This window comes from Atractosteus spatula, chromosome 8 (genome assembly GCF_055471065.1).
Source record: "Atractosteus spatula isolate fAtrSpa1 chromosome 8, fAtrSpa1.hap1, whole genome shotgun sequence".
Lineage (NCBI taxonomy): Eukaryota > Metazoa > Chordata > Actinopteri > Semionotiformes > Lepisosteidae > Atractosteus > Atractosteus spatula.
Genome location: NC_142713.1, coordinates 55,480,303 through 55,696,249, shown reverse-complemented (window position 1 = coordinate 55,696,249; position 215,947 = coordinate 55,480,303). Strand labels below are relative to the sequence as shown.

Below are 215,947 nucleotides of genomic sequence, written 5' to 3'. Positions count from 1 at the left end.
TGTACCTGTGTTGTGGCAAAGCTGGCGAATGAAGAGAGAAGCGAGGAGTCAAGACAGCTATGTAAATGGGGCTTTATGGAAAATGACACACGTGAACAGGAGCAGTTACCTTATTTTCCCAGCTCAACTGTACTATACTGATACAGTAATTTCCTCTGAGGGCCTGCATCTACAACCCCAGAAGCAGTCACAAAATCGAATCTCCAGCCAGGGATTGCTCTTTCACTTACTCCCCTATGTGTGCCTATTCTGAAGCACAGTGTTTTTTTTCTTAATTGTCTATGATTGTATTCATACACTCTACTCTCTAAGATCTGCAGACTAAAAACTTAAAGGCATGAGCACAACAAGGGACCTGGTGACAACACTGAGCTTTCTATGAAGAGCAAAACAAATCAAGTTTAACTCATTGTTAAATGAGTTTTTCTCTGATGAAGCTGAGGTCTTTGCTGCTGTCCAAGATGTGTAAGCTAAGCACTGAAGACATTGGTCAACAAACAGCTTCTGTTTGATTTAAAAGGGGAAAGCTGAGCTCACTGCCACAGACCTGCTATAGCTAACAGCTGACCTGCTTCCACACAGACATGGTGCTTTTAATGGCATTTACCAGCTTAGCACCATTTGATGTCTAATGACAAAAACAAAAAGTTGAGCATCATCAAAATAATGCACTAAATCTGAGGATCTTGTTAGGAAAAGAACAACTGTGCATTTATTAATTTTTAAACCTATTGTTGTTAAATATGAACGGTAGCGTAGTGGTTAGCGTTGCTGTCTTGCAGCGGTAGAGCCCTGCATTCAGTTCTAGACCTTGGGTGCTATCTGTGTGGAGTTTGTATGTTCTTCTCAGGTTTGCGTGAGTTTCCTCCAGGTGCTCCAGTTTCTTCACACAGACATGCTGGTAAATTGGCTTCTGGTGAAAATTGCCCCTGGTGGGATTGTGTGCCTGTTTGTGTCTGTGTGTGCCCTGCGATGGACTGGTGTTCCATTTAGGGTGTTTCCCACCTGTTGCTTGCTTCAGCCACCCCGCAACCCTGTACTGGATAAAGCAGTTAGAAAATGGAGGGACGTCATTAGAAAACTAGATAAACTTGCAGATGGTACAAAAATTCTGGAGTGGTAAACAGCAAAGCAACAAGAACATACAAATACACATAGATTCAGATGCAATCATAAGTTGAGCATTCACGTGGAAAATTAAACTTAAAATTGATAAGTGCACAGAGACCCACACTGCTAATAAGGACATGCGCTGTAATGTAGGAGTGATTTTTAGCTGCAAAAAGCAACACACAATAGAAAACTGGGAGTTCAAGTAGATTAGAAATGTATGTTCTCATTAAGACGAAGTGGGGAAGCAGTAAAAAAGCAAACAGACTGTTTCTTAACATAAAGAGAGGTGGGTACTTGGAACAGCCTCCCGAGACACTGGGCTGTTATATGAAATGGCTGGATGACATGTTAGACTCACTTTGCTACTAGTTTTCCAGATGACTAAAAGTGGGAAGAATAGCTGTCACGACCGCCAGCCAGCAGAGATCAACCCACAAAAGAGCTAACCAGTGCCAGCAATGGGTTAATAATAACAAGCGCCGCCGCACGTGTTAATCCATCAGCACATGCTCTACCGTGCGGCACGCAGCACTATTGAAACCATTGATTCCTCTCCTAGAGAGCTCCTACCTCGCCTTTGTTTGAACCTCTCTTGCGATACTTCTCCCGGCTACTGAACTTCCTTTTGCCTTTTGACCACGAACTTGCCTAACGTTTTGGATTGAACGCATGTTTCACTATGTTCCCTCTCCTTCGTCTGCATACGATCCTCATACCTCATCATTGGGATTCGTTACAATAGCCACGAAATCTCATTTGTGACCTTTGTTATGTCACTCTAATATTTGCTCAATTCAGGAAGCAACTGTGGAAAACAACAACAGTTTAATATGTTGTGAGTCAACGGAGATCATACTGTATCTTCATCAGAAGATATGTAACAATTCAATTAATAAAATAGCCAATTAAATTGGGTGAAAAGCCACATGTCTGTTTCTCACCCCCAGGCAAACATTTTAGAGTTAATTACATTACTGACAGCAGCATGAAAAAGGTGCCTGTAAACAGTAATTTGAAGAAGTTAAGATTTGCTTGACTGTAAAAGGGTAATGAGAAAATAAAATATAAGAACGCAAGAAAAGCGTATACATCAGTGTAAATTGTGTTGTTCTTTTATTTGCGTGGCTTCGCCTTTCATATAAAGTTTGTGCACTTGTAGCAGAGCTCTGAGCTACAGAAGTGACATCACCCATCAAAACCTGGATAGTGTAACTCAGCCCTGACACAGTACATACTGTCTAAAGCAAAATTAAATAATCAATGTCCTACAATACAGGAAGTCAATTAAGTGAATATTTCATGAGTTATTAAGATTTTAGATGGAATGATAACTAGAAAAATGCAAGGACGTATTTTGCTGGTCTCGAGAGGATAATGCTGAAGATAAAGATCTATAAATAATTGGAATTTTCTGGAGAGGAGGCAGAGAAGGGATTTGATCAAATATGACGCACGTCTGAAAAGTACCAACAAAAACGACTTAAAGAATTTGCTGCTGTTAGAAACAGCAAATCATAAACCAGGCACAAAAGTGGAAATTAGCAGTTGGTTCATTTAAGACTGAGAACAGGTGCCACCTCTGTACACAATGGTTTGTTCAGGTCTGTTTCCCAGCCATATTGTAAAAGCTGATTCTATGGTGTCCTTTGAGAAACAGCTGGATCAATGAGAGTGAATAGGAGCAAAAGGAACATTCGGGGGTTGAATGACCTCTTCTCATTTGTAACTGCTTATTGTTCTCACGCAATGTGAGCTCCAGTCAGTAGAAAACAGTAGAAAAAACAGGTGAAGAGAAGGATTGGGACAAAATCAATGGAAAGGCAGTCTTTCCTCTATCATGCTATCTTGATTACTCTTTCAAATGATGGATGTGGAAGTTAATTAAATTTATGAACACACGTTGGCCTACAAGTTGTTTTGCAAATGCCAGTCCAGGGTTAATCCCATTTTCTTTTTAAATCTGCCATTTTCAAGACTAATGTAAAATATTTATTATGCCTGTCAACATTGAGAACTATGGTCTTAGACAAATCCTGAACTAATGAATTCAAAGACATAAATCCTTAAAGTGTTTACTTAATCCAGTTATGTAACCTCTGTAACTTTTCTGTGAAGTATAAAAACACACAAAGCTATCCCATAACATTTTATAATAAAGGCAGAGATCAGCATGTCACATTTAAACAATTATGGAGAAAGGTTGATGTCCCAATAATTCTGGCATTTAGTTTATTATTTTACTTCATGTTTCACTGTACTGATATTATGAAAACAAAATGATGGTGATGATGGTGGACTAGGAAAATGCTTTCACACTGCAATTGGAGCAGTGGAAGAAACAGGACCTTCAGTTTTTAGAATGTACAAAAGGCACAATCACAGCAATGCAAAAGGAATTACAATGTAATTTATGCTCTATAAAATGTGATTCTTTAAAGCAAGCAATTTGGTTTTCAGTTGGGGGGCACAGTGGGGCAATGGCTATCACTGCTGCTTCGCCCTGGGTTCAGATCCAGACATGGGATGCTTCTCTACATGGAGTTTATATGTTATCCACTTGTTCATGAGGGGAACACACAAGCTGCAAGCAGATAGCACCCTAGGAATTGAATCCAGGGCCCCAGTGCTGTGAGGCAGCAATGCTAACCACTGTGCCATTGTATCACTCAAAAAAAGCAAACTATAACAAATCCGTTCCTAACAAATTAGAAAGCAGACAGATTTAACAGCAAAATGATCCTAAAAATTGTGAAATTACCATTTAAGGTGACATCCAACATACAGTATACCAGGCATAAGAAGCATTTGTGTATATGTGCATATACAGTATGGTCGGAGGAGTAGAGGAAGATAAAGCATGTTACAAGTAATAGGTTTATTCAATGCTGAAAAGGGAAGAAAGAAAACACAACGTTTCGGTCGTGGAGCCTTCTTCAGGTGTGAGGTGTGAGGTGTGTTCTTATATTTATTCCTTACACCTGAAGAAGGATCCACGGCCTAAATGTTGTGTTTTCTTCCTTCTCTTTTCAGCATGGAATAAACCTACAGTATTACTTGTTCCTTTGCACCCTACGCATGCTGACGCAGCTACCCTCCTGAACTACTAAAGCATACAACTATGCATATATTATAATTCTTGCATGTTTTCGGTGGCAGTTGGATTAATTGATAATTCATGACAATTATTAATCAATCAAGTTGACTGAACCAAGCTTTTGAATAATTAGTCTGGTGAAAACCCCAGAAATGAACCAATATGTCCTGTATGTAAAGGAAACACCGCCTTCATGATTTTGGAGTTTACCTTCTGCACAAGAATTTGCTTTGGATGGACATAGTCAAGTACAAGCAATCTGGGCCACAAACCTCACAATTGATATTTCCCTGGAATTGGTACTGTTCTTTGGGATGTTTCCTGAAAAAAAAAAGACTCACTCTAGACTCTAGTGAGTTCTTGAATGCAGCTTCTTCATCTCATCTGAACATTATATATATCAAGAGTAAACTGTTATAAAATGCCATATAATAAGCAGCAGATTGCAACAAAAGACCCCCTCCCTCCCTTTTACTTAAAAAACCTCAGACTTTGTGCAACTTTTTTTTCTCTTTCCCAATTTCTCCAGTTTACACCTTTGTCAGTTATTATTGTACCCGGGAAAGAATGCATAAAAAATGCATAATAATGGAAAGCTTTTGTTTCTCAAGGGTAAACTCAAATCCTTTGGCATCTCCCCATGCCAAACGTAACTGTTTTCCTCCTTTAGGCGTGACGCTTGCGCTATTCAGAGGATTTATGGTTTTAACACTAATAAAAACCCAACAAAACATTTATAGAAGAACGCAAGATAGGATCCAAACATGGAGAGGCCATTATCCAATCTAGTTTGTCTGCTTATTTACACTGTACACACATATAGAAATAAACACGCAACGCTGAGTACCACAGAATTAAATTCATGTTATTCAACTTATGTATTCACATTACAACATCCACATTATTCAGCTTGTGACAAATAGTTCTAATAATTTCAATACATATTTACTATATAATACATTTTACCAAGAGGCACTTCCAGTAATTCTGGCAATGAAGGAGCTACAGTATTGTGTCTAACTTACAAAAAACAGTAAAAATAAATAGTTTATCTAAAAGATTTTTTTTGTTTGATGTCAGTTTTTATCTGTACAGTATACAGTATATTTTGTACAAAACAGAACATTTACCAGCAATAAAATGAGTCTTTCACTTAACAAATACTTGTGAATTAAATATTTCTCCGTTTTAAGTATTGCTACATGTGTTAAGTGCAAGATACTAGTGAGAAGAAAGTAAATATTCAGTCTGTGAAGTGCCAGCTGTATAAAAAATACAATACTCTTTTTTTCTCCTTTTCATTTTGTAAAGCTTGTTTGGGTATCCTTTTATTAACAATATGTTTTGCTAATTAATATCGCATGAAAAGGCATCATTATGCATTATTCCTTTTGATGATGCATTTTCTACTAATACATTTGAAACTTTAAATGTCATATAGCTGTTTAACTCTGGTTTTAAGGACACATTTTGGAGGCTCCTGAATCCTGTTTTGATCTTACCTTCAAAAGAGTTGTCAAGGAATGTTTATCATCACTTAACACATTTTTCCCATTCATAAATCTCAGGCATGACCCTTGAAAAAAAATCCCAAAGTCTTAGAGGAAGAGTACTGTCCTCCTACTCCAGATGCTACTCAGAATACTGTCAGCATACTGAGGAATTTGGTGGTGAATGGTAGCATTATTCAGCATTAGTATACTAACAGCATTTCTTCTATACTGTATAAACAATAATACAGACTCTATTCATTTGATTGCTCTCACATGCCTGCATGCCAGATACTCACAATAAAATCCAAGTGTTCCAGGGATAGATTATGTCAGACTATGTAGATGACGTTAAATTGTTTTGTTTTTTTTATAGTTTTTAAACAAGGAAGCAGTGGACAGGTATTATTTTATTAGTTTGTTGTGTGTGGTAACAAAAAGTGAAAATAATAGATTAAGTGAACTACTACAGTACTTGCATGTAAAACTGTGTGTCTGTGTAAAATTTGGCATGTTAATATTATTTGTATTTATGTCATAATTGCACAATATCATTGTAATTATTAAAAAGTAGCAAAAACAAAACCTCAGCATAAGACTTAAAAATACCCCTTAGTTGAAAATGTGTAAAAGCACAACTATTAAAAATGTAAATCTAATCTTTTTTAACAAAACTTTGACTGGCAATGGTAAAACTGTAGAAGACATAGATATTGTCTGCTTTTGCAGAAGTACAGTATTGGGTTTGTGTTTTAAAAACGAAATGGAAACTGTGGAAATAATCTCAATCGTTATAAAATGGGTGGCATATTTTGAAGATACGGCTGCAACAACATTTTTTCTCAGATGCCTTTACAAACTGTAATTCTGACCTCCCCCCATAAAAGAATTGTGAAGGAGACACGATTTTGCACTCCAGAAAAGCAAGTGAAAATTTCACTAGATCCATAGTGGCTATTACTGTATCATAGTAGGGCTAAGAGCATTCCAATAGCATGCTTTCTTCATCGTGCTTCTGGTATTGGTTCTGTGAGGCAGTGTGCTGTGAAACTGTGCTCAAACTTTCCATACGGTAACACTGGAACACTTGGACTGCGCAGAGGAAAGAGATCACATAGGAATAAACATAAAATGGATGTAAAATTGGCACAAAATAAGGAATGCATATTAAAAATCATGAGCATAAAATGTGATAAACCATGAAATTAATGCTTCACACTTGCAAGAGTACACAAAACTATATTTTCCTGCTTGGAAAGTGCTCTCTGTGCTCATATGACTAGTTTGTATCAAGTAATATGATTGTCTAATAGGAGCTCATATCATATAATGAAACATGATATCATAAAGATCATTCTCAGTGAACACAAGTATTAAGTTTATCCAAAGGTAGCATACAGTATAAATAATACAGGCTGCCAATAGTGTAATACCTGGTTACAGGTCTGGACTTTACAGTAAAAACCCATTACGAATATTCTGCCCTTACAAATCCTAATGCTCAGTATGACAATACAGTTACAGGCTTGAGAAATTAAATCAAATCAAAAGAAGAAACGTTTTTTAGGTCTACATATTTCATACACCATGTTTTGTGAAATTTCCTAGCATTGGTAATGTCATATTTTTCATAACAATCTTTTAGATCCTCAGTGATTCAAAAGGAGGCAAAACCCTAAAAATAATTTAAAATGAAAAAGAAAAAATATATATTGGAACAACTTATGGTAAGTAATAGATGATGTATAGAATATTCACATCTTAGGCACTCGTGGGACTGGAACACAACTGAAATTATGGGCACATATCAATAAACCTTCCGATATAAGAATATAACGCGGTCAAAACACAAAAAAACTAAATTTCCACAAATAGGGAACTCCACTCTTAATACCACAGTTTAAAATAGTCACACTTGTTTCATATACAGAATTGACACAAGGGGCACATATATATTGCGTACGTTAAGATAACTTAAAGAATTTGCTAACACCAAAGAGGACGAAAGGGCTGCTTTAATCTGTTTTTCTGTATTTGGTTCCTTAATAATTTGATACAGTATGTTAAAATCAAAGGATACTGTGTCTCAAATACCACATACATAAAAGGGCTTTTTAATAGGATTAAGAGCTACCAGCTTGTTAGTTTCTTAGATGTCTTATGATTATTTAGTAATAGGTTTGTCTCTAATCTGATGGACATTTCTACACGGTTTGATTCTTATTTAGCACACATGTTGTAAATGGACATGAAACAGGAAACCGTAGAATTGGGATAAAATGGGTATTGGACAGTACTGATCCCTAATGATCTACACCAAAACATTTAAAAAGGACAGTTGAAGGAGTCTTCTAAAAGAAAAAAAAAGCGTTTTCTAGAAGCTGGTAGTGTCTAGTGCTAAATCTGTGGTTTTCTACAAACAGCTACAATACTCCTAACGACATAAGCTCTTTAGCTTTTGTCTCTTCCAATACACATCAGTACTGTACAAAAAGCACTTAAGCATTTGCTATAAAGGAAAAGGGGGACAGACAGATCACAATAGCATTGTCACCCATTCACCCATTTAAAATCATCAAATGAATCTTGCTACACTTTGAGCATAGCTTGGACTTGGACAAATCAAAAGAGGGTATTTATTTTATGTATTTCTTTGGCAGTAAAAATATATGTTAGTTATATAACAGGTCAGAGTTTGTAATACCCTACACAGTACCTCTGAGCATTCTGTGTTTTGCAAGTGAACTGAAAATGCAACAATTGTATGAAAGTACTCTGATACATTTTAATCAAGAGATCACAGGTGGTAGAGTGGGCTACTTGCTCATTGGCTCACGACACATCTGACGCTCCTTGAGTTAGGTGTCCTTGAAAAGGCTGGGACACACAGAGCAGTGGTAATCTATGACTTCTGAGATCAGCATATCCCAGAGGCTCTACACAATATAACTGGAATATGAACAGCTTTAAAACAAAGTCAATACATGTAAAACATTCTCCTATTGATAGCTTGGGATGGCAAATTGTTTTCATTGACACGTCAATCATTCCATATTTTAGTTTCACTTTGATTATTAAATGCAAGTAAACCCTGTTCATACTTTGCAGCTGAAAAATTAAATATATACTGTAGGGGATACAGAAAGAAAGAAATACACCACCTGCCCATTTTACTGCTTAGGCAGCCTGACATAGCTGTCATGTCCAGATTTTCACATTCCATTATCTTACTAAACAGCCAGTGACACTAACATTGTCTGTCTGCTGATGCATCTTCCAAATTCTGACTACCTCCATGAAGACAATCCAAAGAGCACCAAGCAAAACAGAAGAAGGATATCCTGCATGCATTGTGGACTCTTTTGCCTTTTGGAAAATACAGGGTTCAAAAGCATTTAATAAAATCTCTGTCAAGTCTGAGGACCTCCCTAGTAGCATTCAGTGATACACAAGTATTCAGAAAATATTATATCTTTGACTTTTTGAAAATGGTCCAATTCAAAGTGTTTCTTATGCGGTAGAGCCATAGTTATATCGGGGGGACAATGTGAGCCCATCTTCCTTGGATCCTCCTGTAGACTGGTGATGGCAATAGGGTGGAATGGGGTAGATTGGGGCTGGAATGGGGTGGTTTATAATGCCTCCAGCCTTTCACAAGCACCTCAACAGCACCAGTCAGCATACAGGTTATTTCAGTTAAAACACTGAGGCTAGAAGCAAACCCGTAAATACCCAACAATAACATAAAACAATTAACAAAGTCCTATGTACCATAGACCTTTTTTTTGGCACGCTTATTTTATATCTTTACTATTAAAAAAAACTTTACCAATCACTTTGACTTAAAAAGTTGTCAGATCTTCCCTTTATGTTCTGAAAACCTGAGATATCAACTAAGATTTTGAAGAAACAGAAATGGCAGTATTGCTTGTAGTGTGTATCCTAAATTTCTCTTACTTTTTAAAAGCATTTTTTAAAATCCTTGACTTGTCAAATAGTTTCCTAATGTCCATAATAAACTAAATAATAAATAGGGTACCTTTGGAATAGACAAAAAAGCACCCTACATTTATGTCTTTTTAAGAAAAGATTGTGGCCTCAATTCAACTTCATTTCAGATGATGGTGCAGAATAATAACTCTTACTCATCTCTCTGGGCATTCACTGGCATGCAATTATATGACAAGAAATGGGTACCCAATTGACCATTGAGTATTACTACCAGACAGAAAGTGTAGTGTATTTACATGGCTATCTGTTCATCAAAGCACTGAAGTAAAAAAATAATGAGCTGATAATTAATGTGCATGTGCCTCAAGATGTGCAGAAGAGCTATGCTATAACATGAATGAAGCTCTGGCTCTTCAAAAGCTCGAAAGCATAATTAGGAACGCTTGAGTCAAGGGAGCACAGGGATTAAAGGGATTTTCCAATTCATTCCAGTGCTCAACTTCGCTCTTCAGAACATCAGAAAGATTAAAAGGAAGAGAAGGTTTTCTGACCCATAATTTCCCATTACTCCAGGACCAAGAGCCAAGAACCTATTCTTGTCAAGTTAATTGGCTGATGAGGAACAATCAATTATTGAATTCATGAGGAATCATCAATAATGTGCTGATAAGCACAGGCACATGAAAGGTCCACCTCAAAAATGGAATGGAAGAATCATTTATCAATAGTTTTACATCTGAATAACTTCACCAGGTCTCAGGTCACCTTGAGTTAAATACTGTCATTGGAAAATTGGCTCTTGCCACAACAATTAATGAATCTTCTATTTTTATCTGAGCACTACACCTCAAGGATATACATCTAAAATGATTTGAATGTATATAATTACACTGTAATTGAAGTGAGACCCTCAAAAACTATAAAGGAACACAGGGCCACCAGCATTTTTGAGGTTTGTGACTTAAGTTTTGATCGTTGTGAAGGAGACTGTCATAAATAGAGCTCTGTGTTACTCTGGAAACAATTCAGCTGTTTCTGTGCAAAACTTTATAGCTTATAAACACATTCCATTCAGACAAGGTACTTAAAAAAAATCCCCCAGTTGCTGCATTAAATAAGAAATCTTTCTCTTCTATAAGAAGCTGCTTGAATCTTTCCTATTAGCCTGTTTCCACTGTGGGTCTTTACCTAGATTCTTGCTTTTTACAGTTTTATATACTGTATGCCTCTTGAAAGGAATGAAGCCATATCCATTAAAACTCACAAAAAATAAAAACAAAACCCTAATACTGCACTTTTAAAGAATTACATCAGCCAGAAGTTTGGTATAAACTAAAACGAGACATAGATCACAATGGCTGCTTCTCTGCACTGAGGATTTCTGTGAAACAAGGGGTACCATATGAAGTAATAAAACTTAATTTTTTCTAAGTAGTCTGTCTTTATCTTATGGCTTTATAAATGGATTCCTTTGTATAAATGTCCTGCAATGTTTGCTATTAAATGATGCTTAAAATTAAGAAGGTCACTAATTATCTTCTTAACGACACATAAACAAATAAACAAGAAGCTCCCTTCTTTTTTGGCTGGATATCTACACAGGAAAGTGGATCAAAAACAAAAACCAACAAGAATACAATAAAATAAATCCTTCTTATATTTACAATACAATGCTGTCAAACTAAGCAAAATAAAGGAAAAAGAGAAAAAAATAGAATTTTGGTTCACAGCAACAACAGAGAGGCAATGAAGCTGGCTAGTGTTTTTGTTCCTCTGTCCTACAGTACTACAGGCAAGAGACTGATTCTGTGGAAAAAAGCAATATAAAAATACACAACAAAATTGTGGCTTTTTCTTCAGAATTTAGATAATGCTCTAAAAAACTGTAGTATTTGTTTCACTCTATGAAATGGAATGAAAGCTACTAAAATTCATACCTCAATGGTTGCGGAAGCAGGACACACATCCTGCTTCTCGATTATCATTAATCAAGCTCCCTGGGAGAACAGTATATATTCTGTTTGTACACGAGTTGGTGTGTAAAAAGATTTTTTTTTTCTTTTTAAAATGTTTTTTTTCTTAGAAAAAGGAGCAGTCTCTAAAGCACACTGCTTCCGGTCTTCAGCATCATTTCACCTGTCGTCTCTTTGCCTTGGTTTCTGGAAAGTCTGTTGTGTGATCCTGTATTGCCGTGTGGAGGCTTCCTCAAAAGGAAGGTGAAATCCTCAGAACCAGTACCTGACCTCTATTGGTATCGTTGTTTTCAGTTCATCATAAAAAAAACAACTCACCAAAACAGACTTTACCCTATTGCTCCCCCTTCCTACCATGTACCCACACTCCCATCCTGATTTTTTTAGGCACGTTTTCCCGGAAAAAAAACAACAAACATCTACAGTGTTGTGTCTAGGTGATGTGCTGGCAAAAATAAAAGTCATCAGAAGTTCAAAGTTCAAGCTCTGGCAGACGGTGTTTGTGGCTCCCTTTAGTCATCCCTGTCATTGGGAGTTGGCCTCTTCCTGGGCCTCAGAGGCAGATTTCCCCTGGAGCAATCCCTCCTCCTGCTCCTCTTCGCCCTCTGCTCTCTCCTCTCTGCTGCCACTTTCCTCCTCCTCCTCCCGGATGGATCCCGGAGGGGCGGGGAGCCGCCCTGTCTCCTCGGCGCTCTTCTTCGCCTGCTCCTCCAGGCGCTGCTCCTCCTCGATGACCTTCTTCCACATCGCGTGGTTCTCCATCAGGTGCTGCGTGATCTGGCAGAAGATTTTCCTCCTCTTCTTGGGGACTCTTTGCTCTGTGAAGAGACGGGGAAGCGAGAATCAGAAACCCCTGTCCCGGCCTCGAGTCTTACCTGAGAGAAAGGGCCAAGACTGGAACTGGTGTCCACAGCTCCGCCTTCCATTTCCTTTCAGTGCCTCATTGAGGAGAGCATTTGGCTCTTTAGTCAATTTCTATTTTTTTGTTTTTCTTGTTTCAAATGTCAATGATTTGTGTAATATTTGGCTTTTTATTTACTTGAATTGAAATGGTTTCATTATCCTAATTGAGTTCAGTGCATTCTGCATTATAACCTTCTTGAAGATGAAGATCTGTCCCTTTTTGTCTTTCCCCAAATATTCTATGATGTGTACTGTAACCTTCCAGAAACTCATCCTCCTGGCTCCCACTCACTGATCACTCCTCACTTCAGTTCGTGTTCTTTTGAACTGATCAGTCTTATGGGGTTTAGGAGTGTGTAGTATCTCATCAGTGGTTTGTTAATGATATGAGTATTAAAAGCAATTAAAAAGATGTGATTCGTTTTTTTAGTCCTTCACTGTGACTTTTTTTGTGTTGTAGCATTGGTTTTGATAAATCATACCGGAGCCAAGACCAGATATCCTGCTTTTCTAGTGGTTTTTAATACTCATTGCATCACACAACCATGGAGCAGGCACAATTGTGCTTTGTAAAAGTGTTAAGACCCTTCATAGGTGTTCCATTTTGTGAATTTACAAAATAATGTATGCACATTTGTTAAAACTTAATATTTTATTCGAAACCTGAATGCTCAAACTGAAGACTTCTAATGGTCAGATAAATTAGCAAGGTTCTTAACGGTTACATTTTAAATAAATATTACAGTAGGGGGTGGCACGGTGATGCGGACGTTAGCCTGTGCAAACCTCCCATCATTGGGGCCTTGAGTTCAATTCCTGGGGTGCTACCCGAGAGGAGTTTGTATTTTTTTCCATGAATGTCATCCTGTCCAGGGTGAATCCGGATTTGTGGTCATTGCTTGCAAGGTTAGGCTCCAGCTGCCCCATCACCCCAAGTTGGAAGAAGCTGAAATACTTCACTTATCTTGTTTTTTATATGGGTTTCTACTATCATTTTAACTTGATACCCCATTATTGTAATATGACACAAGAAGCACAAGAAGCAAGGGGATCTGCTGTCCCAATTTCGCAGATCAGTTATTAAATCTTGGTAACAAAATAAATTCAGTATAGAAAATTGATGGTATAGAAAATTTGTAGAAATTCCTACCTAAGCACACAATCGTGAACTTTGTGAAAGTACTGTAAGTCTCCTTATTGTTGCAAATCCCTGGTCTTGCCATGGGCGATAAATCTTTTATCTTTTTTCACTTCCGTGGCGGCTCTTAAAAGAGCCTTTGTGTTCAAGGGAAATTCCCACGAATTGTGACATGATGTGGCCCTTCCTGCTCACTAGTCACTGTAATGACTAATGTAATGTGATGTACTGTAGGAGTGAAAAAGTACAGGTCGTGCAGCAGACATTTCACCGTTGAAACTTTCCAACGTGATCTGTATGCAGAGTTAACAAGTAAGTTCAATTTATTGGCAATACCATCTTGAAATCAAGAGCAATATTTCTATTGGATTAAAAGAGAAAGATTCACAGGCCTCCTTGTTTACAATGTAATAGGGCTGCAACACAAAATGAGACAAGTTTTGTGGCCTCATTTTGAAACAGAACATGGCACTGCAAAATAGCTGGAAAGTTGATCTATTTTGTGATGTAAATAGGAGGTTTTACAAGTTACTGAGTACATTTTACTTTTATTGTGGTTTGAAATGCACTCATCAATGCTGATTCTTTCTAACCTCAAAATATAAAAATAGCATTGCAGTTCTCCTTTAAACTGGAGTTTGTCTTGATAAGGCCAACATGCCTAAAAACCGAAAACTGAACTGAACATCACAAAAACTTATTTAGTGAGTGATTTTTTTAAAAAAAGAAAGAAAAACATATTTCCCATACGTGAGGCCTCAGAACTGTCAGAAGCATCTTCCTCAGTTGTGTCATCCTCTTCTTCATTTTCATCTGTGTCACCTTCATCCTCATCTTCCTCAATCCAGCGTCCTGGCATCAATCCAGAGGAGTCGTAAGAGTGGCAGAGCGGCCCCACAATGTGAGTGATGAACGATTCCTGGAGTTTGGCCAACTGGGGAGCAGAACGGTCCATGAAGGGGCTGATGGGAAGGCCGAGGCTGGATTCTTCATCTCCCTGGAACATATTGAATTCATTTACTAAACACCTTCCAGAAACATGAACCAGATGCCAACTGTCAAGACTGTGTGTTTAATATGAATGTAGTATTTGACATAAATTTAATATATAATAGGTACATATACTGTACATGTGCCCAGCTGCACATGCTGTATAATCATCAGAACCTTGTGTTTGAAATTAGGTTATTCACTACTTCATTAAATGTATTTTTAAACTCAATAATTTCCCAATCATGCCTCTTCCAAGTTAATTGGAATAAACATAAAAAGTCTGCAAACAAGAAAGGCCATTAGGATGATCTACTGTAGCTTGTTTTGTTGCTAGTAGCTAGTTGATCTGGGGGTTTCGACATCGTAGCTGGGCAGTTTGTTTCAAACTGTCACAGCTTTTGGTGTACTGAAGTGCCTCAAAACACTTCCTTCTATTTGAGATTTGGAAATGTTTTCAGTTATGTCAGTGCACACAAGGATTGGGGATTTTGAATACCTGAAACACGTCCTCTTGTCCTCTACTTGCACCCACCCCAATTCCAGAAACAAGGTTTAAATCCCCCCAGTGTGTTGTGTATATTGTACTATGTATTGCCTTGTAATTTGCACTATATGTATCCTGTCTACAATGTCTATGTCAGTGTCCCGTCTGTCCTGCCTGTATTTGCACCGTGGACCAGGAGGAATATTTCGTTCCACTGTATACTTGTATATGGCTGGAATGACAAATAAACATGAACTTGAATTTGTAGTCTTCTGTATTTAAAGACTAAAAAAATAATAAGTCATTACACCTATATAGCACTTTCCTAGACACTCCAATCAAAGCGCTTTACAGGTAATGGAGACTCCCCTCCACCACCACCAATGTGCAGCCCCACCTGGATGATGCAACGGCAGCCATAGTGCATCTGATCCCCACACGTCAGCTATCGGTGGGGAGCAGAACAGAGTGATGAAGCCAGTTCAGAGATGGAGATTTTTAGGAGGCCATCATTCATTAGTAAAGGCCAATGGGAAACTTGGCCAGGACGCTACTCTACTCTTTTTGAGAAATTATCACAGAGAATCAGTACCTCTCTTTTATGTCTCAGCCGAAGGACAGTGCTTTTTTACAGTATAGTGTACCTGTCAATACACTGGGGCATTAGGACCCCCACAGACCACAGAATGAGCATCCCCTGCTGGTCCCACTAACACCACTTCCAACAATAACCTTAGTTTTCCCAGGAGGTCTCCCATCCAGGTACTGACTAGGCTCACACCTGCTGAGCTTCAGTGGGTTGTCACTTGTGAGTTGCAGGGTGATATGGCTGCTGGCTAAGCCTGTCAGAGTATGGGAATATTGTACATGTCAGGAGATGTATTCAGGTATTCAGAAACCTTGAAGGTACTGATGAATTCAACTCAGGGGACTTGAGCAAGAATACAATGACCCACTGACAGAAATGGAAATTACATTTAGGAATGCCCAAGAGAGAAAGTAGGATATACTTCTTCCCCCTTCAATTCAGGAAGTCAGCTACTGACTCCCTAGTTAGTAGGTTGAAGATTTCTCTGTGGGAACTTTTATTAAGTAGACTGATGAAATTAATGAATCATTACGCTACTAGGCCTACTGGCCTCTTCTTATTTGTAATTCTTTCTATGTTCTTATGTATTTATTTAAACTCTCTTTCAGGTTAATTTAAAAACACATCCCACCATCCTATGTTATAACGTATTTACATGATATGTAATGAAATTAAAATGTTACCACCTGTTTTTATTTCTATTTCTTTTTTTAAATATGAAATTTATTCTTGCTGCTTTTAGAATTACCTCACTTCTATTTGATGACAGCTACGCTTAGGTTTTGTAGATAAATTGTGAGCATTTCCACCATCTCTCTGCAGTACAAATTAGTGGGTCTGTGATTACAGCCTTTATTCCTCCAGTTGCTGTCTCAAGGGAAAATCGTGAATCACCTCACATAAAAAAAACATTTACTGACTTGATTCATTCATTTTTTGTGTTGTTTTCTCCCCATGGATAAAGGGTCTTGCCTAATTACCGCTCTTAAGCATCATTGAACTTAACTGTTACGCATGAGCAATGCACCAGCACGTCATTGCTTCGGTAAACTGCAAGAAAGGTTTGGGCATGTCTGACGCAAAAGATGCTAGATGCTTGCTTCTGAATCCCCACTCCTGGGTACTCCATTAAGGTATTTACTTTACACAACACTGAGACTGTATTATGAAGAAAACTCAAGTATCTTGCTTCCTATGTAGCAAACAAAGTGCCCTGCTGGCTTTCAAGAAATGCTGTTTTAAAGCTCAATTATCCTGTAACTCATTTCCTATTGGATGACAATAATGGCTGTTGTTTCAAAGATTTTCTGCAAGTTCCTGTGACAGTGGAGTGAGAGCCTCAAGACGTTGTGCTTCTCTCTGCCCTGACAGGTCCCCATTTTCCTATTCATCATGTGGGAAGGTTGGAGATCATGTAAGTGTTGATGAAGTCAGCCTCTAGCCCTGCCATGCCAATTCTCTTGCTGATCTACAGGTAAAAGGTGACCCATCAGTCAACAGCAATAGGGCTGCAATCATGAAACGCCTCTGCTCTTATTAACGCATGGAGCATCACCCATATGACTTTTGAAAATGTCCATACAAATCTACAATGCAGCAGAAATACTACAGCAAGTGTAGCTTTCCCAGGTTTGGCTTGCAGTGGGTTTGTCTCCCCTTTAAGTCTGATGCCACAGGTTGTAAACATTGAACTACCCGGTAGTTGGTGATTACCTGGCTTAAGGCACAACATGAGCCTTCTAAGGCTCAAAAACAATGTGATTTTCTGAAGTTAGGTCCAGTGCATAGAGACAGTTGAGGTGTTATATAGTGTATGTCCTGGTAATCATTTAAGTGGCACCCTCGCTGACCTGCTCGTAGAACTCATTGACAATGCCCTCAGTCCACTGCAGATGGAGCTCTTTACATTTTGCTGGACCGTTTATGTCAGCCAACTTGATGCACATTTGACACACCAGCAGACGGTCATTTTCATTCGCCCACTCAATGCCGGAGCCAACTTCATCATTCACCTATAGAGAAAAAAACACAGTGCTATTACCATTTTTTACAACTATATTGATGATAAAAATAGTATTGTTTTTTTTTAATTATTTTTCTCATTTTTAAAGTAAAATACTGCATTATATGAATGCTTTCCACAAAACTAAACCTTCTCCTAGCCCGGCCATGACTGCAAACATGCTCATCATGCTCTCTGCACAAAAGATAAGAACACTGCTGTATGATAATATTATCTTTCCTTTGTATAAACGAGAAGAAATGAATGCTGGATAGTTTATAATCTTTTAATCAATTTTCCATAACTTAGTCCAATACAGGGTTGTGGTAAGCTGGAGCCTAGTCTGGCAGAATATGGGTACAAAGTAGCATACAGTACATCCTGGATGGAATACAAGTCCATCACTGGGCATACATTTACACAGGAACAAATAATAGGTGTATTCCATTCTGAAAGTAAGAAAGCAAACAACATTTCTGCCGTGGAGCCTTCTTCTTCTTCCTCACACCTGAAGAAGGCTCCATGGCCGAAACGTGTTTTCTTTCTTCTCTTTTCAGCGCGGAATAAACCTATTACTTGTTCCTTTGCAGCCCATGCATGCTGATGCAGCTACCCACCTCAAATACATTTGCATACCCACCTATAGGGCGCACAAATCAGAAACATCCATTAATCTGTATTTGAACTATAGGAAAAAACAAAAAATAAGATCCTCCGATCACAATCTAACCCAGGATCCCAGAAATATGAGGTAGCAGTGCTAAGTGGTCTGGCTTATGCAGAAGGATTAAACTCTTTGATCGACAATAAAAAACACTTAGAAGAGACTTCATGTAGGAAAAACATAAGAAAAAGGTAGAATAGAAAACAGTCCACGTTAAAAATATTAGAAATACCTTGGTACCCTTCCCAGGAAACCGGGAAGCTGACACCAACATTTCAAGGATCAATCTCATGAGGATCTAGGGGTAATTAGCTACAAGTATTGATTAAGATCACAAGCTGGGTGATCTTAACTTCAATTTTAGCCTTGATGAACATTCACTATTACAGCATGAGCAGGTATTCTGAGCAAGAGTGAAAAATCTTAAGGAATTTGTGTTTTACTTGCTCAGGGTCGCCAATGTGTTGTTTTTTGTAATCGTGCATGTCCCAGGGCCTCTGATGATTACCTTTGCATTGAATTCAGCCAGAAAATCAAAGTGTTTCTTCAGGTCAGTTGCCAGTATGGCCTCAATGACCAGGAAACGAAAGCGCTTGAACTCCACATGGTCCAGGTTGACCAGGAAGTTGTACTCTGGGCGGGACATGAAGAGGTTCCAGGCAGATGCAGCGTGATGGTTCTCCAACACTGAGCGGTCATTATAAAGCACCGCCTTAAGGAGAGAAAGGGACAGAGAGAAATGCAATTGTTAAAGATGAGATTCCCTTCTTTGACGGCAGGAGAGCACAAGGCCAGTCCTTGAGGGCTCAAACTGTTTTGCTGTTAGTTTCAGCTGTAAACAACTTGGCCTAATCATTAGATTTAATATGTCATTGGTTTCAGATGCTTTAAAGATGCTGTACGACTTGCTTCTCTATGGCCCTTGAAGACCTGGATGGTGCACTCCGTAAAACAGAGCAAGAACAATAAAGAAAAAGGACTCAACACACTTTTCTAAGTGAAACTTGTCCCTCTTCTTTCATTTTCTGCCACACAGGAGTCCAGGACCAGGACTAAATAGCAAAAGTCTTGTTTGTAATCATGGTCTTAAAACAAAAATTACTATAATTTCACTCTCTCAGTAACCACTCATAACCAAGCTATGGTGCAACACAAAGATAATTTCCACAAAGATTACTGCATTATTTGGGTGTCGTTTTTATCCAAAATAGACGAACCTTTTACCCATTTATACAGCAAAGTATTTTACCAAAGGAATTTGGGATAAGTACCTAGCCCAAGGGTCTTGGATGACCTGTGTCCCGATGAGGACTTGAACCTGCAACCTTTCAGCTATAAGACCTGAACCCAAATGGGTGTTCCGCCAGAATCTGACAGATGCAGACGCACTCTGCTGAGAGGCAGTTACCTGGGGGGCGCTGGTAGCCACGAGGAAGGCGTTGGTTCTCCCTGGATGGTCGTAGTCATGCATGGCAGCTGCCACGTACAGAGCCATGAGCTCCAGCGCCGGGATCAGCCCCGACAGGCAGCCGTACCTGTCCTCCGCGGCGCTGTACGTCTTGGACAGCACGTAGCCCATGTGGCTGTGAGTGATGCCGCTGTCCGAGTCTGCACAGTCACAAGCACAACAGGGACATTACGTCAGTGGAGGACATGTGCTGGGTGTGCACACTTATAGATATCTGTATTATATCTGTGGCAGCAGAAAACCTCCTGACGTCAGCTGTTCATCTGAAACTTGTTAGCGAAATGAGCAAAACGCTACTAATCCGACAATTGTTTTGCAAAGTATATGGTTCTAATCTTGGAATGTCATCTCAGCAAGCACATGCATGGCTATGGGCCAATATTTGCAGATGCCTATTTTACACCATTGAATCTGTTCATAGGAATGCAAAATAACACCACTTTGTTAACTGTGTTTGAACCCTTTGTGGTGATTGCACTGAACATCATTTTCCAGTTTTGGTTCTATCTGAGACGACCAAAAATCAGACGTACAATGTATTCTAATCTGGTTCAAATGAGCATCTTACGTTAACCCAAACTATAAACACACACATGTACAGTGTACAAATTTTCATATTTAGGTGAAACTGCAAGGTTGCACAAGTGACAGTCTGAAAGGTGGTTTAAACATACCAGAGTCACTGGAACCATGATCGTTGATGAGATTGGGAAGGCCAGGGATTGGTTGAGTAGTAAGGTACCAGACTGCATGCAGAACATCTGTAGCATGGATTCGATTGTGATCTGTGTTGTAAGAACATCTGGTGACATCACACGTCTGTACCACTAGATGGAACTATGACTCTACTTATTGTGAAACAATTTGTTTTAGAAGCAGGCATTTGTCTCCATCTTATGGTTGATTAAAGAAACTACTATAGCGTGAGGAGAAAGGATTAAAAATGATTACATATGAGATAATAAACAAGAATGTGGTGTGTCTTGATTAGAAAATGACTTGGATATATATTTATTTGCAAAGTTAAACTTCAGTATGAAAAAATACAAATACACCAATTGAATTGTAATTGAGAAACTTGTAGCAGAATACAGTACTGTATGTGTTGGGTTCTCTTACACAGACTAAATTGATTTCAGTTTCCTGGAGATGAAGAAAACATTTAGGGAAATGTATATTTGAATCATGTAAGATCAGGTGAAGTAATAAGACATAATTATATATCTTTAACTTTGTGTAATGAAATAATTACAGTGATAACAACCTTTAACCACTTTGTAAACTGTTTTGTAGAATTTTGTATCCACAAAGATGAATAAAATGGTGTGTTGTACATTTATAATTTAACTGGTACCTAATTATAAACACACTTGCAATATACTGTACTTACATCTGATTGCGTGTTATATCTTCATATAAACATTCACGTACGTTTATAATCTTCTATCATCAAAGCCTACTTACAAGGTATATCTCTGTATCCATTCTCAAGCGCATGAAAGTAATTCATGAATTCCCGGACAGGGATTTTAAATGTTTCGAAAAGACCGGTGTCCTCAAAAAGCCTGTAGGAGACCTAAAACACAAATACAGGTTGATCAGAGATAACATATTTTATTCCACTGCATTGTTCGGTCTTTCATGAACAGTTATCTTGAGTGGAGGAGCTGTTCCCAGCTCAGCCTCTGGGCAGATGTGAAGGCTGTTGTTGCCAGGGAATAATGAAATAAAAAAATCCCCTTTCTTCTCCCTCTTTCATTTCTTCTGAGCCATTGTATGGGCATTTTTATACATGACCTTGTCTTATCTTTTGCCTTCCATAAAAAGAGGTTTATAGCTATGTTACCTTGCTTGAAGCGTGTACAAATGTGTTGCAGTAAAAAATAAAAGCTTGCACATAAATGCAATTTTATCTCACTTCAGGTTTCCAGTGTCTGCCTTTTGCTATTTATTGAACCTTATTGAATTCAGGACCCATACAGTACCTTATTCATTGCCACCATTTATTCATCCTTATAGCTTATGTGTTATCATATTTTGTTTCCATAAAAGAAAAACAGATTTTTATTGATACTGAATAGGCCAAATATTGCCATTTTAAGAACAAGGAATCCAAAGGAATTATGCTTCCACTTTCTTCCTGTTGATAACAGACTCCCAGCAACAATCCAAATCAGACTGACCATCTGAACTAAGGTATAATGCGGGCAACATAATATCATCCCCTGTGACACAAAGTATTCACATTTCTTAAAATATCCTATATGAAAAACAATTTAAAAATCACTGAATGTCCGTGTTAAACTGAAACCAAACACTGATTTAATGTAATGCTCTGGTGAGGCCCAAATTACAATACAGTTTTCCACTTTGGTCATCACTATTCAGCATTACCTCTGTATGACAGCTACAGCTAAAAGGAAAATCTTTATTCTCCCATAAATGAGGCTGGAAAATGGAACTCATTTTCCATCATCTGCGGTCATTTCCAATAAAAAAACCCTTTCCATTTTTTTCTAAAATAAGAAGAGGCACCAGTAATCTAAGTACCCCTTTATTTACTCACACCAAATAAGAGCTTTTACTTTTTGCCATATTGTTTCTTGTGCAGCATATCTGGCTCAGTCATAACTTCAAACACTCTTCACAAACCGCGAAGAGTCCACATGCAATTTAGAAGTTATGATATACTGTTAAGTATCCACCTTTTCAGCTGTTCACAGTATATTGCCCACGAATGGCTCTGAGTTTTCTGTATTCGATTTCTCCTTCTCTGCTGGCTCCACCAGTGTCCAAACCACCATCTTGCTCAGCTCTGGTGTGTATTTGCTTAGCCAGCACAGCATTTTTTAAAGATGCTCTTCTCCTCAGAGGCTCTCTGAAGCAGACTGACCTATCTGTCAGTGTTTTAGAATATTGAGTAACATTGTATCGCGTCCCCTTCACTATCCTCCTAATGGCTTTGCAGGCAGAGTGCCATCTCTCATTAGCCTTTCTCTGATCTGGTCCTTTCTTTTCTTTTCGCTGTGTATTTTTACGGTCCACGAAAAAGGCTGGGTAAACAGCATTGGAGCCCAAAGTGCTTCAGACTATCCACAAAGCCAATCTGCGCTGCACTGCCTCCAGAAACCAGCTTAGCCCTGTCTTGTAAGAAACTTCTGCAGCCCATCAGAGACGACAGGTCAATGCAATTCACTCTTCTTCCTCTGAACCTCTTCCAAAATATGCCACGGTCTGCATCATAGCAGAGCTCATCCAGTAGGATGGATTGGCAAGGAAATGGCCCCACTCCTCCTCCTCACTGACCTGGCAGTTTAGTATAGCCAATCAATATGTCTATCAAGGGGGGAGGTAATTGGAGTATTAGGAAAAAACCTGTGTAAATAAAAGGAGAACATGCAAACTCCACCCATAGGCCCCCAGTCCAGAATTGAACCCAGGACACTGTGAGGCCAACCATAAAGACTTCATATCCTTAACCAACATAGGTGCCTAAATGCAATGGCAGCTGAGTATGTCTTGGATTAAATATATTCTTAAAGAGGCCTAAGTTCACATAATCATATTCACCTTCCCTTAGACCTGAATAAGATTTGATCGCATGAAAGGAGCTGAGCAGCTGTGAATTAACCTTCAATAAAAAAATATCTCAACCTCTGATTTTTCTACTGGTTATAATTAATGTGTTCTCTCCCATTTCAGAACACAAAGACTTTGAGGGGATGTTCCCCTGTACCGCAAGATCACAAGCATGTCTTCACAGCAACGATTTTGCTTTCATTTTGGTCCAGACCATTATTTCAGTGCAGACGGAGCTTCCTGATTAAATAATGCAGAACACCTCTTCATCTGAGGCTGTGACTGTAAAACAACCACAGTCACATCTGATCTCCACCGGAGAGATTTATTTATTTATTTTTCTTCTGCAAGTACTTGGAAAACATGCCAAGAGAGAGGAAGTACAGTATATTTGATAGAGTAGGGAAAGAGCAGCTTTAAAATTATACTTCCTTCTCACTTCAGAAGTGAACACTTAAGACAGTCTGAATGAGGGTTTGACAGCCCATGTTTAACTGATCCCTTGGTTCCTTCTACCATTTAGACTTTGTACAGGACTGTGGAACTCAAAGATAAAGTACCAGATGCTGTGATGCATATTTTCTTTTTGTTTTCAAGATAAATCTAACCTGCTCAAAACCACTCAACACATTCTTCAAATATCCCAAAGATGGATATTTGCAGACATTAAAATTAAAGTCAATAAGCCTCTTGGTGTTACAAAAAACATCTGTTCTCTGTGAGTTCTTTCAAGATTTTTTCTCTAAGGTGGTCATTTAATCTGTTTTATTTCAATCATAACTGTTCACTATTCCAGAGTGCAAAGTGCCCACAGAGGAAGAGAAACTATAGCAGTGCTTTGCAAAGTATATAGCTTTCACATGGAAAAATCCCATCACCTCTGACTCTACAATATAAAATGCTTTTCAGTGAATTATACAATATGCATTTACTGAGCAATGCATGAGTGAAGATTAAGGTCTAACTCGAACAGCAATAAAAAAAAAATGAGAACGATAGTACCATGAGTAAGTGAGATATTCAGTCTGGCTAATTTTGGCAGAGAGATTTATAGAGTATGTTGTTTCATTGGAAAAGGCGACCTTGCTTTTGCAGAGTTTGATAACTCACATTTCATATGGTACAGTATGTGATAGGAGCTGGTTGATTTACAACACAGTTATGAAGAGATGACCACATTGATATTATTAAGTTAGAGCCTGGTAAGTCTGATAAGAAGTAACCTGAAATACAGTATATTGAACTACAGTAATCTGCTGTGCCAAAAGCTCTGTCTAAAACTAAGGAAACTGAAAGTCATTTTCTTAGGACTTTTCTCAAGTTAGCAACTTTAAACAAATCAGCTGTTCTTGCAGTGGTTCAATGCAAGTGGCCCAGGTATAAGATATATTTGATGCACTTTTTCTACCTGCCACATTAATGGAAGGGGGCAGCGTGGTGGGGAGCCAGTGAGCGCTTGACGCCTCACAGTTCGGGGGTTCTGAGTTCGATTCAGCACTGGGATGCCTCCCCGGTGGAGTCTGCATGTTACTTCCATGTCCACATGGGTTTTTCTGGGAGCTCCGGTTTCCTCCCATGGTCCAGGGATATGCTGTGCAAGTTAATTGCAGTCTCCCCCCGAAAGTGTGATGTGTCCTAAGATGGACTGGCATTTCATCCAGGATGTAGTCCCATCTTGCACCGTGTGCCTAGGACAAAGCAGTTCCTGAAAATGGATGGCTTAAATAAAGCTCCAGTAAAAGAATGGGTGTAACTGCACGCTCTCAGGCTCCAATTCACCAGTTAGCGTTTGATGGCTGCTTGCTTTTGTGTTATCACATTGCTGTGGTGTTCTTCTTTTTCCTGTCGGGGTCTCTTATCGGTCGAGAACGCCAAGCTATTTTCTCTGCTCCTCTCTCCCTTTGCAGCTCGAGACTGCTGCAACAAGGCAGAGCCCTCTCTCCCAGGGTCAGGTTCTCAATATGGAGCTGAGGTTGCTTTCAAAATGGAGGAACAATGGAGGAACATTTCTCTGTGACTTGACACACCACAATGCCACAGATTAGTACGCATTTCTCTGACTCCTGTCTTTTTTAAGTTGCCTATGATTTAGACACACTGTGTCAGAACAGTGTTTTTCAGCGTGAGCTTTCAGATCTGCATCAGATCTGCATGGTTGAAGAATGAGCACAATGGTAAGGGCAGCGCAGAAGTCTGGCTGTGCTGATCTCTGTTTTGAATTTCATGTTTATTCACATAAGAACCAAAGAGATTTTGCACATACAGTAAACCCTCTTTCATTTCCAACAATGGGATTATCTAAACGCTAACGTCTGCTTCATTGGTTAGACCACTACAGTAGCTTTTAGAAGTTGATCTCCGATGGCTTTTGACCTGCACTAATGAGAGAGCTCTCACCTGGCTGAGGATGCGGCCACACTTCCCCTGCGTCTGCTCCACCAGGTCGAAGATGGGGAAGTTCCAGTTGTTGAGCTGCTTCATGATGGGGTCCAGGTGCTCCATCACTAGTGGCTCTGGTGCCAGAATGGGCTTGTCCTGCAGCAAAGGACAGCCCACTGTCAGCACAGCATCACAAAATTAAAAACCAAAGCATAGCACACACACTTCCATTCCTCACACGTTCTTAGCATTAGCATCTCAACACACATTCTGTGTCCAGATCTGGGCAGACGGTGCTGTAAAGTTCTCTGGATTTGTTTTTTATGAATCACTAAGACTCCTCATGCAGCGGTGTTCTGATAAACACTAACACACTGTGCCATTGTTTCTTCTCTTTAAAAAAACAGTCAGCTATACTGTCATTCATATGTTCATATTTATAATTTTACACCAGAAGAAGGCTCCACAGCCAAAACGTTGTGTTTTCTCTCTTCTCTTTTCAGCATGGAACAAACCTATGACTTGTTCCTATTAAGAATTTCGCCTATTTCAATATTTAAATTTTGGATCTGGCAACAGTGTTTTATAACAAAAATAACACTGGCAAACGTGCAGTATTTTAAAATCCAGCCATTTTAATTAGAGTGAATCAGGAGCTCCTGAAATGTGCTTTAATGAAAATTAGGTTAAACTGGAAACAGCACAGTACACATATCACTTCTACACAATATGGATTTCTTGTGACAGTATTCCCTGCACTGTAAATGCTAAGCTGTGTGTTCGACAGACCCTGAAGAAGTGAGCTGTTGTACCTCAGGCGGTATTAAGGGGTGCAAGATGAGGGTTTCTGGTCTATATGCCCGGCATATGGAACCTTCTCTGGATTCAGCCAGCTGCTTGGCACAATCCGGCTCATCCTCGTTCTGTGCAATGTCGCTGCTGTCGCTGTTATTGGTCTCATGAGTGCTGTCATAATCAGATGACGCCAGCGCTGGATCATCTGAAAAGAATGTGAACAGTATGACTTTTCACACGAAAGATGCATCCCTCCATTTTCATTCCACTTGTCCCGGTGGATTTCATGGGTCCAAGAAATCTTAGCTTTCCAAATTTATTGCAGAACATATTGCACACATGGCCTGGTAAGATATGTTATGCAATCCTAGCTGGCCACCCGAAATTGCAGAACTTTTCAATGGGTGATTAAAAAAGTGCAAACCTAAATACCTTTTCTTGGTTTCTGACACAGTGGCTTTGTTCCTCAGAACAGATCGTGACAAATGGTACTGAGTACAGATGGAAATGATCATGTTGCCCACATCGCCTCTGTGTCTGGGACACACAGGACAGTACATAGGGCCTCACAGTATTAGGGGATGATATAAGACTTCCCACTGATTTGTTAAACAAACTACACTTGTGCTGTTCAAACTTTGCATTTTTTTGGACACGTTAGAAGTCTCCAAGACCCGGGAGACTGTGATTTATGTTCTGTTGCATCAAGATTGAGAATGATCTCTCAGCCCACACCAGAATTTGCAAGTCACTCAACATTTTTTTTATCTTTTCTTAAAGCTCATATTTATTCTTTTAGCTCTTTCCTGTTTTGCTTGATTGGTTTATCATATAGCAGCTTGGAATTATGTACTATTTAAAGGTGCAGTATAAAAAAATATTACTTTTATCATTACAACATGATGCTTTCTTAGCACTGTAAGTATCAAAAATGATTATGGGGCAGTGATTCTTCTTCCCATGCAGAGTGGTTACCTGTTCTGTGAAGTCTGTGTGTGGGTGTATCCTCTTTGTCCAATGAACCCTCTCCATGGCTTAGTTTAATGTATGGTCTTCCACAGCTGGTAAAAGTAATATTAAAATTGTCAGTACTTAGCACAAATAACACCACCCCTAACACTGACAGTACCAGAAAACTACTAAGTTTACTGTGTAGGCTGTTACACAATACGAAATGTGACTTCACATGTGATGAATAGATTAGTTAACACTTCTGTCGCTCAGTTTAAAGGCACTGTAGTACTTTTGTACTAAACTATATAGTGTTAATACTATACACTATATAAATGACTATATAGGCGTAGAGGTTATTTCTATAATGTAAACAGTATATATATTTTTTCTTATCAATAGCATACACTTGCATTCTTTAATAGAAAACCTTTGTTGCATTCTAATGAGAATGTTATGAAGAAAAGTGAGAGCAGACCCCGAAGCCAGCCAAGCTCTCTCACTTCCTGTCAATATTCTGTCTAAGTCCAGTCCAGGGGATCTGGAATGATCAATTCCAACGCTGTAATGGCTTTCCTCAGATCACGAGCTAGTGGCCACGTTGCGCTTTGGCTCTCACCTAACTTTCTTATGCTCTGTTGTTTTGGATGAAGGGCCAAACGAAAGGAGTGCTGTGAAAGGTGCAGCAGCAGGTGAGGTTCTATGGGGATGCTAGCAGTGCAGAGGACCTCTCGAAATTTCTCAGGCCCTGAACTTCCACCTCAGATGTAAGCCATGGCATCACCACCACACGTGCTTTTCTCTGTCTACTGCAAGCGTAGTCTTCCTCATGGACTGAATAAACGCTCTCTGCTCTTGTGCTATCTTTTCCCAAACTCTGTTTTATTACTGCATGTCATATCTTCACCTTGACTGCTTTCCCTATTTCTGAGTGTATTGCCCGACAACCTCTGCAGCTATCTGCTGGTTTGACTCTCTGCTCTAACCCTGGACAGCTGTATTCAACACTGGCTTTTCCACACATGGCCTTTGGTTTCTCTAACGGGTTTATGCAAAAGCCATTATTGTCTTGACTGGCCAAATGAACTACTTCTCCTCTCAGTTGTTTCCCTTAATTACTATACCAAATACAGTTATGCAGCAAAATACAAATCTGTGCAGGTAGATATTTTGTTATCAGGTGAATGCTGCCCTGATGAATGTCAGTTCCTCAATCAGCTGTTCACCATGTCCTCTGATTATTTATCATCTCTTGGTAATAACTTGATTTTACTCTTTCTATTTCAGTGTAAATCAGTGGATTTAAAACTTAATCTGAAGAAAGAAAACTGTAAAAATGAATCAAACAAGGCAACTAGTCCCAACAAACCTATTTGCACTGTAGTATTCAAGGCAATTTATCAAAGGTCAATTGTAAAATACTGAACATGCCTTGATAGTTTGTTCCATAAACAATAAGTATACATCTTATGTCATCTTCAAAAAATATTTCTATGTTATTTGTGAAGACAACGTTATGACAAGCATTTGTTTTGTACTGCTTTGTGTTATAAAGCCTGTGACACATGTTTTTCTTGTTAAACTGTCTCTTCCATTTAACACTGTTTAGGAGAACACCACAACCAGTATGTTCCTGATGTACTACAAAGAAATATGGCAGAAATGCAATGTGTGTGTTGTTACCATGCTCAAAAAGACATGTTTAATTCACAGTAAACAATTAAGGAGTCTGTATAAAGCTTATCTCAAGGTTGAAGTTTTCTAAACTCAAAGATTATCATTAGATCAAAAATGAAAAAGAAAACTCCTAAAACAAGGTTCTTTAATAGTTTTCTTTCAAGAATGTCAGATCTATCAATACAATGTGTAATATGCACAGATTACAGTGGAATCAGCCTTTCAATGCAAAGATGCTTTCCATGTTAATTAAAAAATCAGGAAAAGCTGACACAGGAAAAGCTAGCATAACATGTTCCTCCAGCAGAGTAATAGTCAGGAATCCTGATACACAGAGTACAAACAAATTTCATTTTCTTTAAAATGCCTCATTAACAAATGATAAAATAAAACTTTTAAAAAATAATGCTGTGAACAATGTCTGGAAACTGGATTACTGAAGTGGATTGCCATATTTTTCTTGTTACATGAATAAATCATGCATGACTCTGCTGGTTTTTACAGGCATCAAAGAAAAACCAGATGGTGTTGATTCACATCCCTTCACCTCGGTGACCCTTTAAAAACACAAATCCCATGCAGTCATTGTAAATTCTTCCTGTTCTGAGCCCTCTTATAAGCATTCTGTTGATCAGATTTACTGGTGAAAATGGACTAATCATGACGCATAACCATTACATAAAGGCACACACACCGTATGTGTATATACTTAATCCATTCAGTACATCTTACTTCACTTTTCTACGTCTTGGGGTTGTGTATCATTTCAGACATCTATCCATTTTCTAACCAATTCAGAGTTTGCCCGGGTTAGGGTAGGGGAGCTGGAGTCTATCCCAGCAAGTTACAGGCACACGGCAGGATATACTGTAGCCTGCATGGGATGCAAGTCCATGTAGGGCACACACAAACACACACTCACACCAGGGTCAATTTTCCTAGATGCCAATCAACCTACTGGTGTGTTTTTGGACTGTGGGGGGAATAACCCACATGAGGGTCCTCCAAAAACCCACATGGACATGAGGAGAACATACAGTACAAACTCCATGCAGAGAGCTCCCTGGGTCTAGAACTGAACCCAGTGCTCCAAGGCAGCAATGCTAACCACTGTGCCACCATGCCACCCTCATTTCAGACATTTGCCTTATTCTTCTTGTGCCTCAAAGGGAATAGAATGTTACAGCAAGCAAGCAATGATCTAGTTTCAAACGATGAAAGGGGGGGTTTACAGTATGTGCTCGTGGCTTTCACCACTGCTGACATTTGCTGGTATTCACAGCAGGGAGGCTGTGTTCCTAGAAAATCAACATGCCTTGGGCAGTACAGCAATCGCTGCTACTGAAGCACAGCCTCCTTCTGATCAGCAATGGAGGCCTCACTGTGAAGTTAGCTTTGGATCAGGTACAAATCCAGGCCACCTGGCCTTCAGAATAAAGCAATTCTGGCTTCAGGAAAGGGAGGAACATGCAGCTGCACTTGGCTGCAATCAGCTGCCTGCCTACAGCTGTGCTCCGACCCCTCCAGCCCTCCAGACTGTCTGCCCTTGGCTGCTCAGATGCAAAAACACTCATACGCACATGCAGATGGCAGCACACTTATACGCAGGAACACATGCACAAATGCAAAAAATCCATTTAATTTCTATCAGCATGAGTGTATTTCTAATGCCATTTCTGTATGAATTACATACCACATGGCTTCAAAGACGGTAAAAATGTTTTTCTTCCATGACTAATTTAATTTAGCTTCCATTAACGTGTTTAGAGCAAACTCTTTTTTGCTAAACTAAGTGAATGGTACAAAGGTTTTCGCATATAGGAGAAACTATTCATTTTATGCTGTTACATGCTACAGATATTTCAGAGTTATTATTATAAGACTTGTTGTAATCTGGACAGGTTTCTCACTACTGCAATGCACTAGTTTATCACAAATATTTATAGTTTCTGTTTGCAATGCAAGGGTTAATGCCCACAAAAAGATTGTAAACTGTTATTTTAAACTGAAGGCAGAAGTCTCACTTTATGACTTTGAGGAGGTGCATTTCTTCTCAGCAGGGGATGCCTTGTTCACTGCTTTTTCCCTCATTTATTACACATTTTACACTGTTTGCAGAAGTCAGCCTAATGGTTACAAGACAAATCAGTTTACTTTTCCCCACAGTGGCTCTAAAGACTGCTGATACCATACTGAAATACCAAGACACACTGGAGTTCAAATTGTTTGCTACATACAGGAAAATTAAAGATAAAAGAAGAAACTGATAGATACTGTATAGCCATTGAAATGTCCTCCAGGTACAAACTGTCTGGGAAGCGCAGTAATGGCATAAAGTAATCACAGCTGGAATAAACTACTTTTACCTGATGTTCCAAGGATACTGTATTCACCCAATGTTACACATAATGTTTGATTGAAGGTGCAATACCATTACTAATGTCTTCTTAAATGTGAGAAGGAAATTAGTTACACACTGATGCACAATGAAAATGTAACTGTCAAAATTCAACATCAATAGGTTACTGAAAATATACATTACAACATTTATTATGTTATTTATAGCCATTTAAATGAACAGTGAAAGATATAATCACGCCCTGCTTGGGTAATAGAGATCACAATCATTGAAGAAGATTGCATAGTTGATCTTGGTATGACTTAAAGCGACTGGTCTCTGGGAGAAATAATTAATAGAATGAGAAGTTCTGTTTCAGCAATCAGCATACTAATTCAGAGAAATTGGGAAAAAAAGCTTTGAAGGGACAGGCCATGTAAAGGAAGGCAGAGAATCACTCCCTAGTCCAGAACCATTGCTGAGGTCCTTCTGTGCCATCTGCGTAACCATCTTTAGACTGCAGAAATCCCAGAAGAAATAACCCAGGCTAGTAGAATGACTCTAGTTCACCATCTGCTTGTTTTGGGTTGTGTTGGGGGTAACATAGTGATTCCACATGACAAAGTCTCTGACATCTGTAGGCCAGAGAACATCTGAGGAGGTGGCCAACAGAGAGTTGTGGACTGTTTGTTATACCAAAAAATACTATTTTGCACTTGACAGACCTGATTGAAAACAATGTGTGGGAAGACATTGTGTTGAATATTTTGCTGATTGTTGTATAATTCAAGCCAAGCGCTGAGGCAGCAGAAATGTAATGGTGTGTCGAGCAATCTCCTTTAAAACAAAAATGACTTTGGTGGAGATCAAAGGCAACTTTACTGTATTTATTAATACATTGACAAGTTGATACAACAGTCAACAGTTTAACAATTCCTGGAAGCCCATTTGGAAGTGTCAATTTTAGCAGGGTAAGGCAAGACCACATACTGTAGTTCTAGGTTTAGAATGGCACAATGTCAAGAGCATTAATTCGAGGTCTTGCCATGACCAGTCTTCTCACCTGAAATAAGTTCAGTAGAACATTTGTGAGACCAGCATATCAGTGAAATCAACATAACACAACTGTTACACAGTTACAACATCCCACAGCAGTCTGTGCAGAGGCTGATCAGGTCTGTGCACCAACACTGCCGGGACCGTTTTAAAGCTCAGAGAAGTCACAGGCGACATTTTTGATTTGTGATTTTATTCATTTTGAATGCATGTCACAAATGTTAAAAAAACAAGCATTTCTTTTATGTTTATTTTTTATTTCTGTGATGTTGTTTGTCATCTGTGTTTAATGATAAATTGGTACTGGGTGCTGCTTTTAATTGTGCATCAGAAGGAATACTTTCAAAAACCTTCAGGTTTATCTCAATCATCACTCTTATTTGACAAACATAAATGAACCAGAGTAGAGAAAATTCAGTACATTTTAGCAAAATGTTAGGAAAACAACAGCCATTGCACAAACCGTCCTATATAATCCCACAACCAGTAATAAAAGTAAAAAAATGCTATGTGTACCTTGCATATACATTGCTAGAAAAAAACTAAAGGTTCCAAACTCCAAACATCATTAACCATGAAAATAAGGCCAACCTCAGTGCAATTGTGACTGTGAAAATGTATATCTGTAGGATATAAATCACAAATAAGAAATTAATCCACTTTCATTAAAAAAATCCAGCTATTGATTTTGCAAGAAAAGGGGGAGTTTTACTTAAGATCAGCTTGCCAACTCCTAAAATAGATCTCCTAAACCTGGTTTCCTGCAGCTTGACTGGGAAAGGGTTGCGAGAGAGCTGTGCTGGAGGAAACGCAGACTGCATGCCTTACCTACTGCAGAGAAGCACGGGACCCGTGTGCTGCCCTGGGGCGTCGGGAGCACTTTGAGTGACAGTTAAGGCTTTGTGTGGGCCCATGGCACGCCTGGTCAGTGTGCCAGCTATGTCAGGGAGCTCCACAGAGGGGGCTGTGCTGGTGGGACTAGAGATGGGGGTCCCCTGGATGGGTGAATGGCACGGGGAGGTGAGAGGTGAGTTGCTGGAAGGGTAACCTACCAAAAGAACACGCTTAGTCATAAGCACATTAGAAAATATATATATCAGAGATGTGCAAAAACATTCAATTAATTTATTATTAATTATTTAGATGGCTTTTCTCTTTTAAATGCCATTTTCCTGGAGTAAAATAAAGATTTTTTCATGTTTAAAGAAAACATAGAGGTATTTATTTCTGGACTACGTGCAAATTAAACTGTAGTGTCGTATTTTGTTATATAGGCATATTCAACACTATATAAAGTTTCTTTCAACACAGTTGCCCAGTGAAATCCCGACCTTCGGCAAGAGCAGGGATCATTGCATCGTGTTTTGCACATCTCCTTAAAAATAAATACAATGGAGAAGATGGTAAGAAAAAGAAACAACAGCTAAAGGGAGAATCACAGAAGACTTATCAAGGATGTATTTGTCTTTATGACATTTCTCATTAAAGAGAGACACACATCCGTGTTCCCCTTTTCAGTCCATCTTTTCTCTGTGTCCTCTTTTGTCCAAAATTTCTACTGTGTATTCAAATGTTGGTATAATTTGTTCTTTTAAATTTAAAGCACAGCTCAAATGGTCATTAGAGAACGTTACAGGCCAGGTTTATCAACATGTGCATATTCCACTATTCTCCACTGCAAGAATTTAGTACACCAAGGTCTCGAAATACTGTATGTACAGTATCTAAACCATAAGGATCTCTCTAAGGGTGTCATTGTTTTCACTGAACTGGAAGACTCAGTTGTCTGAGGATAGCGATGATGTAAATCCTTGGCTCCATACAAGCATAAACAGTAACCTTAAAAGAACATGCTGTATCAGTGTACTACAATTTCAGAAAAGGAAGGAGAGAAGCTACTGTAGCTTGAATACTAGCCATGACATTTCTAACTACAAATGATAAGGCACAGCAATATTTAGCTCCAGACATATGGTTCCTCTAAGACAGAAACAAATTATATATCAAAAGAAAAACATTTCCAAACATTTCATGATAGGAGGCAGCAGGCAGTTCCCAGGCACGGGACTCCAATTTGTGCAAGAAACTGACACAACAGACACACACATGCACACACGCACACAAATGTGGCTCAGAAACAGCCAATACGGCCTGCATGGGACCTTCTTTCTGGTGCTCTGCCATCTATACAGCACTCCTATGTGGTGGTGCTTTTGTCTTTATGTTGAATTAAATAGAAAAATACAACATTTTTTTTGCTTTACCGTGTGTCAGACTTTCCACCTTATACTGAACCATTAAGACCTCAAAGAACAACCACGTTGCTTCTCTAAGTAATGTTGGTAGACCAGCAAGTGGGTCTTTGCACAGTGTACCAGAGTTTCCTAACCAACAACACACATATATTGACATGGAATACCTGTTGTTCAAGGTACCATTCTTCAGGAGACATTGCAGCACTTCAGTCTTCAAAGAGTCCTGTGGCAATGTTTATAAGGGGTGTTAACCCCAGATTCCTGGCAAGGTCCTACTCTGGGTTTGTACAATGGACCTCCCTAAAGTTAATATTTTATTTATTTGATTGTACTTTCTCACTTCCTTCTCCACCGGTCACTCAATGAATACTGCACTTCAGTGATGTATGAAATGGGTTGTATTCTATATGTAAAGTCTTTGAAATTCTTTGGGATGGAAAGTGCTATATAAAGGCCTATTCTTCTTCTTGTTGTTGTTATTATTATTATTAGTAGTAGCAGTATTATTATTATCTAGTGTTTCATGCCTGAAAAGTAGCAACAGTTATAATTGTAAATGTCTTGCCTAAATAATTTAAATAATAATATGTTTTTATGATGATTTATACCCTTTACTTTAAACTCTACAATAAAAAAAGGAAAATCAATAGTGTATACTTTTGTGAAATTCCTTTACGAAATGGCTAATGGAAGAGGGATCTTCTACTGCAGATATTTCTGGCTACCTTCATGCACAGTATGTCAAAGAATCTGAACCCTGCTCTATGTGATAATAAAAAACGTCACAGCAACCCACAGCTAGTACTGCACCCTGAGCTTCCTCATTCCCTGGAATCATTGGATCCAAGCCCAGCCATCCGTATTATTTATATGGAGCACTCTGCAGCTTCTATCCTCGCCTCCGGGGATGTGGCAGTGGGGGCACAGGAGTGCCGCTGATTTGATCTTATTTCAGATTTATTTATGATGAAGGTGTAAATATTGCATTGCTTTCTTCATATGCCCTGCTGTTTCTGAAAAAAAAATTAACGTAAATATCCTGAGCAATCTCCTCACAAATGAAAACCAGAATCTGTCAGTTAGTCTAAAAGATGGATATTTTTTTTCTCTGGGCACGGCCTTGAACTGTGCAAGGGCCCTGAGACCTCTAGATCAGCTCACCCAGGAAAAGACCTCGGTTTATAGCACAGGGCTCCTGCAGCCTGGAGGCTGTTAGTCTCAATCCAGGCTGTGCTACACACCACCTCAGCATGGGAGCCTGCTGTGGCAGCAAGAAACTGTATTAGTGGCACTGAACTCCCATGACATGAAGATGGCTGGGGGGGTATCAGGGAACTGGGTTAGTGGCTGATTACGTGCAGGGTTATGTGGCATCAGAGAAGCTCATTCTGTCCTCCAACAGATCTGCAAGCCTTACAGCACCTACTGTCCATACTTTAGAAAGCCAACTTACAAAACGAAACTACCACTGGTAACAACGACAGCCTTTAATGGATCACTTAATCAATCTGTTATTATTCTGTAGAGCACCTTGGCACGGTGAACACAATCACAAAGCACTCTTTAGCAAGTTACCTCTTACCGACATTATCATAGGTAACATATCTAGGGTATGTATCTCTGCATGTTTCAATTTTTTTGATTTGCCACACAGAATTAAATCATTTTCTTCATGGAGAAGTATATAATTTGAAGTACAGTGATGTCAAACAAGATTTATTTCACTCTCTTCATCACCTAGATTAAGAGCCTTCCACATCCTACTTTAGTACCACATATGAATGCTCAGGGCATTGTGGGTTCAAGTCCTTCACACTTGGATGAGATAAACTGGCTGTAAAAATAGACTAAATATGAAACTATAGATGAAAGCACATGCAAATTTAATAATAAAAGTCGGAAACAGATTGTCAAAAATATAACATTTTTGACATATAGCTACAGTATGCTTAGGAACAAATCTTTTCACTTTAAACTCAGTCCTTCATCTTCATTTGCTGATACAGTACTACTGTATATAGATTTTACTTCTTCATTTGTAATGGTGCTGTATACCGTATGCTGTATACTAAACATTCTGCTCAGATATTGATTAGCATACAGCTAGAGTGAAAAAGATAAGATTTTGCACTTCACTGTGAAGCACTGAATCCAGTCAACAAACCAAAACCCAAGCAAGAGCTGCCAGAAAAAAACAGCTAACAAAATCGCTAGTCTAATTTATTTATTGTAAAATACAATCCTGGTTCCATTTACAACATCGCAGGTTATCAACTAGATTAACTTTCACTTTAGCTGTAGTTTGCCTAGAGTGAAGAATTAAAGTTTAATATAAAAATTGAAAGCATGCACACTGTATATACCACCTAACCTACAAATGAGTACACTGGCTCCATAAAATGGCTTTGAATTAACACAATGAATAGACATTCCTCACTTTGAAAACAGCGGTTGCATTTGGGAGACATTTTCCAAAGTAAAAAATTGCCATGTTGGCTGTTTTTCCAAACACTTAGACAAATACCAGAAGAAGATTTTTCTTCATCAGCTTTAATTACAGTCACTATGCAAGAACATTAATACAAGTTTCAATCTGATAAAAGAGAAATGGGAGGGCCACAGAACTTTTTAATTCATGTAGGCATCTTAAAACCAAAATGTCACTTGCCATCCTCAGCTACCCCTCCTCCTGAATTGGATGGAAAGACCTTTTGCTTATTGACAGAGTGACTGTCAGAGATTGCTGTTCCACAGGAATGTACACATCCTCATTTTAGAGGTTGATGTACAGCAACTGCAAAAGCTTAAACTTGGTACTTGTGGCAAAGTGAAAAAACCACTGCATGCATGTTTATTTCCTCCCTCAAACCTGGTTTTAGAATGAAAGCTGGAGATGGTTTCTGTGACCAGAAAGGTGGGAGTAAATTTTGCACTGGACCGTAAAGCTTTGCATTCAGTGAATGGAGTTTGTTGCAAACCACTGATATAAAACAAGTACATGAAATCGCTGGTCATGGACAAGGATGTGGTACCTGAAAAGCTCTGGCATTAAGCTCACAGCATAACCTGCTCTGTGGCATCACTCTTCTGTCTGCGCTGCCCTCCCCTGTGAGGTAATGCCATTTGGTAATGTGTGTGTCAGCTAAACAGCAGGCTTTTACTCTACTGCTGTTCAGCCAGGCAGAACTACTGTATAAATGACTGCCTACCTGACCTTCATTTAATGCCTATTTTAATTCCCCCTTTCCTTTACTCCCCCTATATTTCAAAAATACTACATTTGTGTGCTGGCCCAAAGGGAGTAAACACAGAGCCCTTTACAAAAGCAGTTTGTTAGAAATTCCAACAAGCTGGGAACACAGAACAGGGGTCTAAAAAATCCCCAAATCCCAAAGCAATTTTTAATGTTCTGTGTGTACTGAACATTATTAAATATTTATTATTAGGGCAAGACACACTTGCAGAAAAAGTAGAAGTTCACTTATCGACATAATAAATATGAAACGATGTAGTGTTAGCAATTACTTATCAGTGGCAACTATTGCTATCATTTATGTCCCTTTCTTGCAGACTTCTAAAACAAATCTTGAGATAGAAGAAACTAAAACATTATTAGAATGGTTTCTGAATGAATGCGTGGAGCATCATGATGTACTCCAGGTCCAGAAAAGTACCAAGTTGCCGAACAAATTGTCTGGTAGTACTGTAGATATCACTGGAGCCATGGTAGCTCAGACAGCAAGGGTGTCCCAGGTAGGGGCAAGTGATGTAGCTTGCTCCAATTCCTTCCAGACGGCTCCCACATCCACTCAGCCTGCTTTCCAAGTGAATAGCGGGGGTTAATCCTTCTGGGGGTAATAGGCAGGCCGGAGCGTGATGCTGACCACATCACCTCCACCTCCAGTGTTGGACAGTCAAAGAAAAATGGTGGCCTTTCCTCCCATTTCCCATGGGCCTTTATGGCCTGAAAAGGGACCTATCTACTGTAGATATCATGGCAATAGCCTTGCAGGTTTATCCTAAAAGGTATAGGATTGGTATCAGGTTGGCACTGGGACAGGGCTTAAGAGAATCCAGCATACACTCAACCAAGAAGTTACAAGTGAGCACGCTTGCTCATGATAACCCCGGAGTCCTCAAGTTTTTATTTTATATTAGCTTATTTTTTTCTTAACGTTGCCCTTCTTTCCAGATATTAAGCTACTGCTGACTGAAAGAAACCTGTGAGGAATGTGGATGTTAGGGCTGAAGATATGGACTTCCCATTCCACAAACAACTGCGTGCATCATCATATCTTTTATTTTGTACCGCCTCTTCCCTCTGTTTAGAACAACCAATGGTCAAATTGAGACTGGCTAACCACTAAGATCTGTCTACTAGCACTGAGTTATGAGGACTGTATACACTGCTTCTCTTTCACAGACAAGCCACAAGTATCTACTGTACAACAGAGATCACTGTGAATGGAGAACTGATGTGGCTCATGCTGGCAAGAATAGTACAAGCTCATAAGTGCCAGACAAGCCAAGAAAACCCAGACCAGCACAAGGCCATGTCCAGTCCACATTTTGCTTGGCCAATTGTTTTCTGTATTTTGAGAAATGGCTGTTATGGTCATCTTATGACATATTGCAACCCAGATTCAAACTAGGGACGCCTGGATTCTGGGGCTCAACCTAGACCTCTGAACAATACTACAGTATACTTACAAGTCAGAACCCCTGAGCATCACGGTAGGTTGAGGAAAAACTCTCAATTTGGCAGCATATAAAATAAATCTGAGTCATGGAAAAGCACAGCATGAAATCGTTGCCATGTTTCTTTTACTCTGCAGATTCTACTTTTAATCCACAGTCGCTGTTGTTGTCAGAAAATAGCATTGCTACAATGCAACTACATGGGCTGAGCATCAGAAAGGAGATCACACCTTCTCAATATACAGCATCTTCATTTAGCAGAAGCAATTCATACGCTCACATCTATTAAAGTATAATAATAGGCATTTATATATCAAAAGATCTCTTACAGCAGCAAAAATTCTAAAAGCAAACAACATAGCACTGCTAGGACTCTGATACACAGCAACCCAAAATTAGCAGAATAGAATGAGATAGTGGTTCACCTGGTCTGCTCTGTCTTTTGGAGTTGAGATGATTTGCAGTGGTGGCAGCACAGGACACTGACATGGACCTGCTTTTGGACATAGTCAGCAAGACTGAGCTGTTCCATGAGTCGTTATTAACCGTACTGTGAAATCAGGGTACAAACAACCATTAGAGCCAACTCTCCATAAGAGCAAATAAAGAAACAAGCACAGATTTGATGGGGCTGCAATGAAAAATAAAAGGCTCTTCTTCCCTGACACTAACAGAGGCAGAATTTTGTACATTTTTTTACGGAATTGAAATTGCCACATTTCATTTTTTAGTTGTTGGAAAAAAAATGAGAATTGGCCACTTTGGGGCATATACTAGGAGTCAAAAAGTTTTATTTGTGTACCTGTTAATATGCAAGATCAGACACTCTATCAGATTAATTGTACTGTCATTTCACTTAGCATCTAAACAAATGGGATAGCATTTCACATGATGAGTATGTACTCATCGAACAATGGTAACATCAATGGGCACCAATCAAAATGATGGCAGTAAATTTCAGTGTTCATCCTTTAAGGACAAAAAAATGAAGGAAGAAAAAATAAGATATGGGCAAAATATTTGATATTGTTATTTACCATTGGGGGAACTGGCTGCAAGTGCAAGTTAAAACATTATTTTAGCAATACAATGTTTAATTCTGGAATTAACAAACAGAAATAATACAGTACACTGTTTATTATTACTAACAACACCAAACAACTTTACTTTTACATATGGTAAATATTCATTCATCTTGAATAAAATCACAATGCAATGCTTTATAAGCAGGGCAGGAAAACAGCAAAGGAACACAGACAGGAAATGTGCATTTTAAATCCTTGCTACAGCTCTTCTTCTGAAACAGCTTTTCATAATGAAAAACAATTCGATGATTTCTTAAACTTCCCAGATTTAGTCATATTTTACTGAAGCTGTAAAATAACTTACTTCAATCAGAAAAGTTAAGTGCTTTCATATCAGTCATTTGCAGTTACACCTGTAAATAACACATGCAATAAAAACGTGTTGCTTTACAGTCTGCTTGGAGTTTGAAATGGCCTTTACTGACCAGGAGATTGTGTGATTTCCATTGACTGAGCGGGATTTACTGTGAATCCACGCAGTTGGGGAGCCTGACAGTGCTGTAATAAGCAATACTGGGATAGATGACCTCTTTGTGGCAGTCTCAACTCTAGACCAATTTTCAAAAACCTGAGATATTCTTTGACACTGAACTGAGGTTCTGACAACTTGACAATTGATTATATTATTGCATAGTTTGTAACAGTAGGGCTGTTAACCCTGGTATACTGGCTAAATTCCATATTAGGCTCACACAATCTAACCTGCCTTTCTTACTGCAATTACTGTAAGTGAAGCAACTTTTCAGATCACTCCATCTGAGCTTCTGTATAGTGGGGCTGCTGGTGTATACTTTCTACCAAGTGGTGGGTGCAATTTGAGGGGGATGAAGTGGGTGCCCTCCTATGCAGTATGTGAAGTGCTTTAGAAATTGGGATGAAACATATTTTATAACTGCAATTAATTATTACTCCAACATTATCAACGGCATGGTGTTCACAGTGGGGAAAGGAAAAGTGAGATGTGGAAAGATCTCACAGTGAAACTAAGACCCAACACCTTTTCAATGTCTTTGTAGACAAGTGAGGATAGACTCCTGAAGGGGGAATGGCATTTTGTTTTCAATGGAGCGGGTATGTTTTGCTTTTTAACAGTTTTGTTATCATTCGACTGAAATTCAGACCAAGAAAAAATAATAAAGAACAGGTCAGGTTTGTAGGGTTACATCTAGGGGGGTTGTGCATTTTTTGAAAATATTTTTCTATTAATCATGACATATTACTCGGAATATTATGAATACCACAACAATGTTTTTATTCTTTAACATAGCATGATTGGTAAATAATGTCTTTGAAGGCTTACGGAATAAATTTGCTTCTGAGCCTTGATCAGCATGATTTAGACTAGTGTATCTAAGCATCCAGAAACACAGTAATCATTCTTTTTGACTTTCAGGAATCTTAGTGCCATAGGCATAGATGGGGTCCAGCAAACATTACCAAATATAGTGGGATAAGGTAATCTCAGCACTATCTCTACGTAGGCAAAATTGGATGTGATGTTTGGCTTTGAGGTAGAGCAATTATACTATACTAAACTGAAACTGTCCATTATTAAAAGGACTAATTTGGGAAACAATACCATAAATGGAAAGGTGTCTGTCCTTTGTAATCTGCAGTTTATTTGTGTGGGAAATACATTTTCTTATTTAGTGATATGTTTAAAAGAAATGATATGATTTTAAGTGCTTCAGAGAAACCACTTAGTTTTAAGCCTGATATAAACATCTCAGATTTACAATGTCTCTATTTCGGTCTTCTTGGAAACCATTTTCCATCATTACAGAAATAAAAACAAAAGCCATCAGCGTACTATTATCATCAGTTTTAAGAAGGAATTATAAAGAGTTAGAACAAAAAACTCACAGTCACAGACTTGGACATGACAGTGCATCACTTCTGAAATATACCTCAATCAAACCATCAAATTATGATACAATATCATAGTTGGTACTGATGTGGTCGTGTGAAGTCAAACTTACAATTTAAATACTTGTCATGAATTTTTCTAAAGTGGTAATAAAAATAATTTTAAAAAATGACAGGAAGGGCAGTGTTCTTTTCAGTAAAAGAAAACAGCCAAAACCATGAAAATACACACAGCAGTTGATGCTATAAAGCATAAATGTAGAGAGAGTCTTTTCTGAAGCTGTCAACTATAACATAATTATTTTAACTTTAAAATCATTTACTAAATCATGTCTACGAAAATCATGTCGCTGTAATACACAAATTGTGATTAATTTAATGAATATTTTTTGGAACACATTGTTATTAAACTTAACCTTATTAAACTTATTAAACTAACTTGTTCAGTTCTTAATTTCATAGTATCCCCCGCTTAGAGCTGTGATTCATGTTCTCTTCATCAAAGAATGCAAATTGCTCTGCTGTTGCATGTCTCTCATATTTTATTTAATTACTTTAATAATAGATTCAGGAATGTTTCTTTTTTATTAATGTGAGTTTCTTTTAAAGCTCCACAAGTGGTTGGAGAAGCTGCTCTTGCCTGTGATAAAGGGCTTTAGTTTTAAGGAAGAACCTTCAAATCTAGTTGGATAGTAGTTTTTCCTCTACAGAGAATGGAGTTTACAGTATAACAAAAGTTCAGGAGGGATGACAACAACCTAGCTCAATCGGACTCAGCTGTCAGTAATTAGCAATCACTCCTGACAATCTTTTCCTCTCCCAAACGCTATAAATACCTATGAGATCCCTATCTCTCTCTCTTGCACGTCTCTTGCATCCCACCTCCACCTCTGCAGCTGCCCCTTGGTCACCCTGCACGGGGGTCCTGGTCTCCATGTCCTCTGGCCGGGAGGCCAGCCCTCAGCCCAGCGGGTTAAGCCACAATTTTGCTCCATGACGCTTTATTCTTGGGTGTTTGTCATTCCTCGTGAAACAGCCAATTCTCTTTCATCTTAGCTACTTGTGTTCTGTGTGAGAAATTGAGGGAGTGAAAGGGATGCTGCATTTGTAAATAGAGTCCTGTCTCTCTTCTGCTTTGATCAGGGCATTAGGTACAGTATAACTGTATGCATGTACTGATGGGACATATGGGCCTTAGGACTTACAGTACATCATTTCATAGGCATTCTCAAGCAGCAGTCCATCTACTACAACACTGGGGAAGATGGAAGAAACATGTATTGGGCACTGAAGACATGACTGAAGAGCTATGAAGGTCATGATGAAGAAAGATGAACACAAGCTCCCAGCATTTACCACCCAGCTTGCACATTGATTACTTTTTCCTGCCAGAAGAGTGAGCTTTGACGTCCTGTGTTTATCCCACACCTGATTAGCAATCTTCTTTTGATGAAGAATTGAGCTGGCTTATTTATTCTACAATGCTAACAACTAAACATTAGCTCCTGCTGAGACATTTTTGGCAATAAGAATAAAATTGGCCAGGCCATTAACATGATTGGCATTACTGTGACAACCTACTGTAGGTGTAATGGAAAATGAATAAACTCTGACATAAATCCCAAACTGATGAGTGGATGAGACGTGAGTCTGTCTGCAAACCCATAATACAGTACATTACGGGGCAACAAGTCCTTCTAAAAACCCTGGAGCTAAGTTACATTTTTTCTAACAATTTGCTCCTGTATTATTATTATAGTTATTTTAAAAAATGTTGCAAAGTAAAATGTGCTCCCCATTTTCTCAAACCAAGAATAACAGCTTCAAATCAGTTAACACACACTTGAAAACAGATAGTAGTTCAAGTAGGTAACTGGGTCAGCATGCAAAGGAACAAATAAAAGGTTTATTCCATGCTGAAAAGAGAAGAAAGATAAAAACGTTTCGGCTGTGGAGCCTTCCTCGTGTGTCACACTGGAAGAAGGCTCCACAGGCGAAACATTATGTTCCCTTAATTCTCTTTTCAGAATTGAAAACAGAGTTTTTTTTCACTGAAACATACTTCAAAATAAAAAAAAAACAATCTACATTTATTTGGAGTGTACAGAAAGCTAGCCAAGACAGGCACTGGAGCAAAAAAACATAGTTTTGCTGACTGCTGCCTTTCTTAGTTTTACAGTGAGATCAGAAATGTGGAGCTCAAGCCGAGCTGTGCTCCGAAAAACGATTAGAGGCTAAGCAAATCGAAGTACTAGCTCAAATGAATAAAATAAATAAAAATGGTTTCAGACAGACACAAAGCAGAAAACCCAACTTGCTTGACTGTAGTCTATGCTCCTGCCCCAACAAAGAACACCCCCCTTTTCCCAGCCACAATCCCTAATGCAGTCGCAATTCCAAAGAAGAGCAAATTCTTTTAAATTTTTAAGGATTAATCATCCAGTATTCTATGAGGGCACATTCCTGTTCAAAACCACTACTGACGCTGAATTCAAAGCTGGGTCAACATGAGGAAGTTTACATTAGTTTTACATGCCAGCAAGTATTTCTATTTACAGAGCAAAATAACTAAAGCCAAAAAGGACACTCATGTTAATGTCAAGAAATCAGAGTGGGAAAAGAAGATCTGTGCTTGCTTTTTAACCCTGAACAGACATTTAAGATGCTTTTGTGCGTCTAATCAATTATTTAGCACATAATTCAGCTTTGCAATAAGGACAAACAATACCTCTGGCACAGTCCTCTGAGCTGGATTGGAAAAGTTCTTTACAAAATTCTATTGGAATTTATGAGATACAGTATATACTTTAATTATCAATATGCTACTGTATCTTTGATTTGTGTCTTTAGGGATAGATTACTCAGAAAATTATATTAAATTGGAGAATCACATATAAGTTAGACAACAATAAAATACGCTTTAAACGGATAATCAAAATTGTCATTCATCATTAACTGAAATATATTGCGTTCTGTTTGTCATTCCTCTTTGCTAAACAGAAATAAGACTACAAGCACCTGAATAAACCACAAATCAATGCAAAATTTCAATTAATTGACCTCTTACATTTCAAATCAGATTAGTACAAAAAAACACAATGGAAGTTTCATCCTGAAGGCAAACAACTAAGACACACCATGCTCAGCACCTTAACAAGCTGAATAAAGCAGAAGCAGTAGAAGCAGTAGTTTCAAGTGGAGATGAATAAGCACTTCCATACACTAAGTGAGATAGGAACATGAAACATAGTATTGGGTCACGCTTTTGTGTATGCTCATTCACAGAGATCTTTCAAGAACCAACTTGATGGGGATTATTTGATCTGGAAAAGTGGCAAATCCCTTCACGGATCAGTCATGGTCCTGGGGGGACACTGTGTTTACAGGTTTTTTAAAGACCTATAAAACCTGCAGACACATCAGTAACCCACGACTATGACTGGGAAACCACTAGTGTAAGGTACGAAAAATGTTCACAATGCAAATTGTTGATATTTTAGCATTGTTTCCATTATATATTATATATATATAAAAGAGAGCAGAAACTCACATGTTTAAAATATACACTGACATGAGATGATAACTTTTCTGTGTAATTTTGGCAGAATCCTGGTCTCTCACTGGGACATTAACTTCAGCTTGACATTTCAGCTGTTTTACTTCACCTTATCGTGAGGATCTCTGTACTCTCTCCTTAGTTCCCATGACCCATTCTACACTTAAGCACAATTGCTCTAAAATGGCCATTCCATTCTGTTTCCCACTTTGGCAAAAGCTCATATTCTAGATTACAGCATGGAGTAACTCTCATATTGGATACAGAGGAAGTGTTCAATTTTTTTCCAAATGAGTGATTTCATTACCTTACTTATCTCAGTGCATAAAAGTGTATTGCTCTTGAGAATCTCTGGGTATAAGCTGCAACATGCAATTAGACCTCATGGTCATTAAATTATAGGCAAGCCTTAACTGAGAAAGCTTGTAAAAAAGTATATTAATCACTCTCAAAGTGGCAGCTGAAAAAAAAAACAGTTCCGTTATAAATTCCTTGACTGTTTGTAAGTCATTCTTGCATCCCATAAAGGCATTACACTTCAAAAATGTGTAACATTAATGAAAAAGAAGAAAAATACAGCTGATAATGCACTTTCACTTAAGTTGTTCAGTTAACCAGATAGTCAGACCTACAGTACACAGTACTGTATGTGAGACCACCACAACATGCATTTGATTTCTGTAAACAGGTTACACCAAAATATACAGTATCTGATTCCTAACTACAAATGGGATATTGTGGAAGAAATGCACTGATCATGCACATATAAATATTATTGCTCAATAAGATCATTAAAAAAAGCCTCCTCTCAAATTTATCCTGTTTCACCAACGCAACTTAATTAGTTGTGATTAGCTAAGAAGCAATTCAAGGATCATCTAACCACTTCTTGGAAGAAACAAGGGTATCAGCATAAACAAAATGGTTGAATAGGTTGCTCCAGAGATGTGCAACTCTTTTTGTAATGAAGTGCCTTCTGTCCTCAGTTTTAAATGTGCTTGTTTATTTTATCTATTTGATTTGATTTGATTCTAAAAAAATGTCAATGGGTTGGCTTTGTCAATGTCTTTAAGGATTTTAAATATTTTAGCCAGGTCTCCTTGCAGTGTTCCAAATAAAAACAGATTCTGCTCTTTTAGTCTGAGTAGGACATTCCTTAATGTCAAGGGATGAATGTGGTCACTGTCGTGTAGACTGATTCCAGAGCAGTAATCTGTATGAATTTTTTGTAAGATAGAGACCACACTTTTACACAGTATTCTAAATTACGTTGTAGTGCAATACACAAATTCAACATAACATTTTTCAATTTAAATTACAGTATATCCTTTTAACTGTACATCCTAACGTGCCTGCCTTTTTAATTGGAAACCTACAATTTCTAGAATGTTATAATAGCCTTTTGAAATTCGTTCAGTTTGTTCATCTTCTATCTGTGGTTAATATTTATGTTATTTGTTTTACTTACAGTGCATACTGTATAAAACTCTGTACTAGCCAACATGAAACATCACCTGCCAGGTGTTTGCCCAGTGATAAATTCAATCTAAATATTTTCAAATTCTCTTTGTTCTACAGTGTTTGCTAATCCTCCTATTTTGGTATCCTAATATGGTCCTAATACAGGTCCCTGTCGTGCTCCACTAATTCCATCACCCCAATCTGAACCATTACTCCTTATCTGTACTGTCTGCTTCTTATGCATTATCCAGTTTTTAATCCAAAAACCTTGAACCAGAGTAATCCAATTACTCTGAACACTTCCTACATGTAATGTAGAAATTAATCTTTTATGTCTTTTATGAGGAATGCTATCACAAGCTTTTAGAAAATCTAAATACAGCCCCTCTCAGCACCCTGTGTTTTGCCTGTTCATTGCATCCCTTTGCACAAGCTATTAGGAAAAGCACTACATATATACTTTACCCATTGAGATTAAATCACCCTGAATGCTGACAATGTCTCTTCTGAATACATTAAAGCTCTTCGAGTTTTTTGGTTCTTTTTCTGGTTACAAAATTAACTGGGCTAAGTCAGGTTTCTTTCCTTTGAAGTGAACTGTTACAGACATCTCCCTTGCTTTAGTCTCTTCTACTTTTCCTCTGCTGACACCTTAAACTAATTAGGTATTACACACTGCCGAAGATTAAAAAAATAATTTGATAGCATTTGAGTACATAGTTGCCATTTCACATCTAAATTCTGTGAATCACATCACTCTGCATGGTAGAATATCTGAGAATGCTTTACAGTGGACTAACTTCCTGTCTGCTATGCTACCACTGTCACTTCCTTTCTAAATTACTCTCAAATCTTACTATGTTCTGAATTTGTTTGGAGTGGCAAGAACCCCAGAATACGATCAATTGGTCTTTGAATTAGTTTTACCCTCCATTTCAATACTCAATCTCTCTCTTGGCCTTTCTAATATCCTTTTGCTGCTGTGCTTGCAATTTGTTGTACTCCAATTCTTTAACAGCTTCATTTTCTTTCTTAATTATTGTATAAAGTATTCTCTTCCTCCTAAGATTATACTTAATCGATTTATTAAACTATGTGGGTCACTGCTTTTCAGCCTTTGATTTCCAAACATCTGTTCCATTATCTCGGAAAGGAAGATCACTTTTTGGAAATTAAGACTCTCTGTGATGGTTATATCTATTCTATATCGGCCTTACCAGTTTTTTTTGTACAGGCTTTTACCATCTTAACAGTCAGCCATACAACATAACATAGTATTAACATAATAATAGCCATATAATTGTTATTAATTACAAAGAACATATTAGCATATTGTATAATTACACATTATGTGATATGATTATGAACCGTCGCTTAACCGTACAGTACATTAATACTCATAATTATGCCATGGCAGCTTTGTTTGGTACTTGAATGACATTATAATATGAAAAGCACTAAGATAAGGTAGGCAGGAAGCTTCAAAACCTAATCATTAAAAATATAGCTGCTATCCCCAAAAAAACACAGCATGAATTTTACTCTTAGTGTATATCATCACTTAGTCCCCATATAGAATTTACAGCTCCTTCTTATTGTTCTCATTATTATATCCCTGTTTATCTACAGTAATCATTCCCATTGCACACTCCATTACTGTTCCTTTACCAGCAGAAAGGAATAAATAAAGCATCCCAATAAAAGAAGCACAAGACATCATGCACAAAACTGGAATTCTCCACAATTTGAAATGAGAAGAGCATTAAGTATTCCTTTGAAGGCCACACGATTTACATGATGTTAAATGAAACAGAGCCCTCTGGCCTCTGCAAATGAAAATTCCTTCTGCACTTCTTGAATTTAGGCAAGGTGTCACAGGGCTTCTCACAGGGGAAGAAAGAGAATATCAAAGCGGACGACAAGGCTGCAGAGGAAGAATCTGAAAAGTAGGGGCCAACGGCAGCGCAGGGAGAGAGGTTCAGAGAGAAGCTGAGCCTGGAGGGTCTCCCTGAGGAGACAAGGGTGGCGGGCGAAGCCAGTGTGTTACCTGCAGGAGGGAGTCTCGTGGACGGGTTTGATGCTGGCGCTGCGGTCTCGCCTGACAGGGCCGGGCTCAATGGTGGGGAGACCAGTGGCAGAGGTGGTGGTGGTCCATGTGGAAGAGATCCGCCTCAACAGGCCAGGGGGGAGACTCCTCCTCAGACGCTGCAAAAGCAAGGCGGGGAATGAGCACAAACTGGAGCGTCACTCCCCCATCGCCGCACAATGGTCTCCTCAAGGACCCTGCCTCCACCGCGCAAGAGAGGACAGCTGCCAAGTGTTCATCTGTGAACAGAATACATGGCCATGCATGGAGAGCTGAGGAAAGCTACTGGAAACAGATCTAAGGATCTGTTCACACTTCTGAATTAGACAGGCAGTAGTCGGTTAGGAGCAAGGATCTACCGAAGAAGCAGTTAAAATAGGTTGTAAGGAGAGAAAATCCAAAGTAAATCTGCAAGGTTATACAGTAGACTCTACAAAACCCATAGACGAGGTGTATAAGCTGTCATACCTAAATTCCAGAATTACAGTATGAGGAACAAAATGCAGCAGGCAGAAACTACCGCATTAGAAGGCGATTACGACGTAATTGGACTCACTGAAACACAGCTAACAGAGAGTTGTGGTGATGAATAGAACATTAGTGGATATGCAAGCTTCTGAAGAGACAGGGAGGATGGAGGAGGTGGAGGTTTAGCATTTTATATCAAAACGAACGTTCAGGCACAAGAACATGATCTGCTTGCATCAGGAGTCTCAGAATCTGTATGCATCAGATACATAAAACATTCTAACGACATAGCATTAGGAAAATGCTACAAATCACAAAATTTGGATCACAATTATAATGTAGTATTGTACAATAAGATCAGGAACACACTATACGTGTAAATTGGGGATTATTTATAATGCAAAAATGTAATTTCCTCACGTAGACTGAGAAAACAATTGGGACTTCAGCAGCTAAAAATGAAAATGGTTCTTAGTTTGTTAGTACATTTACTAAAAGGAATACATGTACTGATCTACAAGCTTCATCCTAAATAGGGCTGTGGTAAACCAGAGCCTAACCCAACAGACACAGGGTTTAGATAAGGACTGTCCCCCGAATTGTATACCAGTCAAATGCAGGAACCACAAAGAGGGACAATTTACATACACTAATTAAGCGACATTAGTATTAAGAATGTTTTTGTACTAAGACCACACCTAAAATAAGGAGTAAAACTAGTCACCACAGTACCAAAAAACTACTACTAGCTGCTACTCTGGTATCAGTACAGGTAATAGTGACCAGATACATTCATGGATACAATGGACTTATTCTTAATCAGCAGTGAAAAATAAACCAGATGACACAAATGTAAACTATAGGAAAATCACTTTTTAGACAAAACATTGAGGTGGTCTAGAAGAAGCTACCCAGCCCTGCTGTTGAAGCCAATATCCTGGCTTCTTTCAAGAAACATGTACAATAGATCAGATCCTCTGATCAGTTAGCTCCTGGCAACCAAACACGGACAACATAAAATGGCAGCCTCTTGATTTTAACCCCTCTTAACTTCTGAAGAAAAATGACAGCACACTTTCTGCTTGAGCAGAATGTTTTGAAAGTAGTGTTATCACAATTCAAGGCAAAGTTAAAAGTGAAAGAAACACTGATAGTGGAAATTATAAACAGTTTAAAACAGTACACCAAGCAAGGCAGACCTGTAATATGGCAAATACCAGATGGGCTTATAAACTGAAAGAATGGAAGATATATGAAGTGACACTAGTCAAATATGAAGAGATCACAACAACACAAGAGAGACACACAAAAATAGACACTGAGATAATCCAATGTTCCATGTACTTATTGAGATTACATACTTGCACTGTAAATAAATCATCTTTTCAATCATTTTCTATAAATCGCCTATCTTCAACCTTGAGCACAGGATTTGTTAATGACAGAAACCGCTTGCCACGGATAGGTATTATCAAAAATATTTTTTTTCAATGCCAGCAAGCAAAACAAATACAACAGATGGAACAGTGGTGCAAAAGCAAATACTGTGTCTGCTCCCTGAACTGGAAAGACACATTCATCTGCTCTGGGTTAGTCATTACTACTCTGTTAATCAAAGCCTCAGTGTGATGAGAGTCACACTGACAAACATCTGAATATCTCCATACATATGTCTGGTCTGTGTATTTATTAGTGATGGCTGTAGAGCAGGTAAACCAGTATTTACACAAATATACACAGTTCACTGAAATGTTTTAAAGTTACATAAGAACATGGGAAAAATCACAAACGAGTGGAGTGCACCCCATCTAACCCACCTGGTAATGAATACATAATTGATCCAAGGATTTCATCCAGCTGCTTCCTGAAATAACCCAGGGCGTCAGCTTCAACATTATGGCTGTGGAGTTTGTTTAATACTCCCACAACCCTTTGGGTAAAAATCTCCCTAAATTTTTTTAAAGCCATTCCACATGCCACTTCATACTGTAGATACCCTGTTTTCTATTTTTTGTATGCTCCATTTTTAATCCATTTTGTAGGCTTTATGTTGGCTTGTTTTTCATCTTGATCTTCAATAAAACCTCTCTCTCTGAGGTCCTTAAGTTAGGTAGTGAATTTCGAGAAAACATTCAACCATGAAGCCTAAGAAGTTTCAAAACAACTTGGGAATAAACTTGCAGAAAGGAACATACCAAAAGAATTGTATGCAAAGTTTCAAAAACATTGGATATACCTTCGAGCACAATGGAGACGCTCATTAAGAACTGAGATGCCCATAGTCACTCACTGCCTACATGATGCTGCCTCTCCAAACTAAGCAGCCAAGCAGGGAGGAAAGTGGTCAGGGATTCTGCTATGAGGCCAACAGCTGAAAACTAGTTAGGAATGATGCTGTGAGACGTGTGTTAATACACAGGCTGCTCTGTAGCACCAGCTACAGAGCTCAATTGCTGAGATGGGGGAAAATGTTTATGAGTCAAAATGGTCAGTATGGCAGAGTGGCAAGAATGAAGCTAATACTGAAAAAAAATCTCAAATCCTGCAAGAAAAAATAGGAACCTTTTGGTATATATACAAAATGCAAATGGCAATACAGTCACACTAGTGCAACTAATGCAAAGAACACATCACACAGTCAGCACCATCACTACTGTCAAACATGGTGAGGGGTAGCTTTATGTTATAGTTCTGCTTCTCACCAGCAGGGACTGGCAAGCTGACTGGAAAATAGATGGAGCAAATTACAGGCAAATACTGGAGGAAAATCTGCTTTAGAATGCTAAAAAATTGAAAATTGACCTTTCAGTATAAGAATGGCCTAGAGCACAAGTTCAAAGCTACACTAGAGTGTAGAATAAGAAGGTGAATGTCCTTTAGTGGCAAAGTCAAAATCCGGACTTAAGAATTTGTACAAAGACTTGAAAACCCTTGTCCATAAGCAATTTTAAAGCAAGTTGAAAGAGCTTAAGTGAATCTGCCAAGGATAATGATCAAAAATTGCACTAAACCAGTGTGCAAAGTTGTTAGAGAAAAAGATGAGCTTTTCCTGACATTCACTGGAACTTACCTTGGCCTTAAGAATTTGATGTTTTGAGTAAAATGTTAACTTAAAAAAAATGTTAATCATTTTTATAATTTCACAAATGGGGCCGCCAAAGGAAGGGTCTGAATACTTTTGCAAGGAGCAGTAAGTGATGTCTGTATTTGTTTTCCGCTGGTACTGCCAAGGGGCAGGCACATTAAAAACAGCGGTACTTAAAACAAGATATTCTCAGACAGGTTTTCCATCGAAAGGACTTTCAGGATAATTAATATTTTAGATTCTTCCCCGAATTCAACGACTGAACTAACAAGTGCAGATCAAACTGCCAGCTTCACACTGAGTTAATTCACCTACAGTACAAGTGCTGACAGTTCTAAGTTGCCTGCCAAAACTTTCCCTCTGCTTTTTTTAGATTGTGGAATATGGAAATAGGACAGTTCTTCTCCCGTCACTTACTGCTTCTTGTCTTAATTTGACATGAGGAAAAATTCTTCTAGAACTTTTCCTGACAAAACTAATTTTGCAACACTCTGAAGGGGTGTTTTTTGTCATTTATCACTGCAAAGTAAATTTAACTTCAGTAAAAAACATTTTTTCTACTGCTGTATTATTATTTTCTGTGATTTCTTACTTTTTCTGTCAGTTAGTCACCACTGTAATTAAAAAAATGATTAAATGAAGTTAACTATTCAGAAAAGGACTCAGGTTTTTTTTAATTGGAATTCAGAACATTTATGTCTAGCAGACTTTGTAAAAATACAGTGGAATGGATGTGAAATATTCCTGGAAGAAAAAAGAAACATTCCTAATATATGCTTCATCACACCAAAATGGTACCACACGTACTTAGCATAGTGATAGATGAATACACAGAAGTAGGCTGTAAATGAACTCCTGAGCCAACAAAGTAACTCACTCGTCATCAGTCTGAAAATTACTTCTACTTCTAATATGAAACTTGTGTGAATGTTTTTCCTTTGAAAGTTTCTTTTATGATTTTTCAGACCTTTTACACAGTTTTTTTATGTTTGCACAGCTGGGAAACTAAAAAGAAACACCTTGAAAAATCAGACACGGGGCTGTATTTTTAAACTATAAAAGAAATATCCATTCTTTAATGTTTATACTTCAATATGGCTCAATAACATATAAAATGCAAGAACCTGAGACTGCTGTAATAACATGTAACTATGACATTATAGGAGTAACCGAAACATGGGTTGGGGAGTAGGATTCGAATGAATATAAAATGAATGGGCAAACAGTTTTTCAGAAGCTGCTCTGCAATGCTGGAGCCCTGGGTTCAATTCCAGACCTGGAGTGTTATCTGCATGGAGTTTGCATGTTCTCACCATGCTTGTGTGGGTTTCCCCTGGGTGCTCTGGTTTCCTCCCATGGTCCAAAGGCATACTGGTAGGTAAATTGGCTTCTGGGAAAACTGGCCCTTGTGTGAATCTGTGCCGTATGTGTGTTTGTGTCTGTGTGTGCCCTGTGATGGACTGGTGTCCCATCCAGGATGTTTCACGCCTTGTGGCTGTGCCAGGAAAGGCTCCAGCTCCCCAGCTCCAGTGTTAAGGGGAGACTGCATATCAAAACAACATATAAATGGCAGGATGAAACAAGTATGTATCAAATGTATCTAATACAGACGAGATGAAACAGTCTGCCTTGGCATCATCAACTAGGTCTATCCGTCACAAGAAGTTTCATCCCTTAACCCAGTACTTCTTCAGGATAGCGGGACAGCAGTGATGATCAGCCACTGCTTGCCTGTGGTGACCATAATGGTTCATCCCGTCTGTACCAGAGCCAGCATGAGGCTTTTTCTGCTGCCTCTATTATCTGTTGCACTGCTGACTTTCTATCTTTGCCGCTGATCCCCAGCTCTCCGAACATCCTCCAAAGTGACTGGGCTGGAAAACCATGGCATCCTACCTCAACTAAAAATGACCAGACTTTCCACCTTTTGGTTCTGATGTTATCCACAAGCTCAGCGTTCCTTGCTTTTTTCCTCTCAAAAGCTTCTTGGCACCCCTCTTCACAAGGAACTGTCAGTTCAATGAGGATTATAACCTTTCTCTGGGAGGACGACAGGACTACATCTGGTCGCAACTTTGTCTGGACTATGTCTGAAAATACAAGTCGCTTGTCTAAGTCGACCTCCATTGACCAATTTCTGCTGAAGTGTCTTTGAAGAATGCCGGCAGGTCTAACTACAGCAAGTGCTGTGCTCTTTTCTCCAGCCTTGATGAAGCTAATGTTGGATCGTGCTGATTGAGGTTTCATGTCTTTTCTAAATGTATCCAAATTCAAGGCTAGTGCCCTGAGTACCTTATCGTGGCGCCACCGATACCTGCCTTGCCCTAGTGCCACACTGCAGGCTGATAACACATGTTCAAGGTTGCCTATTCTTCCACACAGTGTGCAGCAGGGGCTTTCAGTTAGCCCCCATCTATGGAGATTACTTGGAGTGGGTAAGACATCTTAGACTGAGAGTAATAGAAATTGAATCCGCAAAGGCTCAAGTTTCCAAATATCATTTCATGCCAGCTTTCTATCTGTTGTTTCCCATCTTGTCCATGCTTCCTGTTTTCCCAACTGTATCGCTTTCGAACTGCGAACCTCTTCTTCCTTCTTTCTTATCTCTTCTTGAATTAAGCTGCTCTCCTTGATTTTCTTTTTGTACTTACTTGCAAAGCCCAGATCTTGACGGCCGACAGTTGGCTGTCCAATAATTTTTTGATATTTCAGTTAGCTTTCTGCGGATTCCACTGCACTGGCTACATTCCATTTCCTGCCTGACCTAGTCTGTATTTTTGCTTTCCTAATCCTGTCATCTTTTGAATCACGTAAACCTACTGCAAGTCTGACTTTTGCAACCTTGAACTCCTCAACTAATGATGAAATAGGCAGCTGTAACTTTGAGGATCTACTAGAAACCGAGGCTAGTAAAGTTAGGGGGAACTCCTAGCCAATGCGGAGAAAGCTGTTTACTTTCCTCTCCATAGCTTCAACTGTGGTGGTTGCAATTTCATAAAGCATCAATGGCCACAGAAGCCTTGGCAATAATCCATATTGATAAAGCCACACCTTAAACTTGCCTGGTAGACCCGTTCTGTCAATCAACCTCAATCCTTCTAGAGTTTGTTTCTCCACTTCTCTAGTATTATTTGTATCCTTTAAGGTTGCATCAAACAATTTCCCTAGGCACTTAATTCTTTCTGCTGTTATGAAGGGGATTTGTTCTCCTTGCACACTGAGCCCAAACCTGTCAGTGATCTCTCCTCTCTTGATTACTAGTGATCTCGATTTCTGGGGCTTGAACTTCATTCTTGCCCACTTCACAGCTATATCCAGGGCTCTTAAAACCCATCTAACTTGTACTTGTGTAGTAGTTGTTACTGTTAGGTCATCGATGAATGCTCTGATCGGTGGTACTGTAATGCCTGAGTTCATGTTGGGCCCTCTGGACTCTTGTTGTGCACTTTCGATGATCAGGTTCATGGCCATTAAAAATGAAGTAACTGAAATTGTACAGCCAGTCTTTGCCAGGAAGTTATGGAATTTCCTACAGAGAATCACATCTTTATATTTCTCAGGTACCCTTTAATTATATCCTGTGTCTTTCCTGGAATGAAATAATGACACATAGCTTCTTCAATCAGTTTATGAGGCAATGAGCCATAAGCAATGGCAAAATCGAGCCAATTTTATATTTTAAAATCCATATGAGTTCAAATGGAAAACGGATATTCAAAGGACTCAACGGGACGTGTATGTTACAGACCAAGTGTTACTGAACCTTCTGTACTTGATGCCGAGCACCAGCTGGCCACCTTTCTAAACTGCCACAGACTGCATGGTCCTTTCAAAACCCAGGCCTGTATATTACAATATAACACAACACATATTCTGTGTGTGTTCATTACTGTTGTTGATTGCTCAAAGAAGTAGGTGATCTTCTAGTTTAGTCATTGTTTCCATAACCTTGAATGTAATATGTCAGATGAATAAATTGCTATGTTCAGTTTTTTTCACCTTTTTACGGAAGAGAACTTGTCTTCTAGTCCATGGGTACTAGACCTGTCTTAAGCAACTTTCAGAAAACCTCTTTAACTGGTGTTTTAACCAATACCCCAAACACTTCTGTCTCTTTTGTGATAATAATATTTTATAAAGAATATTGTATTTTCACTGCCTTAGGGTTGCTGCTGACTTCTTCCTTAGTGGACCCCTGAGTGAAATACTCATTTTTGAACATCAGCCCTTTCTCTTTCATAGCCTTGAAGTGCTGTATACAGTAGTCTGTAGTCTGGGGAAAGCTCTTAGAAATACACAACACAAACACTGCTTTATAATCTGGCAAAAGTTTTCTTTTTTCCGGAAATTGATTGACCTCCCTACTAAAGCTGTATGAAGCTTTGCAGACCGGAATGGTTCTGACATAAACATGAAAAGGAATGATTGATTACTGTAGATATACCTGAATGAAAAACAGTCTGACAGATGTAAAGTGTGATTCTGTTGACTCACGAAGCACTGTTTGCACTGCATGTTGCATACAGTATAAGCCAAGATAATTATTGGCGTACAGCTGAATGAAAAAAAAGACTGGCAGGTGTAAATCACTATGTTATATAATGTGGTGTGCGGTGCGTTACAAGCATGAAACAAAACATGTACATGGTTTAATGCGCGGGTGGTGTTCTATTGTATATTCATATTTAAATATTAATATTGACCCGAAGATGACTCCACAGCTGAAACGTTGTGTTTCCTTTCTTCTCTTTTCAGTATGGAATAACCCTATTTCTTGTTCCTTTGTAGCCTATGCATGTGGATGCAGATACCCACCTGAACTACTTAATATTTAAATGTCAACTATTAAGGAAAAGCCAACAGTGAAAAAAAGTGTGCTTCTATACCATTATCTAGACATTAACCCGACTTTAACTGGTCAGACAGGAAGAAAGCCTTCCTATTCACTTGTTATGCAGCCAAATATATTAGCAATACCTGTGCACATTTGATAATTTACAATGAAAAGGCCATTTTTATAACAAATTGGATGCAACATCAGAAGCTTTGATAAATACAAAACATGTCCTTCTGATAGAGATGAGGTTAGACTCTTGATTTTTTTGTCCACACATTCCTGTGTGGATTTAATGAAGCAGAATGTAAGCTTACTATGAGCACTGAGTGACCCCACTCACACTCATTAATTATAAAACCTGACACGTGCTGTGTTTTTCTGATTTTGCAGACTGTCCTTGTCATGTGCTGAGAAACACAGTTAATGCAAACATGGGTGCGAGCTGTTTACTGTACAGAGAAATATGAAAGATATAAGAACAGATTGTATGAGAGGTCTTACTAGCCCACTGTACATTTTAATATAGGATCCTATGATATAAGTTGTGAGATTCAAAGTACATATTCTTTGCCTTTTTTATTCCAGAATCTAGATTATTATGTATCAGAAAGAGAAATGGTTTGTATACAGATGTCTATGGAATTCGACTGAATACATCACCTTTTCAAAAGTCTTCTGAAAACCTAAATATACTTTATCACAGCCTCTGTGATAACAGACGTTTTACTGTTGTTGCTTATTCAAATAACACTATCACATAACTTAAGCAAGGCTTACACAAACTTGCTAGTTTGGTCACATCAATACCATTGATTGTAATAGGCTGGAAAAACTAGTCAAACTAAGGAGCAAATTAATTGGGGAAAATCAAAATGCCTCAAATATCCTGTACAAACAGAAGGTGGCGAAGAAAGCAAACTGTATACCCCCTTCACTGCAAGTTCACACTTTTCCTGTCTTGGAGACGCCTTTGTGTCCCCAGGTGTAATACTGACACAGGAAATATTTCATCCCCACTGCACTCTTTCAAACAATGTATCCTATCTATCTTCTCCCTCATCTTGCTGTAACACTGTTGCCCTTCTTGGTTGGTAAATGTTTGTCTGTCGTTGTTTTGTTAGGTTGTGAGTGTGTTGCAAAACAAATTTCCCCAATGGGACAATAAAGCTTGAATTGAAACTTACTCTTACCTCCATTTTCTATTTTCTAGGATCCTATTTCCATAAGAATGATTTTGTATGTTTCAGAAGTGCAATTATTAAGAGACCTCAATTTTCCACATATACAGTACATCGGAATATTTCCAGGAGGAACACAGAAGTTGAAACTGAGAGGTGGATTTGACAATCAGATGGAGATACATTTAAAAAACAAGAAGAGGCAAGCACCCTTCTACAGTGTAAGGCAAGGACAGACAAAAACAAAAAAAAACCTCATTAATTCTTCAGCAGATAGAGACTAAATGCCAGATAGGCATGTTCATGCACGCACACATGAGCTCAAAGATTCAGTGCTGGTAGAAAAGACATTACACCTGCACGAAGGATGTGGTAGAAACTTGTGCAGTAGAGTCGAATACTGTATCAATACTGTATCAAGTGACAGGTCCAGATACCCTACCTTTGGAATGGCCAGTTTCTCTCCTTTCTCCGGGCCCTCCTCTGAGTCGGAGCAGGTGTAGGCTTCGCCGAAGGACACCAGCGGGTTGATGCGCGGCCGGTGGACGGGCTGGAAATTGAGCTGAGTGCTGAGCAGGTTGCTGACGGCTCTCAGGGAGGTGCAGGTGTTGGGGGGCAGCGAGGAGTCAGCCAGGAGGTCCGTAATCAGTCCGTGGGCCTCCCCCATGACAGCAATGTCCACCGTCACAGTGGTGCCTGAGGACTAAGACACACAGAAGGGGTGGGAGAGGTCAGCCTCTTTAAACAAACGGTAACTCCACGTCCAACGTCATAGACACAGAGAAAAAAGAAACAGGAGAGAAAATGACTTGGAATCTCACATAGAAGTCTGACGTTGCTGTCTCCGCTCAGATATGTGCAGAATGTAAATTACAGATAATCTGAATGCTTTACAACAGATGCACACACCAGTAGTTTAAAAACCTTTATCACAATTATCATTATTATTATTATCATCACTAGTGGAGGGTGACAGTCAACCTGTAGGATGTTTCAAAGACAATCCCTGAATTAGATTTCACATATGGTGTGTGTTCCTCACTGGATTAATCAGGCATCGTTATACCTTCTAGCTTTCAACTTTAAAAAAATCCATCCTTTCATTTTCTAACTGCTCCATCCAGTACAGGGTCACAGTGGAGCCAGAGCCTATCCCGGAAAACAACAGTCACAAGGCTGTATACACCTTGGATGGGACAGCAGTCCATCACAGGGCACACACACACCACATGCTCGCTCTCTCATAAGTGAGGAAGGGAGGAAACGGAGCTCTCTGAGGAAACCCAGACAAACACAGGGAGATCATACAGACTCCAGCAGGCAGATAACACCCCAGGTACAGGATTGAACCCAGGGCCCCAGATCCACAAGACAGTGAGGCTAACCACTGTGCCACCTACTGACCATTTTGAAAAATAATCAACATTATTATTATTATTATTATTATTATTATTATTTACATTCCTACTTTGTCACACAGAAGCTACACTTGTGATTTTTAAATTAAGGTATTGATATTTGATCATAAAGGGTCAAATAAAACAAAAGGCCAAAATACAGGTACAGCACATTTTATAAGCCTTTTCATGAAGTTCCAAACCGACACTGTTGTACCTAAAGAAAAGTCATTGACTTATATTAGCCTGCTGTGTGTAACTAAGCTGAGGAAATGCAGCTGAAGGTTAAATATTAATGTAATAAATAAATATAATCCTGTATTATAATAGGTTATCTAACAAATAACAAACAAATCACATAAAATAAAAATATTAAACAAAGTGTCATATTGCCATCACAGTAGAAGCAAAGCTAATTTATTCAAAAACAAGAATGGATAAAGATGGCACTGCACAGTAAATGGATGAGAAGCAAAATATGGCATAAACTAACCATCCCTCTGGTTCAAAACCCAATTAGGTCATATTGCACAGAAGTCAAAGTCAAATCTAACTTGCTGCAGTGCCTACCGATTGGCCTACATTCTAGCTTCCACTAAATTTACCACACATTAAATAATAGCTTTGCAACATGAAAAAAATACACAAGTTCATGTATTTGTCAGATAGGAGAGAGAATTTGTCACGGTCAGGGAATGTTTTATTCAGAAGATAATACCACTTTAGAGATGGTCTTTCGTACCACTTCGGCTGCATCAATAGTGTTTACAGTCTACCAAATACACACATTCATAATAAGACAGACAAACAGACTGCAGACACACAGAAAGGCACTAAAAATATGTTCTATACTCCTTTCCTTTATGTCCAACATAACACACTATCTGGGTCTACATTCAGCCTAAGGCTGTTTTTAATGGATTTGCTCAGTATGACAAATATGTAATTGTATGTCCATAGATCTAAGTGACAAACACAAAGAGACACAATCTCTTGCAGCTAGTGTAAATCTAGGAACAGGGATGAGGAAAAGCACCCATCAAAGTCAATTCTTAGGCAAAGCTGAAGAATATTTTTTTAACGAAACTTAGATGTTGAGATTGTGGCACACTGAATTTCTGTCTTTATCAGTGATACACAAAGAATATTCAATCAATGTACTGTTGGGGAAGAAAATGACTGGATAGTCTGTCACAATCATGAATGTGTATGGGCAGATTGCTGCAAAGTAGCTTTTCAATTAAAATAAAATTAATAATTTTATGTATGGAATGTCTACTTTGTTACAGAAAAAGTGTATTAAAATCGCCATTAATATATTGAAACATTATGCAAATGAATCCACACCAGACCATATTTATTGTAAAGCACACCCTAAAGTACTGAGATACACTGTCAAAAATATAAAACAGATGTATTTATATATTTGTGTTATAGGAATATAACAAAACATATTATACATAAGACACAAATGAGCTCTGAGCTGCAAGAAGACACATACAAAAGACCTACAGTATGTCATGTCTGCAGAATTTTGTACTGTATGTTCTTACTTCTCATGCTGCAAGCCTGGAACAAAAAACTAAAGGACGCATCTAATGACAGCTGTATGTCCTGATAATAAGTGAAGAATGCTATTCATCACCATAAGTTTACGCCTATATGGAAATTAGCTGGGGGAGTATTCAGTAAATTACAAACATCCAAATATTCTGGGTAAAATGTCTGTGTTGCTTTCAAAACGAGATTCAATGCTCTTGCCAGATAACAAGCTACAAGCAACCAGAGAAGAAAAGCCATTAAAATGGTCTCCTTTCATTCACTACTTTTTATTGTATTCTTAACAACATGCTTCCTTAAAATAATTTGGCATATGACAAGAGTGCACCTAAGTAATAGCACAATGCAGTTATTCAGCCTCTGTCTCACAAAAGATCACCCTGAAGAGCTGCAGTTCTTCAAACTGGGGTCCTTTGTACAGAGCCCTCAGCTGTTCCTCAGGGTTAGTGCTCTGGGTTTGGAAGTTGACTTTTCTTTCATTATTATTAATTTAGCTTTTTTTTTCCCTTACTGACGAGGGCATATTCCATCTGGCAGGGCATCTGTCCTCTTTTAACACTGTTTTCAAATTCTAGAGTCAGTCTGGGACAAATCATTCAGGCCTCCCTTTCCGGGGTGAACATTTATTTGACTAAAATCAAATCACAGCACAAATGGCAATATTATTTTTTACCTTACAAATGGAGATATTCATCTGGACTACAATCTGGTTTTGTAATATTGCTTTGTAGTCTCAGCTTATATAGTATGCAGGGCTTTTGTGCTGAAACCCTACAGAAGAGTTTTTACCACCATTATAATGAGACCTACCTAATTTGTCAGGCAATGGAACATTAAAATACCAAGCGGTGTCTGAAGGATCTGATTAATTCTCCTAGCACTGTGTTGCAAATTATTTATACGTTTTACAACTGAGCAAACTTTAATTATTTTAGAGCCCTGACTGAAAAATAACACACTGCTAAATATTGTGATTAATTAACTCTGCACACATTTTTATTAAAATGACAAGGTCGGCAACACTATCCATAGCCCGTTTTCAATCATTTAAGCAATGATAGACCACTATACTGTAGACCTTGAGTCTATAATGTTTTACTCTCATGATGTAAACGGTACAGTTGAGTTAAACCATACTGATTGATTAAGAACTAATTTGTCATTTATTAAATGTTAAATAACAAGTTAATCAAAAAAGCCCCTGTTAATGACAGGAAACGCAGTAGAGTTTAAAGCAGAATGGCATGTAGATGTTAATGAATCCTCAGTGTGGATTAACACCAGTAACATTTAAGTGAATGGTCATACTTTTAAACATGAACAAATTGAGCATTGCATGTGTTCCCCTTTAATATGCCCATAGTAACCCAAGCTCCATTTGATTCTAATTACATTTTTTACTAAAGTAGGAAAATAAATAAACCTTATTTGTCAGAGCTGTACCTTTGTAAGAAGAATCATCTATGCTCTGCAGGTACTATATTGGTGATTTTGACATTTCAGGTCAGCTGGATATGACATTGCTGAGGAGCCAGTAGGTTGCATTGCAAAAACAGCTGACGAGGGCTGATGATGTCATCAAAAGCAGACAAGTCTATTTGCTTTGCAAACCTATGCCCTTTCAGAAATATCTCGGTGAAATTAATTTGTCTAGATCATTTTATAACTACCAACGTGGAAGCTTTGCGTTCGGTTTAAAACTAACTTAACCACTGATATTTATTGCCACTGAGTTTAAAGAAAAATGATATTTTATACAAGCGAACAATTTCTGACTTTTTGAAGGCCTAGGAATGTTCTCCAAGAATGTCCCTGGGATGCATAATCACAGATAAAGAACTTGTGATATAAAGTTCTGCATGAAAGACAATTACAGTACCTAGTTCCATCTAATTACCTAATTCTATTGATTTCCTAGCCACTACAGTACTTCCAACCCAGGCTTGCGAAGGAGCCAGAGCCTACCTTGGCAAGCAACAGGCGTTTAGGCAGGGCACACCCTGGATGGGACGCCAGTCCATCACAAGGCACACACAAACACAAGCACACGCACACTCACACCAGGGCCGAATTTTCCAGGCGTCAATTAACCTGTCAGTATGGACTGTGGGACTGTGGGAAACCGGAGGCCCCAGAGGAAACCCACAAGAACACAGGAACAACTTACAAACTCCACGCAGAGAGCAGTCCAGGTCTGGAATAGAAACCAGGGCCCCAGTGCTGTGAGGCACCAATGCACCACTGTGCTTCCCACTATTGCTATTCAAGCTTGTAATTGCACAATATCATAAAAATCCCTGTTAAGTGTTAGTCACTGGGGCTGTGCCAGAAATGCTGCATGGATCTATGCTTCTTGCGCACTTGTTATAATAATCCATTAGAGTGCAGATGATAACAGAATGTTCAGTGAAACATCTCCCCTCCAGCAAAGAAATAAATAGTTTATCATTGTTCTAGGTTTTCACTTTGTGGTGAACTCCATAGCTGACATAGTACTCATTTTTTGTAAAACTTTTTAGATTAAAAGGGCATAGGACTTGAAATAAGTAGAAATGATTGATTTCAGGGCAGCATTTCCATGTAAATAATTCCTTGGCTATATCCCTCTTTTCAAGTGCTCCAATCAAAGCACACATGAAGCTAGAGCACACTGCTCATTAACTACAAATGTATTCTGCAACACGTTTTCTAAGCATAACTATACTGTTAGAAGAATAGACATGGGTTTCATTTAATGCTACCGTTGTACCACAATTATGATTACTTTCAAAGCAAGAAATAACTTACACAATTGTGCTTTAAATCTGAGTTTTAAAATCATCATTTAAGATCATTGGAGGGTAAAAAAAGTACTGTATATTCCTCATGAAAAATGAACAGAGATTCAGGAGGTTAGATCCCAACCTTACACACTTCGGCTTGCCTACAGTATAGTACAGTGTGCAAGTCTCGGATCCAGGTCTTCCCTTCGCCTGTCTCTCTTGCATCCCCTACTCCTCCCTATCTACACCCTTGCATCAGACTCCCTGGCTCATTTCTCACAATAGCGGATTTGGGGGGGGCAGCTTATCCCTTTGGATACACTGTTAGTCCCACAGCTAGGGCAGTCCAGTCAAATACTTCATACATATCTCATCTCTCTATCGCAATCATTAGCATCTAACAGAACTACTGAAATGCAATTTACTCAAATATCTGATGCAAGACCTGCTCACCCTGTAGGCAGTTAGTAAGCCACAGAAAAAGCACAAGGTGAATTGCTTCCCTTCAGACGGGTAGAATTTATCTAAATTATTTTTTCGAAAGAATGCATTCTGCTGTCACAAACTCTGAATTAAACTGTTTACACTGGCAACTCATTAGTAGCATAACTTTAGATTTTTGCAGCACACAGGGGAAAGCTTCAGGTCAAATCTCCTTCAGGGAATGGAAAATGACTTATAATATTTGTCTTTTATTTCCCTTACTATCTTTAACTATACTCCAATAAACACGTACCATCTGTTCATAGTCATTTATACTCTATAGCAATGGCCTCCTACCCTGGTCCTGGTTGAGGACCAGAGTCTGCTGCATTTTGTTCTTACTGAGCTGGTAATAGCTTCTGCTGCAGTAATTCTTACCTTAAAGGATCTAACTGGTTGTTTCAACTTCTGTTTACCTGTCTCTGCACTCAGTCCTTGTTTTGGAAAATGATAGACATCAGTTGTATTGTTCTAGCAGCTTCAGCTCCCACAGGACCTGATGTAATTGTTCTTCAACTTCTTTATTACTAGGGTGTATCAGTCTAAACAGCTCTTAGTAGGCGATCAATTCATATTGAATAAACACAGTGCTAAAAAGTACAGTATCAGACATTCCCATACTGAGTCTTTCTGCAGAGGTTCAGTTACATTTCAGATAATACATCTAAATAGGGGAAGTTCTAAACTCAGAATTCAATTTACCATTCAATATTTTAAAAGATGAAAGCAAATTCGAAATCTTGCAGATCTTGAAATCAATTAGCTTGTGATTAAGACCGTGGCTCAAAACAAAAACCACCAGAGACCTTGGCTCAGGACCATTGCACAATATCTGCTTCAGAAATCTCACTTTGTCCAACGTTTGTATGTACAGTATTTATTGTTACAGTATGTATGACAGATTTTTGACATATTCCACCCTTGTATACAGTATATTCTTGTGGGTTTCATTGACATTTTAACAGAATTGATCATTTTGTCTTTCATGGCCTGTTTTAAAGCTAGACTGTAAATGGTTTACATGTGCAAGTCCCTTGCCAAGCACTTTTTGTGAATCAGAGTTATGATGCATCACCTCTGTCCTGCAGTGCATTGTCCAGATATGAAATGAGGGTGATCTTAACTACATGAAGACTACAGTTCTTTCCATTTCTTAAAAGATTAGAAGAGAGACTCAGTATTTATATTCATTCAAAATTGTGCTTCAAAATATTGATTAAGTGCATAAACATCATTTAATACATGCAGATACAGTAAATAAGGAAACATAGACACAATATTTGACTTTCAACATTTGACCTCTAAAGTCTTATTTGTCGTGGAATTTCTGATTGTCTATTTGAATATCTAGATAGATCAGATATTCTAAAACAGTTATATTTCTAAAAAGATAAACAGATATTTCTAAAAAACTACAGCATTTACAGTACAGTATGCTACAGTACAGTACAGCATGCTTGCAGGTTTTCAATTGATAGGTTTAATACCAATATCTTACATCAACAGCATTTAATAAACCCCATAAACATGTTACAGACTGAAGAAGGCTCCACGGCCGAAACGTTGTGTTCTCTTTCTTCTTTTTTTCAGCATGGAATAAACCTATTACTTGTTCCTTTGCAGCCTACGCATGCTGACGCAGCTCCCCACCTGAACATGTTACAGACTTTTCCACAGTTGCTTTTCAAGGTTTCCAGCTCACTGTCATTGAGGACAACCACAGCTCCTGCAGCCCCACAGACACTTTGCACATCTTTGCACATCTTAGCACATCTTTGCACATCTTAGCACATCTTAGAAGACAAGTGTCTCGACGGTGGGCGGGTCAGAGGAATCTGTCTGTGCTTCCTCACTCTGCCCTGTGTGTGGTCGTAGAGTCCGAAGTTGAGAGCCAAGATATGAATCACACACAAATAAATGGCTTTTAAAAATTGGGTGGACAGAACAAATATAATTGCTGGTTCTAAATGTATTTTTACAAATTAACAAAAATAATTGGCAATATGTTCAGGATTAAACCGGGATGTTCGATGTAATTATCATCAGCAAAAAAACATGAATAAATCCAGAAGATGACAGCAAGCTATAAAAACCCAAAGCATCTGAAATTCTCTGCTGTTACAAATTAATTTAAGCAAGCTTCACAGGTGTGGTTTTATAGATATAAATACATTTAAAGTACTGAGCACTGGATGTTTTGTATGTGTATGATGACTTATTCACATATTAAGGTTTGTTATGATGGTCAGAATTTGCTCTATGTTAAGGAAAGCAAAGCAAAACGCATCACAGTTCATGTCCAATGTCTGATGTCTGTCCCACAGCACGTGTTGTGTGTTATCACAGACATCCTGCAGTTTTCTCTAACCATCTTCAAGACTCTGCATAGCCTGTGAAACTTGAGAGCGAACAAACCACAGTTTTCTTTGGCTCTTTGAAAAAAATCACAGCAAGACAGCTTGGTGTAAGGTTAGTGGTTCCCACAACCCTAATTAAGATGGAATGAGAGAAGTAATTAAATTCGATTTTGATTATTGGTTTAACTCAATTGGCTAAGGGAATGACAGCTGGGCCATAAGGACGAATCGACCCCCCCCACACACATCCAAACAGCCACACACACACACAAACAGACACCCATAAACACACCCACACTTGTGCATGCACACATACTTGCACACCTATACACAAGGCACATGTAGACACCTATAAACACACGTGCACACACCTACACATGCACACACACCCATACGTGTATGCACACACATTTACTATAGACACATGCACCCATACCCACAAACTCGCGCACAAGGAATGAGCTAGGGGGCCGCTGTAAGGGTAAGGATGGAGGGAGGACAAAGCAAGGGAAGTGAAGTAATGAACACTGGGACAGATGTACAGTATACAGAACCTGAAAGTTATACTGAACATTATACTGGTGAGTGGAAATGGGGTGTGATTCGATTTTTCCCTCCAGCCAAACTTTCATTAAAAACTCTTACTGCACATCTGAAAGATACATTTCTGCGACACAGTTGACACAAAAAAACATGTTAAGGCGACCAGCATTCTTAAGTGTGCCACAACTCCCTTTCACACTAGAAGAGAGTACAAGAAACGACTGAAATGTGGTAGAAAGTACATCAAGGGTGATTACTGTCACTATAAGCAAGGTGAGTCCTAGAATGGTTTCCATTACTTCCCATTTTCCCCACTTTTTCAGTGCAAGGTCCACTGTCAGCACTGTTCACACACCCCTAATTGTGTATGATCAGTCATTAGCCACAATATTACACAGAGACATCTGTGTTTATTTTATTTTCCAGAAATACACCCTGAATAAATATGCCATCATATTTTTAGCTGGATTGGTAAGATCCCAATTTAAATGAAGTTTAAAAAAAGGGAAAGCCTGCACTTCTTAAATGTTTCACTTTTCTGAATTTGGAAATAATCAACTTCAGAACTGGTTATTCTCAGGGATGTATGAAGAGATTAAAGGAAATGGTTCAATGCAGCTGTTTGTTTTGAATGTTAAAAATCCACTTTCCTCCTTCCTCACCTTACCTTACCCACTTCCCTGACTTAGCTGAGATTTCCATTCCTCCAATGTTTTCTTAATTAGGAAAAGTGTTTGGTTTTATCCTTGCATTACACCCTCATCAGGAGTTCTGCTGAAAGCCAAGAGCTCCTGTGTCTATGTTTGATTCAGGGCACACACCACACCAGGAAGTTGGCACGTAAATAAAAGCCGAATCAAAAATCTAATTTTCACCAAAAAAAGATTTCAACAGACTTTATAGACATACCAATGAAAATGTGCCTTCTTATAGTATGAGGGTTTTCACTTCTGGTATAAAAAAATTTAATGCCAGCAGTGCAGGATTGTGGAGGCACCAAAAGTGCTTTACTTGTCAACACACAACAAAGGATTTATCACCAGATGCAGTAAATGACTAACACTGTAGCTTCAATACTACGTTTCACTGGTTGTGTCAGGTTGTACTCCTGGCTGTGGATAAATAAGTATGTAGGGAGCTCTTCTTTTATTACTTCATCTACTAGAGAGTGACTTGTGGTCTGTAGCCAAACCTAACTGTTGCCAGTGATAGTGTAAATATTAGTTACTAAAATGATCAAGACCTATATTTAAACATTTAAATGTTCCAAGATTGACTTCCTCTTACTACTCAAGCGTTGCCTCACAACAACTGCCTAAACAGCGCAGGTTCGATTTTTATATCATTGGGATTACATGAATTCACTGTGAACAAATAACTCTTATACTGCAGACTTCCTGGGATTTCTGGTTTCAGTTTAAAGGTCCAAGTACATAAATCGACAAAATAAGACAGGGTTTAATATAATGCACCAAAACAGCTCACGGGGATCCCATTGATCTTTTCAATTAGGATGTGTTTCTGGGAAATGTAAAGGTTGACGTATAAAGAAATATGTTTTAGCGGGTTTTTCCCATTGGTAAATGTGGAGTCCATGCGACATTACAATTCTAGAGTTGTACAGTGCTTGAGCCAGTTCAAATAAGACTGGATCTGTTTTAGTGCCTAATGTTCTTGTTTCCTGGCAAGTATCAGTAGTTACTGTCAATGAACCAACATTATTCAGCTAATTGTATTACTTCTTAATAGGAGATTAGTTACTACGCACTGAGGAAAAGACTTGCACACACAAAAGAAAACATAGCTGTCACCAGTTTGAACAAGCACCTGCTTATTTTACAGATTCATGTTCAATCAATTGATATTTAAACCAATACAGCTTTGGTATTAAAACATCAAAGACACACTTAGATTTTCTGCACATCTTTTGCCGGCACATTTCCTCATTAAGTGTTTGAAGAGCTAATATCAAAGAGGCAATAGCTTGTCAATGCCATCTGTTACTTTATATAGGCAGCAGCTATATCCCCCTGCAACTCAGAACTGGCAGCCCACTGAAGCTCTGCAGTGTGAGCCTGGCCAGTACCTAGATGGGACACCTCCTGGGAAAGCTAATGTTACTGCTGGAAGAGGTGTCAGTGGGGCCAGTAGGGGGCACTCACCCTCAGTCTCTGTGGGTCTTAATGCCCCAATATAGTGATGGGGACACTATACTGTAAAAAAGATGTTGTCCTACAGATGAGATCTAAAACTGAGGTGCTGACTCTCCATGGTCATTAAAAATCATAGAAATATGGACAGTGGTGGTGCCACTCTAGTATCCTGGCCAAATTTTCCCCTGGCCTTTAGCAGTCATGGCCTCCTAATAATCTCCATTGATGACTTGGATTGATCACTTTGTTCTCTTCCGTACTGGTGTACTTTGGCCGCCGTTCCATCATTCAAGTGGGGGCTTCACATTGGTGAATCTGCACCTAATTAAGTCACTGTGTAATTACTATGTGCCCAAGACTAGAAACAAGTCAAAATCAGTATTGTAATACTTCTTAAAAATAATAGCATAATAGGTTTCAGGATTACGCAAACACATCAAGACACACTCCACAGAACACTCCTCTTTTAACCCAAACAAGAAACAAATGGCTGTGAGCTTCATAACCGTAGCCTTGGATATTTCTTTTCTAAAATGACATTAGATCATTCAGTTCTATTCTTGCTTCATATGCTGGAAGTCAGCTGTCTCAAAGTCACCTATTAATAAAAGGGAAAGCTTGGTTATTTGTAAAGGTTCCTGTAGAAAACCACAGTGGCCAGGATGTCTCAGGATGTGTACAGTTTTGGCCTTTATACAATGAGTCCTCATTAGGTCCTATCCCACAGTATCATCATACTTGATTGTACTCTAATAATGACACTAGTGTTCCTACTGAAGAAACACTCTCTATTTCAATAGCTACATAATACTGGGGCACTGTGAAAATGAACAGGTCACATAAAGCATACTGTAAATAGATAGCAAGCTGTCTTTACAAAGTATAGAATTCTCCAATCTTATACTACTGAAGTGGGATATGTAAATATATCACATATCCAGCAGTGCAATATTACCACTTAATCACACGGCGGAAGGTGTTGCTGGGGTCTGTTAATTTAGCCTTCAATAAAAGTTATGCTAAGTTCCAATAAAGCTGACTTGCTTTAGCAGGCCCAGTGACTTAATGCTACATAACAAAAGACAGGACCAACACCCACAAACATACCACAAACAGGATAAAGCAGATCAATACCTGCTGCATATCAAAGAACAGGACACGCACTCAGATTGTGAAAAACTTCTTTCTGACTATATAAGAGCTGGGAAACCCTTGCAGTTTGTCTGTTCTGCGGGGCAGACCCAGCATGCATTGCTGGACTTATTGAGCTCAATAAAACTGGATCTGCATAAGACTGTGTCCTGCTCCTCCAATGAAGAATTTCCCACAGCACTACCTTCATTACCAGGGATGTTGAACAATGCAAAAATGATATATTACTTTTCAGGATTTATAAATAGTGTCAAGTAATGAGCATTCATATTTATACTATCATCCATAGTAGTTATCATAATCATTTACATGCTCTCTAAATGGTAAGAGGGAAGGAGGTTATTAAGGAGTAAACAATTAAGGAGGTTTTGCTGATTTTCATATTATAGAGTTTCACAGAATTGCATCAAAAAGATCACATAATTTAGAGCCAAGTTGGGAGACTCTACACTGCTTCAGTTTGCCCTAGGTGAGCAGTTTGTGCAAGCAGCCTCCATGAAGGAATCCTGTACTAACATGTCTTTTGTCATCAACAAATCAATTCCAAAGATCAAAGCAGAGGGAAAGGTACTGTGGCCATCATACTATTCTAGACCGTGGAAGCCTCTAATTGAGGGAATGTAAATATAACAAGGCCACATGCCTCTGTAATAACAGAGCCATGTGTCAGGAAAAGTCATTGAGAAAAGCCATCTGGTGAGGTCTTTGACGTCAGCAGTCACACATACAACACATGCACACACACGAGGAAAAATACAAAAACCATGCCTAGGGACCGGCCTTTCGTTGCACTTATTCCTCCTGCACTACTTTCGTGCATGGCTAAATCTGTTGTGCTGGGAGCACAGTGCTCCGAGTCAGGGTAACCACAAAAAAATAGGGACAAGGTTACTGAGAAAGGTCAGTCAAATTATATAACACATGAACAAACAAATGTTTGCAGACAAGAGGAGGCCATCTGGCTCATGTAACTAGTTTGCTTTTTATTAGCTAATTGATATGAGTGTCTCAATCAGCCCTTTCTTGAAAGAAGCTACATAGGGCTGTGTAGCTTGTTCCAGACTCCTACAAACCCTTGTGTAAACAATGCCTTCTATTGTCCTTCTGATATAAACTTTTTGTGTCCCCTGCTTTGTGTTTCCCTGTTGTTTAAGTAAACGTCCAAGAGGAGGACTTGTGAACTTCAGCCTACTAGGAAACATCTGCGATGCCAGATTCTGCAAACCCACAGTGGAATGTAGCTCGGACGCCTTGGTCAACACCATCAAGCTTTTGAAAAGTGCCATAGGATCTTTAATGACCAAATAGTCGTGACCTTGGTTTCAGGTGTCATTCGAAGGACAGCGTCTCCTACAGCCGTGTCCCCAGCCATCACACTGGGTATCGGTTTGGACAGTGCCACCTACTGCTCCACCAATTCCATTTGCAGCCGAAGTCTGGTTTTCCATGGAGGTCTTCCATTCCATCCCACTACTCAGCTTTGCTTAGCTTCTGAGACCTGATAGGAACAGGATACAATGTGGTACCACTGTCGCCCCAGCTGTTTTTGTAGAAAGGGTATGAAAATGCTCTGAAAAGGGTTTTGCACACAATAAATGCAGAGCAGCTGATTCCTTTTATCATGTATTGTACACTTTCACTGTAACAAAATTGTGATGTGATGGGCACTGTGATCCTGAAGACCAGCCACAGGTGCGCAAGGGAAAGGTCCTGTGAACAATGTGAAGGCCATGCACGTTTTGAGTCTTAGCAGTTATCGCTGTGCGTATGCTCCCGTGAGTAAGATCCCCAAACAGCTTGAGAAATTAAAGGTTTATTCCCGGAGAATGCTCCTGAGAAATGGTTTGAAATTCTCTGATTTGTTATTCCTGCCAAAAGAGCTTTTAATTTTTTGTTTAGATTGTGGCTCAGCCCCAGAAATCGAGCTGCTGTGATCTGGAGAAAGCCCTGGGAGGCTCACAATGGGCAGACGCTCTTACATTGCAGGACTGTATACATGATGTGCCACACATCTCCGTCCTGGCATATGGTTTATGTCCTATCAATGTTTCACACTAATGGTCCTGTGGCTAGAAGCAGAGCTACAGTACTGGACTAAAAGTGGCTGCAGGCATGCACTGTGCCCCACTATAGGAAAGACAAACGGTATCTCATTTACTGCGCTGCTTACAGGAGACAATAAGCACAGAACTGCGCCACACTTTCATGGGTTAAGGGGCTTCATCTGAAGTAAATGAAAAAAGCATCCATACTGTATGTACTGTATTACACTTTCACTGTAACAAAATTGTGATGTGATGGACATTGTGATGCTCATCTTAAGCTAAGAGAGGTCATGCACCTGTTACTGTATACAGTATAGTTCTACCTACGTTTCTGTACTGCAGTGCTTAGAATGGTAAACAATGTCACTGTGTATTGGCATTTCTTTAAAAAATAAAATTTCAGTCCTAATGTTCTTATATAACCAAAATTCACAACAATAGACTTGTCTTGCTAATATACACTGCTGCAGGTGATGCTTGCACAGGAAAATTCCAAACTGTTTAGAAACCCACTGAGGTTTCTCAGAGCTACAGTGTTATCTGAGAAGATGCTAAAGTTCTGTCATTTGGAATTCATAAATCAAACGTCAAAGTCAAAAACAAATGATCACACTCAAAAATTTGGCTCATTTTTTATGTATTATCGCAAAGCTTTTACGTATGTTATTAGGATGAAAATCATATTCACTTCACTACTTAGCTCTATACATTTTGTACTGATAGCCCAAATGTAAAACAACTTAACTTAATTCACAACACAATAACATTGGAATATTCCACACCGTCAACATGGAAGAGACCAGTCAATGCCTTCCTGTGAGTGCTGTTGTTCAGGCCATAAAATAATAAACTCTTTCAGCTGTTTTCAACTCCTAAAAATATATCATTTTGTGTCATTAAAAGTTTGCCATTAACTTAAAATCTCAGTTTAAGAACTGAAAAGCTACTTGAAAAGATCTAATTAGACAAATTAACAGCTCAATTAAGAACCGAGAGCTTGTTTGAAGGAATACTGGAAGACACCGGGATTCCCAGAACTGGCTTTGAGACGATTTGAACAGTACTTCACATGAATACAATTGTGTGAAGTTTTTCACAATTTGCTATCTGTCGCTCCTGAGTTGCAGTATGTCTACTTAAATTGTCAGCCACTCATGATATTAAAAGTAAAAAATCAGAAGGTGATTACTTTAATGGAGAAAATTACAATGTTAGACGGGCCTCAAGCTGAGACATCAGCAGCTTCACTCAAAGAGAGTGAGTGTATTATTTTTTATTTATCTTTATGATTAAGTAAAAAACAAAATGCCTTGTTTACATAGTTTGTTGTTTACATATGTATCACTTATTACAAACTCTTCATTTGTGTCATGAATAGGTAAATAAATTATAACATTTGGGGAAACTTCAGTTTGGTATATTATGAAATCTCAGTATCAGAAGTACATGTATATATGTATTGCACATATTAGTTTATTTTTTATTTAATTATTAAAAAACATTATATAGACTGTATACAAATGTCTGGTTTAATGAGGAATCTGACCTCATTCCTCCATCCCAGATTTTTCAATAAGGTATTCGTTTCCTCCAGTGTTGGAGGAACATAACCCCCTTGCTGGAGGGAGGCTGGAGGTTTTTCTTGACCTTATTCTCTGCATCACTTTAAAGAGTTAATATTCTTCCCTACAATTAAAGTATCAACTGTGATTTGGGCTTGCCCATAGCTGGACTACTTAAAATCATAAAATGGGATTCATTCTGATTATTTTTATGTAGTGGTTTAGTTCAGACAAAGACTCATTGCATGGGCATTATTAAATGCACAAATAGATCAGACCACAAGAATGTTAGCGCATTCCTTGCAGATCAACTTAATACAGGAAGCCATCAAGGATCAGATCTCTTTCTTCCACACTCAGTGTACTCAGGAATCAATCCATATCATATCACTGCAGATTATTTCAAGACCCTTTTGTTTTGCATCTGTTTTTGAACGGTTTTGAACAGAGAGATCATCCTCAGGCCATTCTAAAATCTAAATTATTTTAAGCCAATTGAAACTCACCACTGCAACCCACAACAAATGCAGCAGCAGTGTGGAGCAGTTTTTTATGGCTCTGAACTCCAGTCTGTTGAGTCACTGGCCGAAGTTTTGGGTGGGACACTATCATTGTATGGTACAATTAAGTGCCTTCATTCACATTGCTCCAGTAAATGCCCGGTTGTTCAATAGGTCTCCATATTATCATTGCAAATTTGAATCTCCCCTTAAATGAACTACCTGATAAAACAAAGGCTTAAGAATAACCCAATAGGCCAAAAGATCTGTTCCGGACCCACAGAAGCTTCCAGTGTGCCAATAGACTTTAAAACTGGAGACCAGCTTTTGACTGGCACATGTTAACTCAAAACTGCTAATATGAGCCTCACACAGTGTCATTAAAAACATTACTGCATTGCATTGTGCCAAGGCACAATTTCTGGCTCCAGCCTATTATGCACAATGAAAAACTGTAAAAACTGCAAATGGTCAATAAAAACTTGCAGAACTACAGATTTCTTGCTGACTAGCTGTAATTTTACTTTGTGTTATTTCAGTGGCTCTGTGTTTGATCAGGCATGCTTTGCTTTTTCATGCTTGTCCTAGTCTGCTCTTCTTTGCCCTAACAGGCTAAATACCAAAACAATATATAAAACAAAGACAATAATCTGCATCCTGTTGCTCACTTTCATTATTTCTGAACATGTTTTTAGTGAACCTGAAAGCTGTCAACAACAAGCATGGGTACAGCAATACCTGTACAATATACAGTTGGATGTGTCTTGAAGTATCTGCACTTTCTATACGGAGACAGATAGTATGTCTTTAATTCCTACTCATCTCAAGAAAAAAAAAAAGACAACCATGTTTGAAGGAATAAAAAATTGAAGAAAGAATTATATTAAAATAAAATATTGTACAAGTTTGACTTACAAAAAGAAAACAGGAGTTTAAAACACTGGATCTGATTGATGGTTGCATATCTCAGCATTCTGTTATTGTTAAGGGATCATTGAGTTTTAACTTTATTCGACTCTTCATGATGTGTATTTATGCACAGTCAACATTTGTTACTGTATTCCTTTCAGCCAGTGACCAATTTGGCACTTAATGTATCCAGTTCACCTGCTATCTTAACACAGTAAAGTTTTTCCTTTACAGTCAAGAATCTTGTATTTGTGATCATGACTTTAGTAATCATCTATCCATTTTCTAACCACTTCATCCAATTCAGGGTTGCAGGGGAGCCAGTCCATCTCAGGGCAGACACAGACACAAATACACTCACACCAGGGCCAGTGTTCCCAGAAGCCAGTTAACCTACCAGTACATCTTTGGATTGCAGTAGGACACTGGGGCACCCAGAAAAAAGCCATGCATACGCAAGGTGAAAACACAAACCCCACATAGATAGCACCCCAGGTGATACATCACACCCCCGGTGAACTCACCACCCTTAATCCACTTCTTCACATTCCAGTGCAGTTTCCAATTAACTAATCAGACACACCTTCTTCCACCTGCCTACTTAAACCATCCTGACAATCCACTCCTTGCTCAGCATTGGGTTTGACCTAGCTAGAACTGCATTGTTTCCTGGGGTTTGGGTTTTTTTTTTTTGGCGTGCAAGATTGCTAGGCTTTTGGCTCTGACCCCTGGCTTTGTCTTCTGGATCTTGACTTGGTGATTGTGGATTTACTGGTTTTTGACCCTGGCCTGACCTCCTGACCCACGTGTTTGGGTAAACTCCTACTGGTACTTTTGTATTCTGAGGATTGTGCCTAGGGTCCTTCTTCCAGATCATAATAGCAGCTCTACAATTGAACCCCAATGCTATAGGCAGCATTGCTAACATTGTGCTACAGTACTGCCCTTTAATAACCATAACATGTAATAACATATAAAACATATAAAGTAACATATACTTTTATTTTGACGTAAATCCATGCATACATTTGATCATATTAGAAAAACTTATTTTGCATTCAAACCAGTGATTTCTAGTGACTATATGCATAGGGACCTGTTCAGTTTAGGTGTACTTTAGACTGTGAAAATATTTGGTTGCATATCTTTTTGAGGAAATATTGTAACTGCATGAGTTCTGGAACCCCTTGAGCTCATCAATAAATGATGAGATGGGACAGTCATAGTGTTACCAAATCACATGATTCTTAAGGTCAATGTCTATGTCTTCTGTACAAAGTGTTTTGCATTGTTCTTCTTGTGTATTGTATCATGTCATTATTATTGTTAAAATGATGACCTAAAAACACGACAAAGACTTCTTAGCATTTTCTTGACAATGCTATATTTCCTCTGTATCTGTAAACCTGGATTAGCACTGTAAACAAGTCATAAAATGTAATACAAAAAATAAACATGTCTTATGATCATTAACTGACCTGTTATTCAACACCATACTGTACAACATTCGAACAGATTGCAGGCCTAAACAATAATCCAACGTTTTTTTTCATCAGCTCATCAGCAGTTCCATCAAATTCTAACAATGCCCAAATGATTCAACGAATGTAAAAGGATAACATACTTCATACTTTGGCATTAAGTTTACCGGCTGAATAATGCAGGGAGAAATTGCTGCAATGGTGAAGCTGTGGTGGAGGAAGGGTGGATAGAAAAAAAGATTTGCAACCAGGGAGTATTTATACTGTGCATATGGGAGCAGGGGTGTGAAGTTAGAATTTAACCTCCTCTTAAACATCTGTTAAGCATTATTACAAAAAGATGGTGGACACAGTCCTTAAGAGATCAAAGATAGACAAGCAGGTTAAAGCATCTTGTATATTCCAGCAGTGCGTTTGGATGTAATCCTGATGTACATCCTAAAATCATAGCATTCATCTAGTACTTAGCACTACTAAGTACTGTACTGTGTAGGGCTGTACTGTGACTTTCCTGTGGCGATACTTCTTTGAAAGCAGAAAACTGAAAATATAGCAAATAGGAAAGCAGAATCCCGATGAGGTTGTGGTTTTCTATAGGGTAAAGTATCATGCTTACTGCACAGCACTACAACCAAACTGCCAGATAGTGACAGTATACTTATGAAGCATGTCATTCTTCTGGTAATTGATAATATCCCTTTGGCAATGTGTTACTATGGTATAGATTGGTATGTGTTATGTCTGGCATAAGTAAATAGCAGAGCTGGTATGTTCCATATGAAAGAAAACATTTCTACAGCAGGTTTCATCTCCGAGCAACCAAAAATACTTCCAGCCTCATGACTGACATTACGACAATACAGTGCAGATCAAGAAAGTGCCTTTATACAGGAACTGCTGTGAAGAGACATCCTCACAGGAAATAAGTTGGGAATTAATAACAAGTACAGGTGCAGACTCTAAGATGTGATTTTTGGATAGTTTTCCTTTAGTAGAAAACTGAGCACTGAAAAAAATGACACTCATTTTCCTTTTTACTTTTGGAAATATGTCTGAAGTCTTAATATGTCCTTTGGAAATATGCAATGAACAGGAGAGCAGTATTGTTGTTAGCAAAATGGATGGAACCGGTCCTCATAATGCCATTGCAAAAAGAACAATCTTAAAATCTAAACAAATAAAAGATGGAAGGCAAAGCAGTTATTTAAAAACTGATGTAACAAGGTCCTGGGCTCGATCAATATTTGTGCTGCTAAATAAAAAAAAAAAGCATAACATCCGTACACTTCATTTTTCTATGGATGCGTAGGAGAATAATTAAAACATAAGTTGCACTTAAAAATGCAATTTTTATAGAACAAGATAAGATTATCAAAATGACAACGGTTCAGTTATAATCTTTCAGAGCATTAAGTCCTCAAACTGGTTTCAGGTATTTATAACACATAAATGTGTTCACAATCAGTATTCAAGAGGGTAACATGACAACATATCCCAAAACCAATATGTTTTGTTTTAATTTGTAAAAAAGCAAAAGTCTGAAGTTTTTTGGTTTTCTTTATTACAACACAGACACTTAAATCACATTTTTTGAAAAAAAAATATGATTAATTAACACAGGCATAGTACATTATCTGGTCCTTTCATGCTAATATAGCTTAAGGAATCTACCACTTGTGGTCTTTAAACACAGCCCTAATATATGTGATAAACTGGCCAGCATAAGTTTTTAATCAGACTATATTATGTACCTTTCCTGACTGAACTACAAATGTGACCATTGTGCTTTTAAATAATAAAATAGATCCTGTTACTGTGCTTTGACTGGGAAGAACTACTCCATTAGAGATGTTACTGCACATACTATTAAGGCTGTGATTCATAGCAGTTATTGTTCCTGTGAAATGGCATAAACAGGATAAAGATACTTGCTGTATCTGTAAGCAAAGGATGAGAAAATACAAAAGTACTGTCCAGTTCATAATAACCAGAGAGTGAAACCTTTCAATAATCAGCATCATGATATGTATACATTACGATTTTATGAGATTGGCTAAAATATATTTTGTACCCTCTTGGGGTGGTAATATTGATGCAATATTGAAAAAACAATGCCCATGCAGATTAATAAACTTTAAACTTTAAAATGTAAGATCTTATCATGTTATAGCCATGAGCGATAATTATATAATTAGTCTAAGTATACCAACAAACAATTACAATAGTAAATGTGAGATATAACAGCAGCACAAAAAAGCAGTTTCATCAAGCATAACTCTAATGATAACAGCTCTATTATGCTTAGCAAATTTCATTTCCATATAAACCAAAATCCTGATGTTTCTAACAACTGGCCCCCCAAAAGCATCAGGAATCACAGCTGTAATTGCCTCTAAAGGGTTTTAAGAGAGAAGATGTTATGTACAAAATGTTAATATACAGCTTACAAGAGTCTAGAAGAACATCATACAAAAAAAACTGACACTGACTGATTAACAGACAATGCACAGAAATTCAATGCCCGAACTACAGTTCTCCCAAACCTAGATAGGAAAGCTGAGAAGCAGATACTCTCTCATCACACACAGTATCAGCTTTGTTTTTTGCTATTTTCTTTCCCACAGACAGTAAATCAGTATTTCAATACCGATGGAAATAGCACTCAAAACCAGGAGACCACATGGAAGAAGTATTAAAATTCAATTCTGTATGGATGAACTGTAGGAAATTAAAAAGGAGTGGCATGAATTGAGATAATTTACAGCAGTTTCAACTGTGCTGTACAAAACACCTTCTAAGTACTGTAACTCTAGTATGTATTGCATGACACATTAAAACCCAAATTGTATTTTCCTCATATTTTGCAGCGTTACTGTTTTTTTACAGGTACTGTTATACTGTACATGTTTTCTTATGCATAGGCAGCATTAATATTGCCGAGGGTATGGTTCTGCAAACATACATTCACATTTTCAAAGACCAAAATAAGATTTTATATTGCAAACAGAAAAATTTGAGATTTTGATGACCACTAATTCTCTTCCGGAAAACGTTAAAAGGGCTTGTTTACAAGCTACAGAACATAACTCTTTCATTTACATTTTCCTGCAATAAATACCTGAAATGGTACTGTAGGGTTGCAGGTGTTTTCCCCCAGGACTCACCACACATCTGTGTTCTTTGCAATGCCAGGATGTTTAGTCATTGCACTGCTCCATTTTTGAAATAGTAGCTTGTCGATGTCAAATGGAAACTAATTTTAATATTAATTAAAGACCGACATTTTTGTAGCAGTTCTGCGGCATACTGTACATAAGCATTCACACTGTTGACTTACTCTTAAGAATTATTAAATGATGTAAAGCATTATTAGATGTAGTTACTAAATCCTTTTATCTTCAATTTTACCTTTTCTGCTAAGACAACACAGCAATTTTACCTGTTAGCAAATGTACAAAGCAAGAGATTTCCACTGAAAATTACATCTGAATGTAAGAGATACGCAGTTAAAATGGAATATTGTTCATTTTATGTACTGTTTGTCTGCAATATTAAAATCAAGAATTAGTTATACTGAATTACAAGTACTTTAAGGAAAACAAAACAACAATGTAACAGGTACAAACAGATGTGATTGTCACACTGAAAACAGAAGGATACAACAGACCTATAATGGGCAAGACCTTAACACTTGGACACAATTTTGTGATTGCAAAGTTACACTTCAGAGGTGAAGAATAAGCCAGTTCTTAATACCTTACAGTATAAAAGATGGAACAAGATATCTTCTACAAATAATTAGTTCCTTGCAGTGCATTTCTCAAAGTGCTCTGCATATAGGAAGGGTTGTACTGTACTTCATCAACCACAGAAGTACAGCCCCCCTCTGCGGTCAGTGGAGAGTTCAGGCTATGTTCAGCATTACGGCTTTTGTGGTCAGCCTATGCAACTCATCTACAGTTAGAGGTGGTTATATTGCACTATTAGTATCTGAATAGATTCCATTTGTACAGCGTTCACAAAACAGAGAAAAGAGCATGACCAGTTTGAAGAACACACCTGGTTTGACGGCACAATGGGTTCCCAGTGGTGCTTTTCTCGGTGAACAGAACCCCTGTTCATCATGATGAGAGCTGTCCCCCTGGAAGTTCTATGAGAGATCAGTCCTGCTCCTGCAGGTCCACTCCAGAAACACTGCTGACATTGCCACTCCTGAGACTGACGAAGGAAGGCATTCTGAAACTCTGCCCAAGATTCAGTATATTCAACCTGTTGAATACCCCGCTGAAAGCAGCATCAGCTTTTAGATGCTATTCTCCAGATAAAAAGCTTGAAATGGCACACTGAGGATCTCAGCACATAGAGTAGGTGGCAAGCACAGGAAGCATTTAAATTGAAAATAGCTGTTGCTAGGAAACTGCAGGGCAAAGAGCAACGCCTGAGTCCTACATAATAAAGAGTTGTTTGGACTAACAAAAGTGTCCTTATTATTACTTTTAATAGTTCTGAAACGAAAATATATGAACTTCTCTGACTACTGAAGGTACAATACTACTGCCCACATAGCATGATGCAACTGTGAGATATATTGTGTTTAAGCTACAGCCATCCCTGAATCAGCAGGCAAGCTTTTCTCTATGAAAGCAGCTCTTGAAGTCTCTATATAATCCTAAGTGTTTATTTTTCTTTCACTGATACACTTTTGTAGTAACAAACACTTGATCTCTCTTTGCCAATATGCTGATGCACAATGAAAATCCAACCGTCTATGTTTTACATTAATGGTTCAGTACAGGATGTTATTTACATTTTAAAAATAATGATCACTTATGTTTGTTCATTGTTTGGTAGTATTGTTCCTTGGGATAATAAAATGTAGAATTGAAGTCATTTGATTACATAAAACATCAGATGCTCATGATGTTTGGTTTTTGATTAAAATTGCCAAAATTAGCTGATTAAGAACCTGTAAAATTAAGCCATTTAAAAAGACGTTTTTAATTAATGCACGAAGAACAAAAAATTATGACTATGCCCCGTTTGTGTAATGAGGATCACCTAGCTGCTATCAGAATGCTTGAAGACTACTTGGGTCAGAATAGTTCCCCAAAGAATGAGACTCTGCTTTGACAATCAGCAGACTGACCAGCTCTGTAAGGGACAGGTCACAACCAGAAAGGTAGAGTGCCAAGTGTTATGCAAACTAAGAGGACATTCAGGTGTAACACTTTACAGCTAAAAGCCAAAAGATACATTTTCTGAGGATAAGTGCACATTTCTGGTGGCAGCAGAGAGACTGGTGAAGTGTTTTGTTTACCAATGAATACCATTTTGCTCTCTACAGATCTGTTGAAAGCCAATATACAGTATCTGATAACCAGAAGGGGGCTGCAAGAGCTATGATGTGGGAAGGAATCTCCTTTAAAAAAAATGTCTTTACGAACATATTACTCAGTGATACATTGATGGACCCCTTGAGCCAGCAATCTTTTCTGTTTTTGCAAGCTGATTTAGAAGTGTCAATTTCTCAGCAGGGCAATGCAAGACCACACAGTGCTAGGATTACAATGGCACAATGTTAACATCAGAATCTTCAAGCCAAGCCAAGCCTTACCAAGGCCAGGTTTTTCTCCTTTTCTGAGACCAGTAGAAAACCTGTGGGACCATTTTGCCAATACCAGGACAAGTGCAAACAGCCAACCTTCCTGTGTGAGAGTGCAGTAAGCACTCTGAATATCCTATGGCAGTCTATACAGAGGCTCAACAGGACTATGCCAGGATTCTGTCCATGCTCAGGGCATAGAAATTAAAATTCCAGGTAAAATACCCCTTGGCTGAAAGAAACACTCTGATCATGTCATTAAAGAATACTTTGAACATAATAGAACTGTATTATGTTTGAACATCGCAGAAGACAATGGTCATTAAGGCCAAAAAACAGTAACGCACAGTGGCTTCTATTGAAAAAGAATGGAGGTATAATAGAATAAACAATGTATCACATACTGTAGGTTTTTACTGACTTTTGTCCATAACAGGATTTACTGTATGAGTGCTTTCTTAAAAGTATCACCTCTTTTGGCAATATATATTCCTGATCCTTTTAAATAATGGGATATTATAATAGGAGACTAGTGAAAACCTTTATTGTCAAATCAGTAATAATTTCACAGTGTGTTATTGTTACAAACAGAAGGTTACAGAAATAGAAAATACAAGAAAAAAAGGACTAGGCGATTAATCAATAAGTACATTAAATCATCACAATCCCCCAAACTAAAGAGTTTGCCAAGAATATGCCCAAGCAGTTGGTATAATTGGAGGCACCTAAGTTCTTTGTGCTCTGACACAGCTTTGGTGAAAAGCGTAATAAATCAGGGACACTGAGTTAAAAATGTATTAATAATGGCACAACACAAATTAAAAGACAAACAACATAAACATATCAACGTACAAGTTACACTATTTATAAACAAGGTGTCTCTAAGGCCTATGTCCTCACCAACCAGAGAAACCCCAGACAGCTACCAAGAATTTAAATTCTACAGTATATAAAAGCTAACAGGCTCAAAAGGGGGAGACATTTTTTTTTAACCAAGGTATAAAAAGTTAGGCTCTCTTATCAATGTTTAAATACTCAAATATCGTGTTAAAGTCTGATCGGAACAAGGTCCTCTCACCTGGCTCTGTCTCTTATTCTTTCCCCTTGTGTCTTGCTGTCCTTTGGTGTTCTCTCTCTAGCTCTCTCTCTCTACCTGCCTGTTTTATCTTTTGTCCCTCCACTGTTGATGACCCTTAATCATTTACCCAGAACTTAATTAGCCAAGGTAAACAGAGACTATTCTTTTGATCAATGTGTCTCACACATACATTCAGTAAACACCCCGGGTCCTTTCTTGCTTCAAAGCCCTAGAGAAGTGTAAATGATAACATTAGCCAGGTGTTAACCATTGTCCTAGATCCTGAAAAACTTCAATAGTCACTTCCAATAACCATAACATTATTTTAGGACCAATCAATTGATGTCTTTATATAAGCTAATGCAACTTTCCCCTTGCCCTTAGGACTGCAGAATGAAATCTCATCATTGCTATGCTTGATAATTGATAGGCATGTTGTGCTCCGAATTACTTTAAAATTTTGCTATCATCTCAGTGTATTATTCTTGCAGAAATGGTACAATAATTTCAACCGCAACTTATAGTTACAAGGCACTGTTTCATCTTACCTAAGGCACCATAAAAGCTTACAAAACAAATCCTTAGAGGAACTAAGAATCATATGCTGCAGGACAGACAATTCTGACTAGGAATAGGACAGCTATTTGTACCAGCAAATGACACAAAATCCAGGCCATGGGTGCAGCTATAAATGCTGAGAGTTAGGCTTTTATCTCAGATATTTCTGGGTGGGAGAACTTCGGGCAGGTCAGATCTTATTGCCATTTAACAGTTGCGGATTTTATAGTGACAGAAAGGGTAACAGCCATAAAGAAAGAAAACGCAATGTTTCAGCTGTGGAGCCTTCTTCAGGTGTAAGGAGCACCCTTCTTATGCCCCGAAGAAGGCTCCACAGCCAAAAATGTGTATTTCCTTTCTTCTCTTTTCAGCATGGAATAAACCTTTACTTGTTCCTTTGCAGCCTACGCATGCTGACACAGCTAGCCACCTGAAATAATTTTACAAAGGCTGACATGTCTTCTTCCAACTAGAAGGGTCCACAGCCAAAATGTTGTTTCTCTTTTCTTTTCCTTTCAACACGGTATAAACTTTTATTTTTTTCTTTGCATGTCTTCTTCAACATCCAGTGACATTAACTCTAACCAATTATATTAACTCTTCTTACCTATAGTGGTAGTGGGTAGCACTACTAACCTAAAATGATCATACCTCCTAACACTGACAAGGAAAAGTAGCAGCTGGACTGAAAAGCTCATTTCTCTAACTGGTTAATTATTCAATACCACTCAAATGGCATTTAAGTGGCCTTTTTAATACAACAGAAAGGAAGAGCTTGCTTCATTGCCCTCAGATTATCAGTTATTTGATTAAGTGGCAGATGTTATTTTGCTGTGATAATTAGAGTTTTCATTTAAGCAGGTAAGAAGAACAGACTCAAATCTTGAAATCTGGCGGCACTAACTGTGAGGTTGCCAGGACCTCATATTAAGTTCCCAGTCCCTGCAGCTCAGTTCCCCCTAATAATCAAACTGGCTCATTGGTGTGGCATCAAATTTAGTATTAAGATAAAAAATAAAGCAAAGAGACAAATACCGCAAAACTATGCTACCTAAATACAGCTGTATGACAGATTTACTGTATGAAGTCCGCCATTGGATTTGTTTTGTATTCTTGCCCTGTACAAATGAGTTTTATATTTCCATGCCTTAGTGTGTGGGAGATTATTATGCCCCTGGAGGATATTTGCTAGGCAGGAAGCCAGAAAGGAAAGGGAAATCTTAATTATTCTTTATATGCTTAATGCGAACAGATAGTGATCATAGCAATTAGATAGGTCCTCATTTTTCTACATTTCACAGAAGCTTGCCCGTGCTTCACAAAAACAAAAAAAACTCTTCATAAAGTATATTGGGCTATTTGTTAATCTATACATAAAGCACACAATCAAAGGAGATTAGGTTCAAAACCCATTCTATTTCACAAGGAAAAAAGCACTGTTTTAAAAAAGAAATATTGGATTCCATGTTATCACTTCCATTTTGTAAGAAAAAAAGGGTAAAGATAAAATTATTCTTGTAAAAGACACTTCAATAAATGTTTCAATACTGCAGTCAAAATAACTTCATTTTATGTCACATTTCTTATATTTATATTTAAAACTAACAAGTGCAAAGCTTGTTCAAGCCTCATGACTTTTGTTTTTATTTAGACCTGAAGCAGTTTTGATATTCCACGTGAGTGAAAAATGGACCCATTGAATCAATTACACCCATCTCCTCTATTTTGTTCACTAACCTGAGATCCTCTGTAGCCTCGCTTGTGGTCCCATTCTGAATGGGAAAGAATCTGCAGAAAGAGAAAGAAGAAGGAATTTTAGAAATAAAAATGCATATTTCAAGGGGGACTAGTTAAAACTGCCCAAAAAAAGGAACACCACAAGTCTTACAGGATTATCGTTATTCGTTATTTCTTTCACCAGCACAAACTTCTAATTCAATTTTACAGTTCAATTTAGTTTGAAAACCATTTATCAAGGCTTTATGGGTTTGACAAGGCCGACTTTGCTGCACTAATTAACTGGCAGTAGAATACCCTTTAGGCACTGTAAAAGCCATTTTCCACTTGTTTGGAATGATTCATGCCATCACAGAGCCTGTCACATACAATAACTACAGCTGATACACATTGTCTGGGTTGCAAGGTTTGGTGCTCACAAAGTCAACTTTGAAAACTGTGAACGTTCTTTAAGGTTGAGGCTTGTGATACAACAAAACTAGTGTGAGCAGATAAGTTTAGTATTAGGAACATTTTCCCACTGTGCAAACTTAGCAAAGGTAATAAACAGCAAACATATTTACTAATAATAATTAATAATAATAATTGCTTACACTTATATAGTGCTTTTCTGGATTCCACTCAAAGCGCTTTACAGGTAATGGGGTCTCCCCTCCACCACCACCAATGTGCAGCCCCATCTGGATGATGCGACTGCAGCCATAGTGCGCCAGAACGCTCACCACACATCAGCTATCAGTGGGGAGGAGAGCAGAGTAATGAAGCCAATTCATAGATGGGGATTATTAGGTGACCATGACTGGTAAGGGCCAATGGGAAATTTGGCCAGGACGTCAGCGTTACACCCCTAATCTTTTCGAGAAACGTCCTGGGATTTTTAATGACCACAGAGAGTCAGAACCTCGGTTTTACGTCTCATCCGAAGGACGGCACCTGTTTTCAGTACAGTGTCCCCGTCACTATACTGGGGCATTAGGAGCCACATGGACCACAGGGTGAGCGCCCCCTGCTGGCCCCACTAACACCTCTTCCAGCAGCAAATGTATTGCCAGTGGCATATTCTCCTTGTTTTATAGGTTACTGCTGAACAGCTGTAAATCAATGGGATCTCTCTCTCAGTGGAATACTCTTCTCTCTCTTGAATATTCTAGTACACATTGTGATTCTGTGGGATTTGATACAACCCATGTGTCTTAAAACCAAAGATAAATGACACAAATTTGAAGAATTATAATGTGTCCCCATGGGTATCTTCCCCATGGATTAAAATGTATAATTTAGTGAGAAAAAGATGTATGCAATAGTTCTAAATATAATTGCTAAATTCTATTTTTGATACAATAAATCACAACATACAGTACTGTATAAAAAGGCCCACACAAGCATTTTACTGAAGCCTCCAATAAGAGACAAAAAGCAATATACCATTCTACATGAGGTTTAAGATCCTTAATTATGGTGAATAGAACATTAATAACTACGATAAGAAAACGTTTGTATATGTCAGTGCTATGAATAAAATAGCACTTAATACCAGCAAAACCTACTGTGTAATAATGTTGGATATTGCTTAACTCACAGTACAGTAGAGTGGAATTACTGTTTTGTACAGAATCCAGGACAACAAAATGCTAAGCTAAGATTGAGGAACAATCAGAGGGTGTTGGTTTCAGGATATCACAGGCATATTCTTTTTATTTGGCTTACTATGTACCAGAGCATTGTTCACCTCAAAATAGTGTAATTGCAATATATATTGCCTCTACACTCTACACTCACACATGCAGAATGACCTTAACACCTCAAGAACTAATTTTGAGAACTTTAGAAGCCTCACTTTGCAGTAATGATTCATCACTGAGATTAAGGCAATTTGTTAAAGATATGCCGGAATGCGGGGGGGTCTCATTATCATCTTAAGGATTCGTAATCAGAGGGAAATTTCAAATTTTGAAAGCATGAAATGATTTATGGTCTCTTTGAACACATTCATGTACATGGGTGCTGCTATAGAGTACTGTAACAGGGACATAGAGCTTTACTGATTACAGTTCCATACATTTGAAAAGTCAATTAAATTATTGGTTTAATTTAATATATTCTCTGCCATACAAGAGAACCTTTCTTTTTGTGGCACTTGTTACAGTTATGTATGAAAGCTTAACTAAGCTCTAGAGTGTTTTCTGTTTTTTTCAAAAACCCAAAACTGAATGGTTTTATGCTTTGATTAATATGCATAAAATGTTACGCATGGTTACTCAATCGGTTACTATTTTGACTGAGAGTTAAATGCTTTTTATTATAACCATTGTTACAGTATATCTTCTGACAATTTGAGGAGTGCACTGTATAGGTTTGTGTTTTACCTGTTGGTAAGCCTTTGCACAAATTTGAGACGATTAAATGTGCAGAATTCAGGATTGTTAGAATTGTATTCCATATCATGGTTAAAATTAATGATACCCCTTTAGTTTTTGTTTAAGTCAATGAATGACCCTGTTGTACATTTGCTGCACAGCTCATGGGATAAAATCAATTCTGTACAGAAATTTCAAATAAAATTGGTCACAATTGTTCAAAATTGGTCTTCAATATTGAAAAGCTGTTTTAAGAAACAAATTCTGTATTATATTTCATTCAGATGATCCGTTGCCTCTTCAAAAAGAAAAATGGACAAGGTCTCAACATTCTTCAAATAGAAGTTATTAAGGTTCACTATGAGGCTGCAGCTTTGTTAACTTTTGCCCGAAGAAAATCAAAAAGCCAGACACCTCTTCAGTATCCCTATGGCTTTCTCTAGCTCTCAATTGCTGTGAAACATAAGCTCTGGTTCTACAGTGGAGCAAAGAGGCAATTTGATACCCACCTTGTGGAATACTTACTCCAAGCACAATAGAAAGTGGGAATGTGGGAGAACTAAGTAAAACCAATGTATATATAGTAGCGCTTTAGTTACACAATATAATAGCTATGAGAGTCACAATAAAGAGATCTTATATAATAGGGTGCAAAGCCACTAAAATAGAGAGTTCTAAATGAGCTGTATGCCTATGCAGTAGACATAAACTGTACAGTACAGTGGCTACAATAAGTATTCGCGCGTACTGTACTGTAAGTAAGTGTTGGAATTAGTGTATATGTAAAGTGAGAGGCTGGATGGTCAGTTTGTCTTAAAAGACAGTAGAAAAAATACTTATTGGATCAGGACCTTCAGAAGTAGCACTTGCATACAGCTGAAATAAAAAGCCTGCACTGATGTTCAGATGTGTCTAAGAGTAAAATACTATAAGTTGCCACTGGAATGGGCAACTGCTGTGGTTGACTCATAATTCAAAAGATTACGTTCAGTAGAAGAAGGTGGGGTTTGAAAAAGGATTTACTAACCGTGGATAGAATGTCAGATATCTCTGCACTTCACTACAAAGGCAAGGTTATGCATAAAAGATTTCCCTGAAATCAACATTAGTAATGGATGAAGTCCAAAAGTTTGTAAATATTGTAAATGTAGAATATCCAAATTCATATAGCGATGGTACTAAACACTGAGCTACTCGTCTTCATCATATACATGGAAAGATTATGATTATTAAACCTAGACCATGTTTATTAGTGATTTAGCACAGGTTTTATAAAAATCAGGGCAATTGCTCTCATGTGGGAAATGGTCATCATTCTGCACATGTCAAAGTAAAAGCATACCTAATGAAGCATTCATAAAAATCCACATACAAAACAGCCACACAAAGTAGCAGATGCCATCAAGACCAGTTTGAGTGTCACACTGAATATGGTCATGACACCAGACAGTTGTAGTGATCTTACAGTCTCTTGTCACAAGAGCAGGACAGTTATATTTGATTATATAACTGTGAGGACAATGTCCCATCTAAGAGACCACGAGCACATTCTTCAGGGAATGCATAACTTTTCTTAACTTCTTTCATTCCCAACTCTGGATGGAGGACCATCCTTAATGAGCTCTGACCAGACATCCTGCTTGAGCTGGGATACAAAAAGGAATGGGTACTAGACATGACCTTCTGCAACACACATGTATGTTTATAAATTATTATATTGTAATAATGTATGGACCATCTGAGTAAGGGGATGTGTGGGAGCTCTGTACAATTTTAATAGAAGTATGAAAATGATCAAGTCTGAGGCAACGCTTCCATATTTCTGTTAAATACACACACAGACTTACACCTGCAACAAATTCATAAACGTATTATCAGGGAAATGACAAAATCTTTTTAGAACAAGTATACTGGCATTTTATTTCTTAAACACAACATGGGTACAATTACTAAGATCGTGACCATTTTCCAATAACAAGGCAGATCCGCAGATGTCTACTGTGAGAGACACAGGTTAGCAGCATGTGAGGTTACCATCGGAAGCAATACAAGCTCTACATCTGCAATGCATGGTTTACACCAGATTGCTATTTTTTGGGAGGCTGATCTATTCCCCACATAGAGACAGAAGAAGCACGTGCCTGTTCACTGGTATCTCTGAGCCCTAGATACCACATGATACCATCGGTCATCCCACCAGTGACAATGCGGTCTCGAGTCTGGCCCTATGGTACTGTATAACTGTCACATTCCCATCTCTCTCATGGGAGAGTCATTATTAAACGAGGATGTACATTGTTTGGCTGGACTGTTGTGGTGTCAGAATGAGTCCACAGAAAGGGCAGCAGCTGAGGTTTCAGGTTTTCATCAATGTAATGCTGTACAGTCAGACCGCCTTCAGTCACCACAAGGGTTCTGTAGAGTTCTGTAGTGTCGATCTTGGTGTTTTGTGACTCACGGTCCCCCAGACCATAGCCTATCATTGACAGACTTTATTTAGTTGTAACTTCTAGCCAGGTTAGAAAATTCTAGCTCTGAACACCCCAGATGGCAAGTGACAGTGTGGCACACAGTTATTGTTGATACTGCATGTGGGGCATTTTGGTTCCTTTCAGGTTTTCTTTCATCATTTTCACCAAGTTTGACATTCAACAGTCACCAATTCTCTCACTAAGGTGCTGATTTAGAGCTTACGAACCTTTCCTAGTCACTTGGATATATAATGGTCAGTCATGAGTGATCAACTAATCAAAATGACACCATAAATATACAATCAATATCCAATGTTAGTAATATATATATACACATACAGAGTGATATGTTTCTTCTCATGCTCAGCCATCAAGTATCCATACAATTTACTTTTTATCATAAAACAGAGCACAGGTAATTTTGGAGAATAGCACTGCACCCAGAGAAGAACTTACAAAAGCAGTTGATTGGCTCTTTAACTCTTAAGGACTCCCTATTGTTGTATAATGGCATCTCCTTCTGAGTGTGCAGCTGAGCTCCACAGCAGTGGGATAAGCACTTGGTGCAGATACTGATGACTTCCCTCAAGCTACAGCAAAGCATGATGATTGTGGAAAGGCAGCACATCTCAGGGCTCTTCAGTGCCAGATTTTAAGCAAATATAATTCTTAGAATAATGTTTAACTGTGGTTTTAGAGCAACAACTAAAGAAGTAACACTAATCCTGAACCGACTTATGCTAACACTCACCTTTCTATACAGTATGTACTGTTTTTTAAAAGTGTTTGTCTGGATCTTAAGTTTCTTTCCTTAAAAAAAAAATACCATAAAACAACAAGCATGGCCTTGAATCCTCACTTCAAAAAAGTGCAGTGATGTCTCCAAAATATGTAAATCCAAGTGGAAAGATTTTAAGCAAACCATCTGGATCCATCGTCATGGGGATAGCGTGAGCTAATTCAAGCTTTAAAGCTTTAGGACTTCTTGGATGTTAATATGTGGATGCTGGTAAGAGACATTTGTTGTAACTTAAGCAATGGATAATGCTTAAAAATGAATAATGTCATCTATTGTCCTACATTGCCCCATTATGAAAACATAAAATGCAAAAACATGATCATGCTGACTTCATCTAATAAGTCAAAAAACTCATTTCTGGTTTCATCATTCTCAAGAAGAAATTAAGGTGAAAGAATACACATCATATACAGTATTTGCACAAACTGGCCTTTTCTGTTCTTCATTGTCTTTGGACGCACTTTTGTAAGATCAGCACATCAACTGTGTAGCTGTTTCATATTCCAGCTTTTACCTCTTCCTCCATTGAACCCACACCTACACTCACGTGAATGTGTTTATACAACATCTGCTACCACTTTAAAGATCCCATGGCACTGTTCATAAGAGTAGGGTTGTTAACCTCACTGCCCTGGCTAAATTCCACTGTGAGCTTGCACAATCTGTCCTCACTAAAATTCTTCCTTAACTCAATTGGTGAAACAGTTTTTCACTTCTCCCCCTGATCTGCTGTACATTGAGGCTGCTGGTGCAAAATGAAATCCACAGTACCAAGGTGGTTACTGTACATCAGTGGTGAATCCTATTGCTTTACTATGTGTAAAGTGTTTTGGGATCCTTTGGGATGAAAAGTGCTACAGTATATAAACAGATTATTAAAAAATTGGTTCTGTCACTCAATAGAAAAACTGAAGTACTGTACTTCTTTATGGGGCAAGTTGTTTACTTTCTCTCCACAGCCTGTGTAACTGTGAAAATTTGATTCTGTCCTGTTTATGGCCCACAGTCACACACAGAGCCATGACTGGGTCGTGTAAACACTTACTGTATTAAAAGCAGGCTCATCTGTAGGGCAAATAAAAGAAGAAAAAGTTACCTTGTTAGCACTCTGTGTATTTGCTTTGTGTTCAACATCATTTCCACTCAATGCTTTAAACAGTGAAACAGAGCCGATTTTAGCAGGACATGTTATAAAGCAAAACACTTCAGTAGGGTTTCTTCTTAACCAATTCCTAAGCTTCAAGCCAGAAATACTGTACATTTCACAAACCGTCGAACACACAGGGTTTCATCTTTCTGTAAGAACAAGAAAACCATACATATGCCCTCAAAAATTAAATTTTGAAAATTCAGCATTGCAAAATTTTACGAATTAAGATTTAATGATAAAAAAACTGAAGTGAATGGTGTCATAGGATTTTTTTACAAAATGTTTTTTTTCTGATTTTATACATTGAACGTTGTTCAGTGATACCACAAGTTTGTTAAGTATTCCATTAGTACAGTAACTAAAACTTAAAATTCTAACAAAACACATCTGGGCTCTAACTATAATATCCCAAAATGTGAACCAGTGTAAATAGTTCATATTTAAAGTGAACAAAATATATATACATCTCCACTTACAATCAAAAATCAGCAGAAAAACATGATTTTGTATTTCTTTCAAAAATCAGCAGGAAATGTCCACAAATCTAAATGCTTTATATAGTTTAAGCAAAAAATCTAAATGTTCCTGACTACCGAGACATTCCAAAAGCATAGAAATTACTGAACAGGTCAGAAAAAGTCCAAATGTAAATAACAAAATTAAAAGAAACTAATTGCTAACCAAAAAGGAGGAAGAAAAGATGAATGATTTGATTCTCATAACCTTTAAACACTGGAAAAGAGTAATGTTAAAACCTGTTTCCCGCAGCAACAAACACTAATTTTTCTGACTTGATCCTTGGAATTATGGATGAAGTAAGCCTACATCAATTAGACGAATGACTAATACATGTTTAATTTGCCATGAAATGCCCCCAGGGTTTTCTCATAATGGAGATATTCTCCACAGTGAACCTATCCCGGTAATCACTGCAAATATACTCTGTCATTCACAAAGTGGAGGTCTGTGCAGTGTCAACTGTCTGGACATCAGCTGGCCAATACAGACTGAAACCTTTTCAGGATATCAGGCCTTCAAGCTCAAATACGGTTCTGACCCTTTAATTAGTTCATATAGATTCCATTACTGCTTGCCCACACTTTAAATACTAGACAGCATTCAATTTGATTGGAATAAAGATAACAATTCTACAAGAAGCTTACCATACCCACTTTGAGAACACTACGCCATTATTTCTTTCCTAATACGATTTTCTATCAGTATTTTTCAGATACGTTGTTTTCTCTGGTATTAGGAATGGATGAAGCAACACTTTCCTTTTAAATAAACTGTACCAAGACCACGTATGTATATACACATGAACCAAAATAAAGGTCAGAATAACTATTATAAAAAGTAGATGTGTAGCATCTTTCATCCCAGAGTATTTTACATATAATAGGATACCCAATTCATCCACCACTGAAGTGCAATACTGCTTGGAAAATGTACAATAGTGACCAAAGTCCTTCTACACCGTAGATCAGGTATACACTTGAGTATTTGCTTCACCAGGTGATTTAAGCAGAACTTTAGAAAGGCTATATAGTAAAAGCTAGGGTTAACATTGCTTCTGTTTTAAAAAGTACAATGGCTTAAAAAAATCTCATTTGAAGGCAAGCATTTCGTAAAGCAAAGTGTCCCTGGTCATCATATTGGGTCACTGGATGAGAAATTCTGGTCTAGAGGAAAGAGTACCACCTACTGGTCCACCAATACCAGAACCAACCTGTTTTGCGGGGGGAGATCTATCCCATTACTGAGCAGACCCAGCTGTGTTCACGTTCTGAGAGCTGATCAGACCAGGTTACAAGCTGGAATATTTTTAGTGTTAGAAGACCATTGGATATTTGGTACTGTACATATTCTGATGTGGGTTCTGACTAAATGTTTGACTAAATGTAAATTCTTACTTGTTATGAAGACGAAGAGAGGAACCACTAACACTGTAATACCACATTTCACCTCTAGATGGAAACCTTTTCAAAATTAGTGTCAACGCTCAAGAATTAAAAAAGGACAGGCAAGGAAACTTTAGCAACAGCAGGAGCTCCATTGATTAGGGTTTCAGCTTCCTACCTGCCTGTAGGCAATAAAGGCCCCTCAGCCTCTTCCATGGGTGCCTCCTAGAATGGCTATGACCTTATCTAGGAACCTCATCAGGGAGATTTAGAAAATCTATTATCTACTAGTCTGAAGACAAACCATAAGACACAAATAACAAAGGCAGAAGCTGGTGTAAGAAGCAGTCTAAAATTCTTCTTCTTCTTCTTATTTATTACTTGCACTTGAGTTCAAGAGTAATGACAGTTATGTCTGTGTAAAAATCAGATTAAGGAATACGAATGTGAAATGGCTACAGAGTAAAAATGGAAGTCTCTCTTACGCGCTGCCACCTAAACAGTAGTCTAATGAAGCAGTGAGGTGCCTTAAAACAGACGCAATGAAGATCTTTAGCAGGAGCTCAAAATACACCACATTCAGAAAGTTAGCAATCGCGGCCTCACCATGATGACACAGTGTCACATACAGTACAGTTCTCCCAATCAAGATGGCTTTAGTTTAGGTGTGCCTAAAGTGTGTGTAATGAATATACAAAATCTATAAACATTGTTTCATATTCTCATCAAAGAATGATGAGACATTAGAAAGAACGGCTGACATACTATTAAATACTATAAAATATTGTCACAACAATCATAAGTAAAGTTCTACCATTATTTAAAGAAAAATAAAATTGCCTTTCTGCACTTGGTGAATAATGGAAACACAGGACTCCTGTTTCAATGACTTCATGTTATATCTTCGTTAGGTCAGGATCTAGGGAAAAACTGCAAACAGTTTTGCTGATTCTGTGAAATGGCTGCAGTCTTCATTTGTCAGACGCTTTAAACCATAAGAAGTTAGTCAAAACGCTAAGAAATGTTAGACTAGAGGGAACATAATATTAATAAAAAGTCAATAAAACAAGAAGATATTTTCATTTAAACCATTTAAGGATGGGGGGGGGGGGGAATATAACTTGAAAAATAATAAAAAATATGGTTTAAAAGATAAATTAAGCGATAAAGCTATTTTCCCATTCAGCAAGGCACACTGTGGGAAAAAAAAATCTCTGGAGCCAATTACTAACTCTTTTCCTTCCCTGTAGAGTCAACTCCTGAAGATAATTTAAGCCAAAACACAGTCCTAAAGAACTAGGATTGGGTTTCTTTATTTTTGAGCCAATACCTTTATTACATTATTTCAACTGAATTTAAGCTTAGTGTTTTCTATCATTCGGTGGGATTGCCAGACCCTGATCAAACTCCTCATGTCCTGTCATATAACATTTGGCTTTGGACGGCAACAGTGCTGTCGGGAACTGGCACCCAGCACCTGTGGATAGAAGTTCTGTAGTCAAAACTGAAAACCTGCGACACTGTGCAAATTAACAGCCAAGCACACCTCTTCTAAGAAACCATCCTGAAAGCATATTCATGGAACAAAGGAAAAACAGTCAGGCTCCCAATAAAAATATGTTTTATTAAGTGGGCTTGAGAATGCAATAAGACACAAAGAGTCGACCTTTCTCTGGATTGCTTTTGGCAAGTCCTTTGCAGAAAGAAGCAGTATAATGTAGGTTTTAAAAAACAGTGAAATGGTCTAGTGCAATTGCTTTAAGACTGTTATATAAGTAGTACAGTCAGCAGCAAAAGGAAATTAGTACAGATTCTAAAAGCCTTTACCCATCTATTATGTCTGGTAATTGTTGTTATGCATGATGTGCTACTGCTTTTATGGTATATCTTAATGAGGAAAACAGAACTTTACGTAATTTCTTATTCCATTTATAAATCTCTTTCTTATTACCACATCCGCAATAAGAAAAAAAAAGTGTTAAATCTGGAAGCCAGACTGAAGGTAGTTTCCACCAAGTATTTAAAACACAATTCAACTGTGCATCAACCTCTTTGTATAAATGAAGCGAAGATGTCATTACACTCCTTGGTCTAAAAATATTGGTGACAAAACCAGAGCAGGTATTTCTCGAGAGCAGTAATCTAAAAAAAGTTGTGCTTTTAGCACAAAACTAAATGGTGCAAGTTGTTGCTGTTAAGCTGTTAAGTGCTTCATGAATCCCAGTAAACACCACATGCAGTGAACAGTGAAGTTGCACCACAATATTGTTGGATATTTATTTGCAACAAAAGGGACACAAGCATTTTATAACTAAGCAGTCTTTAAGATAGGTAATTTATCCCTGGAGCTGGTCAGTTCCACATTTCTGTTTTACATTTTTTTTCCTTTGAAATATTTTGGAGCATCCTGCATTCTGGTAAAACGTCCCTGTTAAACTAACCCCTCAAAGCCAGAACAAACCCTGGCCTCAGAAATATAACTTCCATCCAGGTGACTGGTTTTGTCCAGACAGCCCCAAGCACATTCAAGCATCTGTAGACCTCATAAAAAAATAAAAAAGTAAAAAGTTCTTATTCATGCTGTCTAATGTTTTACAGGTTTCCCGCAGGGGTCACTCAGTGTGGGTCAGTTACATCAGTGCTGGAGCAAATCACTGCTGTGATTTGCCAAAGTGTGGGGGCCAATGAGAAGGGAAAACTTAACACCATCCCCACTTCAACACAGCTCTGTTTGTCCTATTCCTGTCTCTTTAATTCAGGAACGCATGCACTTTTTACACTCCTTGGAGAAGCTGTACTAAGAGACTTCAGCCTTAATTTTAAAACTGTGGCGAATCAGACAGCCTGTCTGACGGTAATTCCAGCTTTTCGTTCGTCATATAGTCACCCACATCTTAAGAATAAGCCCTTTAGTTCTGCCTGGGATCTACAGATCCTGTCTCTTTGACTTGTTCATGTTTTTTTTTAACTCATTTGTCCAGCAGTCAATCAATTCTACTTTATTTGCACATTTAAGCAAAATAAAACCTCCAAATGCCTTTATAGCTAAACATCTGCAAAATTGCATTTATTATATACTCACAGAAAAAGCAAAATGAGTTTCTTACAACTTGTGCTTTACGTGCTGCAATACTGAAACTTTTTTCAATCACTGCAAGATTTGAGACATGGTTTTCTTGACCTCCATGGAAATAAAAAGAACTGTTACGTTATTATATTACACAGTCCAACATAGTACAATGCACTGTCTGCTTTAAGAAGGCTAACTTATTATAGAGAAATGTGAAAGTGAGATCTAATCAGATGTTTAGACAATTATAGATCTACATGCATTGTAATTCAGAACAAAATAAACTCAAACTTCGACTGAGGAACGCGTTTATTATTATAATGAATACTCATGACACGATGACCAGTTCAGAAAATATGTTAATCTTAATAGAAAATAATTACCTGTAAATTGGGTAAGTATGATGATACTGACCACAGAAGAAGAATAATAAACTTTTTAATAACCACCCATTGAATTCATGCAGTGTTCCTGAAAGTAACCCAGCTTTAAGAGAACAGAACGCACAGCCGAAGGTACTGTACATTAACAAAGAATTTATTTCCTTTTCTAACCACGGCAATGAAGGGAGAATCATTCATTTGTATTCTGAACCTCTGTCCCTATAAACTTGTTGCAATTAGCTGAACATCGGTAGCATTGCACAGTGATGCAAGAGATGCTAAGTTAGTTTAAAGTCTATTTTTGGAATCTCTCAGAAAGTTAGAAGGACACCTGTGACACAGCAAAACTCTGATGCCTATCCTGCCATGCAAAATGGCAAATATTCCTAACCATTCTCTGTGTAGAGCTTTAAAACCTTCATAATCCATGAATCACTATCTCAAATGTGTTCCAAACTCCCCACAAAACAGGGTTTTAAGTAGTCCTGGCGGTCCACGATTTGCAAATCCAAGTGGATTAAAAAGTCCTCCAAACCATTTTTTTTCTAGCTGCTTGATCCAGTACAGGGTCATGGGGGAGCCGGTGCCTATCCCAGCAAGCAATGAGCACAGGGCAGGATACACCCTGGACAGGATGCCAGTTCATTACAGGGCTCACACAGACACAAACACTAACACACTCACACCAGGGACATTTCACTTAGAAGCCACTTAACCTACTAAACATGTCTGTGGAGTGTAGGAGGAAACTGGAGCACCCAAAGGAAACCCACTCGAGCATGGGGAGAACATACAAACTCGACATATATAGCACCCCAGAAATTGAATCCAGGGCCCAACACTATGAGGCGGCAATATTAACCAAAGCCCACTGTGCTGCCTGTCCTCTAAGCCCACTAGGTATAATAGCACTTTCATGTCACAGTTTAAGATTGGCTAGGTTGATACCATATGGTATTTAAATGCAAACAGGAGACCTTTTGCAGAACATGGTCAGTTCATTATTTGCAATTAGATCTTGGTATTTTTTTTATAATGCAGTTATTATATTTAAAAAAACTATTTGGTCAGATTCTGATAATGAATCCCCATGCTGCCGTTACGTGATGTTTTGCCTAGAGGGTAACCATTACCCCTGTGCCTCACTGAGCCTGATTTTAATCTAGATCATTAACAAGAATTAATGGGAAAGAGCCCAAAAAAGTGACGACATTAGTTGCCACAGACTATTAAGTCAATATTTACCCTTCACCACATTGCAATGTATTCCTAAGAATACATACTGTACTTATATCAACCCAGAACACATGCACATAATCCACTAGTTGGAAAATCCACTAGTTGGATTTTGATAGGAGCACAGATAATTTTAGTGCAAGACCTCTATTGTTTTCTTATAAGTTGTTTGTTGTTGTCAACAGGAAATCCATTCTTACAAAATTAGAGAAAGTCCAATAATTACTATAATTAAATTAATTATATATGAGAATTTTCCTGTAACAAAATACCTTGTGCAAATCAATTACATTGGTCGTTAGAACTGTTTTTTTTTTCTACACATACTGAGTGTTTTTAATGAGGAAGTATAAAGATGTTCAGGTTTGGAAAAGTCACTTTGCTTCTTACATAGACTGTGCTCCAAAGGTACTGGGACAGTAAAGTCAAAACTGTTTTGACTGACTTTACAGTCAAGGAATATTTAATTGTGAAAAAATTATATTAATATGAATGATAAGGACAATGTACTGTAATATCATTTTAATTTGCAGGTAATTCAATGCATACGGTTGATCATAATAGAATAAAAAAAATTGTTGTTCATCACAATTATTTCAAGTGATCATAAGTACAGTATAAGGACACACTGATATGAATTTCAGAGTGTAAAAGTGTGTGGACATACTGTAATTGTAAAAGTGCTGTATAAAGTATACAGTACCATTAAAGCATTAACTGCATTGAAGTCTGAGATTCATTGAGCTTACCAAGACTCTTGCCCACTCCAGTCCACTTTGTGTAATCATTTGAAATGTGGACAGGATTTCAATCTGGACATTGGCTTGGTCAGTCCAGGATTTTCCGCTCTCTTTCCCGATTAATTCCTTGTTTTACATACTGTAAACTGTATGTTTGGGTCATTGTGATGCTGCATGGTGAAGCACCACCCACTACATACAGAAGCATGTTCCTCTTGAGAGTGGACACAATGTTTCTGTAAGCTTCAGAATCCACTCTGCCGGTGCCCCCATGAGTTATATTTTCAATAAAGACATGGGAGTCAGCTGCAGGGGTGTCCTTGGAAGTACATGCATGAACGAGGGGATTTTTTAAACAAAGTTAGTGGACAGATGAGACCAAAAAAAACCTTTATCAAAGAGATCGAGAGGTAAAAGTGTGGAGAAAGAACAGAATTTGTGATGCTCCAAAGAGCACCTCCTCATCCGGGAATCATACACAGGCTCTGGCATGCATGAGCACCTCTGGAATGTCTTATTCCACTCACTGTCTCTCTAAACAGTAGATGAATGAAGTGAGAAGGGACATAGGCATCATCATTTTCTTCTCCCAGGGAAACACATTTATAATGCATAAAACATCACAGGTCAGATACATTCATGAAGTGATATTTCTTTGTTTATATGATTATGAAAATATTACGTTGAGTATTTTTTTTGTTTCTATGCGAGAGCTGAAAAGGAATGCCATGCAGGTGTTGCTCACAGGCGCGTCATCTGTAACAAACGGTTCTAGTAAAAACAGGCAGACATCTGCCACTTCAACCTTGTCTGAACCAACAGCTAAAAAAAAACAAACAGCATTTCAGGGACGTGGGTTCATCGGCTGCGCTCAAGAAAACCAAGGTAGAAAGTTGCTTCTAAATGAGTCTAGAACCGTTTTAAAAAATCATAGGAAACAGAAAACTTGATGACAAGCCTCTTGAATATACTTGAATATAAGCAATGAGAATTATAAGCCAGGTTCTTTGTCAGTCAGCTACTTTAAATGATAAAGCACAACTGGATTACTAAGCTTTATACGGTAAGGTAAAAAGTGAAAATATTATTTAAGCAATTATTAGCAATTATTAAAGCATTCTGAAAAATGATTAATAACTGATAACACCATTTTTCAGGTATGTGATATTTTGAAACATTTGGAATGATAGTTTTTTACTTGGTTATAGTCAAAACTTATGCTATCCTACATGACGATATGCCACCTGCTATTTAAAATTGTTCAATGCTGTTAGCGTATGAGAGATTTGTATGGTAAGTTTACTTAAAAAAAGCAACCTAGAAAATTGTTGTTTTCTGATTTTACAAAGAAACAGGAAGAGCACAGATAACTGAAGCATTACATGACTGCAAAGCAAGAAAAATGGACTATACACTGTATGCTTTCAAAAGTTCTAAATAAACACACATCACTAAGACAGAACATCATTTTGGATCAAAATGTAAATAAACTAAGATTATCACTGTTAATTAAGATTAGGGTTGTGTTCTGTTTCTCATATTAACAACAACCTACAGTACATGTGAGAACTATGCTCCAGATCATCTCCAACATACAATGAATAATCTTTTTAAGTTTCTGTTGTGGCGAATATCACAGAAATTGATGTATAACTTGATTCCAAAGTTGTTTTGTTTCAGCATAGTCTGGGACTGAATGGCAGGGAAGGTGCTGGCTTGCTCTGATGATTCAGCTACTGTAATTAAACTAAAAGTAATTTAGTTTAAAGTAACTAAACTGCCAGTATGGAAAACATGTACAGTACAATGTGATGATAAGATAAGGATTTCATTTAAAGCCTTTTGGCTAGGGAAAGCCTTCAGCATACTTGGATGATGTACTGTGTCTTTAGGTACCTGCAGAAATGCCTACATGTTCACAAAAGTATTTATATAGGTCACATAGAATAAACTAATGACATATACATGTACAGCACATACCAGAAACACCAATAATATAGTTTTACAAATGACAATGATAGCCTCGTAATAATGAACATCCAAAGAGTTTATAGATGGAATTGAATATATCTTTGAAAATTCATTAAAAAAGAGAAGGGAAATAAAATATGTCATCTCTGTAACTTAATATTGAATACAGTAAATGGCTTTGAAGCAACATTTTTACAGAGCCCTCATATGCAAAAACATGAACTGGACATCTATTATTTTATACTTGCTAAAAAGCATGTGAAGAAGGCCCAGTCATTAGGTTACATTTACAGCAAAATTGAAATGTCATATTTTTAAAGAAGAGTCTCAACACCAATGTTTCATTTTACTCAGGCATTTTAGCAGTAAACAAATTCAATCAAGCAGCTTCAATTGTCCTCTTGAAGGACAATTGTTTATTCCTGGACACATGAAGTGCATAATGTAATAAGACACTTGCGGAGTAAAAGAGGTTGTTTGGCCCATCAGTGTTTGTCTCCTGCCAGTACAAGGCTTGCCCCAGGGAAACATCTACTGTAATTGCTTCTTGAATGACCTCAGAATTGTAGCTGCTGCGACCACGGAATTCTGCAGTCTTACTTCCAGCCACGTATTATAGTTTTGGGTGGAAAGATTCTTCCAATGTCTGTTCTCAATTGTCCATTTGCCTGTGTTTGTGCAAACACCAGAAGGTGCATATGAGGGCACGCATGTATATTTACACCAGCCTAATCAGCGGACAGTGACCAATAAGCATTCTTTTCAATAATCATTGTTGTATCGCTCAAAGGCCAGTTTTATTGAAACCACCACACAATATAAGCTATTACAGACCTAAGCTATTACAACCTGAATGGAACTTATCTTATAAATGAGGCTTACAACAGCACTTAAACGTTAACTAGCAGCAATGTGGCATTTCCTTAAGTGCAAAGCAATAACAAGAACACTCCTACAAAAGTCCCAGTTACTTTATTCATACTATACAGTACATCTACTCGGTCTCTGCTGCTGTGTGTTTTTCTCACTTTTATGTACTTTACACAGAGCTTTAAATCTCTCAACTGGAAATATTAAGGTCTTGTGGCTGCTAAAGGAAACAAGAAAAGTCATGCTGTGTCCATTGAAATCAAAAACATTTCCAGGACTCCTCTCCCCACATGTATGGTACTACAAAATATTGCTGAATGTGCATTAAAGTCCCAGACAGTTAATTTGTAACAGCAGTTTTCATGTAACTGACAAAAGCATTCATGTTCCACAACAGGTTTATGGCTAGCATTAAGATGAGCACAGCTATATAAAATCTATACAATAAAAGCTTTACGAAGCCAAAGTCTGACCTAGAATTTCTAATATTTCTTAGGGGTATCACATATTGAAGGACAAAGGAAATGTAAGTATACTTGGGTTTGAAATACAGTACATTCTCAAATGAAGAGTGTTCACCACAGCTGAGTTGAACCTTGAAGGGGCATCATTTTCACACAGCTGCAAGAGACATTTTCATTGTGCAGAAACCATTGCACACCGCTTCCACATAGATCTTGATAGAACGTGAAGCTAGTCAAAAGGCATTGAGATACAGCAGATCAGAAGGGATCTGAAGCTGCAGCCTTCTTTCACCAGAAAAGCCGTGGAGATATTCTAGCTAGTTCATCTTCTTTCATGTGTTCTGCTATTGAGGGCTGGGCTGCCTGAGCCCCATTTGCTGAGATGGGAGGTTGCAGGAATTGTTACAGGCCTCCATGGTAACTGAAACAGCTGAATATCACCCTGTAGATGCTGGGCCTTCATTACTCAACGTGGCCCAGGTTCCACAGCAAGGACGAGGGGGTGGACTTTGGCATCCAAAAACAACAATATAGCAAAGATTACTTAAGTGAGAGACCATTCAGTCCAACTTGTTCACTTGAACGCTGTTTGTTTAATGTACCCAGATAACAAGCTGTTAGCTTGAGAGGTAGTGAATCGGTTTCCACTGTGTGGCACAGATCCTTTTTTCCATATACTGTACTTACAATCCTTTGTCTAAAAAGTGTCCCCTATTCTCAGCCTATCTAATATTCAGTTATTTTCCATCTTGCTCCTCTTATTTCTGATTAATAATCATGTTTACCTACCAACACAATACAGTTTATATTATATGTACCACGAAATGCAGCCGGTGGACAAAAAGACAAAATAAATATGTTTATAACTAAGCCTTTCAAGTGGCTGTGTTTTGTTCGATACACTTTTCCACACAAAAATGAAAATGCAGACATCTTCTAATTCACAACTCACAATAGCATCTTCTGTTCACTGAGACCGTAATGAGTATTTTTGTTTTCTTTTATATTGTCTCTTTATGTGACTGGTACACAAGGCCGATGAAAAGGATTTACACCAGACAATATTTAAATGGTAGAGAATATGACTTTCTTCATTTAAATATTCATTCTTCACGAAATGTTTGATCCGTGTCCCGAATACAATGTTAAGACAAAGCTGAATGTGGTTTTGTAGTGCCTACAGTACACTATATAAAAGGCTCTCCATTTACTTCTTCCAGGTCTTCCTCTGGAACTGGTTTGTGCATTGCACTCGCTATATCAAGGCTCAAATGCTCTCAGCATTCCCAAATCCCTGATAATTACCAGTTTCAACACCAGTCTAAGACTTTGAGGCTAGCTAAGTGGACAGAGGAGTGTGTGCTTGTGTGAATAGATATTGTGACTGTTTGGGGCACCAGTTCACCGCCAACCAGGCTCTTTTAGGCTCTTTGGGAACACTCTTCTATGAGTAACAGTGTTTTATTTCTCTTAGCACTTCCAGTGTATGCCATGTTTTAGAATACTGCCAAGAAATATCCTACTGTAGCACTACCATTGGAGCTCAAGCTATACGTACAGGTTCTCAAACTATTGAATCTAACAGACTGTCTAGTTGAGTCAAACTATGGCCAGAGAGCATTTCAGTTTTCCCCAAACGTTTTTCTCTTTGTCATATTGCCCTTATTTTTCTTTAAGAAATCAAGTATGCAAGACCCCAATGTCCCAAGGTCTCTCAAACAAAGGACCCAGACGAGCTATCCGTGCCACACCCTTTTACACCTTATTTAACAAAAGGCACTCTAATGACCAACATATAAGCTTCATCATACAGGAAATGAGTTAATCATTTTACCTTTGCCTGCCAGAGATGTAGATTTTTTTATGGGCTAAGGGCAAAGAAAAATACAATGATGTTAACGATGAGGAACATCTGACAGAAAGACCTCATTACATCTGATTGCTGAATGTGATGGATTAGTAACTGCAACTCTTCATACTGGCCCCAGGTGAACAGATTATTTGGATAAATAAAAAATAATAAAAATAAAAAAATAAAAAAACAGATAAAATAGATCTAATTTTTGAGGTTTCTGATCAATATGGATTAAAGTTAAATTAATAAATGACAAACTTGCCGTCTTCTCACCTACACTAAGCTGCACTGATAACAGCTTTAGTTGTTACAATAGTAGAAAATACTAGCAGAGGATTGGAATAGATTGCGGACGCTCGTAACATGAGTATATTGAATCTCAAGATTACAGTTTGTCGAAGATGCCTGAGACCTTTGCAGAGCGGTGAATAGAAATGCATATTTGTGTCATCAATTTCTTTTGGAAAGTGAGAGATCACACTACACTATCTAGGCTGTACAGGGACAATCATCAGGCCTTCGATGATGAGCACAGCAATGACAAGCCCAATGCAAGCATGAAATCTGTCACTTGAACAAATTGTCAGCTGTCACCAGCAGTCAGAGGGGAGGTACACAATGTCATAGAAGGCATGAGTGTCTCTGGAGATTGCCCCTGGAAATACTGTACTTTGATATCTTGTGGATCACACGGGACACTGCGACAGATAGAGACAGAATAACTGACATGCAGGAGAAACGCATGTCAGTTTTCACAGAGCCTGTATAATTACAGCCACTGTCATTCCCATCATTAGTGGGAGGAAGAGACTCGCTGGCAATGTAAATTATTGAAAAATATCAAATAACATTTCTGTTGAAGTTACCATAAGGGAAGTTTTAAGACTTGGAAGAGAATAAACATTCTCCACCAAAAATACGGCACCGAGAGAGTCCCGAATACCTAAACTTGATACTTTAGGTATCAACAGTTCTTTTCAACTTCTCAGGTGTGAAAGTATTGTGAACTAGATGGCCTGTATTAAATAAATCTATACTGTGGATTAATCAACATAGCACAACTATACAGTAGGTCGCCATTTTTGTATTTAGAATCCCCAATTATTTTTAAAAGACTCACTTGATTTGGAAAATACACTGGTGTATTTTTCATGCATGCACACAGGGGAAATTCAGAAAGTGTAGGCATACTTCTCCACCTTCTCTCCCTTTAAGACAATTGTACCCTCAGTGGTACTCAGGTAACTGTGCACTGCTACTGTGGGAATCCCAGTCACAGTCAGCTAGTGACATGACCTGTAATCAACCTGCCTTCAGGTGAGTGTCGTGCTACTCTGAAGGTTCCTAACACTCACCAGTTTTGTCACATCACACACTGCTCAAGACCTGGAAACAATTCTAACCAACCAGGTTATACTGTAATTACAAAACCCAGAGGTCTGGTGGAACAAAGCTATGAGATCCAAGTGCTGGCGAGGACCAGCTGTATACATCAATGTAGAGAGAAATACAGTATCTACTGTACATATACAAACACACATACTGTACATTCACCTACGGTATATACTGTACACATACAGTACACAGTCCCATTGCTAAGAAGAAATATATAGAGAAAAAAATGGACAAATGGACAGATACTTCTGTGAGACTGTGTAAGTGGCTGTCCCACTGGAAAGTCTCTGAATTAGTCTCTCTTTTCATTCCAAGGGAGACCACTGTTACAGCCAACAACAATTGTCAATATGAATTGTTGCAAAAGCTAATCCACCACATTCACCGGATACATCTTTTTCTACTTCACAGTGAAATTTACACGCATTGTCAAGTTTTCCTTTCCATTTAAATTTTTTTTTACTATTTACACATTCATAAAGCTGAAAGTCAACTTTTTGTACAACATATTTTATTAGACGATTGCCATAGAAATGTGTTTTTCTACAAAGAGGAAAAACAGTAGAACAATGGAAAATGCCTAAGGCTTCTGTACAGTAGTGTACAGACGTTGAAAATCTGTGATAGAACAGCCTGGAGTCTCCATGTTTGAGCTCCCTTAAATAATGTGACTGAATTGTATGTAAAATCAGTACTTTAATATGTTTAGTAAAATATTTGGTTCAGTGTAATGAAAATGACTGATGGAGACTGAAGTTAAATGGAGGTGGGAATCAAACACCGAAGTTCCATTCACCCAAGTTTTTGTTTTAGGTTTTTCTTGACAAAACCATGGGATGGCTTAACGGCTAAGTCTTTGGTCTCATCCGGTGAGTGTTGGGTTCAAGTAATTGAACCAATTGTAGTGGACCAACTGTTATACCGTACCTTGAGTACAGTACTTTAACCCTGTTCCTCCACTCAGTTGAATACAAGGGGACCAAAAAAAAAGCTCTAGCTTGATGAGCTGCCAAGACATGGATATGGACATTATCAAACTTTTTACAAATCAGCATGGCTGAAAATGAAAAAAATATCATTCAAACTGGGCAGTGAACATTTTTTTTCAAAAAAAATATTCTAAAATGTAGTGAAGCCAACAGTGAAAAAAACGTAAAATAACATAAATGGTCAGTGTTACTCTAACATGAAAACAACTGATCTACACAGTCTTTGAATTGTAGTTACCAATGTGATTATGAAAGGCTGAGAATTGCAAACCACCCTGTTATTCCAGCAAACAACAAATCTTCGTATAATGACCTACAGTGCTTTTATATACAAGAATGTATATTTCAGTGCCCTGTCCTTCCTAAAGAAAGTGTCATACAGCCATAAGAGGTGTGGGTTATCAGTCCTTGTAAAAACACCGGTGCTTTAGGGTGTCAGTATGAGTCATGGGTAAAGGCAAACCTGTGGGAACTGTTCACACTCAGGCAGAGGGATTGAGCTGTAAAGATTTCCCGAGCTCTATGGCAGGTCCCAATCTACAAAACGTTACAAAACGTATCCTTTGAAGTAGTTTTCATTCGCAAAGTTATGACTACATGATAGAGCTAGCTTAAGACAAAGTAAACTGAAGTCCCTAAGTAATGCATACGCATTAGTTCTTCCAATAAAAGGCTGCCAACAGGACTGAATGTCATCATCTTTATTTGCTCAGTTTAAAGTAGCTTGACCCTGATATGTCAAACAGACTGACACAGAAACACCAACTCCAGGCTCTATAAATGTGTACAAAAATTGCCTAGTCCACATCCTAGTAATATAGTAGTCTTACACAGAATCAGTACCACAAACCATATGACAGACTTGTTAACTGTCATTTTACATTAATGGGAAAATTCAGTTTTAAACTCCATTTACAAAGTATTGGACGAGTCAGCTTGCTGCAGTACACATTACTTTACATTCCTTAAGACAGTACTCATCTGTTTTATTCAAAACCCTGTACTTTAATGATCTCTCATGTACTAATTAAGTGCAAAGAATATACTGTTGAGAAAATTCTCAATACAACAGGAATCAAATATTGCAACCATAAATCCCCCCTGATAAATCAAACCATGAATGAATCTCCATTTAATAACACACATTCTTTCTGCCGCTGTGCAAGTAATTTAACTGAATGAATGCTCTATCATTTTATCCCCAGCATCTATTGTTCACTACTAAAACAAACTTGATTTACAGCGAATCCTTGAATCCAATAAACTGATGCGACTGCAAAATGTACTGTACCTTTGACAGAAATGGATTTCCAAACAATTGTCAGCATATTTACTGAGAATTATCTTTTACAGATATTGATGAAAAAAGATTAGACCAATGAAAACCTTCAACAACAGCCTTTGGCTGCCAGAGGAAGCCGCAATATCAAAACTAAAACCACATTGACCAAGCAGTCATCAGCACTACTTTACCGTACGGCCCTGAAACATGGACAAAGTACATGATGGGAGGACAGAGGCAGCAACATAAGTGTTGTCTCCTAAACAGGCACCACTAGCATCAAACGTACGATCATTCTCCATCTACTGTGTTACTGTAGGTTGATCATCTTACCAGACTCAAGCAAGGCAATTGCACCAGTGGTGGCGATTAAGAAGCACTTCAAAAATATTAAAAAAACATTAAGAAATGCAATGGCAATATGAACTCCTGGGAGATGATGGCTCTTGACTGAACCAGGAAGAATATCTATGATATCTGGGAAGGAACCCAGCAATTTGAGAGCCAAATATGTCAGAAAGGGAAAGCAAAGTGAGACCATTAAAGAGTGATTACTGTGATAAAACTCAGCAGTTTTTTCAAAACATGACCTGATATATTCGAAAAATATAATGCTCAGTCCCTCGGGAGCAATGCAAAGGATTTCTAATGCTAATGGCAGCTGGTGACGCCAAGTCTCTCCTGTCATTATTGCCTGTTGCCATGGATATGTAATCAGACAGGAAGCTTGATTCACCTGTGTGCTCTTACTACAGTATCTCTCCCGTCTCAGGTGAATCAGGCTATATAAAAGGTTGATTTGACACTGCTCTTGGCTCTGTCATGGAGTTTTAACCCTGAGTCTGTCAAGTTTTAAAATTCTTGTTTTCTTTAGCTTGTGCTTTATTAGGATTCCTGACCTGGCTTGACTTGCCTTCCCCGATGAGCTCTGAGCCTGTTAGGCTCATCTGTGTTACTCAGGTTGTTTATTTATGACTGCACCTCTGGATTCCCTCCGTGCTTCGCTACAGTGTCTTTAGAGAATTGAACCCTCTCTTTGCCCTGACCACATCCCCTGAATTCTCCACTGTGCTTTGTACTGTGTCTGCACATTTACAAACCTGGCTTTGCCCCTGTTCTCTGCTCCGAACTTTGTTTTCCCTCTCCAGTCTACTGCCAGTCTGCTCAAGGGTTCGCCTTATATAACCTTACATAACCCTAAGCAGGGGACACTACAGAAACAACACCCTGCGGGAGAGGCTTTTGGGTTCGTGGAAGTCATCCTCATCCACAAGGGAAAACGCAATCAATGAATTGCTCTTGATTCTGGCAAGATCTTAATCCTAGGCCACAAGACCTCAGAAAACATGCAAGGATACTGAGTCAAAGGAGATGGCCAGTTTCATAAAACTGTTGGCATGTACTTTAAGCTGCATTTATTACAAGTTCTACAGTAGTCAGCACTGTAGAGGCAACAAAACTTAAATCTATTGTCCATATGCGCAAGACATGAAACATTAAATTTACCAATGCTTTCAACAAATAGTCCAACTTCTGTATATGGATATACAATAAGTAAAAGTAAATAAAAAAGGAAAGGCTGATCAGATCATCTCAAACATGATCTGTAAGCAGGGGGTTTCCATAAATTCCTACAGCGATCAGAAAAGACCACCCACCTCTTTTTATTTACAGGATCGCTAGAAAGGGATGAGGGTGGATACTTCATAAAAATAGTGCTGGAACAATCAGTGTTCTGACAGGGGAAAAATTTGGAGCAGCATTAAAGCAAACCTCAGGATTAGGAAAACATTGTTAACAACCTTGCTAGGTTGCTGTTAAACATTGAAGGAATCCTAGTGTAAATACACAGAGCATTTGTTTCCTTTTGTATATCAGGCTACATCTCTAGACAGCTCATTTGAGTGTACCTTTTCCTTCTGTGCATTTAGTACTGGAAACCTTGAAGCCCTCATGAGGTGGTTGTGACTTGTCTATAAAAATCTTAACCTCTTTTTACTTCTAAACACATTGTTTTAGGAATCCAAAAAACACAAGGAAATTAGTAGAGTTCCCAAAAGAAAAGAAAAAATGTTTTGGCTTTAGAACTTTCTATGGGTATGTGGAATTAGGTGTAGAGCCATTGTGAATTATGGGAACAAAAATTCAATGGGAATGAATGAAGAGGTATTTAAACCGATTTTAATTCTTCTTTAAAGAGGTGATCTGTGTATCCATCTCCACATTAATATGCTGTATCTGTATCTTGACAGTTTTCAACAAATATCATGTTTTAATGATGGTGTCAGTACAATTGTTGATGAAGAGTCTTTGTTACTTTGATTACCTTGTTTTCGTTCAGTAAATTTATATTCCATTTCAAATTTTTTGTTTGCTTGTTTTGTAATTGTAATAAACATTAGACAACTAATTAAGCTAAATTCACTTACATTCACTGCAAACTACTTACAGTACTGTATATGCTTGTTCTAAAAGTACCTAACTGCAAAAGTGCTTTAGGAATAACCATAGCAATAAGAAATGCAGTAAAACTGCATAAATGTTATGGGTTTATTTTAAATGCCCTGGCTGAATATCTAGGTGCTTTTTATTAAATAATTTTTAATAAAGTGTTGACAAGAAGTATTTTAAGGAACATTAGCTTGAAAGGAGATTATGAACGTACCTTAGCTTGTACCATACTTTGCTGTGCACTACAAAATCATATAATACTTTATTTGAAGTACTTCTTTATATGTAGACTCTGCTCACTTTGACTACAATGTAATTAGGGAAATAATTGTTGGCAAAAAAAACCAATTAATATCCTGCTTGACTGTTTAAAAGATCTACAAATACAGAACAAAACTGTTTTTTTTTCTAGTAATTGTAAGAGGCAAAGAAAGAAAAACAGTTCCTCCAAGCAAAACCACCAACTTATAGGAGATCATGGAAAGAGTACTGGCATACATTCTTAATACGAATGTTCGCAGCACGTTCTATGTACGTGGTGTGGCACACTGCAAGAGGAAAGGGCCCTGGTTGAGCTCTGAGAGGCAGCACATGAACAGGACAGATAATTACCATTCAAAAGCCGAACGAGGGACAGATATGCCATGCCTCACGACTACACCACTCCATCTCTATGGCACAGTTGCTCATTTGCATAATGAGAGTACACAATATGCTCCCCATGCACAGAGGCTGACGCTCACAATGGAGCATCCTCATCTACAACAAGTGGCCTGGTCACAATGGCATGCAAATCAGCAGGCTTTCTGAGGTCCCAGCCTGCTCCGTCACATGAAGGGGGCTGATGGTCCCACACGGACAGCGAGCCTGGTGCTTTAGTCAGCTTAAACGTATGCTTAAAGTGATATCAACTTTGAAGGGAAACTTCCACGTACATTAAATCATTCTAATGAGTTTAGATTCATTTTTTGCTTCAACACCTTTGCTAAACCCTGTAGACTTGAACACAGCCGCACAGGTTAGAATTGAATATTTAATAAAGTGTTACAGCCTTAAGTGGGCCATGACTCACATCTCCAGCAAAGGATCAACAGGGGGCACAAGCCTTAGTGTGGTGCATCTCGTTTCAACACATGTAACATGACATTTACAGAATCTGGGAAATATGAGCTGTAGTACGTGTTTCAGCCTGTTCAGTAGTTAAACGAACTGATGACCGAACCATTTTATAAAAATAAGAATAGAATAAGCCCTTCCGCCCACTTTTCATGTCCACCAGCTCCTTCCTGCGCATGTAACTTTTACTGCTATCCATTCAATAAACTGATAGGAGAGGAAGGTTAACCTCCATCTAACCTGTAGTTAATCCTGCACTATATTATAAACCACCCCTGTAAAACACTGATGAGGTATGAGAATATTGCCTGCAATCAATAACTAAGAACTAGCAGTTTAATTATTACTGAGAAATATAATAAAATGCCTTGTTTAATGCTCAAGGCCTATAAAAGTTTATACAGCAAAATATAGCCATTTCCAAACACACTCAGATTGAGAAGGTGGAAGACAGTCTTTTAATTCATGGAGATTCACCCAACTCAAACTCTTAAAAAAATGAAGACTCCTATGTATATAGTAGAAAAAAAGTAATTAACTTAATGAAAAATTATGCAGTAGCACACATTCTTCAATCCATATTAACAAGTCGTGATATTTTAAGAGGAAAAAAACTACATTCAAAGATTAGACCATAGCCTTTTTTCCTTAATAAAAATTGCAGGTATTTGCTTAAAAGTGGTTTTAAATTTAGTTTGTTTTGCTATGCTTCAGGAAAAAAGTAATAATATGTCTGTTATTCAGAAATGCTACCATGTATATCACTACACTGGCTTTAGTACTAAAGGGTATTTACCATGTTTTGTCTTGACAAACGGCGCATAAATAAAACCAGAGCCAACTATGGAAAAGATCCCATGATGAAAGACCTGGTTTATATCCATTTTATGGCAGCATTAAATCACAAGTTTATCAGGTGGCACATAATATATATAATATTCTTTTATATGTATTAATTTATGTGCTTGCTAAATATTTAGTTTGGCACTAACTGGAGCCAGGTCTGGTATTTGCAGGTGTACTGAGGGCTTTCCCTCTGATTGAGGACTTCAACCCTTCGGAGAACAAACCAATACCAATGAGCCCGACTTCGGAGCCTCTGCTTTGTTCAACTACCATGAACTCTTCTTCACCATAATCTGATTTACTAATCATTTACAAAATAACGATGTCTAACTCTTATTATATACAGTCACATATCTAGTTCTGATCATATAGTATATACTGTAGCTAACATTTCTTACTATACTGTACATTCAGTACTCTCAGTACTCTCGGAATATATTCATACCCTGGATGAAGCTAAAAGCTCAATTAGCAAAGTCAAAACAAGTGCATTTCAACATATTTTAATTAATATCTGATAGATGTATGATAAGGAGCATTTAATGGATTTTAATTGCTAATTAAGAACCCTAAACAGGCAACACATACTTTTAAATATTCTATTTCATTCACACTCTGCAAATATATATAGAAAAAATGCTGTAATTTGAATCCTATAATCTGTAAATTTTACAAAGTCTTGGTTTACAGAAGCTTTCAAGCCAGGCGTCACCTTGTTTCATGCTGGGCATTAAAGGAGGCTGAACATCAAAGGGAAACACTCAGCACCCAGTCATAAAGGGGGATAGTTGATCCAAAGATCTAACTTGAAAGATTATCTACCTCAACAATTCTAAGTAACAGCTATAAATATCCACAAACTACCAGGTGTCTAACTAAAACTCTCCCATCGGTTTACATCACCCAGTCCTAATGAGAAATGAGGAACAGATGGATTGGAAAGTTTTCCAGGATATACAAGATAGTCAGAAGCCGGTGCTTTTGTTAAGAAACTCAACATAAAAGACCAGTTGCAAATGAGAGAAGGCCATTTGGCCCATGTTACCCTTAAACTCTGCAGTACCCTGTGTCCTTTCCACTCTCACTTCCTCAGCCTTGGTGTACAGAGTTTATATACCTGGACTCCATTCTGTGTCAGTCTCTGCTCTTGCCCCAAACTAGAAGTCAGCTCAGGTGAGTCTCAATTCATGGATGTAGACTCCCACTCAAAGGGGTCACCAAATACCGATTGCCATGGTATGAGCACATTTAACTTTTTAGTTAAATATGTGTTACTGTGTGTTGTTAAATATTTCATCTCATACAACTCTTTAACTGCTTATTTGTTTCTATCCCAAATTCTGGATACACACCTGGAGCTGCACGCTATACAAATATGCTCTGTTTGTATACAGTAGGTTTTATTTACTTTGTCTTGCTTAAGATACTCTTCTTGTATTATGGTCAACCATTACAGTCAAGCACACAGCAAATACTGTATGACTGCCACCTCCAATACAACATTAAACAGCATATTAAAGGCCTGAAATGTGAGGCATGCATCTGATTATCTACTCCTGATCAATTGTTTGTAATTTAATTATCTCAGAAGCACCCACAATCATAGCAGAGTATTTGTGTTCTGTGAAAGAGGATGGAGTTTTTTAATATATTCATATAGCGGTATACATTGCATTTATATTTGCTTTATATTTTCTCAAGTCTGGAGGCTGTGATGAGGCTAGTAAAAATTGACATAGCCGTGGTTTAAGTGGAGAGGGATTCCAAATATGAATGGAATACTTGAGGTGCCTAGTGCTAAATCCCAAGAATTAAGAGGCGCATACCCTGTATTTGATTTTGTAAGTATTAAATAAATAACACCATGACGTGGCTTTACTGCCGTCAGAATAACTCAGACAAGTGCTCTCCTCACAGATGTTTCTGGCTGTGCCTCCTCCCTTCTTTACAAAGTGTCCTTGAGTCATTCCCAGCTGCTCCCTCCAGTTATTCTGCAGTTACTAAGCAATGAGTTCATCCTTCAGGAGTTTGAGAAGATTTAAAAACTGGAAGGCCAAACAAACAAGCAAAGCAAAAAAAACTTGATTCAGATCACTGTGCTGCAGTCAATGAAAGCTCCATCTGCACATACAGTAGAGCAGTCCATTAATTGATATACTGTCATCACAGAAATGATGTGCTTGCTTGGTTTAGCAAAACTGTATTGACCAAAGATGGTATAAGTGAACTGGATTGCGCAAATGTGTTTATTGCGCCATATTGTCTTTTTTTTTTTGAGGGGAGGGGTGTGTATCTCACACATGTTAAATTAACCTTGTTTTCATTGACCTATCTTCCATATAAATGCATATTTCATTGAACGTAACCATGTCCTACGCAACATGGGAGGAACAGCAGCTATGAGTGAGTCAATAGCACGCACCTCAGTTCCATCAGAGAATTAGCTTTCTCTCCTTAACACCAGGAAAAAGGCCATTTACAGTAAGTAATAAAGCATTGCATAAAAGTTATCTCCACATACATATTTACAGTAAATGTCTGTGCTCCATTAGCAGTGTTTTAGGAGATACTACCAATTACAAATTATTAGCAGAGGCTTTTAAGTTTTACTAGCGCAAACTAAATTGTCTTCAGTATTGCATTTCATTTTACTGGCAGGCCACCAATAGAGGGCTGCTTTGCTTTGTTTGAGGTGTTGCTTCTCGAATGCCTTGTGTCAGCCCACTTTACTAATAAACAGACAGCACCTGTGTTACTATCCTAATGTTCCTAAAGATGTTCTGAAATTTTACTGGAATGTCTCATTTTCAATCCATGCTTCTTTCCCTCAAACAAAAGGCAGAACGCTCCTGGAAAAAATTGTCAGCCCCCTTTTAAGCATAAAACTGCCTACTTCATCAAGAAGTCTGAGTACACAATTTTTCAACTTGGAACAACTGTACATATTGCCAAGCAAGGATAGAAATAAAGTAAAAAATGAATGTGAGGAAGGACCAAGCTAATCAGAGACAGCTCTTTTCCCTGCCAGAACTTGTACAAACTCCCACTGAAGTAACAGCAATGAACAGATCAGCTCCAGCCAACTCTTGGGCAGAATGCAATAGTTATACTGCTCCAGCATGAACAGAATCACATGAAGAAACCCTGGATGCAGTAACTCTCAAGGCTATAGCATAAAATCTTCTTCATCAGTTGCAGTTAAGCCCCATCGACATCTGCCTGACACGTCAGGTGGAGCCATTCAGCCACAGCTGAGCCACCACCTACTGGCTAAATACTGTGCATCTCTTACGAGATAATGAGATTAAGGTAATGAGACAGAAGGATTTGAGACCATCAGGGCTCATCATACAAACATACAAAAAGCAAGGCTTATACATATTTGTTCCAGCTCATCAGGCTGTTCCACCCAACCTCCTCATCAAGCCGATTTAGAAGGATCCCACTGAATCAGCTACAATAAAATAAATCCATGTACAAGTGTGGTTTATGAAGAAAAAGCAGCTTCCTACAATGAAGGAATGGACATACAGTAAGTGCGATTTGTTGCTTAACTCTAAATCCCCAATTGGAAAGGAAAAAAATGTTGGCAAAAGGCTCACATACAGTATACGGTAAATTCTGTTTTGAAGAACAGAATACAGTCAAGCATAATATTCAATACGGGAGTCTCGGTATTGTTTATGTCAGAATGACAGACTTGGGACCTGATTAGTTTATTAGACCCGTCTGCCTTTCCAGAAAACGGTGAAGTTGGTGAGCCTGTATCGCCATGAAGAAGAGTTGTGAATCACTGGGATTTTACTATTCCTCATTGAATGTGCTCATCAGAGATCTCACACATCACCCTGCTGTCTACCACTGTTCTGCCTTCTCCATTAACTTAAAAGCCACGATATTGTTGTTCCAACATCTGTCCAATGTAGAGTGATACCTTGCACAATACATGCAGTTTATTAGTAAACTAGGCACCGACTTCGTAAAACACAGACACACAAGATTCGTATCTTTACTGTGTGTGTCACCGCAAACCATGAAAACCACAGACTTTGCAGGGCCTAAATAAATACAGTATCAGTTTTCAACATGGTACTGTACTGTACCTTAACCTTCAACAAATAATTATTCCCTCTAATTCTTCCATGTTTTAACAAAATATTTTATCGCAAACCCAGTGGTTATTCAAATCAAAGCACAGTGTGTTTTAATGAGAAAATTCGTTAAAATTTGTTGTTTTTTTCTGCCCACGTTTACTATGGGTATGTGGTATCATAGCTACTTGCAATAGCAGAAGTGGGATATACTGAGAGGCGAGTTAGTGAACTAACAAAACGACACTTGTCCTTTTCACATGTACAAATATACTGTACTTTAATACTTTCATTAAAACAACTTAAATTTGCTATCTTATTGTATTACACTGTTATAATTTCTATTACATTACGCAAGTGGCAGTGACCATAATCCGCCTCAATTTCTGTAATGTATAGACATGTTTAGCACAAAGTTAAACGAAAGGGTATAAATATGATAAAAATGCAAAACCTAGGAGTTCTGAAAAACTCAGACTGAAGGCTTAAAAGAAAATGACTTAAAAAGAGTAAAATTTAAATATGAGCAATGTGTAAGTGCGTTATACTTTATTGTAAAAGCTCAAAGAGGCCACCCTGGAGTTAAAATCATTGCAGTCTGGGCAACTGATCATTTTTTCCCATCTGGGATATTTTCCCTTTTTTATTGCACCATGTGGATTGATCTGGTACAAACCAGACACCTCAATGACTAATTATTCAACAATTAAACTGATTGTGGAACCCTGACAGGGATAGATATGAACTGCAGAGACAGATTAACTCATGCTTAACAGGAATAATGTTTCCTGCGATTCAGTAGCACTCTCTCATAAGAACAGTATTCCCTTTCAGGAAATAAAAATCCATACCAGCTGGATTGAAACTCGGAAATGTGTTTTATGATATACTAAAGAAACCAATGAGGAAGTTGTCTAAGTATGACGGCAGCCCAGTCTGTCCTCCTTTTATTTAGAAAATTGTAAACTGGGAAAGGTGTGTTGCCAAATAAATTAGATTAGGATACTTGCATATTAAACGAACCGATGGCCCTGAACACGGTCACTTTTCTCAAGACCACAAACAGTATTTGATTATTATAAGATTGTTGTTAATTGCCAAACCTGTTTTTACAGACAACCATAAACACCAGAGTCAATCCTATAAAAACATACTGTGGTAAATGAGAAGTTGCTCATAAGAGCAATGGCTTCCAAACACATACTCATATAACGGATTAGATAGACAGATAATACTTTATTAATCCAGTAGGGAAATTGATGGAAATTGATTGATATTGAATCCTCATATAAGAAAAACAGTATAACTGAACTTTGCATTGTTGCCATGGTGCTGAGGTATACATGGGAACTGACACTTTTATCAAGTCTGCACATTGAAATCTTTATTTTAATTAGAAGTAACTGCGTTCAGAGAACCCACAATATCTGAAATGGTTTTAACTATGTTAATTTATCATTTCAAATACACACAATCCTCAGTCATTTACCCTCTTCTAGAATATTAAAACCCCGGGTTGCAATCACACCTAGAAATTAGTATCTTATAAAAGCGGCATCTCTTAACAAGAAAAAGATACTATGTGAATCAGGAAATCAGAATGAAAAAGAAGAATTATATTGTTTCCTCCAAAGCACCTCTGTACTATTGAACGATTATGTATAGATACTGTACATTTTGAAAATTTCAATCAAAAAACACCTGCTGTAACTCTTTGACAAGCAAAAGAGTTCAGGTGACATATTAATCTGCAAAATATAACCTCTGTTTTATTCCAACTCCATTCACAAGTTAATACTTTTGGTGGTTTCATTCTAGGCCTGAATAAGCCAAGGGAGTGAAGTCAGTGAATCAGTTTTGGCAAGGCATTGAGAATCAAATGTACTTTTTAAGGTCTTGTGTTCCAACTCCAGAACATGGGATAGTCTGGAACAGGCTTCTCAGCCATGTTTTTTTTAAAAAAAGATAATAATAATTGCTTGCACTTATACAGCGCTTTTCTGGACACTCCAATCAAAGCGCTTTACAGGTAATGGGGACTCCCCTCCACCACCAATGTGCAGCCCCACCTGGATGATGCAACGGCATAGTGCACCAGTACGCTCCCCACACACCAGCTCTCAGTGGGGAGGAGAGCAGAGTGATGAAGCCAGCTCAGAGATGGGGATTAGTAGGCCATGGGGATTATTAGGAGGACACTGGGGTGACACCCCTGCTCTTTTTGAGAGACACCCTGGGATTTTTAATGGCCACAGAGAGTCAGGACCTTGGTTTTACATCTCATCCAAAGGATGGTGCCTTTTTACAGTATCATGTCCCCTTCACTATACAGGGGCATTAGGAGCCCCATATACTGTCCCATCTGATGTCTCTTCCAGCAGCAACCTTAATTTTCAACAGGAGGTCTCCCCTCCAGGTACTGACCAGGCTCACACCTGCTGAGCTTCAGTGGGTTGCCAGTTGTGAGTTGCAGGGTGATATGGCTGCTGGCTAGGATGAATGAGATCCTTGGATCAATTAGCTGTTAACTGTTAAATTGCTTCCTCCATCCATCAATTTTCTAGCTTCTTATAAAGGGTCATGGGGCAGCTGGAGCCTACTGTATATCCCAGCAAGCAATAGACGCAAGGCAGGATACACCCTGGATACACCCTGGATGTCAGACAGGGCACACACAGACACAAACACAGACATACATACACTCGCACCAGAGCAAAATTTCCCAGAAGCTAACTAACCTACCAGTAAGTCTTTGGAAACTGGAGAAGCTGGAGGAAGCCAACAAAAACACAGGGAGAACATACAAACTCCACACAAATAGCATGGGCCCCAGTGGCACAGATACAAACAACGAGTCTTTCGTGAATTGTTCTGAGCTGAGTACAATTACATTTTAGTGTTGCAAGGAGGTTACAGTAAATCTGGAAATCAAAAAAAAATGTTTGATTTCAAAACCGTCACGGATCTCAGAAACACACAGTGTTTAATTGTAAATGCTACATTAAGCAATGCTTTTTCCAAAAATGTGGTTGGATTTTCCTCTCCAACGTACGTCTGCATTGCAAGTGTATGCATTATGTGTTGATCAAACACACTTTTCAAAACCAGATGACAGTGACTGCTTTAAAAGGACAAACTGTGCATCTTGAATAGATGAGAGTCTGAGCAGTGGGGACAGTGTCTGGATTCCCCATTAGGAGGTGATTTAAATCTTCTTGGTGGAAGTTTTCAGTGAAAAAACACAAAAAAAATAAGGACTACAACCGTTCAAGGCGTATAAAGGTGTAGCAACATGAAAAGGAGTTTTGACTTTAAAATGAAATTTAAACATTTCAAACATAAACAACATTATTGAAATTACAAGGCAATTGTTTAATCATCACCCTGCAGTTTAATTTCTATAAAAACAAACATTTATATTGGTTTAGACAGAAATGTTCTTTAAATGTCAGCACATGAAAGATTCACAAGTCTCCACTTTTCAGTATTGGAAGACATTTGGCATGCAAGACTAGCTGAAATCCAGTGACAAAGAATTGTTGGTATTTCATTTAGTTAATTCTTTTTATTCAATCTGCAATGCAGAAAAGATTTGGGCTCGGAAGATGATGAAAAACGATCAGTTCTGAACTCCCAAGAGGAGACTATCACAAAGAGACTTATCACATCATTTAAAAGTTTACCCTGCAGTCAAATACAATTCGAAATGGTCTTGATTACCAATTACCACATATAATCACAAAAAGGATTGTATTCACTCAGAACTTTACATTTTCAAAGTTTAAAGAGCAGAACTAAAATAAACTAGTTGGAAACAGAGATTGAGAAGGAAAATATGAAGATAATTTATAGACAAACAAATGAAATGTCTTTGGTGCCACAAGATTCATTTTTGTTTTTCTTGTAATAAAATGTGCCGAAGGGAGCACACAGGTGTGGTAGTTAGTGCTACTGTTTCACATATCTTGGGTACTGGGTCTGGTTCTTGAATGGGGCTATTACTGTGTGGAGTTTACATTTAAGTGTGTATTCTCTGAGTGCTTTAGGGTCTTCTCATCACCCATCACCCTGGATGACTGATTTTACTGATGTCTCTAAATTGTGTGTGCCCCATGATGCACTGGCATCCTGTCCCTTGCACCTTATCCTTCTGGGATAGACTCAGTGTTGACGTGACCCTTTTTCGGAATAACCTGCCAATGGATGGTCAGAAAATATGAGCCAACAATCAACATTAGCTAAGCTGGTCACCACAGGATCCTTAAAGCACAAATTAAAAAACCGCCAGAGCTGTTTTGTTTTCTGTGCAATCCAAGTCAGATTTACAGCTTGAAGTCCTCATCATCGTAAAACATTTTTATTTATCCATTTATTTCTCTGACGTCAGCTTCCCTTTTCTGCATGTGGCTCAGAGTACCTCATTTAGCAATGAAGATACATTTGCTGAGTAAAGCACTGGCTCCTCTATGATTCAGTTAAGCCACCCTAATTGCTGGTCCATGGAGAGAATGCATTAGCTGGGGCTTTTGTCAAGGCATAATGGTGATTGCATTCAGTATCCTAATAAAGGGGTCTGTGGTGTTCCAAATCAATGTAATAAGTTCACCAGAAACCAGTCCAGGCACCAATAACCTGCAGATTTATGGCCGTCATCTGTCCTACACCACCCCCTGTTCCCCTCAACACACACCTTCCCACCTGCCATGTCTTTTTTCCATTGCAACTGAAATCTAATTGATTGAAAATTAGGACATATGCTTGTTCTTGGCTTCCTTGTTGTGAAATTAGCTCGACATGCAATCCGATCACTTCTGAGACCAGAGCCTTAATGGAGATTCGCTGTGAAGAGCCCTTCCCTGTGCCCAGCATGTGGAAACATTCGTCTTTGTTTCTTGGGGATGGATGTAAGATGCAATGAACACATCCGGTATTTTATTTCAACAACAACCCCCTCTAGCCCCTCTACAAAATTTCTTCCAACACCAGCTCCAGACTTTGAAACTAAAGCCACAGCTACAGTACTGTATACAGTATGGCTTCTGACACAGGTGCAACCCAGCTCACTTAACGTTTTTCAAGCAGTTAGTGATCCACACTGGTAGCTTTTCCAAAGTGCCTTCTGTTCTGCTACCTATTGCATTAATAACACACGCTCTTTTCCTTCCTTTCCTGTGAACAATATAGCATGGCCACCGACATCTCTGTATAAATAAACAACATATGAAATAATTATACAACATATTACACAGTTTAAACAATTAAGTTGTATTTTAATTCCATTATATTACTGTCACATAGTTTATTAAACAATGCTCATGCTGTGCACCGGACGAAATAATTTCCCAGACCATGCCCTTATTGTGATGTGCTCGTATGAAACATACTTTCTACTCCATTTCAACAGTACAGTATGTTTTTCATTGTCCCTCCATCATCTAACTCTTTTATCCAATAAAGGGCCCCAGAGGATTCAGATACTATCCTGGCAAGCAGCAAGCTCAAAGCCTCACACAACCTGGATGGGATTCCATTAGTCCATTGCAGGACATCTTTGTCGGTCTTTGAAACTATTTTTGAATCCAGACAAGATCCAAGACGTGCTTATCAGTGTCACCCTGGTCTGTGAGCTAACCAACCAGTCATACACTTCACTCACAATTTTGACTGACCACTTGGGACAGCTAATCACAACTGGGCATGACAGCAGCCCTGCAAGTATATTATCATTTTCTTGGGATCAGTGAGCCATGTTGGCATGCTATTGGGATGGTATAATGAAAAAAGAAATATCTACATTGTATACAGCTTCTGTGTGTTTTAAGGCTCCACATAACATGTATAGACTTGAAGCAAAAATATGGAGCCGCACACAGGACCTCCATGGTTTCCTGTACTGTTGACCTCTGACCTTCTCTGCATGCTGCTGGTGTGGACTTCAGCATTGACTAGAGTGGGCACATAACAGAAACGGCAGATGGATGTCAGACGTGTGTAAAACAAGGTGCCAAAACATGGCTAGTGCAGATCAGATCAGCGCTTTAGATACCAATCTACTTAATGCTTATTTCTGCATCTCTTTTGGAACCTCCAAATACCACTTAATACACTTTTGCAACACAGATTTATTGTTTTGTACAGTTTAATTAAGAAATCGCAATAGTTCCAGACTAGCAGTAAAGTAAAGGTACAGTACCTGGTTGTGAAAATAGTACAGCTATTCTCTCTCAAGACAAACCTTTAATTCAAAGCGTGGTCGATCAAGAGGAATTCTCTGTATTTGTTCCTGCTAAAAGTGAACAACATCTTGTGTTATGTTAGATTTGTAATTAAGAACGTCTTATCACATAATGCTAGCCTACGACGCTGGAGTCTGACCTACCAGTTTACAGACATCATAAGAAAAGTGGCATAACAACAGAGGCAATGACTTTAATATGTATCTGTTGTTACCAACGAAATTGTTACTAAACAAAAAGAAAAGAAATAATTTGTTTGAACACCAAGAAATACCCACCAAGATGTTTATAGTAGTCAGTAATAGTAACAGAATGCCATCATCAGTGATGTAGCTAAGAAAAATTAGAAGAGCGTCAAGCTCACAGTGAGTAGGAAAGTAGTTCTGACTTGTTCAGTGTGTTCCAATCTAGAACAGATCACAGTTCTACTTCCTGAAGCAAGAGACAAGAAAGAAGGAATCCATACAGCAGATATGGTTTATAGATACTGGATGGAATTAACCTATGTAATCCCAGGAACGCGGCTGCAGTTCTCAAACAAAGACCTCAACATTAATACTTTATAACCACAAAGACTAAAGGTCAAAAATGAAAGCAACATTTAATTGTTTTAAATCTGGGGTCCCCAACCCTAGTTATTCTTACAGGTCATCCTAAATCAACTGTATTTAAAAGATCTGGAACCAAGGCTGGAGATCCCTGTTTTAAATGATAGTGAAATAGTGAAACTGTAGCATGATACTGTAGTTGGTCTCTGCCGTTAGCAAAGCAGCTTTGGTGCCCGGATTGATTTCTTTTGCTGTGTCTCATGAAAGTGTTCAGTTGGCACACAGAAATCTGTTTGGTGCTGTGGAACAAGATGATATTGCAGCTCTATTTTGTAATCCCAGGGCCCACGATTAACATCACACTGTTGTCTCAAGGAAAGATGTCTAGCCCAAAGTGGACATACAGTACTGCACAAACTATAAGTGCACATCTAAAAACCACTGTAAGTATGCAGACATCAGGAGACAGCTTTGAGGTCTGGAATGCCTCCTCATTCATGGGTAGCTCCAGAATTGCAGGGTTTACCGCTCCATCTGACACTGAGACTGTGTCACATTAATACAAAATAAGTAGCTATAAAAGGTATATAAAAGAGCATCACAGCAATTGTGCACTGTTCATACCAGCCATGCAGTTCCCACTAAGCTGATTTTTTTGTTCAAACAAAAATGATAGAGATAAGAATTATTATACTATTAACCATATTTGTTAAAGCAATCAAAATGCATCCAATATCTATGGAAGAAATGAAGACTAGTTTTAAAGTACAATGTGCAATTTCAATATTTCTTGAAAAACAACAAGCCATCTAAGAATGATATAAATGAGCAGTCACACAAAGGCATGAGGATCACAGGATGTTTCGGATATCATTTTGTATCTCCTTTCAAAGAGCTACCTTTCAGTCAGAAATGTTCTAATGATCCAATATTGATGGCTGTTTGTATTTTGAAAAGGTTAAGATACAAACATTCTTTAGAATGTATTCCTTATTCCTTACAGCAGTATACAGTTCAGTACCTAAAATATTGACATGGGTGTGTGCCATGAGGCCAGACACTCCAAACTGATGCAATTCCATGCTTTAGGGAGAGCATAAAATTCAACATCCTGGTTGCCATTCAGGATGTAATACATTTCTTTCCATTCTTTCTTCTCCCAATCAAACACCACATCAGATGGAATCAATTAAGTTTGAAACTTTAACGTTTTTTGAGGCTTGGCCTTGTAAAAGTTAATTGCTATAATGAGCTTAATTTCTTTTTTGCTGTCTGCGTTTCCTCTACCTGGTATGCAAAAGCTGCTTGAAAACCAAGTAAGGGCTTTAACCTTTTTATTGCACAAAAAGCAACACTGGCCAATGTCACAGACTGAATAGTAAATACGGATTGCAAATCTTGTAGAACAGTTCAAATCTGACTTTCTTCACAGTACACCAAAATATTCACTTAATTCAAATTGAAGATACATAAATCAGCCAACCAGTTTTTAACCAAAGTTTTCATGATTGCTCATAGCCTTCCTGGAGATGACCTACAGTACTCCAAACTGTGCCTCTTAATTCTGTGGTTGCCACTGTTCATAGTTCATTTAATTAAAAATAACAGTTGTAATTTGCTCTCCTTCATCATTACTTCCAACTTCCTACTTACAGACCACTTTGAAGTCTGGCTCATTTTCATTAAGCAAATAAACACAATCAGCTTAGAAATACCTCAGGAATATTTCTGTCATTCATGGTGAACATCACAACTCCTTCAGTTTTAGGTAGTCCCATATTCAACAGCTGAAACATCATTGCCAGGACTATGCTGTGGCAACTAAACTCTTGATGAAGTCTAAAAGAGTCTTAAATGAAGTAACATTTACAGGAATATGCCAAATATCTGCTATTTCGCTCTGTTTCAGCTCCAGCCCACATTTTTGTTTGAAACAATTTTTTAGTTTTAAAATGTAAAAAAGAAAAACATCTGTGTACCATCATGCTCAATCTTACTGAGGCACTTTCCATTGTAATTAATCCAAATGAAGGCAAAATGGCTATGTGGACCGTTTTTTTCTTTCTTTGGTACAGTGGTGAATTCATGCACATACAAAAAAGGCAAATAGATAAACCGCAACCAAGTTAATGTATTTGGTCTATGCAAACACATTCAAGAAACAATCAAGAAACCCATGATGGAAATGAAAAAGAGTATGCAAGCAAAAAAGCTGCCAAAAGGCAGAGACGTCATCTCCAGGAGCACGGTGATGCGTCTCGAGAGACTTTTGCCAGTGATACCAATGAGGCGCTGGCTTCACAAGATGATTCTCACGAAAGGCACACTGAGCCAACACTGGATACAGAAGAGGCTGTAGTGATTTATAATTTCAACTTCCAAAAATTCAAAGTTGGACAGATAATATAAGAATTCTAACAACAAGAATAGAATAGGATAATAAATACTGCAGGATAGACGGACATACAGTACTGTATAAAAACAGCGTATGATATAAAAGACATAATATAAAAACAGCAAACAATGATATTCTAAATAAATGTGTTCATTATTATAGACTCAAATAACCTTAAAAATACTCACTTTCAAACAGAGAAGAATGTAAACTGTAAAAGAAAAGTAGCACCTTTAAAGGCATACAGCAAGTCCTCTACGCGTCCTAATAAAACCTTTCAACAAGAGTTAAATTCCTTCCCGGTCTGAGTAGAAACATCAATTTCTTAAGTCCACTAGTATCACAATGCAAGTGAACTGGCAAATCCAGTTGATCCACTGTGTCTGAAGGTTTAAGGCTTTAACATATGTAGTAGGTACCTGAGGGGACAAGGTTAAGCTGTCTATCTCAGATATATGAGGTAAAGTTAATGACCCAATTCTAATTTCTTTGTACACAGAGAATTTTAATTTGTAACTAGACGTTCTATATTAGGATAAAATATGTTCCGATTTGTAAGACTACATCGAGTGTAACTATCTGCAGGTATAGTTTTAGTATATTCTATTCTATTCAATTCAATTTATTTTTATATAGCGCCTTTCACAACAAGGTTGCCCCAAGGCGCTTAACAATACAATTGACGATACATTTTGTCAATACAGAACAATATCTGTATATCCAGTTGGTCTTAGAGCAGTGAAGACATGGTATGTCAATAACATCACACATACAGAGCATGCACTGTGCTCATGCTAACACAACACTCAGCATGATCTAACTTATACCATGCTCTCTTCTGGCTTCCCACAAGAGAGCTCTTAGGAGCAAGGAAAATGACAAAAAGGACTAAAACTAAAATGAGAATCATTGGGTTTTCAGTGAAATATAATAAATCTTGAATCTGGTATTGAAATATTCAATTGCAGAGATTCTCAGTCCCAGATCCCTTTGCCGCCAAAGGTATTTTTTAACCTGCCAGCACTGGTAGGAACCTACATTCCTTTACTGCAGGCATTACAATTTCTGTTCCTGGAAATTTCAAGTCCAACAGGTCTTAAAGGTAACCATTACATCCCAAATTTGTAAAGGCTTAGGAAAATATCCACCCGCTTTCTAACTGTTTCACCCAATTCAGGGTCACAGGGGAGCAGGAGCCTATCCCAGCAAGCAACAGGCACCAGGTGGGGTACACCCTGGAGGGGACACCAGTCCATCGCAGGAGGGCAGACACACAGAAACAGACACGTACAAACGCACGCCACGGCCGATTTTCCCAGAAGCCAATGAACCTACCAGCATGTTTTAGAACTCTGGGATGAAACCAGAGCAAGCAAAGAAAATGCAGGGGAGAACATCCAAGCTTCAAGCACACAGCTCCCCACGTCTGGAATTCAGCCCAGAGTCCCAGAACTGTGATACAACAGTGCTAAACACTGTGCCACCAAACACACATTTGCGATCAATTACAGGTGAAGTGTTAAATGAAGCAGTTTAGAGATCACTTAATTGAAAATGGCTTGCCTAATTGATCGATAACTAACAAATGTTCCCAATGTTTAAAAATGACTTGGTGTGACCTGTAAAACTTACTCGATTGGTGCCTTCCCAGACAAGAGAGCAGCAACACCTGCTTTAAGTTGTGTGTTGAAAACCGGATTTTGCAGAAATGCTGAGACAACTGACAGTGCTGCATCCAGTGCAAACCAGTACAGATTTTAAATTATAAGCATCTTTGCTGCTTGGAACAAAATTCGGGACTGTCAGGGATCCGTAAGATATGGACGTTGAAAACTCATGCCCTACGTTTGAAAAAACATGGGGAAGTGAAGTACAGAGGCTCACACGAAAGGACTGAAATCTAATGAATAGCCTTGTGGGAAAGCAGGCTGTAGGAGCTTTGAAATCGGAGGACCACAGGATGGATCGAAAGCTGAGTGAGTGTAGATGAATGTTAAAAATTACCTCTTGGGGCAGGCAGAAGCTGGGTAACTATGGCAATGTGTAAAAAAGGCTGACGTCAGAAAAGACATTATAAGATTACTCATAACAGCAGCAAGAATGAGCGAGTACAGCCCTATTATAAGGCGGAAGTATCCAACATTCTAGCTTGGGAGAGAAAGAAGGAAACAATAAATTGAAGTCTTTGGAAAAAAAAACTCTCAGAAAGCATTCGTAGCTTCATTTGCTCTTTTGTAGAAAGTCTCTTTAACATAATATGTTTACTGGCAGCTACAAAGAAGAAAAAATCAGAGAAGGAAGGAAATGTCAGCACAAAATACTTATCACAGGATGTGCACAGTGCAGTCTCTATGTGCTACATTGCTTAACTCCAGAACATAGAACTCTTGAGACTATCAATGTTATGGATCTCTACAGAAAATGAGTAGTTCCAGGGCTGAATATGTTTAGGATACAACTCATTTTCTTGAATGAATGTGTATTTTGAGCACAAAAACATCCTGTTAAAATGAAAACCTCATGTGGTCGCACTCTGTGAAATACACAATGGGTCACACTCCATAATATCATAAAACTTCTGCATTTTTTCTTAGAATTGATCCCTCAGCCAATTTGAGCCCCAAGATTTGGCATTCTGCTGATTTTTATTTATTAGGGTATGCGATATGTGTATGTTTGTTTATGAGCATGTAATCCATTCATTAATAAAACAGCATCTGTCTGCTAGCGATACCTCTGCAACATAATTTTTTGTGTTTTTTGTGACAGTAGGAATGCTCTTTGTATGGGCCTTGTCTGACACGTATAGTATATAGAAACGTCACATTATTTGAAGAAAAAATATGTTTAACACTGGTTTGAAACATGGTTTTCATAAACAAGTTTTATAATCACTCAGTGTAGTTTTTAAACTACAGCGGTTAGGCTGTAGTTTATATTTTAGAAAACAGAGTGTCTAAACTCTCTAAACTAAGAATACATAATATGACAGCAAGGCTTTTCTGTTAAAACGTTTTAAATAAATATACCTCAGCAAAACCATAACATAGCTCGGTATTTTTTTCAAGTATTGTTCCCCAGTAAATAATCATAATTAACAGGTGCATGATTTCAATTTATTACATCAAAATAAAGTAAATTAAAAAAAACACAACATAAGCAGAAAAAAGGAAAGGCACAGCAAACTGAATTCTGGACATTCTGACAATTTTGTTTGGTTTATACCTTGAAATATAACCCAGTAAGGTGTTACAATATAATTGTAATTAAATAAAGGCATGTGACTAAGCAAAGATTTCAAGTGAGCAATGTTACATGGAAGAAATATATACCATACTTGTGATATAGTGCTGGTCCTAATATACATTTCAAATGACAACAAATGTCAACAAAAGGTTCAAAATTAAACTGAAGGTTCATACTTCCACCAGGGTTATTTCAGCAAAGTCAACAATATGCACTTGTATAACACAGACACTGCATCAGTAGTATCTGATTTTGTCCAGAAGCAATCTGAGTGGCATCAGCAAGGCAAACCCAAGTCAAAAATCAGACCAAGAGGCAAAACGTTAATTCACGACAACACCCACGATCAAAGCATGATGAACTATTACGGAGCGGATATCGGCTTAACCCGCTCGGCTGAGGGCCGACCTCCTGGCCAAAGGACAAGGAGGCCAGGACCCCCACGCAGGGTAGCCAAGGGGTAGCTGCAGAGGTGCAGTTGGGGTGGAGGTGGGATGCAGAAGTCGTATGCGAGGGAGAGTAGGAAATCACGCTGATATTTATAGAGTTTGGTGGAGGAAGGATGACAGGAGCGATTGCTAATTACTGACAGCTGAGTACGATTGAGCTTGGTTGCTGTCGTCCCACCCGAACTTTCGTTCTAAACTCCATTTCGTAAAGGTCCCAGCCGAGAATCGACAGAAACACCCTGAATAAGTAGGACAACAGGACAATCAGAAATTATTCAGGTTTATAAATTAACAGCAGCAGGGCAGCATGGTGGCACAGTGGTTAGCAGTGCCGAGGACCTGGATTGGATTTTGGACCTAGGACTTTGTATGTTCTCTCCACGTGCATGTGGGGTTTCTCTTGGGCTCTTCAGTTTCCTCTTACAGTCCTAAAACATACTGATAGTATGGCTCGAATGGCTTCTGGGAAAATTGACGCTGCTGTGAGTGTGGGTATGCCTCTGTGTCTGTGTGCGCCCTGCAATGGACTGGTGTCCTGTCCCAGGTGTATCCCTCCTTGCTCCCATTGCTTTCTGGGATAGACTCCAGCTCTCACATGATCGTGAATTGAATGAAGCAGTTAGAAAATATATGGATGCATATTAACAGCAGACAGATATATATATATTACAATTTAATAACATAATGGAATATAATAGGGAATATAAAAGATCAAAAGTAAAAATTACTGACTCCAGTTTAAAATACCCAAATAACATACCTACCTGATAGAGAGAAGGAGGGCAAATATTATTTACAACACTATGACATGAACACCCAGCAGTATTTATAAATTATTTATAAGATTGTGAGTCAGAGCTTCTTACAGTCTAAAGCAACCTTCACTCGACCCCTCTAAGATGGGCAAACTTCAGTGCAATCGAACAGAGATGCATCAGTTTATGGAAGTAATGCTTGTTTTAGAAAGAACAAAAAACCCTTCACAGGACACTCTGCTCTCTAAAACAGATACACAATTATGAGATATATTTCTTTAAACCAGATAATGCATCCCAGAGATACAAATTCTGCCTGCTGGGTAGTAAAAGGAAACACAGGCTTTAGCTTGTGCATTTTCTTCCAGTCTCGTCTGAGCTCATAAATATTTATTATGTTTTCTGTTTAAATAATTATTTTATCCAATCTATACACTATGAATAGCAGATATAAAGAGTAAAATGGTCTTCATTGCTGACAGTAATGTTTTCTAAAACAGAAACAGAGAGAAATCTATGATTAATATATTTGTATTTTCCACTTGACATACATTAACAAACACAGCACTGGTTACCTCTTAAACGTCAGCACCACTAAGTCAGCTGTGGAAGTGTTAACCCTTTATTTTCACATTTAGATCAATGAATAGTAATGCACGTATACCACTAGGATGAAACATCATCGGAATCTTTGTCAGACTCTTTTATGTTTATTTTGTATATACTTTGGAAGGCAAAGAATTAAGTCTATATAAAATGATTCCACTGATTCTCTCATTACATACAGTAATATAACCTGTTTGGCAGTAGCTTTGCCTATAAGATTCCAGAAATGTACAGTAAATGTACAGTCTTTCTCTGCTCTGCGTTGCACTGCCATAATGTCTTGTGGCCTGTCGCTCACAGGTTTGTCAGAGGGTAGCACTCATTTTACCTATACCTCTACACATGTCCTCCATGAACTGAGTTCACACACAGTAAACGCCTTAAAGAAGTACAGCTGTATATACTACAAGGTCTTGTAGCAATAATAAACCTGCAATAATCCTTACTCTTGCTAATGTCTGGGACTGGGTTTGAAATTGTTAGGACTTATTTTTCTTTTCACCATAACAAATTGCCTCATTTGAAAGAAGACGTAAAAAAAAAGACATTAATTAAGACTTCTGTCCTCACCATCAAGAAACCTATTCAACAGCCGAGTCAAATAGGTTCGTCACATGAGCAAACTATCAAAATCATCTCTAATTTATTGCACATTCAGCCTTTAAGACACAACAAATTATTCTTTGGAGGCCGGGAACATCTGCTGTGAAGTGAAGGAGGTGACAATGAGACCCCTGTTTTTTCTGCAGATTTCTTTAAACAGTGTTTTACATCAAGCACTATGCAGGTGGGTGCACAAATATGACCTACAAGATACAAAAGGACTGGATTGCACTCCTTAAATTTACAATACTTTGCTTATGGCAGAGTACAGTGCACATGCAAAAAGAGCTGTATGCACTCAACCAAGACTCATTGTTAGTATGCCCCACAAATCCATAACTAAGATGTTACAACCGAAATGCGTTGCAAATATTCTCCCACAGCTAGTCGCCATCATTGTAGTCTGTTGTTTGTTACATAATGTAACAAACAATAGCATACTGTATATACTGTATACTCAGAATTGTGAGCTTTATAGTGAGTTTTACCTCTTAAACCAAATATAGGAGGTATTTCTTCACCCAAAGAGTTGTGAGAGTATACAACATATCAACCAGCCGTGTTGTTAAAGCCGATACTCAAGCGTCTTCCTAGAAAAGGGTGGATAGGATCCTTGTGTCAATTAGCTACTAACTACCAAACAAGCTAAATGACATCCTCTTCTTTGTAACCTTTCCCCTGTTTCTTAAATATCTTACTCTCCATACTTTCTCAATAATCTGACTCAGAAGCTCAGCCATTAACTTCTGCCAGTGTGTGAATCATCACTGGCCATTGTCCAATACTGCCACTTCATTTACTTTTTCACTTTTGGTAACTTTTCCCTTTATATTATAATATTGTTGGCTTGTCTTATTTAGTATAGTATTTTGCAGAAAATATATGCGTCCTACATATTTACCTTCCCCAACAAACTGTTACAGTTAAGATGTCTGACATACTGTATGTCCATCCAGCATGGTAGTGGTGAATGCCTTTCAGTGTTCATGACTTTCACAAAAGTTAATTACAACCTGCTTGCAGCTGTTCATGTCACCCTCTTTTCACTTTCAGAGATATTAAATAAATAGCAAAGTTCTATTCTTTTGACTCAGAAATGACAAGTTTTAAACATGCTAATCAGATCTTTCAATGACAGTCACTGTAAGGCATTGTTCAGACCTCCATTTTTTGATAAAGTTAATCTGACATTCGGTTCCATTGATCGTGCCATCAAGACAACATGGAGCTCTTTGAATTGGAACTGAAAACAACCTAATGCAGTGTGCTCTCAAATATCATACTGTATATACTGTATGAATGCCTCTGGGATTGACATGCTTATCTTTATTAAGTAATTATGCAGCAGACTAGATTCTACAGTTCACAGAAACATGCCATCTGCTTATTTAAAATAAACATTCTTCCGTAATTATTGGGCAGTGCTTCACCATGCATGACAGTGATCCAAAGCATACAGCCAATGCAACCAAGGAGTTCATCAGGAAAGAATAAGTGGAAAATCCTGGACAGGCCAAGTCAATCCTCAGATTTACAGTAAATCTTGGCCATGCAGTGTGGTGGCTCTGTGGCTCAGGATCTGTGCCTGTGGCTGGAAGGTTGCCGGTTTGTATCCCGTGGCTGGCAGAGGAATCCTACTACGTTGGGCCTCTGAGTAAGGCCCTTAACCCCAACTGCTCCAGGGGCGCCTTACAATAGCAGACCCTGCGCTCTGACCCCAAGCTTCTCTCCCTGTCTGTGTCTCTCATGGAGAGCAAGTTGGGGTATGTGAAAAAAGACAAATTCCTAATACACGAAATTGTATATAACCAATAAAGAGATCTGACCTTATCTCAAATGATTACAGAAAGGGGCTGTATCTAAATACTTTTCCATTCATCCTTCTTCTAACAGCTTCATCCAGTTCTGCGTTGAAGGGGAGACAAAGCCTATCCTAGCAATCAACGGGCACAAGGTGGGATACAAGATGCCAGTCCATCACAGGGCACCCACCAACACAAGCACTCACAACACTGCTAATTTTCCCAGAAGCCACGTAAACTACCAATATGCCTTATGTGAGAGGAGACTGAATCACACAGAGGAAACCCACACACACGTGGAGAGAACATACAAACGCCATGAAGATAGCACCTGAGGTTCAGAATTGAACCCCAGACCTCAGCGTGGCAAGGTAGTAATGCTAACCACTGTGCCACTGTGCTACTTTAACACTCAGAAATCTATTTAATGTGAAAGTATAGCAATACAGATCACTTATAAATAACTGGGTTGAACACAAAATATGTCAGTGAGACTGAGTCATTTTTCTTTTGCAATGAAGAATTCCAAGGTTTACTGAAACATTTTGTCTGTAAAAGAAAATGCTTCCATACTTTACTGGGTTGCTGCACTGAAATCTTGACAGTTTTATGCAACCAACACTAATGCAACCAAGATGCTCATCGGGAGAAAAAAGTGGAAATCCTGGAATGGAGATAGGCCAAGTCAATCTCCAGATGTAAATCCAATTGAGCATGTATTTTACATGCTGAAGACAAAAGTGAAGTCAGAGCACCCCAAATATAGGCAAGAACCCAAAGTGGCTGCAGCAAAGCATTGCTTATAATTACAGAAAGATTATGGTGACCTCAGTGGGTTTCAGGCGGAGCATTATTACTCTACGCTTCTGACAAGTGATTGATTTACCCAAGATCAAGAGCATCATAGTCCAAGAGGAGTGGCTGGCTCACTGCACCTCACGAGGTAGGCAGGATGGCAAAGATCTGGGCCAACCTGTACAGGATTGTCCAGATTCCTTGTTCTGAGGAGTAGCGCCAACCAGGGTTTCAAATTCTCTAATGGGACTGTCCACATTCCTAATGGTTAAGCTCTTAAGGTTGGGCTTTCAAAATGTCCAATGGCCCAGGATACAGGCAGGATGGGCTGGAACTGGAACGCAGGTAGGGAGTGCAGGATGACAGGTGCAGGAAGAGGAGAACCAGCAGAGTCTGGAGCCGTGCTCTGTTCCAGGTGGCCGTGTAAGACACTCTTGTTCATTGCAATCATTGAAGAGGTGTGCCAGATTCCGGGCTGAACAGGCTGTGCTCTCCTCAGGGGTATTATCCAAAGAGCAGGCCAGCGCACGCCATCAGGGCCAATTAGGGAGCTGAGCCAGAGACAGGGCCGAAGGATGCGCCTCATTGAGTCTAGGTCCAAACCGAGATTCCAGGTTCTCTTCCCAGCTCATCAGCCTGGAGAAGCCCTGGATCGCACGACAACAGAAAGGGTTCCTAGGCATAGTCCACTTGTCATGAAACAGGGAGGACACTCCGGTTGCTGGTTCAAAAGGGAAGAAGTTCTGCAATGCTGGATCGCCAGTGAGACTAAACAGGGTTTAAATACCCCAGAGCACCTGCATGAAAACAGATCGTGGCCAGGGTGAATTGGGTCCCGAAGTATAGCTCGAGCCCAGTTGTGGCAGCGGTCGAGATATATCTGGTCCATGGAGGGTAGCTTGGTCCCAGTGATTTTCTGCATGGACCTCACAACCCTCTGTACGGCTTTTCTGTCTGTGGTTCCATCATGCCACACTGTAATACCACCGGTCAGGACACTCTCAATCGTATTACAGTAAAAATTAGTGAGTGTTGTCTTGCTCATCCCCCACTTCCTTTACTGTCTCAGGAAGTAAAGGCGCTGGTGGGCTTTAGTGAGGATGGCAGCAGTGTTCTCTGACCAGCTCAGCCTCTCAGTGATCTGGACCTGAAGGTGCTGACAGTTTCAACTAGAGCCCCATGACTGATTATGGGTGTGTGATGACCTCCGTGCCTCCTGAAGTCCACTATAATCTCTTTTGTTTTGCCGATGTTAAGTGTGAGGTTGTTGTTGTGGCACCACTCCACCAGCTCTGCTACCTTGCTCCTGTAGGTTGTTTCATCATTCTTGCTGATAAGACCGATTACTGTGGTGTCATCAGCAAACTTGATGATGCGGTGGCTGTTAAATCTGGCCACATAGTCATGTGTTAATTGAGAATATAACCATGGGCTCAGGCAGCAGCCCTGGGGGGCCCCTGTATTGAGGATCAGAGGGGATGAGGTTTTTTTCCCAGTCCTCACCACTTGGGGTCTGCCTGTCAGGAAGTCCAGGACCCAGTTGCAGATGGAGTTGCTGAGGCCCAGACCCTTGAGTTTGACCACCAGCCTGCCTGACACAATAGTGTTGAAGGCTGAGCTGAGGTAAATAAATAACATCCTGACATAGGTGTTCCTCTTGTCCAGGTGCTCAAGAGTGGTGTGAAGCAACCAGTCAGAACACAAACACCAAGTAGAACACAAACTATTGGAATGGTCATTGCAGCATAAATGGATATTGTCATGAAAGAAGAGTTAAATGTTTTTTCCAATACACCAAGTTATAAAATAGTGTTTTCATCTACAACAACCCACCCCTGTGTTTATGTAATCTATTGTGCACATCATCTTCTGCGGAAATGTCTTTATTACAAAAGAGTCTGTCTCTAAAAATGTGCTCTGATATCAGCTACATCTGAAACAGCGAAGGGATAAATGTCGAAGTTTAAATCATGGTCAACCTTGTAAGTGTAATTTAGTATATACAACAAAGGTTTCTTCAGTCAGTTCATGTTTTCTCTTTTCTATTTCTCATGGGAAAAACAACCTACTGTAGGTACACTGACAAGGCAAAATTATTGGTCTCTTAACTTTGTGGAAACAACAATTACATAATAGCAAATACAACATAGTTAAGATTTTTATTTGTGTGGGAAAGTTGGGGAGAGATTGACTGGAATTTATTATCAGAGAACATGATTTCAGTCCATCTTTTGAATAATTAGCCACCTTTTCAAAGTGTGCTCAAAATGTCCATGACATTTGTGTAAGAAAATATATATGAGGTATAACTACCAGCACTTTGATTTATTACATTTCTCTTCTCACACAGTAACACATTGTCAGTGTAATAAAATTATACATTAAAGACTTTGTATTTTTGTTTATATATTACAGACTTTGTAGTCTACATCTACAGTACATATTTGTATATACAGTACAGTATGTACACATTGTATTGATAAATATGAATTATACAGTTTCTGGACTATGGTCTTTAATTTTTCTTAGGTCTTCCCGAGCAACTGTGCAGGCTATTCCCACATGATGTACAGCAACAGAAGCATCCAGGCTGTGAAATTAAAGTCATTTCATTTAAAAATCCAAATCTGAAAAATATCTCAAATCTCAGATGTGGTACACAGGATGTGACAGCTTTGATTTTGAAAATTCACCATGAACTCTAATTTTAATGTATCGACTGCCAAAAAATGACAAGGTTACTTAAAAAAAAAATTTGGAGTGTTCCACATTAGTGTGAAGCATCTCTTTACAATGATCATGCATGTCAGCCAGTAGCATATAGTGCAGTTTCTTTGTTACTGAGCACTAATAATAATAAAGACAAAACATATGGAACTGTCCCAGTGTGATCAGTACAAGCTGTGAGGTCCTTAAGTGTTGGACTAGGTTGTTGGGTTGGGTGGGTGGTTAGGTTATTCATTTATCAGTTGAAGTTATGACGTCCTAAATATATGCGTTGAGAGACAAAAAACCTTGAACCCTCTGTTGATCACTGAGGGTGGTCTGCCCCAGTTGTTCAGGTTCTCTTGTTGAAAAGCTGGACGAACATTCTCTGTACTCTGGAGGGGAGGAAGCTCCTATTGAGCTTATCCCCAGGGTTAAATGAATGCTTAAATAAAGAGCTTAACCCCTTCTGCCATCAGTCTAAGACTCTGCTTGTTTTGTCACAGAAAAGATGTTCCGTACCACCGAGAAAACATTTCTGACTTTCACCTAACCTATTGAATGATTTATCATGGATGTACAAGTCAACAAAGATATCTACTTTTAAAAGGATTATAGGAAAGCCTTGAGAAAACCTCTATTCTTGGAAAAACATTGGATCCTCATGTCCCCCAAGGTACCCTATACACTAAAAAATATATCACCAAAAGCTAATGTTTAAGTGTATAAAAGATTAGTTAAATCACAATAGAGGAAATCTCTTGAAGTGATTGAACTACCTAGCTTGACAGTCCCCCCATTGGGCATACTGGGGCACTTTGACATTAATTGCAGCCCAATGGATACAAATGGCCTTGGTAATGAAATGATCTTAGACCAGCAGATGATAGCCCTGGGTAGCGTATGTGCTTAATGCTCTGCCCCCAGGACTCTCTTATTCTGTTTCAATGGTGCATCTGAATACCATATGCAAGATTCTCCCTGTTCCCAGCCATTCTCTCCTAATGGCCTATGCAGACGTCACATTCCTGGAAATTTCCATGTCTGTCTGAGAGATAAACACTAAGAGGGTCATTTATTTCAGAATGTGTTTAAGCTAACATTAAAGACAGAAAAATCACAAAGACACAGTGAAGCACCAGACATTTCGGCATTAATTGTGTAGCTTAAAAGGAATACGAAACTACGAGCAGGTACTTATGCATGAATGATTCAGAGAAAAGTTCCTTTGCAGTTGGCTTGTGTTGCGTTCTGAGTTTGTGTTGGATCCCTTGAAGTGCTGTACGGTGCATTGATGGAAACCCTACACTTGTTCAAAACATGTCCTGTGACGTTTTCATCAGACTCTTGAAACCATGCTGCTTTTGAGTCAGCCTTGGCATCTTTACGCTTTGCTGTTTTCTGCCAAAGCAAAAATGAATGAGCCTTTAATATATTAACAGCAAAAGCAGTCAACCTCAGCGTGGATCCGAGCAAGTGTGAGAGATTGAGTTAACCATGTGCAACTCCAGAAGAATGATGAGTAGAGGGCTTTCTGGCCCCTTATTTTCCTAAGCCTTGGTAAAACTCAGCTGCCTGTAAAAAAATGAACCTGAATGAAATTTACTGACAATTAAGTTACTATGCTGGACACAACGACCAAAAATGACCGCAAACATTTCATCCACCATTCTTCTGTATGCCAAAAACACAGGAACAGTCCAACAAATTCTATAATGTGAATATTTTCAGGAAACAACCCATAGGTTTACTTCATAATGGAAACAGTGATAACAGTCTGCATCAAAAAATGCAGTGACACTTTTGACCTTTATCACATGTTCACCTTTTTTATAGCACTGAGAGGCACACATTTAAATTTGCTAATTTAGTTTTATGATATGTGAAATATCTGATCATCCCAGGGGGCTAGAACAAACGATTACGACACTTACTGTATGGAAAAATTGCTGTAAGTATAGGAATTCTGAAAGCAATTGACAAAATTTATCTAATAGACTATTTCAGGAATACAAGGACACATGGAAATTAAGGTGTACAGTAGTGTTTTTAGGCCTTTACATGAGAGATAGTGGAGGTTTGGAATGAGATGCTCAGTTCTGCTTCTGATAATTCCAGTTAACTTACAAGAAAGAGCTGGAGACCTCCAGATCAATATACTACAAGTTGTCAAGCAGACAAGATAGGCCTTATGGCCTCCTTTCACAGGTGACCTTATGTTATAATAAGAGGATAATTTTCAAAGTGGAATCTACAGTATGTGCCACTTTTTTCTACTTTTTGCTCCAGCTACTCTTCTAGAAATATACATATATTTTTCCATAATACAATTTGACACTGTCGATTCATGGGCCAGGTTAGAATGAGTGTTGTGTAAATAAATGTTCAATATTTCCAGCTCATTTTAAGTTTGAAAGAAATAAAAACAAAGGTCTCTACCATAAGAAAAAAAATGACAGAACAATAAAAAGCATTATCTTAACAATAACCACAGGCTTCTAGCAATGTCATTGCTTGGAAGCTTAAATATATCATATATCCATAAAAACATTTGGACAATTCTCAAATCCCACAGTGTATGGTTAACATAGGATCATTTGATTGCATTTAAAATCTAAATGGCAGGTAATTGGAATAGCCCTGATTTGAAATGTTCAACTATAAAGCATTTGGTTACAAAAAAAATGAGCAAATTCCTGGAAACAACCAGTCTTAGTTACTGTTAACATTCTCAAAATACCATAAACATTGCATGTTGCCCTTTATAAAGCACAACAATTTCATTTTCTTAACTTCTCATGAAATGGCACCTCAGAACCTCAAACACAAACTGAGTTTAACATCTGTTACAGATAGATTTCACTCTAACGCATTGAAGGCACGCCAAGTATAAAGATTCTTATAAAATCATGCAAAAGACTTAAATAGTCTTGTCTGCCAGGTCAAACAACAATATACAGAAAACACTGTGAGTCTTGAGGAGATACTATTACTTATAAAAATATATCAAATGGACACGTTTCCTTTTCTTTAAAGACTTGGTTATTTGACAGTTTATTAAAGTCAGACTGCTGACCAATGGAATAGTTCTGACAGTGTTGTAAACCTACTTTTAAAACATCAGTATAATTCTTTTGCTAGTGTTTTGATACTTTTTTGAGTGCTAGTTGCTTTCCATACAGCATTTGAGGCAACCACTGTTATCCTCCAGTGTCCTCAAAAAATCTCCTTTGAACTGTAAAATCACAACTACCATCAGAAACCCACCAATACTGGTGAAGGTCAGGAGAAGCAAGGACAGTAGATGACATACCTCTGTGTCACGCCCTCTACAGCTAGAGGGCACTTCTACTCTGTCCTGTTCTTAATTTCCCTGTGTCACGATCGCAAACCCCTCCTCTTAAGGGCGCTCCAGCCCTTCCTTGTTTGCCTTATTCCCCGCATCTGTTCCTTGTTCCAGACCCTTTTCAGTTCCCCCTTAAAAGCTTGACGCCAACGCTAATCTGGGCTCTGCATTGGTTTCCGCATCATGGGACCTGGATGCGCCTGGCTCCGTTATGGTTTTAAGTTTCTGTTCCTGTTCCCGTTCCCGTTTCCCTTGCCGGTCCCGACCCGGCTCTGGTTTTTAATTGTCAGTCCCGGATGGATCGCCTGGCTTTGGAATTTTGCCCTGTCTTAGAATACCGCTTTTGACTCATCCCCGGATTCTTTGCCTCGGCCTCACCTCCCCCGACCACCAGCACTCCATGGACACGCCCCCCCCTGTTTCATTCCCGTATCCTGCATGACTTTGCCCCGTGTTTTCTTCACTTTTCCCTGGAGCATGTCGTTTGCATAGGATCCAGAAAGAACGCTGCGTGACACCCTGTGCTTTGCTTGTCCTTCCGGTGTGTCTTTGTGTGGGGCTATATATTTCCGGTTCACCCTTTCCTCCTCGCTCAGTATTGAGAGATCGGGTGTCTTGAGACCTGCCTAGCACCAGGTTGTCTCCTCTGCGGAGAGGTTTCTATCCGACATCGTCTGACCTTCTGAGCCCGGGCTAACCCCTGTTTTGCTATGCATAGGGTCTTTATTTGCTCTCCTGGCCATTCCCTGGCTTGCCCTTCTGACATCCATGACACTCTGGACATGGGTCAGCCTATAATTCATATTTGCATTTACAGTATATGATACTTTTCATCTCAAAGGATCACAAAGTGCTTGACTTACAGCAGACAGACCAGTTCTTTTAACAATAAAGTCCTGCGCTCACTTGATTTGAGTGGCAGCCATTCTGTCTATTGCAGATCAGATGGGAGAAATGAGAAGTAGCTAATCATAAAAAAACAAAGGATCTTGAAGAAGCATTTTATGTCAGTGATGCATACTAAATGTCATCTAAATGCATGACAAGAAAAGTTAAAAACATTTAAATGGTATTTTTACTGGGAAATCATTGCACAGTGCTAATATCATATAACAAAAACACTGCAGGGAAAACATTCATCATTCCAAAACTCACTTTAATAATCAAGATGGCTGGAAAGGGCTGAATTTAAAATCTCATTCAGATATGATTAAAAGGAAAAAACTTACCTAGCTCATTGTGCCATACTCCCATTAATCAAATCTTCAGGAGCTCATACAGAGCATAGCATACACACATGCAAACATGACTAGTATCATCTCTAGGCTGTTTATTTTAAAAGCATAGACCCTGCATTCCACATGTGCTCATGCATTTATTTTAAATGTCAGATACAGGTTTACACTACCAAAAATTGTTTTTTTCTTTATTCTTGGAAAGCAAACCAACAGCTGTAATGTCCTCTTACTTAGATGTTCTATTAAAACTTCAGATGTGAGCTTTTAAAAGAACAAAACTGTCTAGTTTTAAGTCTATCTGTCCATTTCGAAAGCTTCTGTCTAAGCAATTTAGAATGATTTAAGGTGTTTTCACGCATGTTTTCTTTGCTCCATGGTATGTCCATTCTTCCTCACTTTTAAATAAAACTCTTACAAGGGAACTGAAGGCACAGAGCTGGCTACACATGAGTGATTAAGCAAACGCTTTTTTTTATTCGGCTGCACATGTAATTGTCTCTTGATCAAAAAGTAATTTGATCTATAAAAATTAAATTAAGGCCAGCTAAATAACTACTTTTCTTTCTTTTAATGAAAAAGGAATCAGTTTCTTTTTTGTACCTTCATGTCAAACACTAGGGATCACTTACCATAAAGCAAACAAAGGAAAATAGATTGTTGCAATAAAATAACTGGCTGGTTCTAAGATAGGGTCTTGCTCAACCCATAGTAACAAGATACGCTAAAATTAACTTTTGTTCTTTGTGGTCTCCCAAAACGAGTCCCATTCAATGGATTAACAATAACCAGAGCTGTAGTTGGATTACCAACATTTTACTAGGATCTTTATTGTTGTTCCAATATGTACAACATTGTTTTAAAGTTTAATTGTTGAAATGGAAAAGATCTGTGTAAAGTGTTAGTGTCATGCATAATAGCCCTCAAAACTGGATTGGATAAATTGTCTTGCTGTATTTATCTCAATCTCCTACAGTATGTATCTGCTAAAACTGCTTAGAATAAGATACGGGTAAACCATTCCGCAAGTTATAGATAAGATATACAAGAAAGATATACACAAAACACAAGTTTATAACAAGGTTTCTATGGGGACCTGGCTAGCAATACCAAAAAATATATTACAGTCTTCAGAAAAGCCTCGAGACACTGATTGGCTATATGAACTTTATATAGTAAGTCTAAACCTAGACATTTTTTTGTCGCTAACCATAAGAATACATTTTAGCCCGATCTGCAGCACAAGAGAACACTCCTGTCGTTTGAACCAGTCAGTATTTGGCACTCACGGAAGAAAAGCGAGAATTTCCTTTCTCAGGAGAATGAAAACGAAGGGGGACAAAACAAAGTCTGTCTTTCACTCAACTCAGCTGCCATTTTTTTAGTTTTACTCTTGTATGACTTCTAACACCTAATGGAACACAGTAGTCAGCTTGTTTTAAAGAGAGTGCATTTCACTGGCTAAATATTTATGAACCCAACTGAATCCCCTGTCAAACACGCGTGCCAACCAACTACACAAAGTATGGCACAATCAACTAAACTAAATGCCGTATCAACCCCCCCAGTGCTTACAATTGCTTTGCACGGTTGTGCAGAGACAATTTACAGCAGGCTTTTAGTGAAGCACAAGGGAAAAGTGCAGGCAAGGGAAAAGACAATCTGAACTGATCTGAACCTTTTCATTTTCCTAGAAGATCAACTCCTTTAACAATTTAGAGACCTGTTTTTTATTATTATTATTATTATTATTATTATTATTACCGCGGTTTATAAAGTTGGATGCTGAATCTAGAAAGCACAGATTGTGCTGCACACAGACAGAACTACAGACAGATTACTACTGTACACCTTATGACACAAGGTTTCACAAGCAGGAAGAACATTGCCTGACAAGTTATGGGCCTTGGGCCTGGATGTTTTTTTTTCAACTCTTTTAATGATGTTCTGCAATTGTTTAACTGTCACCCTAGAATCAGGGCAGGCCCTCATAGCTCACACTCCTGTGTACACCTAGTGTACAAAGTGTGTACAAAGCGCTGTCATGCTATACAGAACTGCTTAATCTTGCCCCATTCCTATTTGTTGGGAAAATACGCTTTGCATTAATCATACCTACCACTTAGGATTTCAGAGGTACTAGAACTGCTGAAGTCATAATAATAAAAATGATAATTGCTTACACTTACAGTATATAGCCCTTTTCTGGTCATGAAACACCCCCAAAAGATCTGAGACTATTGCACATAATCTGTCAAAAATGCAACCTTATTTTAACCTTTATAAAGGACTATGTTTAAATGCTTAGAACATATTGCACCTATTATGCAAAGAAACAAAATCCTCAATATAATTAAGAGAATTACAATTTCCCCTTGTTTAATCAAAACTGGTATTTTTCTTAAATAACCAACAGGGCTTAAATTTACCAGATCAGTGCCTTTTATAATTCAATGGTGTATGTACAGTAATAGAAAAAAGTTTTGTTGAGTGTTTTCCTAGTTTACTATGTAAGGACCATATTGACTCTATCCATGAAAATTATCCAGAAAGTCACAAAGAACCCAGAAAAGCATTTAAAATCTGTAGGCCTCTGTCTCCGTGGATAATGTCAGTGTTTGTGCCTCAGTCCTCAGGAAAAGACCTAAAGGGAATTGTTTTCATCTGAGTATGGACAGGAAAAAAAAACATTGCCCATCTCAAGTTTGCCAAAAACACCTGTACGATCCACAAGTCTAGTTGAAGAACGTTCTCTAGACGAACAAGTGAAATGATCTTTTCGACCAGAATAAGAATCATTTTATATAGTGAAAACAAAACCTTCCCAGAGAAGAACCGACTGCCAGGCATGGGGAATGGTAAATGTTTTCTCAAGATCTGGACTGAATCATAAATTTGGTTCTATAAGTTCTGGAAGAGAATGTCAGGCCATCCACTGAAGAAGAGCTGATGTGGGTCATTCAGCAAGACAATGATCTTAAACATACAAGCATCAACAGAGTGGCTAAAGGATAAAAAAACCCTCATTTTGGTTTGGCCTAAACATTAACGTCACTTTCATGTTATAGCAGAACCTGAAGCGAACGTCCAAGGAACCCTCAAATGTCAGGGCCAAATTGCCTCCCCTCACTTGCAACCTTTAAATTAATTAACTACTAATCTAGTATCTGTTTAATCAGACTATTTATATCTTTACATCTATTTGCTATCTAGTTCAGTAGTGGGTAGCTGCATCAGCTGCATCAGCATGCGTAGGCTGCAAAGCAACAAGTAATAGGTTTATTCCATGCTGAAAAGAGAAGAAAGAAAAACAATGTTTCGGCCGTGGAGCCTTCTTCAGGTGTGAGCACCTTCAGGTGGGGTAACATGAAGACCCCCACTTTGAAAGCAGGGTATGCCTCCACTCTTAGTCTTGGTTAATAGCTGAAGTCTAGCTCATTTATGACTGACAGTTGTAACTGACAGTCATCACAACAGGGTATCTTGAAATCATTGTTCTTAGTCAATTTTTATCAGTCAAAGGTCATTTTACAAAACACGTCTTAAGTATTAAATCTTTCCTATTTGCTGTTATACAGTACTTCAGTTGTATTTCTGTTACCTTATCCAAATCCTTGCCCAACCAGATTTGACAAATGAGGGCTTTCATTATTGCAGTCTTGAATATGGCTTTCTGGTACAGTAACATAAAGCATATATTCATATGCTTTATGTTATATTGATAATTCAGTATCAAGGACACACATACAAACATATTATAAAAAAAAGGATTTTTTTTTTCTCCAAAATCTGTTACTACAAAAGCAGCTGAATCAATATAACCCACTGTTTTCTTGATTCACAGTAGTTACATTTTGTTCCAGATTTTGCAGTTATGTTGAACAAAAACTGACCTCACACAATAAAATTCAAATTCGACATGTATTGTCACCTATACTAATGTAAAGTTCTTGTCTCCAGTTTGTAAAATGTATGATGTATTTTCTGTATGAACTTTCTTTATATTATATACGTCTACAGCAAAATTAGCTGGAAATGTACGTTTTAGAACATCTCATTTTCACTGGGAAAAAATATTTACAGTAGGAGCTAAGATATAACACTAGGTTTAAAGAAAAACAAGTATCAGAATTTGTGTTCCCTCCTGCATAGGCCAATTTAAGCTATTATGAGAATCTGAATATTCCATTAACAGATTTTTTCCCAACAAGTGTTATAAACAATAACCTGGTGTAGAAATGTATATATAAAAACACATAGTACTTTGGGATGACCTGCTACAATCTTTCACTAAGCGAAAGTTTAAAATTATGGCTGTTTTTGTGACATGAAGTTTAGTTGAATTGTGTGTGGTTACTTGTCGCACCCATTCCTTAGTTTGCTTGTTCAATGTTTTTTTTTCCCTGTGTAAAAAATGGTCCAATCCAATTCAAACTATTCTCGTTGAATTTGCTTAAACTTTTCTGTAACGGCTATAAATAATGGTGCCTTCCTTATTCCTAAATAACTGCGGGATGTAAGGATGTCTCTCCTTCTGCTTGAACAAAACTGTGTATTGTTGCCTTGATAAAAAAAACACAAAGGGCATAAGCTTTGGTGCCCATGGAGATATGAAGATGTTGTGAACATTAAAATGAGAGGAATAAAGCATAAAGAAGTGTGTTGCCCACTTTATTTCCAGAAAAGGAAATGCTATTCTTTGTTTGCTTTTTATATGTAACATACTATAATAATTTAAGTCAATTTTACAGTCTAGATAGAACTTAACAAATCTGTAATGAAAATGAATTCTTCTGTCAGCTTCTGGATTTCCTTCATATTTATGAAATGTTAAACTCTTCCACAAAGAAGGCCAAATATTTTTTTTTAATGAAAAAAAAATGAAATGCTGCAGTCTTCTCTGCATCCAGCAGCTCTGGGGCATCAGTGTGCAGGGAAAGCCAGTAAATAAAGGTGCTCTCTGTTCGCTGCCATTCACAGCTTGAAAATGTGTTGCTGGTGCCTAAAGAATTTTTTGCAGCGCCACACCAGGAGCACAGCTCTGACTGGGGAAAAAAAAGATAAAAGGCAACGCTAGCTCACCATCACCCTAGCAATGCTGCCACAATAAAAGATTCTGGCACATGAGGTCTGTATTACTGCATTTTGACATGCATGTTAAAATTAATTTCCTTCATAACTGCTTCTCCAAAGTCCAGCAAACATTAACATTGACAACAGACAGCAAGAGGCCCTATAATGGTAAAAGAGAATCACTTGGCTACCTGTACAGGACATCCTCTCACGCTCAGATTTACAGCACATGGAGGTAAATGAGTAAGAACTGGAAAAGAGCATGTCATATTAATGATATAGCCCACAGTCTGAAATGTCTCAGGCCATTACATGAAACAGACTTCCTAAGAAACTCTCTTACGTCAGGAGAATCAAATAACTGGATAAAAGTAGCTGGAGTAAAATCATTAAAAAAAACAAATGGTATTGTTCTTTAAGAGTAATCCATCTAAGAACCTTTTCCTAATTCTACAGCTGTATGAGTGCAGGGTAACTAAAAACAATAGTGATAAAAAAACAACAGTATGATTCAACCTTTCAGGACACAGATTCTTAGACAACCAAAATTATTTGAAATGTTTATTTTGATCATCCAAAGTTGCAAAAAGTGGTTTGAAAATGATTTTTTTTAAAATGTTGATTAATGTATTACTGAAAATTGCCTTTTCCTGAAAAAGAAATCTTTCTTCAACTGTACATAAGTTCACATTCTACTCATCTTTGTATTTATCATTTCAAGAACTAACAACATCTCATTTATGCTTTCAAGCATCTTTTTGATAAGCATAATGAATTAGTTACTAATGGCCTTGTTTTGTTTCTTAGCATTTTTATAGCATTAAAAATCAATCTTAAGGTATAACTACAAAGAATGATGGAATACTGAAAGACATAATTGAACCATTTCAACATTTTTTACACAAATGAAATAAATGCATACTAATCCCTCATCACATTAAAACATCTATAACAGAACAATGTTGGGTTTGCACTACAGATGACTAAATTATAAAAAGCCACAAGAGGGTTGTTAGCACTAGAACCATTTCCTAAATAAAAAAACACATTGAGAAGCAAACTTTTGACATAAGGTTATATCTTGTTGCACCTCCTCCCCCACCATGGGGATAAACTCATCATGAATCATCCCAAGCTTTTTCTAACAGATAGTAAACAGAAACACCCAGAGGAATCTTTCTTGTATGTGGAGCTAATGTATTTATAATTAGAAGTAAGGATTACATCCTGACTGGACCCTCCTCCTCTTCCTTCACAAAAGCAGGGCTCACCACAGGCAGGAGATACCAAGCATCTCCTGCCTGTGGTGAAAATCCAATGTCACAGCCTCGCTATGCTGTCTTTTAAAACTTCTAATTAAGACTCATCACAAGACTTTTCCCAGAGGAGCCCAAAGCACATCCATCCATTCTGAAGTGAGGAAAACAATTCCCGGTAAAGATTGTGGAAGCCCAGAGCCTTAGAACATAAGAACGAAATAAGAGCAAAGTTCCGTAAGAGAGGTGGCCATTTGGCCCAGCTAGACCTTTGGATAGTTTGTAGTTAAATGATCCATGGATAACATCCTGCTGCTTCTTTAAAGAAGCCAGTTTATCAGATTCAACAACATGGTCAGCCCTGGGTAGCTTGTAACATTCTCCCAGAATTAATTACTCCCATTCTCACTTTTAACTTCAGTTTACATTTGTGTCATCTGGTTCATGTTTCCCTGCTCAATCGCAAAATATTCTGCCGGGGTTGACGTTGTCAGTGCTTTTGAGAATTCTGAATACTTGGTGCCCTCGTAGTCTTTGCTCAAGACTAAAAATGCTCAGTTCCTTCAATCTGTCAGAACACCGATGCCCCGGTCCAGAAAGGAAGCCAGGATCCAAGAGCTGTGAGGCAGAAAGGCTAACCGTGATGTCACTGTGCATAGACTGATGACATCACACTGAGACCAAAGCACAGAACATCATAACGAACTTCAGAGTGGAGAGTGTTTTCAAGATGAGAAATCTGCCGCGGTCACTCATTTGCGCAATTGTGACCCTGCATTTTATTTTAGTCAAGTTCTAAGTTTTAGTTCCAAACACTTCTCTAAGCAGAACTCTTCCTTAACTTTCGAGAATGATAAACAGAGACAAACTCAAGACAGATTGAATCATTGTAGTGAAAGGGATGAGGCCTGCCTGCCTGGAGGAACAAGGTTACAAGTATTATGACAATAATGTCAACAGGTGTGCCTTTAAACATTATTTTCCCTATGAAGTGTACACAACAAATAAAGCAGAAATGAAAATTGACCTACATGGAGATGGAGAAATTTGAACCAGGCATTTTCCACAATGATGTGACTACGTTGCTTTTACACTGGAGTATCGTATTAGTCCGTCTGACAATAAAACGTCAATCAATCCTCTTTCTGTCAGTGTTTAAGTACTAAATGCCCCATGGTGAGTGATTAGCAAGTGAGCCCTCTCTCAAAAAAAACAAAGAATCTCTTTGAACAGTATTCTTGATAACTGTTTATTAACACTGAAGCAGTTTTAAGCAGAAAAACAACGAGGGGGGAAAAAAGCAGAAGAATCAGACTTTGTCACTCGGTTTCATTGATTGTGCTGGAGTGGAGATGGAATACATCAGGAAAATCAGGAAGCAAAAACTGGACTTCCCATGTCTCCAAGCAACGAGAACAAGAGAAAGAGTGAGAGCAGAGAAATCAATTTGATGTGGGAAACCAGCTGTATGAGACAATATATCCTGTGTATTCTTAATTTATTTAGTGTGTGTTGCTTCAGTATGGAAATGGGCCATTAGTCAAACTGTAGATTTTCTGCTCGCTCGTTCATAGACAAGCTTTCTACAGAAGCAATTGCCAGAGCATTTAATTAAATAAGTAAAAAAGTCACTCTCGAAGTTAATACACTTTATTACACAAACTATCAAATGTCTTACAGTCATACCAGGAACTATTGCCAGGATGCTGTTGCAAAAGGAGATTACAATGGAAGGATGGAACACCCTACAATTTAAGTGATACATCATGCTTTCTGGTCAAGCACCATGTTCGCTTTTTCTCTGGAAGTTTGTAATCCCATAAGCACTTTAGTGTGCGGCTCCTATGACACAATTTTAAAACATTACAGCCACTTCCCAACAGCTGTTGGCCAAGTCTCATTCAAGCTCAACCTTTGTGGGTCCAAAACGCAGTCTTAAAAAGCTACAGGAAGAGCTGGCCGGTGGTATGCAGTTACGCATTAATAAAACCAACAAAGAAAATAATTTTTTCTTTACCGTTAGCCTCAGAAGGAACAGTTTGTTTTATTTTATTATTTATGTAGCACAGTAGCACACACTGTACCTCCAAAACTTTATGGGAACCCAATGACTCACTTAGTAGAATTATTTATTAACAGATTCAAAATGCTGCATGTGCTATACTGGATATTAAACAGGGGAAGCAACTGGCTTGCCTAAACCACTTGGTATTCTAAAAAGAAGGAAGCATCAAAGCAATGATAAGTTCATTACAGTGAAGCAGAGAACACTCCAAAAGATTTTAATATCCCTACAGGAATTGCTGTTTAATATAATTCTGGAAATCGATGGTGTTTTTTCAATAACATTTGAATGTGCCAGTATCTGCTTTTAATGGATTTCAGATGAGACAGTTTCGAATGAATTGGCCTGAAGTAGGACATTTCAGCACGGAAAGATGTCAAGACACCTCTGGAGTGACCTTTTCGTTCAGACGAGCCTTCTTAGCCATGAATGCCAGACTCGAAAGCACGCTGTAAAAGCGTATGACTCTCAGTACATTGTTACGTGAAATACACTGAATGTCTTCAGGCAGGTTTTTTTAAAAGCTGAATTCTTAATCCAGTTTTCATGCAGGAAGTGACAACAAACAGATGAACTTAACATAATCCAGACACATAGCAAGTTAATACAAGTCAAGAAGAGAACTGGTTAATTAACAAATATTATTTCAGTTCAGTGTTGGTTCATAACAGAAGTTCAGAAATAAGATTAGATCCTAACCCAACCAACACCCCCTCTCCTATTTACTATATATATCTCACCTTCTGCTAATTTCTCTCACATCCCTCCCACCACCCCATCTACACTCTTGCTGCAGCTCCCTTGCTCATTCCTCATGAACTTGAGGGGCAGTTCAGTCAGGTTGCCATTCCCTCAGTGAATTCCCTACGTGAGTTACACTAAATAACCTCTAATGTATTTGTTTCTAACCAAACTAGTGAATTAAGAAAATTTGAAATTTGAACACTACATTAACTTACTATACTGAATAAAATAAAAAAAACTATACTGTATAACTAAAAACGCTGGGAAAAACTTTTGTACAGTATTTATATTTTAATTAGCACATTTAGTTTGTTGTACAGTTTGGTTGACAAAATATGTTTTATATTGGAAACATTTATCATTATTATCCTCATCCTTAAGATCTACATTTCTAATGGGTATTTATGGATAAAAATGAGTCCCTTGTGTTCTGCTCACTTAGCGAGTATTTTTAGACAGGGGGAATAGTTTTGGGCACTACCTTACTTTCATATACAGTATATTTAATTGCATGAATGTACATACAATATCCCTACAGATATAAATGGGAGGTCATTCTGTATTAGATTCATAAAGAGAGCTGGTGAAGCTGTCAGAGCTGGGTTCTCTCCAGCTTTAGTTTCCATGTCAATGCTTTCAGACAGGACAGCCACAACAGATCAATACAGACTATTCAGTCTCACTGCAATTATACATGTAACCAAGGCTTGCTTGCCTACAAACTAATTCCCATATCTCGGAACTATATTTCAGTGATACATTGCTATGTAAGCAGCAGTTCAAAAGAGCTTCATCTATAAGAAAGGATAACAATCAGTGTAGGTTAATGAGGACTACTCCAAAGTCCAGTAACCCCACATCTCTTGCTGATTAAAAGGGTTCTTTTCAGCTCTTGCAAAGAAAAGCATAGCCATAAAGTGCAGTCACAATCTATATACTGTATGTTTCAACTGCTGTGACAGCACTGCTTCTTTCAGACCATGATAATGCAGTGTTATTACACTTATTTTTTTAACAAAATATCTTTTATATGAAAGTTGGACAGAAGCAAAATAATGCAGAGCATACAAGATACAGTACAATAGTAGCTTGCATTGTATAATGTTTCAGTTGATGGTCAGATATTTTAAAGTATATCCATAAAGGTTTCTTCAGTTCATAGGAGGTTAATATGCAAACCACTAACAGAAGAAATACACAGCTCAGGGTTCCACATTTAGTTTTCCTAATTGAAATGGGCTATGAAAGAACAGTCCTTACACAATTTATGAATAAAGATTTCCCCTGGAAAGGCCATTAACAGACAGACAGATGGACAAGCAGGTTTGATTTTTTTTCCCCATCTGCCCAGCATATTTTAAAAACTAAAACACACCATTGACTGAATAACAAAACAGGCCTTGTTTTGTAGCCCAGAGCTCATATGGACACTCAGCAGGGAGGCCAGGCAGCATGTAGTGGACTGGGAAGCAGCCAGCAGAGGTTAAAATAGCAAGTTCCTTCTCTAGTCACCTAGTGAGACTCGTGTCCACTTCAAGACACACGTGCACACACATGACTCTACAGAGCAGGCTAACACAATGCCAGGGGAAATAAAAATAAATCACCTACTTCTGTGAAGGAGACAAAGCTAAACTACAAAAATAAAGCCAGGCACAAAGTGCATTCGTAACCATGACTTTACTTACAGATTTTATTTAACTCCCTAATTTGTTTATAAGGAGAGTGTGCAAGATAAGTGCAAGGAAGAGGTACTTTTGAAAATTCTGACTCAGTAACGAGAGAATGATATTAACCGTTATGGTCTAAATACTCCTACTTTTAAATAAAAACTTGATTCTTTTTTAGGTAAGTCATCTGGATCTAACTAATGTAGCCATAAAATGTCAAAGATGAAATCTACCACATGTGCTCTAGACCCAAGTCCAACTGCATTGTTCTAAGTACTCTTTAATGGTTCATTGTTGTCTGGTAATGTTGCTAGTTCTCTTAAGGTCGCTGTTACTAAACAACAGTTTAAAATCACGGGTTAGATCCTACTGTTGTGAATAATTTAGGCCTGTTTGCAATCTCCCTTTTATACCTAATGTTATAGAAGTAGTGACTTCTGGTCTGTTGCATATATATCTCAATATACATATTACCATAGCAGTTGTTGATTGCCCACTGACCATTTAGCATGGAGGCACACTGGGGCTGGAGTGCCTGACCAGGAAAGTGAAGGAACTGGACATTTCCCTGGCAGTCACAGGGCAGGAATCCAGCACCAGAATTCCTACGGACAATAAACACTTGAAACCTGCCCTTGAGTATTGAGAGTATTTGGGCTTCGCCCCTCATGTCAATAGTTAAAACTCAGGAGGTTTCAAAACAACTCAGGGATAAAGTTGGGGGAAAAGCACAGATCTGTAGAAAGATATAAACATTGAAAAAACAATCAGTATTGTTTTAAGTACTGTTAAATCGATCATTGAGAAGTATGATCCAACCCAGACACTACCATGATCTGGTTACCCCTCCAAACAGAGCAGCAGGGAAAGGAGAAAACTGGTTCGAGTTGCAACTCTGAGGCCAGCAGAATCTTTGAAAAACTGACACAGTTCAATGACTGTCAACAATGTCCCCGTCTTTCCACTTGTGGTTAGACGTGATGAAACCCGAACTTCCTGGTCTAAATTCATTAGATCTGACACAAACCCAACAACACTCACTCAGCGAACACTATCCCTCCTATGTCCCATGTACTCAATCAATGTGCACCTTATCTAGCAAACGTCATAAAAATAATTAAACTGAACAGAACTGGAAATAGTAAGAAACATATAAAAAGAAAAATACAACATAAAAGCAATTTCTTAAAAGTAAAAAGAGAAACAAAAGAATCACAGTGTTGAAAGGAGAAGATGTATTGTACATAAAAAACAGTAAAAATAAAATGGAATTGTGCCCAGTACTAACCATTTGCAAGGATTCATTTGCATTATTTCATTCGTGGTTTATCCACTCTAATGTGACTTTGGCCTTGTGCTTTGCATTATCTGCTGAGAGGGGAATTTTTATCCCAGTCTTAGATCTGAAGCAGGTTTCCTCTAAGATTGGCCAATACTTTGCTTTATCTATCTCATCATATTCACAAACTTCCTTGTCCCTTCTGATGTGAATCAGAACTATAATATCACACTGCCACCACCTTGTCAGTAGTGATGGTGTTGACTGGGTGATGCACTTCACTGGGTTCATATCAGATGTGACACTTTGTATTTAGACCAGTAAGTTCCAGTTTTGTCTTGTCTGACCACAGCAGCTTTTTCAACATGTTTGCAGTATCACTTAAATGCTTTGCTGCAAACTCCACATGGGATTTGAGATATATTTTCCACTCTGCCATACAGGTCAGCTTTGTGGTAGTGACTGAGATACTGTTAACTCATGTACATTTTAACTTGCCCAGAGCCACCATGGTCCTCATGGGAGCACACCTAACAAGTTTCCTGCTTGCCAGGCAGCTCCTTGTCTGGGTGGTACAATAAACCTTTCACTTCTTAATGATTAACTTCACAGGAATATTCAATCTTTGGTGAAATTTTGGTATCCTTCTCATTGTTGGTGCCTTTTCTTTATCTCTGAGTTGTTTTGAAAGGTCCATATTTTCATGGCTCTAAATCTCAATCTTTGTTTGAAGTTCACTACCTGGCAGTGGGACCTAACTGAGTCAGGTGTATTTCTTTTGAAATCAAGTCAACCCTAATTGCAAACAGACAAAGGCCATTCAACTAACTGTGTGACTGGTGAAAGTATTTTTTTGTACCTGGTATTTTAGGAATTTAGGTTTGCCATAGCAGAGAGGTTGAATACTTATATTGTACATATACAGTACATTTAACACATTTTATTGTTTTTCTTTGCAAACTCCACACAGATAGCACCCCAGGTCCACAGCTGAAACCAGGGCCCCAGTGATGCACTCACCAATGCTAACCACTGCGCCACGATGCCACCCCCGTTTTCAGTCCAAGATCTTAAATTGAGTTCAGTTTCTTAAAAATGAGGAAACAACCTCTATCAAAAGTCACTTGGGGTGCCTGGCAGGGATCTAATCCTGCCTGCTTCTGTGTTCTCTTCATACTGCAGCTCATAAGAGATATTATCCAAAACCATGATGATAACATTTCAAGTTATGCTGATGCTGTTCAGCAATTCATAACTTATGAGTTGTTTGGCTGATATTAATTAGTGGACGTCATTTTTTTTAACGTTCTGATAAAACAGAGATAATACAATTGGAACCTTGCCACCAACTTAAAAAATGTAACCACCAGTGGTTTCATTGACAGGACGCCTGATCAAGTTTACTCCTTTGAGCAACATGGAGGTATCTTTTCTCCATCTAAGAATCACTGCCAAAATTAAACACGTTCTTTCTCTGCCTGACATCGAGCAGATAGCGCATACTTTTGAAACATCAAGCCTAGATTATTCTGATGCTCTTTCCTCTGGTATCTCAAGTCGTATTATTTCATGACCACAGCTTGTTTGGAATGTCACTGCCAGAACTGTAACAAGAACCAGAATTGTAACAAGAACAATGGAGAAATTGTCAACAAAGAAAGAATTTTGAACATGTACCCCCTGTACTGGCACACCTCCATTGGCTTCCTGTTCGACACAAATACCTGCAAGACATGTTGATCCCACATGTCCTCAGTCAGCCTGTTAGGTCACAGAATGCAGCGCTGTTCAGTATCCCAGAGAGCTGAGAAGACATACTCTTTTAGGTGGCCCCTAAACTATGGAGCATTGTTTTAACATTTATAAGGGAGTCGTTTTTAAGACGAAAGTCAAATTTCATACAGCTCGGCCTTATGAACACTGTGAGTAATATTTATAAATGGTTAGTACTGTTTATAATAACATTTTGTTTTTAAACTTTACTGTATTTGCATCTCCTCCTTTCAACACTGTAATTTTTTTGTTTCTGGTTATACTTTGAGGAAATTTCCTTTATTCTTGTATCTCTCTTTCTATACATATCTTACTATTGTTACGTTCCGTTTACTGCATTGAGTGATTGTTTTCGCGGAAAAGTGCTATATGTGAATACACACTGAGTACATGGGAGTGGCGTGGTGGCACAGCGATTTCCACTGCTGTTTCACACTGCTGGGGTCCTGGGTTCGATTACTGGGGTGCAGTCAGCGTGGAGTTTGGATGTTTTCCCAGTGTTCATGTGGGTTTCCTTTGGGTGCTCTGGTTTCCTCCCACAATTCAGTAACATACTGGTAGGTTAATTAGCCTTAGGGAACATTGGCCCAGTGCGAGCGTGCATGTGTCTGTGTCTGTGTGTCTGGCCTGAAACAGACTGGCATCCCATCCAGGGTGTATCCTTCCTTGAACCTGTTGCTTCCCTCCCCTATGACCCTATTTTGGATAAAGTGGTTAGAAAATGGATGGATGTAACTGAGTGTGCTTAAAGTGGACCTGCACCTAAATAATTTTTTTAAAAATCTAGACATACTGGACTGCCACACTATTATTTGTTTTCCTTTATCACCTTTTGGGAAGAGTCCATTATTCAACACTGAAAACCAGTAAATATCTCATCAAATCATGACAAGCTTTTCTGGTGCATCACCTCAGAGCATGTTTCACACACAAGCACCCTGCTATGCAAACACATTGAAGTGACATTTGACAACGTTTTCGTTCAGACAGATTGAAGAAATAAAAAAATGAAATGTTCACAAATTGTGGAAGGCACATGACTTGCTAGAAAACGGCACAGAGTCAGTAAGTGCTCTGTTATCTCTGGGTTTTTGCTATGGTGACCTTGTCTCTGTGTTCAAAACCTCATTAGCTTTTGGCTGTCTGGAATGCAGTGCCCAGTGTTCACTAATCACACCACTTGTCCTTTATCTAGGGAGGAGAATGTGTCTTGTACCCCTGCTTTCTCAGCTTGTCCTGAAATGCCACTGAACACATAGAGCACAATCTCCTCATACATTATCTTAAACTGGACACTCATCCAGGCCTAAAGCCTCATTAGGTTTTATGCAATTTATTATATCTATGAGCGTTCTAGCAACTTTACACACAAAATGAAAAGAGTCACAGAAGCATAGACTAAACCATTAGTGAATGTTTTGTGTCTAAATAGATTGTAAAAATCTTTATGAATCTACAAACTACAAAACAGTGACAAAGACTGTATTAGGAATATCTATCCCAGCATAGTTTTTACAGAACCAGCATTAACCTCATAACTTTTCCCCCTTTGATAAAGGATAAAGGATTGCTGTCCAAACTTTCAAGAGAAAATGATGCCATTTACAGATATTTAATTTGTCTGTTTTTGTGGAAGAAAAGTAAACAAGTAAATCTTGTTTCAAAGGATTCAAACACTTGAATCCTTTGAATCCTCTAAAAAGCCTGTAGAGCTGACAAGAGTCTATGGTTTTGTGATTTATGTTACTGATTTTGTACTTTAAAAGTGTTCAGAATACACTTTAGAATACATTATACAGTATGAAGTTATTTCAAAAGCCTTTCTTTTTCAGCATCCTTGGTCAAATGTAGAAAATGTCAGTAGCATTAGTGGTGTTACATACATTTATTTGCACATTGGGGTTTTTTTCAAATGCAGCCCCAGGAGGTTTCTCCTGTAAAGGAGGACAATGTCCACTTTTTCATTTCCAAGACAGCCACGCTTTACAGAACATCTTTAGGTCACCTTTAGTTTGCATTATCTTAAATGTATGCAGATTTATATAATTGTCTTGTTAATAAAAATTAAAAAAAAACTGATAGTGCAATGTACTGGTTTATTTTAAACAAAACCAAAAAAATCTCAACCTTAAATGGCTCAATAAGTTGTATTTGGATGCAGAATTCAATCTAATGCTTTCGGATATATGCATCCTCTTTTCTGCCCACAGATAATAGTTACAAATTGAAGGAGCATTTACAGGGATGGTCCTTTGCCAGAGTAAGCAAACTCCAGAAAAAAATGGGATTTTGGGAACGTCTGATTGTTGTAATGTCAATTTGCTGGGTTTGGTGCCCTTGGCTCGAAAACTAACTTTTTTTTATCCCTCTCAGTTCCTGATTGCATAAAACCTCCTATTCATTAGCTGTGCTGGTGTGCACCTGGTCACACAAGAACACTGCTTTATCAGGGTCGGCTTCAAATTTATTCAAAGAGCCGTTCTGAAAAAGCCAGCGAGTTTCGTTTTAAATGAATGAGGTTTGGCAGTCGGCCGTTTTGAGACAGCTGAACCTACATTCCGTAGCAGGGTACAGGCTATTAAGGAAGAAAATAATGAAAGGTATGCAACTCTTGCATGGAAAAAAAGATTTCCCTTTGCTTCTACACTTTTTATTCAAGCACGGCTTATGGACGCTAAGGGAAAACTAAAATTTTATCATAAAGCAGGAGGTCTCAGAGGCTTTAAAACAATCTGCTATGAAATACAGCAATTTAACTAGGTGAGTTCTAGTTTAAAGAGTCCTCTAAGACAGATATCCTAGTATTCAAAACTGACATAATTTTCTCTTCTGATCTTATCAGCTTGATTTGAGAATAAACACAACTGGTTTAAAAAGAACTTTAGGACTCTCACTTAAACATGAAGCACAGTAATGTAGTACTAACGGGGTTACTGTGTTTATTAAACTTGTTTTGGTGTCAGATTTTATGAAAACTAGGACAACGACACAACTTGACTGGGAAACTTCCATGAAATGTTTAATGTTAATAAAATATATTTTTCCAAAATTTTGCAGGCAGTCTTTGAAGAATATGAAATCATATTTCTTTTTTCACATTTAATCAGAAAGCAAGAAAAATTAGAATTTATATGAAAAACATTCTGAATCTCAATTTGGATTGACAGCCAAAATGTTGTTAAACATGATATTGCTTCTTTGAATTTAGACTTATTTAGGCAGTTCAAAATAAATTAAATATAGATCCCTATGGCCAAACAGAAGGGTTCTGGAGAGGTGAACCACTAAGAAATCATCAGAAAGCGCTACTCACATTGTTTACATTTTTAATGATATTAAGCCATATAAAATATATATAAGAGAACAATATGATCAAATTACAGGCTTTCAATGCTTACAACCAATATACAGGAAATGCTTCATTCTTTATTTTCTTCTTTCCTTTTATTCAAACAAAATTCTGAAAAACAGGAGCTATTTCTCTTTTTTTTTGCTATCAACTGATTTAAGTAAAAACCTTTTTCTCCTGTCTGTTTGAATAGGTTTCCGGCAAGAAGACATTGACAATACCAACATTCCAAGATATAAGAATGCAGTATCCAGAATGAATAAGGTTATCTTCTGAATAGGAAACAGTAGGAGTGAGGATGTTTGCCAATAAGGCACTATTTCCCTAGAGCGGTTTACAGCAAATTTAGGAGAAGTCTTCAACACTTGGACTTGGACAACACTGACCCGAAGATTTGTAGAGTCTATTTGAACCACCTGCAATTTTCAGATGACATCATTATGCTTGCACCAAACCCAAATGAATTACAAATGCAAATCCAAGAAATTGATCAAGTAAGCAACATACAGTAGTTCAAATGAAAATAAACCTATGACAACAGCCATGTCTAAAAGGTATGCTCTATCTATGGAGACCAAAGCCAATTGAACTAAGCTGCAAGTAGTCACCAACTAAGCATTTTAGATCAATCCCCAAAATGATAACCTCACTTGTGAAGGAAAAATAAGGGTCAGAATGGAATAGGATGCTTAAATTAGATACAATCCTGAAAGGAAAACTATGTTTTTGAGTCAAGATATTTTTACATTGACTAACGCGTGCTCCCTGTGCTCATGTGTAGTATGGATGGGAAACACTGGATGCTGAATAGAAGAGTGATTCAGGAACTACAGTACAAGCAACATAAATAAGTGTGGAAAAGTGCAAACTGGGAATAACAGGACGAGACAGAAAAAGATTAAATAAGAGGACAAAAAACCCAAACATTAGTGGAAAAGTGAAGAATGAAATGTTCAAGAAAAACATTTATCGTCCACCATGACACATGGAATGGCCACACTACAAACTTAGAATCGTGCGGCCGTTCCAAGGAAGCCACAAAGGATTTATGCAGTACGAACAGCAATGTGTGTGGAACAGAGCATGAGAAATTTGAAGAATTCACCTCTCATTTATAGTGGAGGACGATTTCCGTTCCAGCAAGAACTTTGTCTTCCTACACAAAACAGCACTTATTACATCCTGAAAACTGTTTAAGCATGTAAAGCATCAGATCGTTTATATATACGGTTCCCTGCAAAAAGACTCTTGCAGAATTTTCAGATTTTGTTGCTTTAAATCTTGCAGTCATGCCATTTTGAAGTTACAGTTAAAACGTGTTATGTACACAACCTACTCCACACCGTCACAGCAAAAAACAAAAATAAATACTGTGAAGAAAATGGAAAAGTTATGATTGCACAAGTATTCAAATGCGGCAAACCTAAATTAATTTGCTGTAGGTGAACATAATTATCCTAACGAGCCACAAAATTAGTTGAGTGGCCTCTGTCTGTGTGCCATGATTTCAGAACAAAAACACCTAACTCTGTAGGGTTCCTTGGCCAGGTAATGAATTTCAAGCACTTAAAAATGAGGACTAAAGGAGCTTTCAATGAAAGTCAGGGATAAAGGCATTGAAATACACAAATCAGGAAAAGGGTACAAAAAATATAAAAGTCTCTGAATATTCTTCTGACTATAGTTTACTCAAAAATCAAGAAATGGATGGTGAACTATACCGACCAGACACTGCCTAGATCAGGCTGGCCCTCCAAACTGAGCATCTGGGCGAGAAAGAAACTAGATAGGGATGTCACTATGAGGGAATGGCACCTTTGAAAGAACTACATACAGCAGTTCAATTGCTAAGATGGGAGTAAATGTGCATCAGTCAAACATATCGCAGTCATTCCACAAAGCTGGTCTGTATGGCAAATCATAATAGCCAGCTCAACTCCCACATGGCGTTTGTACAGTAACAAAGCATTGCACGATCCTGCAAAAAATGGGACCAAACTAGAAATCTAAATGTCCATCTATGTTTTACGTATGTCTGGTGCAGATGCAACACAGCACATCTTCCAGCTCACACCATCCTAACAGTTCAGCATGGTGGTGGCAGCATCATGCTTTGGGGAAGCTTCTTCACAGCAGGGAATAGAAAGCTTGTCAGGAGTAAAAAAGGTCAAGTACTGTATATACTAATAACAAACCCGTACTAGTCTGCTACAGACTTAAAACTGAGATGAAAATTCACAATTTGACAGGACAATCCAAAGCACAAGCCAGAGCTACACAGGAGTTCCTAAGAAAAAGAAATGTCCTTTGGTTGCCCAGTCAAACTCTCTGACATGAATCTTATTAGGAATTTGAAAAGACTTGAAATCTGCTGTGCATAAGCAATCCTCGTGCAACTTGAGAGAGCTTGAGCAGATCTGCCAAGATGAATGGGCAAATACTGCACCAGGCAAAATTGGTAGAGACTTATCCAAAAAGACTTGCAGCTATAATTGCTACAAAAAGCGCTTCCACCTCATAGTGAGATCACTGTTCTGAATACTTATATTATCAAAATTTTTCAGGTTTTACTCTTTAGTTTATGTTGTTTAATTGTTGTCTCATACTGTAACTAAAATATACATGGTATCCCGGTAAATATATATATATGCTTCCATGCAGACTCAGAACAGATCTGTTTTAAATGGGTTACATTCTCATCCTTTCACAAATACTGTAAATGACAATCTGTCCTTAACATCCATCAGCTAATATACAGTATAATGGCCCATCATTCTCATGTATGACAATAGTTAAGCTGCAGCAGTGCCAAGTTAGCATTTCCTAGTGTTGCTTCATGTTGTCATCTGGAATGAATATTGGACTTGCTTTACAGCTGGTAATCATCACAGTTTGGCCTCAGTCTGAGTGGGAGCTATCTCAAGAATAATTACAGAAAAAAGTCAGGAGAACCCAGCTAAGGACCTCACGTTGTCTCTTTCCCTCACTTACGTAAACGAATAAATAAAAAATTTTGAGGGGGTTGTTTTGTAAGTTTGTGGTTTCTCCTACGAGTGTACAATTGTGAAATCACTGCTTGGGATGAATATTGGGTGAAGGGACAGCAGTGCAGTCTTAGGTCCAACTGTGTGAAGCCAGACATAAATACCTCCCAGGTCTGCTAAACCCTTCATTCCAGACTCAAGCACCCCAGTCCTGGGTGTCACTCCGACACGACTGAGAAAGTGGTGCCAAGAACAGTACTGCCTGTATTAATTTATAATAACTCGAAGCAAAAGTGGAGGCCTACCAACTCAATCAACTGCTGCTCTTTTCAGCACAACCTGGACCAATCTGGAGATATTTTGCAAATCCAGTTTAAAATACAGGAGAAAGCTCTCTTTCTAGAACCTTGGTTCTGTTACAGTGGTACTGTGCACATTTTCTAATTCTGTGTTTTTTCTTGCTTGTTTTAGTTTTAAAGAGATGTCTGTGGGAATTACAGTTTTAGCGAAACACAGACCTGTTTATTTGAAAAAGCTGGCTATTACACAATTTGCTGGGGAGCGGGAACACATAAAATTAAGAAGACTCTTGTAAAACTGTCCCACAAACAATGAAACCAATTACCAGTAATAACTTTATTTCCAGCAGCAACTATACTAAATAAATGAGCAGTGAAATCATATCTGAAAAGACGTCACCCAGGCAAAAACGTTATGTGCGGCATACAATGAGCTCTCAGACTAGCACCCTAAGAGCTGAAAATCTCTTCAAAACATACAGTATGTTTGCTGTTTTCAAAACATCTAAAAATATTTCATATTTAATAAAGCTGAAATTATGAAATAGAAGTCATATCAATCAGATAACTCTACTGGTTTTAACACTCAGATTTAATTTGTTTTAAAAATAATGTCCTCTGTTTTTTGTTGTACATGATGTAGTGAGCACAGGGGAAACTGGGAGTACATCACTTCTTGGACATGTTTATTTCTGAAAAAGAAGAAGCCATTGTCCCGTTAAGCACTACAAAGACTTTACTTATCCCCTACTCCAAGCATGTAACACTAAACCATTAAGCACCAAGTTTAAACTACAGCATAAAACTGTTCAGAGTGTACATATCGTATACAGTATTTATGTACAATACTTACGTATTGTATGAGCCTTATGTTTATTCTGTTTCAGTGACAATTGAAACAATTCCAAGGTTACAGTATCTTTTGCCTGTTGCTCTACTGTAAAGCGTGTTCATCAATAGAATTGAACACCATTTTTTAAAATAAACTTTGGTTACATTGACAATACTAATCAGGGAGAGTCGATTAGGGATAGAGTGAGCTTCATGTTGGTATTTTTATTGAGCTAGACAGGTTCAATGGACTGCTTGTAATGTTTTTTTCCAAGAGCATAAAGTACAGAAACAGTGCTACTTCACACAGCAAAGCCCATTTGAACTCTTGCTCCATACTCCAATGAACATAGTTAACTATCCTTATAACATAAATACAAAGACGTATGTTTACTAACTCTGTACTGCTGTTAAAATAAAACATCCCCAAGGAAGGATAAAAAAGAGAAGTGCAGATTAAAAGAATACTTTGTTTTTTAAAAAAAACTTGTTAATGGGAACGTCAAAATAGAGTCTGTAAAGCCGTGTTCTAGTCAATCTTATAAAATCAACTGTTTCCATACTCTGTATTCATTCCAAGAGCATTGCATACCACTGAGAGTATTTTTTTTGGGGATCCAACAGACTAGGGGCAGCGCAAAACAAAAGTCAGAATATTTTTATTTATTACCTGGAGTTTCAAAAACCTAGAACAATAATTATAATAATCGCACCCAAAGAAGGCTCCACAGTCTGAATGTTGTGTTTCTTTTCTTCTCTTTTCAGCATGGAATAAACCTTTACTTGTTCCTTTGCAGCCTACGCATGCTGACGCAGCTCCCTACTTGAACTACGAGAGCAACTTATTCTATGGCATTCAACCATTGAACTAGCCAGATCTATATAATTGTTGGAACAGCAAAGTAAAATCTAGTCATCAATGGGGACAGGATGCCCACATAGAAATACATCGACATGCCTTGTCTTTACAGCACACAAATTCGGACATAAAAATAAAAATTCTGTAAATTGCCATCACAAATCACAGAAAGAGACATGACCAGGAGATTACACAGTGATAATTATCATTATTTTCATTGCCATTGATGCTGCTATTGTTTTTAACAAGTATCTGCTTTGAACTATTATAGTTGTAGTTGGGTTTGTTTTACTTACATACTGTACATGGCAACTAGGAAAACATAACACTTCAAAAGTCAGTACTAACAAAACAGTACCACTCATTTATATAATGTAAATCTGGGATTCAGTGTCGCCTGAAATAAAATTCCATGTTAATATAACTTTTTGAACTCAAGGTTCCACTTAAGACCTTTCCGTGTACCTCTGTCATGCCCTGAACGTTGAGCAAGCTAATGCTAAAAGCTATTGCTGTCTGTATGTCTGATCTACCTTGTTTGGTTGTCTAGCTTTGCAAGACATACTCAACATGTCCCATGGCTCACTGAGAGAATCGTTTCTGAATGTACAGACACGGGGTGCATGGCAGATGAAGTGTTTACTAACGAGGAAGGACAGAACACATGCACTCAAGTAAGGCATATTCCAAGTGAAGCTAAAAACCTTAGAAAATCAATCCTGTAAATGCACTAAAATGCATTTCCCAAAAACAAGAAACTATAGTAAGCACATTACAGTAAAGCCCTCATTTGAAAAAGTTAAAAAACTGTTAGTACAGTACATTTACTTGAAACTGGTCTGTCCTGTTTGTCTTTTAACCAGGAAATTGACCCCGCTTGCATAATACTGCAGCAAATTCATTTTCTCCATCTCTCCCTGTTGTAGCTCGCATACTGTAAGTCTCTACAGAGCATCCCTTAGTTATACCTGAACTACTACTCCCTTAGTTATATGTGAACTGTTTAGGAATCTAAACAGAAAAAATAATCAAGGAATGTGCAGAAAACATTATCTGTATTGGTACAGTGCATGCAGCAGATTGAGACATTATGTAATAGTTAATGCGAGTGTTATTATTACTTCTTCAACAAACATTAAACAACAGTGGAACTATGACGTATTCCCTCATTTGTGTACTGCAAAAGAGACTGCTTTAGTTTAGAGAAGATACACAGGACAAGAAACAGCCTTTCATGAAATCTAATGCAAGGATTATGGCACAGATTCAGGGAAACAAAAACATTCTTCAGCATAAATGCATCATTAAACCAACGTTGCTACAACTTATGTTTTATAACACTGTGTCTAACCCCCTGCATACAATACCTTTTACATTAAAAAGCTACTTGAACGAACCTAAAGATTGTAATGTGAAGTGTACGAGTACTGGAGAATGATAGAGACTGGAAATCCTTAGTGTGCAATAATAGTGGTTCACATGATTTCAGAATAAATCCATTTGTCTCTGTAAGGTCCCAGAGTCGGTGAATTTCAAGAAATGTTTCTACCATGAGGATCGGGGAGCTTTTAAACCGACTCAGGAATAAAGTTATACAAAAAAGGCACAGGTCAGAAAAAAAAAGTCTGATCATGATGAAGTCCATCACTAAGAAGTGGATGGTACCCAGACACTGCCCACATTAGGTGTTCCCTCCAATCTGAGCAACAAGGCAAGAAGGAAACTGATTAGGAATGCCCCTGTGAGACCAACAGTGACATTGAAAGAGCTACTGAGTTCAGTGGCTGTGATGGAAGCAAATGTACGTGGCTTAACAATATCCCAGTCACTCCGCAAAGAGGGGGGTGTATGTAGCTGAAAACACAACATCGCAAATCCGGAATGGGATTTGCAGCAAAGCACCTAAGTGATGCTGCAAACATTTGGCAAATTATTTTGCAAAACATCACCTCTGTTGCAAACACAACATAGTTCAGTTAGGTCATTCAGTTAAACCTATTCCTACTGCCAAGCATTGCATTATTAACATTATATTATATTTTTGCTCTCATCAGCTGAGATGGTAAATCTTGTTATGATTAAAGGGAAATGGACATATCACAGTACAGGCAAAAAGTTAAAAAAAAGCCTCTTTCACTCTGCTACAGACTTAAAACTGGGGCAAAAATTAATCTCATCCAAAGCACAAGGATAAAGCTCCGCAGGAGTGGCTTAAGGATAAGAAAAAGAATGTTCTTGGGTTTCCCAGTCAAAGTGCTGACTTGAATCCTATTGAGAATCTTAAACAACTTGAATAGTGCTGTCCATCAGTGATCTCCGTCCAACTTGAGAGAAATTGAGTAAATCTGCTAAGAAGCCTGGGCAAATATTACTCCAGGCTGTTATGCAAAATTGGTAGAGACGTATCCTAAAGGACTTTTGGTTGTAATTGCTGCCAGAGGTGCTTCCATCTGATACTGAGATCACTGGTCTGAATACATATGCAATTAACATTCAGTATTTCAGTTCATACTCTAAAACTAAAACTAAAACTAAACTAAAGTTTTTGCCGTCATTTGCTGGAATTTATCTTGCCTTTAGAAGTCTTCACCTTGAGCATTCAAGTCTCAAAACGTGTGCATGCATTATTTTGGAATTTGACTAAATGGGACACCATAGGAAAGGTGTGAATATTTTTTCCAATGCACTGTAGCTGTGTGACTGAATTTTACCCACAGTACACTCATTTTAAATTTGAACCTAGGTGGACACCTTCTGTGAAATCTATAAAATATATATACCACTTCGCTTAGAAGACAATTCTAAATTTTCATTGATCTGATATATTTTCAAATCAGCAGGCACACCATTTCTTTACACAATACACAATTACACAAAAGTAGACAAGGCAAACAAAATGGTAGGCAGTAGTTTATAGAGTGTAGAATTTAAATCAAGGGGTGATATGTTAAACCACACAATGCACAAGCAAGACCCCATTTAGAACATGGCATACAATTCTGTTCACGACTTTATAGGAATTATATTTCAGCCCTTGAATCAGTCCAGAGAAAAGCACCCAGCGGGATTCTGGGAAAGAGGAAGGAATGGCATACACTGAGGCTAAAAGAACTCAACCTTTTTAGTCTTAAACATGGAAGACTTCAAGGGGGAATGATACAGACTATCAAAGACACTGATCTAGACATCCCCATCAACTGGGCGGACTTTAGACTAAACAGTGAAACATACTGGAAACCATACTGTAAATGGAAGTGCATTTATAACCAAGAACAGGAGGCACTTCTTTACACAAAGGGCTGTGGGAGCATGGAACAAGCTGTCCAGGTATGCTGTAGAAGCCAATAACCTGGCTTCTTTCGAGAATCAGTTGGATGAGTCTCCTGGATTGATTAACTACTGAAAACCAGACGAACTTGATGGGCCAGATTGCCACCTCTCATTTCTTATATTCTGATATGCAACAGTAAACAGTTACCATGTATTGTGATAAATGTCAGAAATCTCCATTTTATTTAGCCAAATAAGAACTACAGTACTTAATAATAGCCTTAAGCATAGCTAGTCCTCTTTTATTGTGCACAGATAATAATGGCTACTTGTTATCTTTCAAATTAAGAAAATTTCAAGTATGGCAGTATCAGCCATGCATGAGGAGTGTCCGGTTAAGGCTATAATCTCTGGACAAGCAGCTCTCTCATTTAATCATCCCTGTTCTTTGCCTGTGGCGTAGATCCCTAAAGGTCTTATACAAAATAAATTGTAGACTTCTAAAACAGTCACTGCAGCTTCCCAAATATGCACAAAAGAAACGTAACAATGCATTATGCACAAAGATATTCTGATTCAGAAATGCTCGAATTATTCATGGATGGTGCAAATGTGTTTTTTTTTTCAAACATTTGTTTTTAAAATCGTGTTGTCATACAAAATTGCGTCTTTGAACACACGGACTTCCCGTTGTCTGTAGTTACACAACGCAGTCACTAGAGGGCTCCTTCCAATACTGATGAAGCCGGACAACAAAATACAGTAGATACAGCAAATCCGTAGAACTAAGAAAATTCCAAATCAAAACATATACAGTACTGTTTGTTATTAACTTTTTATCACAAAAGCAGCCATTGGTTGGTGATATTCTCCACTTTGAATTCAGACTACCAAAAGCGTCCCTTATCCTATTTAATGTTCAGCAATGTTGTCGTTGTTAAAAAAATAAAATATTTAGTAATATTAAAATAAAGGTTTAACGTGTTTCATCGATACGTTTCGCTTTTTTAATGATAGCATTTATATTCCACTATTATTTATTCACTTAAAATTCATTATTAGAAATATACACTGTAAACGGTTTACAAAGAAATTGTATAAAAAAAACATAGTAACTAGTAACGAAGAGCTAATAAAGTTTTTTATGTTTTTCCTTTTGTCACTTTATTTTATCCATTATTCAATGTCTTTTAAAATCAACATGTAGACAGCATGTTATGACAACTAATCAAGGGATAATAAATTTTTCAAACCGGCATTCAATGTGGGTATTGTGCTAAAAGGTACAGTAAATGAGAGTAAAATAATGTCCAAGGTAAACATAAAAAAGACTGTTCTGATTGCGTGCTCACAAAGATATTTCTAATTCATAAAGCACATTTCAATGAGTACAGTGCAACGTCTCAAACAGCCAGAGTTTCGCACTGGGCACTTTAGAAGTGAAATTCTGGTTAAAGTGAGGTGTAAATTGAGAGGGATAAGGTGAGTACAGAAAAAAAAGACCTCAGGACCGTAAATTGTGATTTTTTAAAACTTTATATTAGATGTGTTCTTAACAACATATGGTCAAGGTAATTAAAAAACCATAAGATCTCTAGAAGAGTCCATACTGTACATACAGTAGCATACAGTCTTTCATTTCGTAAAAGAACTGTATTTAAGTCTTGACCAAGACACATAGCTTTCAAAGAATCTAAATGTGATTCTACAAAACACGATAAGGACACGGACACTCCAAAAATCCACAATTCCCAAGAATCTGAAGTAACCACAAGCCGATCGTGTTCTCCGACAACGCAGTATTATCTGAAGTGTTGAGACTCTGCTCACTCATGCACATGGAGACCAGTTATCATGTCATCTGCAATCTGTAACAGTTTAGGAAGAAATCCATCACTTTTTCGACGAATTCTACACATGATGTTTGTGTTACACTGATAACATTTTACAGGACCTGCCTCCTTTGCTCATATTTTCAACATTGCCTCATGAGTTCAAACCCTCTAAAATAAATGCATACATTCTGAAGAGAAAGCAGAACTCACATGGCCAAACGTTGCTCGCTAAGGCGACAGTTTACTCCAACAATTTCACCTACTTTATTATCCCATAGTAAAACAGAAAAAAAGTGCAAATTACAGGTTACTTTCGAAATTTAACGTGATACTTAAGCCTCAGATGTCAGTGACTTTTTGATAGTTCAACGCTAGTCACGTGGGAAAGCTTTGCTGTAGAAGAAATTTTGAAATTTTTCTTCATATTAATTTTATTTACCCTTGTGTGTCTTAGATGTTACTGTACCACACATTTAAATCGAGAGAACATTTTTTTCTCCATCTGTAGTTGGCTACTTATAAGCAACGTATTTCACACACCGATATTTAGAATAACAAAGTTATTTCGCATCAAGACAAAATCGGCTTCATCACCAATTTATAGGCGCTGCTGTGCCTCAGGATATCTATAACAGGCTACTGTAATAATTATACATTTTATTGGAAACTCACAAATATGTCGCTGATAAATACGTATATTCCTGGATTTTGTTAATTGACCAAGTGGTTTTATTTTTTTTGTTTAAAAATCAGGATAAATGTTTATTGATATTTTTACATGCAGTACAGTATCAAAATATTCAGAAAATCTATGTTTGACCCATTAACCATGCAAATGATCAAATCTGTACGCTTTAAAGGGCGCACTTTGACACGTGTAGAGATGAATATTCCAAGGGCTGTATTGATCTATTTTTAATATGCTATTTGCATATTCTGTCTTATTCGTATACTGTTCTTTGGAAAGCGAGCGATGACTAAAGTTCCCAAGAACATTTGCAGTTCTATTGACTGCACTGCTCTGCAGTTCTTAATGAGCGAACTCCCCTGTCTTCGGAAACGAGTTCCTTTTACTGTAAATTCAGTCCTAAATCACAGGCTTATAGTGATCACCCCTAAGCGAGCACCTACTGTATCTTACAAAGATGGTCTGAGTTCAGAAATATTCTCAGAAATATGCTTTCTGCTTAAGCATCTCTAGGTAACACACAGTCTACTTAATTTCCAATAACGAACATGGCATGTACTGCACAGTACAGCGCTTTCTATTAAAAACTATGAACCATAACTAAAAAGTATTTCTGCTGTTTGGGTGAAAGGCTTTTTAGTAAGCTCTGTCTTCAAATCGTAAAGGATTTTCTTTTAAAATTGAGTGGCCCGAGTTTTATGTACAGTATATTTTAATGTATCTCAAACTTCTGTTGCTTTCTGTATACTGTACATCTGTTTCTTTAGCTTTTGAGACATCCAGCTACTTTGATAAAAGGCTACAGTAAGGTTACCGTCACTCACATACAGTACAGAAGTATACGCACAAGTATGGCAAACGAAAAACAAAAGTAAACCTTACACAGAAAAAGCACTGCATTTATATATCACAGCCAAAATCATACCGCACATATAAATATGTCAGGGATCATTCAAGGGTAAACAGTTTAAGCAATTTACTTTAAAAAAAAACCATAAATCCACTTTTATTCCCAATATATTTTTTTGCGGCAGGGGAAACGAATGGAAGTGAGATTGCATTAATACTCTGACTTTAATCCAGTGCCTCTCAGGCCCCGTTATCCTATCCCACTATACATGCCCAGAAATCCCGAGCTAAGTCGGACTTGGCAACTGCTGTGTGCTCCGTACATGCTCGCCCTTAATCTCTTCCTTACCTGATCCCTTTGAATACAAGGCAGCGAAGTTCTTCTGTGTGTCTTGTTGCCGCTAGGCTGACTGTGTGCCATGTCTGATGATATTACCGAGCTGGACCTCCTTCTCCTTTTAAATACCGGGATCTCTTCCTTCGCTCCAGTCACGGAGGTACAGCCCTCCTTATGAGTCCCCTGGTTCGGCAGGAGCCTGTCAGCATACCTCGCCAGTAGAATGCCCAGGACCCCGACCAGGTACGCCAAGCAAGGTCTCCAACTGGCCCGGACCTTGTTTAGCGAAAGGAGTGAGATCGTTCTGACCAAGCTGATGAAGATGACAACAGAAATGCCCCGCTTCAGTCTCACCAACATGAGTGCTCCGCCTGCCAAAAGGGCGAGTGTCACCACGGCTGCCGTGAAAGACAGCAGTTCGTCCGCACTAAGCAGGAGGCACTGGGCTGCCGCTTCTCCCAGGTGCCAGACAGTCAGGAGGAAAAGGGCAGTTTTTAACGGGACTCCACAGCGCATCAGATACAAGCCCACCCAGAAGAAGGCACATACTAAGGTGAAGAGATGAGATACCAAGTGCCCCCAGGACTGCAACTGATCCACCGCGCACCCTGACGCGGAGTGAACTGGGGACCCCGTCTGGCTGCTGCTGCTGCTGCTGCTGCTGCTACCGCCGCCACCGCCGCTGCTGCGGCTGTTGTGCTCGAGTTCCCCGTTCACAAATTTCACCACCAGAGCGAGAAAGACCGAAAGCGACCCCACGCATAACGCAGACGAAAGTCTCTTGGAGTTCCAGATCTTTGTCATCATCAGCCCTACCCACGATCCGCAGTCCCGGTCTGGAGACAGAGGGGTGACATACGTCTTCACATACCCGTTGCGACTGGGAGCCCAGGGGCTGCTGTTCTCGAAAGTGCTAATCGATTTACCCCGAAAACGATCAGATTCTGTTGTCACTGCCATTGTTAGTTTTGTCTGTCGACAAAAGCTCACACCTCTAGCAGCGCCAAATTACACACCAAGACATAGGCGACCACTAGATCCACTTTATTGTAACGGGAAAAAAAATATTTCCTACAAAAAATACATATTTATATATAAAAAAAGTACAGTATAAAAGAAGTGATCCCAAAGTTTTAAGAAACAGCGCAGGTCTTCCACTAAGGTTGCAATCAGCGATTACAGCAATTATCCCCTTCGTCTCCCGCAGGTAGTCAAATAAAAGCCCCCAAACAGCATTCAATGAGCCCAGGGTGACAGACCAACTCCTGACGTTCCCAGACCTAGGCCATTGCTTTTCATCATGTACAGTAAATGTCTCACTCTCGGGTTTTGCGCTCTCCTCCTTCGTGGCGCTCCGTTTTTATTATTTCCCTTCCTCGACTCAGTATGTCTTCATACCCGAAGACTCTTTATTCTCGCCGAAATACGAACGCCATTCCCGATCGCTGGGAAACGGAGCTGTTCTCGCTCTGATCATTTTTTAAAAAAGAAACGTTTCGCTCTGCCCGGGGACTGGAATCGCCTGCGGTCCCGTCGCTTTCTTCAAAGCTAGTAAAGTATGGAAAATCCAGCATCCGTGTTTTTTTAGCTCCAGATCACTGTACAAAAACAAAACACGGGGAAGCGGGTTGTTTGCGATCTGCCCGCTTAACTGCTGGTGCTGCTGTGTATAGCTCTTTCCAGGTCCTCAAGCAAGTCCATACATACAGAGCAGAGGCTATGAGACGCAATAGCAACGCAGCAGAAACCACTAGCTTTACTTACAGGCGGTGTCAGATGCTCGAGGTTTTTATTTGTACACGGTGATACTTGAAAACTGCATTTCAAATAGTTTTTTTTTTTAGCCAGGCATGGTTTCTGTTCCGTGTGTAGGTGATTTGTTTTGCTTTAGCTGCTGGTCTTTTAATTATGCACAAGGTTCCCGGACACACGCGGTCGCTCGCTTTTAAGTTTACTGTGGTGTAACAGACTAGGAGAAAATGTTGGAGAGAATAACGGAATTCTTTTTTTTTGTATTTTTTAATATCTCGTGGAGAGTACAGGTGAAGAGATCACGCTGTACTTTCTCGAGTGAGACATTTAATAAAAATGGAATCCAAATATGGTGCGCATTTTTTGGCGTACGGCGCTAATATTCTGTTTCGGACAGTGTAGATAACTATTTTTTTGTTGTTGTTTTCAGGTCTCCTTGTGGTCTACAAAAGACCTCGTTTGTCCAGTTCATACGGCATTATCAATATTTACTTTAATGTACTGTTACTGCATAGATCTTTTACACCGAAGTTGATTCATTTTTTTGTGCAATGTAAGATACATCGTCAAAATCGCCTCTACAGAATGCCCCAATAGGGGGAACAACAGCATAGTATACCATTGGTTTGAAACAGTGATCGCGCACCCAGAAGTGAATCTGTATATTAAGTTTTTAGACCTGAGAATAACCTAACTAACCAAGGCTGACGTTAATGCAAATAAGGTTTCTGAAAGACTTTGCAATCTGCAAGGCATATTCACAGTCGCCATTCTGTCAGTGTGTTGTGTTCTATCGAGAATACAGTAGGTAGCGACCTATAGACCTGATGGTCTTCACAAGTGCCTTCCTTGCCAGAAGACTAACACTGTAGGAAATACTGTTTTTTTGTGATTGAAGGTTATTAAAGTATACCCCTTCACAATACTGTATATGGACTTTACAGATGGAAAGTTAGATGCAAATCTATGGACGGTTACTGATACTGGTCCAGAATATTGTATATGAAATAGATTTTTCACCTTTGCTTTCAGCAACATGTTTTACAGAATCTCCAAAAATCCACTTTTTTTCCTCAAGGCAGTAAACCATAGCTGTGTCAGTCGGGCATCTGCTAGTCATAGTATTTAACCAGTTGCTTCTCATCACACCATAAACCAAAGTTATCCAATTGGACAGTACACTGTACCAACAGTCTCCCTGTGGCCAAACGGAAAGATAACTGGCTCCACAGTTGTCGCCATTAAACACAAGAGCAAAACACTCGACTGAACTAATACTGTGGTTTCTTCCTCAACCAGGACCAGCACAGTGGAAAACATCCCAGCTGTGTCAAGGCTTTGTTAACTCACCAGAAGCATGGATTTATTTTACAGTATCTGCTGCAGAGGGCATCAGGAGGCATTATGAGCTTCTGTTTTGTTTCATGCTTTAGCATGAACTGAATTTCAGTTATAAAAACATATATTGACCATCAAATGATAGGTGGCCATTCAGCCCCTCTATAGTATGTCGTTAGGTAGTTAGTAGCTACAGTAATTGTTGTTAGGATCTTATTCAGCTGTTTCTTGAAAGAAGCTGGGGTTTCAGCTTCAACATCAAGGTTGGCTAGCTCGTTCCACACTCCCACCACCCTTTGTGTAAAGACGCACCTCCTGTTCTTATATTTTCAGGGCTTTTCTAAATACATCATATTTAGACACAGACCAAAAGATTGCAGTGCTTACGATCAAGTTAAAATGTCTGGGGGAAAAAACAAAACCAGCAAAATGTTGTATATCGTAAACACAGGGATTTGTAAAGTCGTTATTCCCATTCACTCTCAGACTAAAATGTAAAAAAGTGTATTTAATCCTTTCTCCTCGGAGGGATTTCGTCCACCTCATTTTTTTTAACTCAACAAAGAATTCAGTCATGACTATCCTGACGCAGGCTTTGCTTTGCTGGTTGTAGTTTTTTTTTGTGTGTTGCCAGACATTTTGAAAGCTCTTTAACCTAAACATCTGCAATTAATACCAGAAATTGTGTGGAAGACAATGTAACGTTTCAGCCAGTCACAGACACTCGACACACGATGATAACCATTGTTTTTGCCAGGTCGTGATTTTGACCCACCTTGCAATGTGTTCGTTTGCGCATAATAGCAGGTGTAACGGTAAAAATGGAAGATCTGTACATGTAAACAGCAACAGTGATACTGCGTTTGCAGAATCACTGTCTCTGGGTGTAACCATCCCACATCCCTCCTAAAGTCATGCCCAGGAGGATATACTGTACCTTTGATGCTCCACTTAAAGTGAGGAAGAGCCTCCTGATGCCCATGGTAATGGAAACAGCTCAGACAGAAATGAGCACAAAAGCCTAGCAACCTTCTACTGGGTTCACTCTTCTGAAATCAGACTGCTGTCCTGTAAGCCTGTAAGAAGTGGAAAAAATAAGAGAATGAGAACAGAGACAAGGGGGCTGCAGTGCATATCAGTGATCAGTGGCAGAGGCTCCACTTAAGCGGAGCAGCAAAACAGCTGGGTGGCATGTTCAGAAGTCAAGGATTGCGCTGCAAATTACAGAATAAGTCCTATGCAATATTTATTTATTTTGTTTGCTGTTTGTATTCTTTTTAAATGTTCTGCGTGATCAGGCTTTCCCCCTCATTTTTGGTTGTTATTTTTTATGCCAGCCTGCTCCTGCTGTACAATAGCTCCTGAAAAGACATCATTAAGATGGATGAAGGGAAATGACCCAGGAGGGAAAAAAAAAAATCGATGCTGCACAAACTTGCTGTGTAATCCAGGGCCAGCACTACGCAAAGCTGACAAAACACAACACATGTTTAAGACATAATGTGCTGGAGAAGGCTTTAGCTTTCTTGACCACTGGGAACCTTTCTTTGGCAAAGGCTATTGTGCAGACACAAGGGGTAGAATCCAAAGAAAATCTGGAAGGATATACACAGGGAGTAGAGATGAAAAGTGAAGAAAAAAACTACAAAGAATTGAGGAATGACAGGCTCATATGTACAGTAAATGCCAGGATTTTTAGGAACAAAGCACAAGAGACAGAAACTACTGCATTAACAACATGAAACCATTATGTAATTGGATCTACAGCAACATGGCTAAAGAGAATCCAACATTCACAGTATTCCACAAGGACAGGACAGGTGGTATAGGAAAGCAAAATAGATAAACCAAAAAGTAGGAAGTGGAGGTTAGATAAACATTAGGGAACTGTGAAACTGTACTGAGAGAGAATATCTGATACACAGGTTTATAATTTCAGGAAAGCAAACTATGAACACATGAAATTGATTTTAGATTATGTAGAAAAGGAGAGGAGGATGAATCAGTCAAGAAAAGATGGCAAGATTTTGAAGAGTTTCTGCCTGAAGCCCAGAACAGACTCATCTCAGAAGTAAATCAAGCTGAAAAAAGCAGTGGTCCAAATGCTTTAATAAAACAGTTAGAAATTAAGTTGAAATGATTTCATAAGACGATCCAGTTAAAGAAATGGAGGACTGTACATTGTAATCAGTTGTAAGCACTGATAAATAAAGATAAAAGAAATGCTAGAAAGAACAAATAATGCAAAGGAGGATGAAATAATAAAATATTTTTTCAGAATTGTAGAAGGAAAAAAATAAATGATAAAGTAACATATCTCAGTGATAATAATGGAAAATGTTTTGAAAATTAAAACAAAATGTAATTATTTTATTCTGGTAAAATAGGTTACTTCGTGGAAAGTAGAGAAGACAGAAAACTGAAATAAATGGCTTTATCCTGTCTTTTATTTTTTGCACTGTTTCACTTATGTATAAAAACGGAATAACGCTATTAACTATCATTATTACAAATCAGGGTAAATCATATAGCAAAAGTGCAACTTAATGATTTGAAATATACTGTATAAGCACACTGATTATATTTAGTTAAGTTTCAATGGGGGTAGAATGCTACTCAGCTAATTACAAAGGATTTACCAATCCTGCATATTGATGACACAAAATAATTCTTACTATTTTAAAGGGAAGCTGGAGCCAGATGAAAGCATGAAATTACAGTTCAAGTATGTAAATTTGTATATATTTAAGCTCACAATGTCTCTAATTCAAATGCTTGCAGGGAACTTAACTGGAAGGTTATGTGTACAGCAGATGGGGGTGGTATGGTGGCACAGTAGTTAGCATTTCAATGCTGGAGCAAGGGGTTCAGTTCCTAGGGTGCTATCTGTGCGTAGTTTGTATGTTCTCCCTGTGTTCACATGGGTTTCCACCAGGTGGGATTCCTCTAACAGGAGATTGGGATGGCAGGTTACTTGGCTTTTGGGAAAATTGGCCCTGGTGTGAGAGTGTGCATGTCTGTGTTTGTGTGTGCCCTAATGTACTGGCCTCCTGTGGACTGGAATGGAAGATAGATACGTGCACTAATGGGAACTTAAAGGCAACGGTTTCAAATGTAAATGTAATTCTGACTGAACCTTCAGAGGGTAAAAGCCGCAGGGTGTATGATAGATTTCATCATGAAATGTAAAAATAATCTCCTCGATTTGAAAAAAAATCGCATGTTTCTTGCATGATGATAGGTGTGCGGATGGATTTCTCAGAAAAACACAAGCTGAAGTGGATGCAGGGTGTTTGATTCACGCACCATCTTCACCATCAGGGAGACCATTTAAATATTCATCAGTCTGTAACAGGCAGATTTGACACAGCGTGTCTTTCGTGTTGCTGATGGAATGCAACATTAATCTTTAATTTCAGACGTACCACATTTCCCTGTAATTGTCATCTTTTACTACCTCTTACACAGACATATGAAATATCTCATCTATATACATTATTTTTCCGTTTATCCATTTTCTAAGCACTTTATCAAATTTAGGGTCACAGGGGGGGCGGAACCTATCCCAGCAATCAATGGGTGCAAGGCATGATACACTCTGGACGGTGCACCAGACTCTTGCAGGGCAGGCGGACAAAAGCACACACTCGCACACACTCACACCAGGGCAAAATCATCCCAAGAGCTAATTAACCTCCCAGTATCTCTTTGGAATGTGGGAGTAAACTGGAGCATGCATAGGAAACATATGTAAACATGAGGAGAAAATACGAAGTCCACACAGACAGCACCCACAGAAATGGGCCCAGGGCACCAGTGATGCGAGTCAGCATTGCTAACCACTGCACTACCATGCTGACGCTCATTTAATTGTCCTATCTGGTTAAACCGTACAACTGTCAACTGTGAAAAGAGGGCTTAAACTAAAAATGGAGCTGGCCACGGAAACAATATGGCACCCAAAGTATCTTACAGTAAATCCACACATATGAGAGATAAACTCAAATAGCAGTTTTGAGTTCTGAGGCGGACACAGCAATACAAGAAAAACAACCAACACCATTCAACCCATTCAACGCCACCCCAACAGCCAAAGCATTCAGGACAAACAATATTTAAGGAAATACAATCATTTTTTTTCAATTAGTTAAGAGAGAAATTGCACAGGGGATAAACGATTTCCTAAATCTATTTCTTTTATACTTTGGAGCACAGACTGCTTGTAGTGGACATTCACAGTGTGGTGGTGTCCCACATTCCATAATGCTGTTACCTTCTTCAGAGGCCTCTGGTTGCAGAAAATATTGATCTGAAGAATTGATTTACTTTGATTTTCTTATTTTATATTACATTACAATTTTCAACCACTCTGTGGCACAAAACCATATTTGTATGCCTGCCATTAAGGAGTAAAATCACATTGTTATAATTATAACAAAACTACACGATACTTTTCGTAATAGTTTACAACATTCCGTTGTAAATTATTGTATTAATAAACCTTTGCTTTATTTGATCAAACGGGTTCTCTGACAAGATAAAATAAGGTTAAAAGAAATAAGAGGTTTTTTTTAGTATTACAACAAAAGAAGAGTAAAGACAAAAACCAAAAGACAAGTAAAATGTATCTGGGATATAATAATAACAATTTTCTAGACAATGGAAAGGAAATGGATAACGTTTAAAATGAATATTTAACTCAGGTATTTTCCAAGGAAGGACCAGACAACATGCCTAAGGCTAAGAAAGAAGAACAGCTATACTAAATAAGATTATGTTAAAGGTGCTAGAAGTGCTTAAAATAAAAATATCTCAAGGGCCTGATTTATTCTACTAATTTTACCAATTGAATTGAGAACTGGTTGGTGGATAGAACACAGAGAGTACAGACATGAGTGAAATGCACCACTGGGGGTGATATAATTAGTGGAATACCGCAGTGATCTCCATTAGGACCACTACTCTTCCTAATTTATATCAGTGATCTAGATTTTGATGTAAGCAGTACCTTAGTGACATTTGCAGAAAATAGGAAGATAAGCAAACACTGTTGAAGTTGCAAAAAAGAAATGGAAAAGGACTTAGACACAATCAGAACTGGGCAAACACCATGACCTTGAAGAAGATAATTTTGAAAAGGACATTTATAGTGCCATATCACTGACTTCTTCATGACGATATGATAAGGCAATAAAAAAGCAAATGTAATGTTGGGGTATTATAATTATAATTAACCATAGATGTGAATATAAGGGAGTAAAATACGACATTGCACAAGTTAAACCTTATTTACAATATTAAGTAAAATTCTGGTCGCCACGTTCAATCAGTCCAGAGAGTGTCAATCTGGTGTATTCTGAAGCTTAAAGAAATTATCTGGACTGACAAGATAAAATACCTGAGCTTTTCTAGTCTTGAATGGAGAAGGAATCTGATTCAAGTATTAAACATCCTCCAAGGCACTGGCATTTTCAACTCAGCGGATGTCTTCAGAATCAAAAACAGTTTTGTTTAATTCTGTATTTTCTTTGGGCATATCTATTTCTTACTTGGCCCATGTAGTACGTTTCATATGCCTATCAGTGGCATCAGCGCCTTTGTTCATTTCTCTGCGAGCCTAGTCAACCACACATACCGTATGTCTGTGAAGTGGACTAAGCTCTTCTGCTCCATGTTCAGCAGAATCAATCTTCATCTTCTTTTGCTTTGCTGTGAGTGTTTTGTAATGAAAAGTTGGAAGGCCTTAACAACTTGTTATGATGCAATGAAAAGCTCTCAGAAGCTGCTCTAGTCCATACAGTTCCAATACCAAGTACAACACTTTTCTTGCAATGATGGCAAGGCTTATTAATTAATAGTTTAATTATATTTACACAACAAAATGTAAAGCAGAGGCGATAGTGCTTTACATATAAAAGGGGTTAAATTTATTCCCCTGAATACAGCATCCAAATGGGTGGAAATTATTACAAGTCAGCAGCACTAACCTCACACCAGTGCCTCAGCACACTAGGTCGAGTAGGGAGAATTTGAGGAGTTAAGGGTGTTCGGGTAGACTACACTGTACCACCCCAGCATATACTTTAGCCATATGCTATGGTTAACACCCTACATTCATGGGATCTTGACATAACTGAAACTAATGAGTTTAGGAAATAGCAAACGTCTTATAGTCTTGTATCTTAGGAGCCTAAAATCAGTTTTAAACCTCTGTTCATGTCAAAGCATGCAGAGACATGATGTATTTGCCTTTCCTTTTGTTGGTCAGAACTCAGGGCATGTATAAACAGGAGTTGGAATAGCAGTGCATGCAAAAGTATTCATTCACCTTGCAGAATTCCAGCTTTTTATAGTCAGTCAGGTTCTTAAAAAGCAAAAGACACTCCATGTACACTTACTGTCTCTTACTGTGTTTTTGTCCTGAAGATTCAATATACCTTGGGTTTAAGTTTCTTTTTCAATGGAATAGTGTTAAAATCAAATTACATTGCTAAAATTAATGTTTTACCTTTTATTGATGTATTGATGTAATTTCTGTATGTCTATAGATTCAAGAGTCTTTTCACAAGCCAAGAGCAAACCTAACCTTAAGGAATGCTAAGCTTCCTTTAAACAGCAGTGTTCAAAATATACCGTATTTATATACTATATATGCACTTTTGTTCAGCAGTTTTAGACTTTTTGAAATATGTTATGTTACTATCCAAGTATTGTTTTCCTGTTTTCCATAGTTGATGTGATGAAGGTTTTCTAGAGCAACATGATCAATATGAATAAAAGATGTTGAATGACAGGCTTGGTTTCTTTCCTCTCAAAACTAAACATTATTAATAAAGGTCAACACTGTTATAGTACTACACAGTATTAGTGGAAGCATGAGCAAAACGTTAAAGTTTATAACATACAGTGCATACAGTATATTGAAACTTTTAGATACCGTATGTCTAAAATGTCTAAGACTTTTGCACAGTATTGTACTTTTGGTCTCTGTTATATAAATAATATTTATCTTATAAAGATTATAATATAGAAATAAATAAATCTTTATTTCTGTTAGGATTCTATCCTCTCAAACTACTTCCTAGAAAGTTATACAGCAGCTATTCAAGTGATGTTGAAGTGATTTGCAAGTTCCTTGAAGAAAGTACAAAAACTTGGAGTGTTCAAATTTTTTGAGGCTCAAACGCCATTAACGTGGTAAATGTTTAACAGAAAAGAATAGAGTAACAGTTCATTATACTGCAGAGTTACAGTGCTGTTGACATATGAAGTAAGTTCCCTGCACTTATTTTATTGGCACATTGTTCCAATTTTAAGAGAGGCCATAAATAATGTGCATTGACAATCTCAACAAGCTACAGTCACAAATGGAGTTTTATGGAGGCAAAGGGCACCATAAAACTTGGTTATCAAATTCACCCAGCATCTCATCACCTACCACAGTTCATTATCCACAAGCTTAAATAGCTTTTTTTATAAACTATGCTGTAAACAAGATAAGAGTTGACACAATTTGACTTAACAGAACAATTAATCGAGTTTTGGTGGAACAATGCTTAGCGTACTCATCTGCTCATTTCACTCTGAATGACGCACATACTTTATATATTAAAAAAAACATTACATGATTCTACATATATTAACATAGTTTCAGAAAGCACAGCCTAGCTGGAAAAGGGCCTTCAGGTTCAGGCTATATTGTCAGTTCACACAGTTTCAGAATAATCAAATAATTGACAATTAGAACTGCATTTTGAGTTCTTAAAAACTGACAACAATGTACTGCATTTTGCCAGTCTCTTTTAAAATTAAGTTTTGCTGTTTTCAAAACATATTTTAATGTATTTCTTGCTCCAAAAAGAGCCACCTGTAACTCATATTAGTCATTAGCACTATTGTATGGATGTTATGGAAGTTCTTCTTATATACTGTATCAGATATATATAATTCTTATATAGCACTGACTTCGAAGTTTCTCAGGACTGAGGATAAAATGGAAGGAGCAAAGTATGGGCAAGTCTTTGAAGAAAACCAGGCTTTATTCAGCTGGAGAATAAAAATTTAAATTCACCTTTCAGCAGGTGAAAACAAAATCTCTATTGGAGTTGCTCAACAGGAAGAAAGTGAATATCATTGGATGGCCCATTCAATGCCAGGAGTTGAATCCTACTGTGGTCAGACTTATGGTAAAAATAAACAGATTTTAAGGATCTCCAACAAACTTGACAGAGCTTGAGCAAGTTTGCAAAGACAACTAGGTGTAACATCATGGTATGCAAAGTTGGTTGTTGGTTGTGGACCAGCCACAGAGATGTAATTGCTGCTGAAGATGCTTCTGCGACGTACTGTATAGACCCAGGGGGTGAATACTCATGCAATAAATATGTTTTATTTTTTTTTAGTTTTGATTCATTCCATTGTATTGATATTTTTAGCTACAAAATGTTCAATTTCAGTTCAATTAAGTTTTGATTAAAATATTAACTAAAAATGTGTATATATTATTTGCAATTCAACAAAATGGCACATCACTGTAAAGGGGCAAGGCACTGTAGTTTATCTTTCTGTATCTTACATAGTTGATGTAAAAGTTTGTTAATTAGGCACAATTTTCCGAACATCTGCCATAGTCTACTGTACCCTTTTCCGACATGTAGAGCTGAGTCTTGTTTTTTTTATTCCACAGTGGTATTTTACTATGTGGAGTTTAAACAAAAACGAACTTTTGGAATTACTGTATCAGTAGCATGGATTTATTGCAATGATCTAAATGACCTCCAGTCCCTTTCATGTTGTGATACAGAGCAAAGGCAATGCATTCCTTAGGTATGGTGAAATCATTTTACTGTATGTCATGCTTTGCAAACTAAGTTTTGGTGGAGGACTGCCACACAGAAGTTGGATGCAATTTTACATCCTCAGTGTTTGTTTCAAATAGACCCCACTCTGACTTTATGGTTATTCACTGCTCCTAATGTAGCCTAGAAAGCAGTAATCTATCCCAAATGATTCACTGAGAGCTTTTTCTCATACCAAGTGAAGTTATTTCTAAAGTACACTACTAGTTTTCATCACAATTCTTCATAACAAATGTGTTTTAAAACCATAAGCTACAGTACATAATGACATACAGCATTTACACAGAAAAAAAGCACGGATACTAGCAAAGTAACTAGGCTGAGTAGACATTCTGCAAAATGTAATTGGAATGCACATAATTCAATAAATCTTTTTGATTGAAATAAACTTGCTTTCCCCTGACTGTGATTTTTGGTGATATGGCATTTCATTTTAGGTTTGTACACTGTTTGTTTACAAGCCTATCTATAGGTTCACAGACATTTTGCACTGTTCTATTCATTCAATCTTTTTCTTTCTTTATCTAGAAGCACAATTCTAAGGTGATCTTATGAATGTTGATCGTTGCTTTTTAAGATACCAATACATAATTTGTGGTAAAACAAGTAGCTTTTTATCTTTATATGCAGTGAAAAGCAAATTATGTCAGTGATGAGGATGCTGGTTATGTACAGATTACCTGGAGTTTGTGGGAAACCAATGATCAGAATGCTAAACAACAATCTTCTAGCCTGTATTAATCACAATCAAAGTTGTTATGATAGTACAAATGCTAGTGGACGTTTTGAGTGAACTAAGATACTAAGATATCAGAGACCTTAGCACAGCAGTGGCTTTCAAGATTTAAAACTCTAAGATGTACAGTACCATACATGCTGCTTTGTACAAAGTAGGTCCCATAAACTCACTTGTCTTTTCAAATTTTACACACAAACTCCAGACATTTCTCAAATGGCATCCATCTTCCCCATAACATTTATCTCAGCAATGTGGACCTTGGAAACAAGATAAAGCATTTCATGGTATAGAAGATTAGCTAAGGCGTCCCAGATATTCTAAACGTATTTTCACAGTATAAGTACAATTTAAGTAATTTGATATTGAAGTAATCCTGCATAATTGGAAGGCAGCAATATGCCAGTTAACATCTGATGCAGATTTTTATTACAAATAAATTAAATTTTAAAAAGCCATGAATCTAAAATTAACAATGCTTGCTATAACATAACTTACCTTTAAATTCTGCTCTGTTTGGGTCTACTGTAATTAATGTTTCTTACACTATGTTTCATTTTACAAGTAAGTCCAGTGAACAACAAGATGACCTTCTTAGAAAATTAACTGCAAGTACAGTATATTTTAATTTAATTCCTTTGAAACATTTTAAATGAAACATTTAATCGCCGTAATTAAATAGACAAGAGAAAACAGATACTGTAAGTGACATTTTGTATACAAAGAGCTAGTCCCAAATCATAAAATTATTTTTTTCAGCTAACTTCTCACTCAGTTAGTGCCTGTGCTCACTGGGATGGAATGTTTGTTTTAGCTGTTTTTAGAACTACCAGAAACATTTATGACTGCACAATTAAAACTCCTTTTCAGTTTCTCTTTGATTCTCCTTGTTTATATTTAGCCTCTAACATATATTGAGTTCCACAGAGGCCAGGGACTGTCACTTATCAGGATTTGTAGAATAAGTTACTGTCCTGACCACTGGGCTAATGGGTCTGTTTTTCACTATTTGTATTATTCACCTGTTACTTATTCTTAAACAGCAATATCCTTAGAAATATCAATGATCCAGATTCTGGTATAGTAAGAAAAGTAGTTAAGTTTGCAGACGTAGTTAAATAGTTAAGCTCGCAGACCAGAATAACAGGACTTCCTAACACTTTTGAAGCAGAAAATGAAATTCAAAAAGTGTTAGAAGAATTGAAAGAGTTGGCAAACACCTGGCTGATTCCATACAAAGTAGAGTAGTACAGGGTTTTGCATGCAGGTGGTAAAAACATAAACCATAAATGCCAAATGGGAAACACTGAGCTTGAAGAGGCTTCTTTTTACACAGGTGTGTATTTTGACACACCATTTACATCTTTCAGACAATGTGGGTAAGCACGAAAAAGGCAAACAAAATATCAGAGTAATTCCAGGGCCTAGAGGAATGGGAAGCTCTTCACAGTCCAATAGTAAAACAGAAATACTGATGACACAAGTGAAAACTGCATTTAAAACCAAAAACAGGAGTCAATTCTTTACCCCAAGCAATTTTGATCCAGCCATGTTGTTGAAGCTGATACTCCGACTTCTTTATAGAAACAGCTGGATAAGACTCTTTGATCAGTTAGCTACTAAATACCAAACAGGCTTAGTGTAACGTAGGCCAAACAGGCCTACATGTTTGTAACCAATCTTAAGTTCTTATTATTCTGCGCTGTATTTCCGGAAACCTTGAAAACATAACCCTAGACCTTTTCTTCCTAAATAGTTACATGGTCCAGGTAATGTTACTTAGGGTCTGTGAAGCTATTGATAAATCAAAACAAATGTATCTGCTCTTCTGAGCACTCAGAACAAGTATCAAATCAATTTGTTTTGTTTTGCTTTTGACCATAAGCAATCATACTCATGCCTCCAATAAGCATAAGCATATTATACTGTACACTGTCAAGTAGGTAGCTGCGTCAGCATGTGTAGGCTACAAAGGAACACATTAAAAGTTTATTCCATGCTGAAAAGAGAAGAAAAGGAACACAACGTTTCGGCTGTGGAGCCTTCTTCATGTGTGAGACAGACCAAATGTTACTGTATGTTTCCTGTCTTCTCTTTTCACCACCTTTAATTTGTTCCTATGTATTGTATGTTCCAGTATATATCATATACAATAACTTTGAAGAATCATATACAAAAAAGCTGTGGCATTTTCTGCTGCTGCCAGAGAAAAATACTGTTTATTTTTCACTGTACTCCTTAGATTCACTAACATTAGCATCCTTCTGCTGATAAATGTCCCCCTTTTTAAAGTACCTCTAACATTAATAAGGATGATGTCTGAGAGAGATAACAAGCCGAAATGTTGTTCTTTTACTTGGATAGTTATACATCTGGGGAGGGTGTTTGTTTACCTAATTACTTTGACTGCAATATTCTTGTTCAAATTGTAAAATTATCTTTGTACCCCTGACAAGGGGTACTATTTTTATCACAAGCAATAACTGAATAACTGAAGTAAATGGGTGTTCTTTGCATGATAAGTAATACTGCCCTGTCATGTTGGGGTACATTTTTAAAATCTTGTGCTAAAGAGCTTTTGCACAACAACGCTTCTAAATAGTTACAAAAACTACAAGAAAACAACCGTGTGCTCTGGGAAACACATCTATAGCCAGGATCAGTGTCCTGTAGGAGTCTAGTTTTTAGCACTCTGGTAGAGCAATTCAGTCACTGGGATTGGAGGGCTGTACAGTAGCTTTGTGATTGCATCTTGAAGGATTATGGTCATGACTCAACATATTGGCCAGACAGATTGGTGAGTTATCCCTTCTACTGCAGCACGGTGTCTTGCTCTGGCTTTCAGCTAGCAGTTTGTTTGAATCTGGCAGGATCTGAGGGTCCCATTGTGCTTCTTCAGCTCCCATACTGCTACCCTCCTCCCACGTGCTGGGGTAATGGAAGACAGCCTGTGAGGAGGGACCGATACTGTAATTATATTGTAGTGAGTTCGGGTTCTTGGGGGTTCCTGCCCTTGCCGCTCCTGCCCCAGTTCATCCCCCCACCTCAGGATCGAACCCGGGTCTCCGGCGTCGTTCAACATAGATATCGCCGGCTGAGCTACAGAAGGCCTCTGTCCGAACATCCCTGTTATCCGCAGGAGGGTAGAGGGCACTGCAACTGGCTCATACAACCTCATTCATTACAAATATTGTTTGACAAACAGAGTATGGAGTGGTGTGGTGGTACAGTGGTTAGTATTGCTGCCCTGTAGCAACAGGGCTCCGGGTTCAATTCTGGACCTGGGGTGCTATCTATATGACGTTTGTATGTTCTCCCTGTTTCCGCATGGGTTTATCTCCAAGTGCTTTGGTTTCCTCCCATAGTCCAAAGACATACTGTACAGTACTGACAGGTTAATTGGCTTCTGGGAAAATTGGTCCTGGTGTGAGTTTGTGCATGTATCTGTCTGCGTGTGTTTCCTGGAATGGACTGGCATCCTGCCCAGGGTGTATCCTGCCTTGTGCCCATTGTCTGCCAGGAGAAACTCTGGCTCCCCCACAGGGGGATGAAAGGGTTTTTAATGAAAGGGTTAGAAAGTGGATGGATGGATGGATACAGAGTACATAAGTGAAAAAACGGACATGTTCCCCAACAACACATCAACTAGGTATTACCAAAGAAACCTTTGAAAGAAAGTTGTTTGAATGGGTGGTGTACTAACAGCAGCTCACTGGTACTCACTTTACTCGAGCCATTTTTAATGAATATTTTCTGTTTTTTCACAGATCATAAGATTCCAAGGAGGTGTTGGTTGATATTGTAAAAAACAGTACAAGAGTAAAGACAAGAGCTTTGCATTTTCTAATATAAATGTTCATTTTGATTTGATACATTTTGAAGGGTTTATTTACAAAGAAACATTATTTCCCCTAGCTGTTTATGTCAAGCAGAATTGTGACTCTGGAAGTGCTTTAACAGAAAGTAAAGATAAGTGTATTTTATCATTAACAAAAGAAGTGGATTTCTTAAAAATAATTGTTAACTACACTTTGCTTCAATTGCTCTACTAAGTAATATATTTTGTGTACGGATATGATTGAATGTGTCATACAGGTATTTATACTGTATTACAACCACAAGATACCTGCTCTTTGCTGGGATTTCAAGCTATAAATCATGAAGTATTTTTCAGATAGTACATTTATTTCTTTAACCTCCCAAAATAATGCAAAATAAAACTGTATATTATATTTTGACAAACCAAGCAGTGCAATGTAATTGGTCTGTATTTGTTTAAGGTCTGCCAGTAAAAACAATCAGCGTTCACCTCATACAAGTCCAGTATACTGCACAAAAGAGAGCTTTCATAGACCACTTTGAAGGTGGGTATCGAGCCAGCTGAGCTGACTGGTTACTTTCAGTTTTTGCACGTCAGTTTACATGTTTTTCTAAACACTAGGAATGTCGTTAAAGGTGCAACTCCAATGTGGATACTAGTTCAGTTCATTCAGTACTGGGGTGCAGTCACCTTTCAAAGGCACACGTTTTTGTGGGACATACAGTAAAGGAGATAGGAAACATTGCATTTTGAATGCGACATCATGTCTTTACAATATACACTGAGTATCAAAAATAACATTATTCATGCATATTGTTTATTAATTGATCATTCATGACTGACAGTTAAAGGCTCATGTGCATAGTAATAATAATAATAATAATAATAGCACTTTTCTGGACACTCCACTCAAAGCACTTAACAAGTAATGGGGACTCCCCTCCACCACCACCAGTGTGCAGCCCCCACCTGGATGATAGGTCAGCAGCCATAGTGCACCAGAATGCTCACCACACACCAGCTATCGGTGGGGAGGACAGCAGAGTAATGAAGCCAATTCATAGATAGGAGGCCATGGTTGGTAAAGGCCAATGGAAAATTTGGGACCTTGGTTTTACGTCTCAGAAAAGGGCGGCACCTTTTTACAGTACAGCGTCCCAGTCACTGTGCTGGGACATTAGGACATATAAATATCCTGACATTTGCATATGTTTTGATTTGGCATACTGTAATTACCCTGTAAATGTCTATAGTCTTTATACAAGTCTTACCACATATTTTCAATTAGATTAATGTCAGGATTTTGGGTCATTGAAAAACATTTGCTTTCTTGTTAAGCCATTTCAGTGTAGCTTTGCTTTGTGCTTTGGGTCATTTTCCTGGTGAAATGTGAATTTTCATCCAAATTGTAGGACTTCAGCAGACTAAAGCAAGATTTGCCTGTACTTTTCTCCATGCATTTTCCCCATGAACAGTCTTCCCAGTCCTTGCTGGTGACAAGCAGCCCTATAACATAATGCTGCCATCAGCATGCATGACTGTATAGAAGGTGTTGACTGGGTGATGTACTGTGCTGGGTTTGAGCCAGAAGCAACGCTTCGCCTTTCGCCCAGAAAGTTCCAATTTTGTCTCCTCTGACCACAAAACCTTCTGCCACAAGTTTGCAGTATCACAGTAAATGCTTTGTTACAAACTCCATGCAGGAGACATTTTCTATTTTCCAGTAATGGCTTCCTTCTTACTAATCTACCATACAGGCCAACTTTGACTCATGGACATTTTCTCCCACCTCAGTCACTTACCTCAGGAGCTCTTTCAAAGTTGTCATTGGCCTCACGGTGGCATCCCTAACTAGACTCCTCCACGCCAGGTTTCTCAGTTTATAGGGTCAGCCCGGCCTCTGCAGTGTCTGGGTGGTATGATACACTTTCCACTTTTTAATGATCGACTGCACCACACTCAAAGGAATATGCAGTGTTTTTGACTGAGGAACCTTACAGAGACAGATGTACAGTATTCATTCTGAAATCATGTGAACCACTATAATTGCACATAGACAGATGCCACTCGGCTAATTGTGCGGCTTGTTAAAGCAATTTTGTGCACCTAAATTAATTTACGTTTTCCACAGCTAAGGTTCTGAATACTTATGGAATAGTCACTTGTCAAAAGTAATTTTGTATGCCTGAACTAGTTTAGCTTTACCATAGCAAGGGAAGTGAATTTGTAGTTTTTGATGACGTTTAACTTCTTTCAAACATACAAATGCTCTGTTTGAGAATTCAAGTTTTACTTGAATATATTCATTTTGCAATAATGTGTATAGCTCATTTGTAACTCAAGGAAATTTGATTTCATTAGAAAAATGTGAATACGTTTGCAAAGCAGTATATAATTTTTATTATTTTATCAAATTTTATTTCATTATCAGTTGTATTAAACTACATCATACAAAACACAGAAAATAATAGAATGTAAGTAGCAATATCTATAAAATCCAGTTATGCTCTTGAAAAAAAATAAAGTAATAAATATTGTATAACATAGAAAGATTGAAAATGCTCTTTTTCTCATTTTTTATTGCCCAAATACCCCTGTTTAGCACTACATATGTTAAAGGCAGCCTCTTTTAAATATAACTCCAGATTTTCCGCTATGACTATTGGTGCAAACAGAATCAGCCCCACATAACATTTTTACTTGGCTTGTTGTCTGCTATTCAGTCAGTCACCGTTAGAAATTAGTATTGCCATGCTCTAACCCAGTTTATTCTTTCTTAAGAAGCCACCTGCCCGATCTCACTTTTTGAGTCCAAAGTGAATACCACACAATGTGTCTGACTGATTCCAGACCATGACAGTCTCACTTCACATCAGGTAGCTGCCAATTCAAACAAACAAAATCATTTCAAATTCAAATCAAACATCACTCAGAAGGGACATGATTGAAAAGCAAACTCAGAAGTCTATTATACAGCATGTATGATTTAAAAATGGTAAAACTTCCCCCTGCACATGCACAATTTTTCTCTAGAAATGACTCACAAAAATCACTGAACTAATATTGATGACCAGTTTTGCCATTCTGAAAATAAGAGCAGATTCCATTCTTCTGTATGTAAGACAATGATCAAATACTTTTGTCTCCAGTTTGGGATAATGATGCATCAGGGTAATAATTTCATTTTTAAACACGAACACCTATAAAAATGGTGTCTCTCTTGCATTTTTAAGAGTTTGAACAAAACCTACTCAAGAACAAAACGTTATCCAGAAACCTTTAGTTAAATCTTTAGTTCCTATTTCATTTTAAAATTGTTTTACATTAAACTTTGGGGTGTCTATGTTTCAGGTGTTGTCATTAAAAAATAAGATATTGTGTTACTAGATATCATTTTTTAATTTGTAGCTTTTAGAATTAGACATATTTATGTTTTTTGGTATATGTTAATTATAATTTTAATGTGTAACAAATTAGTTTAATGAATATAGTGTAAGTAATTGCTTATTACCAATGGCTGGAGTTTTCTTTTGAAATAACAAGAATCCCCTGTCCACTGACACTTCCTAACCTTAATTATTTTTGGACAACATTGTGAGACAGGGGATCACAAACAAAATAAATAATAATTAATAAGAACTTGACTTGTAAATAAACAGGAACATGAGAAATGAGCATTAATCTCATGCATTTATATAGTGCTTTTTAATCCAAAGTATTTTGCTTATATACTGTAGATGAACATATTTCATCACTGTGCAAAGACGATTATCCACAAACAGTCCCACTTGACAGCTAATCAGGTAGGAATGGGGGAGAATTGCCTCACAAATTAAATTATAAGGGAAGGATACACTGTACAAGTCCAGAATGGAATTTAGCCAGGAAACTGAAATTAACATCTATTTCAAAGAGTTCCATGGGATCTTTAATGAACAAATAGTCAGGATCTTGGTTTAATGTCTAAGTGTAAGGGTGGGGCATCGGTTAGGAAACTGTGGGCCAGATGGAGCAGCACAACCTACTGGTCTACAAAGTCCTTTTGCAGCAGCAACATTCAATACTTTTCCTTAAAGTAGCCCCATCACTGCTTTGACCAAGCCCAGCCTTGCTCAGCCGCTGAGATCTGTCAAGATCAGGCTACAAAGGGCTAAAGCTGCCTGCGGTTAACAAAAGATTTCAGAAAGAAGTTGAAAAGGCACTTCTGTCAGAACTCTCCAGACACTCAGAATTTGAGATACCCTTCTAAAATAGCATCAACACCTTTATGAAACTGAAAAAGTCAAGGGAGTTAATGTCTGGGTGAATGTAACTGGTGCAGAGGGTGCAATGATCAAGATCAGACCTCATATTAAGGTCACTTAATGCATAATAGCTGGAGTTCAGTTGGGTTGTCTGAAAGTTCATTTTCATCTTATCAGTCAAAAGCTATGACCTCCATCAACCTTACTTAGCTACACCCAGTAATCTTGTTTTAAAAGCATTGCAATAAATCAAATTCAAATAAAGCAATAAATATGCTTTTTAACCTTTAAATAAAAGTGAATTTCAAGGAACAAACTTTTGCTCCAACCTCCTTACTCTCTGTTATCTACTTAAAAGAAATAGAAAGAAGGTTCTATGTTTTTCTTCCTGGTTGTTTATAAAAATCATATTTAACTTTACTAGATGAAATCTTTAATTCATAAATTTACCTAAACTGTGTTTTCCGTCATTGAGACAAGTTATCAGTTGCTATTAGACTGTTCTCGGCTGTTTTGAACACATCCCTTTCGTTAAGAATCCCAAGCTTAACTAACATCAAAGCAAAAAACAACCAGTAAGACACTCTTATTAAATATACATCTGAAATTAAAAGAAGCTTATATATCGGAATATTTCAATTTTGTTATGAATAAATGTCATTTATTCATTATTAAATATATTCAAGCTTACCTTTTTAATGTGCGGAACTGGAAGGAAAATATATCACAAGCGGGAGTACAAGACACACACACTTCACAAAGATGCTTAAAAGATGTCAAAGAGGTATCTCCAAAATCTTTTATGGTGTTCTTAGGCATTGACACTTTCTTGGCCAAACCAGGTCGTGCTCATGATCATGATTCGCTTCTGATTATGTTTATTGATCAAGGCCAGCTGCTCCACAGTCAAAGCCAATGTTAGCTCAGGAACTGCTGCCTGAGGATTTTGTTATGCAGTTCCCTGAGGCCATATCCGACATGTGGCCTGTGGAATCATGATTAGAAGACTTTGCAGGTCAATCCATAACTTCAGTGCTTTCCTTAAACACTCAAGCAGAATGGGATAAGTGCCAGTACGCTAGACACTGTGATAAGACAGAATGGCTGTTGGAAAATTACAGGATCAAGTCCAGAGCAATTGTCATTTTATGATAGAGAAATATACAGTATTTTCTATGTTCAGGAACCTGTAACTGAATGAAGTAAGCCTGTGTGAATGTAAGCTTCCATAAGCATTTTTAGATTAGCTACTAGACCTTCCTTGGCTTTGTTATCACTGAGAAAATGGTAAGTCTATTTATATCTGGCGCTGGACAAGTCAAACAGCTGACTCCTGTGCATATGCCAGCACCAATGCTTAAGCTAACAGGAACAAAAGGAGCTTTAACAATGACCAAAGATTTGCAAAGAATTCTTGGATTATTTTTCAGTCTGTTTATCAGGCATGCAAATACAGCACGAGTAACTGAAAAATGGCCACAATCAGACATTGGCTTGCATCCACAGGGTTGGATTACAGAATGTTTGTCTTGCAAGTTGTACTGAGTTGTATTGCATCACTAAGAATTATGTTAATTTGGTCTTTTACTGTTGGGCCTACAACAGAACAAAAAGGAAAAATCTCTTGTGATATACTGTCGATATTGTACGTGGTACAAAATGCTTCAGGTTGGCTGCCACACACTACTAAGTGTAAGAATGTAAAAATCTTTAAATACAAGAGGAAACAAAATTAAAATAAAATTTCTCTGATGATTTTATCCATCTGTTTCTTGAAAAAAAGCCAAGGTGTCAACTTCAACAACATTGCTAAGATTTTTTTTATACAACCTTTGTATAAAATAATGCATCCTGTTTTCTGTTCTAAATGCATTCTCTTATGCCCAATCATTATATACTCAGTCATTTCCTCAGGTCCAAGACATGTTGTACCTCGGATTGGTGGGGAATATGGATGTACTTCCAGCCATCCTTTAACAAATCGAGGACCCATGTGGGTTCCTTCATATACTGTAGTAACTCAAATGGAGAGGCATGGGGTATCTTTCATACAGTAAGCCATATCAAACTTTCAAGTTACTGTACATCCGTCAGAACTCATAAACTTCTATATTTTATCCTTCGGGCACTTGAAGTGATTGACCAGGTTGTCAGGTTGGGGGTGAAAACCAATGTTTAGAGAGCCTTGACACTCAGCGTACAACAGAGGTCATACATGTCACTCATGCTGTGATCCCTAAGGATTTCTTCAGGAATCACTACCCACATAAAGACCTTAAAGATCTTTTCTGCAGTACAGTTAGCGTTCATTGTTTAGAGAGGGATTGCCTCTGGATATTGTGCTGCATTGTACACAATGACCAACGCAAAGTGATGCCCTGCAGGGCTTTTTTTTCAGCAGTCCAACCAGGCCTTTACCAATATGCTGACATGGGGTCTGTATTAAATGTAATGCTAGGAGTGCAGCTCATGGCACTGTCCTCCTGATGGTTTTCTGGCATGTGGGTATGTGGCCACACCACGTCTGGATCAGGGTCATGCTTCTTGAAGAGTACCACCTCAAAAACCAAACAGGCACCAAATAGGAAAATATCTTGTTTCATCACTTCTCTTCCTCTTAGTAACAGGGAATTTACGGACAAGGGTCTGTCCAAGATGACACTTTGAATAGTGTCAAGGGACTTTAATAACCAGTCTTGTGAAAGTAAACTATGGATAATCTTCAGGTTATGAAGTTCACACGTTTAGGATATCTTCATAAAGGCAGATCAGGATTTCATCTACGTAACTCCAATAGCTTAGTGTCCACAATTCCATTGCAACCACAGCTTTGAAATTCTGGTCCACAGGAAAGACTGCTTCCCATTGGTTAACCAACACCTCTTATGCTCCCATAGATGAATGTTCACCCTCAAAAATAGGAACAGAGGGAATAAGATGAACTGGTTCCAAAAATCTTGCATGCATGATAGAAATGAATGATGTAAGAGTCTACTTTACGGCTTTTGATTTCCCACTGAAATTAAAGCAGCAGAGTGACTTTTCTTTATACCACATTAAAAGGAGTATGAAAGCCAAACTCTTTCATACTTTAAATATGTTATTACTAGTGAAGTCTTGAACTGAAGAAAGAAATAAAAATTAGTGAAATGGAGTGCAATAATACTTCACTGGAGAATCAAATCAAATCAAATACAAGGACTTTAATGATAATCAATTAAGTCATAAAATAAGTGATATAACATTATAAAAGCTAAAGTACTAATAATAGGAATGCTTAATTGTTTTCCCACAAGCTGTGTATAAAAAGAACATGTCATCGGTAGAATCCTCAAATACCTTCACATTATGTGAAAGAATATTGTGTAACAGGGTTCAGACTGCAAGAATGTATTACAGGAAGTGATATCAACTCCTTGGAACCAAGATAGGGTTGAATCTAGATAAAACCCAGTCTTTTGGAGTAACAGAAGTCTGCTGTCTGGGGAGTGGCACTGTGTGGCTCTGAAAGGAGTTTGTCTGTGAGAAGCTACGGTTGAATTCGGACAGGGTAATTGTCCAAGCAGCACAAGAATGAGATCAAGTAAGAGGATTCAGAGTCATTCTAAGAACAAACGCTACTGTTGTAAACCTGCAGTACATTAGAAATTTTATTGGCATGTTCATCAGTTTGCTCATAAAGCATTGTTTTTTCAGATTCTGAACCGCTAAATACCTTAATACACTTTTAATACACTGTTCAATAAAATTGTAAATACAATGGGTGCTATCACAGAAGCCTACTGGAAGGTCCCATGCATGAACTTTTTTCAATTAATCGACTAGGCTAAAATGAATAAGCTAAAATTGTTTTATCCTAAAACAAGATTTTGACTGAATCTTTCCATCTCTGGATTGGATATATCAAAGGCAACGCAGCTACTATTTCCAGCTCATGTGCAAACTGAGCAGCCAATGTTTTTTGTTTCATTAGGAGTGGTGAGTCAATGGAGGGAGGCTACTGATTCACATTATTATGTTGATTCACTACAATTTTTCGAGAAATTCCCTGATGAGGTTCTTGGAACAGTGACCCCTTTTTTTTACAACCAGAAGAGCATGTCTAGGCTCATTCATGCCTTTTTGTACTGGAACGTCTCTGATATTCTTCTATGGTTATTATAAGGCTTATCACAGGGAGATAGAGAATAAACATATGAGACGAAAGAAACATTGTGTCTGAATCAATCACCCTGACGATTTACACAGAACTCCTCTGAAAACTTAACATTTGTCAGATTCTCAGAAAAGGGCAGAGCTCACATAACTGAATATGAATTGAATCATTTGCAATGATCACTCTTGTGTTCAACGACCCCAAGATGAGGAATGCTTTAGGAAATGTAGTGTCATCAAAAGAAGAAGAAGTTGAACAAGAACAACAGGAAGGAGTAGACCTGCTCCATTCACCACCATAAAACTAATCAGAAATTCATTCAGAACTAAAAGCTATGGCATAGTTAGATGTTTTCTTGATGTGATTACCAAATTCTTCAAGCTTCTTCACTCTCCCTCATTTCATCATGACAAAACACATCTCGACTCTTTCTAAATCAGTCAGATTTTCCTACTTCAGGATGTAGCCAGCATGAATACGGGCGGAAAAGTTTTTCATACTTTAGTAAACACGTGAAGAATTTAGTTTCTTGAAATGTTACTTGGCATTCAAAAGATTACTTTATCAAGCCTCCCTCTCAGGACATATAATCGATGTATATCGTAGACAAAGATGAAGGTGGTTGAATGTGAATATCTTCTCTGAATTATAGAGTTATAAAAACTTTTTCTTTAAATGAACAAAGTTGTGTGCCACCCACTTAATTTGTACATTTAGTTTGCTACATTTTTCTATTCAAGCCTTATTCTCCTCTGGGGAAAATCTGTTTTATGGCACAGTCCATTACAACAATAAAACAAGAAAGACAAACATTACTAACACTAACTAGTAAATAGTTAATTTATGTTGTTTGAGTCTATTACTTTTACACCTGGTGACACATACAGTACTGTATTCTAATATAATGCAGCATCAATTCTTGTCTAACAATCAATGCCCTTAAATAATGATGTACAAGTGTTTTGGACAGCTATTTTGTAGAATCGGGTCCCCTGTCAGAACCAGATGGTTCAGTGCTGAAAGTGTTGTTGAGGGTTACTACAGCATCAGGTCACTTTGTAAAAGACCAAGATCATTCAAAATGTTTGGAGTTTGAAATGTTCTTAATAATTGATCTGATCATTATTTTTTCTTTGAATTATTGTTGTCTGCTGTGTGTTGGTTGATGGCTGTGTCAAATCAACACTTGGCTTAGCTATGCCTCAGCAAAGGACTCAGAAACTTAAGAACATAAGAGAGCTTACAGACAAGGTTAGGCTATTTTGCCTGTAAAGCTCTGTTGACAGTTATTTCTGGGTGGCTGATATGTGCTCTACTACATACCCACTTTCTGTGCTGGTAAAGGTGATGTAAATGATCTGCAGTGTACCTCGACTACATGCTACATGGTAAAAAGCCTCTCTGGACAGTTTTCCACTTATTTATATTTTCACTTGAAATCTAAAGAGGCTAGGAAGCTAAACATACAGTATTCCCACAAATTAGTTAAACTATGCTGCCACTGGGAAAAAAAAGTCAAAATATCAAGTTAGGTTACATAGTCATACACATTTTCTCAGAGGTCAGTACTGGCATAGCTAAAGAAACAAATAAGAAATTCATAAGCTTTCTGTCATTCTAATGGTCTTTTTATTATATCATAACATTTTATGGCCAATACCTCCACCATGGATACTTTCAATAAGAACGTAAATAAGGACTTTTAAGGAAAAATATTTTTTTGAATATAGAATATAAAACGTTTTTTGGCTTTTGACCGTATGGAACATTGTCACCTCTTCATCAGCCTCACTGTCTAACAATAATGCATTAAGGATAGTTTGAAGAAAGTTTATAGGCTCTGATATACATAAAAAAGCCTTATTTAGTCTCTCCAATGACTGTTTGACGTCAACTTGTACAAGAAAAGCTTTCCTTAAATAAACAGACAAAAACTTAAAAACTACTAACTCATAACTGCCATTTTGTTAAGACCAACAGTAGTAAACTGGTAGCTGGATGACTTTTCATATTCACTGAAAATGTCAAGCTCGAATTATATTGACCTGAAACATTAGATGATGGTAACAATGAAAGATGCCAGATTTTTTTTTAAAGTCAACATTAAACATTAGGAAAATAGTATGAGTGGACCTGAATGTAGTTTCCTCAAGTAAAAGAGTTGTCATGGTAATTTAAGTGCCAGTACCATGTTTGAAAGCGACCTACACTGTCTTTTTGAATCCAGTGTTTACTTTTAGATTAGAGGAGTTTATTGCCATGCTGTATGTACGTGTACATTGGAATTCTTATTCATACTGATCTCTGGGGACATACACAGTACAGCAGACGGCACAGTATGACAGACAACACCACACAATGTAGACAGTACATCACACACATAATAAATAATAACAACAGAACAATAAATAACTTGTGGAGAACAATAAATATGTAGTAATGAAAAAGGAATGGCAGACCCTGAAAAAATGCATAGTGCAGATGTGCATTGAGTCTGAGGCATTGCCATTAGCTATTAAGGACTGCAGGAGGTTTGAAAGTGGTATTGTATGTATTATGAAGTAGTTCAGGTGGGAGCTGCGTCAGCATGCTTAGGCTGCAAAGAAACAAGTAACATGTTTATTCCATGCTGAATAGAGAAGAAAGAAAACACAACGTTTCGTTTCGGCCGAAGAAGGCTTCACAAACGAAACGTTGTGTTTTCTTTCTTCTCCCTTCAGCATGGAATAGACCTGTTACTTGTTCTTTTGTATATATCATATATTATTTTTCCAGTCCTGTTGTTTCACTTTTAACATGTTCAAACAAAATGAATGTAAAAAATAAATGAATACAAGAAAACATCATAAGTACTTATACAGCAGCAAGTCAGATTTTACTGCCTGTTTTCAGACATTAAGGTGTAATAAAGAAAAACACTAAACTGAGATGTTACCAAACCCACAGCTATGTTAGGATTTACATCCGCATTACACATTGGCCCTTTACCAAGCACAGACTGTGATGGCAAAGGAACAGAACAGGAAAAAGGCCACATGAACCTCTCACCCTTGTGTCATCTGCCTAAAGCCTCTCACCTGAACCACGCAGGGATAAACTCCGAGCACTGACGCTACAAACCGCATGACCACACAGGCACTTCAGCTAGTGAATCCTGCAGTGAGTATCAGCTACCACCCTCTTGAGATCTGTCTTTACACAGGAAGTCTCCTGATTACACTCCTTTCATAGCTTCTCTTCTGTTGTGATACTGGGTGAGATATGTACTGTACTGTATGATTATTACAGTGCATCTAGAAAGTAAAAAAAAAAATGATAAAATTGTGTATGCAGTGACATAACTCAAAATCCACCTAAATATTAAATATCCACCTAAATACAACAGCTGTTGACTAGTAAAGTGTTGCTGCACAGTGGTTAGAGGTTGCTCATACATTTAACATATTTATCACAAACCTTCACCGAAAACCTTACTACAATACAATATAAAATGACTAGTATTAAACCACATGCAGTTTGTCTTGGATACAGTATTTCAAGATAAAGGTTTTAATTACAGTAGGTAACAATTTAAGAGTCATTCTGAAGACATTTGGTGTGAGAAAAGGGCAGTTATAATTCAGTCAAAGAGCTAATGTTAACTAAGACAAACTACTGTACATGCAGTTGCTCTGAAGCAAGTCTTCACACAAATGTTTACTTTAAAAATATACTCTTCATAATTTCAGTGCCTTGTCAAACCCTCTCAGTGTAAAACACTCTGCCTCACTTCAGTGACCAGCCGTGATATTGTGCAGCACACAGGGGCCTGTGAAAGACAAGGGAGTTTGAAACACAGCTCTCCTGGTGAAAATGTTGAATGTTTTTTTTTTTGTTTTATGTGTAGTGGCTCTGAAAAAAAATTGGCTCCAGCATCATCTTGAAAATATTTACACAATCTCTATGGAAATGTCAGGAAAAATAGGAGCATCACTCAAGTGTTCTTTAGTCACATTCTTTATTGTTTGGATTAATTTTAAAAAGCTGTTCGCACAGTTCTTGTGCTAAAATAGAGTTCTTAATATTATTTTAATCTCTTTGAATATGTGTAAATGGATTGAAGTAGATTTGATACGTGATATTTATGTATATACAGAGAAAGAAACGGAACATGTTTATATTGCTCTGTTTGATGCTTGGTGTTTTCCTTCACTCTTCTCTCTGTATCAGAGCTGTTTGTTTAAGTATGGCACAGCTTTGAGTTCATGTGCTGTCCATGCATACACATGCCAATACTAAAATCCATGTCCACAAAACGATATTCAAGTAAGACCCAAGAATGTGGCAGTGAAAATAAAGAACATTTTCCAGAGCAAAACTGGTACTGAGTGAGTGTGCCTATAACTGAGAGATGGAAAAAACAAGCTCCAGGTTTCCTAGGATTATCCCATGTTGAATTTATGTACTAAAAACCTTAATATTAACTTCACTGTTAATGCAGGACTTTGTACCTACCATATTCTTATTCCATTTACAGGTCATGCAAAACAAGACTCTCAGGGCCTGTGTCCTTAATCTGTGGCACCTTAATCTCTATGAAAGGGGTGCAGTTAAGGCCTCCCTGCAGCTCATACTGCCTCTGATTCCTGTAAGTACTCACAGTGGGGTGACTGATTTAATTATTGTTTAATTGGTAAAGCATTTAGAAATCCACATTCTCACATGGGTGCAATTAGACTTTTGTTATGTATTTAATGGGCGGGCAGGGGGTTAGGGTTTTTTTTCCCAGTGCTGACTTTCTGTTCTGTGTGAATTGAAAAGGCAATTAATAAAGCCGACTGAACTTTCCTTCTTAGTGATTGTGGGTCAACTGCAATGGGCTGTTGGATTTAGAATGCAGCTGTGTACTACTAGTTGCTGACTAGTTAACACGGGTATTATGTGGAGATCATCCAGTTCTGAGCTCAATTGCAATGACAAAATGTGCTGAGCAAAGTTGGGAGACCAGCTGAACTCACTTAGTACAGTGCTAAGGGCTCAGTGCTGTTGTTATCTAATTGGCATGAACTGCAGCAAGCTTTGAATCAGAACATTTCAATTAATCTGATTAGTAAATTAATACATACAGTAGGCTATGTTAGCATATAATTATTACTTTGTGTGTTTCGTGTTTATAAAGTATTCTGTGTAACTGAATGTCCCTGACAATTTAATGTTAGTTTTTAATTTAAGAACAGCATTTATGATACAATATAGCAGATAAGGGTATTAACTACTAATGTGATACCCACTTGCAATTAGTCACGAAACAAATGAGTAAAGCACCTGTGGGTTTGTTTGAACATGTATCGTACTATAGAGGCTTTTATTTCCATTGATAAATTATATAATTCATATGAAGAGCCTTCAGACAAAAACAATGAACACATCACTATTTACATCTTATGGATAGGCTACATTTGTATCTGCAATACTGTAAATGTAAGTCTTATGGACTTTCAGGGGCTGCATTTGATGCAATTCATCTAAGAGTTTTTTTAATTTACAGTACGTTTGTGGATCTTCTCCATTTGAGGTAGTGGGTTAGAAAAGTAAGTTATAGGTATTGACTAACAAAGGCATGTACTGCATATTGCACGTGCCTTTGTTAGTCAAAGGCATTTACAATATGGAGTACACATATTTCTGAGTTAGAAAATTCTTACAAAAGCACAGGCTAATGTCCCATAGCCTTAACAGATTTATTTCTTAAACAGAATTAGCATTAACATAAGGTGCTAGTACATGGGAGTGGATTTAAAATACAAGTACAAAATTATATTTACAGCTTGAAAAAAGTAAACTTTTAGAGATGTCTGTAAAAGATCTTTTTAGGTTATTTCAGTTCTTGCTGTTCCTTTGACCTTGTGAGCTTTTGGAATTTTATAGCATCATTTTGCTTGCCTTTCACTTGGTCTGCTTACCAGAGCATCAAGAGCCAGCACCATCACTGTACAATGTGCAGTCCTGCACAACCTTGCTACTGTATCTACTGGGATGAGCCACCCGTTCCATCTCTAGCACATTCAGCTCACTCTGTTTCAAAACCATTATTTTTGGACAGACAAGGGACAGTGTTCTGAAGATCTGTCCTAAATAATCACTTTTTTAAAAGATGCCAATAAGAGTTTTTCCCTAATGCACCCTTACATTTGCTTACACAGCTTATTCTGTGCACCACCAATTCCTTAATATCTCTGCTTTCCCCTGAGAATCACAAGTGTAGAGTCCTATTACAATAAAAAAATACAGTACAACAAATCTATTTAATTGTCACCCAGATGTGACGGAACACATTTTAGACTTGCGCCCTATTTAAATATATAATATTTCCTTAATTTCAGTTCTCTTCACTACCCAGGATATCTGAAAGTTCACTATTACATACTAAAATCTATACATGCATTATCTGCTATTCAGCTACTAATAAAAAATATACATTGGAGGTTCGTTATTAATAAACACATTAATAAGCTTTATGTTATTAATAAATGTGGAGTGAGTGGAAAGAAGTTTTAGTTAAATATTACAATAATTTTCTGAGGCACGTATACATAAATTCATGATGTAGTGATATTATTTCCGCTATATTCAGGAACGTTCTAATGTTCCACTTAGTATGTGTCTGAGTTGCTTAATGAAGAGGTGGTATGAAGAGGTCCCCTACTTTAGTAACCTCTAGAGGGCAGCAGCCATTACTTTGGGTTCCTTGCAATTGAGAACAGGTTTGGTATAGAGCCGGAGACTAATTTCAGCAGCCAAGTTCATTACAATTGATCTTAAGGTAGCTCACCTGTTTAGCACCCTTAAGGTTCAACCTAATCACAAGTTGAACTGCAGTTAGTATTGTGCTTTCAGTCCGTCGCAATTGACCCTGTGAGTTTTTGCAGCATGCAGACTCATAGCACCTGGTTTAGGGGTAAGGGCTGTCACATTTAAGGAGCTTATCACAAGTAGCACTAGTTCTTCCTGTGTATGTGTGCTAAGCAATGCACACAGTCGTGGGGGCAGAAGAACAGCTGCTGCCCCTCTCACATGATGACAAGCAGGGGGCTGACGCTGATGGAAAAACAAGTAGATCCTGGGAAACCATGCAGTTCCAGGAGCAGTGAGAGGGGTGGGTTAGTACCCCTACCTCAGCTTCCTTATACACCAGTGTCTGGAGGTTGAATGCTCATTGGAAATGTAGGTGAAAAACTGGAGCATCCAAAGTTCCAAGTCATCATTGCAAAGTGAGCAATGGGTAATGTTCTGTAGGGTCTCTATCAACATCATGAAATACAGTGGAACCTCAGTTCTGGAGCAGCTTCAGTTACAATGAAGGCTGAATTGAACTGAATATTCAATTGCAGAATGAATAATAATAGTTTAATGTAAACACGCTCAGATTTTTTCATATAGAAAGTAAAAAAAAACTATAAATCCAAAACTGGTAGCACAAGAAGCTACTTTCAAAAACGTCTTAGGTGTCTGTTGACATGTCATTAACAGTACATCTTCCAGACAATGTGGTACAAAAAATGTTAAGCTGCATACAGTGTAGAATTCAAATCTATGGGAAATTATATTAGAATTATACATGCTTATTGGATGGCATTCCACCCGAGGTCATAAAGGCAGGTAAACTGACAGTTCTGCGCAATCATCTCCATGAACTCCTGTGCCAGTGCTGGGAAGAAGGATGGGTCCGTCAAGACAGGCGCGACGTCAACATAGTCACCCTGTATAAGAACAAAGGAGACCATAGTGACTGCAATAACTACAGAGGAATTTCCTTCCCGAGCAACATTGGCAAGGTATTTGCCCATGTACCCGGAATCTCAGTGCGCCCTCAGGGCAAAGAGATCAGCCATCGACATAATCTTCTCACTCCGTCAACTCCAGGAGAAGTGTAGGGAGCAGAGAAGACCACTGTACATTGCCTCCATTGACCTGACGAAGGCCTTTGACCTTGTCAGCAGAGAAGGCCTCTTCATGCTCCTCCAGAAGATTGGATGCCCACCTAAACTTCTTGGGATGATTACGTCATTCCACGAAAACATGCAGGGCATAATATGACAGCTCGTTATCAGATGCCTTCCTGATCAACAGGGGGGTAAAACAGGGCTACGTGCTTGCCCCAACACTCTTTGGCATCTTCTTCTCCTTGTTGCTTTCGTACACCTTCAGTTCACATGAGGATGATGTCTACATTCGCACTAGAAGCGATGGGAAGCTTTTCAACCTGGCGCAACTTCGGACAAAGACGATGTTTCGCCAGGTTCTGATCAGGGAAATGCTGTTGGCCGACGACGCTGCCCTGGTTGCACGTTCTGAGGAAGGTCTCCATAGACTCATTTGCATTTTCTTTGCACGTGCCTGCAGTGAGTTTGGCCTCACCATTAGCCTGAAGAAGACCAACATCATGGGTCAGGACGTTAATAGTGATCCAAGCATATTCATCGGGGGACACACCCTCGAGGTAGTGGATGAGTTTAACTACCTCGGCTCCACCATCACCAGCAGCCTGTCCTTAGATGCCGAGCTCAACAAACGCATCGGCAAAGCAGCAACCATGATGGCACGCCTTTCCAGGAAGGTCTGGGAGAACCACATACTGACCATCAACACTAATATAAAAGTGCTCCAGGCCTGCGTGCTCAGCATGCTACTGTATGGCAGTGAGACCTGGACCCTGTACACCCAGCAGGAGCGTCGCCTCAACTCCTTCCACCTTCGCTATCTATGGAAAATTGGGAATCACATGGAAAGATCGTGTGCCCAACAAAGACATTTTCACTCAAGGGCACATCCCCAGCATGTTTGCACTCCTGTCTCAGTGACGCCTGCGCTGGCTCGGCCATGTCAGCCGAACGGAAGACAGCCGAGTACCAGAGGACTTGTTGTAAGGTGAGCTGGCCACTGGCACCAGACCTGCTGGCAGACCTACTCTGCAATACAAAGATGTCTGCAAACACGACATGAAGGCTAGCGATATCGACCCTGGAACATGGGAAACCATTGCAGTGGACGGCAACAAGTGGAGGCAGTGCTGTCAAGGCAGGCATTGGGATGAACTTGAACTTTATTGCCATATCTAACCGGTACATGTACTGGTACAATGGAATTCTTACTTACAGAAAGTCTCTCGATTGTTAAAACAAGTGCAAAAACACAAAGTGCAGACAGTGCATCAAGACAATATATAAACAAACAGTAGACAATGTACAAGTAAACAAGTAAACAGTTTGAATGTAAACAATGCAGACGTGTAAACAATGACTGGAGATGTGCAATAACTTAAAAATCATAATGAGGTAGATGGTGTAGGTGTGGTCTGAGGGGCATGGCTAAATGTGTTCGCCAATCGCACTGCTTGTGGATAGAAACTATTGAGGAATCTGGTGGTAAGTGTGAGCAGAGGAGGTATGAGATGTGGGAGGAGACGAGGGAGTGCAGATGGCATAGGGCAACCCTGTCCCCTTTACTGCCAGAGTCACACCTCACCTGTGAAAACTGCAAGGCCTGTCGCTCCAGACTTGGACTGTACAGTCACAGTACGTGATGCAAATAAAAAAACTGACTAACCACTTCGCAAAACCATTGACTCTCGAGATAGACGGATGCCACCACATTGTGTGCAAATTTGGTCACTATGTTACATTGAATATTAAATGTACTACTGTTCTGGAATCATTCAAGAGAAGAGCAACCAGTTTAAAACCTGGCATTGCATTACTCAAAGGGTTATGGGAGTATGGAACCAGCTTCACAGCAACGTTGTTGAAGCCGACATTGTGGCTTCCTTAATGAAACAGCTAGTGAGATCCTACAATTAATTAGCTAATAGCACTGAAATGGGTTTGGCAGGCCAAATGCTTTCCTCTCATTTGTATGCTTTCATGTCTCCTTAAATTCTGCTCCCTCATGTCTACAATATCTACTGTGTTGAAGTATTTTCAAGTCATTCATCATATTTTCAACATACTGTATGTTTCTTTAAGTGACTGTCAAATGTTTGGTGGTACTAGTAATCAAAGGGCTTTGCTAGATTGTTGGATAATTCTTCTTTCACATTTTGCATAACTTTTGTGTGATGATCCACAACTGGGGTTAACTGTCGTAGTTCCTATGATATTTATCAATAAGCACCCACACAGTGCTTTTCTGTCAACTTACTCATTCTGCTCTAGTACATTCACCTTCTTTGTGTGCTCACATTACGGTCATTTTAAGATTGTTTACATATGCTTTATGGAACCTGTTTGGTTGTTTTTTCCTGTTTTCTTTTCACACTTAATGGTCAATATATTTATTCTGAAATTAAACTTAATGAATTTATTCTTATTTATTTAGTTAGTTATTTATTCCAAGTGAATGTTTGGAATATTAACTTTTAAATATTTAACAAATATGTTTATTGCTCATACACTACAAAGGCAGTTTTCATGTTCGGTTTTAGGCATTTTATGCATGACATTTTTTACCATATTTTAAAGATGAAGCTCTAATTTGGATTATTCAAGTGAACTATCAAAAAATATCTAATCTAATCTGTTTGTCTGATGTTGTGTATATACTGTTCACATGCAAATACAGTATGTACATGGTCATACAGTGCAATGTAAATTCAATGCAATCACAGGTTACATCTTCAATGTACAGTACAGTAACAAGTCTCATCATAAAGCAAGACTGTTAAGATGATGTGACTTCTCAGGCTTTGCAACAGTGTTTTACCCAACAGATCCTCCCTGCAGCACACAGCCAGTTTTTTGTCAGAGCAAATGTTGTTGCTTGTCTGGGTTTTGTACCCCAGTGCTTGAGGTGCCCAAAGATGTAAGGTTGAGTCCAGGCTCCAGCTGCATTAATCAGGACAACATCAGGATGTTTTTATACTTATGAGTGCTGCACAAGCCTTCTTGGTAATGCAAAATTACTGCCTCACACCTGCATCTGCAACACTGTGCAGCCTATAAGAACCTCCAATACACTACATCAAAAGTACAGAAACTTAATGCCAGAAGACTAAAATGCTCTTTATACAGCAGCACTGGGAGGAATGCCAGAGCCTACTTGAGTTCATTTGCAGTCCAACTGTTGCATATGGGGTAGGATACCACATCTGAGATCTCATCTCAGGCAGCACTCAGTGCGGCTGTGCTGTGTGATTGTCACATACAGTAATTCTGACTATGAGGAGAAGTTAGACAAGGGCGTGTTTCCTCCACCAAACTGAACGAGAATCCAATAACTCAATAAGTCAAGGATCCAGGATAAACAAAAGGTAGATTTACTAAGGATGTGGTGCCAGTTGGGACCACAAACAACCTCAGGGTATCTCTCAGGAAGACAATGTAGAGACAAAAAGAGACAAAAAACATCTTCACAATGCAATTATAGGGAAAATACAACTAACAAAATATTATCTACAAAATAATACACATAAGAACTAGACCAATTGTAGATTGGTTTAGTATATAGCACCATCACTGATGCTCCTATATGGCACACCAATTTACTAACCAACTTCTCTCAAAAAAACAAAACAAAACAAACTACCCCTGCTCTATTTCCCAGCATGCCTTTAATATGACCTAGGATGTTCCAAAACAAACAATTAACATACAAATAACACAATAAATGAAAACAATCCATATCTGCATTACAGAGAGCTTAAATTATACATATACAGAAAAGTATAAAGGAGAGTAGTACAATACATTATAGACATTTTTATCAGATTAAAATGATTCATTCCCCCCTTCTAGTAATTGCAAATGGTGCATTCCCCTGGCCAGGCTTGCAGGCCTATAAATGTGCTGCCCTGAGGTCTCTACAGCATAAACAAAAACTGGACCACTGGTTGTGCAAAGGTAAGTCACAAGCTATTTATTGCTACAAGTACTCTGTTATAGTGATTAGATTGTTGTGCCAGTGGTCTGTATAACATAAAGTGTTTGAACCCCATTGTAGACTAGTCATGTTATCTAGTGCAATATATTATTTCTACAGAAGGAGATTTTAGTTACTCAACACATTTAATTTAGGATTAGTTGTATTGGTTAATGCACTACAGTACATGGACAATCCCATGAAAGCCCCCTGTTACTCCTCAATAGATTTAGCTTTTCAAAGCAATGTGCATGTACACTGAGGCAATTTCACTTGTGAAATAAATTAAATTATATTTCAGGCATTTAAGATGACAGACTTAAAAAGATTATAACCTAATGTGTATATGCTTTCTTGGTGTTTTCTTCAAGCTTGGTTGACATTCAAAGAATCTTGCCCACAGTCCTTTCCAGCTTTCAACCCAGTCTAAGCATGTCAACAGCCCTAGCCATTTCAGAAACCTTTATCGATAAGTTATGCTTTCATTGCAGGTCAATCTGTTCTGTGCAAAGACTGGATTTTAACATAATTGAGAAATATCTCACACGATGGTGAAATACAAGGTGTATTAAATATGGTTATTACTACAAATACGTTCATGCAGAAGAAATTGTGATATTACAGCTTATAAAAAATGTTTGCTTTGCACACGTTCATAATTGAAACTCAAAAATGCTATTGCTTAAAAATTAAAATACATCTATCACAGGCTCGTGCTACCTTTTTCTGTAGTGACAATCTTTTGGAAGCTGCAAGGGAGATTCCTTTGGCTGTTTCATCATCTTAAGGATTGACAATAGAGGATTGCAATGAACAGGAATGTGTTTCTGTTCTTTCTATAAATTGGCAACCACTATTTAACATTAGAGCACAGCTCTAATCTGATCATCTGTGTTATCTGAGTATCTGATAATGCAAACTCTTTCTCTTGTGGAACCTGAGTTAAAATCTGATCACAGAAAAATCTGGACAAATAGCTGGCTTAATATGTTAATACACATTTCATTTTATAATGCCAGCATATCTTACATAAGCAGATATAGAAAATCATTTTGATATGCAGAATTTTCCACAGTAACCATGTTTATTGATCAGCAATACTTGATTTTTCACTGCTGATAAGGATGCATAAGGAAACAAAGTATAGCAACCTTTACAATTCTTAGTTCACTTGATCAATTTCTGCATGCACAACAAGTAATTATTTTGCTCCATTTTTCCTGAACTTCATTATTTTAGAAACAAATGTAGGAAGATCAAATGATTTATATTTTGTACTATGAGTGTCATGACTGCACCCATGAGAGCGTGGGTGTGAGCACCTGAAACACCATGGCAACCAGCCAAACCTCTACTCAACCTCTTTATCCACTGGTTGCCGGGATGACATGATTGGGGCGAAGATCAATTCCACCTTAAACCATTACTCACCTTTTATCAGCAGGTTATTTAAGATCAGCTTCCACAATATCTTTCTATTCAGTCATTGTTTCATCTCTTGTGTTGGAGTTCCCTTGCTTTTTGATGGCTAGATAGTTTTCACTGGCTTCATAACTACCCTTGCTCTGACTGTATCTGGATTAGCCCCTGTGCCACTCTGCTCTCTTGTGCTTTGACTTGTCCCTGGACTGCCTTCTGTTTTTATACCTGGTTTACTACCATAACTACCCCTTCAGATCACCCTTTGTGCCTTTGCCCTGTGATTTTCCAGCTTGGAAAATTGTCTACAGCTTTGGATAGTTTCATGATCTGCTTGCATGAAATTGCAGTTGGATTCAGCCTTCAGTGTCTGACTGCTTTATTCACTCCCTGAATGAAAATGAATGAATGAAGACATTACAGAGAATTAGGTGGTTATATTTTAAGATTCTCTTCCTCTAAGATGCAGTTGATTCAAATGGATTGTAGAAGGATGCAATGTTCTAGCAAGTAATTAAAAATAGAACAGTGCCCATTATGTTAAAGAGGAACACATATACAGTTTATCTCTAGAGAGAGTGACATAATGTTTTGCTTCATTTTCATATCTGTGTGCATGTGTATGTGCATACATTACTTTTCTTTTCAGCAGTTTTTATTTTAAAAATCAAGAATGGCCAATTGTTATTCACCTCTGCATTCCGTACTCACCTATGAGAACAGTAAACACTCAGTGGCCCTCAGTGACGTCTGTCATATTCTCTGTAGGGATCTGAAATCCAAATATCGACCAGGCCGGAGCCTTTTTTTGGCTTCTAATTTCTAAATGCAGCCTCATAACAGAGCTCTGGTTTTGGATGTTGGTCAGAAATGGAGACAATTAAATATACAATAGTTGTTCCAGGAGGACATTAATAAAATTAATGACCTTAAGCTGTGATAAAATGTTCTGTGTAAAAGTACAACATTCACAAGAAATGAAATAAGGAATTATATATATTTTAAATGGAGGGGGAAGAATTTTGTTCTGGCCCCTATTATTAAAGAATGTTCAAAGAGGTAAGTTCTTAGTTCTTAAAAGTACTTAAGTTTGTAAGAAAGAAACAGTGGACCATAACGAAGACTAGAAACTTCTCAGAGAAATAATTTAGCTGTTTCTTTGTGTAAGTCAGTATTTGCTTGACAGTCGTTGAACTATTTCCAGAAAGCCTGTCTCTTCCTTAGTACTTTCATAAAAATGATTTTTGTTTTAATAGGCTTTTTCCAGTGACAAGTTTGTCTGCAGCAGGATTCTCCTGAGAATACAGCACAATACATATTAAAGGCTAAAGACTTCTCAGCCAGTTGGTCTCAGATCTAATCAGTACAGCAGGAAGTCCAACCAACCTTGTCATTCCTCATGTCTAAATAGAAAAACACTTTTGCCTGTAAATGGACTAGGTTTGCGTCAATTTGTAGATAAGCTTTTGTTACTAACCCTTCAGGAATCCAAAAGAAAAGCAACTTTATCTTCACTAGATTATGGCAGCCTCAGAATGCTTTGCTTACAAACTCCCTCATCAGGTGATCATCCCAGGTTGATAATGGTAACGGCATTACATGAGCTGATTTTTTAATGAAGGGACATGGAGCAGGATAACATACTCATGAGATGTAGTTCTTTTAAGGGAAGTGCAGATATAGACAATGTTTTTCCACATTTAAAGGGTATAATAAAAGAAGGCTAAAGTTAGACCAAATCCATAATGTAGAGATTCCCCTTCTGTACTGTTAAGCTTTTGTATGAGTGCACAAGATAGCATTGTACCACCCTTCCCGAAGCTTTCAGAATGCACTAAGCTTGAATCACACAGACTATTTTGTTTGATTTTTTTTTTTCTAAAACATCATTTCAAGTTCCTTCTTCAGGCATTGTTATATTTCAAGAGATGGCTTTACATTCAGTTGATCATGGCAAAAGCACATCATTAGGCTTATTTTACTATAATCCATTCATCCATTTTTTAGCCGCTTTATCCAAAGAAGGTTGTAGAGGAGCTGGAGTGTATCCCAACAAGCAACAGGCTCAAGGATATAGCCTGGATGGGATACCGGTCTATTGCAGGGCACATAGACACATTTGAACCCAGGGCCCTAGAGCTTTGTGCCATTGTGCTGTCCCTTCATTATAATCATACCCAAAGAAACCATAGTATTGTTATTTAAGTACCTCACATAAATATGAACAGTACACCCCATTAGATTCCCAATATATTTGTTATCCAACCCACTGATTGAGTACTTTAATTAAAAAATAGGATTTCAAAAGACTTAACAGGAGAGCTTTCTAAACACTCTTCCTTGAGTGTAACGTTTCTTCTTTTTTGATTTACAAGGTCTTTCTGTGACCATACAAATAAGTGTAGCTTAGACACACCTTCTCTTACAAAAAATGAATTTCTAAGGTTTAGCAATAGCTTACAAGCAAGGATGAAGTAAAGTTATCTCTAGGATCTATATCTTTTCGCAGTAAATGCATCCAACATGTCTTTTCATTGTTTACATTAGTGTTTTCAGTGGCAGTGATACTTATCGATTGTATCACAACAATGTGCCAGCACACAAATGATAAAAACATCACCAGAGAATGAAACCAGGGAATTAGCCCGAATTATAGTGCAAAAGATGTATGGTAGTCCTTCAGTTTCCTTCAATATCTAATATGGCTAAAAATGGCAAACTCGGACAGGAGTTTTAGTGATCTGATAATACAGGCGGGAGTGAAGCAATGCATTAGTCAACTCTCTTACCAGAAAAACAAGACAGCCAGCCGTTGTGTCACCTTTGCATTACCGAACTCATAGCAATGGGTGAAAATACTCAGGGGACATGCAGTAAAAGCTCTTGTTTCCTTTATAGATTTATCTGGTTTACAATAGCCTAATTAAGATTAATTGCAACATTTAAGCCTCTCTTCAGGGTATAAATCAATTCTGACAGGGTCCTTATTTAGTCCTGGGACAGGAAGGAACAGAATGTGTGAACTTCCATGCATGAGACTGCAATCTTGGCAAATCATGAGTGGCCGCAACGTGTTCCATTAGCGATAGCATTAGCCCATTTTGAGAGCTTTGAGTCTTCAGAATATTGGTGAGGATCCAATATTTTGTCAACAGAGTAATCTCTTGAGGTTTTTTTCTCCGTAAACTGACAAACCATGTGACAATGACAAAATACCACGTGTAAGAGTATGCTGAAAAAAAATTTAGCATGACAAATCAACACAAGTTTCATAATTCCCATAATTTAAAATTATTCACCCAAAGTGTGGGTGAGGACCTGTCTGAGGTCATATTTTATCATTTCCAGCAAAACTGTCAGAAAAACATGGTATACAGTACCTCTCATCACCACTAAACACATGCACACTCACCACCAGACTACAGCATATTCCTTAAGTTTTAAACGTGTTTACAAAGATGTGTAACACTCGAGTCCTGTTTTTTTAAATAGTTATTGCTTTAGTCATGACTCATTCAGCCTTTGAATGACTTCTGGGTTTTACAGTGTGTAAAGCCACACTGGTTTCAAGAATTAAGCAGTTTCTCCTGTGTGCACAAGGCTAATTCTATAGCAGGGATTAAGATATTGTAAATTTATAATTACATAAACAAATTTATTCAGTGGTTAACTATCCCACAGTGCTGGGGCCCTGAGTTCAATTCCAGACCTGGGGTGCTGTCTGCACTTGTACAGTATGTTGTCCCCATGTTTACATGGGTTTCCTCCAGGTGCTCCAGTGTCCTCCCACAGTCCAAAAACTGGTAGGTTAATTTGTTTCTGAAGAAAAGGGCCTTAGTGTGAATGTGTGCATGTCTGTGGGCCCTGCGAGGACTGGCGTCCCATCCAGGGTCTACCCAACTTTGCATGAGGAGAGAAGGGATATCAAGGTTTTATTCTGTGGGGGGATTGTTAGATAGATAGATAGATACTTTATTGATCCCGTGAGGGAAATTGCAGTGCAACAGCAGCTTAACACACACAACACAGCCACAATGTAACGAATTATATAATAATAGTACAATACATACAATACAATACAAGAGTTACTCACAGTCCAGACGCACAAGAACAAACTAGAACAGAACAGTACACAGAAAATCATATCACACTCATATCACACATATGGATATAAATATAGATGTAACTGTAGATATAAATATAAATGTATTGCACAGGTCCCTGGCATATATTGCACAGAAAGTGGTTGTAAACGGGAAAAAGAAAAAGAAAAAGAAGAAGAAGAGAACAGATGTAGCAGTAGATGTGTAGATGCGTTTAATCCAGATACAGGTCACTGTCGATGTTGCCTCTGCCAAGACGCAAGGTGGATGCGTTGTACAGTCTTATGGCAGACGGCAAGAATGACCTCCTGTAGCGCTCCCTGTTGCACCGTGGATGAATCAGTCTATTGCTGTACGTGCTCTTCATTCCTGCAAGCCTGTCATAGAGGGGATGGGAGAAGTTGTCCATGATGGCCTCTAGTTTGGACATCATTCTCCTCTCAGCCACTACCTCCAAGGAGTCCAGGTCAGACCCAATGACAGAGCTTGCTCTCCTGATGAGCTTGTTCAGCCTTTTGGAATCTACTGCTCTAATCCCCGAGCCCCAGCACACCACTGCGTAGAAAATGGCACTCGCTACCACCGACTGATAGAACATGTGTAGCATCTTACTACACACATTGAAGGACCTGAGCCTCCTCAAGAAGTAGAGTCGGCTCTGTCCCTTCTTATAGATGGCCTCGGTGTTCTTAGACCATTCCAGTCTATCGTCGATGTGCACTCCCAGGTACTTGTACGAGTCCACCATCTCCACGCCACTCCCATGGATGTAGACAGGAGTAGGTTTGACCTTTTTCCTCCTGAAATCTACCACCAGTTCCTTTGTCTTTGTAACATTCAGTTCCAAGTGGTTTACCCCACACCACTCCACAAAGCTGCTGACCAGTCCTCTGTACTCCTCCTCCTGCTCACCCTTGATACATCCCACAATTGCAGAGTCATCTGAGAACTTCTGCAGGTGGCATGACTCTGAGTTGTACTTAAAGTCCGAAGTATAGAGGGTGAAGAGGAATGGAGAAAGAACTGTCCCTTGAGGTGCCCCTGTGTTACTCACTACCTGTTCAGACACACAGTTCTGAAGTCTCACAGACTGTGGTCTGCCTGTCAGGTAGTCAGTGATCCACGAGGTCGTGGAGGCATCGACTTGCATCTCTTCCAGCTTCCTCCTTAGAAGTAAGGGCTGGATGGTATTGAAGGCACTGGAGAAGTCGAAAAACA

The 215,947-nt window shown here is 38.2% G+C and overlaps 1 protein-coding gene across 2 annotated transcripts; it reads right to left on the bottom strand.

The window, feature by feature from the left end:
* Positions 1–11,694: 11,694 nt before the first annotated feature.
* pde3a (phosphodiesterase 3A, cGMP-inhibited) lies at positions 11,695–174,082 on the bottom strand. 2 transcript variants are annotated; one of them, XM_088923444.1, is made up of 16 exons: positions 172,424–174,082; positions 87,092–87,142; positions 59,655–59,915; positions 49,606–49,763; positions 40,016–40,140; positions 33,466–33,685; positions 27,591–27,676; positions 26,633–26,820; positions 25,839–25,976; positions 21,327–21,438; positions 20,537–20,647; positions 19,803–20,002; positions 18,903–19,106; positions 17,579–17,740; positions 14,413–14,659; positions 11,697–12,439 (listed from the first exon to the last, which is right to left on the bottom strand). In XM_088923444.1, exons 1-16 carry the CDS (start codon positions 173,369–173,371, stop codon positions 12,147–12,149), a joined length of 3,504 nt encoding a protein of 1,167 aa, XP_088779570.1. In that variant the 5' UTR covers positions 173,372–174,082; the 3' UTR covers positions 11,697–12,146. The 2 variants fall into 2 exon arrangements, with proteins under 2 accessions (XP_088779571.1, XP_088779570.1); XM_088923445.1 differs by lacking the exons at positions 33,466–33,685; positions 40,016–40,140 and having other exon boundaries at positions 11,695–12,439.
* Between the last annotated feature and the right edge of the window lie 41,865 nt (positions 174,083–215,947).

Coding starts and splice junctions, on each gene's coding strand:
- pde3a (XM_088923444.1), bottom strand. CDS start 173,371: ATGGCAGTGACAACAGAATCTGATCGTTTTCGGGGTAAATCGATTAGC. Junction 21,439..25,838: donor GTGGCCGCATCCTCAGCCAG/GTGAGAGCTCTC, acceptor TTTGTGTTTTAG/GTCTCCTACAGGCTTTTTGA. Junction 19,107..19,802: donor TGGCTACCAGCGCCCCCCAG/GTAACTGCCTCT, acceptor TCTCTCCTTAAG/GCGGTGCTTTATAATGACCG.